The sequence below is a fragment of the Macaca mulatta genome, chromosome 1 (genome assembly GCF_049350105.2).
Source record: "Macaca mulatta isolate MMU2019108-1 chromosome 1, T2T-MMU8v2.0, whole genome shotgun sequence".
Lineage (NCBI taxonomy): Eukaryota > Metazoa > Chordata > Mammalia > Primates > Cercopithecidae > Macaca > Macaca mulatta.
Genome location: NC_133406.1, coordinates 203,201,145 through 203,488,610, shown reverse-complemented (window position 1 = coordinate 203,488,610; position 287,466 = coordinate 203,201,145). Strand labels below are relative to the sequence as shown.

The following is a 287,466-nucleotide window of genomic DNA, read 5'->3' as shown; positions in this document are numbered from 1 at the left end:
GCAATAAGAACAATTAGTTTTGCAATTAGCATGAGAATAAGCTCTCCCCAACTGCAGAGAAGGCAAGGCCTAGGCATTGGGGGTTGGGGAAAGCTGGGTTGGAGGAGAGATGTGAGGGAGAGAAGTAAGAAAGCAGCCTTCCAGGTGGAGAGGGCAAAGCCCTGTCCCCCTCCTCCACTCCACATCCCAGGAAGGTCTCAGACCTGCAGGGATATTGCCAGTAGACAACATAGCAGAGTCACATTGGTTAAAACATAGGCTTTCAGCAGACCTGGGTTCAAGGCTCAGCTCTGTCACTTACCAGCTGTGCAACCCCGGGCAAGTCACTAAAGCTCTCTGCAACTCAGCTTTCTCATTTGAAAAAATGGACATCACAGTAATACTTCTTTATGGAGTTGTTATGAGGGATGTCATAGGGTGATGTACCAGTCTTTGGCATAGAGTACATCCTTGATAAATGCTTCCGAGGGTGCTGAGCTGGGATTTCTTTGCATCTCCTTGGCCAACCTCCAGGTAGGAAGGAATTGTGTCTGTCTTGCTCACCACTGAATCCCTAGTGCCTGGCCCAGTATAGAGTAGGCGCTTAATAAATATTTATTGAATAAATGTTTTAAGCAAAGGAAACTCAATGGCTGCTTGGCCCAATGCCTGGTACATAGTAGGCACTTAATAAATATTCGTTGAATAGATATTACTAAGTAAACGAAACTCAGCAGCCACTTCCCTCCCATCACAGGGCAGCAGCCTTGTCTCAGGAAGCCTTGCAGGTAAGCATAGCGGCAAAAATCAGTCTGCAAAACAAAGTGCTCTCTGCAGACCCCATGTCCAGACACCATTTCATGAATTTCCAAGCCCAGCTCCCTCTGCCCTCTGCCTTAGAGTCAGGGTATCCCACCAATGTTACTTCTTCTCTGTGGCCCAGTGCCTTCCTGAACGTAGCTTGGGTTCAGCCCTGTCCCTCCAGCTGCCCCCAGTCTCCTGCTCCTGCCCTGGACTGGAATGTTGCTCACACTGGATTCATAGGCAATGGGAGAAGTGCTCGCATTGCATTCCAAAAGCAAAGGGAGCAGAACTTTGGGATTTTCTGAATAATCCCAAACACAGGCAAGCACAGTAGTAAATGCACTGACACTTACCCAGACAGCCTGGGTTTGTATCCAGAAGCTCCATATCCTAACTATGTGACACTGGCAGGATCTTTGATCTTCTTTGACTCATCCACAAAATGGAAATCATAATAATGTTCATTATCACCTAGAGTTTCAGGAGAATTAGATGAGAAATCCATGGGAAGCACTAGTGTTTGTTCCACAGTGAACAAATTTTCATCAAATATTAATTACCATTGTGGTTACGATCTTCTGCGGTAGAGTATCAAGACCACAGATAGACCACATGCCTGGCACCCAACTCCACTGCTTCCTGTCCTCTCTCCAGTAAGCTTTGCTAAAAGTGTTTCACCTTGGTCTCAACCAGGTAGCAGGTTCACTTTCGGATACTTCACCCACACGATGGCATCTAAGCCTCATGTCTCTACGAGTTGGTTTAGGAATTGTGCAAGTGAGGAACTCAAGCCTTAAGGAGGTTCAGGACTTGTTCAAGGTCATGCTGCTAGCCACTGGTGGAGCCTGGACTCAGCTCCAAATCTTTCTAAGCTCCACCCTCTTCTCCAGGAGCTGAACGTGATTCTGAGGAAATGAACAAAAGCAGAAAAGAAAAGAGTCCTTTTACTCTTCCACGAAGTCCCCAGATGTTTTGCCTCGGGCCCTGGTGCATCATTGCTCCAGTGGCAGGAGCAGGACTTGGTGGAGGAAAGAGGATGGGGCCGTTAACTTGGAGTTCCAGGATACCCCCAAGTCAACCCCTGGGACACACGGTCTCGCAAATTCCAAAGACGGACTTCCTGTGCTCACCATGGAGCTCCTGACCTCCTGATCTTGGACTGAGGCTGCAGTGGCCTTCAACCCCCCACAATGGCCAGCTGCAGAGGGATACTCAAACATGTGGCACACACACAAACAAACAGGCAGAAAGTGAAGCTTCCCTGTACAAGAGCACACCAACGAGGAAGGTTCAGCTACAGCCCTGCTAAAGAAGGAAGGTGGCGAGAGGTCCCCCACCCAAAAGCAGAATGGATTCTCTCTGGATACAATAGCCAAGAACGTTGGCTCCAAGGATGCCCAGCCCCAGGCTGAGCCCTGGTTCCATTATTTGTTCTGTGATCTTGCACTAGTCACTTGTCCTTCCTGAGCCTCAGTTTCCTCATCTGTAAAGTGGGGACGGTAATACTCTACTTCCCATGACTGGAGCAAGATGAAGCCTGGGAAACACAAACCCTCTCTTGGCACCTATCCAATGGCAGCTGTCACTGTCACTATCACTCTTGAAAAGACGGGGACCGCATGTGGCATCCTGCCCTCTCCCCATCTCAGCTTCCCGCCTGTGTCAGATATTGGGCCCAGTGGTGCCCAGTGCCCGGGCCCTTCCTCCTCCCCGTGCCCTTGCCCTCGCTCCCCCTTGCAGCAGCCTCCCAGGAGCCGTCTGTGTCATGTCCGGCTGAGCCCCGTGGCCCTTTCTCAGGAGAGCAGAACGGGAGTGCTGTTAGTCATGGTGTGGAGAGGCGCAATCCATCCGAAGAGGCCAGCGGGACGCGGAGAGGTCATCTCCATTACAAACTGGCTGTGATTAAGCCATTACTTACCGTAATGGGATCCTTTCAGTCCTAGGTGATGCCTGCCACAGCCGATAAGCCGCAACGGCCACCGCGGCCCGGCAGGCTGCAATAACACAGGCTCTCCCCCTGTGACAGGTTCAAGCTCTCACGCTCATCGAAAAGTCCATTTTCCAGCACAACTGGGTACACTTCCCCGTGACAAATGCCTGTTCGCCTTTAATCTGTTACAAGCCAAAGAAGCCCAAAGGAAGCACTCCATCACGGGAAGAATGTTTTTATAAGCGTGCTCTTTGAGGGCCCCGAGTGAGGGGCTGCGGCAGTGCGGGGACGCGGGATGGCTGCACATTTACGGGGGGCGATGGGGGGGGCACGGGCAGGTCCAGAGCTGCCGCTGGAAGGAGGGGTGTGCCCATGGCGTGTGGGTTCGGGGTGAGTGTATGGGTTTATCCAGGCGTGTGAGGGTGCACCTTCATGTACCTGTGCTTGGGGAGGGTGTGGGGGCGTCTGGGAGGGTGTAGAGGTGTCCATGGGTGCCCATATGTGTGAGTGCACGTGTGTGTCTGTGAGCAAGGGCAGGGGGGCGTTAATATCTGACACATGTGAGGAGATATGTGCAGGGTGATAGGTTCAGATACGTGTTCAGGATCCTGGAGCTTCCACAAGTGTGTAAGAGTAGAGGTGTGTGTGTGTGTGTGTGTGCTTGTGTAAGGGTCTAGGGGTGTGTCTCTAGGTGTGTGTGTGTCCCTGGGTGAGGGCCTGGGTGTGTGTGTGTGTCCCTGGGTGAGGGCCTGGGGGTGTGTGTGTGTGTGTCTCTGGGTGTGTGTGTGTGTCCCTGGGTGTGTGTGTCTCTGGGTGTGTGTGTGTGTCCCTGGGTGAGGGCCTGGGTGTGTGTGCGTGTCCCTGGGTGAGGGCCTGGGTGTGTGTGCGTGTGTGTGTCCCTGGGTGTGTGTGTCTCTGGGTGTGTGTGTGTGTCCCTGGGTGAGGGCCTGGGTGTGTGTGTGTGTCCCTGGGTGAGGGCCTGGGTGTGTGTGTGTGTCCCTGGGTGTGTGTGTCTCTAGGGGTGTGTGTGTGTCCCTGGGTGAGGGCCTGGATGTGTGTGTATGTCCCTGGGTGAGGGCCTGGGTGTGTGTGTGTCCCTGGGTGTGTGTGTCTCTGGGTGTGTGTGTGTCCCTGGGTGAGGGCCTGGGTGTGTGTGTGTGTGTGTGTGTGTGTCTCTGGGTGAGGGCCTGGGGGGGTGTGTGTGTGTCCCTGAGTGAGGGCCTATGTGTGTGTGTGTGTGTGTGTGTCTGGGTTAGGGCCTGGATGTGGGTGTGTGTGTGTGTGTGTGTCCCTGAGTGAGGGCCTGTGTGTGTGTGTGTGTGTGTGTCTGGGTTAGGGCCTGGATGTGGGTGTGTGTGTGTGTGCACGTGCCTGGGTGAGGGCCTGGGTATGTGGGGCGTGTCTAGGGAAAGACCTGGGCATACATTCCTGTGCGCATGATAGAGAGGGTATGTGTGTGGCATGTATGTGATCATTCACGCGTCTACCTGAAGAGGGACAGAGTGGGTCTAACTGAAAAAACCAGCTTCCCCAGGCCCCACCAGTGATTATTTTCATGCAGTCCCCAAGGCCTCCTGAAAATGTGGGTGTGGCCCTAAGCACAGGCCCTTAGGTCCTCATAGTTCATGCCAAGGTTGTCCCAACACCTAGGAGTTTCCTGGGAGGCTAGGGATGCACCCTGAGCTGGGGATTGGGAATGGGGAAGGGGGTATCAGTGCCCAGAGATCCTCTCCCTCCAGCCTAGATTCTGGGTGCAGAGTCAGAGCTCCAGAGGATCTCAAGATCCCCCTCTCAGAAGGGGCACTCAGTTCCGGGTTGACACTAAAGCCTACAAGAGTCATGTCCATGTGAGGATGGCCACGGGGTGAGAGGAGTAGGGCAACCCTGGGGCAGCCCACAGAGGTACTGGTAGTGCTCAAGCTGCCCGACCAGCCTAGAGTCTGCCAGGGCCAGAAGAGCCAGATGGAGACAGCCAGGATGCAGGAGAGGGGTGGCTGCCTTGTGCCCAGGAGTTGCTAAAAGGGATGCTGCAGCCTAGGGCTCTGTAGTTTTCTGGCCTGAGAAATGTGCCCCTAGTGCTGGAGGGAGATGGAAAGAAACATGCACCAAGTACCCAGCATGTGCCCCACCCTGTGGTAAGTGCTTTACACACTTGGTCTCATTTCATGATCATCAGTATTGATACCACCATGCACTCACCACCAGCAGGCACAGGCACTGCAGCAAGGGGTCTACACTCAGAATCCCCCTGGATTTTTCTTCAGAATCTTTACTGAGGACCCATTCTGTGCCCACCAAGGACTTTGAGTACATTATTTATTATGATTATGAGCATGATTATTATAAATAGCTATCACTAGATGTTGGCAGGAATGCAAATTAGGACAGCCACTATGCAGAACAGTATGGAAGTTCCTCAAGAAACTGAAAATAGAACCACCATATGATCCGCAATCCCACTACTGGGTATAGATCCAAAAGACAGCAAATCAATACATCAAAGAGATAATCTGCACTCCTGTGTTCGTTGCAGCACTATTCACAGTAGCTGAAAGACGGAACCAACCTAAGTGCCCATCAAGAGATGAACAGATAAAGAGAATGTGGAATACACACACCATGGAATATTATTCAGCCATAAAAAAGAATAAAATCCTGTCATTTGCAGCAACGTGGATGGAACTGGAGACCATGATGTTAAGTGAATCAGTTAGGCACAGAAAGACAAATATCACATGTTCTCACTCATAGGTGGGAGCTTACAAAGTGGATCTCATGAAGATAAAGAGTGTATTAGTGGTTACCTGAGGTCAGCAAGGGGAGAAGTGAAGGGTATGGAATAAATAAATAAATTGCTGCTGCAAATTGATGGGTGCAAAGTATGTGCGTGTGATTCACACACATGATCTCATTATAGAAATAGTAATAGTGATAGCCAATGGCTAATTGAGCCCCTAATGTGAGCATTATGTCCATAACAACATCAAGTCCTCCCTGAGGAAGGTGAGGGTCAGGGCCGGGCAGCCAAGTGCTTTGGGTCCCACCACCAACCAGCAGAGAGGATCCAGCATTAGAACTGTGACCTGCCTTCCAGAAGGCTTCTTGAGAGACGGTTCTGGCAAGAATATCTCCTTTGCCTGCCTCTCACCCTGGAGTGAGAGGCCGTTTCACACCAGCTGAGCAGACGGCAAAGCCAGGGTGCACTTGCTTGTGGACTGATGGAGACTGTTAAATTCATTCAACAGTCAGGTCCGTGGGTGGAAACCACCCAAGTCCTCCACTTAACAGAAAAAAGTAATAAGTACTAAGGAAAACCTCCAGATCTCAGTAGGCATATCGGAAAATATCCTGCAAAATAAAAACAGTAGCGTCTGTAAAGTGTTTCACCTTCCTATGCATTATGGTGCCCAAGGTCGCACATTGGAGAATGTCAGAGCCAAGATTCAGTGCAGCTCTCCTTCCCCACCCATGCTCCTAGAGATCCAGGACTGGGGAGAGCATTACTTATTTTTCTGTGTTCCAAAGGGGATATTCTGGAAACGTACGATTGTGTCTGCTGTTGAATGTGTAGTCTATTTTATAAAAAGGTATGTGCAAAAGGAGTGGCCAGGGTGAGCCCCGGATGAAGCAGAGGATGGAGAGGAGACACAGGCAGGAGTGGAGACCTGTGACTTTGAGGTCCTGGGGGCTGTGCCCTGGGGTTGGTGGATGTGAGAGCAACAGAAGATGAGAGTTTCCTGGCAGCAATTATTCTACTGGGAAGAGGAGCGGGAGACAGAGGAATGGAACGCAAATTTATTGAACATCAACTGCAGGCCAGGCACAGTGCTAGGCCCTTACCTTCCTGATCCCATTTAATCACCCCATCCACAAAGCAGACAGAAAATGTCCATCCCACAAATGACGATGCTGAAGCTCAGAGAGTTTAAGTAAGTTGCTCAAAATCACATAGCTCATCAGCAGGGAAATAGAATACAAAACCAGATCAGAAGAGCTTGTTCCCCTACACCTCAAACTTCATGCACCTGACTTCCAAGCCTTCTTGCTGTAACTGTGGGCCCTGAGCCTCCTCAGCCCGAGTCCTCAGACTTCAGCTCCCCTGTGAGCACTGCTCATCCTTCTCATGGAACTTGGAATCTTGTTGCCCAGAGAGCCAGGGGCCTCCATTCTCTGCCCCAATTTTCCTTCCCAAAATGTTGGCCTGAGACCCTCTCTCTGATCTTTGAAGGAGCTGTCCGCTCTTCCCAGATCCGCCCAAAGCCTCTCTTTTGCTGGCCTGGGTACACACTGCTGTCACAGCACATGCTCTGGGTGGAAGGAAGCAGGGAAGCTGCTCTGCTCCCTCCTCTCATCCCCAGTGGATTTCTGCTCTGTCCTGCACACTGTATGGAGGAAAAGGGTCCAAACTTGACCATCTGGGACACCTTCCTAGCAAGTGGCCTCTTCTCCAGATCATGGCCCTTTCTGAGTTAGACCCTCCCCAGTGGGCATTTAGCTCATTTCTGGAATTAAATGGTCAATGACTGGCCCGGTCAATAGACAAGTTATACTCCTAATCATCCTTCAGATCTCAGACCAAACATCATTTCCTCAGGGAGGGCCTCCCTGATCCACCCGCGGACTCTCATTGCACTATACATTTGTCCCTCAGATTATTCTATACAATATCCAACCAAATCGTAAATAACATCATTCAGTGTTCAGGATTTGCCTCCCCTACTGGGCTGTGCATGCCATGGAGGTAAGGATTCTGTGTATCTTGTTCGCCTATGAATCCCAGGCATTCTGCACTAGATAGGAATGCAGTAAATATTTATTGAATGAATAATGAATGAATGCTCCAGACAGAGTTGGGTCTCCCTCCTCTGGGCTCCCATAGTTCTCTGGACACAGCTTCTTTACCACTCTATCACACTGTGCCATAAGCCTCTATTTCGGAGTCTCAAACTCACAGCATGAAAGCCAAACCAGGCCCAGAATTTTAAAGTAAGAGATGTTATATATATTTTTTAAAACGTAAACATTTAACTTATCTTGATGAATAGGAAAATATGGCAGTGTTGTGCCACATTCCCACCTTGCCACAATCATGTGGAACTGAGTGGCAGCTGCCACTCTCTAGATGGGGCCCCAAGTCTCCAGGTTGCCCCTCCCCCACTCCCTGTTCTTCTTACTCAGACCCAATTCACCCATCTCCATTACCACCCTGGCCATGGAAAGCACTTGGGCTTGTGACCCCCCTCTCTGTTTCCATAGCCCTTCCCCTTCCCTCCCCAGGCTGAGCACCCCCCTGCATGGGGCCCACAAGGAGCAGATGCACCTCAAGTTTGGCTGAATGAGTGAACAAAAGCCAGAGCAAAAGGAAGCTACAGGGAGCAGTGACACCAAGTGGAGTGAACTTGAGTGTTGAGAGAAGAGAAAACCTTCCCTAAGGAATGGGAGCACCGGATTAGACGCTCTTTAGGGATTAGTCAAGAAAAGATAATTGAGTGTACCAAACACTTTGTATTTTGTCTCATTAGCTGCTCTGATGCTTGCCATGCTTAAAGTTGAGGGTGGTAAGTAGGTTAATCTCATTGAACTGGTTTAATAAGTAGAAATCCATTTTTAAAAGTCTCCCAAGGATGGAAATCCTCTTTGCTATGGCCTGGCTCCCCAAAGCGGCCTGGGACTCTACTGCCACCTGGTGACAATGAGTGCATATTGCAGGAAGAGTGTACTAAAAAGAAAACAAATGGTCAAGAACCTGGACCCTCCCCTGCCAGAAACAACCCTGAAAAGGGGACCAGGCGCTGTGGTTCACACCTGCAGTCCCAGCACTTTGGGAAGCGGAGGCAGGCAGATCACGAGATCAAGAGTTCCAGACCAGCCTGGCCAACATGGTGAAACCCTGTCTCTATTAAAAATACAAAAATTAGCTGGGCATGGTGGCGGGCGCCTGTAATCCAAGCTAGTCAGGAGATCAAGGCAGGAGAATTGTTTGAACCCAGGAGACGGAGGTTGCAGTGAGCCAAGACCGTACCACTGCACTCCAGCCTAGGTGACAGGGCAAGACTCCGTCTCAAAAACAAAAACAAAAACAAAAAGGAAGATACCCAGTGGAGCTGAAATTACTGGTTTAAAGGAGGAACTAAATTTAGTGCAACTCAAAACACAATTACCTAGTATTTGAGGTATCTGAGCTTGGAGTTTCCAACCCTCTGGGAGCTTCTAACATAATCGCGACAGACATACATAATTTACTCTAATGCAAAGTAGACTGAGGCCCAGGTCCAGAACTGCCAAATCCTTCTGTATGTGGGTGCTTCTGCTCAGCTTGAACTAACATCAAGAGCTGGCAAATATGGACCAGGCACCAAGTAAAGTGTTCTTACACATTTTTCTTTTCTCCAGTAAGCCTTCACAACAATTTTCTAAAGTCCTATTATTATCCCATTCTACAGGACGACGAAATGGAGGCTCAAAGAGTTGACATCAAGTGCCCATGGTCAAGAGCTACCATGAGCAGCAGAGAAAGGACTCAGGTCTGGCTGACTCCAGGCCCTTCACTGTTTTTCTAGTTTGCTATCTGCTCTAGACCCAAGGTAACCTCTCTGAAATTCTAGAACTAACCCGAAATCAGCATCTCCCCTACCTGTAATTCCTAGAAGGACTGAATAGCACAAAGAAGAATGCTAGAACTTCCCACCTCATACCTTGGTTGTCTCCCTGTCCTTTCTGTCCTCTCCTCCTCTGCCTCTGTTCTACAAGACCCTCCGGAGGCTCTTCTGGTCCCTGCCTGCCCCAGGGGAGGCTAGCTGCCTGTCCTGAGCTTGGAGCCCAGGACTTTGGTCATCCCCATGCCAAGTTCACATCCCATCTGGTGACATGGAGACTGGTTTGCTGATTGGCAAGTTCACAGTATGAGCCTGTGCTCCCCAGAGAGAAATACAAAACCATAATTGTCCCCAGATTGGCTTGTGTTCTTTGTAGAAAGAAACAATACACAGCCTTTGTGTTCAAAAGAGAAAATTACTGAAACAAAAAATTTCCAGTTCACACTCTTTTGAATTGAGAGAAATAAGTAAACACTATTTCCCAAATCTATGTTCACTGGGAAGCCTCCTTTTATTATATTTATGCAAAAACATGAGCCAAATCTCATCCTACGCCGATATAAGACACATTCGATAATAAAATGCAAACGCTGTTTGCAAAGAATTAGAGAGGATCAAGTTCTGGTCTATTGTGAGGAGTAGTTTTAAAATTAAGACTTTTAAGCTTCATGTATCCCAATTTTATTTTGCAATAATCCATGCCTTTAACTTACCCTGTTTATATTTGCTCCGAAAAATGTAGCCAAAAATTCACTGAACATTGATTGTGAAAAGGGTAACTCATTATCTGCTTTCATCCAGAAATAACAGAGAAAGAAAGAAAGGTGTTTGCTTGTGTTCCCACAATTCTTTGGGAAATATTTGCTTTCAGACATCTTGTAATATTGTGACGTGTGCACATTTCTGCATGGAAGCTTTGTAATTTTTAAAAAGATACCAAAAGGAGCAGAAAGGAGACTAAAGGTTTGCACCTGTGCCCAGGTCACAGCAGAGCCTAATGTGCATACCCACCTGAAGAATTCCGGGACATTGCCATAGCCCTCCGGTAAGCATTGACACAAAGGGTCTCCAAGCAAGGACTTTGGAAGGTTGCTGGAGGGATCTTGCATATCAAGCCCCATAGCAATGAAAAGAATATCGAGAGACCACCCTCCCCTCGTGCTAAAAAGGACACTCTGGGGGAGGAGGGGGGAGAGGGAAGGCTTACAGGAACGCCACCCTAAGCCAAAAAAAAGTCAGTAAGTATATTACTCACTGTAACAGTAGAAGCCAGTGGCTTCCTCAATGGCATAATGGACAGGCCAGGGGGCCCCAGTGCCTGCTGACCAGTGTCCTGGGTTCCAACCACCCCTGTTTCTGAATCTCCCCCTTTGCTTAGGGGTGAGCCTGGGCCATTTGGGATTTGCATTCACTGCCTGACCACTGCCCCATGCCATTTCTATTCCCACCGCTCCCCTTGCCTTCCCTTTCTCATCTTCCATTCATCCATCTTGCTCATTGATGGATGTGTTTCCATTACTGCCAACATTCACATTAAAACTCTCTGACCTTTATGTCGCTTTTTTTCTGTTCTTTCTAGAGCACTTTTACTTACACGAATGCTTCTTCAACTGAATACACACAACCCTTGGGGGCTCCCACCCGTGAGCCAGGGAGTATGCAGAGCCACATGACAAACACGGCCCATCTTGCTGGCATTGAAATTACCCAATGATAAGTAACTTAAAACACTGTTTTTGTGTTAAAAGAAACAACATGTATACATTATGGAGCAGAATGCAAAATGCACATGAATTTTTTAGCTACAGTAAGACTTCAAATAAATTCTGAGCTTGTGGCAATCTGCTTTAAGCCATACCCTCAAACCCCCAGGATACAGCTTACTCTCTTTTGCCGTTAGGTTTTGCTTTAGTGGAAAAGCTGAAGAAGCTCTGACTTTATTTATCACATAAAATTTTCAAAATAGGCCAGGCATGGTGGCTTACGCTTGTAATCCTAGCACTTTGGGAGGCCGAGGCAGGCAGATCACCTGAGGTCAGGAGTTCGAGACCAGCTTGGCCAACATGGTGCAACCCCGTCTCTACCACAAATACAAAAATTAGCCAGGCGTGGTGGCAGGCGCCTGTAATCCCAGCTACTTGGGAGGCTAAGGTAAGAGAATTGCTTGAACCTGGGAGGTGGAGGTTGCAGTGAGCTAAGACCGCACCACTGCACTCCAGCCTGACAACAGAGTGAGACTCCATCTCAAAAAAAAGAAAGAAAGAAAATTCTCACAACTGCCCTTTAAAAAGCAAGACAGTTTTAGAGATGGAAAAATAGAGACTCAGAGATGCTGAGCAACTTGCCCCGGGTCACCCAGCAAGCAGGTGTCAGAGCCTAATGTCTATCCAGCTATTCTGGCTCCAGGCAGGATACTCATTCCATAGCAAGATATTACCAGGTACCTTGAACTTCCCAAGGCAAGAAGACCCTGGAGACAGGTAGCAGGGCGGCCAGGGCTGGGGTGGCTTCAAAACTCACAGACAAGCAGATGCTTCAAGTCTGGGAAGCCTAAACCCAGGCGGCTGCAATTCTGATGTCACCTAGATAAGCCACTGTCAACTCGGCCATTCCCTCCCCGAGGCTCAGAGGCTGAGGACAGAGAGGCTGGGGTTGTGCCCCAGTTCTTTCTAGTAAGACTCAAAGGGCAAAGGGTGGGCCCAGGGAACATGGGTGGGCCTGGCCTCATCCTCAGTGCCCATTGACGTCAGGGCAGGGGCTCCAGCTCACAGCCCTCTGGGCCCAGCAGGATTCTAGAGTCTGCTGCTGAATTGACTGGGACAGGATTGAAAACCCCACACCCTTCTCACTCAGCCACACTGTGTGAGGTTATGGTAGGGGTCCCTTCCCAGAGTCAGGAGGCCTAAGTTCCAGCCCAGTTTCTCCAAAAGGAGCTCAGGCCAGGCCCTCCTCCCTCTGACTCTGGCACAGCAGGGCTCCTCACTTCAACACAGTGATTGAGCTCAGGGTTTCTGGAGCCAGAGCTACCGGGCTTCAAATTCCAGTTTTTCCATGAACTAGCTGTGTGGTCTTGGGTATGTTACTTAAGTGCCTGTGCCTCAGTCTCCTCACCTATAAGTGGGGGATGCTATGTGTGCTTACCCTCAAAGGCTCGTTGTGAGGGTTAAGCAAGTTAATCCACATAAGGCAATTAGAACTGCACCTGGGCAGGGCGAGGTGGCTTGCACCTGTAATCCCAGCACTCTGGGAGGCCGAGGCGGGTGGATCATTTGAGGTCAGGGGATCGAGACCAGCCTGGCCAATATGGTGAAACCCCGTCTCTACTAAAAATACAAAATTTGCTGGGCATGGTGGTAGGCGCCTGTGGTCCCAGCTACTTGGGTAGCTAAGGCAGGAGAATTGCTTGAACCCAGGAGGCAGAGGCTGCAGTGAACAGAGATCACCCCATTGCACTCCAGCTTGGGTGACAGAGTGAGACTCCATCTCAAAAAAAAAAAAAAAAAAAAAAACTTCGCCTAGACCCAGTCAGTGCTCAGTGAAGGTAAGATGTTATTACAGTAAAACAGAGGGCGAAGGAAGGTAGCGTGGCCCCAGGGACCCTCCCCCACCCCCTACCCCCCCGGCCCTTGCAGCAGTGCGTCTCTGACTGGCAGATAGGACAGCCACCCATGCACGGCCACCGTTTTTTCTGGCTCTGCTATGTCAGACTTAAACAGCTGCCCCAGAGTCATCTGCCACTTCCCGTCTCTCCAAGACCCAAGGATTGAGTGAGAAAAGTGTTCATGAGAAATCACCAGGGCCCACAGCCTCCTCAGCAACCATTCCCAGGTGCCATTCCTCAGCCACCCAACCCCCAGTCCCACAGCTGATCATTCATTCAACTATGATTTAATAACCATCTACTCTGGGCCAGACATTGGCTGGGGCATGGAGGATAGCATGGTGAGCAAAACCAGGCATGGTTCCTGTGCTCACAGACTCAGAGTCTAGAGGAAGACAATAAATAAATACACGGTGGGATGACAGGCAGTGGTAAGTACACTATCAGGGTAAACTGGGGGAAGGGAGAGAGATGGGAGAGGTGGTTTACATAAGGTGGTTAGGGGAGGCCTCACTAATAAAAAAATAGGAAAATATGTCTTATTATAAATAATATTTATAGTATTATAATTTTATAAATAATATGTAATATTATGTGTAATATTTGTTAAGAAATAAAGAAGCTGGTTGTAGGATTATCTGAAGGAATGGCATTCCTGGCAGAGGGACGAACACAGGCAAAGGCCCTGAGAACAGAACAGGCTGAGGACTTTGGCTTTTATTCTCAGTGTGAGAGCATAGATGGCTCTTTAGAGCAGATAGAATAGGAGATGTCAATCACAGTATGAAATTCAAACATGATAATCCAGAGTCCAAAGGAGTCCAGAGTATCCAAGGTCACTGACCACCCCAAAGTCGCTTCCAATTCTATTGAGACAGAAAAAAAAAAATAGATTGCACAGTAGCCCAAAGGATATTAAAAGCTCTGTTTTTATTATTAGAAAGAAAAAAAAAAACGTGAGCGAACACAGCCTCCTCCTCATGCTGAACAGTTGTATTTAATGTACAGATCACAGAGGCAGGTAACTCATACACAGTTAGTAGCAAATGGAGAAATCAAAGCAAAATAAGTTTAAAAAGAGACACGGCAGAGGAGAATGTTCCTCCTAAATCAGCCTTTTTAAACTGCTGCAGGGCACCCTGGAGGGTCCCATGAAATGCCAGGCACATGCTTGCCAGGATTTCTGATGCAGGTGTGGCCCAACCAAGGGCATCCATGGGTTCGCCTCTGCCTACTGGGAGTTTAAATTATCACTACTCAGAGATGGCAGCTGCTCACAAAGTACTTACCACGGGCTAGGCATCACACTAGATACTTCATCTGTGTTGTCTTGTTTAATTCCCAAAAACTCCTGGGAAGTAGGGATTATTTTCCCCATTTTAGAGATAAAAATACTGAGTCCCAGGGAATTTAAGAAGCTTGCCTGGGCCAGGTGCAGTGGCTCACGCCTGTAATCCCAGCACTTTGGAAGGCTGAGATGGGTGGATCACCTGAGGTCAGGAGTTCGAGACCAGCCTGGCCAACATGGTGAAATCCCGTCTCTACTAAAAATACAAAATATTGCCTGTGCATGATGGTGCATGCCTGTAATCCCAGGTACTTGGGAGGCTGAGGCAGGAGAATTGCTTGAACCTGGGAGGCAGAGGTTGCAGTGAGCTGAGATAGTGCCACTGCACTCCAGCCTGGGTGACAGAGCAAGACTCTGTCTCAAAAATAAATAAATAAATAAATAAATAGAAGCTCGCCTGAAGACATGCAGTTTAAGGTAACTCAAAACCTGGCCATTTCAGAAGACTTTGTAAGATGTTGGTTAAAAGTGAAATGGTTGGCCCTGAAATGGGGGATTGGGAAAGTTGAGGCCAAGCTTTGAAGAGGGGAAGGTAGAAGAGATGCAAAACATTTCCTGAGCACTTACTATGGGCTGGTGCAATACAAGGCATCTTTTACCGTGTCCTGTTCAGTCCTCAAGATTATGCTGTAAGACGAGGATTGCTAGTTTTACCTGCAGGGTGAGGAAACTGAAGCTCAGAGAGGAGGGAGTGACACACTTGCCCAAGGTTGCCAGCTAGTAAGCAGCAGAGCCCAGATCTGAACCAGGTGCACCTGGCTCCAGAACCCACAGCTACTGCTGCAGCTGGTCATGGCACCAGCTGGAACCAGCCTGTCCCAGGAATCACAGTGCCTGGGATGTGACCCCAGCTTTTCCAGTGACTTGCTATGTGACCTTGGGCCCTCCACTTCCCTCTCTGGGTCTCAGTTTCCTCATCCATAAAATGAAGGGGTAAACATCAATGTCCCCTTGACAGTGAGTCTCTGAGCCTATGAGGATCAAGAAACAAAACACACATGTTCCTTTTGCCTCGTTGCACTTCTGAAAGCAAGATGGGTCACCAGCAGCTCTACGGGAGCCACCAACAAAAATTCAGCCAGGGTTCTTGCTCTTGTCACATCTGTTCACACCGGCAGGGTCTGGTCCAGAAGTACAGCCTCCACATGTGCAGCTATGTTTCTGTCAGAGGATGTAGGTAAGCTTCATGAAGCTGGGCTTGAGTAGATTAGCCAAGGTACCCACTTGAGGAAAGAAACCATACTAGCTCTTTGTACATAAAATAATTTTTTAGAAAAGCAAAACACAAACTAAGACTGACCATTTGCTGACTCCTACCACCCCAGGCAGCGCATGAGAGAGAACAGCAAAATCCCTGCTGCCATGTCTCTGGAACACCACCCAGCAGTCTGTCTTAGCTCAAGGGGCCTCCTACGCTGGAAAGTCAAAGATCTGTCCTGCCTGCTCCTCCCCATTGCCCTCCCTGCCCCCCACATCTGCTCAGTCACCAAAACCAGTCCACTCTATCTCGCTATCTTCTCATACATTGGCCCCATTGTCTCTACCCCCAAAGCATGTGTCTGGGTTCCAATCCTATATTCTCTCCCGAGGGCCACAGGGAGCCATAAGCCTGGTCCCCGGGCCCCAGTTCCTCCCTCCAACCATCTTCCACGTGAGTGGCGAGAGAGACCACATCTTTTGCATGCTCCAAATCCTCCAAAGTCTCCCTAAGGCCAACAGAATAAATCCCTGAGCATGACATTTAAAGCCCTTCAAGACCTGGTCCTAATCAGCCTCAACTGATTAATTGCCATCCACCACTCTCCTCCTCCTCACCCTCACCCACATGTCTGTCATGAGCTCTGCTTTTCCACCTAACTGCCAATCTAGGCTGTTCTTCTAGTCTGGAATTTCCAGCCCTCTCCACTCTGCACCTTCCTTCAAATGCCATCCTCCCTAACACCCCACGGAGGCCACAATTCATCCCTTCTCTCCATTCCCATGCGGCACTTTGCACAAACCATGATTTATTTGATTCCGTATCTCTGGTGCCTGGCACTAAGCCTGGCACACAGGATGGATGTAGAGGCATATTTGACGGATGAAGTGAAGTTTGGCATCTCACTCTCTCATGGCCCAGGGATTTTTTTTCATCTAGAATGTCAAGTTGCCCAAGAAAACCCAGGCATCGCCCCAGCTCTGCTGCCCACTCAAGTAACGCCTCCCGATGTCCCCCTCGCCTACATCCAGTCATCCTGCCAGCTGGGTGCCCGGAATACACTCTTTCTGTCTCATTATCCCACTCCCCTGCTCTCTGAGGACACTGAGCTTCTCCCTCCTCTCTTTGTCCATCTCGAACCCTGGGGACCTCTATCCAGGGGCAGTTCAGAGGGGAGGAGGATGAAACATGTGTGGCCGGAGGACATGAGTAGTTTCCATACCAAGTCCCTTGAAACACACATATCTGTATTTTAGAAAAGAAGTACAACCAGTAATATCTAAACAAACAATGATGCATCCAAAATAGGAAGCCCATACAGCATAGAATGACAAGGTACCTCTACAGATACTGCTGGGGCAGTCGTGGCCTGTTGCAAAGTGAGAAGTTAGGATGGAATCCAGTTTGTATGATCTGACACCATTCTGGCAAACAGGAAAAGTCTGAATGACGGCACACCCAAATGTCATGGGGCTTATTTCTGGATGGTGGGGAGTATGGATTATTTTTACATTTGTCTTTAAACTTTTATACTGTCTGAGTTTTTTTTTAACAAAGAGCATGAACTTTTATGTTCAGAAAAACAATCATATTTCCATATTGAAAGAAGAGGAGGAGGAGGAAGAAGAGAGCAGAGAGGAGGACAGAAGGAGAAAAAAAAACTAAATCAGAAAAATGAAGATGAAGATAAATGCCCCACAAGATGCTCTGAGCTGCTCCTCCAACCCAGGATCTGTAAGCCCTCATCAGTGCCCACTTCCCCAGACAGACCCCTGACTGTAATTCCAGGACTCACCCCAGACCCTGCTCTCCTGCCTGTGGCACACTCCTCTGGGACCCCAGCTTCCTTCTGGCGTCTAAGGCTCAGCTAAACCTCTGGATCACAATGCCACCCTGCCTCTGGCTGAAGGGTAGAGTGACTGACCATCAGGGCTGTTGTCTCAGACCAACCCCTTTTGCTCATCTGTCTCTGGACAAAACACCAGGGAAACAACCCAGTTCCTTACCCCTGGTCCCTGTAAGGGGAGACTCATGCAGAAACACCGCACCAGTGGCCAGCTTGGCACAATCTGCAAACATATTCCTTTAAGGCACTGATGAGAACTCACCATGGAGGGTTTGAATTGGTTAAAGCCTCTGTGTGAATCTACAGAGCACTGGGCTCCCATACAGAAAGGCAACATTGTCAGTGCAGGTCCTGGCCCACTTGCTGGTAGCAGCATGACCTTGGCCTAGTTACTTAACTTCCCTGCACCTCTCTTTCCTCACCTGTGAAGTGGGAGTGCTGATCATCATAATGCAAGTGTTTCAGGACTATCAAGAAGACCAAACCAGATCACCAATGTAAAGCACTGAGCACAGTGCCCGGAACACAGTAGGCGCTCAAGAAAGAAGAGGTTTTTTCATTGTTGGCAGAATTGTTCTAATCTTGCAGCGGTAGGTCACAGACACAGCTATTACCACTGGCAGTCCCGCTAACAACAGGAGCTCAGTGTGTCCTGAGCGGTTACCATTAGGAGGCTGGCAACGCCTGAGGGATTCTGATGACGGGAAAATCGATTGGGGTTCATGTACAGGGGAAAGAACTATATTTGTCAGGGGAGGATTTTTTGCACAAGAGAAATGTGAAGGGCTTCTTTCAGCTCATCCTCTTTCCTCCTTGAGAACATCTAGTCTTATTAAAGATATAACAAGGAGGATGGTTCCCACCTTCATCAGGGCCGGTTAGGGAGAGAAGACGCCAAGGCAAAGGAGAAGAAGGAAGACGTCATCTGTCTGTTGAGGCCAAGACCTCAGGACACCTCTAAGAAGCTCCAAAGAGAGAAGCCCATGCATGTGCATGTGAAAAACAGCAAGAGTGCTCCAACCTGTGGTCAGCTGCAGGAGACTCTCGTGAGACCTGGAGGACTGAGAGTTTCCAGACTCTCCACCATCTTTTGGTTTCGGACTCCTTTTCTTGCTTCCAGAATCCCTCATGTCCCAGCTTATGGCTCTTCAATCATAGCCACACTGATGTTTTCAGCCTGCACTGGACAGTCCCATCCATGGGTCAGGACCTGATTTTTCATTCAGTTCATAAATCTGTGCAGATGCCTGCTGTGTGCTGGGAGAGACAGAGGTGAAACTGATGTAGATCCTGGAGGGAGGAAGAGAACAGGACGCGCACATCCTTCAGTCAGTGAGACGTGGCATGTACACAAACAAACCCAAGTCATGTCAATCCCTCATGTTACTCTTCTGCTGAACATCTTCAGGGGCTCCCTATAATCTATCTGTGTGACAGTGTTCAAATCCCTGAGCATAGCATCCAGACCATCTCCCCATCAGCCATAACTGACCTTTTCCATCACTCTGCCTCCTCTATTCCAGCCTTGCTGAACACCAACATGTTCATGCCTCTAGGTCTTTGCCCATGCTCTGAATTCTTCCCCATTTGACAGACTCCTACATTTCCCTCAGTACCCTGTTCAAATGCCCACTCCTCCACCTATCTTCTTAAGCAACTCCAGCAATTTTTGGTCTTTTTGATTTCTGTGTTCCCAGAACAGTGGGTGCAAATGTTTATTTCAGCACTTATTATGATATTTCATATATATTTTATATGTTCATCATTAAGCTTTAAGGGCAAGGTCCATGTCTTATTAATATCTCAATTATATAACAGTACCTGGCATACAGTAAGGGCTCAACAAATGTTTGTCTAATAAAATATAGTTGGACACCAACCCAAATGCCCATCAGTGATAGATTGGATAAAGAAAATGTGGTACATATACACCATGGAATACTATGCAGCCATAAAAAGGAATGAGATCATGTCTTTTGCAGAGACATGGATGAAGCTGGAAGCCATCATCCTCAGCAAACTAACACAGGAACAGAAAAGCAAACACTACATGTTCTCACTTATAAGTGGGAGCTGAACATTGAGGACACATGGACACAGAGAGGGGAACAACACACACCAGGGCCTGTTCAGGGGTGGGGGGTGAGGTGAGGGGAGGGAACTTAGAGGAGGGGCCAACAGGTACAGCAAACCACCATGGCACACGTATACCTATGTAACAAACCTGCACATTCTGCACATGTATCTTGTTTTCTTTTTTTAGAAAGAAAAAGAAATATATATATATATATGGACAAAAAAATACAAGAAAAAAATATTTTCCATCTCTCTACGCTCCCAATGTTCAACTTCCCTAGTACTAAGGGAAATTCAAACTACAACAATGATAAGGTGCCATGAAACCCACTGGATTAGCAAAAAGTGTGAAAGATAGAGAATATTCTGTCTTGATGAAGATGTAAAGGCAAGAATTGCTACAATTTTTGGAAGGAAATATTGTGCCATCTGTTAACAGAATGTATATACCTGTTGACTCTTCAATCCCACAGTTATGAATTTATCCTATGGAAATAAAAGCATCAGCATAGAAGGTATATTAGTAATCTACCGTTGCTTAATAAATCACCCCAGGCCTGGTGTGGTGGCTCACACCTGTAATTCCATCACTTTGGAGACTGAGGCGGCAGGATCACTTGAACCCAGGAGTTCAAGACCAGGCTGGGCAATGTGGTGAAACCCTGTCTCTACCTAAAAAAATACAAAAATTAGCCAGGCATGGTGGCAGATGCCTGTAGTCCCAGCTATTTCGGAGGCTAAGGTGGGGGGAATCTCTTGAGCCTAGGAGGCGGAGGTTGAAGTGGGTCAAGATCACGCCACTGCACTCCAGCCTGGGTTAAAGAGTGAGACCTTGTCTCTCTCTCTCTCTCACACACACACAGACACACACACACACACACACACACACACACACACACACACACAAAGCTTGGCAGCTTGGAACAACACACATTTATTATCTCCTGACTTCTGTGGGTAAGGAATCCGGCCCTGGGTCAGGGTCTCTCACAGGCTGCATTCAACATGTCTGCTGGGGCTGCACTCATCTGAAGGCTTGACTGGGGAAGGATCTGGTTCCAGGCTCACTCACGTGGTTGTTGGCAGTTTTCAATTCCTCAAGGGGCTTTGAATGGAAGTCCTCAGTTCCTCACTGATGGTTGGCTTCAGGCCACCCTCAGCTCCTTGCCAAGTAGCCCTCTCTGTCAGAGTAAGCACATGAGAAGAGCCAGGGGGAAGACACCAAGATGACAGAAGCCACAGTCTTTTGTAACCTAATCACAGAGGTGACATCCTGTCAATTTTGCTGTGTTCTGTTCATTAGAAGCAAGTCACTAGGTCCAGCTCACATGCAAGGAGGTGGGAATCATTGGGAGCCACATCAGAAGCTGTGGGTCACAGTGTGTGTGTGTGAGTGTGTGTGTCTGAGTGCGTGTGTGTATGTGTATGCGTAAGAGTGTGCACATGCATGTGAATCATGGAGAAAGACATGTAAGGAACACTCAAAATCCTTAACAAGGGTTATTGGGGACTTGGGTCAGGAGTGGGGAATTGAAGAGGCAGAAGTGGGAGGAGAAAATGCATTGTATAAATCTCTATTTTATTTGGCCTTTTAAATAAGTAGGCATTAATGTTATAACTTAAAAAAATAGGTAGATTTGAGGTCATAAATGCCCAAGTGTAGTGCCCTGAGAATTGATAGAAGGAAAAATCTATCCCAGTAGGGGGAGAGAGGTAGGGAAATCAGGGAAGCCTTCACAGTGGAGACTGTTTGAAGTGGGTCTTGAAATATGAGCTGGATTTGGACATGCAGAAATGGCAGGAATGACTTAGAAGGGAAGAGTGCAACAGATGGCAAGCTAACTGTCCTAGGGCCAAAGAGTTCTCAAGGTGAGACAAGCTAACAGAGCACAGGCATTCAGCCAGGGCGCCTAGACCAACCTGGGACGTGCCTACCTGGCTTTCTCCAGACCCATGTAAGAGTGGCTGCAGGGGAGGTGTCAGTTGCAACTGAGCCCTCAGAGTCTCTGGCAGAAAGTTCTAGACCTTTGCACCTCCTCACACTGCTTCCGAACTTCAGAGTCACAAGCACAAGTCCCATTCTAAGGGCCAGGGCAACTAGGAGCCTGAGCCCCACCCAACTGAGACTACCAAGAGGCCCACAGCAATGGAAGGAGAAATACCAACATTCCCTTTCTCTCCCCATGGCTCCACTGAAGGGGGTCCTCCATTCATCACAGAGAGAGAGTCCACACTCTGGTTGTTCTGTGGAGCAAAGCCCTTTATATCTCCCTGGCCATTAACTTCACTAAATTTACCCCAATCCATCTCCAGGAAGAGCTGGCTTCATCAGAGTCATAGGCTGGGGCTGGCCCTAGCTCAGAGGTCCCTCCAACAAAAGGGAACTTAGAACTATGAGGCTGAACCAGACAAGGCTTTTGGTTAGTATGTAAACACAAACCACAAGAAAATTAGTCCTTCAAAGGCTCTCCCTGATTATTTCCTCTGGGTCGGCTCTAAGCTGGGAAAGGGAAGAGGCTTAGACCCAGCTCCCTGCCTTGGAGCAGCCCTTGGCCAAGTTGGGGTCAAGAGCCTGTATTGGACCATTCCAGAACAGGATGGTGTGGGGCTTAAGGGAGGTGAAGAATGGTTTCACAAAGAGGAGGAGACACATGGACAGCGTTCTGAAGAGTGAGTAGAAGTTTGATGAAAAGAAAGGGAGGACAGGCACTTTAAGCAGAGTAAACAGCACGTGCAAAGACATGGCATCTGGACCAGCAGTTCAATGTAGCTGGAACTTGAAGGAGGAGAAGAAGGGGAGAGGGGACAGGATTGGCAGGGGGCAAGAGAGGAAAGGGAGCTCAGGGTCAGAGGTGAGGGAGTTTATAAGGTAAAGTGTAACAAGGTTCTTTGACAGTCACTGAGGGGTTTGTGGCTCATTAAAGATTATTTAAGAAGTGTAACCTCTGGAGGGGGATGCGGAGGTGGGTGGATAAGAAAAGACAAGACAGGGGTGAGACTTTTACTTATATCCTCCAAGTATATTTTACAGCAAGTCTGTACTTTTATTATAATATATTTTTCAGTATGTTAGGCCTTCTGTGTTGGCAAGTCTCATAAATCACTGACAATAGCTGCCGTTTATTGAGCACTTACTCTAAAGGCTTAATATGGATTATCTCATTTAATCTCACACGAACCCTCTGGGAAATGTAGTGTTAACCCCATTTCCCAGTCGAGGAATTGAAGCCCTAGGGTCACACACACAAATAGGTGGACAAGCCAGAATTTGAAATGGGGTCTGCCTGATGCCAAAGCCATGCTCCTAACGACTGTGCCCTGCGGCCTTCTGGTTAGCACAGATGACAGGCAGGCAAGTTCATCACTTTCACAGATGCCATGAGGCTGGAAGACAAAGCAAATACTCAGGACAATAGAGCTGATTCAAGCCATCTGGATAGGCTGGTACCCTGGGCATGGGGCCAGCATGCCAGGGCAGAATGCATCAGGCACAGATGTGAAGTCCTGGACTTGGGAGCAAAGCCCTGCCCAAGGACAGGCAGGAGATGTGTGGCTTACCCATGGCCTTGAGCGCTCTGCAGCTTCCAGAGCCTGGGCCTGCCTGCCCGGGCCCTGGGCCAGGAGAATCAGATTAAGAAGTCCTCATCCCACTTGGGGGGCTGGGCAGCTGGTAACTGGAGATGAACTCCAGGCTGACTTCAGCTTGCAGCCTTGGAGGACTGTTGCTCTCCTGTCTCTTCTGTCCTCATCACTGTCCCCACTCATGTCTCCTCTGGTGGCCCTGATGAAGCTGGAGCCAGCCCTTAACCATCCCAACCAAGAGGCAAGGTTGAAGTGAGGCTGGGTCTCACAGGAGGTGGCAAGGCCCACGGTGTAACTTCCAAAAATTGCCCTAGGCCAGTGTTTTCACATTTTCTTAAGCTGCAGACCCTTCTCTTTCATTTAAATCTTACGCAGACCCAGTGTGTGAAATAGGTAAGGTAGGAGCATCTCTGGTTGAAACCAGGCTGGGACTGGACTCTCACTGGTCTTCCAGCACCCCCCAGGGGGTCTCTGAGAGGTCTGTAAGGGGTCATCTGAACACAGTGTGAAATCCACCCGGCTAGATCACTTCAAAAGGCCCCAATAGACTGAATGTTTGTGCAGAGCCCTCATAAAAGGGATCAGTGCCCTTATAAAAGAGACCCTACAGAGCTCCCTACCCCTTCCACCATGTGAAGACACGGCAAGAGGGTGCCATCTAGAAACCAGAAGGCAGGCCCTCGTCAGACACTGAATCTGCCAGTGCCTTGATGTTGGACTTCCCAGCCTCCAGAACTGTGAGAAATAAAATTATATTGCATATAAGCCACCCAGTCTAGGATACAGGCAGTCCCCGACTTACAAAGGTTCAACTTATTATTTTTTGACTTTACAATGGCACAAAAGCAATATGCATTCAGTAGAAACTCTACTTGAGTACCTGTACAACCATTCTGGTTTTCACTTTCAGTGCAGTATTCAATAAATTACATGAGATATTCGACACTTTCTAGTAAAATTGGCTTTGTGTTAGATGATTTTGCTCAACTACAGGCAAACGTAAATGTTCTGAGCACGTTTAAGGTTGGCGAGGCTGAGCGATGCTGTTCAGTAGGTTGGGGTATTAAATGCATTTTCAACTTATGATATTTTCAACTTACAATGGATTTATCAGGGCATAACCCTATCATAAGTCAAGCAGTATCTGTATTCTGTTATAGCAGCCTGAACAGACTAAAACAGGCCCCGAGCTCAGAAATGCTGTGACCCTTTAATTCCTAGTGAATAATCATAGAAAAAACTAACACGTATTGAGTATTAACTATGCACCAGGCACTAAACTAAGAGCTTTATACAAATTCCTTACTTTAATCCTCATCACAAACCTACAATGTAGGTTTTATTACATGGCAGATACCGCCAGCTGCCCACCAAACGCTACTCTCTCTTTCCTTTAATGACACACGACTACATTCCCCAGCTTCCTTTGCAGTGTGGAGAGGCCATGTAACCAAGTTCTGCCCAAAGCATGTGAGCAAGGGTGATGTCCACCACTTCCAGGCAAGGGAAACTGAGAGAGTGGCTGAATTCCCCACCCTCTACCTCCTGCCCTCTGGCTGGGACGGTGACCAATAGAGCTACTGCGGAAGCCTGATGCTGAAATGTAGGGCGTGAGTCCCTGAATTGACCCAGTGTGGGTGGTGCCCCCTGCTGACCTGGAGCTCACCCCACCTGTACTATTACCTGAAAGAGACAAATGTCCATCTAGCTTGAGCCATCGCAGTGTAGGTGTCTGTGTAACAGCAGTGCAGCCTTATCATATCCCCATTTTTCAGAGGGAGGAAGTCAAAAGGATTAGGTAACTCCCTAGATCACCCAGCTAGTGGCACAGGCAGAGTGTGGAGACATTCAGTCCGATTCTAAAGTCCCTGCCCTCAAACCAGGACAATGGCTTGCCAGGTGTTATAAAAATAATAATGACAAAACTTGGAGCAGTCAAGATGTCCTTTGGTGTGAAGGGATAAATAAACCATGGTACATCTATACAATGGAATATTATTCAGCGATAGAGACAAATGAGCTACTGAGCCATGAAAAGACATGGAGGAAGCTGAAATGCACATGCTAAGTGAAAGAAGCCAATCCCAACCAGCTACATACTGCATGATTCCAACTCTAGGGCATTCTGGAAAAGGCAAAACTATGAGATAGTAGAAAGATCAGTGGTTGCCAAGGGTTACAAGGGTTGGAGGCAAGGAGGAACGCATAGGCAGAGCACAGAGGATTTTTTTTCTTATTTTTCTTTTTTCCTTATTTTTTTAGGCTGCCTGGATTTACAAAGGACACAGAGGATGTTTAAGGCAGTGGAATCTTAATGGTGGAGACATGGCATTATGCATTTGTCAAAACCTGTAGAATGTGCAATGCAAAGAGTTAACCCTAGTGTAAACTAAGGACTTGAGTTAATAACCGGGTATCAATCTTGGTTCACCAATTGTAACAAATGTACTACCCTAACATGAGATGTGAATAGTAGGAGAAACTGATGGGAAGGGGATATATGAGAACTCTCCTTACTTTCTGATCAATTTGTCTATAAACCTAAAAGCATTCTAAAAAACAGAGCCTATTAATTCATGTATATATATAGTTTCAATAAAAACTCATGCATGGAAAAAATTAATAATGCTTTTGCCATGCACCAGATACTTCCATCAGCATTCACTTACTCTTCCTAACAACCTAGTTGTAGGGACTGATATCCCATTTTCAGATGAGGAAACTGAGGCATGAAGAGGCCACGCAATTTGCCAAAGCCAGGATAAAGCTCCCATTTGTTTTACTTCCTGCCACTCCTCCTCCCCAGGACCTGCTCATTCTACCTTCCCTGAATGTTTGCCCTCACCAAGGAAAGGTGACTGATTCCCCAGCCCAGAACAGCCAGTAGGGTACCATGTGGCAGACACCTCTGCACGTGAGCCATGGCGAAGAAGGCTCACAACAGCCCTGTGGGAGGCTGAAAGGTCACCCAGCAAAACAGACTGCCTGTGTAGTGCCCCCCCTCTGCAGAGCACTCACTAGGAATAGATCAGTCCCAATGCCACTACACCCCCCAATACACACACCAGCTTGCAAACACACACATTTGTGCATATACATATATACACAAGAACACACTCATGTATATTTATTAATACACTCAGTCACACACACATATATACACAGACATGGATGTGCACACACACACACACATACATGCTTCCACTTTGTCGTTTGACCCTCAAATAGACAGGCTTTGGACTTCCCTTCAGCACTTACACAAATTAGCAATTCTCACCAAAAACTGAGGGTCATTTAGGGACATTTTTTTTCTTGGAGATTGTCAAGAGCTCCTTCAAAATGCATAACCACACCTGCACATTAACACCAGGCATCACTTTCTCTGCTCTCTGTAACCCCTAGAGGGGAACTGAAGGAATGTATCAAATTCTTAATTTAAGAAAAATTCCCCAGCACCGGCGTGTGGTGAAAGGGCCATTTCACATGTTAGAGGGTTATGAAGAAAGTGCTGCCTGAAAAAGACTCATCTGACTGCGGTTCCTTAGGATGCTGGGCCTCCCCATGAAAGAAATAGGACCTCATCTAGCTCTGGCATTTAAAGAACATAAATGAGGTTCAGGGACAGCACAATGTCTGACTGTCAGGCCTGTGGACTATCCATTATCCGACAACAGGGCAAGAGGATTCAAAACCCATGGAGTTTTATTAAATGTACTGACTCCACCCTACTGTAAGTAGCAAGGACAGCACTGGGGCCCAGTGAGCAGTCCCAGAAGCTGTTGATGCCTTCAAGAGTGAGAACCCGGTCTTCAGTCCCTTTCCTCTAGAAGGGTCCGCCGAGGTTCTGGAATTAGACAGGCCTCACCATGTCCCGGCTGTGTGATCCTAGGCATGTTACCTAACATCTCTGAGCTGTCATTGTCTCCTCTGAAAAAAGATGGGCAAATAATTATAGGGTTCAGTGAGATAAGGCAGGTAAGCACATACATAGCACATGGAAACATTCAATAAACACGAATGATTTTGTGATGATGCTCACTTGAGAGCTAGCAAGGTTCTTACAGATTATCTCCTCCAATTCCTTCATTATCCAGATGGGAAAATGGAAGCTGAGAGGGAGAAAGGGACTTGCCCAAGATCACACAGCAAGTTGAAAGACTAGAACCCATATCCATGTTTCTCGGACCAAGGTTTTCTTTATGCACCCAACAGTCACCTTCCAAGAATATCTTAGAAATGTAAAAAGTATTCCAATAGCCTTGTGAGTTATATTAAGAAAACCAGGCCTGGAATAAGCAAAGCCTGGGATGTCCTATTCCACAGTCATCCTGGAGTTCCCGCTCAGCTGCCCCAAGGGCTGGGATCTGCCTCAGTCCCTCTGTAGAAGGGAACGGCTACTAGAAAGTGGGACGTGTGGGAGGGAATCATTGCTGCCTTTTGTCAGACATCTCTAGTCCTAGAGACGCCGCAGGAGGAGATCTAGGTGGGTCATCGGCTCTGCAACTCAACCCTACTCAGCAAATAAGACAGTCTCCACTTTCTTAAAGTCCATTCCAGAAGCCAGCCCTTTTCTCCTCAGGCCTCTCAGTAGGCACCTCTGGTTTTCAGGACTAAATCAGTCACTGACCCTTTACAGGGGCTCTGCACAGACACTGGAAGCCCATGGCCACAAACCTGCAAGAAAGTCCCTGTCTGCAGGGGTGAATATGCTCAGGATCTGCTGGAATCACTCCTCCATGTCCCTTTCTGAGCCCTGGGGGTGCCCCACCTGATCCTTCTGAGTGGGCAGCTAGCTGCTCAGCTTTGCTATCATCCTATCTTGGGAGCATGGAAGTGTTAAGGCCCTGTCCCTGTGAGCAGGAAGAGGGCAGGAGCCAGGATGTGCCCTGGCTGTTTGGTGGGCTTTGGAGGGCATGTTTGGCCTGTGTTCCTTTACTAAAGGCATTCACCATCACTGGCCTCCCATGCTTCTACTGAGTGGGACCAGCCATGTTCTGTATCACGTGACCCCATCAGCACCTAGCCACAGATGTTTGGTCAAAGAGGAAACATCTGACTCCACTGGCTAGCCAGCCATCCTAGGAGCTGGCCACAGTCATCCCTGGGGGAATTTGAACTTGGCGATTAAAAGGGTATTTAGAGCCAAGTGCAGTGGTTCACGCCTATAACTCCAGCTCTTTGGGGGTTCGAGGCAGGAGAATTGCTTGAAGCCAGGAGTTGGAGACCAACTTGGGTAACATAACGAGACCTTGTCTCTACCAAAACAAACAAACAAACAAAAACAAAAAAAAGAAAGTTTTTTAATTAGGTAGGTGTGGTGGTGCATACCTGTAGTCCTAGCTACATGGTAGGCTGAGGCAGGAGGATTGCTGGAGCCCAGGAGTTCAAGGCTGCCATGAACTATGATTACACCACTGCACTCCATCCTGGGTGACACAGCAAGACTCTGTCTCTTATTTTTTTAAGTTGGGGGGTGAGATTTAGGGGTACACACTGGAGCCAAAAGGCTATGTGTGGGGGGTGGAGAGATTAATGGGGAAAGAGGGCAACATTAGAGTCTTGTGATCTCAGAAGGCTGAAAGAAGACAGGAGCATGAGTGGGCCTTCTTCAGGAAAGAATTCACAGGGGTGGTGGAGTGTTGGTGCTGACGAAGGGGAAGAGAGAATCCCAGAGGCACCGCCACAGACTATGGAGACAGGGATGTAAGCCAGATGCTCAGATGACTGACTCTCCCCAGGATGATGGGAAGACCCCAGAAAAAGTCCAGAAAGAGACTTGACTTGGTGTCATACATTCTATGGGTTTGGACCCAGAGAGAGACTCCAGAAAGAGAAATAGGCCAGGCATGGTGGCTCATGCCTGTACTCCCAGCACTTTGGGAGGCCGAGGCAGGTGGATCACGAGGTCAGGAATTCAAGATCAGCCTGGCCAAGATGGTGAAACCCTGTCTCTACTAAAAATACAAAAATTAGCTGGGCATGGTGGTGGGTGCCTGTAATCCCAGCTACTTGGGAGACTGAGGCAGAGAATTGCTTGATCCGGGAGGCGGAGGTTGCAGTGAGCTGAGATCATGCCACTGCACTCCAGCCTGGGTGACAGAGCAAGACTCTGTCTATTAAAGAGAGAGAGAGAGAGAGAGAGAGAGAAAGAGAGAGAGAAATAATAAAATAATAAGGCCACAATGGCACCCAAAGGTAATGAAAGCTAAGTGTACTCATAACAGAGGCTGACAATCCCTAGAAAAGGAGGTCCCCACTATGCACCCTGATATAAGAGGTCCCTGAGATTGAGAATTGGTGGAAATAAAAGAAATTCTCTCAAACTCTGGAGCAGAGCCTACCCGTGGGCTCAAGGCCACTTCCTCCTGACCTGTGGCAGCTGCTTTAGAGCACCTGAATGGGTATTTTTTTCTTGTGGATAGTAGCAGAGACTTGGAAGTTGAATTTCTGAGAATGTATCAAAAGGCAAGAGAAAACCGTAGCATCCTTACTGTATTTAGCAGGAAGACTGGTGGATCGGTCTAGGCTGAAGCAAGAGAGAGTGTAGGGTGGGGTGGGAGGGGTTGCAATGAAAAGCTGCTATAGACGATCAGGCTACACAGAAGGCCAGGAGGACCTCCTCCATTCTCACTGCTAATTGGGGAGGAGGACAGGAGGGAGCTGGCATAATGGCTTGGAAAGAGAGTCAGCAGGAAGGCCTGGCCCAGGCCTTGGCATCGGGGTTCATATAGCTTTGCCAATCCATTGAGGTCATATCCACATGGCTCCTGGAACTGGAAATATCCAAGCTCATCCCCAAGAGCTAAGCCACAGGGTCCAACACAGAGCAGGATCAGACTAGGAGCACCATGCCTCAGCTCCCAAACTCCATAGTCAAGATGGGGAGGGCGGGGAGACATCCTGCAGCCACTAATGAAGAATCTGCCCAGTGAGCAGCCTGGCTGCTCCTCCCCCCAGGTTGGTAGGGCCCTGAGACAATCAGGAGATGAGCATGGAAGACAGGCTGTGCTCTGCAGGGCCAGAGAGGGAAGACACACAAACATCATGATTTCTACTATGAGCACCTGCTCCTCATCCCTCTATAAAGAGGGTCTGGGGCAGGTGATGGGAGCAAGGGAAGAGGCAGACACAGCTGCTGCTGGCAGCTGGCAGGACCCACTGAGAAGGTGGAGGGACAGGAGAGGCCCCTGCAGAGTTCCTGAGTGCACGAGACCGCTGAACACCCTGCTCGAATACTTCCTTCATTTCCCAAACAATAGAAGGCCATCCTGGTATTTTATCTCTCACCCCCTGACCACCCTTTCCCCTAAGTCCCCAGAGTCCATTGTATCATTCTTAAGCTTTGGGTTCAGTGTATACTGTTCGAGTAACGGATGCACCAAAATCTCACAAATCACCACTAAAGAACTTACTCATGAAACCAAATACCACCTGTTCTTCAAAAACCTGTGGAAATAAAAACAAATGTTTTAAAGAATTTATGATGCAAATGTATAATAATATAAATAAGATTTTAAAATGCAATTTAGAAAAATATGAAAAAAAAGTCATCCTGGAAGGAAGAGAGGACAACCCCAGCTCTAGTTCTTCGTGTGCCTCATCTAGGAAATGCCAGCCCTGGTGCCAGAGTTTCCCTAAAAACTGAGGAGTGAATGCATGCTTGGTGAGGAAGGCAGGGCTAGAACCGTGCTTTCTTTTTTTATTTTTTTATTTTTATTTTTATTTTTTTTGAGACGGAGTCTTGCTCTGTCGCCCAGGCTGGAGTGCAGTACCGCGATCTCAGCTCACTGCAAGCTCCGCCTCCCGGGTGGGTTCACGCCATTCTCCTGCCTCAGCCTCCCGAGTAGCTGGGACTACAGGCGCCCGCCACTGCGCCCGACCAATTTTTTGTATTTTTAGTAGAGACAGGGTTTCATCGTGTTAGCCAGGATGGTCTGGATCTCCTGACCTCGTGATCCGCCCGCCTCGGCCTCTCAAAGTGCTGGGATTACAGGCGTGAGCCACCGCGCCCTGCCTAGACCTGTGCTTTCTCTTCATGAGTGGGTCCTGAGCTGTGCCTGAGCAAAGCGCCCACTTGGAGAGGGCTTAGCGACTGGCAGGTGCAGATTAAGGAGGTGCTGAGCAACAGGATTATTTGTGATCTCCCTCCAGCTGTGTAAATGGGAGTGCGCTCTGGAGAGGCCCAGAGGTCCACACAGTGAGGCCTGCTGCACGTACGCCCCACTCAGCAGCGCCCACCAAAGGTCAGTAACAAGCGATAGATAAGCCCTGTGGCAGGGGCACCACTGGTCACCCTGACACTCATGAGATCATCCTCCACTGTGTGGGCAGAATCCCATTTTTTTTAAATAGAGACAGGGTCTCGCTCTGTTACCCAGGCTGGAGTGTAGTGATGTGATCATGGCTGACCGCACCCTCAATCTCCTGGGCTGAGGCCATCCTCCCATCTCAGCCTCCCGAGTAGCTGAGACCACAGGCATGTGCCACCACGCCCAGCCCAGAATCCCATTCTTGACCCACCTGCTATCTCATTTGGTCCTCCCTCTCATGCCTCAGCCTTAGGCTTTCATGCAACCTGTATCTGAGCTTCCCAGCGGCCCCCCTGCAACTTCCAGAGAGTCTGACCTTCCCCTTTCCAGGTACCACTTTGACTTGCTCATGTTTTTCCAAGTTTGTGCCTTTTCCACATCACTAATTCCACTCATCTTGGATAGAATTAGACCCAGTTCCCCCTGGCCACTCCCTCTCCTCTCAGAGAAACCAAAAACAGGCAAGACTGCTTCAGGCCTCTTTGTCCAACCTAATGAGATGTTCAGCAAATGTCCAAGGCTTTGCTGTTCCCATCTTCTGGTTGCCCACCTTTGGGCTTGTGTGATGATTTGCACCAGGACACATCCTTCATCTTCCCCAGGAGGCTGGGACCCACCACTCAGCCATGGTCCCTCAGCATCTTCCCCCGCCTTCTAATGACAGCAGGAAAAAAAAAGCCATAATTCATGGAAGGGCTGAGGCAAGCCAGGCACTCTGCAGAGTGTTTTAAATAAATAGCTCAGAAAATCATCCCAATTACCCAGAAAGTGGGTACTTTCCCCATTTTACTGGTGAGGAAACTGTGGCTCATGGATTTGCCAAATGTCACACAGCTAAAAAGTGGCAGAACAAGGATTCTCATTCATGACTGTTTAACTCTGAAGGCAGGACTGAGAACACTCGGCTAGATGCCCACCTATGCCCTAAGCTCCCAAGAGAAGGTGTGAACATTTCCACAGGTTTGGAGCCTCCTGCTCCCTCAGACCTTTTATTTCAGTCAAAGTGGACCTTCCCTGCCCCATCACTGAGTGTCAATGACCAGATGCAGGACTAGCAGTGACCCTGCATGTAGCTGACAACGAATGCGGGAATGGGTTTGTGAATCCTGTGTTTACGTCCCAGGTTCACCTGTGTATCCCGGTCTCCCCAAGGCTAAGAGAACTGCAGCCACCACCCTTTGCAGATGTTCATCCTGGGGTCTTCTCTCTGCGCACAGTTCTCCTATCATGCCACCATTCCTCTATAACTTTTCAGGTGTTTCCCCCTTTGAACGTGTTACTCGCACACTTATTAAAACTCTACTACAGCTGAGCATGGTGGCTCATGCCTGTAATCCCAGCACTTTGAGAGGCCCAGGCAGGCAGATCACTTGAGGTCGGGAGTTTGAGACCAGCCTGGCCAACACAGTGAAACCCCATCTCTACTAAAATTGCAAAAATTAGCTGGATGTGGTGGCGCATGCCTGTAATCCCAGCTATCAGAGGTTGAGGCAGCAGAATCTCTTGAACCCAGAATCTCACTGCAGAGATTGCAGTGAGCCGAGATCACGCCATAGCACAGCCCAGGTGACAGAGACAGACTCCATCTCAAAAAACAAAAACAAACAAAAAAACTGTACTGCCAGCCTCTAGGAAATCTAGGAAATCAAAGATAAATCACACACCATTCTGCCCTCCTGGAGCTCACAGTGCAATGGCCAGTGGGCGAGCCCTGGACGTGGTAATAGTAATTCCACGCTGTGGGAGGAGCTGTCAGGCCAGGATCTAGGCCAGAGTCTGGTCCTGAAATCAAACCCCTGCCTTCATCACAAAACCTCAGCCAGCCACTTGCTTGCCACAGTCTCTTTTTCTCCCTTAGTTCCAAGAAAATGTGGAAACCTCACCAACACCCCTATGTCCTCCTTTAAGCATTGTGCCTGATATGGTTTGGCTCTGTGTCCCCACCCAAATCTCATATTGAATTGTACTCCCATAATTCAATACATCAATTCAATACATCAATTCATCTTGAGTTGTATTCCCATAATTCCCATGTGTGGGAGATAACTGAATCATGAAGGCAGTTTCCCCCATACTGTTCTCATGGTAGTGAATAATTCTCATGAGATCTGATGGTTTGATAAGGGGAAACCTATTTCACATGGCTCTCATTCTCTCTCTTGCCACCGCCATGTAAGACATGCCTTTCACCTTCTGCCATAATTGTGAGGCCTCTCGAGCCACGTGGAACCATAAGTCCAATAAACCTCTTTCTTTAGTAAATTGCCCAGTCTCAGGTATGTCTTTATCAGCAGCATGAAAATGGACTAATACAGTGCCCAGGATGTCATAGGACAAGTTCCCAAGAAAAGCTCAGAGGGTTAGGAGACTCTGAGCTCAGAGTGTAGAGACCAAACAGCTAGAACCCTAAGGCCATATTAACAGAAGCATAGGCCCACTCATGAGAGGTGACTATTTCTCTAGACTAGATGTTGAAAGTCAAATGCCCAACTGCCTAGCAGCACGTACAGCACATGAGGAAAGGGGCTGGTGTAAGGGGTTGGGAAGTCAGCACAGCTGGGCCTGGGCTGTATTATAAAAGGCTAGAGAACACAATTCTGCCCCCAGTAGGGGCCACCTCTACTCAGCCAGCCAAGAGCTCTGTCTCATGAGAATGTGGTCCAGTGTGGCCCAATCTTCTTATTTTTAAGGGAAACCAAAAATCCAGATTTGTATGTGAATCCCTAGAGTTTTAAACATTGAAAACAAATCCAAATTATTTTCAACCATTATGCATGTCAATGGTGTGTGCTAAGTAAAATGTATCTGGGGGCTTGATGAGGGCTCAGGCCATCAGTTTACAAACTCTACCCTGGACTGTGCTGCTCCAACACATGATCTTTAGAGGCTCATGTTCTTTCTGCAGGCCCCACTTTAAGACAAATAGGTGAGGCCCAGGACCCAGGGTGGATTCACCAGGGTGGAGAGGATCTGAAAGCTTGCCATGTGGGAAGAGAAAATATTCCAGTGCTATTTGGGCTGGTGAAGAGGAGACACAGAGGTTGGGCAACTATATTTTGGGTCTTGTTATTTTTTAAGACTTTTTTTTTTAGATTCACAGCCAAGTTGAGAGGAATGTACAGAGATATCCCATATGCCTTCTGCCCCACACATGCCTGGCCTCCCCCATTATCAATGCCCCCCCACCAGGGCACCAGGGGGTTAGGAGACTCCGAGCTCAGTAAGTATCCTGCAAATAGCTAAGAATGAAACAAATATTGTGCAAGGCAATGGTGAATGAATGGGTTAGTGAATCCTTGTAAATGCTGAATGAATGTGAATAGCAATGGTGAATGAATGGGTTACTGAATCCTTGTGAATGGTGAATGAATGCTAATGGCAATGATGAATGAATGGGTTAGTGAATCCTTGTGTTTACTTATCTTGTCCTTCACAAAGCTAAGAGGGCTGGACCCAACTCCCTCTGCAGATGCTTTTCCTAGGAACCTCTCTCTGGGCACCTTTCTCCTCTGTGAGGCCAACAGGCCAGCATTCCTCTGTAACTCATTTGGTATAGAGGAATTTGTTACCATTGATGAACCTACAATGAAACATCATCACCACCCAGAGTCCACAGTCTATAGTTTGCATCATGGTTCACTCCCCATTATAGTATCATACGGAGCATTTTCACTGCCCTAAAGATCTTCTATGCTCTACCTATTCATCCCGTCCCACCCTCACCCCCAGAACCCCTGGCAAACACAAATCTTTTTACTGTCTCTGTAGTTTTGCCTGAGAAACTATTTTTTAAACTAGAAAATTAGAGCATATGACCTCACCAAGTGTGAGTGTTCAGTTATCTACGGCTGTGTAACAATGTACCCCAAACTTTAGTGGCCTAAAACTACACTGAGGGTACCTGGGCAACATAGCCAGACTCCCTCCCATCTATACAAAGAATAAAATAAAAAGCTAGGCTTGGTGGCACACATCTGTAGGCCTAGCTTCTCAGGAGGCTGAGGTGGGAGGATCACTTGAACCCACGAGTTGGAGGTTACAGTGAGCATGATCCTGCCACGGCACTCCAGCCTAGGTGACAGAGTGAGACCCTGTCTCAAAAAAAATGGAAAAAAAAAAACTACACTAAGGGGAGGGGGAATGGGGAATTGGAGAGTTTCTGTCTGGAATGAGGAAAAGGTTCTGGAGGTGGATAGCGATGATGGTTATACAACAATGTGACTGTACCTAATGCCACTGACCTGCACACCTAAAAGTAGCTAAAATGGTCAGTTGTATGTTGTCTATATTTTACCACGATAAAAAGGCAGCGAATTTTATTTTGTGTAAGTTAATAAAGCTAATAAATGTCTTCAAATTTAGATTATTCTAACATGGTTACACTAAACTTTACTTACTATATTTTCACTGACTATGCAATGGAATATAATGACAGATCAACCAATTAATAGAAAAATATTTTCTCAGCCTAAAAAAAATGGCTACAGTGGGTTAGTTTTTTCACAATTGTGTGTATTGACCAGGGCTCTTCCATTCTCCTCCATGTAGCTTCTGAGCCTCTGCTAAGCTGAGTTTTTTCACAGCACGATGTGGCCTCAGGACAGGGAAAATGGCAAGGCCTCTTAAGGCCTACTTTTGAAGTCACATCACATCACTTCCGCCAGGGTTCAGCCAGGGGAGCAGAATCCTGTGAGTGCTTTGAGATCCAGTATTTATTCTAGGAATAAGACCTAGAATTTGCACAATTGAGGGAAGCTGCAGAAGCAAAGGTCCAGAAGATCAGTTGGAGGTCCAGAGGAGCCACTAACCTGTCACTTAAAGAAGCCAACCACGCCCAACATCAAAGGAGAACCATGAAACCAGTACTGGCGGAGAGGGTTGTGAAGAGCTGGTGCCTCTGTATGGGTCCCAGCTCCGTGTGTCTGCAGCCACATGCCTGGTGATGAGCATGAGCCGCCATTGGCCAACGGGGTAGATAGCCATGGAGAAGAGCTGGAGGCAAAGGGAGAAGAGTGAGGACAAGATGGGACCCACTGGGTATCTCTTCATCTGTCACTCCCATCTGACTGTGATGACCTCAGAGAGTGATGGCTGCTGCTTCTCTCCCATCTTCCAATCCTGGGCAGCTTCCTCTTTGCCCAGCTCTAACCTGAGTCCACACAGGAAAGCGGAATTGCAGATTAACCAAGTTGACTCAGTGCAAACCACCACAGTGGGAGTACTTATGGGACAACAAGACAGGAGATTTGAAATCAGGGCTGTCCTGACAACTGTGGCATGTATGCTCTCTGGATATGGCAGGGAGTGGCAGGTAAGGAGGCTCTATCCTGTAGGGCAAACTTGTTTTCAGCAGCTCCAAAACAGAAGACCTAGGAAAGTCCATATGGGGTCTTAGAAAATAAGACAGATCTGGGTTTAATCCCAGCCCATCAGCTTACCAGCTGCATGAGTTTGGACAAGTTGCCCAACCTCTCTGAACCTTAATTTCTGTATCTCTAAAATATGGGACAATAACCTCAGCTTCAGGGAATTGTGCCTGCTGTGGTGCCTGGCTTCAGAGTTGGTACCTATTAGACTCAATTTCCCTATCCCCCAAACTCCAATGAGTGGGTGTGCCCAACGTTGAGCTAGGCTGGGTGCACATTGGAGGAGCACAGTAAATATCTGTTTAATTGTGCAAGCTATACGGAAGCATACTTTGGCTGAACTAAAGAAGGTCATAACCATCCAATTCTAGCAAGGGTTTCTTTGGAGTAAAGAGTTTCCCCTTACAAGATGTATGCGAGCCCATTGGAAAACCAGTTGGACCAGGTAAATTCTAAAGACTCCTATAGTTCCAATAAATTGACTCTAGAGAAAAGCCCAATGAGTTTATGAAGAAGCATTTTCCCATTAATTTCAGAAATGTTCCATATTTATTATAAAATGCCCACCACTATTCACTGCTGATGGGATTATAAATTGACACAACCTTTCTGAAGGGCAATTTGGCATGATGTATCAAGATTCTTAAAAATATCCACACCATTTGACCCTGTGGGAATTTGTCCTGAGGAAATAATCTGTAATGTGCCAGAGATACAAGTACAAGAATGTGCCTTGTTATTTATAATAGCAAAAAAGTGGAAATAATTGAACTGTCCAACAATAGAGGAATGATTAAATAAATTAGGATGCAGCCAAAAGATGGAAGGCTATGTTTCCATTAATCTTGTCTTTAAAAATACATCATGTATTTCCAAATGTAACATGGGGATTTTTCCCACAATTATCTTAGAAAAAAGAAAATCTCTTTAAATTCAAATTCTTACAATGACTTTCCTATTAAGCATACTCTTTCTTAGTTACTTTATTTTAAACAACAAAGTACTGTTTGGGGAAATCACATTAGCCGTACCTGACCTCAATCAATGCTAGTTGGGGATGTTTATAGGGGTTACCTGCTGGAATTGGCAAAAAGGAGGAAAAGGAATTGAACAGAGATTTAGTAATTATTCTCAGGGTTACAACCTCACAACTGCAAGTGTTGGCTGTCATTGTAAACAAGCCTTTAAAGATCACTTTGAGGAGCAATCCAGTAAGCAGTGATGTTGTGGGTATCGCTAATACACTTATGGGACAAATGCAAAGACTGCCCTAATGTTATGCAAATAGGTACTCGTGGCTTAAAATACAATTGCCAGAGACAACATTGTACACAGATTTTAAAAGCATTGCATCTTAATCTTGAACAAGTTAAACAAAAGGGAAAATGATGTGCTCCGGACAGCTATGTTGGGTAATTCATAAAGCAGCCCCAGGGAAGATGGAAGCACAGATGTCAAAGATGCTGGCAGAGTTGGTGAAATGTGAAATGGAAAAATGAATCTTTCTAAATGTAACATATTTTACCTGTGGGTTTAAATGTCTATATATAACTGAATTTGTCAATTAAACATCATCAGTTAGCATTTGATGATTTCAGCTCTACCCTTAAATATTTGCATATTCAGTTGGTTCCAAAACTTTTTATTAAATCTTCCAGATGGGAAAATTGGGCCCTTATGTGCTTGGCTACCAGATATTTGGGCCCATATGATATATAGCTGTGAGAGAAAACATCTACGAAATAATGTTAAGTAGAAAACACAAATTACAAATGTTATGGTGTGATTCTAATTTGTTTAAATACACACACATACATAAGCACACACACATACACAAGCACACACAAAAAAAGCGAACATAGAAAAAAGACTAGAAAGAACTGTACCAAAATGTTAACAATGATTATGTATGAGTAGTGAGATTATGAGATACATAATGGTTTTTCCAGGAGGAGGGTTAAAGGTACATTAATGTTTTAACCAGGGAAAATAATTTTTAAAGGCTTTTATAAAAGTGATTTCTGTCTTAGATCATCCCTTGAACCCTAAGAAATGCTTTTATCCCTTTTTATTCCTTAAATCTTCTGTATATGGCGGGGGTGGGGGTGATTTTGATAGAAATATGTGTATTGATATAAGATGTGCCTGACACAATAATGAGTGGGGGGAAGCACATTACTAAGCAATGTCAATAATATGTTTGTGGTATGATTCCTCTGAAAGAAGAGAAAGGGGAAGAGAAAGAGAAAGCGAGAGAAGGAGGGAAAGAGAGAGGGAGAGAAAGGAGGAAGGAGGGAGGGAAAGGAGGAAGGAAGGAGGGAAAGAGGGAAGGAGAGAAGCATGGTGATTGCATATGACATACGTTTGCATACATGTAAGGGTAGTTCTGAAGGGAATGCATCAAACTGCCAACAGTCCCCCAGCGTGGAGGAATCTATACCCTTCTGTAGCATTCATTTTTTCATTTGTGCAGTACATGTTTATAATAGCATGTAATTGACTTTTTGCTGATTCTACTGAAATGGGGAAATGCTGAGGGCAAGGCCCATCCGTTTGCTATGGCTTCACTGCTCTGCAAAAGAAAAACAAAATGTTTTTCTAATTACCCAATATTTTCTAGCCAACCCCCAAGCCTGTGGGGTATGAAGGAGTTTACAATCACAGCAACAAGCAGCATTCCTCTGGCTCTAACTTCCGTCTGCTGCTGCAGGACTTCCAGTCTCTAAGAGGACACAGAGACACAACTGGGCATGAAGAGCTGTTCACTGAAGGTTTTCTACATCCCAGGCACTTCGCCAAGTGCTTTCGCATGCATTCGCTTGTTAATCCTGAGTTCGATCTTCTATCCACTTTACAGGTGAAGAGACTGAGGCATTGAGAGGATAGGGATATACAGCTGGTCAGAGACAGAGCTCAGTGAGACTGACCCCAGACAGCCTGGGCACCCCATGGGCGACTCACATGTGCCCACAAACACACCCTCTCAGCTACCACCTTACAGCTGACATTTTCCACCTTTCCTGATCTGATTCCATCAGTGAGAGCTGACGCCACGGCCTCTACTGCCCATGCTCCTGTGGCCATGGCCAGTACCCACTACAGAGGGCACAGATATGGGGGCCGAGAATGCTGCTGCCTCAGGCTCCCAAGGCTGCCAGTACCCTCTACCACCACTGGGTTGGGGTTTTATGACTGGAGTGCTACTGAGATTGAATTGTTAGGATGACACCGAAGCCATTCCAGAATTCCCAAATCCTGCCTTGGCCCAGCTACCTCCCTCCTCCTGAAAGGCCCTTAGGGAAAAGAGACATACCAAGGAAGACCCAGGCCCAGCACCTTCTTAGTTGGGCTCCAGTCCCAACCCCTAAAGCAAGGACCCTGGGCTGGACCCACCCAGGACCCCTTTCCCTAAGCTAGACTAAGTCACCCACTTCGCAACCTGAACTCAGGCCTCACTACTATGAGACAAGACCTGGCTCCAGCACAAGCCCCACCCCCACCCTGCCCTCAAGAACCAGAGAGAAAGCAGCAGTGAGACAGGGGTAAGGAAGAGTGTCCCCACTCCATCCCCACAAGACCTACTAGTTGGGAGAGTGGAGGAAAAAGAAACACAGGCAGAGAACTGGATTTTACACTGGAAACAGCCCTGCCCAGCACTCCATCCTATCTCCTGCAGGGGCTGCAAGAGAGAGGAGGGCACACCCACAAGCCTGTGGTCTCCAGGGGCTCCTCCACTTAGACAACAAGCATCCTTCCTCCTTTGGAGGCGGCGGGGGGGGGCACAGTTTCTTGCCATCGATGCTGACCCATCTTAGGGAAGAGTATGGTAGGCAATGGGGGAGAGGGGAGAGGTCTCATTGAGTCCCAGCTGAGCTGCCTCAGTGCTCATCGAGTCCCACCTGAACTGCCTCAGGTGAGGGCCTGTCACCATGAAGCCATCAGTGGGACAAACAACGTTGGCCCTCAACCCATCAGTGCTGCTCTGCATTCCTTGAAACCCTTGACATAAGCTGGGGACCACGGCCCGCACACTGTCAGTCACAGATGACACAAGTGGGACCATCCTGCACCTAAGAGATTTTACCAAAAACACCTCAATACGGTTTGGCTATGTCCCCACCCAAATTTCATCTTGAATTGTAATCGCCATAATCTCCACATGTTGAGGGAGGGACCCAGTGGGAGGTGATTGGGTCATGGAGGCGGTTTTCTCCATGTTGTTTTCATGATAGTGAAGGAGTTTTCACAAGATCTGATGGTTTTATAAGCCAGTTTCCCCTGCTTTTGCTAGCTCTCTCACCGGCCTCCATGTAAGACATGCCTCTTCCCCTTCCATCATGATTGTAAGTATCCTGAGGCCACTTCAGCCATACAGAAATGTGAGTCAACTAAACCTCTTCTTTATAAATTACCCAGTCTTGGATACATCTTTATAGCAGTGTGAAAACAGACTAATACAAGGACTCAGGCAGGAACTCAGGTGAGCACCCAGAATTGCCCCTCCCCTAAAAGCAAGCTGGCAGACCCCACTCTCCCCTCCCTTGGGATGCTTTCCCACCCTGGGGACGCCTCCAGATTCCCTCCAGTCAGCCCTCTGCCTCTCCATTCCCCCAGCCCTTGCCTGAACATGCCCAATCCCAGGTTAGCTCAAGGTAGAAAGAGCCCTCACCTGCTCATCCCCATCTTCATCTCCATCTCCCTCTACTCACACATGCTTAGAAGATAACAACTGTCCACCAAACCTCCATCAGAGGGAGGTCCTGTCTCACTCAACTTGTCCCTGAATTGGCAGAGGTGTGACTGCCTTCCCAGTGACATAAGAAAAGGTCAGAGTTTCACAGTAATGCGCCTCAAGGGAAGCAGAGTTCCCAGGGGCTGGCGCTTCAGGTCTGTGACCCCCTTTGGAAATAGGAGAAAGACCTAAGAGCCTCTGGAAACCAACATCCATTTCTTGTCTCAGATTTTATCTCTTCCTTGGTCTTCCTTTTGATCTTATTTTCAAGCCAGAGATGAGCATTTCCACATTGACTCCGGCTGATTATAACTGACTCCGAACCTTTCTAGTGATTAAAGTAGCCGTGAGGCTATGTTCTCCAGAGATCTGTACTGCAGGCTGAATAATTCAAGGCAGCCTTTCCAAAAGGCTGAGAGATCTGGGAGAAAAAAAATCAGAAGAAAAGTTTTGTTTTGTTTTTTTTAAGAAAAGAGTAACTTCCCCCATGCTGGCGACACAATAAGCACTCAATAAACATTGGTTAATTCTGATTGATGTAAACACTGGGACAGAAATCGAATAGAGAGACTGGCAGTGACCGGGCAGGGCTGGGCTGGGGCAGGATACTGGATGCTTCCAGTGAGTGGAGCAGCTCAGGTGATGACCTCCTCTTTACCCACCGCTGGCCGATCTGCTTGGGAACTTCTAGTGTTTTCTAAATTGGAAGGAAGTTTGAGAAGACAGCAGAGGCATAGGGTAAGATGGCATCTGTTGCCCTAGCTCAATCTGCTGGGCTGAGGCTGAATACAGTGGAGAGGGGGTAAAGTCCAGAAGATGTAGGAGCTGTTTTCATGAAGGACTGTGTGAGACTTTGAGTCCAGGTTGAGCTGCTTTGGTGCCCACACAGCCAGGTTTGGCACAGGAAGAAGAAGGAGAGGTGGGCCTTCTCTCCACCCCAGCTCTGGTGCCCTGCGGCAGGGTCTAAGGGACATGGAGCAGAGGTGAAGCAGAAGCAGGGCCAGATGTGCCAAGCAGAGTGCCCAAGAAGTGGTCTTCACACTGAGAAGTGAGCCGCGTAGCAGTGGCCAATTACCACCTGCAAATGACAGTGCACAGAGGGCTTCCCCAGGAAGAACAGAGTTAAAGAAAAGGCACAGGCCGGGCGTGGTGGCTCAAGCCTGTAATCCCAGCACTTCGGGAGGCTGAGACGGGCGGATCATGAGGTCAGGAGATCGAGACCACCCTGGCTAACACGGTGAAACCCCGTCTCTACTAAAAAATACAAAAAACTAGCCGGGCGAGGTGGCGGGCGCCTGTAGTCCCAGCTACTCGGGAGGCTGAGGCAGGAGAATGGTGTGAACCCGGGAGGCGGAGCTTGCAGTGAGCTGAGATCATGCCACTGCACTCCAGCCTGGGCGACAGAGCGAGACTCCGTCTCAAACAAAAAAAAAAAAAAAAAGAAAGAAAAGAAAAGGCACAGATCAGAGAGCCTGCAGCCCGCAGCAACCCAACAGAGCAACCTTGTCCAACCAGGGGAGACTTCATGGGGAAGGGGAGCCCTCGCAAAAAGCAGATAGAGCTTGCTGCTCTTACAATCAAAGACTAATGATATGGTGGCTGTGTTCCCCAGCTGGTACAGTCAGGATGGTTTGGGTTATAGAACCTCCTCCACATGATTGGTCCGATGTTTGGCATCTCTATCTCATGGGAAACCCTGTGCTAAGAAGGCTCTGGAATCCTCCCACCCAACTCCTCATCTTGTAAAAACTGAAGCTCTGAGAGTTTAGGCTGCCCAAGATCACACAGCTAGTCAGCTAGAGAGGAGTGAGAGCCAGGATCCCTCATGCCCAGTTCCCAGGATTGTGTGTGTGTGTGTGTTGGGGGCTGGGGGTGCTGGGGGAGGAGAAACAGAGAGAGGTTGGGATCTGGGCCCATTGCATGAGATCGCAAAACCATGCCAATGCCTGTGCCAGTGACTCTGTCCGCTGTGTTGTCAGCACCTCACGGAGCTGGAATCCCAGCTGCTGCTGCCACCTCCCTAAGGTTGCACAGTCAGCATCTACAGAGCCAATTCATCTACCTGTGGTTTAATGAGCACCCGACACTATGACCAGGGACCTGGAGCCCAGAAAAATTCTAATTTCAAGCCCAGTCTTTATAGTTAATTAGCATCACAATCCCACACCTTGGAGAGTCCAGGGGCACAGGAGCCACAGAGCCAGTGGCTTAGGGTGGCTCCCCAAACATGAGCCCTGACTCTAGGGGCACAGAATCTCAGTGTTCAAATATTGGAAATGTCTCCAGTAGTGGAAAACGAGCAAATAATGAGCAAACGTGATCTAATGTTGATCTAGAATGAGAGAAGTCCCAACTTCTCTAGGCAGGACAGACCTTCAGGGAATGACGTACTCTCTGCTTCCAGACCTCCTCCTCCAAAACCACTTCAGGTTGGTGAATAAGACTTTATGAACTCAGAAAGAGCCCAGATAGAGGGGTCCAGATAGGTGAGCTATGCCACACCTACTGGGTTCTGTCCAGCCCTGTTTCCAGCTGCACCGATGAGTCCCTTCCCTGAGGACTGTGGGAAACTGGAGGTGGAGCGGAGTGGAGGTCAAGTCCCACTGGACACCTGGAGTTCAAAAACTGTGGGACGGGGCCTATTCTACCCACCCTGTGGACCACAGAAGCAAAGGACTTCCAGCTTCAGAGAAAGCATCATGAAGCAGAAGGAACAGAGGTGAGTTCAGGGAAATCCCAAATCAGACTCACCGTCACGCCCCTCGCTTGTCCTCTGGGGCTCACAGGCCCCCTTGCTCTGTTTCCGCTAAGTTGTTTCTCTTCTGGTTTGAACACTCAGGTTCTTCAACTGCCCCTTCCTGGATATGAATTGGAAGGCCACCCCCTTGCGAAATGGTCCCCATTGTGTCTCTGGGCCCTTTGGAGTAGAGCATTGGAACACAGCCAGATGCACTGAGCTCAAGAGCGAAGAATGGCCTGTGACAAGAACGACGGGACTGGCACCTCCCTGCTTCTCTGTTTATGAGAGGTCCCTCTGCCTAGGGATGGCCACATCACTCGGCTGGATCACACAAAGGTCACAGTCTACTAAGACCCCTGTGTTTTTTCACGGTTGTTTTTGTAAGGCCACATTTTTCTCACATTTCTTCATTTCACTGGGGTGGGTCTCTCGGGATGCTGCCTTCTTGTTGCCTGTTCCTCTCCATCAGCTCCCCCGTCTTCTTCCCCCAGGGTCCCTGCCTTCACTCTGCCTCCTAGCACACCACACTGAAGCAAGAGTGTGCTGCCTAAAACACAGATCTGGCCATCCTGTGTCCCTGGGTAAACCCTTCTGTGGCTCCCTGGACCTATCAGAGAGTCAAACTCCTGGGAATAGCGAGGGTCCCCCAGGCACTGCCCAGCCCCATCTCCCCAGCCTGTCTCCCTCCTCCTCCTCCATACCTGGAAGATGACATCACACCACACCCCCAGCACTTGTTCTCCTAGTGGTGCCACACTTTGGGGCACACTGCTCCTTCCTCATGGCAGGTGGCTTGGGAGTCAGACAGATAGGGTTGGAATCTGAATTCTGCCAACTAGTGGTCTATAACCTGGAGAAACCCCATTCCCTCCCTGGGCTTCTGTTATCCCATCTATAAATGGGTAATAAAAATACCCACTTTGCAGCATAGTGAAGAGGATTTGAAATTGATCAATCATCAAGCATATGCCTTAAGTTACCCATAATATACTTACTAGGACTCTACGCCCACATCCGTATCGCTAGAAAAGTTCTATTCATATATCAAAACCTGGTTCAAGTGCTGCTACATCCATGAAGCCTTCTCCGATTCCTCACCCAGTCTCAGACTCCAAAAGAGCTCCTGCTTCTGGCCTCACGGCCACTTCAACCTGCCTCTGATTGACTCCACGTACCCCATGGTGTCACCATCTGCATCCGGGTCTGACTCCCCAAACTCATGTCTGAGCCCCGCCAGGGAAAGGACCAGGTCTGACTTCTCTCTCCTCAGTGCAAGACCTGGCACACAGACAAAGTCCGTAGATGTTTATTTAATTGAATCATGTTGAATTATTCATACCTTATTGAATTCTGTCACCCAGCATATTCCCCATCCCTCCCACCTTATAGAAGTTGGACTTCCTCCTTCATCAATAACAATAATAATAGTGAAACCCTATTGATTGCTTCCTGTGTGCCAGGCACTTTTAGGTGTGTATCTCATAATTAGCTCAGTTAATCCTTACGACAACCCTACTGAGATAGGCACTGTTTTCCAAATGAGGAAAAATAGGCCTTTGTTTTCCTAATGAGGAAACTGAGGCTCAGGGAGTTGAGTTTCATGTCTAAAGTCCAACAGCCAGGAAGTGGAGGGGCTGGATTTGAGGCCATGTGTTCTAGTTCAGAACACTTGTCCTTTTTTAGCTTTTTATTTTAAAATAATTTTATGGAAAAGTTACGAAGATGGAGCAGAGAGTTCTCATATACTCTTCCCCCTCTTCCTCTAATATTCAGGTCTCACCTAGCCATGGTGTGTTTATCAAAATTTAAAAATCAACATGGCACACTATTATTAACCAAACTACAGACATTATTAGGATTTCCCCAGTTTTTCCACTCACGTTCTTTTTCTGTTCCAGGACCTAATCCAGCATCCTGCATTGCATTTAGTCATCATGTTTCTTCGTCTCCTCTGATCTATGACCATTTCTTAGTCTTTCATTGTCTTTCATGACCCTGACACTTTTATTTTTTAACAGAGTTTTGCTCCTGTTGCCCAGGCTGGAGTGCAGTGGCACGATCTCAGCTCACTGCAACCTCTGTCTCCCAGGTTCAAGCGATTCTCCTGCCTCAGCCTCCAGAGTAGCTGGGATTTCAGGCATTCACCATTACGCCCAATTAATTTTGTATTTTTTGTTTTGTTTTTTTTTTTAGTAGAGGTGGGATTTCACCATGTTGATCAGGCTGATCTCAAACTCCTGACCTCAGGTGATCCACCCACTTTGGCCTCTCAAAGTGCTGGGATTACAGGCATGAGTCACCACGCCCGACCACCCTGACACTTTTAAAGAGCAGCATCAGGTATCTCACAGGATATTCGTTAGTCTAGGTTTGATGGATATGTTCTCATGAATAGTCTGAGGTTACAGATTTGGGGAAGCATACAACAGAGGCACCCTTCTCCTCACATCGTATCAAGGGCCACATGACACCAGCATGACTTGTCACCTTGACCACGTGGTTAAGCTGGTGTTTCCAGGTCTCTTCACTGTGGAGTGACTATCTGACTGCATTTGATTTTAACCACCACACTCCAATGACTCTCAGTTAATGTCACTGATGCTGGAAAAGAATGATGCCTGGCAGAACAGGGGATTCCAGCCCAGAGCCCAGAGCAAAAGGATTCTGGAGCTGTCCCAGGTGGGGCTAAAGGGCCAGTGGCCCCCTAGGGCACCCAGAACATCAGGAAAGGCATTCTCCCTTGGAGCCATCAAGAAAGGCTTCCCAGAGACAGCGGGACTAAGGAGGGATCTGTACAGGTGACAGGTAGGGACATCTACTCCAGACAGGGGAACCAGCACCAGCGTGGACACGCTCACAAGGAGACGAGAGCGTGGACAAGGTCTAGATAAAAATGCAGTGGCTGGACTAAAATCACACAAAGGTGATGATAGCCATCTCCCTGTCTCCAGGCAGAATGATTCTAAAACTTTCCTAGTCCCTTGAAAACACCTCCACATCTGTAACCTGGAAACTCGGAGCAATGGTTTCCAGACACGGGCAAGATCAAGCCAGCAGAGCATCCCACACTCCCCCAGCCACCGTCCGCCGGTCTCTGTGTTCCCGCTGCACTTTGATGCTCTGCCTGGTATTTATCACAGCTGCCTCTGCTCCTGGATGCAAGCGTGCTTGTCTGAGTTCCCCACTAGACTGCAGCAAGGGCGGGGCCCTGCCCCATCCTCCTTTGCCTCCCATCGCCTTCTTTCTCCAGGCTGAGTTCAGAGCCTGACACACAGTAGGGGCTTAGCAAATGCTTGTGGAAAGGCAGAAAGAAAACAGATTCACTTCTGCAGAAGCTTTGAGAATATTCTGAAGACATTTTGTGACTCGCACTGACTTCCAAAGCACAGAAAATCATTTTAAAAACTGATGACTGTGAAATTTCAATTACATTCACAAGGAGAGCCAGAGTAAGCTGCAAGAAGCACAAAACAGCAGCTTTGCATTTGAGAAGCCAAAGAGCCTGGAATAAGAGCAAGCAGGATGGGGACCAGCCTTGAAGCCATATCCAGCTGTTTTCAGAGATGAGCTGTACATGAGCAAACTTGAATTCATAGCCCTTGAAAGAAAGGACAGTTCCAGGGAAATCAAACGTCTGTAAGGATAGCTGAGTCAATCCCATGAACCTACTACCAAAAATAATTTAGTGCTCAGAGGCTGCATCAATAGAGGTACAGCACCTACACAAAAGGAGGTAACAGATCTGTTCAAGGTACAGAGAATGGCACAATCAAAGAACTGGGTTCAGAAAGACAAACTGGATTTTGTGCAGAGGTCTTAAGAGTGGAGAAAGGCCTGGAGTTAGCCAGTGAAAGGGCAGGAAGAGTGTTCCAGACAGCAGGAAAACATATGTAAAGCATCTGCAGGACAAATGCTAACTCTTTCTAAAGACTGTGAGAAAGGCCAGCAGGGCTTAAGGAGAGAAAGCAAATTGTAGCCAGACTTAAGGCTGGAGAAGTGGGTAATAACCAAACTCACAGGGTTTTTTGGGTCATACAGAGTTTGGGTTTTACCCCTAAGAGCAATGGAAAGCCCTAATCTGTCCTTTCCTTGCATATTGGGCAGAGACCCATACTGGACTAAAGTCCTAGACACACGCACAGAGAGAGAGAAAGGCAGAGAGGGAAAGAGGGAGGGAGAGGAGAGAGAGAGACAGAGAGAGAGAGAGAGAGAGAGAGAACAGCTCTTCCATGTCCAGTAGGAACACTGCACACTGCGTTGGAAGAGCTTCAAAGGAGCAGGAAGTGGATCCCCTCAGCCTTGACCCTGGCAACAGGGCCCAGTGGAGAACTTAGCCAAAGCTGCCACTGAATAACCTGCATTCTCTTTTAGACCTGGCCCTCAGGGATCTCAGAGAACCAGCAGCTGGCAGAAAAAGCTTTCTGCAGCAGAATTACATGATTTCTACTTTTTTGCCTCACCCTGCAGAAAACTGGAGCCAAAGCTCATCTGTTTCCTGCTGTACTTTTCTTAAAGCCAAAGAAGTAACCACTTGCTTCACTTTTCCTACGGAGTGCATTGCCAAGTCTCTGGACACCCCATGGTGGGTACACACCTGGGTTCCTAGGGATCACTTCTTAGGTGCCTCACTGCAGCGACGCACAGATGTGATCCTTTCATCCCTGGGTGTGGAGGAGAGTCCCACTGCCCTCTATCCCAAACTACCACCAGCAGCCCCGATTTTCATATTTCCGTATTTCAGGTTTCCTAGAACCTCCTCCATGGATGCCTCCAGAAATAAGCTGCAGCTGCTGCTTTTGCTGCCGTCTCACAGGAATGGCTTCTGTAGGTACCTGTTTCTTGACTCCCTAGTCAAAGTCTAGAATGGGTGTGCCTGCCCGGCAGAGCCAAGGTTCCAAGCTAGGCCCCGTCTTCAAGGAAGGTTGGGCAAGGGAGTTTTCAGATTCTCTACTGAGGCTGTCTGTTTCCCACCAAGAATCAAAAACTGGAAGAATTCCCAAACATGATGTGATGGTTAATACTGAGTGTCAACTTGATTGGATTGAGGGATACAAAGTATGAATCCTGGTGTGTCTGTGTGGGTGTTGCCAAAAGAGATTAACATTTGAGTCAGTGGGCTGGGGAAGGCAGATCAACCTTTAATCTGGTGGGCACAATGTAATCAGCTTCCAGTGAATATAAAGAGGGCAGAAAACTGTGAAAATCCCAGCCTACATCTTTCTCCTATGCTTCCTGCCTTGGAACATCAGACCCCAAGTTCTTCAGTTTTGGGACTCAGGCTGGTTCTCCTTGCTCCTCAGCTTATAGATAACCTATTGTGGGACCTTGTAATCATTTAAGTGAATACTTAATAAACTCATATATGTATGAGATAGATATATTTGCTTGGTTAGCTGAAATATGGGATATATATATATATCCACATACATATTTCCATATATATACACATCCTATTAGTTCTGTCCCTCTAAGAGAACCTGACTAATACAGATTTTGGTACCAGGAGTGGTTCTAGAGGAATAGAATATTAAGGATGGAGTTTTTTCATTGGTTTTGGGGTTTCTGGAGGTGGCTGCTTATGAGTAGACCCAAAAATGCCAACGACTCTACTTCTAATAGTATGGAGAACACTGATAGTCCTTGGCATGAACTGTTTAGAGAGTTATGCAAAATAAATACATTTGACACTCCTGATTCACCGCTCATGAGAGGCAAGGACTTTAGTGACTCTAAACATAATACCTTTGACCATATGTGGAGAACCAAGGAACATAATGAAGCTAATTGTTTGCTCCTACGTTCAGTTGACAAAGTGATGAAAGAAAATGATGAACTCAGGGATTCTGTCTCCTGGTTTTAAAAGCAGATACTAAGTCTCAAATCTGCTAAGACTGCCCTAAGTGAGAGTCTTATCTCCTGCAGAGAAAGAGCTGAAATCGTGGAAAAACAGACACAAGCTCTTATCATGTGAGTGGCTGACCTGTAATGAAAGGTGCATGCATAGCCTCACCAGGTGTCTACTGTTAAAGTGAGGGCATTGATTGGAAAAGAATGGGACGCTGAAACTTGGAATGGAGACATGTGGGAGGACCCTGATGAGGCTGGGGACACTGAGTTTGTAAACTCTGATGAACCTTTTTTGCCAAAAGGAACAGCTTTCTCATCCCCAGTAGTGGCAGCATCCCCTCCCAGACCCATGCTGTCATCAGCCTTTCCACCTTTGCCTGAGGAGATAAACTCTGTGCTGCCTGAGGCAACAGTGACGGCCTCCCCTGAGGCGGTTGCCAGGCAAAATAATGTTGATTCTCTTCAGGAGCCACCCCCAACACCCCTGTTTGCTTCTAGACCTATAACCACACTAAAGTCCCAGTGAGCCCCTGGAAATGAGGTTGAGAGTGTGACCCATGAGGAGGTGTGCTACACTCAAAAAGAACTGTTTGAGTTCTCTAATTTATATAAACAGCAATCTGGAGAACAGGCACGGGAATGGATATTAAGAGTATGAGATAATGGCCGGGCGCGGTGGCTCACGCCTGTAATCTCAGCACTTTGGGAGGCCGAGGCGGGCAGATCACGAGGTCAGGAGATCGAGACCATCCTGGCTAACACGGGGAAACCCCGTCTCTATTAAAAATACGAAAAATTAGCTGGGCATCGCGGTGGGTGCCTGTAGTCCCAGCTACTCGGGAGGCTGAGGCAGGAGAATGGCGTGAACCTGGGAGGCGGAGCTTGCAGTGAGCTGAGATCACGCCACTGCACTCCAGCCTGGGCGACAGAGCGAGACTCTGTCTCAAAAAAAAAAAAAAAAAAGAGTATGAGATAATGGTGGAAGGAACATAGAGATGAATCAAGCTGAATTTATTGATTTGGGTCAACTAAGTAGGGACTGTGCATTTAATGTTGCAGCTTGGGTAGTTAAGAAAAAATGGTTCTAATAGTTTATTTGCTTGGTTAGCCGAAATGCGGATTAAAAGATGGCCACTGTGAGTGAGCTGGAAATGTCTGATCTCCCTTGGTTTAATGTAGAGGAAGGGATCCAAAGGCTTAGGGAGATTGGGATGATGGAGTGGATTAGTCACTTTAGACCTACTCACCACAGCTGGGAGGGTCCAGAAGATATACCCTTGACCAATGCCTTGCAAAATAGATTTGTGAGGGCAGCACCTGCATCTTTGAAGAGCCCTGTAATTGCTCTTCTTTGTATGTCAGATCTAATGGTGGGAATCGCAGTTACTCAACTACAAAATGTAAATACAATGGGAGTAATTGGATCTCGAGGTGGCAGGGGCCAAGTGGCAGCACTAACCATCAAAGGCAAGGTGGGTGTAGCTACTGTAATGGACAGCAGAGGCAAAGTGGTAATCAGAATAGTCTGACTCATGTAGAGCTCTGGCACTGGCTAATTAATCACGGTGTTCCTAGAAGTGAAATTGATAGGAAGCCTACTGCATTCCTACTTAATTTGTACAAGCAGAAAACTTCTAGGTCAAATGGACAAAAGACTAATTTGAATTATAGAAACAGAGAATCACGGCCCCTCAATCAATTTCCAGACTTGAGCCAGTTTAGAGACCCAGAACCCTTTGAATGAAGGGGACAGGTCCCCTTGAGGAAGGACCCCACTACATTACTGACAATTTATGCAGTGACCCTTTCTCCCATCCTTCCACAAGACCTCCAGCCTTTTACCAGGGTAACTGTGCACTGGGGAAAGGGAAATGATCAGACATTTTGAGGACTACTGGACACTGGCTGTGAGATGACATTGATTCCAGAGGACCCAAAACATCATTGTGGTCCTTCAGTTAAAGTAGGAGCTTGCGGAAGTCAGGTAATTAATGGAGTTTTAGCTTAGGTCTGACTTACAGTGGGTCCGGTGAGTCCCTGGATTCATCCTGTGGTCATTTCCCCAGTGCCAGAATGCATAATTGGCATAGGCATACTTAGCAGCTGGCAGAACCCCCACGTAGGCTCCCTGACTGGTAGGGTGAGGGCTCTTATGGTGGGAAAGGCCAAATGGAAGCCATTAGGGCTGTCTTTACCTAGACAAACAGTAAATCAAAAACAGTATCACATCCCTAGAGGGACTGCAGAGATCAGTGCCACCATCAAGGACTTGAAGGACACAGGGGTGGTGATTCCCACCACATCCCTGTTCAACACTCCCATTTGGCCTGTGCAGAAGACAGATGGATCTTGGAGAATGACAGCGGATTATCGTAAGCCTAACCAAGTGGTGACTCCAATTGCAGCTGTTGTACCAGATGTGGTTTCTTTGCTAGAGCAAATTAACACATCTCCTGGTACCTGGTATGCCACCATTGACTTGGCAAATGCCTTTTTCTCCATTCCTGCTCATAAGGCCCACCAGAAGCAATCTGCCTTCAGCTGGTAAGACTAGCAATATACCTTTACTATCATACCTCAGGGATATATCAACTTTCCGGCTTTGTGTCACAGTCTTATTCAGAGAGACCTTGAGCACTTTTCACTTCTGCAAGATATCGCACTGGCCTATTACATTGATGACATTATGCTCATTGCATCCAGTGAGCAAGAAGTAGCAAACACACTGGACTTACTGGTGAGATATTTGTGTGCCAGAGGATAGGAAATAAACCCAACTAAAATTCAGGGATCTTCTACCTCAGTAAAATTTCTAGGGGTCCAGTGGTGTGGGGCCTGTGGAGATATGCCTTCTAAGGTAAAGAATAAGTTGCTGCATTTGGCCTCTCCTATAACTAAGAAAGAGGCACAATGCCTAGTGGGCCTATTTGGATTTTGGAAGCAACACATTCCTCATTTGTGTGTGTTACTCCAGCCGATTTATTGAGTGACCCAAAAGGTTGCCAGTTTTGAGTGGAGTCCAGAACAGGAGAAGGCTCTGCAACAGGTCCAGGCTGCTGTGCAAGCGGCTCTGACACTTGGGCCATATGACCCAGCAGATCCAATGGTGCTTGAGGTGTCAGTGGAAGATAGGCATGCTGTTTAGAGTCTTTGGCAGGCTCCCATAGGTGAATCACAGCAGAGGCCTCTAGGATTTTGGAGCAAAGCCCTGTCATCTTCTACAGATAACTACTCTCCTTTTGACAGAGAGCTCTTGGCCTGTTATTGGGCTTTGGTGGAAACTGAATGTTTGACTATGAGTCATCAAGTCACCATGTGACCTGAACTGGCTATCATGAACTGGGTGCTTTCTGAACCATGTAGCCATAAAGTGGGTCATGCACAGCAGCATTCCATCATCAAATGGAAGTGGTATATATGTGATCAGGCTCAAGCAGGTCCTGAAAGCACAAGTAAGTTACATGAGGAAGTGGCTCAAAAGTCCATGGTCTCCACTCCTGCCACCCTGCCTTCTCTCCCCCAGGCTGCACCGATGGCCTCATGGGGAGTTCCCTATGATCACTTGAAAGAGGAAGAGAAGACTAGGGCCTGGTTCACAGATGGCTCTGCATAATATGCAGGCACTACCCAAAAGTGGGCATCTGCAACACTACAGCCCCTTGTTAGAACATCCCTGAAAGACAGCAGGGAAGGGAAATCTTCCCAGTGGGCAGAACTTCAAGCAGTGCACCTGGTTGTCCACCTTGAATGGAAGGAGAAATGGCCAGATGTACAATTATACACTGATTCATGGGCTATATCCAATGGTTTACTGGAGGGTCAGGGAGTTGGAAGAAGCATGTTTGGAAAATTGGTGACAAAGAAATTTGAGGAAGAGGTATGTGGATGGACCTCTCTGAGTGGTGAAAAACTACGAAGATATTTGTATCCCACGTGAGTTCTCACCAACGGGTGACCTCAGTAGAGGAGGATTTTAATAATCAAGTGGATAGGATGACCCATTCTGTGGACACCACTCAGCCTCTTTCCCCAGCCACCCCTGTCATCACCCAATGGGCCCATAAACAAAGTGGCCATGGTGGCAGGGATGGAGGTTACGCATGGGCTTAGCAACATGGACTTCCACTCACCAAGGCTGACCTAGCTACAGCCACTGCTGAGCGCCCAATTTGCCAGCAGCAGAGACCAACACTGAGCCCTCGATATGGCACCATTCTTCAGGGTGATCAGCCAGCCACCTGGTAGCAGGTTGATCATACTGGACCTCTTCTACCAAGAAAAGGGCAGAAGTTTGTCCTCACTGGAATAGACACTTACTCCATATATGGGCTTGCCTATCCTGCACACAATGCTTCTGCCAAGACTACCATCATGGACTCACGGAATGCCTTATCCACCATCATGATATTTGACACAGCATCGCCTCTGACCAAGGCACTCACTTTATGGCTAAAGAAGTGCAGCAGTGGACTCATGCTCATGGAATTCACTGGTCTTACCATGTTCCCCATTATCCTGAAGCAGCTGGATTGATAGAATGGTGGAGTGGCCTTTTGAAGTCACAATTACACCACCAACTAGGTGACTATATTTCACAGGGCTGGGGCAAAGTTCTCCAGAAGGCTGGGTATGCTCTGAATCAGCATCTAATATATGGTACTATTTTTCCCATAGCCAGGATTCACAGGTCCAGGAATCAAGCGGTGGAAGTGGAAGTGGCACCACTCACCATCACCCCTAGTGATCCACTAGAAACATTTTTGCTTCCTGTTCCTGCAACATTACATTCTGCTGGCCTAGGGGTTCTTAGTTCCAGAGGGAGGAACGCTGCCACCAAGAGACACAACAACAATCTCATTAAACTGGAAGTTAAGATTGCTACCTGGAGACTTCGGGCTCCTCCTACCTTTAAGTCAACAGGCTAAGAAGGGAGTTACAGTGTTGGCTGGGGTGACTTGATAGTCGGATACCCCGACTATCAAGATGAAATCAGTCTACTACTCCACAACGGAGGTAAGGAAGAGTATGCATGGAATACAGGACATCCATTAGGGTGTCTCTTAATATTACCATGCCCTATGATTAAGGTCAATGGGAAACTAAAACAGCCCAATCCAGGCAGGACTACAAATGACCCAGACCCTTCAGGAATGAAGGCCTGGGTCACTCCCCACTAGAAAAAAAAAAAAAACCGTGACCTGCTGAGGTGCTTGCTGAAGGCAAAGGGAATACAGAATGAAGAGTAGTAGAAGGTAGTCATCAATACCAGCTACAACCGCATTACCACTGCAGAAACAAGGACTGTAACTGTCATGAGTATTTCCTCTTTCTTTTGTTAAAAACATGTTTGCGCATGTATACACTTGTACCAAAAAAATTCTTCATTGTATTTCCTTTTTCCTTTATCATGTGACATAAGATTTATTGACTTCATATCAGCATTTAAGTATTGTTAACTTTATGTAATAGTCTTTGGGTTGGGGATTGGTGCGTTTCTAGTTATACGAAGGATAGTTGTATTATGTTAGCCGTAATTATGACCTTATTATAGTCTTTATTTGAAGATTATGTATGATCTTCAAATATAATTTGTGTATGGGTTCAAGTTGACAAGGGGTGGACTTGTGACAGTTAATACTGAGTGTCAACCTGATTGGATTGAGTTATACAAAGTATTGATCCTGGGTGTGTCTGTGTGGGTATTGCCAAAAGAGATTAACATTTGAGTCAGTGGACAGGGGAAGGCAGACCCACCCTTAATCTGGTGGGCACAATCTATTCAGCTTCCAGTGAATAAAAAGTAGGCAGAAAAACGTGAAAATCCCAGCCTACATCTTTCTCCTGTACTGGATGCTTCCTGCCCTCAAACATCAGACTCCAAATTCTTCAGTTTTGGGACTCGAACTGGCTATCCTTGCTCCTCAGCTTGCAGACAGCCTATTGTGGGACCTTGTGATCATGTAAGTTAATACTTAATAAACTCCCCTACATATACATATTATATATGGATATATACATATTCTATTAGTTCTGTCCCTCTAAGAGAACCCTGACTAATACACATGGGAAGGTGGTTCTGATGCTAAAAAGACCAGTAAGTATGGTGTATGCCCACTGCAGGTGGTTTCATACAACCCAGCTCCTGGTACCAATTTCTATCCTTATCAAGGCTCTCTTAGTTTTAGGAAGCAGTAAACACAAGACCAGGAGTGATGGGGGTTGGACCCAGGATCCTCATAAACTCCTTCCAGCAGCAAAGAGTGGGACTTGAGGGTCCCACCTGGGCAGACCCTCCACACTCTTTCCCGATGGAGACAGAAAGTCAAAGCCATCAGCAGAATTCAAGTGATGAGCTGAGCTGTCTCCCTTCCCCCAGGATGGCCAGTCTTGCAGGGGCTTAAGACAAAAGTTGCAGAGACTTTGTCTCAAAGAATAAGCAGGCAAAGAAACACTGGCCCCCACCCCCCAGCTGCCCCCAACATACCCTGGAAGCTCCTGCTTCTTTACTTGAAGTCCCACATCAAGACTTCTGGAAGGCAACCACAAGTTCCCCAGCATGAAGCCAGACTTCATCTTCTTCCTCAGATCCTAGTTTCCTAACTCCTTAGAGGCTGTCTATCTGCACTCCTGGGCCCTTCCAAGATGGAAAACCACACAAAGAGGCCAGGTCACCTGTCTCCTGGGAAACTTCTACACCTTATGAAATCCTCTCCTGACACTCCAAGCCCAGAGGAGCCCACTTGGCAGAAGGAGAGTACAGAGGCCAAGTTCTGTCTCTGAGCCAGCCAGGGAGTGGGTGGCATCTGCCAGCCAACACTCCCTCTTTCTTTCCAGGGTTGTAATTACCTAAGACTAGGCAGAGGCTGGGAAGGAGGGCTACCCCAGGGAAACATGCTAAAATTAAACCACAACGAGAACAGGATAACTAAAGCTTCCTCCCGTGATTAATTTGGACACACCACACTGGCCATCTCTTCTTAGAAATTAGATGAAACCTTTAGGGAAAAGGAGTGATCTGTGTTACATAATCACACACTTGAGATACCAACCCCCACCCTCTACCCCCTCCCCTTTCGCCTAGATAAAAGAATAACAGTAATAATTAAGCTGGTCTATTTATGGTTCTGGAAATCAGCCATTCTGGGCCACACCTGTCAGGGTCAAGCTGAGCTGTGGAAGGACTCTGCGAGACATCCCTAAGTCTGCCCAACTGTAGCGGGCAAGACGAGGGAGCTGCCAACTTCTCTCCTTCAGGGAGAACACAGGGCCATTTAGAACAGCTCGTTGGTGGGGTCAAGGAGAGGAAACCAGAGACTCTGAAGGGCATTTCACATCGTGAAATCCAGCCGGCAGCCCGGGCTCATCACTCAGCGTAAGCCATACAGATTTATTTATATTTTGCACGAAAGAGGGAAATTACTTAGCCGTAGGGACCAATTCTTCAATCCAATGTTTCTAACATGGCAATAAATTTATTTCACCATCTCCTTTTTTATTTTTTCTCTTCTTGAGCTTAAAGAAATAAGCCACCCTCTAGGGAGGCAAAGGGAGACAGGACATTCAAAGCAAGCCGGTACCCTGAGAAACCAGGCATCCAGCCAGGAAGCAGCTCACTGAGGCAGCTGGCTTTGTGGCATGAGCATTGGAGTTGGAGTCAGGAGATCCAAGTTCGGACCCTGGGTCTCCCTCTTTTCTGCAGCATAAGTAACCCTGAGCAAGTCAGTGCTCCATTTTGTAATCCCTGAAATGGGGGTAGCTGGGTTGGTGTCAGAAGTAAATAAGACCACGTGTACTCAGGCTTCCAGGTCAGCTCCAGATACAACAGCAATATGACTGATTAAAGATGAATTTCAATCAGATTTGATGGTGTGACCCAAAGCCTCTCTCTATCCAAGTTGCATAGATTGTGATGCTACAGAGATGTCATAGCTGAAGCAAGGGAATATCAGGGGCCGTTTCTCAAGGCCAGAGAGTACTTGGAACTCCCTCCCCTCACAGGGACAAGGTAAATGTGGGATGATTGTGACAGCTCCGGCCTAAGACACCAAAGTCCAGGAGAGCCTCCAGCAGCTGGGCGGGTGTGATGAATGGTCCCCCTGGCACGACCCACCTCTTCACTGGAGAGAGGCTCGGGCTGATGTACGGTCCAGGTAAATGCAGCTGCTGGTTAATGCGATGCTGTAATGGAAAAGCATTAGCTGAGATTGACTTGGAGGAAACCACGTCACAGGGATGAGGGCCAGGGAAGTGACAGGAAGCTTTCCTCCTGGGAGATGCTTGAAACAGGAGGGGTAAGGATGGTCTGGATAGAGGCAACAACCTGGACCAAGGCAAGAAGATGAGCAGGAAAAGGGATGCTGGGAAAATCACAGAAAAGCTCATCCAGGCCGGGGGCAGCAGCTCACACCTGTAATCCCAGTACTTTGGGAGGCCGAGGCCAGAAGATTGTTTGAGTCCAGGAGTTCAAGACCAGCTTGAACAACACAGTGAAACCCTGTCTCATCTGTCAAGACCTGTGCCAAGCGTCTCCTCTTCCAGGAAGATCTTTCTCACCTAGGGCTGTGTCCCTGCTCCAGAGCAGCAATTGATTGCACTCCTGAAAGGATCAGACTCCTTTATGGCATCACTCAAGACCTCCAGATCTGGCCCCAGCCTACCTTCATTCTTCTAGACTTTCATTCTCCAAACCCAGCCCTGACCACCCAGGTCACAAGCCTTTGCTCCAGACACTTCCTCCACATAGAATGCCTCCCCTCCTCCACTTTCATCTATAGAGACTCTAAGTCATCTCCTTAAGTCCAATCCAAATGCCCCCCTTTTCTAGAACACTATCCTGGACCATCCAACCCCCTGAATTCTTGTCATCCTGCCACCCTGAATCCACAGAACACTTTGTCCTTAGGACGGGGCTCCTTATGTAGCTTACCATGTTGCACTGACATTCATTCAAAAACAAGTATTTATTAAAGGTGGATACACAAACATGGCATAGGCATACAATGGAATACCACTCCACAATAAAAAAGGAACAAATTACTGATACACATAGCATGGATCTCGAAAATATTATGCAGAGTAAAATAAACCAAACGCATGAGTTTGAGCTCTTTATAAGTTCAAGAACAGGCAAATCTAATCTATGGTGATAGAAATCAGAAAAGCAGTTGCATCTGGTAACAAGGGGATTGACTCAAAGGGCAGGCAGAAATGGGAATTTCCTGGGGTGATGAAAAAGTTCTGATTCTGTGTTGTCCAACACAGTAGACACTCGCCACATGTGGCTATTCAGCACTTAAAATATGGCTAGTCTGAATTGAAAGGTACTTTAAGTATAAAACCTTGTTTCCAAAGACTTGGGATAGGCAGAACAATGTAAAACATCTCATTCATAAATTTTACATTGATTACATACTGAAATGACCATATTTTGGACATATTAGGTTAGGTAAATATATTTTCTTTTTTTTTTTTTTAATTATACTTTAGGTTCTAGGGTACATGTCCACAACGTGCAGGTTTGTTACATAGGTATACATGTGCCATGTTGGTTTGCTGCACCCATCAACTCGTCATTTACATTAGGTATTTCTCCTAATGCTATCCCTCCCCCAACCCCTCACCCCCCAACAGGCCCTGTGTGATGTTCCCCACCCTGTGTCCAAGCATTCTCATTGTTCAATTCCTGCCTATGAGTGAGAACATGCAGCATTTGGTTTTCTGTCCTTGTGATAGTTTGCTGAGAATGATGGTTTCCAGCTTCACCTATGTCCCTGCAAAGGACATGAACTCATCCTTTTTTTATGGCTGCATAGTATTCCATGGTGTGTATGTGCCACATTTTCTTAATCCTGTCTATCATTGATGGACATTTGGGTTGGTTCCAAGTCTTTGAAATTGTGAATAGTGCCACAATAAACATACATGTGCATGTGTCTTTACAGTAGCATGATTTATAATCCTTTGGGTATATACCCAGTAATGGGATCACTGAGACAAATGGTATTTCTAGTTCTAGATCCTTGAGGAATTGCCACACTGTCTTCCACAATGGTTGAACTAATTTACACTCCCAACAACAGTGTAAAAGCATTCCTATTTCTCCACATCCTCTCCAGCATCTGTTGTTTCGTGACTTTTTAATGATCACCATTCTAACTGGTGTGAGATGGTATCTCATTGTGGTTTTGATTTGCATTTCTCTGATGACCAGTGATGATGAGCATTTTTTCCTGTGTCTGTTGGCTGCATAAACGTCTTCTTTTGAGAAGTGTCTGCTCAAATCCTTTGCCCACTTTTTGATGGGTTTTTTTTTTTTTCTTGTAAATTTGTTTAAGTTATAGATTCTGGATATTGGCCCTTTGTCAGATGGGTAGATTGCAAAAATTTTCTCCCATTCTCTAGGTTGCCCCTTCACTCTGATGGTAGTTTATTTTGCCATGCAGAAGCTCTTTAGTTTAATTAGATCCCATTTGTCTATTTTGGCTTTTGTTGCCATTGCTTTTGATGTTTTAGTCATGAAGTCCTTGCCCATGCCTATGTCCTGAATGGTCTTGCCTAGGTTTTCTTCTAGGTTTTTTTTTTTGTTTTTTTTTTTGTTTTTTTTTTTTTTTGAGACAGAGTCTCACTCTGTCGCCCAGGCTGGAGCGCAGTGGCGCGATCTTGGCTCACTGCAAGCTCCGCCTCCCGGGTTCACGCCATTCTCCTGCCTCAGCCTCCTGAGTAGCTGGGACTACAGGTGCCCACCACCGTGCCCGTCTAATTTTTTGTATTTTTAGTACAGACAGGGTTTCACCGTGGTCTCGATCTCCTGACCTTGTGATCCGCCCGCCTCAGCCTCCCAAAGTGCTGGGATTACAGGCATGAGCCACCGCGCCTGGCTCTTCTAGGGTTTTTATGGTTTTAGGTCTAACATTTAAATCTTTAATCCATATTGAATTAATTTTTGTATAAGGTGTAAGGAAGGGATCGAGTTTCAGCTTTCTACATATGGCTAGCCAGTTTTCCTAGCACCATTTATTAAATAGGGAATCCTTTCCCCATTTCTTGTTTTTGTCAGGTTTGTCAAAGATCAGATGGTTGTAGATGTGTGGTGTTATTTCTGAGGACTCTGTTCTGTTCCATTGGTCTATGTATCTGTTTTGGTACCAGTACTATGCTGTTTTGGTTACTGTAGCCTTGTAGTATAGTTTGAAGTCAGGTAGCATGATACCTCCAGCTTTGTTCTTTTTGCCTAGGATTGTCTTGGCTATGTGGGCTCTTTTTTGGTTCCATATGAACTTTAAAATAGTTTTTTCCAATTCTGTGAAGAAAGTCATTGGTAGCTTAATGGGGATGGCACTGAGTCTATAAATTACTTTGGGCAGTATGGCCATTTTCATGATATTAATTCTTCCTATCCATGAGCATGGAATGTCCTTCCATTTGTTTGTGTCCTCTTTTATTTCATTGAGCAGTGGTTTGTAGTTCTCCTTGAAGAGGTCCTTCACATCCCTTGTAAGGTGGATTCCTAGGTATTTTATTCTCTTTGTAGCAATTGTGAATGGGAGTTCACTCATGATTTGGCTTTCTGTCTGTTATTGGTGTGTAGGAATGCTTGTGATTTTTGCACATTGATTTTGTATTCTGAGACTTTGCTGAAGTTGCTTATCAGCTTAAGGAGATTTTGGGCTGAGACGATGGGGTTTTCTAAATATACAATCATGTCATCTGCAAACAGGGACAAATTGAATTCCTCTTTTCCTAATTGAATACCCTTTATTTCTTTCACTTTCCTGATTGCCCTGGCCAGAATTTCCAACACTATGTTGAATAGAAGTGGTGAGAGAGGGCATCCATGTCTTGTGCCGGTTTTCAAAGGGAATGATTCCAGTTTTTGCCCATTCAGGACGATATTGGCTGAAGGTTTGTCATAAATAGTTCTTATTATTTTGATAAACATTCCATCAATACCTAGTTTATTGAGAGTTTATAGCATGAAGGGCTGCTGAATTTTGTCAAAGGCCTTTTCTGCATCTATTGAGATAATCATGTGGGTTTTGTCATCATTGGTTCTATTCATGTGATGGATTCCATTTATTGATTTGTATATGTTGAACCAGCCTTGCATCCCAGGGATGAAGCCAACTTGCTCGTGGTGGATAAGGTTTTTGATGTGTTGCTGGATTCGGTTTGCCAGTATTTTATTGAGGATTTTTGCATCGATGTTCATCAGGGATATTGGTCTAAAATTCTCTTTTTTTGTTGTGTCTCTGCCAGGCTTTGGTATCAGGATGATGCTGGCCTCATAAAATGAGTTAGGGAGGATTCCCTCTTTTTCTATTGATTGGAATAGTTTCAAAAGGAATGGTACCAGCTCCTCTTTGTACCTCTGGGTAGAATTCGGCTGTGAATCCGTCTGGTCCTGGACTTCTTTTGGTTGGTAGGCTATTAATTATTGCCTCAATTTCAGAGCCTGCTATTGGTCTATTCAGAGATGCAACTTCTTCCTGGTTTAGTCTTGGGAGGGTGTAAGTGTCCAGGAATTCATCCATTTCTTCTAGATTTTCTAGTTTGTGTAGAGGTGTTTATAGTATTCTCTGATGGTAGTTTATATTTCTGTGGGATTGGCAGTGATATCCCCTTTATCATTTTTTATTGCGTCTATTTGATTCTTCTCTCTTTTCTTCTTTATTAGTCTTGCTTGTGGTCTATCAATTTGGTTGATCTTTTCAAAAAATCAGCTCCTGGATTCATTTTTTTTTAAGTGTTTTTTGTGTCTCCATCTCCTTCAAGTCTGCTCTGATCTTAGTTATTTCTTGCTTTCTGCTAGCTTTTGAATTTCTTTGCTCTTGCGTCTCTAGTTCTTTTAATTGTGATGTTAGGGTTTCAGTTTTGGATCTTTCCTGGTTTCTCTTGTGGGCATTTAGTGCTATAAATTTCCCTCTACACACTGCTTTAAATATGTCCCAGATATTCTGGTACGTTGTGTCTTTGTTCTCATTGGTTTCAAAGAGTGTCTTTATTTCTGCCTTCATTTTGTTATTTACCCAGTAGTCATTCAGGAGCAGGTTGTTCAGTTTCCATGTAGTTGTGTGGTTTTGAGTGAGTTTCTTAATCCTGAGTTCTAATTTGATTGCACTGTGGTCTGAGAGACAGTTTGTTGTGATTTCTGTTCTTTTACATTTGCTAAGGAGTGCTTTACTTCCAATTATGTGGTCAATTTTAGAATAAGTGTGATGTGGTGCTCAGAAGAATGTATATTCTTGTTGATTCAGAGAGTTCTGTAGTGTCTATTAGGTCCCCTTGGTGCAGAGCTGAGTTCAAGTCCTGGATATCCTTGTTAACCTTCTGTCTCGTTGTTCTGTCTAATATTGACAGTGGGGTGGTAAAGTCTCCCATTATTATTGTGTGGGAGTCTAAGTCTCTTTGTAGGTCTCTAAGGACTTGCTTTATGAATCTGGGTGCTCCTGTATTGGGTGCAAATATATTAAGGAGAGTTAGCTCTTCTTGTTGAATTTATCCTTTTACCATTATGTAATGGCCTTCTTTGTCTCTTTTGATCTTTGTCGGTGTAAAGTCTGTTTTATCAGAGACTAGGATTGCAACCCTTGCTTTTTTTTTTTTTTCTTTCCATTTACTTGGTAGATCTTCCTCCATCCCTTTATTTTGAGCCTGTGTGTGTCTCTGCATGTGAGATGGGTCTCCTGAATACAGCACACTGATGGGTCTTGACTCTTTATCCAATTTGCCAGTCTATGTCTTTTAATTGGGGCATTTAGCCCATTTACATTTAAGGTTAATATTGTTATGTGTAAATTTGATCCTGTCATTATGATGTTAGCTGGTTATTTTGCCCGTTAGTTGATGCAGTTGCTTCATAACATCGATGGTCTTTACAATTTGGCATGTTTTTGCAGTGGCTGGTACCGGTTGTTCCTTTCCATGTTTACTGCATCCTTCAGGAGCTCTTGTACGGCAGGCCTGGCGGTGACAAAATCTCTCAGCATTTGCTTGTCTGTAAAGGATTAATTTCTCCTTCACTTATGAAGTTTAGTTTGGCTCAATATGAAATTGTGGGTTGAAAATTCTTTCCTTTAAGAATGTTGAATATGGGCCCCCACTCTCTTCTGGCTTGTAAGGTTTCTGCTGAGAGATCCCCTGTTAGTCTGATGGGCTTCCCTTTGTGGGTAACCCGACCTTTCTCTCTGGCTGCCCTTAACATTTATTCCTTCATTTCAACCTTGGTGAATCTGACAATTATGTGTCTTGGGGTTGCTCTTCTCAAAAAGTATCTTTGTGGTGTTCTCTGTATTTCCTGAATTTGAATGTTGGCCTGCCTTGCTAGGTTGGGGAAGTTCTCCTGGATAATATCCTGAAGAGTGTTTTCCAACTTGGTTCCATTCTCCCCATCACTTTCAGGCACACCAATCAAACACAGATTGGTCTTTTCACATAGTCCCATATTTCTTGGAGGCTTTGTTTCTTTTTACTCTTTTTTCTCTAAACTTGTCTTCTCGCTTTATTTTATTAATTTGATCTTCAATCACTGATATCCTTTCTTCCACTTGATTGAATAGGCTATTGAAGCTTGTGCATGTGTCACGAAGTTCTTGTGCCATGTTTTTCAGCTCCATCAGGTCATTTAAGGTCTTCTCTACACTTTATTCTAGTTAGCCATTCATCTAACATTTTTTCAAGGTTTTTAGCTTCCTTGTGATGGGTTAGAACATACTTCTTTAGCTTGGAGAAGTTTGTTATTACTGACCTTCTGAAGCCTACTTCTATCGACTGGTCAAAATCATTCTCCATCCAGCTTTGTTCTGTTGCTGGTGAGGAGTTGCGATCCTGTGAAGGAGAAGAGGCACTCTGGTTTTTAGAATTTTCAGCTTTTCTGCTCTGGTTTCTCCCCATCTTTGTGGTTTTATCTACCTTTGGTCTTTGATGTTGGTGACCTACAGATGGGTTTTTGGTGTGGATGTCCTTTTTGTTGTTGTTGATGCTATTCCTTTCTGTTTGTTAGTTTTCCTTCTAACAGTCAGGTCCCTCAGCTGCAGGTCTATTGGAGTTTTCTGGAGGTTCACTCCAGACACTGTTTGCCTGGGTATCACCAGTGGAGGCTGCAGAACAGCAAATACTGCAGAACAGCAATTATTGCTGCCTGATCCTTCCTCTGGATGCTTCGTCCCAAAGGGGCACCTGCCTGTATGAGGTGTCTGTCAGCCCCTACTGGAAGGTGTCTCCCAGTTAGGCTATACAGGGCAGTATATCTTCAGGATATACTTGAGGAGGCAGTCTGTCCATTCTCAGAGCTCAAATGCCATGCTAGGAGAACCACTGCTCTCTTCAGAGCTGTCAGACAGGGACATTTAAGTCTACAGACATTTCTGCTCCCTTCTGTTCAGCTATGTCCTGCCCACAGAGGTGGAGTCTATAGAGGCAGTAGGCCTTGCTGATCTGCGGTGGGCTCCGCCCAGTTTGAGCTTCCCAGTTGCTCTGTTTACCTAATCAAGCCTCAGAAATGGCAGACACCCCTCCCCCAGCCAGGCTGCTGCCTCACAATTCAATCTCAGACTGCTGAGCTAGCAGTGAGCAAGATTCTGTGGGCATGGGACCCGCTGAGCCAGGCATGGGAGAGAATCTCCTGGTCTACCGGTTGCTAAGACCATGGGAAAAGCACAGTATTTGGTAGGAAGTGTCCCATTTTTCCAGTACAGTCTGTCACAGCTTCCCTTGGCTAGGAAAGGGAAACCCCAAACCTTAGCGCTTCCCGGGTGAGGCGATGTCCTGTCCTGCTTCAGCTCACCTCTGTGGGCTGCATCCACTGTTCAACAAGTCCCATTGAGATGAACCAAGTACCTCAGTTGGAAATGCAGAAATCACCCATCTTCTGCCTCGATCATGCTGGGAGCTGCAGACCCAAGCTGTTCCTATTCGGCCATCTTGGAACAGATCCCTTAAATATATTACTAAATTAATTTCACCTGTTTCTTTTACTTTTTTTTTTTTTTTTTAGATGAGTCTCGCTCTGTTTCCCAGGCTGCAGTATAGTGGCATGATCTCAGCTCACTGTTACCTCTGCCTCCCTGGTTCAAGTGATTCTCCTGCCTCAGCCTCCTGAGTAGCTGGGATTACAGGTGTGTGCCACCACCTTCAGTTAATTTTTGTATTTTTAGTAGAGACAGGGTCTCACCATGTTGGCCAGACTGGTCTCAAACTCCCAACCTAAACATGATCCTCCTGCCTCGGCCTCCCAAAGTGCTGGGATTATAGGCATGAGCCACCGCATCCAGCCTCTTTTTACTTTTGTAATGAGGCTGCTAGAAAAATTTTAATTACCTGTGTGGCTCACATTATATTTCAGTGGGACAGTGCTGCTGTAGATCTTGATTAGGGTGTTGGCTGCACATCTGCCAAAAGTCATCAGGAATGTACCCATAAGATCTGTCCATTTCACCATATGTAGATTATACCTTGATTATAAAACAAATTTTAGTGAGCACCTACTAAGTGCTGCCAGACATTGTATTAGGCATTGGAAATGCCATGCTGTAGAAAAAACACACCCAGCCCCTGCTCAACCTAGTCAGAGAAACTGACTCTAAATAATTCCTCTAAAAATGAATGTATTGCCTCACCAAGCTTAAACTGATGAGGCCAAAATGGCATTTAGGCATCTTTGCCACCTATCACTGCCTAGCCAGGGAAGGGGTGCATATTAGACACTCAGCAAATTCTGAAGCACTGGGTTGAACTACTGAACTAGTTAAAGCTCATTTCCTGAAACAGGCAGCTCAACAGAGGCTATCTGGGGGATGTTTCTGCCTTTGAGCCAGACCAACTAATATAAGACAAAAGAGCTTTTGTCTTTCTGTAAAATTCCCAGGGATAGAAGGATCCAGTCTATCCCCATTTTTGGCCTGCTCTTTGGGGATATAATCCTAGTGTAAGTCATAAAATTTTTTTTGTTAAATACTCTGGGCCTCATGGGTAAATAGTGTGAGAACCAGGGTAGTCAAAATTCGTCCAAAAAAAGTAGATTTGCTTATTTAAGTTTGAGAGTGTATGTACAGGCTGCTTTTGCTTTCCAGAGATTTTGAAGTAAAATGTTAGGAAACGTCCCCACAGAACAGGTGTTCCTGCCACAGGGAGTTTACTCATGTTTGTTAGTTTTTTAAGAAAGGTTTGTAAATAGGCTCCAGCTGGCTTTCCTGCCCAGTTTTTCAAGCCTTCATAGAGGAGTTGCTCCGTGCCTCAGAGCTCTCTCTGCAATATCTGCTTCCATGCATCTTAGGACTAAAGGGGAACCACTCAAGCGGTGCCTCTTTGCTGATGAGGTTTTAAAGGAAGCCACCCCATGACCTGGTAGAAGTCACTTAAGTGTCTGGATCCGTTAGAGACCACTGAAGTGAAAATCCAACTTGTAGCAGCTGTAGAGAAACCCTTTATATTAATTAATTTCAGTGTGGTTATTGACTTCTGCTCCGAGCTGAGCCTACACAGAATACAGGGGCCCAGGAGATATATAGAAGGACCTAGGTCTCTACCCTCAAGAATCCCAAATCTAGTAATAGGAGTATAATGAGCACTGTTACCACCAAGTGACAGGTAAGAGGGACCAAAGAGAGTACTGGGGGATACAGGGAAGGGTGGGTTCATTCCAGCTACAGAGGGCTGAACAACAGCTCCTGAGCACCTCTACTATGCCAGGTGCTGTGCTGGGCTCCGAGTCTGGACACATGGCTTAGGGTGGTCTCTTGCCTCCCCCATACACCTTACCCTCCTCACAGCAGCCAGAGAGAGATAATTTGCAATCAAAATCAGATCATGTCACTCTTCTAGTTAAACACTTTCAATGACATCCCGTTGTACTTAGAATAAAGCTTAAATTTCTCATTGTTGTTAGTCTTAGTCAGCTACTATTGTGTAACAAAACAACCCCAAAACAAGCCATTCCAAAACACAGTGGGCTAACAACAACAGTAACATATTATCGCTTGTCCATCTGTCAGCTGGATCAGCTGATTTAGGCTAACAACCGTTCTGCATGCTTTGGACCAGCACATTAGCCTTGACATTTTTTGCTGGTGATGCTGGCAGAAACAAGATAGCAATTTAAAATATATAAATCTTCTCAAGGCCTAGGCTGGAACTTCTATAGGAATGTCAGTTGGCCAAGGTAAATCCTGTGGCCAAGGCCAATGTGTGTATCTATACCCATAATGACACTGAGGCAAGGCTGTGAATGCAGGGAGGGGTTAAGAGTTGGGGCCAACAATGTAATCTGTGACCTATCCTCTACCTACATCACCATACTCACCTTGTATCATGTCCTCTTCCTTTGCTCCAACCACACTGGCCTTTCTTCACCCCTCAAATGCAACACACTCTTTCCTACTCCAAGGCTTTTGCACAATTCTTCCCTCTGCCTGAAAGAATCTTTTCCTTGTTCTTTCCAGGATGACTTTCTCTTATCGTGATCTCAGCTTAAATGTCTCTCCTTAGAGACGCTTTTCCTAACCTCCCCAACTTGAGTAGACTCCACTTTTAATTTTCTCATGATGTCCTTTATCATACCCATCACAATTTGTACTTATATTTTTTAATTGTTCATTGTCCATGTCCCCACTAGACTGAAAGCTTCACAAGGAATGACAATGTGTCTGTTTCGTCCACCAAATTGTATCCTCAATGCCTTTACAGTGTCTGGTATATAGCAGGTGCCCAGTTCATAAAGCATCATTGAGGTTGCATTTGAGCTGATCTTTGCAAAACAGCTGCAATTTAAAAGGCGTTCCAGGCATAGGAAACAGCCTGAAGCCAGTAGTTCTCAATGTGTGGTCCGCAGGTCAGCAGCACGGGCGTCGGCATGACCTAGGAACTGGTTAGAAATGCACATTCTTGGCCGGGCACTGTGGCTCACGCCTGTAATCCTAGCACTTTGGGAGGCCAAGGCGGGAGGATCACGAGGTCAGGAGTTCAAGACCAGCCTGGCCAACATAGTGAAACCCCATCTCTACTAAAAATACAAAAATTAGCCAGCCGTGGTGGTGCATGCCTGTAGTCCCAGCTACTCGGGAGGCTGAGGCAGGAAAATCGCTTGAACCCGGGAGATGGATGTTGCAGTGAGCCGAGATCATGCCACTGCACTCCAGCTTGGGCAGCAGAGTGATACTTTGTCTCAAAAAAAAAAAAGAAAGAAAGAAAGAAAAAGAAATGCACATTCTAGGGCTCTGCCACAGATCTTTTAAATCATAATCTCTGGGGGTGGGGCCCAAAAATATTTGTTTTAACAAGCTCTTTAAATGATTCTGATGTAGACTAAAGTTCGAGAACCACTGACCCAAGCCAGAGGTCAGCAAAGTTTTTGTCTATGAAGAACAAGATAGTAAATATTTTAGGCTTTGAAGGTCAGATGGTCCCTGTTGCAACCTCTGAACTCTGTAGTTGCTGTGTGAAAGCAGCCACAGATGATATACAAATAAATGGGTGTAGTGATATTACTTATAAAAAACGGGCAGGTGTGGCCTGTGAGCTGTAGTTTCCCCACCCCCGACCTCAGCGAAGGTACCATGTCAAAGCATGCACTTTTTTTTTTTTTTTTTTGAGACAGAATTTCGCTCTGTTGCCAAGGCTGAAGTCCAGTGGCACTATCTCAGCTCCCTGCAACCTCCACCTCCCGGGTTCAAGCGATTCTCCTGCCTCAGCCTCCCTAGTAGCTGGGATTACAGGCACGCACCACCATGCTTGGCTAATTTTTGTGTTTTTCTTTTTGTTTTTGTTTTTTTCTTGAGATGGAGTATTGCTCTTGTTGCCCAGGCTGGAGTGCAATGGCACGATCTCAGCTCACTGCAACCTCTGCCTCCCGGGTTCAAGCAATTCTCCTGCCTCAGCCTCCCAAGTAACTGGGATTACAGGCATGCACTACCACGCCCAGCTAATTTTTTGTATTTTTAGTAGAGATGGGGTTTCACTATGTTGACCAGGCTGGTCTCGAACTCCTGACCTCAGGTGATTGACTCATCTCAGCCTCCCAGAGTGCTAGGATTATAGGCGTGAACCACCGCACCCAGCCTAATTTTTGTATTTTTAGTAGAGATGGGGTTTCACCATGTTGGCCAGGTTGGTCTTGAACTCCTAACCTCAGATGACCCACCCACCTCCGCCTCCCAAAGTGCTGGGATTGCAGGCGTGAGCCACCTCCGCCTCCCAAAGTGCTGGGATTGCAGGCGTGAGTCACTGCACCCAGCCTGCAACATGTACTGTTTTTTTTTTTTTTTTTTTTTTGAGATGGAGTCTTACTCTGTTGCCCAGGCTGGAGTGCAGTAGCACTGTATCAGCTCACTGCAACCTCCATCTCCTGGGTTCAAGCAATTCTCCTGCCTCAGCCTCCCAAGTAGCTGGGATTACAGGTGCCCACCACCACACACCCGGCTAATTTTTTTATATTGTTAGTAGAGACAGGGTTTCACCATGTTGGCCAGGCTGGTCTCAAACTCCTGACCTCAGGTGATCCACTCGCCTCAGCCTCCCAATGTGCTGGGATTACAGGCATGAGCCACCGCGCCATTTAAGCTCACAATTCACATCTCTAGCTAACGGAAGTAAAATTTCAGGGCTAAACAAATTTCTTTTTTATAAAAATTCCATTTATTCAACAAATTAGTAAATGCCTTCTCCACATTCAATATACAGAAATGAAAAAGACGTTATCAGCAACCTTCCAAAAAAGGAACTCAAATTAGCTGAGCGCCTGTCATGAGCCAGCAACTGCACGTGTGTTGTCCCATTTATTCCTCGCACAACCCTACCACGTTGGTGCTATTCTCCCCATTTGATAATTAAGGAGACTGAGGTTCAGAGGCCAAAGTGGTTTGCCCTAGGCCACAGAGCCAGGATTCAGATCCAGTTCTGACCAATTCCAAAGCCAGGGCTGTGTCTCCCAAGGAAAAGACCTGACAGTCAGTGCAGACTGGGCTTGTTTCATGAAAACCACTTTGGTGCATGTGTCTTTATGAATGGGTGTACCTTCACGCCATCAAGCCTGACCAGTAGCCCCATCACCCTGCCTCCCTAGTCCTGCCACCAGTACCTTCTCCTTCTGCCTTCAGGAAAGTTAGCCAAGCACAGTTGCTCATGCCTGTAATCCCAGCATTTAGGGAAGCTGAGACAGGAGGATCATTTGAGCCCAAGAGACCAGCCTGAGCAATATAGTGAGACCCCATCTCTACCAAAAAAACAAAAACTTAGCTGGGCATAGTGGTGCATGCCTGTAGTCCCCAGCTTGGGAGGCTGAGGCAGGAGGATCACTTGAGCCCAACAGCTCGAGGCTGCAGTGAGCTGTGATTGCACCACTGTACCCTAGCAACAGAGGGGAACCCTGTCGCAAAAAGAAAAAAAAAAGGAAAGTCAAATGCCATTTGTCTCATCTGCCAAAAGAGCCGTGAAATGAATCTGAAAGAAAGCGGAGAAATAAATCACAACTTTCCCACGTGTTGTGTGCCTCTTCTCAAAACGCAAGCTGGGGCTCCCTGGGAGATGGGGAGTGTTGCTACTTTTTAATAATATGCAAAGTAATTTTTTAGGAAGAATGTGCTTTTTTGGATGAACATTGATTGAATCCCATCTTTCTGACCAGAGAGCTAAATCAAGCCTTTCAGGCAGGTGATTGAAACGATGCTAGAAGTCTATTTGATTTCACTCAAACCCGCCCTTGTGAGAAGGGAACTAAGAGCTTCCCGCTATCTCAAGAATCATCAGATTAAGGAGAAGCTGGAGCTAATAAGGAACCAGAGTGGCTGTTTCAGCCCCAGCTTCTGGCTGAATGCAGCTGGTTCTGAAGAGGCTAGGATCCCCAGGGGCCAGGAGCAGTGACTTCCCACCTCTCCCGCCCAGAAAGTTTCTCCTTCCAGCCAATATAATGTTTTTTGTTTCAGGTTAGCTTTACAGAAATAAATTCATGCATTTTCTGCAGTTAACTGGGGCATGAAAGTGGCCATGGCTTTGGGGAAGTAACCAGTTTAAACAGCACTGTGCCAGGAAGGGACCCAGACTCCTGGGAGGCGCTTCAGCAAAACAGGAGGAGCTCTGGACATGCCCTCATCCTGGCTTCGTTTCTGCACAGGAGCCACTGCTGCACTCTCGTCCCCTTGTTCCCTCCCCTGGCCCATCTGAAACCTGGTCTCAGTGAATTATCTCCTGGGAAGGTTCTGGCTCCCCGAGAAAGGGAGGAACAAAGGACCTTCCAAAATGCTGCAGGCATTCCAAATTTTCTTTTTGGGGCAGTGAATCCTCGGGGACAGCTATCAACACTCTCCCATCAGCCTCTTCTCCACAGCTATCATCTGTCTATCTTTATAAGGCCCCTCCTGATACACTCTCTCTTTTCTCTCTTGCCGCTTCGCTCCTCCCCAGGGCTACTTCTCCCTCTTCCCCAAAGACAACCTCAAAACACCTCAGAGATTAACTGAAAGCTGTATCCAGAATATGATCAGTTTAGCTCAGCCAGAAGCCTCCTGCACCCCCTTTGTCACAGCTCCCGTGGCAAAGACGCTCTCCCAAATGGGCAGGAGAACCAGAGGGCAAGACCCCAGAGCAGTGGCCTGGAAGGCCCAGCGATGGCCTCCTTCGCAGGGAACAGAATTACCCTGAGAACTTCGAAGAGTCACCAGCATGCGGGTCTAGAAGGCAGCCTGCTTGGAAACGAGTGACCTGCCTGGAGACAGGTGACCTCCCTGGAGCCAGGTGACAGGTGACCTCCTGGTGCTGCCCTCCCCATGCTACCTGCACTGCTTTGCCTGGTCTGCGATGTGAGCATGGCCTGGGGCTCATGCCCACAGCAGCTTGCAATAGGCAAAAGCATCCCCACTGCTCCCCACAAAACTAGATTAAACAAAAGCAAGACAGAAGTGGGGCCTGGTATTTGCAACGGATACAGAGAGAGAGAGAATGTGACTAGATTGGATATACCTGCCCAGAAAAGGGGTGAGACCTCATTTATCTTTATCTTTTTTTTTTTTTTTTTTTTTTTTTGAGAAGGAGTTTCGCTCTTATAGCCCAGGCTGGAGTGCAATGGCGCAATCTCGGCTCACTGCAACCTCTGCCTCCTGGGTTCAAGCGATTCTCCTGCCTCAGCCTCCCAAGTAGCTAGGATTACAGGCATGTGCCACCATGTCCAGCTAATTTTGTATTTTTAGTAGAGATGGGGTTTCTCCATGTTGATCAGGCTGGTCTCAAACTCCCAACCTCAGGTGATCCACCTGCCTCGGCCTCCCAAAGTGCTGGGATTACAGGCGTGAGTCACCGCACCCGGCCAACCTCATTTATCTTTTAACCCCAATAGCTGCCTCTGTGCCTGGCTCTGTGCAATGACAGAGAGAGAGGGAGAGGTGAAAAGAGAGAGGAAATCAGGAAGAAAAAGAACTTGTTGGAAAGCACGTTGAGCCAGAGCTCAGAAAACTGAATCGCAGGGCAATGCAGATTTCTCAGGCACCAGACAAAAGGATCCTGGATCAGGTTTGGACTCAGGGGGATGGCTAGCCCAGCCAGACTGACAGAAGCAAGATGCTGGCTGACCTTGGACAGAGAGTGAGAGCAGTGGGCTGGGAGTCAGAAAGCCAGCCCCACTAGCCAGCCCCCTGACAGTGTCCCCTGGGCCTCAGTCTCCTCACCAGTAAAATGGGTTGATGACACCATCTTCAAGATGCCTTCTCACATGTGCTCTGTGCTGGCCTCACCTGTAGACAGCTGGGCCTTGACAGAACTCCCTGCCTGGGCAAAATGTTGTGGAGGCACTCAGAGGGCAAGCCAAAAAGTGTGCTGCTGACCTAGAAGTCCCCAGAAGGAAGATGGAGAGGAAGATAGAGACACCAGAAGGTACATATCCAGACCTGCTGGCAACAGTGGGGCTGGCAGGTGGGGACGGGCACAATCAGGCAGCGACATCCCCTTCCCACCCTGCCTCTGAACGCCACCTCTAAAGCCAGTCCTCTCGTGTTCTTCTGTCTTGCTACTTAATACATCCTGTTCTTTTCCCTCATAGCACCCATCCCGATTTTTTTTCTTATTTATTTAGAAAACCACCATTTATTACAGAGCACTTATATGTGCCAGGCACTGTTTTCTAAGTGCTTTATGAATATTAATTCCCCTAGTCCTCATAACAACCGTCTGAGTTAAGGGCTATGGTTCATCCCATTTTACAGATGAGCAAACTGAGACACAGAAAATGAAGGAACTTGCCCAAGATCACTGCAGTGAAAAAGCAGCAGAGCCAGGATTCAAACCCATGCCCTTCCTAAGGGCAGGGCTTAGATCTGTTTCATTCACAGTCTGGCGCATAAGAGGTGCCAGCTACATTTACTGAATACAGAACTGAATGCTAGGATGCAGATTGGCTGACACAGGTTCAAACTACCACTGAAGAGACCTCTGGGGCCAGGCAGGAACCTGCTCCCACGGCTGTGGGGCATCAAAGATGGGGTCGAGTCTGCTCCCCACCCGGCCCTTCTGCATCCTGGGCCAGGGTTGACCTGGGCCCTAAGCAGTGAGGAGACCTCAAGAGGATCCCTGAGTCTGGCTCCAACCCGTCCTGGGGTCTGTGGGAACAGGAGCCTCTGCCTTCCTGTGGCTTCCTCTACCCCCCTCCACCTCCATGGTTGGAGACTCCAATTAATTATGCTGTGTAATTAGATAAAGAATATTCATTTTTCATTAATGACGGTAAACCCTTGCTCTGTGGCTGAGTTCCTTATGTTTTAATTAAGCGGGGCTCCTGAAAGCCGCGTGGCTCCTCTGCGAGTGCCCCCTCTTCTAATGAACAGTCACTTAGAATTTTAAGAAGTGACGGATTCCTTCCCCAAGTTAATTACCCCAAAATTAGCTTAATCACAGCTCATTTAAACTTATCTAAACAACAGCGCAAGGAGTTCCAGGAAACAGAGGTTCTGACTTTCCTCATTAGAGTCAAAAAAAGTAATAATAAGGAGTTCCAGGAAACAGAGGTTCTGACTTTCCTCATTAAGAGTCAAAAAAAGGAATAATAACATAAACATCCCCTCTAGTAGGTAGTGGTGACCCCTTAGTCCTTCAGCTGCAGCTTGCTCAGAGCAGGAATGTTTACAGCATCAGGGTACTGACCCAGGGATGGGGACATTTGGCCTTTTCCAAGGCCAATGGCCCATCTGTGGCTGCCTGGGTTCCTGGGGTGGAGGGGTGCTAAGGACCCCTCTCCTAGTGGCTCTGAGAAAGGGAAAAGCCCCAGGCCTTGGTCTGTCACTGCCCCTCCTGCCCCCAAACACCCCTGCCTCTCCACGCACTCTTAGGTCAGGTCATAGCCAGAGTTGTAGCCTTGCTTGGCCCCTCCTGCTGGGCTTGTACAGACCACAGTGTCTTTGCAGAGCAGGGGACAAGGGGCTGGAGAAGCACAGACCAGGAATTCCATCTCAACTCTCTGCAGACAAGGCCCTCACCAGCACAAGGCCTGACATCATAGACAGTCAATATGCATTTATTGAATGAATAAATTAATGAATGACCAACTGCATGGCCCTAGAATGCCGAGCCAGGATCAACAGAAAAACTTCCGGATTTTAGCTCACTACAAGAAAAGAATTATCTTCCAGTAAAATCTGCTTAAGCTGCCTTGGAAGAACATTATCAAGACCTCATTGTGTGGCAGGCACTGGGTCAAGTCCTTAATATCAAATGTCTTGGATAGTCCTCACAACAGCCCTGTGTCATAAGGATGAGTATTATTATCTTCATGTCACAGGTGGGAAACTGAGGCACAAAGAGGTGACAGAACTCACCCAAGGTCACATTGATAATAAATGGCAGGATTTAAGCCCAAACAGTCAGGCTCCAGAGCCTCTTGGATAAGGAGTAAGTTCCCTGGACTGGGGGTTGTTCAAGAGGATGCTGTGGGACCACAGGTCTGGAGGATGCTCTAGAGGGGCCCTGTGTTGGAAGGAAAAAGAGGAGAGACTAGGTCACTCATGAACCCCCATTCTGTTGCAGATTGGAAGGGTTTGAGGCATCCGACATTTCCACCCGCCATGGGAATGCTGCTTAATCTAATCCTGTGGTTTGGAATGGTGAGACTGGAGCAAGCCCTGCAGATAAGCACCAGCCCGCCCCACAGGGACCAGGCAGGCCAGCAGGAGGTGCAGCTTTCCTTCCTCACAGAACAGCTGAGTGGAGGCTGTTGCACTCCTGTTCAGAGGGGGCTGGGAGATTATTTATCTGCGTCCTCTGTTCCACACAGTTGGCTTTTCTCTGCCAACTCCCTATAGGGGTGGGAATGCTCAAAAAGCCTGGAAGGGGCGGTGAGCCATCATAAAAGGCTTCCAAAAATAAGAGGCTGCCTTCCTGGGAGAGATAAATGGTTCTGGCAGCCCCATGCTCCCGGCCCCTTCTGCCCAAACCCAGGTCACTCTGGCTCACCAAAGGACTCTAGCTCCTGGCAAGGATCCAGAACTTGCCAGCCATTATCTGTCCCCTCCTCCAACTCCCCCCACCCCACCCCCCACCACCAAGAGGCGGCACCACTGCGGAGACACTGTAATTCCAGCTGTCACTGCCCTAATTACACCCCACGGTCCTCCCGCCAGCACCGTGCACCCCGCGCAGCCTGCATAATGGGCCTTGTTTTTAAAGACACTCTCTCCTTTTCACAGAGGCCTTTTGAAGGCGAACAATCTCACACAATGTCGCTTAATGACAGCACTGCCTAGCTCTCCAGCAATTCCCAACCCCCAGCCCCCAGCCCCCTTCGTCTCTCACTCTCTTTTTTATTTTTTTACTTGATAATCATCATAATTGTCATAATCACTCTGGAGTTAAGAGAAGGTACCTGGGACATTTCAATCAATTATAAAGTGACCTAATAAAAGGTCAGGATGGTCTGTGGAGCAGGAGCCTGCAGGGAGGGAGAGAGACAGACACACAATCACACATGAGCGAGTGCAGGGATGTGCATGCACACGCACACCCCACACGGGTACACAGGCCACACAGGTGCACACGCCAGGCCCTGAAGGCTGACAGCAAGGGAGTCAGAGACATGGGAGACTTCCTCCTGATGCTTCAGAACAAAGAACAGGGTTGGATCCTCTGGGAGAGACCCACCGACCCCACCCACCCCAAGCCCTATAGAAAGCTCTCTTGCCTGACCAAAGCACAGCGCAGGAAGCCTCAGAGCAGTGATCAGGACTACAGGTATCAGAGGCCAGTGTCCTGAATCTGAGTTACTGCTTAGCTCCTTTCTGGCTCCCTATTTAATCTCTCAAAGCCTCACCATACTCATCTGGAAAATGGGACAGCAAACAAACCCACTATAAAGTTCTGGAGAGGACTGAATGTTCTGACCAAATTATCTAAAACAGTCTCTCTCATCTGGGCACGGTGGCTCACACCTATAATCCCAACACTTTGGGAGGCTGAGGAGGGAAGATTTCTTGAGCCTAGGAGTTTCAGACCAGCCTGGGCAACATAGCAAGACCTCGTCTCCACGAGAAAAAAAAAAAAATAGCCTGGCGTAGTGACATGCGCCTGTAGTACCAGCTGCTCAGGAGGCTGAGGTGGGAGGATTGCTCGAGCCTGGAAATTCAAGACTGCAGTGAGCCATGATCACACCACTGCACTCCAGCCTGGGCAACAGAACAAGACTCTATCTCAAAAATAAAAATAAAAAATAATTCCTCTCAGTGTATTAATATATTTCCTTTAGGGCAATTACAACAATCTGAAAATACATTTTATAGATATATATATAGATACATAGATATATATAGCTGCTGAACACACACCTCCTCCCATGTGGCTATCAGATCCTTGAGGGCAGCTTTATTCACATCTAGAGCATTTGAGATTAAAGAGCACAAACACCAGAGCTCAACTTGCCAAGTTCAAATCCTGATGCCAACACCTACCAACCGTGTGACCTTGGGTTAATTACTCAACCTCTCTGTGTCTCAGTTTTCCACAGCCGTGAAACTGGGATAATAAGAGTATCTACCTTGAGGGCTGTTGTGAGAATTAAAGAATGTATTATACATTAAGTGCTTGGAATGGTGCCCGCTCATAGTAAGCACTGTTTACCAAGGTTGTGGCATTATCCCAAACACTTCCAACAATGCCTGCCATCATGCAGACACTCAATAAAGATCTGTTGAGTGGATAACGCATGTACAGCTCTTAGCAGTGAGTTTATACATGGCAAGCATTCAATATGTGTCAGCTATTATTATCATCTTCATCACCATTATTGTCATTACTGGGCATGGCTCTCGCCCTCCCTGCTTCCTCTGGGATCACTGTCCCCATCGTTCGGATGAGGAGTTGAGGCCAGGGACGGCTTGCCACAAAAGTCCCACCACTCTGGGCAGTCAGGACCCAACCCCTGTTCTCTGGGCCTCAGCACTTTCCCCACCCAGAAGCCTCACATGAACTGCTGGCTCCAGAGGTGTTTAATAAACGCATGTCCCTCCCGCAGACACTCACCTCTCAGCTGCTAAAGCCTGGAGTCCAATCTGCTTTTGATGTGTCGAGGCCTCCTAGGAGCAGGCTCTTCCATCTAGAGGTTGAGCCATCTGCCACTAGCCCGGAGCTGTTGGGAGCCAGAGAGGAAAAAGAGCAGGGTGTGAAAGGGTTTCGTGCTCCTTGAAGCAGGGCAGGAGTGGGAGGAAGGGCACAGCCGTGTCAGACCTCTTCCCCCACCCACTTGTAAGACCCCGCAGTGAGACATGAGCCATCAGCACCACACCGGAAATAAACGCCAAAGCCAGCACCTCCGGAGAGGCCAAGTCCAGGTCCTCAGCAGAAGGGGACAGAGCCCTGGCCAGAGCTTCGTACCAGGACAGGAAAGTTCTAGACTGGGGGAGCCAGAAGTGGAACCCATAGGTCCCTCTAACCAAAACTAACAAATCAGCTTAAAGCAGATAAGATCAAGGTCGGATCTGTAAATGCCCTAAAAACTGAAAAGAATTTGGTACCATTCCCTTCCCCTCCCCTACTATAAATTTCAAAATAAAATTTGATTTTTTTTTTAAATGACACAAAAGTTACAGGAATTACAAAAGCTACTGTAATCCCTGTGCAGTGATCAGGGTTGTGGACTCTGGAGCCTGGCTGGCTGGATTTAAATCCTGGCTTTGGGCAAGTCACTTGACCTTACTGTGCCTCAGTGTCCTCATCTTTAAAGGAAGTGATGACACCAGATTACTTCTTCAGGTGTTTGTGAGGATTAAGGATAATATAAATTAAGTACTGACAGCAAAACCTGTCACAGAGGGAAAGCCTATTAAATGTTATTATTATGACTCTTGAAATTAAAATACCTGCTTTCTAGGTTTTTAGATTGCAAAATTCCAGGTAAGTTCATTGATGCCGAGTATTTTACCTTTTCTGGTGCCCCCCACTTGTGGCTGCCCTCGGCATGGGCTCTGTTTGTCATGAGTAACACAGCCCCCAGCAAGGAGCGTGGAGAGGACTAAGGTCATTTCCCCAGACAGCGCCAGCACCACCACGACACCCTGAGGCCAGCATCTGGCACCATGCCAGAGCCATGGCTACAAGGAGCATGGGTGGGGGAGCAACAGCAGAGCCCCCGGGGCCTGGAGTTAGTGTCTAGTCACTGAGAAACAGCAGGGAAAGGCAGGAAGCAAGCCCCTCCTAGATACACTTTAGGGCCAGTAGGTCCACACCATAGGGGCGAGGTCTGGATTCATCTGTCAGAGAAAAGCACAGAAGCAGCAAGGAAGAGAAAAGGACACAGAGAGAGGCTCAAGTGGGCGAGGGCTTAAATCCTTCCTGGCTGGGACCACACTTGGCGCCCAAGCTGGCAGGTGGGGCTGAGGAGAGAAACGGCAGGGCTGGAGCCAAAGGGGGCTCTGTTTTCTGCCTGCCACCTGGGTCCCCTTCAGAGCCGCAGATGAAACCCAGGGGACTTAGCTCTGTCTTCAAGTGCAGGGAAAATCAGATTTTGTCTAGTCACTCTTGATTGGGATAGTAATTAAGCACTCAAGAAAGGAGCACTGTCTCGGGGAGCAGCCACCGGTTGCCTGCATAGCCCTAGCAGTCTCTAAGGACTCCTCTTCACTGCCTGTCCTGGGGCTGCAGCTACATGCTCTGGCAGCCACTTGGACTCCCGGTGATCCTGCCCCCTCCATCTCACCAGCCACAGGGGTGGGGATTGGGGCACCTCACCCTGCCAGAACCAATCAGCATCATCCTTCAAGAACTTGGGATTGGAAGAGAGGGAAACATTCCGCTTCTCCTGAGACAGTTGGTGTTATTCCATGTAGCCCCCAGAGCTGAAGGAGCTGAATTCCCTGCCACGTGGATCAGAGTAGCAAAGGAAGCTGGACTGCAGAGAAGGAGAGAAGCAAGACACAGATGTGAAGACAGGCAGGGAGGAGCAGAGACAGAGGAGAGAGCGCATCTCCAGGAGCCAGCTCCAGCCCTTTCCCAAGGACCTGCCACATCCCTCCAGGAAACACTCAATGTCCTTACAGCCAAGTTCCCCTTAGGACTGAGCTACTTTAAGTGGTTTGCTATTCCTTCAACCAAGATGCTAACTGGTATGTTTCCTGCTATCCCTGACACTACTAATCCTAAATTCCATCATTCATTTACTAACAATGCATACATCTGTTTCACATGCATCCCATCTTCAGAAACAAAATGTGAAAGGGGTGGGGAATACTTCTTATTTAATCCAGATGAATTCCTCTGCCCCACGTGGCCCAGTCTTGCCTTGGTACTACACGCAAAGAAACAGTCTGATGGCCAAAAGCAATTAAAAAGGAAATTCTAATCTTCGCTTGAATCTCTCCAAGCACTGTAAAAAGGATCCAGCTAAAACCCCATAGACTCTTTGATAAAGACCCTTTCCTCTGTTCTCCTTTCCCCAGAGCCTCACATTCTCCAAACCTTAAAATTCTTGCCCCACTCACCCAGCACTTGCTTTCTTCCCCTCTCCTCCTCTTTCTCAGCAATTCCTGATGTAAACGTGTGAGGTTTGGGGCTCTTTTGTTCTCTAATTTCCCTCGTACTTCCATTGTCCACAGCAAAAGACAGCCCTGAAATGGACCCTGCAGCTAGAACCTCCACCCCTGCGTCACCCTCCAGTCCTGTCTGCTTGGTGTCCCCGTCTGGCTCACAGAGTCCTGAAAACTAGGTTGGCAAGGACAGAGTGAGTCCCTAGAGAGCACAGGAGGGGAAGCACAGTGAGAAGAAAAATCCCTCTCAAAACTGGGGGCGGAGGGAGAGAGTGGGCAGGCTGAGAGCCTCCCAAGTCAGCCCATCTTGGCTCTGCGCCTTTCAGTCATGGAGATGTGATTCTGTGCCCCAGGGGCAGCTGACCCTGGCTTGCCTTCACCTCCATCTGGGGCAAACAGATCCAAAACCCCCAGCTCCCCTCTCCACGCCACATCCCCAAGACACTACCCAGTCCTGACTTCCAGTGGCCCAGTGATGCCACCCTTGCTGCCATTTATACAAGATCGGGTCCTTACATCAGTCTGGTTCTCCTTTTCCACAGCCAATTGACCACCAGTCCAGAGGGTCCCTCCAGGGCGTCTCTGAATTCACTCTCATAGCTTCTGCCTAGACAGCTCATAACTGGGCCACAGCCTCCTGCCTGGCTCCTTCCTGCCAGTGCTATCTAAACTCCACCAAAAACCCTGCCATCTGCTGGGTGCGGTGGCTCATACCTGTTATCCCAGCACTTTGGGAGGCCAAGATGGATCACCTGAGGTCAGGAGTTTGAGACCAGCCTGGCCAACATGGTAAAACCCCATCTCTACTAATAATACAAAAATTAGCCAGGCATGGTTGCAGATGCCTGTAATCCCAGTTACTCAGGAGGCTGAGGCAGGAGAATCGCTTGAACCCAGGAGGCGAAGGTTGCACCACTGCACTCTAGCCTAGGTGAGAGAGCAAGACTCAGTCTCAAAAAAAAAAAAAACCTGCCATCTCCAATGAGTGTGCACACTTGCACACACAGGCACATTAGAGATCCAGATTCCTTCTCCCAGAAGCACCACTTCCATTTTTCTCTCCCAGTGACTCCCTGCTGCCTAGTTGACACCTCGCTGTTTTCTCTCCCTGGCATTCAAGGTCCTTCATAGTTTGGCCCCTTCTCTCAGCCCAGCCTCCCTGACTCAAGCTCTTCAGTCCATCTCAGCTCACTTGTCACCACTGCAAAGCCTTTGCTCAGCTGGTGCTCACCTGGAATGCTACCTGCACCTCTACAAACCCAGCCCAGCCTTCAGGCCCCTAAGCCCATGTTCCTTTCTTTGGGTACATAAATGTGATTGAGATACTTCCATTCTTCCACGGCATATCACTCCAATTGTAAGCTCTCAAGGGCAAGTGATGGGTCCTTCCAGACTTCAAGAACTACCATACAAAGCAAATCACAGAACAGTAAATCTAGTACAACCCCATTTTGGGGATTGTACTCATGTAGGTGTGTGTTTATAGGTGAGTGAGTGGGTGGGTGTGTGTGCGTGCACAGAGAAAAAAATCTTGAAGGACACAGTCAAACTTTTCACACTGATTGTCTCCAGAGGCTGGGGTAAGAGATAGGGATAAGAAACTTTCAGTTTTTACTTTCTATTTCTTTACTGTTTGAATTTATTACGGCAAGAATATATCACTTTTGTAATTTTTTCCTTAGGAAAAAAAAAAGAGCACTTTATAGGGAGCCAGGGAGCCAGAATACTTTGGTTCCAGTTCTCGCTATGCCACTAAGTCATTAGGTGACCATAGCCAAGTCCCTTCCCTCTCTTGGTTCCAGATCCCCTTCCATGTAACATGGGGCTCATTCTAGACCAGTGGTTTCAAAGGTTCCAAGGTGGCTCTGCAGAGCAAGAAGATGCTGGGCAGCTGGGCTGCAGCCCCTGGTTCCTGCATCACCCTGAGCTGACTCTTTTCTCTTTTGTCCACTTGACATATTAAATTTCCAGTTCTTCAGTTAGGTGTTAGAAAACCATCACCAGGGTGCACGCTGTGATTTCAGCTACCAGGGAGGCTGAGGCAGGAGAATCGGAGGTTGCAGTGAGCCGAGATGGCGTCACTGCACTCCAGCCTGGGCAACAGAGTGAGACTTTGTCTCAAAAAGAAAAGAAAATCATCACCAGGAAGTAATGAGGAATGCCAGGTGGGTTTCGGATGGGATTGACAAGTCAGATCTTTGCAGAAAGCAGGCACTCCTATGATCCTGGTGAGGATGTAAAATGGTTCAGCCACTGTGGAAAAGAGCTTGGAGGTTCCTCAAAAAGAGTTAAATATAGGTCAGGCATGGGTGGCTCATGCCTGTAATCCCAGCACTTTGGGAGGCTGAGGTGAGCTAATATTGTTAGGCTTGTGTCCCCACCCAAATCTCCTCTTTTTTTTTTTTTTTTTTTTTTGAGACGGGAGTTTTGCTCTTGTCACCCAGGCTGGAGTACAATGGCTCGATCTCAGCTCACTGCAACCTCCCAGGTTCAAGTGATTCTCCTGCCTCAGCCTCCCAAGTAGCTGGGATTACAGGCGTGCACCACCACGCACACCTGGCTAATTTTGTATTTTTTTAGTAGAGACAGGGTTTCACCATGTTGGTCAGGCTGGTCACGAACTCTTAACCTCAAGTGATCCACCCACCTTGGCCTCCAAAAGTGCTGAGATTACAGGCGTGAGTCACTACTCCCAGCCCCAAATCTCATCTTGAATTGTAATCCCCCTAATCCCTACGTGTCAAGGGAGAGACCAGGTGGAGGTAATCAAATCATGGGCACGGTCTCCCCCACGCTGTTCTCTTGACAGTGAGTGAGTTCTCACAAGAGCTGATGGTTTTATACGGAGCTCTTCCCACTTCACTGGGTAATTCTCCTTCCTGCCACCTCGTGAAGAGGGTACCTTGCTTCCCCTTTGCCTTCCACCATGATCGTCAGTTTCCTGAGGCTTCCTCAGCCATGCTGAAATTTGAGTCAATTAAACCTCTTTTCTTTCTAAATTACCCAGTCTCAAGCAGAATCTTTACAGCAGTATGAAAATAGACTAATACACAGAAAGATCACTTGAGCTCAGGAGCTCAAGACCAGCTGGGGCAACATAGCAAAACCCTGTCTCTACAAAAAATACAAAAGCTAGCTGGGTGCGATAGCACGCACCTGTGGTCCCAGCTGCTTGGGAGGCTGAGGCAAGAGAGTTGCTGGAGCCTAGGAGGCAGAGGTTGCAGTGAGCCAAAATCGCACCACTGCACTCCAGCCCGGGCAACAGGGCAAAATCCTGTCTCAAAATAAAAAAATAAACATAGAGTTACCATATAACTGAACAATTCCACTCCTAGGTATGCAGTCCCAAGAATTGAAAACAGGGACTCAAACAAATACTTGTACATGAATAGCAAAACTGTTCACAATAGTCAAATGGTGGAAACAACAAAATGTCCACCGACAGATGAATGGATAAACAAATTGTGGTATATCCTTACACCAGAATATTATGCAGCCATAAAAGGACATGAAGGACCGACACATGCTGAATATTGATGAACCTGGCAAACATTCTGCTAAGCAAAAGAAGCAAGTCACAAAAGGTCACATATTGTATGATTCTATTTACATGAAATATCTAGAATAGGCAAATCCATGGGGCCGGGAAGCAGAGTAGTGGTTGCCAGAGACTGTGAGGAGGGGAGAATGTGGAGAAACTGCTTAATGGGTATGGGATTCTCTTCTGGGTTGATGGTGGCTAACATGTTTTGGAAGTAGATAGAGGTGATGGTTGTACATCGTGAATATACAAAATGCCACTGAATCATTCACCTTAAAATGGTTAATTTTTTGTTGTGTGAGTTCCACCTCAATAAAAATATTTTTTTTTTTTTTTGAGATGGAGAGTCTTGCTCTGTCACCAGGCTGGAGTGCAGTGGCGCGATCTCAGCTCACTGCAACCTCCACCTCCCAGGTTCAAGCGATTCCCCTGCCTCAGTCTCCTAAGTAGCTGGGACTACAGACATACGCCACCATGCCCTGCTACTTTTTTTTGTTTGTTTGTTTTGTTTTTTTTGTTTTTGCATTTTAGTGGAGACGGGGTTTCACCATGTCGGCCTGGATGGTCTTGATCTCCTGATCTCATGATCAGCCCGCCTTGGCCTCCCAAAGTGCTGGGATTACAGGCATGAGCCACCACGCCCAGCGACCTCAGTAAATTTTTAAAAAGGAAGGTCATCTGTGGTGAAGGGGAGCTGAGAATGGAGGGGGACTGGGCAGGAGCATTGGTCAGCAGGCTGTGGAGAGACAGCAAGAAAGAGACCACATGGTGAGAAGGCTGCGGGGACCAGCAGGTGGAAGAACGTTCAGGGAAGCGAGGAGAGTCAACCGCATCCTCTTCACCTGGGAAACTGAGCAAGAGGGAACAGAGCCTGGGGAGGGGAACCAGTCGGCTTTGCCCAGCATCAGAGAGAGTCAAGGAGAGTTTGCACACAGAGAACCTGTTGATTCAGAGAAGGCGATTATCACTCAAAGAGCAATCACAGGGTGTTCCTCACAATCCCCTTGTCTGGGCAGACTTTGTCCTGAAAACACCAGGAAAAGGCAGGAACCTGCCTGGTCCCCCAAGGTAGGGCCAGATCCCAGCACTCTGGAGTCTGTCCAGGGAGCACCCAGCTGCTCAGACAGAGGCCAGGGCAAAAGCCCCAGTTACACAGCCTTTCCCCATCACCTTCTTTCCGTGAGGTAGCTGCCCCATCACTTGGATGAGCGGAATAAGCCTCTCTCACGTGGCTCAGGGAGAGATGAGTCTCCAGGAGCCCAAGCTTCCCCAGCATGAAGCCACGCAGCTCATGCTGACAATCTGGTAGGTAGCCACCTCCACACTGGACTGTGGGCCTCTGATGGGCTGGGGCTGTATGTTGTTCATCTCCTGGTCCCCAGTGCCAGCACAAATTCGATTCAGTGTATGTTCAACAAAGCTAAAAGTTCAGGCCCTGTAGCCAACCTGTCCATGTTCAAATACAGACTCTAATTCTATTTGCTGTGTAACTGTAGGCTACTAACTACACCTTTCTGAGTCCCAGTTTCTCACCAGCAAAACACAGCTAATAAAAGCACTCATCTTCTAGGATTGCTGTGAGGATTTAAAAAAATAGAGTATACAGGCCGGGCGCGGTGGCTCAAGCCTGTAATCCCAGCACTTTGGGAGGCCGAGACGGGTGGATCACGAGGTCAGGAGATCGAGACCATCCTGGCTAACACAGTGAAACCCCGTCTCTACTAAAAAATACAAAAAAAAAAAACTAGCCGGGCGAGGTGGCGGGCGCCTGTAGTCCCAGCTACTCAGGAGGCTGAGGCAGGAGAATGGCCTGAACCCGGGAGGCGGAGCTTGCAGTGAGCTGAGATCCGGCCACTGCACTCCAGCAAGGGGGACAGAGTGAGACTCCGTCTCAAAAAAAAAAAAAAAAAAAAAATAGAGTATATAAAGTGCTTAACACAGGATGTGGCACTTGGTGAGTACTCAATACAGAGTAGCTGTCGTTATTATTACTACTATTAGAGCAACCCACATTGACTTCTGAACCGACTTCACAAAGTCATGGGGTCTTGCATCTGGAAGGACCTCAGTTTCAATTAAGGAAACTGAGACTCAGAGAGGCTAAGAGACTCGACCAAGGCCACACAGGTACTAAGAGACTAAACTGAAACTAAATTTCCCACAGCAGCATTATTTCCTCTGCAAGCCTGCCTGAATCCTTTCTCATCTGCCCACTCATTCCAGCTTTGAATCACACATAATTTTGTTTTATTGCTTAACTTCCTCATCTCTGGGAATGCAGGAGCATGTGTGTGTTTGTGTGCATGCGTATGAACGCACACAGGTTTGAGAGTTGGTGGGTCTTGGTTGTGTGTGTGTGTGTGTGTTTCTATGTGCGCACTTATTTTCCTGTGTGGGGTGGGGTTTCCACATGCATTTGTATGGTGTGTGGGTGAGTGTGAGCATGTGCCTGTGCACATGGGGGTAAGTGTGGGTCCCTGTGGGAAGGCTGCACTACGTGCATGCCGGTGTGTATAACTGGGGTGAGTTTCCTCCTAAAATGGTAGTAAGATCATGGAGGGCAGAGTTGTGTCCTTCACTTCTTGGTATCCTCACAGAGCCCAGAACAGTGCCTAGCACAGAGTAGGCCTCAATAAACACGAGTGGTGTGGTGTGGAATGAGGCGTATGCCCCTTGAGAAAGCAGAAAGGATTTCCGCCTCTTCAGCAGCCCCTTCTACCGAGCTCAGCAGTTCCAGGAGGGGTGCTCCCTCGAGGCCCCCTCCAGCTGGGCCATCCCTGCCTTCCCTGAATCAGGGGTGAATGCAGAACAGCTGACTGGAGTCCTCCCCAGGGGGTGAAACAAGTGGGTGCTCAGGGACATACCCCCAGCCTGAGGGTGGTTGCTTAAGCGGCAGTAAAGGAAACAAAAGATGAAATACATCAGCCATTGGCAGGCGTAAAAAGAGCAAAATCGCTCAGCAGAAAGCCGCGTGCTATCCATCATCCAGTCCTTCTCCACTTCAGCTGCCGAAGCAAGAGAGTTTTTTAATGCCCTCCAATTCATTTGCATTCGTACAGCCACTCTTTTATGGTATCAGGGGTTGCCAAGAAGATCTGAGCGGTTTTTTAAAGACGTTGATAAACCATTTCCGCCAGGGAATAAAAGTTTTTTGGGAAAAGGGAAAAGAAAGTTTTCCGAAATCATGCATTCTGTCTGCAGAGTGACGGGTAAGTGATTCTGCAGATGTATTGGCCCCATAAAACTGAGCGAAGAGTTTGGCCCAAATGTGCTCTGTGCTGGTGAGATGAGCAGTTCATTCATTTTGCAGCTGAGTTGAGACCTAAAACTTTGCAAGAGAGTCACTGAGAAGAGCTTCCAAGATAGCCTACATCTTTAATACGACCAGGGCTCGTGACCCCTGAGACACATACACACCATCAGGTTCCCTGAGCCTTACAGCCACCTTCAGAAACTCCCACTGGCTTTGAAAGTATAGCTGTAAGTCATCTAACAGAGGGTGATTTTCCTTCCCTTCCCTGGGTCAAAAAGCCTAAGTACCTTGATAGGTGATCCCTATCCTCTTGTAACACTTGACTAGGCTTTTCCACATAACTGACTTTGCAGCCAAACTCTGGCTTCATGACCCACAGCAAGCCTCTTCCGCAGTCTGGGCTTCTATTTCTGCATTAACCAAGTGAACATACTGGTCTGAGTGTTTGGTCTGCTAAAGGAGTCAAGTATTATCATCCTCATGTTACAGATAACTGAGGCCCAGAAAAGAGAAATCACTTGTCTAAGAGCAGACGCCTGGTAAAGGCAGGGGCAGGACTTGAATGTGGGTTTCCTGATCCTCAGGTAATGGCTTTCTCCTTACTCTCGTCCACATTTACTAAACACGTGCTATGCATCAGGCAGTTGTCCACTGTCTCCCTACATTCCCAGAACCTAGGGGCAGGAGAGAGGGAGAGATGGAACAACTCCTGGGTACCCTAGTCGTATTGTGAGAAATGGAGACCTCTCCAAAAGACCTCTCAACCAAAGGAGCATAAAGCACCCCACTTGTAATCCCAAGGGAGAAGTTCCAGATCTCTTAGTATGAATTTTATATTCATCATCAACGTCCACACATGAAGGCATAGTAGACAACTTCTGGATATGTTGGTCTGACCAGCACCAGAAAGACCCCTCTGCCCCTGAAATAGCTTCATTCCTACCATTAGTCATGCCTGTGGGTCAAGGCATGCAGGCACAGTTAAAACTCAAGTGACACCTCATTGGAAGAGAACAATAACTCTCTGCTCCTCCTTGGTCAGTTGCCCAAAAGGGCCAGAGGCGATATTTTAAGGACAAGAGTGTCTGAAAGATGAAGAGGTTGAGAGCACCTATTATGGGCCTCTGGCTAGCTAGTGCTGGTGGGATGGGAGAGATTGAAACAGAAAAGGGTGCCAATGGCGAGAAAGTCAGCATTCTGGCAGCAGAAGCAGCTAATAACAGTAATGAACACTGCCAGGTGTGGTGGCTTACACCTATAATGTCAGCATTTTGGGAGGCCAAGGTAGGAGGATTGCTTGAGCCCAGGAGTTCAAGACCAGCCTGGGCAGCATAGTGAAACCTCATCTCTATAAAAAATATGAAAAATTAGCCAGACATGGTGGCAGGTGCCCATAGTCCCAGCTACTCAGAAGGTGGAGGTGGGAGGATCACTTGAACCCAGGAGGTTGCGGCTGCAGTGAGTCGAGATCACGCCACTGCACTCCAGCCTGGGCAACAGGGCAAGACACTGTCAATAATAATAATAATAATAATAATAATAATAATAGTCATTACATATTGAACTCTTACTATGCTCCATCATTGACCCATTTTATCTCATTTGGCCTTCACAGTAACATGCTAGGAGGTAATTTCTAATCACCCCTTTTACAGAAAAATAAAACTAAGGCTCAGAGAGGTTAAGTAACTTGCTCAAGGTCACACAGATAGTATGTTAACTATGTTAACATACTAGGATTTAAGTCCTACAATCCAACTTCAGTGCTGTACTTCACCCAGCTCAGTGCAGCACCATGTCATAGGATCACAGGTTGGGACAGATGTCGGTGCCCTGCCCACATCCCCTCAGAGTCAAATGCCTGCTAGAGACCTTTAAGGGCCTGCCTCACGAACTGTTTCCCATGAGCATTTCCAAAACCTTATTCATCATCTTCTCCTGCACTCCACAAACTCCTGTATCTGTGTCCTGTATTCCAAGGCAACCTGGCAGTCAAACTCGACTCCTCTCTCTCCCTCCATCTCACATCTGACCATTCACTAAGCCCTGTCTCATCCAGCCTCTATCAGCCTTCTCCTCCCTGAGCCTAACAGGGCTCATTGACTCTCATTCCCATTTTCCCCTCTGGCAGGTGCCAGGAACCTGGGGCTTCCCACCCAGGCATTCCCAGGAATGGGATCCTCCACCGCCTGCCCCACTGATCATGGATCAGGAAATAGTCTGTGCAGCACCTTGCAGCAGGACCTGGGTCCTGACACTTCCCAGCTTGTCCACTTGGGCAAATGACTTCCTTCCCAGGCCTATTTTCTCATATGAAACCTCCATCTGCCAGCTAGAGAGCCCAGAGGTAGATAAGAGCTGGTCGTTTCCTTTGAGAGAGGCTCAGAGAATACCAGCAAGGCAGACGTGCTCAGACAATACCAGCAAGACAATTAAAATAGTCTGATAAGCTTCTAGAAAAGAAGAGTATGAAACAGAAAGGGCACAAAGGAGGGAGCAATTAGGTGATTAATAAGGGCAACTATGGTTTATTGGTTACCTTTAATGTGCTGGGCATTTTACTTGTATGAGTTCATCCAATCCTTATGTTAAGCCTTCCAAGAAGGCATAATTACCATACTGCATAGTAGAAAACACAGGTTTACAGAAGTGACTTTCTCAAAGCTACAGCCAGGCTGCCAAGATTTCTAACACTCCTCCTCTTCTTCCTACGCTCACAATACAGTTTCATCCTGCCGGGCGCGGTGGCTCATGCTTGTAATCCCAGCACTTTGGGAGGCCGAGGCGGGCAGATCATGAGGTCAGGAGTTCGAGACCAGCCTGGCCAACATAGTGAAACCCCGTGTCTACTAAAAATACAAAAATTAGCCGGATGTGGTGGCACACGCCTGTAGTCCCAGGCACTCGGGAGGCTGAGGTGGGGGAACCGCTTGAATCCGGGAGGCAGAGATTGCAGTGAGCTGAGACCATGCCATTGAACTCCAGCCTGGATGACAGAGTGAGACTCCGTCTCAAAAAAAAAAAAAAATACAGTTTCATCCATGACCTCCCTCCAGTGATGTCAGCCTCAGTTTCCCCACTTACCCTGAGAAAGATTAGCACATAGTAATCTCTCTGTGGCCTTCACTTTCTCACCTGTAAGAGGAGGATAATACTAAAACCTACTACAAAGGGTGGCACTAAGGACCTAAAGGAGTGAATACATGGAAAGCATTCAGAGTCAGGGCTATATGGATGATACATTATTTTTAGTAATGTTATTTTATTTTCTCCAAGAGCACCATCTTGCCATAATCCTGCAGACCACTCAGGCTCACCGAGGAGCCCATTGTCTATGTCAAATAATGCAGATGAGTCTCCTGCCCTGCAGGAGCTTCATCTAAATCAGTGGTCTCCAACCTTTTTGGCACCAGGGACTGGTTTTGTGGAAGACAATTTTTCCATGGACTTGGGGTGGGAATGATGGTTTCAGGATGAAACTGTTCCACCTCAGATCATCAGGCATTAGATTCTCATAAGGAGTGTGCAACCTAGATCCCTCAAATGTACAGTTCACAATAAGGTTTGTGTTCTTATGAGAATCTACTGCCACCACTGATCTGACAGGAGGTGGAGCTCAGGCGGTAATGCTCACTTGCCCACCATTTACCTCCTGCTGTGTGGCCCGGTTCCTAACAGGCCATGGACCAGTAGGTTGGGGACTCCTGGTCTAAACTGAAGTCCCCTACCCCTCCCAGTCCACCAGCTCTTTCCCCAACCCCAACTTTGAGCAGGCCTCTCACACACTCCCATTTCCACCATCACTGAGGGCCCCCGAGACCCTTCATTTTTCCAGCCAAGAAAAGGGAAGCCACAGGGGCCTTGGAGAGGCCAATGGAAAAAGGGGAAGGGTTATTTTTCCCCTGGGACCTCAGGGAGTGGTAAAATGTATGCATGCAGCTTATGAACAAAAGCCCTTCTGCTTCCAGGAGTGCTGGGTGTTGGCAGCTGTATCACCAGCCAGCCAAGAGACTCTGTCAGAAACTGCCCATTCCTGGTGAATTTCAATGAGGAACCCTTTCTGCGGGGAGGAGAAAAGCCATCGTTTAAAAGGTGAAGGCTGCTTTCACTTGGCAAGATATGATGATAGAGCAAATGCTGCCTTAGGGTAGGAAGAGGGGGCTGGAGGTCTTCACCCACTGCAAGTTACACACAGTGCATGTCAGCAAGTTCCCTGCTTTGGACTTGTCTTATGTTGGGTGCTAAGATGCAGGGATGCATCGAACAGTTGCACAAGTAAACAGGTAATTACCAGACAGAGTAAAACAGAGTTAAAGGTGTCAGGATAGAGACATGCACAGGAAGCTGGTGGAGTGACGGAGGGGGCAGTGGAAATCTCAAACCCAATATGGAACAGATAGAATTTCACAGAGCAGACAGCATTTGAGAAAGTTCTTGAAAGAAGAGTCCACCAGGCAGAGAAAAAGGCTGGGAGAGGGAAGTAGATGAGGCATTCTAGACAGAAGAAACAGCATGCACCAGGACAAGATTGCCTGGGAAAGCCTGGAATACCAGGAAATGTGGCATTGCAAGATCTTGTTAGAGCACAGGGGAATGGTAAGGAGTGAAACTGGAAAAGAAGTCAAGGTCAGACTGCAAATGGCTATCTACGCCATGGTTTTCATCCATATATGGACTTCCTCTCTTAAAGGACTGAAGGATTTCAAAAAGGGGTGTAATATCTTGCATCGTATGTTTGAGGAAGTATAGTGCATGGATTAGAAGGGTTTTAAGAATGGAGACAAGAAATAGTTAAGAGACTCTTGACAGTTCCAGACTAGAGGTAATGAGGGTCTGATCTGGGATCCCTAAAGTGAGCCTGGGATGAGAAAAGAGATGCTGCAGACATTTTAGCTGAAGAATGGGCAAATTAGTATGGGAGAATAAAGAAGGAGATCTAGGATCACCCTCAGGGGTACATCTTGGCTAACCAGATGGATGGTGTCTGAGGATTCTCCAAGACCATCAGAGAGGCCTGGCGTTCTAGGCCAGCTAGGACATGGGATCTGAGACTGGTAAGGGATGGGCCTAGAGCCACAGTGCCCAACCCCATATCACCTGCAGCCAGGATGGCAAATATATTTCATCCTACATGCCAACTCTGATGGATTGGTGGTGTCTACCTAAATTACTATTTGAGAAGGATTATAAGACCATGTCTGGGCCCAGTGGGGATGAACCCTGTGATTGATTAGCAGCGTCTGTCATGGGTGCCGGGTCGGGAGGGGTAGTACATGTATCTCATGCTTGCTTTCCCTGTACTACATATTCAGACTGCCTGCTGAGTATTAGTGAGATGAGTCTTGGGTGTCTCTCAATCACCCAGTTAACAGAGAGCAGCAGATGCACACAGGAGATGAGCAGCTACGCTGGAAGACATGAAGCTGACAGCCATGTTACGTGGACCTCCAGCTAGTGGAGTCTATAGGAGCACCAGGCGGCATCTCCATCCCCGAGAATCAGCGCTGGCTCTTGCATGACTGGTCCCTGGCATCCTGAATGGTATCTTAGAGACCCTCCTGGGAAACCCACGCAATGCCCCAGACACTGACCAGCTACTTGAGCATTGATACCACCCAAGGGTACAGAAGTTGTGTCAAGAGGTAGAAGCCAGAAAATCTCAGGTTGGAAATTCTTTACCTAGGATCCATGGATGAGCTACAGGAGGTCTGTAAACCCCTCAAAATCATGCACAAGTTGTTCTAAGTATGTGCATGTTTGTCAGTCTCTCAAAGAGGTCCCTGCCCCGCAAAAAAAATGATTTTAATCACCACTCAAGATGAAGTAACACTAGTGAATTCTGCTAAGGTGAGGGAGGTGAAGCACCTGTATCTTATCAGGAGGTCCAGGGGTTTCACCTGATTATGCAGCCAGCACAATCCACTTAGCCTTAAAACGTGTCCCCCAGACCACTTGAGTCCAGGAGTTCAAGACTAGCCTGGGCAACATGGTAAGATCCTGTCTCTACAAAAAAAAAAAAATTAAAAAATTAGACAGGCATAGTAAGTAGTGCAAACCTGTGGTCCCAGCTATTCAGGAGGCTGAGGCAGGAGGATCACTTAAGCCCAGGAGGTTGAGGCTGCAGTGAGCTAAAGATCGCACCACTGCACTCCAGCCTAAGTGATAGAGTAAGACCTGTCCCCAAAAAAAATGTCCTAAAATCTGGGATGCAAAGTTGGGGCTACTTTTAACTAGCTTGGGAATCCGGGGAGGCATTTTTTCCTCAAAGAATGTTCTTAGTTTTTGCTAATCTCTCAAAGAGATTCGTGAAAGAAAAAAAAAAAAAAAAAGCTTCTACCAGTGCTCGAAGTGGAAAACAATGCTATCTGTAATCAAATAACCAAGGAGGTTTGTGGCAACAAAATTTTACCTCCCTTGAGTTGGGAGAAGAGCTAGGATTGGCCACACCTGAAGACACTATTCATCCCAAGGAAACTGTGGCAGGTAAGGAAGACACTTTGGACATTACATTGGGATTCTGGACTGGTGGAAGCTCCTGAAAACTATTAAGCTTACGAAATTGTATCTGATGAAGGTTCAGAGATTTGGGTCATGATTGGAAAATAGGACCAGATGCAGTGGCTAATGCCTGTAATCCCAACATTTTGGGAGGCCAAGTCGAGAGGATCACGTGGGGCCAGGAGATCAGCCTGAGCAACATAGCAAGATCTCATCTCTATAAAAACTTTTAAAATGAGCTGGGCATGGTGGCACACATGTGTACTACTTGGGAGGCTGAAACCAGAGGATTGCCTGAGCCCAGGGATTTGAGGTTATAGTGATCTTTGAACACACCATTGCACCCCAGCCTGGGTGACAGAGAGAGACCTTGTTATTAAAAAAAAAAAAAAAAAAAAAAAGTTGGGAAATGGGATGCATGGCCTGGGTTTGCAGCCGTAGCTGTGATGCAAAGGCGCTGCAACCCTGTCCTTCAGAGCACCTATGTCCACTTATAAATACACACTCATTGGTGTGTTCATGTATTATCTGTCTGCCCCATAAGTCTGTCAGCTCTAGGACAGCAAGGACTGTGTCTGATTTTGCTTCCACTGTTACCTGGCAGAATCTTGGGCACAGAGTAGATATATTCAGTAAATATTTGTTGAATGAAGAGCTGGGTAGCTGAATGGATAGATGAATGGATGAACGGATGGACAGGTGGGTAGGTGGCTGGGCAAGCCAAGGTCATCCATCTGAAAGGCAGAATCTTAAAAAAAAAAAACAAAAAAAAAAAACTAAACCAAATGCCTCATGGGTTTGTCATTTGGGAGGCAATGTAGTATAGTGCTCAGAGAACAGTTTGCAGACTTTGCTTATTTAGTGTATGAACCTAGGCAAAATATTTAACCTCTCTGTCTCAGTTTTCTCATCTGTAAAATAGAGATAATAGTTCCAGCTTCATAGAGCTACTACGAAGATTAAATGAACTGAAACATCTAGAGCACTTAAATAGTACCTGACACATCATAAGCACTAGGCAGTAAGTCAAAGAAGCTTAAAAAGATACATGGAGAATCTAGATAGAAGGCAAAGGGATGCAGAGGGTAGCAAGGGGGATGAAAGCAAAAAATGAGAAATGGGGGCTTCAGTGTCATCTTCTAAGGTGCCAGTGACTCACCCATGGCACCTTAGACAAATCCATCCAGGGTACTGACCAGGCCTGGACAACAGTGATTGTTTTTTGTTTGTTTGGTTGGGTTTTTTTGTTTGTTTGTTTTGGTTCACAGGGGTAAGAGCAAGATTAGAGGAAGATGAGCCGATTTTGAGACATGATGTGGACATCTGCATGGGGGTGTCCAGCAGGTGAGCCTGAGTTCAGGAGGAAGATTTCAATGGGTTTAATCTTGCTAGGGAAAGTCAGTTCTGCTCTCAGATGTAAGGAAACGATATAAGAAAAAAACACCCTCTAAGTCCTCTCCACTCAAGTGGTCTGTACTCCAGCACTCAGGCTGCTGAACTCAGGCCTCTTCTGCTCCCTCCTCGATTCCTGCCAGAATCATGGGCACTAATCCACCAGAAAAACCCCCAGAGGCAGCCCCCAAGTCTCCTACCCTTTGGCCTTTGGGATTGTGTAGGGGGGAAAATGAGTACAGGAAATTGGATCAATATCATCTTCAAACAGCCCCAGTAGACTCTTTAGGCCTGGGACATTTGGGTATCTCCAGTCCTCCAGTGTTTGATGGTGAAAGGGAAATGCATCCATGGGTGGAAAAGGAGATTTTGAAGGCCTAGGGTGTCAGGCTTATATAGACTACGCCATACTCTGCTTCTCCTGGCCTGTGTTCAACTGGGACACTAACCACCAAATGCCTCTCTATCCACCATTATAAATGACAATGATAACCCCTCAAAGCACAGACTGACTTCTCCACCTCCTCCAAGTGTCTTGTCAATAGTGGGAAAAGCTATGCACCTTATGTAAAGAATAATGACTCTCATCTACAGGTCAACTCAATGCAGGCATATCCATGGTAACTTCTACCCACAAGTCAAATTATGTTGGAATCTGTTACAAGTTAAAGACGCCATATCTCCTTGAAAATGTTCATGTCATCTGCCATTTTGTTCCACGGTGGTAGAGTGAAGACACCATCACAGTGACAATCTTGATCTTTTTGCTAGTTCCCAGATGTGCCAACATAAGTCCATTTCTTCTAAATTTATCAAAGTGTTGACAGACAGAAAAATGCCAAGCTGTCAATTGAAATGAGATCTCACTTCCGTCTTCAAGACAAATGCATTCTAAAGACATTCTGTAGTGGAAATCATGCTGGACTGGGAATCAACAAACCCAGGTTCCAGTTCTTGCCTTGGTCATCACTGGATGTGTGGATTTAAGAAGTTACTTTACTGCTCTGGGCCTCAGACACCTCATCTGCAATGTGAGAAGCCTGGGCTAGATGATACTATGCTGAGATAAATTATAGAGCGTATAGTACTTCTCACTTTGCCCCCACGCAAGTTCTCTGAGTCATCCTCTTCTGCCCTCCCCCGTTCACATGTTGATTGGCAGTACTGCAAGCTGATTGGCCCTTTCTCCTCTGGCGATGTGGGGGACGGTGCTCTGTGTTATAAATAAATGAAGAGGGTGGGGCGGGGCAAAGGGAGGGGCTGTCTGAGGCCCTCGGAGAGCTCATTAGTGGGGAAAGCTCCTTGACTGGGGACTTCTGATCTTCAGCCCTGATTCACTCAAGCAGTCACAAGCAAAAGGAGAGGAAAAAGAGGATCTGGGGGAGATTCACGTGTACGGGGCACTGGGGACATGATGGAGGTCGGGACCATGACTGGCCTGAGGGGAAGCAAGAATCCCTCCCCCAACCCAGGACAAACTTCGCTGGCCTGCTTACAATCAAGATTGGGTCCCTGGCTAGGCCCTGGCCCTAAAATATGTGACAGGATCAGCCACCAACAAACTGGACTCTTGAAAGATGTGAACCCCTCAGGGAAACCCCAAATTGGTCAAAGTCATGAACATTCCTCTGGAAACAGAGCTGGAGAGCTGTTGGAGTGACTTCTTAAAGACCACGCCAGGAAGGAGGTGTGCGAAGGCTCTTGAGCAACCACAGAAACAAAGGGGATTAAGTGACTCTCAGGTAAAGATTTCAAACTGCATCCGGATCTGGACAACAGAACGAAGCCTCCCCAGAGCTGTCCGTGGTGCTGGAGCCTCTGCCTGAGGCTGGCTCCTGACAGCCTCCATCCACCACACCAGCTGTCAGCCCACACTATGTCCTCTCCGACCTCAACCAACCGCAGAGCCAGCTGTCCGCCCAGCACCACTTCCTGCCTGACCAGGACTCCCCCCAGCCTGCCCCAATTCATGACTGCCCTGACCTAACACCTCTGCCAGCTGCCTGCCCAGAACCATGCAGCCAGTTATGCTAACTGCTACCTACACGTGTGTTCTGTTTGCCCCAGTCTTTTCCAGCCTGGCAGCCTGATTCTCCATTCATTTCCCAAAAACACAGCTGGAGGTGGTGAATCAGCCACAGGGAGGGGCACTGGGCCTTGGCTGGGCACCCAGGAGGCCAGGCGAAAAGGTCAGAGGCAGGAGAAACAGAGCCACCCCTCCACACCCCACCCTGACCAGTGCACCCTAAACAAGATGGCAGAGAACAGCTTCCCAGTCCAGAAATCCTTGCCTACACATCAGCTAGCTAAACAGGGGCCAGACCAAGCAGAAATTCCCTGGGAGTCTCCTTATTACTCCACCCCACCATACATGGGCTCACAAATTCTGTCTTTAAGGGGTTTGGGAGGAGACATGGTTTGAGTGTTTTCTCCCCTCCAAATCCCATGTTGAAATGTGACCTCCAGTGTTGGAGGTGGGCCTAGTGGGAGATGTTTGGGTCATGGGGGCAGATCCCTAATAAATAGCTTGGTGCTGTCCCCATAGTAATGAGTAAGTTCTCAGTCTATTCATTCATGAGAGAGCTGGCTGTTTAAAAGAGATAGCACCTCCCCCCTCACTTGCTCCCTCTTTCGCCATGTGACATGCCAGCTCCCCCTCTGCCTTCTGCCATGATTGGGAGCTGCCTGAGGCCTCACCAGAAACAGATGCTGACAGTACACTTCTTGTACAGCTTGCAGAACTGTGAACCAAATAAACCTCTTTTCTTTATAAATTACCCAGTCTCAGGGTATTCCTTTATAGTAATGCAAAATGGGCTAACACAGAAGGCTTTGTCACCAGCAGCAATCAGTTGGCACAGTGGGTCTCAGGGCAGAAGTGTACCCCTCCCCTTTCCTATGTCCCAGTGAGTGACTTTGAGCAACTCACTGAATTTCTCTCAACTTCAGTTTTCCCATCAGGGTTGCCCCACACTACCATGAGATAAAGGACATGAAAGTACTTGGTAAGTTCTAGAATGTGGTACAAGGGGCAGTTATCATTACTATCTAAATCCTACCCAGGCCTCCATGCTACTCTGATTCTTGTCAAGGGGGATTCAGGAGGCTGGCTGGGGAAAGAGAAGAACATGTAAGTATTTCAATGTGCCTGGGGCTTCTCTGCATGTTGTCTTATTTAATCCAGTGAGGTAGATGTCACTGTCACCATTCCACAGATGAGGTTAAGTGGCCTGCCCAAGGCCACACTGCTAAGATGCTACATAGCCTGGATCTGAACCAAATGCTATGTAGCTCCCAAAACTGTGCATTTTGACCATTACACTAACCAACCTCCCTCTTGCATAGTTATTGCAGCCCACCCCACCAGGGCCAGACCTTGTTTCCAAAAACCCAGAGAAACAACCCCACCTCAAAATAAGGCCTCTGCTCCCACTTGTCCCCTCAGATCAGACCTCCTGGCCTGTGCTCTGTTCTGAGCCAGACCTGACCCCAGTTTGCCAAACTGGCTGGAATGTGGCTTTAGACCTGCCCCCCACTTGAAGACACAGCTTTCCTCACCACCCCCCTATCCAGTCTCTCCCCTCAACCCTCCACCCAGTGATGTGCTCCAGCCCTTCCCTCCCCAGAAGCAAGGGCACTGGAGATGCAGTACGTGCCCTTAGGCCAAAGGTTCTCAAACATTATAATGCACAAGAATTACTGGAGCAATGCAATGAAAATGCAGTCATCATCCACAGAGATCCTGAGTCAGCAGATCCACAGTGGGACCCAGAAATCTGGATTTTTAAGAAAGTGATTCCAAAGCAGGTGGTCCATGTTGCCCTGGACTCTCAGGCCTGTGGTCTTTTCTCTGGGCTGGAAGTTTGCACTGATCATGGATCCCAAATACTACACTTCTCAGGGGCAGGTATCACCCTCATGTGAGGCAGCTCTCACTGTCACTGTTCTGCATTACAGAGGTCAAGCAGTGGTCCTTCCCTTCTTCCACTTTACAGATGAGAAAGTTGGGGCCTGGAGAGAGAAGGAGACTCCTCCAAGGGCAGGCTACTGGTTAATTGTGGAACCAGGACTGGGGCCTGGGGCTGCTGACAGTCAGGGCAGCCTAGTGCCCAGGAGGCCCAGACATCTGTGGAGGCAGTGGTAGGAACTAAAGCCATGGCAGCCACAGAGCCTTTGGGTCACTTAGCTGTGGGGCTGTGGGATGACTCCACAGGGACTAGCAGCCTTTCACACTGATTTATGAGGTGGTCCCTGCTAGAGGACTCCTGGGCAGGGATGCCATTTGTTACTTCCCCAAGGAAAGCCCCAAAATGATGATGACAGCACACAGCCCCAGCACAGGAACACACACAGTCTCTCATTAATAATTCCTGGGCCATCTGGTACAACAGCAATTGGGGCTCCAGACCTGGGCATCAGGTGCAGGGAACGTGACAAGAGGTGGCACAGAGCTGGGCTCTTTCTGCCAACAGGAGAGGAGTTTGTGCAACACGCTTAATAAGAATTTGGGGAAAGCACAGATGCATCCATACTCAAATTTAGAGGAGTGTAGGACCTCCTTGGAGTTCAACCCATTCCACATCAAAGGTCTACAGCAGCACTGTGCAACAGAACTTTCTGCCATGATGAAGATATTCTTTATCTGCCCTAAGACTCTAGTCACTGCCCACATGTGGCTATTGAGCACTTTATATGTGACTAATGGGACTAAGGAACTTTTTTTAACTTTAATAAACACTAAAAGTAGTTAATATATTAACTCATTTAAATCTCACTAGAGATCTATGAGTAGGTACTATTATTTTCCCCATTTATAGAATGAGGAAGGTGAGGCACAAAGAGGGCAAGTAACTTGTCCAAGGTCACTCCGGCTAGTAAGTGGGAGAGCTGAGAATTGAACCCAGGCAGTCTGGAACCAGTCTTTTTTTTTTTTTTTTCTTTTTTTGAAACATGGTCTTGCTCTGTTGCCCAGGCCAAAGTGCAGTGGCACAATCATGGCTCACTACAGCCTCAACTTCCCAGGCCCACCTCAGCCTGAGTAGCTGGGACTACAGGTGCACGCCACCATACCCAGCTAATTTTTTAATTTTTTGTAGACATGAAGTCCCATTATGCTTCCCAGGCTGGTCTCAAGCTCCTATGCTCAAACGATCCTCCCACTTCGGCCTCCCAAAGCACTGGGATTACAGGTGTGAGCCACCACGCCTGGCCCAGAGTCTCTTTTAACCACTACCTGAGTTACATCCCTGCTGGCATGCTGCATTCCTGACACACTATCTGGGCTACACTGCAATATACATGCATGCACACATGCACATCATGAGGGCTTGTCCTGAATAAAACACCAGCAGCGACATTTGGAGGCTTTACTCAGTGAAAGAGACATGGATCCCTGAGTGACAGAGTGGCCGGTCTGATGGGAAGAAGTACAACCCCTGTCCTGGAGCACCTTCCAATCAGATGGAAGAAGCAGAGAAACTACATGGGTTCAAGCTGGGGGGTGTCATGAATCTGAAGGGAAGTATCCTATTGAACTGTTGACTCCCTGACTCCATTTCAGCGGGTCCTAAGAAAGCCTTTGGGGTTCCAGGGAGCTCCAGGATGAGCTCTCCTTGAGCCTCTCTGAAAGGGAAGGTTTAGAGAAAGCAAAGTATGGCATCTCAGATGATCACTTCTCTCACACTCCAAAGAAGGTGGGGGCGGGGGGAATCTGCTACAGCTAATTAGGAAAATGCATTAAGAACATAACTTACAAATGGCCCCATGGGTCTCCACATCTCATTTGCATTGAGCTGTTGTTACCTTATTGATTATATTAAATTAGGAGATAGTCACAACTGTCTGCAATACAACAATTACCATCATCAAACCAATTAGTATCAAATGGGATGTGGTCCCTGTCACTCCAGTGCTGCACTTGGCTATTTCTAACACCGTCAGCCCAGCCTTACAAAATAATTGTGTTTCTAATGAAACAGTGGCAATCAGCAGAGATCTTCCCAAGAGACCCACCCCTCTTTCCACAGCCCTGTGTCAGGATAGCTTGAAACACAAGCACAGGCTGGGTGCAGTGGCTCACGCCTGTAATCCCAGGACTTCAGGAGGCCGAGGTGTGTGGATCACTTGAGGTCGGAAGTTTGAGACCAGCCTGGACAACGTGGTGAAACCCTGTCTGTACTAAAAATACAAAAATTACCAGGCTTGGTGATATGCACCTATAATCCCAGTTACTTGAGAAGCTGAGGCAGGAGAATCACTTGACCCTGGAGGAGGAGGTGCAGTGAGCCGAGATCACGCCACTGCACTCCAGCCTGGGCAAGAGAGTGAGACTCCGTCTCAGAAAAAAAAAAGAAAAGAAAAGAAACACAAGCACGAGCAAAATGATACAACTGGTGTCTTCAGTAGCCCAAGTCCTTATGGACAAACCACCCTTGGCCCCTGAAACCCTTCATCCATCAATCACAGAGTTTCATTCAGAGGTAAGGTCACACACAATCCATGTGTGCAAACTTGGTTGTCCACACCCTCTCACAACTAGAATACACACATAAACCATGTTGAAACCTGCTCACACAGAAACACACACACACCTCTCCATGGACTTCAGGCACACACACGCACAGCTCACCCTCAAGCAAAGGCACACATACTCACCCATGCACACTCACACCCTGTCATACCTTCTACACAGGCCTGCACCCAGCACGTATGTACAGTTACACACACGATTGTTCACTCAACACATATAAGCAAGCACATGCTAAACAGCCACACACTTGCATAAGGAACCAAACACAGAATACAGACTTATATACACACAGCCCAGCATCCGCACGGTGACTCACCACACTCTCCCACACTTAAGCAAGTGATTCCAAAGCAGGTGGTCCATAATGCCCTGGACTCTCAGGCCTGTGGTCTTTTCTCTGGGCTGGAAGTTTGCACTGATTATGGATCCCAAATACTACACTTCTCAGGGGCAGGTATCACCCTCATGTGAGGCAGCTCTCACTGTCACTGTTCTGCATTACAGAGGTCATGCAGTGGTCCTTCCCTTCTTCCACTTTACAGATGAGAAAGTTGGGGCCTAGAGAGAAAAGGAGACTCCTCCAAGGTCACGTCACTGGTTAATCACCCTCATTAAGTAGTGAGGCAAACTACCCCCTTCTGTTGGCAGAAAGAGCCATAGTCACACACAAGCACACACCAGTTTTGGAGACACTTTAGACAGAATCCAGGAGTCTGGCAGGAGGATGCTAAGACCCCTTCTCCTCGCTGCTCAGGTCCAGGAACCTCATTCTTCAGAAACCTCTGCACTGCCACTCTGCCACCCCCGAGACTGGCATACCTACCCCAGGGTGTAGGGGGAAGACTCGTCCAAGGTCACTGGCAGCTTTGCAGTTCTCTCAATGATTGCAAAAGATGCAATGAGGAGAGAAGGGCAGAAAACCAGATGCCCTGGCCTTTCCTGTGCAGAGGCAGTCTTTGCAGAGGAGCTTCCTCATAGCTTCTCCCTTGCGATGGTGTCTGTTCGTTTGCTCACATGGCTTTACCCCAGTCGCCATTTATTGAGCACTTACCCTGTCTGTCATGGAGATATTCCTTCGTTGACTCAATATTTCCTGGGTGCTATTTTGGGTACTTGAGATTCCACCATGAGCAAAACATAGTCCCTGTTCGTACGATACTGTCTACAGGCAGAGACAGACCAGAAAGTCGTAAACCACCACATATGAATATCTAAGAGCTATGAATAAAAATAAAGCAGACAGAGAGCACAGAGTGTGGGTTGCTGTTTTAGACAAGGAGGTCAGAAAGTTCTCCCTGATAAGGTGACATTTAACGAGTGGCCTGACAGAAGGAGAAGCAAGCCATGTCAATACAGCCCTGTGTCACATAACAGCGTTTCGGTCATCCACAGACCACATACAAAAACAGTGATCCCGTAAGGTTATAAGGGACCTGAAAATGTCCTATCGCTAGTGACACAGTAGCCGTCATCACTTCAGGTGTTGGGAATGTCACAGCACAACAGGTTACTCATGCGTTTATGGTAGCGCTGGTATAAGCAAACCTACTGCGCTGCCACAGTCGTGTAAAAGTCTACCACAATCGGCAGGGTGCAGTGGCTCACACCTGTAATCCCAGCACTTTGGGAGGCCAAAGAGAGTGGATCACTTGAGGTCAGGAGTTCGAGACCAGCCTGGCCAACATGGTGAAACCCCATCTCTACTAAAAACACAAAATTAGGCATGGTGGTGGCACATGCCTGTAATCCCACCTACTCGGAAGGCTGAGGCACGAGAATCGCTTGAACCCTGGAAGCGGAGGTTGCAGTGAGCCAAGATCGTGCCATTGCACTCCAGCCTGGGCAACAAGAGCAAAACTGTCTCAAAAAAAAAAAAAAAAAAAAAATCCAGCACATACAATTATGTACAAGTACATAATACTTGATAATAAACAAAATGTTACTGACTTATGTATTTACTATGCTATGCTTTTTATTGTTATTTCAATGTGTACTCCTTCTACTTACAAAAAAAAAAAAAAAAAAAAAGCTAACTGTAAAACAGCCTCAGGCAGGTCCTTCAGGAGCTATTCCAGAAGGCATTGTTATCAGAAGAGATGACAGCTCTATGTGTGCTATTGCCCCTGAAGACCTTCCAGTGGGACAAGATGTGGAGATGGAAGACAGTGATATTGATGATCCTGACCCTAGGTAGGCCTAGGCTAATGTGTGTGTCTTCATTTTTAACAAAAAAGTCTAAAAAGGAAAAAAAGGAAAAGGAAATAATTTTATAATAGAAAAAAGCTTACATTGACAGTTTTTACAAAAGGTATATATGAAAAGAAAAAGAAAAAAGCTTATAGAATAAGGATATAAACAAAGAAAATAATTTTATATAGCTGTATATGTCTGTGTTTTAAGCTACGTGTTATTACAAGAGTCCAAAAGTTTTTACAAGTCAAAAAAAAGATAAAGTAAAATGTTACAGTAAGATACATTTTTATTATTGAAGAAAAGAAAGAAGTTTGTGAATTTAGTGTAGCCTAAGTGTATGATGTTTATAAAGTCTATAGTAGTGGGCCAGGCATGGTGGCTCACGCCTATAATTCCCAGCACACAGGAAGGCTGAGGGGGGCAGATCACTTGAGGTCAGGAGTTTGAGACCAGCCTGGCCAACATGGCGAAACCCCGTCTCTATTAAAAATACAAAAATTAGCCAGGCATGGTAGCGCATGCCTGTAATCCCAGCTACTCAGGAGGCTGAGGCAGGAGAATCAGTTGAAACCAGGATGCGGAGGTTGCAGTGAGCCAAGATCGCGCCACTGCACTCCAGTCTGGGCAATAGAGTGAAACACTGTCTCAAAACATTAAAAAAAAAAAAAAAAAATCCCATCAGTAAGTGACACATGACCGTGACTGTGGGGACAGCGTGCCAGGTGCAGGGAACAGCCAGTGCAAAGGGCCTGCAGCAGGTGCACAGGTGCCATTCCTCAGAGCAGCAATGCAACCAGCCTAGCTGGAGAGTGTAAGCAAGGGAGGTGCCAAGAGGCGTTGCCTATTTCAGGTGCATTATCTCATTTAACCACCACAGGTCTAGGAGATGGAATATTATCATCTCTAATTTAGATGAGAAAACTGAGGCTCAGAGAGGTAATGGAACAGTGCCACATCACACAGCTCTGAAGATACTAAGCAGAGATGCACACCTGGGTCTTCCCATTCCAGGACTGTCTCTTAGCCCCAAGCCCTTTCTTTCCCTCAACCACCCATCTCCCAGCCAGGTTGTACCGGGCCTGTTAACATAAAGTCATACTCTAGCTTACACTCACATGGTCATCAAAGTCATGATGGATCTATTAATTCATTGCTGGAGCTTTCATTACACACATTATTACAATGCACATGATTATGGTCGTTAGTGGCGCTTACAACTACAAACACCATTAATAACTCATAACTCTGTCCATCACCACGAAGGGGCCTTCTCCAGTGTGTATGTCCCTGACAACATACACACACAGCCAGGGAGGGACCCCTATGAGTGCTGGGGAAACAACCCCTTATCAGAGAGTGGAGCCTCCAAATCCTCAGCTGTCTGCCCCAGCCCCTGCAGTTACCCCCTTTATCCACCCCAGGGAGATGGGCCAGGCTCCAGCCATCCCAGAGCTGTCCTCCTCCTTCTTGGCTCTGCTGCCTGGAGTTATTTTGATGCACTTGCTTCTTTGGGTTAGAGTGGAAGAAAGGGCAGAAGCAGCCTGCAACACACAGAGAATTGAACACTGACTATGGCTAATCCACAATTCAAGGTCCAGTATTAGCCAGGAAGGAAGGAAGTCCCTGAAACAAAACAGCAGAGGTTCAAAGAGTATGCCAGAATCCTCTCTAGGCTAAAAGGAGATAAAGAAATAAGAAAATATTTTTGTGTCTTGATCTTTGAAAATGCTATATGTAAACCTTTTCTCAGTTAATCTTGACAACGACCTTATGAAAGAATCATCACGTGCATTTTATAAATGTAGAAGCAGTGGCTCAGAGACATTGAACCACTTGCCTGAGGTCACACAGCTAGTAAGTGGTAGGACTGGGATTGAAACCTAGGTTGATCTGGCATCACAGCCTGTGGTCCTGCCTGGGTTGCCAGATCGAGAGATTAAGAAGGGTCACGGCATGCCCAGCTGACTGTTCCGCAGCAAGACATTCCCTCCACTGTGGTCCTCTCCCTACATAGGCACCTGAGGGGAGTGGACTTAAGACAGCAAAAGAGGCCAGGCATGGTGGCTTACGCCTGTAATCCCAGGACTGTGGGAGGCTGAGGCAGGCGGATCACGAAGTCAAGAGATCAAGACCATCCTGGCCAACATGGTGAAACCCTGTCTCTACTAAAAATACAAAAATTATCTGGGTGTAGTGGCAAGTGCCTGTAGTCCCAGCTACCCGGGAGGCTGAGGCAGGAGAATTGCTTGAACCCAGAGGCAGAGGTTGCAGTAAGCTGAGATCGCACCACTGCACTCCAGCCTGGCACCAGAGCGAGACTCCGTCTAAAAAAAACAAAAACAAAAAAAAGACAGCAAAAGGGAGGGAGGGAAAGGGAATTGGAGGAGAGAGAAATAAGGAAGAGGGGATGAGGGGATTAAGGGAGAAAACAGTTAAAGGAGAGGAGAAAGGAATAAAGAAGGAGACAAAGGAAGAGGAGGCCCACATACCCCACCACCCTCCGCCCACTCCATACCTAATGTGCATTTGCCACATATGATCCTTAATCCATATTCCAAGATATGAAAGGAATTAGACTGCTTCACAGGAGAAAGAACTAAGATCCAGTGGCCTTTCTGAGGCGTTGCACATGCATTCTTTTTTTTTCTTCTTCTTTTTTTTTTTTTTTTTTTTTTTTTTTTTTTTTTTTTGGAAACAAGATCCCATTCTGTTGCCCAGGCTGGAGTGCACTGGTGTGGTCATGGCTCACTGCAGCCTCAACCTCCTGGGCTGAAGTGATCCTCCCACCTCAACCTCCCGAGTAGTTGGGACTATAAACACACACCATCACATCTGGCTATTTTGTATTTTTTGTAGAGATAGAGTTTCACCACATTTCCCAGGCTGGTCTCAAACTCCTGGGCTCAAGCGATCCACCCACCTCAGCCTCCCAAAGTGCTGGGATTACAGGTGTGAGCCAATGCACCTGGCCTGCATTCTCTCATTTTAACCTTCACAGCAACATTCTTTATGAGTGAGCAGCCACACAACACTGCTGTCCTTTCTCCACTCATGTGCTTCCACATCTCTGTGTCTCTGCCTAAAATGCCATCCCCTACCCTCATTCCCAGCCTCACTGGCTGGTAAACTCCCATCCATTCTTCAACACTCAACTCAAATGTCACCAGCTCTATGGAGTCACCCATGACTCTGCAGCTATACTAGCTGAGTAATGCAGATATGTAGGAAAAGTTCATTTTCTTCTCCTCCCTGCTTCAATCTCATCTCCCTGAGGTCACAACAGATGACATGTATCTTTTCATATACCGTCATCCCTCAGTATCCACAGGGAGATTGGTTTAGGACCACCCCCCTCCACCCCAGATATCAAAATCTGCAGATGCTCAAGTTCTTGATATAAAATGGTATTGTACTTGCAACTAACCTACACACACTCACCCATATACTTTTGATCATCTTAGATTAATTATAATACTTAATACAATGTGAATGCTATGTAGCTATGCTGTATTTTTATTTGTATTCATTTTTACTGTTATATAGTTTTTCCCTTTCTTTTTTTTTTTTTTTAACATCTTTGAGCTGTAGTTGGTTGAATGAATCTATGGATACAGAAGCCCCAGATGCAGAGGGCCGGCTGTAATTTTCTAGACCCTTACAGACACAAAAAACATGTGGGCTTTTTAAATTTCTATCTATTGGCTGGGCACAGTGGCTCATGCCTGTAATCCCAGCACTTTGGGAGGCCAAGGCAGGTGGATCACTTGTCGAGACCAGCCTGAACAACATGGTGAAACCCCATCTCTACTAAAAAATATACAAAAATTTAGTCGGGTGTGGTGGCATGCACCTGTAATCCCAGCTACTCGGGAGGCTGAGGTATGAGAATCACTTGAACCCAGGAGGCGGAGGTTACAGTGAGCCAAGATCGAGCCACTGCGCTCCAGCCTGTGTGACAGAGGGAGACTCTGTCTCAAAAAAATAAATAAAAAATAAAAAATAAATTTCTATTTATTTATCTAACAAAAATAGGATTCACGTTACTCCAAACTTGCTTTGTTCACTTAACACATCATGGACCACCCTTGAGGTCGGTGCATCTGGAAGGTTCTCCCTCCTGTCATTAGCTGGGTCACCATCCGCAGCCGTCAGTTAACCATTTCCCTCCTGATAGATGTTCGACTGTTTCATTCATGACTACAAATGGCAGGGTAGTAAATGTCTTTGTGCATTCATCCTTATGTTCTGATGCTTTTATTCCCACAGGCTAGATTCCCCAAAGAGCGATTTGTGAATCAAGGGTATTCGTACTTTAAATTTTAATTGCCACTGCTGATTTTATTCCCTAGCACTCACAGCAATTCTCAATCCCCAGTGATGGATGCAAAAGCCCTCTTCCCACATTATGGTCAGAACTGGACATTCTTTTTGCATTCTTGCCAATAGATGGATGATAGTACCTATCCCATAGAACCGTTGTGAGGTTTAAATGTGAAATACAGTACCCATCAGTTAAGTCTCTAATAAACATTAGCCATTTATGTAACTCCGATGTTATCTTATTATTATATATCTAAGGAAAGCCTAGAGTACATAATGACTTCTAGATTCAGGAGACTGTATTTTTTTTAGCAGACCTAGATTCCAAGCCAGCCTTCCCTGACCAGAGCTTCGTGGCTCTCAGGTAGCCACTCAACCTCTTGGAGCCTCAGTTGCTTCACCTGTAAAATGGGGATGATGAGCCCTGGGCTTTCTCCTTCACAAGGGAGTAATAGACCTCAAATGAATTCATGAATGTGAAACCACCCTGGGGGAAAAAAAAAAAACACTAAGACTTCACACAAGTGTGGGGGTTTATGCTACCAGTTCCACTGATGACCAGGCATAACCTCTGGGTAATTACCAGGAAGCCACTTCTTAAAGAAGCAGCAACCGTCACAGTCAGAGACAAAGGTGGAGGTCCCCTGATTCTTGGTCCTTGTATTAGTCTGTTCTTGCAATGCTATAAAAACTGCCTGAGACTGGGTAATTTATAAAGAAAAGGGGTTTAATGGGCTCATGGTTCCATGCTGCTGAGGAGGCCTCAGGAAAATTACAATTATGGTAGAAGACGAAGGGAAAGCAGGCACATCTACATGGCAGGAAGAGGAGGAAGAGAGAGAGCAAAGGGGGAGGTGCTGCACACTTTTAAACAACCAGATCTCGTGAGAACTCACTCACTATCACGAGAACTGCAAGGGGACCCCATGATCCAATCACCTCCCACCAGGCCCCTCCTCCAACACTGGAGATTAAATTTGACATGAGATCTGGGTGGGAACACAGAGCCAAACCCTATCAGTCCTCAGCCCTTCAGCCAGCATTTGTGCTCCAGGAATCATTGAGAACAGGGTGCATCCGTGGATACAAGCATGGGGTCATGTAATGAGCTCCAAAAGAATCCCCTCCTACTCACAAATGCCCCCTAACCCAGAAGCTATTGTCAGCTGTCTGACATTTCACCATTAGAGACCCATTCCTCCCTACAACACTCCCCGGAGGATCAAGTGGATTCCCATGACTTCCCATATTATTTATGAAACATTTCCTGAGCACACGCTTTGTGCCAGCTACGGTGGCCAGTGCTCTGCACACAGTTCCTCATGATCAACCCTCTGCTGACACTGCCAAAGCCCGCCTCTACAGCTCTGACTTCTCTCCAAGCTTCAGACCCATATTCCCATCTGTCTACTAGAAACCCTGCCCTCAACCTCCACAGGCATCGCAAACTCCTCAGACCCAAAGTGAACTTATCAGCCTCCTCCACAAACCCAAATTCCCTCCTCCTGCTTCCCCATCTCTGGGCCTGGCCTCCTGATCTCCAGCCCACACCACCAAAAGCCTCAGTATTCCCCAGAGAAAGGAGGGTCCCTTCTCCTCACCACCTGCAACCCACCAGTTATTGAGCCCATACATTCAGGTGTCTTCTCCATCATCCTGCCCAGGGCCAGGTCTAGGATGCAGTGAGTGAAGCAAAATTCAGGAGGCTCCTGCAAGGGATGGCCCTGAGAGGGAGCAGGGCCACTTAAATGTGGTGTCCCCAGAGCCTCACTTGCCCACCCTGGTCTTGGCCTGGCCCACCCTCTAGATCAGGCCAGCTCAGCTCATCTCCTCTCACTGGACTAAGGCAGCAACCACCTACCTTGCCTCCCTGCCTATCCTCTCACCCTCCAACCAACCTCTTCCCTGCAATCAGATAATATTCCCAAGTCTCAACTTTGACCATATCACATCCTCAAGAACCTCAGAGGACTCACCATCACCTACTGAATTACGTACCAAGACTGGCATTCACACAGGACTCACCAGCCTCCACGCTGACAAAATCAACTTCCGTTTAAAACTACCCAGTCCAAGACTGCCAGCTCAGAGATGGCATCTGATTGGACCATGAATGAGCACCTGAAATAAGGGGAGCTCATCCATAGGCTATCTCATAGCCTATCACATGGCCTGGCACAAAAGGCGCCACAAAGAGACAATAGTCATCAGCTGAGCCAATCGAATGTCTTCTCTCAGGTGGTTGAATGGAAGGAAAAAGAGAAGAATTGGTGAACCGCCAGCAGGACAGGAAAGGGAGCCAGAAGGAACTGACCGCAAGTTGTGTTAATCGAGTGAATAAATTCCCTCCCGATGCTGAGGTCCTGGCGCCATCTTAAATCCAGTCTGCCTCAGTTTCCTGCGGGTCCCAGCCCTGACAGTTTCTCTTGTAGGATTTCCACACGAGTGCCCTTATTATGCCACTGGTGTCTCGAGTGAGCTAGCTCGAGAGGACCTCTGATCCATAAAACCAAAACATTCAAGGTTCTTTGCAATACAGCCCTGTTCAGAATCTTAGCTGCAAGTAACAGACACCCCCTCAAGCTGACATCACTAGGGCTTTAACTACAAAGATACAAGGAACTTCGTGGAAGAGGACTGGAGCTAGAATGCAGAAGGCCACCAGGAAGGACAGTCCTTTCTCTCTCCCCCTCCGCAGTCCACTTGGTTGCTGGGTAGAACCTGCCCACTCCCAGCCTCCCAGTGAGAGATGCAATCACTCACAGACAAACCCTGCTCTCTCCCAGTCCCAGCTCTATATTTCCAGAAGAGAGAGTGTAATTGACACTATTTGGGTCAGATATCTAATCAGCCATGAATCATGAGACCAGCTCATCAGGGAGACACAAGGCTCCCGAGCCTTTGAATTCTTCTTCTAGGTTAATCATCGCCCTATCCCGGTTCAGCCCTCCCATGGCTGTGTCCTCAGTGAGGTTCTGAGACGAGAACTAGAAGTAGGAGGCCCTGCCTTTCCTGAACTTGATCTGGCTCACTCAGGCTGGCACTGTGTGAAGAAGGTTGGATCCCACCAAGACCCAAGGCAGGAGACAGCTGTCTGGAGAGGGATGGCAACCCCAGCTCCTGCCAGACAGCCCAAGCTTGACTGTGACACTCACACACCCACAAGAAAAGGGGCATCCAACATTTCTGTGCAGTTCCAAAAAGCTGGAGACATCTCACACCCACAAATAATAATCATGATTTTCTGTAATTATTATTTGTGTATTTTGCATAATTGTCATAATTATTATCATCAGCTCATCAGCTTCCCATCCCAGCATGCCCTCCTCCCGTCCTCAGCCCTGAAATCTGATCACATGGGGACCCTTTCCTGCCTCTGACTTCCTCCCGAGAGCCAGTTCTCAGGGATCCCCTCAGGAAACGGGATAGGACATTCCTGAGGGCTCTTCTCCCCTGTTTGTCCTTCCAGAATATTCCTGGCCTCAGTGCTAACTCTGTGCAGGGCTTGTGGTCGCTGCTGGGAGAGGATACAGGGAATGAGAGAGGAGCTCCCTCACTGTCTCACTCTACGGAAATAGATAAGGCCTCCCTGGTCCACTCCAACCAGCGGTGTGCTGAAGCCAGCTTGTGCCAGTTCAGGAGATCAGACCATTAGCATCTCATCCCAACTCTGCGTTCAGCAACATCACGTTGATAGCTCGAAATCAGTCACAGTGGGAGTATTTTACACCACAGCAATTGGCCAAAAGCTTTTTTTCTGAAGTGACCATTGTTAGACATTTACCAGCACACCCTCACACCCACCCTTCACAATACACCAAGACACACGAGGTGCTTTTTTTTTTTTTTTTTTTGAGATGATGTTTCACTCTGTTGCCCAGGCTGGATTACAGTGGTGCAATCTCAGCTCACTGTAGCCTCCACCTCCTGGGTTCAAGTGATCCTCCTGCCTCAGTCTCCTGAGTAGCTGGGACTATAGGCACGCACCACCACACCTGGTTAATTTTTGTATTTTTAGTAGAGACAGGGTTTCACCATGTTGGCCAGGCTGGTCTCAAACTCCTGATCTCAGGTGATCTGCCCACCTCGTCCTCCCAAAGTGCTAGGATTACAGGCGTGAGCCACCATGCCCAGCCACAAGGTGCTCTTTAAAGCCTGCAAAATGTATCACTTTCCCTCAAGGGCTCTGCGTCGCCCCCAGGTAAAGCCCAAACTCTTAAATGTAAGGCCTCCAAAGCCTCGCATGCCAAGGCCTCAGCCCAACCCTCTGACTTCCTCCTTTATCATCTCCCCATGACCTTCCAGATCCTTCTGTGACCCAGAGAAGTTATCTCCAGGCCCCAGACTCTCTGGCCTCCAGTCTCCACTACACACCATCACTGCCTGAAATACCTGAAACACCGTCGTCACCCACAGCCTTCTCCCCTTCATCCCTTGGGTGTTGGCTGAGACACTACATCTATCTGGCATCTTCACTGACTTCATTGACCCGCAGCCTGGGTTAGAAACCCTTGCCCGATGCTCCCAGTACCCCACTCTCCTGGCAGTACTGTACATGGTAATCCTATGTCTACCTACCTAGAGCCCCACTTAGCCACAGGCCCCATAAGGCAGGAGTCAGGTCTAATTCAGTGTCTGGCACAGAGTCTAGCACTGTTGAATTGAATCGAATCAAACTGAATTGAATTGAATTAAACAGAATGAACACCACCGCCCAAGACACTAACAAAGGCTGTGGTCAGTGCCCTCACAGAGGCCCAAATAGAGTCCTCCGAGGGGGTCAGAGTAGGGCAGGGTGCTTCTGATGGACAAGTCTGGAGAAGCGTCCTAGACACATCCCCAAGGAGAAACACCAGGCCACATCTTCCTTAGTGAGACAGTTCATGAGGCTCGGGATCATGAACTCAGTAGCTCCCACTCAGTGGCATGCCTTACACCAACTCACTGCTTCTTGTCTATCTACTCCACCCCACCCTCCCTAAGGGGGCATCCCCACTCTCAGGTCCCTGTCTGCTCCCAGCTTCACACTGCTTCTATTACAGAAACCCCCACCTGCATCTCTTTCACACACACACACACACACATATGCACATCTCTGACTTATCCCTAAGAGGGTCTGAGGCTGAATTTCACACATTCCTAGAGGAACAAATGGGGGTTCAATATTAGATAGTAAAATTGGTTTGAAAGGAACAAAAAGGCCAGGCAAGGTGGCTCACGCCTGTAGTCCCAACACTTTGGGAGTCCAAGGCAGGTGGATCACAAGGCCGGGAGTACTCTGTACTCACTGTACTCCAGCCTGGGTGACAGAGCAAGAATCTGTCTAAAAAGAAGGAAGGAAAGGGAAGGGGAGGGGAGGGGAGGGGAGGAAGGAAAGGGAAGGGGAGGGGAGGGGAGGGGGGGAAAGAAAGAAAAGAAAGGAAGGAAGGGAAAGGAAGGGGGAAGAGAGAGAGAGAGGGAGGGAGGGAGGAAAAGAGAGAGGGAGGGAGGGAGGGGGAGAGAGAGAGAGAGAGAAGGAAGGAAGGAAGGAAGGAAGGAAGGAAGGAAGGAAGGAAGGAAGGAAGGAAGGAAGGAAGGAAGGAAGGAAGGGAGGGAAAGAAAGAAAGAAGGAAAGAAAGAGAAAGAAAGAGAGAGAGAAAGAAAGAAAGAGAAAGGAAGGAAGAAAGGAAGAAAGGAAGGAAGGAAGGAAGGAAGGAAGGAAGGAAGGCAGGCAGGCAGGCAGGCGAAAAATATGGTATTTCTTACATATCTAAGTATGCAGATTGCGATTCCTATACCATAGCTAACATTTATTGAGAAACGTCAAGGAGCAAAACAAAGACCAGAAGGACTAAATTAAATAATAACAAAATAAAACAAAACCTGAAAGGCCAGGCATGGTGGTGCACACCTGTAATCCCAGAGCTTTAGGAGGGCAAGGCAGAAGAACTGCTTGAGGCCAGCAGTTCAAGACCAACCTGGACAACATAGCAAGACCCTGTCTCTACCAAAAGTGTTTTTAAAAAATGAGCTGTGTGTGGTGGCATGCGCTTATAGTCCCATCTACTTGGGAGGCTGAGGCAGGAGGATCTCTGGAGCCCAGGGGTTTGAGGTTACAGTGAGCCACAGTCGTGCCACTGTACTTCAGCCTGGGCAAACACAGTGAGACCCCATTTCTTTAAAAAAACAAAACAAAACAAAAACAGGCTGGGCACGATGGCTCATACCTGTAATCTCAGCACTTTGGGAGGCCAAAGCAAGCGGATCACTTGAGGTCAGGAGTTCAAGACCAGCCTGGCCAACATGGTGAAACCCTGTCTCTACTAAAAATACAAAAACCAGTTGGGCGTGGTGGTGTGCGCTTATAATCCCACCCGCTCGGGAGGCTGAGGTAGGAGAATCGCCTGAACCTGGGAGGTGGAGGTTGCAGTGAGCTGAGATCATGCCACAGTACTCCAGCCTGGGTGACAGAACGACACTCCATCTCAAAAGAAAAAAAAGGGGAAAAAAAAAAAACCCTGAGTATTTTAATGTACCAGAAGTTCATGTGCCAGTGAAGATATTCACCAAGTAGTTCACTGAAGGGGAAAATTGAAGGTTTTTCAATGCCAGAAAGGGTGAAGGCAGTTTATTGTGGTTCTTTTACTCAGATTAAAACTAGCACTCTGCCAAGGGTGGGATGGAGGACGAGTCCAGTGGTTATACACAGTTGGACACAGCAAATCTCCATGCTCATAGGTCCAGGGTCTCCAGTTCAGTCTAGAAAGGATCTGGCACCTGTCACATGGTGACAGCAGCCTTCGACTTTGATCCATCATAGGCGAGTGGTGCTGAAAGTGGATGTTCTCCCTGGCCCGGTGCTAACGCTTCTTATGCACTTACTATGTTTAAGGATTCTGCCTCCCTCAACCAGAGAGGCAGTGGTTAAGAATCCAGGCTCGGGGCCTGATCACCTGTATGCAATCCCCCATTTAAGACTTGAATGAGTCAATACCTCAGCTTCCTCTTCTATAAAATGGGTAATAATAGCAACTACCACATAGGATTGTCGAGAGGATTAGACGTGTTATTCTGTGGACAGCCCTTGGTAGATACAATCTTCTAAGAGATGACCATTATTATCTCATTAATCTTGACATCAAGAAGCAGATCGTATTCTTATCTCTGCTTTACAGATGAGGCTCGGTGACTTGCTCACAGCCTACTTTCCACCACACGCAGCTGCCATCACCACCGCACCCTGGGTTTCAAGAACTGGCAGCGTCGTGCCAGGGCTCAGGTGGGGAGGACTTGCTTATGGTGGCCATTACTCAACAGTGATGCTGTGAGACGCTGCTATGGCTTAAATAGGGTTTGTTTGGCCCCACCAAGTTTCATCCCCAGTGTTGGAGGTGGGACCTGGTGGGAGGTGTTTGGGTCGTGAGGCTTGGTGCCATTCTCGTGGGAGTGAGGGAGTTCTCACTCTTAGTTCCCCTGAGAACTGGTTGTTGAAAAGAATCTAGTGTCTCCTCTTCTCCCTCCCTGTTTCTCTCTCCCTCTCACTCCCTCTACCTCTTCTCTCCCACTCCCTCTCTCCCTCTCCCCTTTCTCCGTCTCTCTCTCCCCCGTCCCTCTTTCTCCCCCTTTCCTCTCTTTCTCCCCCTTTCCTCTCTCTCTCCCCCTTTCCTCTCTTTCTCCCCCTTTCCTCTCTCTCTCCCCCTTTCCTCTTTCTCCCCCTTTCCTCTCTCTCTCCCCCTTTCCTCTTTCTCCCTCTTTCCTCTCTCTCCCCCTTTCCTCTCTTTCTCCCCCTTTCCTCTCTCTCCCCCTTCCCTCTCTATCTCTCTCCCCTCTCTCTCACCCCTCTCTCTCCCCCACCCCTCTCTCCCTCCCTCTCCCTCCCCACCTCTCCTTCCCTCCCTCCTTCCCTCTCTCTCTCCCTTTCTCCCTTCTCTCTCTCCATCCCTCCCCCTCCCCCTCTCTCTCTCAGTCTTCCTCTCTCTCTGTCTACACATGTGATCTCTGCACACAGGCCCCCCCTACCTTCTACCATGAGTGGAAGCATCCCGAAGCCCTCACCTGGTGCAGCACCTGTGCCACCATCATGCTTCCAGTACAGCCTGAAGAACTATGAGCCAAATAAACCTCTTTTCTTTAAAATTACCCTGCCTCAGGTATTCCTTTATAGCAATGCAAATGGACTGAGACACACACCCACTGACCCCGAACCCCAGGGCTAGTTTAGCACATTGGCAAGGCTGGGACCCAAACAGCCCCTTGGAAATCCTGCCTCCTCCAAGGCCCTGCCAGAGAACAGACACAAGCCCCTCTGCCTGGGCAATGCCAGATGTTCCTCCCCTCGCAGTCTCCGGAGCGGTTAACAATCCTCCCTGCAGTCAGGGGAATCCCTTCTCTTTCCACTGTTCTCTGACTTTTCCTATCAGATCACACAGCTTAATTCCCAGGGAAGGCTTCAGCTTTAGGGAAATAAAACCTGAATGGAGAAGTGTCTTGCAGACAAAGTCTCTTCTAGTCTCAAGGCAGCTCAGGCCAGCCGCCTGTCTGAATGGAGACAAGAAAGAAAACGTCACCATCTCCAAGCATCGTCCTCACCAGCGTGCAAGTGGGCCCTGGAGCTCCACCCAGGGTGGATCCCTGAGAAGCTAGAGTCAGATTCTGAGGGGCTAGGCTGACCCAGGCACATCCCTGAGATAGCCCAGGGGAGGCCAGGGTTCAGTGAGGACACACACCCCAACTGACTGTGACTGTGCACAGCGGGCAACTTCCATCCAGGATTGAAGCTAGCTCTGGGTAAGGAGCCAGAAGCACCACCTGGAAAGGGCAGGGCAGGTTTCCAGAGATGGGAGCTGTGGGCTTGGCCAGGCCGGGTGGGGACAGGGCACCAGCCAGAGGGGTAGGAGGCTCAGCGCAGGAAAGAGCTGGAGGCTGGACCTTGCACTGGCATCCAAGGAGATGGTGCTAGGTGGCCCTTAGCATCATGGACATGGTGTGGGGGGAGGGAGGAGTTAGGACAGGCAGATGAGGGCCAGTTGTAGGGGCCTTGAATGCCCGATCAAGGAGCTTGGCCTTCATCCTGTGGGCAGCAGGGAGGCCACAGAAGGGTTTTAAATGAAGAGGCTGTGCCCAGATTTGAACGTTGAAAAACCATACTAGCCATAGGGTGGCTAGCAGAGTGGATAGGAGAAGGAGGGGAAGGGGTGCAAGGGAGAGGCAAGGAGGCCAAATTAAAAGTGACTGCAATCATTCAGGTGATGGTGTCCCAGACGACGGTCTGGGGTAAGGGGTGGGGAAGTGGAATCTCAACTGGGCTCCCCAGATAGGCACAGGAGCAGTGCCCTGGCCAGGTGGTCTCCTGGACCAGAGCACAGCTCCTGTGCAAACTGCCATCCAACTGTCCCTCCACTCTAGAGGACTACTTCCTTCAAGCCCACAGACAGGACCCTGCTGGCCTCCCATGGGCAATATGGTTGGGGCAGCAGCAGTTCAGAGCCCACCCCACCTCAGCGGCAGCCTGAGGCTGGGAGGGGCCCTGGGGAGGCTGGGAGGGGCCCTGGGGAGGCTGGGAGGGGCCCCGGAGAGGCCTGGCCAAGGCTGCAAATGCTGGACTGGAGGGCTGAGACCTTGAACCTGTCCCAGGGAATCCCATTCATAGCCATGCACACGGGCATGCATTACACACCACACACCCTCACACATACAGGCACACCCAATTCACCTAACCCAATAGAAGGCGCATACCACAATCACGCACGTGGCACCTGCCTTGCACACACTTGACATCCTACCAGCATACTCATATCATACCGACCCCCATGTCCCCAAAACTGATCGCCACTCACACAAAACCCATCTTCACTACCCCCGAAACACCCAGACATCACACACTCCATGCAACACACACCCCGCCCAGACCCACACCACCCAAAACAACATACGCTCCTTGTACTCAAATGTCAGACACACCATGAAAACACACAGACCCAGCACACACCACCCACCCTCCCACATCTAAGCTGGCCTGCCCACCACACACACACAGGCAGGTGCCCCTTACACACCACGCACAGGGCTGAGGCCCCAGCCAGCCTCCATTCCCCACAGGGCTGGGGCTCCCTGAAAGAGGCACCTTTGTCTGACTCATGAAAAGGCAGTACTGGTTTAGGGTAAACATGGCCTTGCAGAGCTGGCTGAAATTTTCAAACCAAACAATGCCTGATAAAGACTTCTGTCTCTGGGGCCGGGCAGGGTGGCTCATGCCTGTAATCCCAGCACTGGGATGCCAAGGCGGGCAGATCACCTGAGGTCAGGAGTTCAAGACCAGCCTGGCCAACATGGTGAAACCCCCGTCTCTACTAAAAATACAAAAATTAGCTGGGCCTGGTGGTAGGCACCTGTAATCCCAGCTACTCGGGAGGCTGAGGCAGGAGAATCACTTGAACTCGGGAGGCAGAGATTGCAGTGAGCCGAGACTGCGCCACTGTACTCCAGCCTGGACAACAGTGCAAGACTCCATCTCAAAAACAAGAATTATGTCTCTGGGAACAAACTGTGTATCCACATCTATGTAATAGTTACCCCCATCCTTAGTGAATGACAATGTACATCTGATTATAAATGATGGGAAAACTCTGATATCAAAGGCTAAGTTAACATGTATGTGATGCTTGGTGCTTGCAATAAATTCCATTTTTTATCATAAGCAGATATACTGGGTTTTTTTTAACTAACAGAATATCATTTTACCTTCTCCACCAAATAACTGTTGGACAAATATTTAGAGAATATTGATATGAAGTGGCATCACATTGGCCTGCTTGGGAGGTCCTTGTGTCTCCATCTGGCCCTGCTTAGCTCAGATCCCTCCTACGGCCTTTCCAACATGGTGGGCAGGGATGGGCGGTGGGCCTGGCACACTCCATGGGCCGGTGGTGCCGGGTGCTGGCTGTATCAGCCACAAGGAGGCTCTGGCCAGCAAGACAGGCTGCACACCTAGAGGGAGGCTGACTGGAGGTATCGCTCCTGGAGGGGCTGTGGTGGATCTTTCGAAGTCCACACTTGACTCTGTCCACACAGAACTCGCCTGTGTGTGGTCTTTGGGGAGGCTCTATGGGAGCAGCATATTGATCAGGCTGGAAGGAGAGAAAGAAAGAGGAAAACCACCTTCAAACAGCAGAGCTTCAGATTCATCGTTGACTCTAAAAGACCCAAGAACACAGACATGCACGGGCCAGCCCTGAGATAGCCACACACCATGACACACAAAAGACACAGAGGCAAACATGTGTGCAGAGACAACCTGCAGTCAGAGACAGCTCACAGCCGCTGGCGCAGAGCGACACTCGTGTCCCAACACATACACAAAGCACAGAGGCAAAAGCCAGCATGCCAGGCAGACAGAACCAGCCCCAAAAGCCCCTGCACATGCCGGAGAGACACACTTGCATGCACATAGGTACCCAGCACCTGCACATGGGAATGTGTCCCCGCATGTGCAGGGTGCTGAGACACACTCCCAAGCACACCCCACAGCCACTCTGAGCCCCTCGTCCCTGGCAGGTGGGAGCAGGGGTCTCCTTGCAGGCAACCCTGCTCACCACCTTTTCTCAGCCTTGAGGCCAGGGGCCAAGGGCCCTCAGACCCCCTGCTGTGACTGTCATGGGCATGAGATCTAAATGACCCAGACCTACCCCACAGGAGGGAAAAGAGGGCCCTGACATTTGTTGGTTCACTCCTCTCAAACCCCTGCCACTGGGCAATTCAGTGTGCGCTGGAATTGCCAAGGGATCATGCCACTGCACTCCAGCCTGGGTGACAGAATGAGACCCTGTCTCAAAAAAATAAAATAAAAAGAGAAGAAAAGAAAAGAAAGTAAAAGAAAAAAAAAAGAAACAAACAGAAAAGTATTGCCGGGGAGATTTTTCTTTCTTTCTTTCTTTCTTTTTTTTCTTTTTGAGACAGAGTCTCGCTCTTGTCACCCAGGCTGGAGTGCAGTGGTGCAATCCTGGTTCACCACAACCTCCACCTCCCAAGTTCAAGCAATTCTCCTGCCTCAGCCTCCCAAGTAGCTGGGACTACAGGCGCACACTGCCACGCCCAGCTAATTTTTCATATTTTTAGTAGAGACGGGGTTTCACACTGTTAGCCAGGATGGTCTCAATCTCCTGACCTCATGACCGCCTGCCTGGGCCTCCCAAAGTGCTGAGATTACAAGCGTGAGCCACCGCGCCCAGAGAATTTTTTGTATTTTTAGTAGAGAGAGGGTTTCACCATGTTGGCCAGGCTGGGCTTGAACTCCTGACCTCAGGTAATCCGCCCGCCTCAGCCTCCCAAAGTGTTAGGATTAAGGGCATGAGCCACTGCGCCTGGCCAGGGGAGATTTTTTTTTTTTTTTTTAATGAGTGATGCCTGAGCCCCACCCTCAGACTCCGATCCGTGGATCTGGGGAGGGCACCAGGCTTGGGTGGGTTTTTAACACTCCCCAGGCTACTCTAATGTGCTCCCAGGGTTGAAAATTACTGAGGCACCAATCTGGCCTCCCAGGGTCTTGCAGGCATCCCTGGTCTCCGCTGGACTGTCCCAATAGACAAGATCCTGAGGGCGTCAAGGTGCCCCCTCTCTGCCCTTCAGCTGGCCAAGGAAGTCCTTGCCACACTGGGTCCGACCCCCCCACCACGAAGACCCTTTCTAAGTGCTAGTGGCACTTAGAAAAGGTGCCGGGCGCGCCCATCTGTGCACTGTGGCTGCCCCCTGCTGGACAGAGCCGGTCATGCCCAGCTGCCGGCATGACCTGCCTCTCCCACACAGGGCAGCCCCAGGCTGAGATGTTAGGGCAGCCAGAAGCACATGGCCCTCAAGAGAAGTCCCCGCACCCTCTCCAAGAGTCCACAAACCCTCAGCTCTGCACCCTCCTGCCAAGCCCCAGCTACCTGTCTGGTCCCAGCCATCTCAGGCCTAGATGATCACAGGTATTTTCCTTTGTTCATCTACTCAGTGGTAGCCAGTAATGCTGTGCTGGGCTGACCAGTCCTGGCAGCTGGGGCTGCAGAGATGAATAAGGAAGGGAGCTGACAAGTCCTCCCACGCCCAGCCATCCGCCAACAGCTGCCCAAGCCACCTTCCTCCAGCTGCCTATATCCTCGCTACTCCACAGCCCTTGGTGCTCCCTCCGACCCTTAGGATAAAGCCCAGACTCCTCACAGCCTGGCTCCTGCTGCCCAGAGCACCTCTCTTCTCAGTCTCCCGGAAGGCCTTCCACCCTGGGACTGCCTGGCAAACTGTCATTCGCAGTTCCACTTTCTACTTATGCCACCTTCTCCAGGAAGTCCTCTCTGACCTCCTCCCTCCACCAGCCTTCACACCCATTAGCCACTTCCTCCCCTTTTCCCCTGAACATTACATACTTGCCTCTTATACTAATTCTCTGTTTATGTGTCTGCCTCCCTCCCCCTCTAGACTGGGGGTTCCCGGTGGGGTGGGGGGGTCCAGGGCCCTGGAATCAATAAAGGTCTGTAGAATTAATGAAGCCTTCTCCAACCTGCCCAGTCCAAGGAAAGCTCTTCCGCCTCTGGCTGCACCACACCAGTAGGCTGAGTGCCTCACTCAGAGGAGCAATCCCTAGGGCAAGGAAGAGAAATAATAACAGCAACAACAGAAAAGCACATGCTTACTAGGTGCCATATGTATATTCGATTCCACGTGCTTTACATATATCAATTCATTTAACCCCCACAACATTATTATGAGCTAGACAGGAAACCTAAGGCACAGAGAGGTTAAATGACTTGCCCAAGCAAATGTACAGCTGTCAGTCCAGAGCTGGGACCCTGCCCAGGAGTTGGCTCCAGAGACCATACTGTTAACCATGTTAACCACATTTCCTGGTTTTTTGTTTGTTTTGTTGTTGTTATTGTTGTTTTATTTTTGGGAGAGGGTCTCACTCTGTTGCCCAGGCTGGAATGTAGTGGCACAGTGGTTCACTGCAGCCTCCACCTCCCAGGCCTCAATCGATCCTCCACCTCAGCTTCCTGAGTAGCTGGGTCTACAGGTGCATGCCACCACACCCGGCTGATTTTCTTGTAGAGACGGGGTTTTGCCATGTTGCCCAGGCTGGTCCCACTCCTAGGATCAAATGATCCACCCAATCACCTACCTTGGCTCCCAAAGTGCTGGAATTACAGATGTGAGCCACCGCATCCGGCCCACACTTCCCTCTCAAGGGAAGAGAATGTTGGTGGAGAACCCATGCCCATTGCAGCCCTGAGCTGCCTCCCAGGCACCTCCTGTGGAAAACAGGAAGGGTCTTCCCAGGAGAGGCCAGACCCAGATTCCCTAGCCAGCAGCTCTAGGGCTGTGGCTTCTTTCACTTCCTTCTTAATTTTTCCAACAAGAACAGATGCCACTGCAGCTGACAACTGCCTATGTGAATGGAAAGGCGGATCCAGCCCCTCATTTTTCTGGTGAGAAAATGAAATTGGACAAGGAGGCAGCCGAGCTTCCGGAGACCTGGAGGATCCAGGGGTGATGGCAGGCACAGGAGGGCTCCCAACAGGCAGGGAATGAATACGGGGACAGGATGGGAGGTCTGAGATGCCCCCAAGACCCTCTGGACAAGCCCCTGCCTCTAATACTTTTTTTTTTTTTAAGATGGAGTCTTACTCTGTTGCCCAGGCTGGAGTGCAATGGTGCAATCTCAGCTCACTGCAACCTCCCCTTCCTGAGTTCAAATGATTCTCCTGCCTTAGCCCCCCAAGTAGCTGGGATTACAGGTACGTGCCACTATGCCCGGCTAATTTTTGTATTTTTAGTAGTGACAGGATTTCATTATGTTGGTCAGGTTGGTCTCCAACTCCCAACCTCAAGTGATCCGCCCGCCTCAGCCTCCCAAAGTTCTGGGATTACAGGCGTGAGCCACCACGTCCAGCCCTCTAGTACTTTCTTCCTTCTTCTCTCCCTCTCTTCTTCCCTTCCTTATGCCCTTCCTTTCTTCCTTCCAGATATGGTGAGCAACTACCAGGTACTCCCCCTGTGCTGGCTCCTGGGAACACAAGGGAGAAGGAGTCACTAGCATTGTACTTAAGGAACTCCCAGTCTGGAGAAACAGACAGGGCCAGACCATCAGTGAGTGCCATGATGGAGCAGATTCTGAGGCCCATCTGTCTGGGTTCCTATCAGCCTCCACCACTTCCAAGCTGTGTGAATTGCACCAAGTATTTAAGTTCTGAATCTGTAAAATGGGATGCTCAAGACACCTGCTTCACAGAGTGTTAGAAGGATTAATGGAGTTAACACATGTAACATGCTTTGGAATCGTGCCTGGCACACAGCAAGCTCCTTCTCCCACATCTCCTAGGAATGCAGCCCCTCACCACATCCCAGGACCCTCCTTGCCGCTGGTGCCGTTTACACCTCTGTTGTTCCTCACACCCCCTCACCACATCCCAGGACCCTCCTTGCCGCTGGTGCCGTTTACACCTCTGTTGTTCCTCACACCCCCTCACAATCTAGAAGTAGCCCCTGAGGTCTAACCACTATCCCTCCCGTTGCGAGGCACTTATCATCCACAGCAGATATTTACATGCACCACCCACAACAGGCATCACACTGAGCTCACATCTCCGCCTAAGCCCACCAGGGGAGGGCCCCTGTTGACTCTGAGACCCTGGTCTTGGGAGAGGATAAGAGTTCGGCCTGGGGTGGAACAGCTCCCTGCCCCAAACCAGGTGTGTCTGCCTCACCAGTCACTCAGGCCTGGGGTGGTAAGTGGCAGCCCTCACTGCAGACACCTGCCGAACCACGGGCTTCTCAGCTGGATGGTTCTTATTGACAGCTGGCCTCAGGCTCTCTAGCTGCAGTGCCCAGGGTCTGTTCTGACAGAGCAGAAGGAATGCTGGGGTGACCTGCAGAGGAGGTTCTCCCTGACTCGGCCCCAGCCATGCAGCCCACAGTCCCAGGGAGCAAAGTTACCAGGTCAAGGAGTCAGGGCACACCTCTGGCCTTAGCAAGCCCCTCAAAGGTGAACTCACGGTTGTGGATCTGGTGTGTCAAGCCTGACTCTGTACATGTCTCTGAGGTGAGGATAGGGGTGTGTGTGTGTGCTTTGTGTAATTGTAGCTGCCACGTCTGTGTCTAATTGCGTCTCTGCAGAGCTTGTCCACGTATCCCTGGAACACTATCCCTGGCTGAGCACCTTGTTATGACTGTCAATATCATCCAGAGGACCCACTTTGTGCTTTGCCTACATGTTTTCATTCACTCCCCATTAAAAAAGCTTCCCGACTCCAACGCTTCCCCAAACCCCAGGCAAACAGAGTCTCAGAAGCTAGCATGTCAAGCTCAAATCCCATGGCGGGGTCTTTGAGGCCCCTCACAATCTAGCCTAAAGCCATTTCTCCTGTTGTATCTCCCATTCTTCTCTCTCCTGTACCCTCCTTCTAGTCCCTTGCCTATGTTGTTACCTCCACCCGAATCCCCACCCTTCACATCCAGGAAAATACTATTCACCTTGCATGACCTCGCTTCCTCTGAGAAGTCTCCCCTGATGACCCTGCCACCTCCTCCAGGAAGCCTTCCCTGCTTACGAAGAGTTGACACCATCAGCCTGGGCTCCGTGCCTCTGATGCCACCCTGGATGGTCATTACTTCTTCCATACCAGCTCCTTGAGGACAACGCAGAGTCCAATTCCCCCAAAGAATCTCCACCCTGGCACACAGTAGGTATTCAGGAAGCGGCTCAGTGTGTGCTTCTTGGTTGTCGATGGGTAAAGGGAAGCCTTTACCCAAGAGGGTAGCGCAACATCCATTCCCTACATCTGCCCCCAGTTGTGCCCAAGAGAGCAGCTCTGCTGTCTGTCCTGGCTCATCTGGAAGGGCACAGGCACTTGGTCTGTCTCAGGCCGTCTGAAGCCCTCAGACCTAGAGGAGCTCTGCAGGAGGCTGCCCAGGGGAGGAACAGAATTCTGCTTGAGACGGATTCTCCCCCTCTCCCCAGAACAGCTGCTCTCCCCAGACCTCAGGTCAGTCCCTTCAGCTGCCCACTGCCACCACCATCAAAGAGGCCTCCCTCTGAAGGGGTGGGGTGGAGGAGGCATGGCAGAGGGAGGAGGGAAGCAAGGTGGGGAGATAAAAGGCTGAAAGGAGAGGGATAGAAGGGAAAGGGGGAGAGGAGAAAGGAGGACTGAGCATTTGCTTCTGTGTCTTTGCAGGCTGTTACTTCCCCCTAGTTAACAATCGCAGTCCACGCACAGCCCCCAGCCCCTCCTAATTAACATGATTAGCACTAAGCGAGCTGCCACATTTTATGACTCTCCAAACCAAAAAAATAATTAAAGCAATTACTGTCATTAACACTCTGCCCTCTTCACCACCTTCTCTGAGAGTGAGCAATGAACAGGCCCCAGGGAGTCATGATTCAACCCCTAGTGCCTCCCTCCTCCCCTTCCATCCCCCACCACCACCTGCCACCTCCAGGACCACCAGCCTGGACAGCTCGAGCCACCAGCAAGGCCGAGAGGCAGAAGGAAGGGCCTCAGTAGGCCCCAGGCAGACCCCCTAACATGCCTGGAAAAGCTAGAGCCAGGCCCTGGGAAACCGCATAGAGAGGCTGAGCCAGGAACTGCCCCCAAACCCACCCAGATCCAAGCTTTCTTTCCCAGATACTTCTTCCTTCCCATCCCCCACCCCAGGCAGGAGTCCACCAGGCCCAGACAGCCCTGAGACTTGGTTTTGTCCCTCTGCAACTCCTCAATGCCAGGTCCCCCAACCCCACAGGCAGGTCTCCTTCAAACCCTATTCTCTCTGACTCCCCAGTCTCCCCTCACAGCCCAGCCCAATGCTCTGCCACTTCCCAACTGAGTGGTCAGATCACCTAATACCTCAGAGCCTCAGTTTCCTTATCTGTAAAATGGGCTCCAACTACTATAACTAATACCACAGACTGGGGGGTTTAAACAACAGACATTTATTGCTCACAGTTCTGGAGGCTGGGAAGTCCAAGAGCAAAGTGCCAGCAGATTCAGTCCCTGGGGAGGGCTCTCTACCTCGCTTGCAGATGGCCACCTTCTTGCTGTGTCCTCACATGGTGGGGGGTGGGAGTCTCCAGGGTATCTGTTCTTATAAGGACACTAATCCCATCACAAGGGACCCCCTCCTGAGCTCATCTAAACTAATTATACCCCAAAGGCCCTATCTCCAAATACATTGGGGATTGGAGCCTCAACTTAGGAATTTAGGGAGGTCACAGTTCAGTCCATAGCACAGGCTTTGAAATGTCTGTGGAACCACCCCTTCTTCACCAGTCTCTTTGAAGATTAAATGAGATCATCAACACAAGGCACCTAAAACAATGTCTGGCACATAGGAGGTCCTCAGTAACAGAAGTTCTCTTCCAAGCTTCCCCTCAAGCAGATGACGGCTGGGGTAGAGGTAGAAGATTTGCTGAGAAGCCTGGGTAGGGGCCAGGTTCTGTGCTGTAATGATCCACCAGCCACTGGAACCACAGTACCCGTGACCCAGGATTACTGTGGCAGGCTTCTAACTGGTATCCCTATTTCTGTCCCTGCCTCTCCAACCCCTCTTCAATTTATTCTCAACACACAGACCAATGTGAATCCTTTAAAACATAAGTCAGGCTGGGTGCAGTGGCTCATGCCTGTAATTCCAACACTTTGGGAGGCCAAGACAGGAGGATCACCTAAGGTCAGGAGTTCAAGACCAGCCTGACCAACATGGTGAAACCCCATCTCTACTAAAAATACAAAATTAGCCAGGCATGGTGGTGCTTGCCTGTAGTCCAGCTACTCAGGAGGCTGAGGCAGGATAATTGCTTGAACCCAGGAGGCGAAGGTTGCAGTGAGCCGAGATTGTGCCACTGCACTCCAGCCTAGGTGACAGAGCAAGACTCTCTCTCAAAAAATAAATAGGCCGGGCGCGGTGGCTCAAGTCTGCAATCCCAGCACTTTGGGAAGCCGAGACAGGCGGATCACGAGGTCAGGAGATCGAGACCATCCTGGCTAACACGGTGAAACCCCGTCTCTACTAAAAAATACAAAAAACTAGCCGGGCGAGGTGGCGGGCACCTGTAGTCTCAGCTACTCGGGAGGCTGAGGCAGGAGAATGGTGTAAACCCAGGAGGCGGAGCTTGCAGTGAGCTGAGATCCGGCCACTGCATTCCAGCCTGGGTGACAGAGCGAGACTCTGTCTCAAAAATACATACATACATACATACATACACACATACATACATAAATAGGGCCGGGCGTGGTGGCTCATGCCTGTAATCCCAGCACTTTGGGAGGCCGAGGTGGGCGGATCACCTGAGGTCGGGAGTTTGAGACCAGCCTAACCCACACGGAGAAACCTCATCTCTACTAAAAATAAAAATTAAAAAAAATTAGCCGGGTTTGGTGGCGGGCACCTGTAATCTCAGCTACTTGGGAAGGCTGAGACAGGAGAATCGCTTGAATCTGGGAGGCAGAGGTTGTGGTGAGCCAAGATCGCGCCATTGCACTCCAGCCTGGGCAACAAGAGCAAAACTCTGTCTCAAAAATATAAATAATAAATAAATAAATAAACAAAATAAAACATAAGTCATATCATGTTCCTTCTATGCTCAAAATCCTACCATGGTTTCCCATCTCATTTGGAGTTCAACCTAAGTTCTTAAAATGGCCTCTAAGGTCATGTTCTTCTCCCACTACCCATCACCCTCACTCACTCTGACCTCCGACATAACTGAGGTACTCTCACCCATCTGGAACCCTTTGTCCCAATACAATTCACTTCCTTCAAGACTACTGAATGTCTTCCCAATGATGCAACCCTGACCCAGTACCCCACCACACGCTCCCAATCCCCCTCACCCTGTTTTACTCTGTTTCCTCCTGTGCTTAACCTTTTAACATGCAATGTAGGCTGGACGCAGTGGCTTACGCCTGTAATCCCAGAACTTTGGGAGGCCAAAGCAGGAGGATCACTTGAGCCCGGGAGTTTGAGACCAGCTTGAGCAACACTGCAACACAACCCTATCTCTATCAAAAAAAAAAAAATTATATATATATATATCTCTCTCTCAAAAAATTAGCTGGGCGTGGTGGTGCACACCTTTAGTCCCAGGTATTCAGGAGGCTGAGGTGGGAGTATCGCTTGAGCCCAGGAGTTCAAGGCTGCTGCAGCCCAGTCAACAGAGCGAGACTCTGTCACAAAAAAAAAAAAAAAAAAAAAATTGAAACGATCGATTTTGTTTTGTATAATTTTAACACAATTTAAAATTTTTAATTTTAAAAAAAGCACTAGTCTGGGCAACATAGTGAAACCCCATCTCTACTAAAAATAGAAAAATATGTAGTGGTGCCTGCCTATAGCCCCAGCTACTCAGGGGACTGAGGTGGGAGGATCACCTGCACCCAGGAGATCGAGGCTGTAGTGCGCCGTGATCATGCCTCTGCACTCCAGCCTGGGTGACAGAGTGAGACCCTGTCTCAAAAAGTAAATAGATAAATAAATAAATACAAATAAAAGTTTTAAGAGAAAAAAAAAAAAAACCTCCAGAAATTGAAAAGCTTGACGTGACTCTGAAGTCTAAGGAGAGATGCTTCAAAGTCCGGCACAGCGGTGGGTACAGGCCATCTCCTCACCCCCACAAGTTGCCCCCCAGGCCACAGGCACCATGTGAAGCTGCTTCTATGTGCCACACTTCACCATGTTGGGACCCAAGTGTGGCTCATATTTCTTCTCAGGGTCCATTAAAAATGACTCCGAACCCCCAAAACCCAAACCAAATGTAGTCTATTTCTCCATGAGATTCCAAAACAGGCAAAAATATGGTTTAAGTCCTCTCCATGCCCCAAGCATTGGCCAACAAGCCTGTCTGGAGTAATGAGAATGTTTGACATTCTATTTGACTAGTCTATTTGACTACTGCTTAGGGCCCAGGCTCTGTAAAATTAGATGTTTACTTGTAGAAAACTGGTAAGGAGCAAGTGATTTCCATCCACTAGAGAAAATAATCCCAAAAGGTTATGGTTTTAATGTCCTATGGGCTACCAGCCAGTTTCATATCTAATTTAGTATCTTATTCCATCATCATTTTTCATGCGAGTTTCTCATTCTTTGAACCACCTTGTTCAAAGATTCTCTCATTGAGCTAAATAATGTTTTGATGGTGCTCACTGTGTATTGCATGAGAATTATGGTTTTAATATCTTGAGAAATTATACTTTGGCATATAGAGGATCTAGACAGGTGCTTGTGTGTTCCACACACAGTCCTGGGGCCACTTCTCACCTCACTGTCTCGCCGCTCCTTCTCCTGCCGGCTTCTCTTATATCCCCTCCACTCTCTCCCTCTCTGTCTCCGTGTGTGTGTGTCTCTCTCTCTCCCTGTCTCTCTCTGTCAGTCTCTCTCTGTCTCTCTCTCCCTCTTTCTCTGTGTCTGTCTCTGTCTGTCTCTCTCTGTCTCTCCCTCTCTTTGTGTTTCTGTCTCTATTTCTGTCTGTCTCTTTCTCTGGCTCTCTCTCTGTCTCTTCTTTCTCTGTGTCTGTCTGTCTCTCTGTCTGTGTCTCTGTCTTTGTCTCTCTCTGTCTTTTTCTGTCTCTAAATCTCTGTCTGTGTGTGAGTCTCTGTGTGTCTGTCTGTCTCTGTCTCTCTGTGTCTGTCTCTGTCTTTGTCTCTGTCTCTCTCTGTCTCGCTCTCTCTTTCTCTGTGTCTGTCTCCGTCTGTCTCCCTCTCTGTCTCCCTCTCTCTGTGTTTCTGTCTCTCTCTGTGTGTGTCTGTCTCTGTGTGTGTGTGTCTCTGTGTGTGTGTGTCTCTGTGTGTGTGTGTCTCTGTGTGTGTGTGTCTCTGTGTGTGTGTGTCTCTGTGTGTGTGTGTATGTCCGTATCTCTGTTTCTGTGTGTGTGTCCGTCTCTCTGTCTCCCTCTGTGTTTCTGTCTCTCTCTGTGTGTGTGTCTGTCTGTCTGTATCTCTCCGTTTCTGTGTGTCTGTCTGTCTGTCTGTCTCTCTCTCTGTCCCCCCGCTCCCCAACCCCCACCACTGTCTTTCCTCCTTCTGTCTTCATTTGCTGCAGTCAGGGTTCCTACACGGCTACACTGACAAACAGCTACACGGTGTTCCCTTGGGGCCCCGGACTGTACACCTATTCTCAGGGTCCCTACTGTATGGGAGAGCACAGCCACCAACGAAATGTTCCTCAGGCCTCCCCACACCTGAAAATCCCTGTTCTCCCCTGCCCCCACCCCAGACCATAAAACCAGGTCACATCCATAGCAAACTCTGCTTGAAATGCAGTCATTATGAAACAGAATATTTAACATCTCAGGTTGCATTCCACCACTTACAGTTCTTCCAGGGCTCTTCCCAGACAAGCAGGTGGTGCTTGCCTTATTCCTATAAAGGACCTGTCCTGGTGGTTTTATTAAAATGGGACAAGAGGCTGGGTACCGTGGCTCACGCCTGTAATTTCAGGACCTTGGGAGGCCGAGGTGGGAAGATCTCATGAGTTTGAGATCAGCCTGGGCAATATAGTGAGACCACCATCTCTACAAAACTAAATAAATAAATTAGTCAGGTGTGGTGGGTCACGCCTGTAGTCCCAGCTACTTGGGAGGGCAAGCGGGGAGGATCATTTGAACCCAGAAGTTTGAGGCTGCAGTGAACTATGATCTCACCTCTGCATTCCATGCTGGGTGACAGAGTAAGGCTGTCTTAAAAAAAAAAAAAAAAAAAAAAAAACAGAAAACTTAAAAATGAAATAAAATAAGGGGTGTGCTTCAAGTTCACATGTGTCTATACCTCTAAAATTAACATAATTTCTAGAAAACTATCCCCAACTAAGCTTCATTAAGTTGGGAAAACAAAAAAAAAGACCCTCTTCTTCAGATAACCTGCTACAATACATTAAAACTGATTATTGCCATTATAGAAAAAAGCTGGCCGGGGCACAGTGGCTCACGCCTGTAATCCCAGCACTCTGGGAGGCCAAGGCAGGCGGATCACGAGGTCAGGAGTTCGAGACCAGCCTGACCAGCATGGTGAAATCCCATCTCTACCAAAAATACAAAAATTAGCCAGGCATGGTGGTGCGTGCCTGTAATCCCAGCTACTCAGGAGGCTGAGGCAGGAGAATCGCTTGAACCCGGGAGGCAGAGATTGCAGTGAGCCAAGATTGTGCCATTACAAAAAAAAGAAAAAGAAAAAAGCTTTAAATTTTTATTATTTTGTGTCTGACATCTTACTAAACTTTTTTTAAGAGACAGGGTCTCTTCCTGCAGTGTAAAAAAAAAATTAATTTAAAAAAAATAGACACAGAGTCTTGCTCTGTGACCCAGACTGGTCTCCAACTCCTGGCCTCAAGTGATCCTCCCACCTCAGCCTCCTGAATAATGTGCACCACCGTGCCCAGCTAACTTTTTTCATTTTTATAGAGATGGGGTTTCACTATGTTGCCCAGGCTGGCCTCTGACTCCTGGTCTCAAACGATCCTCTTACCTGGGCCTCCCAAAGTGCTGGGATTACACACATGAGCCACCATACCTGACCTAAACTTTTTCATTTGCTATAATTAATTGTTTTTAGTTACTTTTATTGAGTTTTCTAGTTATAAAATTGTGTCTCTGGCACATGATGACAGTTTTCCCATAAATTTTGAAATTGTGTTTTTTGTCTTATCACATCAGCTGTGATGTGTGTTCTTTGCTATGATTAAATGTGTTAAGCTTTTGAGCATCTATAGGGGAAGAAGATGTATTGGCAAGGAAAGAGGCTAGTGACTAAGTAGCTAAAAAAAAAAAAGAGAAAAAAAACCTATGGTAGTAGTTTGAGCGTGGATTGATGGGACAAGGCCTAGCCCAGGATCATGGCTGCAAAGGAAGAGCTACAGAGAAAAGAAATTCTAGATGATGAATCAGCAATGAGGGCAGGAAATTGAACACAACTCCAGGGTGGCACATCTGAAACCCAGTGGTCTACCTGAGCAACCAGGAATAGTAGGCATCTTGCTGGGCTCCCAGCACCCATTTCACCTGCCTCTGGAACCACAGTGATTCTTTCAGTGATGGGCACTTTATGCAGAGCTAAGGCCTGGCATTCCCCATCTCCTGACCCACGTTAGTCCCATCAGAAGTGCAGCTCGGGAATTGTGCTGAATTTTTGGCCAAGGAGAAGCCTCTCTCCCAGGATGTAGAGGGAAAAGCCCAGGAGAAGCCGGCCTGAGCCAGAGTAACAAACTCTGGATCAAATCCCCTTTGAGGTTTGTCTTACCTCTTGATGTGGTTTGGCTATGTCCCCACCTAAAACTCTTTTTTTTTTTTTTTTTTTTTTTTTTGAGACAGAGTTTTGCTCTTGTTTTCCAGGCTAGAGTGCAATGGCACAATCTCAGCTCACTACAACCTCCGCCTCCCTGGTTCAGGTGATTCTCCTGCCTCAGCCTCCCAAGTAGCTGGGATTACAGGCATGTGCCACCATGCCCAGCCAATTTTGTATTTTTAGTAGAGGCGGTGTTTCACCATGTTGGCCAGGCTGGTCTTGAACTCCTGACCTCAAGTGATCCACCCACCTCAGCCTCCCAAAGTGCTGGGATTACAGGTGTGAGCCACCACACCCGGCTCTTTTTTTTTTTTTTTTTTTTTTGAGACCGAATGTCACTCTGTCACCCAGGCTGGAGTGCAAAGGCGCGATCTCGGCTCACTGCAACCTCTGCCTCCCAGATTCACGCGATTCTCCCACCTCAGCCTCCTGAGTAGGTGGGACTACAGGCATGTGCCACCATACCCGGCTAATTTTTTTGTATTTTTAGTAGAGACAGGGTTTCATTATGTTGGCCAGGCTGGTCTCGAATTCCTGACCTCGTGATTCGCCCACCTCAGCCTCCCAAAGTGTTGGGATTACAGGTGTGAGCCACGGTGCCCAGCCTCCAAAACTCATTTCTAATTGTAATCCCTGCATGTCAATTACGAACTGGTGGGAGGTGATTGGATTATAAAGTTGGTTTCCCCCATGCTGTTCTCGTGATAGTGAGGGAGTTCTCCTGAGATCTGATGGTTTAAAAGTGGCAGTTTACCCTGCTCATGCTCTCTCTCTCCCTCTCTCCCTCTCTCCCTCCCTCCCTCCCTCTCCCCTTCCTCTCTCCTTCTCCCCCCTCCCCCTCCCCATCTTTCTCCCTCTCTCCCCCTCGCTCCCTCCCACTCTCTCTCCTTCTCTCCTTCTCTTTACCTCCCTCCCTCTTTCCCTCTCTCCCTTCCTCCCTCCCTCCCTCCATCTCTCCCTCTCTCTCTCTCCCTCTCTCTCTCTCTCCCCCTCCCTCTTTCCCTTTCTCTCTCCCCATCTCTCTTCCTCTCTCCCCCTTCTCTTCCTCCCTCCCTCCCTCTGTCCTTCTCTCTCCCTCTTTCCCTCTCTCCCTGCCTGTCTCTTCCTCTCTCCCTCCCTCCCTGTCTCTGTCTCCCTCCTCCCTCTCTCCCTCTCTCTCCCTCCACCCTCTCCCTCTCTCTCTCCTTCTTTCCCTCTCTCCCCATCTCTCTTCCTCTCTCCTTCCCTCTCTCCCTGTCTCTCTCCTTCACTCCCTCTATCCCTCTCTCTCCCTCTGTCCCTCTCTCCCTCTGTCCCTCTCTCCCTCCCTCTTTCCCTCTCTCTCTCCCTGTCTCTCTCCCTGTCTCTCTCCCTCTCTCTCCCTCTCTCCCTCCCTCCCTCCCTCCCTCTCTCCCTCCCTCCCTCTCTCCCTCTGTCCCTCTCTCCCTCCCTCTTTCCCTCTCTCTCTCCGTCTCTCTCCCTCTCTCCCTCCCTCTCTCCTTCTCTCCCTCCTTCCTCTCTCTCTCCCTGTCTCTCCCTCCCTCCCTCCCTCCCTCTCTCCCTCCCTGTCTCTGTCCCTCCCTCCCTCTCCCTCCCTGTCTCTGTCCCTGTCTCCCTCCCTTCCCCCCTTTCTCCTTCTCTTGCTCTCTCCTTCCCCCTCCTGCCATCTTGTGAAAAGGGTACTACTTGCTTCTCCTTCACCTGCCACCATGATTGTAAGTTTCCTGAGGTCTCCCCAGCCCTGCAGAACTGTGAGTCAATTAAACCTCTTTTGTTTATAAATTACCCAGTCTCAAGTAGTATCTTTACAGCAGTGTGAAAACAGACTAATACACCTCCAGACTTCCAAATCACACCGACCACACATTCTTCTTACTGGTTAAGCCAAGTTGCAGTGGATCTCCTGCTCCTTTCTCTATAAGGAGTCCCAACTGATACACTGGGATTGGCAGTATTTTTAACAGATACTATAATTCTCTTACAATGTACTCATCCGAAAAGGGTGTGAAGGAAAAAAGTAATTAGAATTCTCAGTTTATAAACATTTCCTAAAATGTGAATTCAAGAGAAAAATTAGCAGATATTTTAATTGTCTGTTCTATCTTCACATTCTCACACTTAATCTACCTACTCTCTAAATGTATTAATTAACATTTTCATAAACACTCTTCCAGCTTACACCGCAACTTTACACATCTCGACTCATTTGGTTCCCATAACAAACAGGAGAGATGGGCGGTAACAGCGAGTCCTCGTTTTGTGCAGTACGCTGGTTTGTAAGACCCTTTCTCTTACGTGATTTCATGTGATACTCGAATGTCTAGCTCTTGCAAGTTCTGGACTCCAGAAAAACTGATGTAGTTGTTCTCTTGGCCCACAGAGAACTGTTTCGCATTTCTGTGTCTTCACTGGTATCACTCGGTCAATACTGTTCTTCTGGGCCTTGTTCACCAGGTGAATTCCCTATTCATACTTAAAAGCCCATTTCAGACAGGGCACAACTGTGTCTCTTTCCCCAGGGAGGTGTGGGCAGGCAGTGAGGTCTTCAAGAAGTGTTTTGCCTTTGCCAGATGTCAAGGTCAGCCAGCCAGCTGTACAGATAAATGGTAGGGGGGAAGTGGGGGCTCTGGCCAACCTTTTTGTGGTTTGAGATAAACAAAATCCATCATCAAAGGAAAAACACCAGCTAGTCCACCAGCCCCCTGGCCACAAGAACCTACTTCAAGCTTGGCCACATTCACTCTTTGTTGTATGAAGGGAGAAGGGTCAATGCCAGCCTTGGCCTTCGGTCATCCATCTTGGTTTTATGCTACTGGCCCTTGGGCCAACCCAGACAGTCTGTAGGCCTTCAAACAGGCCTCAAAGAGAGGAACTCAGACAGGTTCTCAGATTGCTCCAGAGAGACCATCACCTGGGTTGTCTGACAGGCCTCGGAGGGACTTTGATGGGAATGGATCAGCACAGACCTGAATTAGGAAGCCCTTCTTCCTCTGACCACAGATGTTCCCTCAAAGACACCCTCCTGAGTGACACACACCCTGAGGGAGTCGCAGCAGAGCAGGAGTTCCATTAGTACTGGCACCCCCTGGCCACGCCCCTGCCGGAGGTCAGCCTGGGGCCCACAGTCTGCAGGACTCTGGGAGTGTATTTTCAGGTCTGAAGGCCTGACTGGGGAGGACTAAGGATGCTGGCAGTGGCCATGGCAACCAGCTCAATCCCCTGACATTGGGCAGGTGATGCCCTTGGGCCTCCCCCATCTTTTTGCTACCCTGGGGGTTCCTGTAATCAGAGTGGTCCTTCCCATAGAATGAGAGGTCAGAGGACAGAAAGCGTGGGGAGAACGCTGCCCCAGTGGGGGACAGAAAGGGCCAGTGTGGGAAGAAAAGAGATGTAGGGAACAAAAGAGGTGGCCTGAGCCCTTTGCCCCGAAGCTGGGAGGCCTGTTTTCCTGGGAGGCTCCTGGGGTTGCGGGGAGTCCTAGGGGGCTGTGGCACCATATCCCTCCCTATATTTACGGGATCTAGTTGTCACTGCCAGTCTGAAATCTCCTTCCTATATCCTTAGCACAGTTGGGTCTATATTGGGGGGCTGCTGATGTTGCCACAACTGAACCCCTCTGCTTTCCCAACCTGCTCCTCCTCCAGGCTCCCCAGCTCAGGGAATGGCCCCACCATCATCCTTGCCTTCCCTCCCCACCCCCAGCAGCCACAGGTCACCTTAACCAACCAGCCTCAAGTCCTCAGCTCGGCCTGCAAGGACGCCAGCACACCTGGCGGGGACTCTCCCTTCCCTCCCACCAGCCTCCAGAGTCAGTGTCCCCAAGCCACCTGGAATCACATCATCCTGCTCTGAACCTGGAGTGAGTCCCCGTTGCCCTGAGATGAAGTCAAAGCAACCTGCCACTCTTCACAAGCCAGCCCCGACTGGTCTCTCCAGACTCATCTTCTTACACCTACTTCCTGCCAGGCCACATTCAGCCACCTCCATTTCTCAGCTCCCTCCCCACCCTGCCTTTGCCCAGACTGCCTCTTCCTCCAGCCCTGTTCACTCTGCCCTTGCCAGTTCCACAGAGCCATTCTCTCCCCTCAGCCCCACCCAGGCACGCCCCTGCTCCTCAGATCTCCTGTGGCATCTTCACAATTTCTACCCCCAAACACACCCTGTACGGGGTGACACGCACCCTGAGGGTGTCACAGCAGAGCAGGAGTTCCATTAGTATTGTTTGCCGGAATGAAGTCATTCATCCAGGCATCCAGCGTCTATGCAGCACTTGCCACACTCCTGGTGCAGTCTGGGGCCTGGGGCATAGCCGTGATGAAGATGAGGCCCTTGTGAGTAGGACTCAGATTGTGTCAGAGGATAACTATCGGAGTGAATTCTGGCCCTAGCAGAGACCTTAGCTACTTCCTAATGCCTCTCCAGACTCCAGTGTCCAGGACCCCAGGGCTCCAAGGCAGCCTCCCCTGCCCCTCCATGTTCTCAGCCCCCACTATCGCCTGCCGTCTGAATGTGCAAGGTAGATGTGCACACCAACCCCTGGGCATGGGTCCTGGGGGTAGAGCTGGGTGGGGAGCTGAGGCTGGCGTGCCTACACGTGCTGGTGCCCGACCTGGGTGCACACGGCTGCCAGGGAGTGGGGGGAGCCTCCATGACTGCCTCACCCGTGCACCTCCCCAGCCTCTGCTCGAACTGTTCCTGGCTGCCGGCGCACCACGCTCCTGTTGTTTAATTTTTCTGAACACCGAGTCTCAACCCTATGTTAATTGGTTTTACTCCAGTCTTTTGTGCCACCCATTAAATGAGGAAATGCCACCCATAAAATTTTAATTTTAAAAGCCAACTTGTTTGTTTTATATTGAAATTCCCCGGGCAGTTCCAGCAAAGGGAAACAGACATTTTCGTTTCATTAAAGCAACTTGAGTGAAGATAAAAAAGAAGCTGAAAAATTAGATTTAAAAACAGAGCGAGAAGCATTTAAAGAAAATGAATGAAAATGAGCTGCCACAGAGGGCGGTGGGAACCACAGCTCCATCTCTATCTTCCCAGAGCCTCCTGCAGGGAGGCAGTGGAGCAGAAGCGGGAAGCTGGGGGTGGAAGGGGACACTCTGGGTGCCCCCAGAAGGCTGGACCATGCACTCTCCCCTCACTAAAGACTGGCCCACTGGATATCCTAGAGGAAGGAGGGTAGAGCATCCTGGACCCTGGGACCAGAAGCATCCTTCCTCCCTGGGGACAAACTGCATGGCGATGAGGCTTGCTGGCTGGGAAGCTGAGCCGTCTGCATGGTCCTGGCTCTGCCACTTACCAGCTCTGTCATGATGGGCAAGTGGCCTGTTTTGCTCATCGTAGTGATGATCTGTAAAACAACCCAGCTTATAGGGTTGGTGGGAGGATTAAATAGAATAGTACCTTGAAAACACTTTAAATAGAGCCCGGTATGCAGTAGGTCCATAATAAATGTTAACTTTGACTAGTGACATCTGGCTGCCTCCCTTCCATTGCATACTCCTTACACATTGCCCCTGCTGAGTGCACCTCCCTCCCTCTCCCACACATCCCCCTCCCCCACACATCCCCCCCACACATCCCCCTCCCTCCCCCACACATCCCCCCTCCCCCACCCATCCCCCTCCCCCACACAACCCCCTCCCCCACACATCCCCCTCCCTCATACCCGCCACTCACTTCCTTTTTTTAGGAGGCAGGGTTTAGCTCTGTCACCCAGGCTGGAGTGCAGTGGCACAATCACAGCTGACTGCAACCTCGACTTCCTGGCCTCAAGGGATTCTCCCACCTCAGCACCCCTCCCCGAGTAGCTGGGACCACAGGCATATGCCACCATGCCCAGCTATTTTGTTTTTGTTTCTGTTTTGTTTTTTTGTTTTTTGTAGAGACAAGGTCTCGTTATGTTGCCCAGGCTAGTCTAGAACTCCCAGGCTCAAGCAATCCTCCCGTCTCCCAGCATCCCAAAGTGCTGGGATTACAGGTGTGAGCCACCTCGCCAGCCTTTTTGGGTTTTTGTTTTGTTTTGTGTTTTGTTTTGTTTTGTTTTGATGGAGTCTCCCTCTGTCACTCAGGCTGGAGTGTCATGGCTCACTATAGCCTCAAACTCCTGGGCTCAAGCAATTCTCCCACCTCAACCTCCTGAGTAGCTGAGACTATAGGCGCGTGCCAACACACCCAGGTAATTTTTAAATATTTTTGTAGAGACAGGTTCTCTCTCTGTCACCTAGGCTGGAGGGCAGTGGCACGATCCCGGCTCACTGCAACCTCTGCCTCCCAGACTCAGGTGATCCTCCCACCTCAGCCTCCAAAGTAGTAGCTGGGACCACAGGCTCGTGCCACCATGCCTGGCTAATTTTCAAATTTTTTTAGTAGAGAAAGGTTTCACCATGTTGCCCAGGCTGCAGAGTTCCTTTTAATGATACTCCTGAACTGAAGACAGCTAAGAGAGACTGTGGAAGGTCTGATGAAAGGCTTGGGAAGCCTCATTCCTTGGCAGCTCAATTCTTGTGAGCCAAACCAATTAAAATGTTCTTATAAACCTTCCGAGGAAAGCCAGCCTCCCTGGGTTCAAATCCCAGCTCCACCACTCACCACCTGTGTGTTTTCAGGCAAGTTTCTTCTGGGCCTCGGTGTCTCTATAATGAAATGGGACTCACAGTGTCATGAAGGTCCCAAAACACAAGCTCTGTGGAGTGCTGGGCAGGTAACCGGCCAGGGAGTGGCTGCTTTCCCTTTCAGCATCAGCTGGAGACACAGCAGCCGGAGAGGGTGTGGGGGTCTGAAGCTACGGAGGGGAGGGCAGGGCGGGGGTTCCATCATAGGATGACCTCGTGGGGGTTCTCAGCTGTTGCCCTAAGGTAACTTTTTTTTTTAGACGGAGTCTCGCTTTGTTGCCCAGGCTGGAGTACAGCGGCACGATCTTGGCTCACTACAACCTCCGCCTCCCAGATTCAAGCAATTCTCCTGCCTCAGCCTCCTGAGTAGCTGGGACTACAGGTGCACGCCACCATGCCAACTAACTTTTTTTTTTTTCTTGTTGCCCAGGCTGGAATGCAGTGGCACCATCTCGGCTCACTGCAACCCCACCTCCCAGGTTTAAGCGATTCTCCTGCCTCAGCCTCCCGAGTAGCTGGGATTACAGGCGCACACCACCACATCAGGCTAATTTTTCTTTTTTTTTTTTTTTTGAGATGGGATTTCATCATGTTGGCCAGGCTGGTCTCAAACTCCTGACCTCAGGTGATCCACCCGCCTCGGTCTCCCAAAGTGCAAGGATTACAGGTGTCAGCCACTGGCCTAATTTTTGTATTTTCAGTAGAGATGGGGTTTCACTATATTGGCCAGGCTGGTCTCGAACTCCTGACCTCTGGATCCACCTGCCTCAGCCTCCCAAAGTGCTGGGATTACAGGCATGAGCCACCATGCCCAGCCACCCTAGGGTAACTTTTAATGACACTCCCTTTCATTCCCAAACGTGTCCTAATCTGGATGACTAATTATATGGTCATCCTACTCCAAATCCCCCACGCCCAAGAGGGGACCCGGGAGCTGGTCCATGGTGTTGGGAAAGGGTCCCGACTCCTGACCTGTTTTCCTTTCCAGTCCCTTGGGATTGCCTAAGCCTTGGCTCCCAGTCCCAGACCTAGCCCACTCTCAGGCCAAGGAAACTCATTCCCTCAATTAGCATTAGAAAGCGGCAGGGAGGGGAAAGGCCTGGAAGAGGCGGCGGGTGCCTGGAAGGTGCTGGGAGTGGGAGTCTGTCGGGATTCCGGGCCTCACCTCTGATCCTGAGGGCAATTTACTCAACCTCATATCCTTAACTTCCTCTTTCCTGCAGGGAAATTAGTAACAGTACTATCTCTGGTTTGCAAAGATCAAATCACACAAGGACTGGCGGTGAAAGTGTTGTGCAGTTCGATGAGTGGCGTTAGGAGGGCAGTGACTTCTGCTTCAGCCACCAAGGCAGAATTCCCAGGTCCTGTTTCTCCGGTGACTGTGGAGGGGACAGAGATGGAGCATAAAGGGTCACAGAGGGTCCACAGATGGCTGGGGGTGGGGTGTCTACCCAGTGCCTCAGCCTACAAAAGTCTTCTAACTCACAGCCCCTAGCACACTTCCACCAGGCCCGGAAGGACACCTCCAACACCTGTCCAGGGCCCCCTGGCCCTGCTCAGAGACACTTTCTCCAGGCAGGGCCAGCTGCTGCCCTCAAGCTCCACATGACCCCTGCCTGGCTTCAGAAGCTACTCAGGGTCCGGGCTGCTTCTCAGAAAAGCTCAGAGAAGACATCTTAGCAGCTGCTAAGTGGCACCCATTTTATTTGAGACAGAATTCTTGTCCGGTGGTCCCCAAACTGTACACTTAGGGACCCCAAGGGCTTAATGAAAGATGAGAGTTCTGAGGGAGCGGGACCAAGTGGGCAGGACTCCAGGGGCATTGAAGGGCTTCCTCCTCTCCCCTCCCCTCCCCTGTCCTCTCCCCTCTACTGTTCTCTCCCCTCCCCTGTCCTCTCTCTCCCCTCTCCCTGTCCTCTCTGCTCTCTGTCCTCTCCCCATCTCTTCTCTCTTTCTCCATCTCTCTTTCACTCTTTCTTCAACCAGAGCAGCTCCATTTATTATTCTGTCCAAAATTTTTATTGCATAAACATATCCACAGTTAAAATAATTTTTTCAAAAACACAGTTCTGCTCCTCCTCTCTCCTTTCCTTCCTCAACAACTCAGTCCTAAAACCATTACATGCTGGAAAGCAAGGGAACGGGGAACCATGGATGAACACAGCAGGATGTCCTAGCAGATTGAGGAGGGGGACCACTGGGGAAGGCAGGCGGGCCCGGGGGTGTCAGAGTACAAATGAGTGAGGGGCTGTCACCCCTATGGGGTCAGCCTGATGTGGGTGTCAGAGCCCAGGCAGACAAAGCAAGGCAGCCATGTGGGGGATGGTTCCAGTGTGGGAAGCCAGAGCCAGTCGGAAGTGGGATGTCAGAGCCTACAGCTGAGTAAGGAGGGTGTCTCAGTGGGGGAAAGGGGTAGCCCTGTACAGAAAGTCAGAGTGCCCAGGTCACCCATCCATCAAGACTCAGGGCCCTGCCTGCCCTGCGTCTGCCCCAATCCTTTCTAAAGCCAAGCTTAGCTGGACCAAGGAAGACCCTAGGCCTCTTCTCAGTTGAAGTCACTGAGCACCAGGACGTGCCAGGTGGGATTAGATGTGCCAGGTGCTGGAGTTAGAGCCAGGCTGCAGCAAGACAGACAGGTCTCAGCCTGCCTGAAGCCCACAGCCCAGCAGGGAGGATGGACACGGAGGCTGCCATCACAGAACATGAGCTCAGCAGGGGGACGGGAGCTCATGGAGGGCAAGCAACATGACCTTGCACAGGGACCAGGCAGTGTCCACGGAGGAGGCAAGCCAGTGGGTCAGGAAGATGAGTTTACCAGGCGGGGGAGGATGGGGGGGGCAATGCCTCTGGAACTCAGTCTCTCCCCCTGCCCCTCCTCACCACCCCATCCACAAAAGTCCTAGCCACCAGGAGCCTCTCAAGAGGCCTTTCCATCCTGAGACCCCCGTAGACTACACTCTAGTCCCGGGCCCCTCCAGATGGACAGTGTTGGGGGCCATCTCACCCGCCTGACCTGGACCCCACCTCACCGGAGGCTGTCCTCAATGGGAAGGTTCCTTTGCTCCCCTTTCTGAGGTCTGACATCCCCCATCATTGAGAAGTCCTGCCTTGTGTTTAACTCACATCTCTCTTGCTTCCTCTAATCTTCAGAGAAATGGCTAACTGAAGGCCCTTCACCAATTACAGGGAAATGCTGATAAAACCGGTCCCAGGAGGGCAGTGGGTTGGGGCTGCCCCAAAACTTTACCTTCAGGCTGAAGCTTCCTACCTTAATTTTTTTTTTTGGAGACACAGTCTTGCTCAGTGGCCCAGGCTGGAGTGCAATGGCGTGATCTCGGCTCACTGCACGCTCCGCCTCCCGGGTTCACGCCATTCTCCTGCCTCAGCCTCCTGATTAGCTGGGACTACAGGCTCCCACCACCACACCCGGCTATTTTTTTTTTCCTTTCTTTTTATTTATTTTTTTTTTTTTTTGTATTTTTAGTAGAGAAGGGGTTTCACCATGTTAGCCAGGATGGTCTCAATCTCCTGACCTCGTAATCCACCTGCCTCAGCCTCCCAAAGTGCTGGGATTACAGGCGTGAGCCACAGCGCCCAGCCCCTACCTTCATTTTTTCATCTGCAAACGCTAACCTCTGGGGTCCCTCTGATCTTCCCACACCCAGGTGAGAGCCCCCACACATGCACTCCATCCTCACCACAGCCCTACTCCCTGAAGGGTCCTTATCTATAGAAAGCCTGCATAGGGCTCATTCCAGGGGGCCCCTCCGTTTGGGGCTTACGATGGCCCGGCCTAGCAGAGAAAAATAACTGCTTGGACTCCATATGACTTTATTTTCTGGGGTGGAGGAGAAAGCCAGCCACCTCAGCTGCCTCATCAGGCAAAAGGTAGAGATTAGACCCCAGGAAGGACTTCCTTCGACTTAGGGCACCCTTCTCCCTGCAGTCACCAGCAGGGGGCGCCATAGGCCAGCCTGTGGGACCCGCTATATGAGAACCGAGGAGTGAGTGAAGGTCTGGCCAGCACTGAGGGCTCTGGGGTGCAGGGATGTTAGGAGGTCCATCAAAGCAGCCAGATCACCTGGTGGGAGGCGGCACACACCCTGTCAGCCCGGACGCGGGTTAGGGAGTGGCATCACATTCTGCCGAGTCATTGCCTGCGAAGAGTAGCGTCACCTCTGATGTCAGGGCTCCAAGGGGCTTCGTTCCAGCTCCAGGCTCCAAGAAGGGGCGTCGCGGGGCCCAGAGGTTACACAACTTCCCCCAAGATCACCGTGGAAATGACTGGCAGAGCAGGGATTCAAACCCAGGGCCCTGTGGGTGCCTCTGCCCAGCCGCCTGCAGGGTCTGCAGGTGGCCATGTCCCACGTGTCACCTTTACAGACCCACGGCTGAGAGACAGGCCGGCCTTGACCTGGCTTCCTTCTTTCTCATCTCTAAAAATGCCTTTCATTCTAAGATCTTGGCAGCTTTATAATAAAAAGGAGACTTCTGAAACCACAAATGTTTTTAAATGAATTCAAGCCCCAAGTTTCTGCAGTGGGGGTGAGGGGTAGAGGATGAAGATAAGTATTTGAGTATGAAAGTTACATGCCTGACGCGAGAGCCCTCCACTGACCTCCAAAACTCGCGCTGCCGGGGATACGAGGGCCCCTGGCAAGTCTCCTGAAGTGTCTCCTTTTGAAAGCTCACCGGTCCTTGTACTCTGAGTGCTTTCAGTTGGGTCCATTATGAGAAATCTCCTTTTGAGCATGGATGTATTCAAATCCAGATGTTGTCCCCACAGAACAAAAAGCTCCCTCCAAATTCTCTTTATGAAGAAGTAGGTTCTCATCCTTTGAAGGAATAACATCTCTTGGTAAGTGGAATTTTCTTCCCCCAGCCAAGAACCTACTGCTACAAATTTGCTAAAAACTGGTTTAATAGCCAGTCTCTATTCTATTTCAGAGGCCAGGGCAGCGGCGACAAGCTGGAATGTCAGCGGAAGATGTATTCAATAGATTGAGTGTGGCCTTCACTAAGAAGGCTGGATTTTTAAAATATTTGTTGTTTATTTAATTTGTTTTTAAATTCGAGACATACATTCTAATCACAAAAGTGAAAAATAGATTGAAAGATGAAAAACAGATTGTCAAAAAAACCTGCTCAATCATATACTTCATTTTGATTCAAATAACAACTTTTCAGGAAGGAAGGATACAGTAAACCTACGCATTGATTGTAAATTAGTTCCAATTTCTATAATATTAATTTTCTTAAAGTATGTTGGGTGTGGTGACTCACACCTGTAATCCCAGCACTTTGGGAGGCCGAGGCAGGTGGATTGCTTGAGCCCAAGAGCTTGAGACCAGCCTGGGCAACATGGCAAAACCTTGTCTCTACAAAAAATACAAAAATTAGCCAGGTATGTATTGGCAGGCGCCTGTAGTCCCAGCTACTCAGGAGGCTGAGGTGGGAGAATGGCTTAAACTGTGAGCCAAGATCCTGCACTACACTTTAGCCTGGGTGACAGAGTGAGACCTTGTCTCAAAAATAAAATAAAATAAACCTTAAAATAGGGAATATATGGATTTCATATTTGTTGACTATATGTGTATATACAGCCAACAGAAATTTTTATCAGTAGGGTCTAGTTTTTTTGTTGTTGATAAAACCATCTGAGAGCTGGAAACAGGAATCCTTTCCTCACTCTGCTTGCATACCATTGGTGATGGGGAGCTCACCACCTTTGAAGGCACTCTGATTCACTGTGGGACAGTTCTGATAGCCACAGAGCTGGTTCTCATTCCCCTGTTATCTCCATGGGTGCCAGTTCTGCCCTTGGAGCCAGGCAGGGTTATACCACTGTTCCTGCCTCTGCCCCCTTTGAGTCTTCTCTTCTGTAAGATCAGTATCCCTAGTTCCTCACTATCCTTTACCCTCCACAAACTGGACTCTGGTCTCTTCCTGTCTCCTCAAATGTACAACAACCAGAGTTGAGCACAACCCTCCAGCTATCATCTCCCTCATCGTCAACCTATACCTCTATAGATTCAGCCTGAGATACAATCATTTGGGGCAACTATCTCAGTGTACAATGAACCTTCAGCCAAAATCTCTTTCATGCAAAACCTTTTAATTTTACATCCATCCCTAGAGGGGTTAGTCTATCATCTCATCTACTTTAGGGGCTTTTGGGCCCTTGTTTGGTCATTTAAAATACCAGCCACTGCATCTAGTTTTGGGTCACCTGCAAATCGAATAAGCATATCTTCGGCACCTTTAACCCAGCTGTTGATAGGCATGAGTGGTGATCTTGCCCCAGCCAGCCAGTGTCTCTGGGACCCTGGTTTCTCCATCCAATAACGAACAAGGGTTAGATGATGACCTGCATCAAGACAGCCCATGGACTACAGGTCAGACACTATCCTAAGCCCTTTACAAACACCAAGACATTGAATTCTTCACACCGATTCGATGACGGAGGTATTGTTAGCATCTTCCCCATTCTGCAGATGAGGAAAACAGGTTTTGCAGGATTTGACCTCAATTCTGACTGCACCCAATCCGACGCTTTAGCCACCATGGTTTATTCTCAGGGGAGGATCTTTGATGTGACCTAGAGTTAGAGCCAGTAGACCCACCAACAGAGCTGTCCTCACAAGCAGGAGTGCTACGTGGCACTCCTTGGGCACCCCTCAAAGATCCCCAAGTCCCATGCACAGCTCAGAAGCAGTGGAGGGCTGAAGATTTGAGGCCGCCTTCAGAAAGGGACATTAGATGCCTCAGCCATGACCAGGGTGAACAGACAACCAAGGGACAACAAACCCTTCCCCTTACTCCCAGGCCTTGACTCTGCTTCAGAGAAAGGTGGACTTAAAACTTCAAGAGTGACTCAAGGAAGCGTGTTTGCCAGCTCAGTGAAAGTAGGGATTTGGTGTCAGAACTTCAGGTAGGTTATGGCATGTAAAGGAAGTGATGTTCCTAATTAAAAGGAAGCATGAGGTTGGGCACAGTGGCTCATGCCTGCAATCCCAGGACTTTGGGATGCCAAGGCAGGCGGATCACCTGAGCTCAGGAGTTCAAGACCAGCCTGGCCAACACGGTGAAACCCTGTCTCTACTAAAAATATAAAAATCAGCTGGGTGTGGTGGCGGGTGCCTGTGATCCCAGCTACTTGGGAGGCTGTGGCAGGAGAATCACATAAACCTGGGAAGTGGAGATTGTAGTGAGCCAAGATTGTGCCACTACGCTCCAGCCTGGGTGACAAAGCAAGACTGTCAAAAAAAAAAAAAAAAAAAAAGGAAGCATGGGGTTGGGGGAGTGATGTTCCCTGCACACCTGAGTTTGTAGTCTGGGAATGAACTCACCACATTCCCACCAGATGCCAGATACTTAAGACACATCCCATACTCCCCAGGGCCCTGTGAAGTAAATACCATGATCAGAGGTGGGTTTTCGGTGATGCTGAGGACATTTAAACCTTCAGGGTCTCTCCCTTGCAGGGGCCCTTCCCAGATCCTGCAGGGGAAGTGTTTCCCTTTTAGAATTTGTAAGAGAGCCCTCCAAATTGCAGAAGCTTGAGGCCCTACAAAAGCTTCCCCTGTTATTACCCCCATTTTATAACTGAAGGGAGATGTGACACAGGTAAAGCAAGTTACTCAAGGCGGCAGCGCCAGGAGGTAGCGTGGTTAGGACTCAAGCTCTCAACCCCTTAGATCTGGGGTGTCCAATCTTTTGGCTTCTCTGGGCCACATTGGGAGAACTGGATTGTCTTGGGCCACACATAAAATACACTAACACTAATGATAGCTGATGAGCCAAACACACACACATACACTCACACACACACACGCACGCACAAATCTCATAATGTTTTAAGAAAATTTACAAATTTGTGTTGCGCTGCATTCAAAGCTGTCCTGGGCCACATGTGGCCCATGCGCCGTGGGTTGGACAAGCTTGCCTTAGATGAAACCCAAAGTTTTCAGAGTTTTCCCACGGAATTCAGATCTTTCTTTTTTTTTTTTTTTAAGACAGTCTCACTCTGTCACCCAGGCTGGGGTGCAGTGGTCAGATCTCAGCTCACTGCAACCTCTGCCTTCCAGGCGCAAGCAGTTCTTAGGCCACAACCTCCCAAGTAGCTGGGACAGGCAGGCATGCACCACTGCACCCATCTAATTTTTGTATTTTTAGTAGAGATGGGTTTTCACCATGTTGACCAGGCTGGTCTCAAACTCCTGGTCTCAAGTAATCTGCCTGCCTCGGCCTCCCAAGGTGCTGGGAATACAGGCGTGAGCCACCACACATCGCCTAAACTACTTTTATTATAATAACAAATGTATAGTCTATACTCGTAGTGGATCACTTGTCAAAGACAAAAATTCTAAAACCACACTGATGCTTCAATACAAGTTATTAGGAAATTTATAATGAAAATATTTCTGCAACTTCCCCGTATCTATACACTATTTATATCTAACTACAGTTCTCACACATTGGTTGATAAATGCCATTGGGACCACCAAGTATCCACCAGGATAACTAAACTGGGTTCCTACCTTTTACCTTATGCCAAAATAAATTTCAATGGGTCAAAAAATTACACATAAAAATGAAACCGTAATTGTGTTTAACAAAATAGGAGAATTTGTATCATAACCATAGAGAAGACCTTCTGTTTGTCTGTCTGTCTGTTTGTTTTGAGATGGAGTTTCGCGCTTGTTGCCCAGGCTAAAGTGCAATGGCATAATCTCGACTCACGGCAACCTCCGCCTCCCGGGTTCAAGTGATTCTCCTGCCTCAGCCTCCTGAGTAGCTGGGATTACAGGGATGCGCCACCACACCTGGCTAATTTTGTATTTTTAGTAGAGATGGGGTTTCTCCATGTTGGTCAGGCTGGTCTTGAATTCCTGACCTCAGGTGATCCACCCACCTCAGCCTCCCAAAGTGTTGGGATTACAGGTGTGAGCCACCACACCTGGCAAGACAAGACCTTCTTAAATATCACAGAAAACCCCAAAACCATAAAAGCAAATGATGTTTGTATACAAAATAATTGAACATTTTTTCCTGGTTAAAAAAAAAAAAGAAAAGGTGAGAACGGTGGTTTACATCTGTAATTCCAGCACTTTGAGAGGCCGAGGTGGGCAGATTGCTTGAGCCCAGGAGTTTGAAACCAGCCTAGACAACATGATGAAACCCCATCTCTACAAAAAATACAAAAAATAGCTGGACCTATATATTAGCTGGGACTATAGTGTGTGCCTATAGTTCCAGCTACTTGGGAGGCTGAGGTGGGAGGATCGCTTGAGTCCAGGAGGTTAAGTCTGCAGTGAGCTGGGACCACACCACTGCACTCCAGCCTGGGCAACAGACAACAGAGCAAGACCCTGTTTCAAAAAAAAAAAAAGAGAAAGAAAGGAAAAAGAAAAACGAAATTCATATACAAAGTCAAATAACAATTGACAGGAAAAGAAACATCTGAAACATCACAGACAGCTAATTTATTTTACATTTAAAAAGCTTCTACAAATCAATAAGGATAAAAGACCAGTAATTCAATGGAAAAATAAGCAAATGAGGCCGGGCGCAGTGGCTCACGCCTGTAATCCCAGCACTCTGGGAGGCCGAGGGAGGCGGATCACAAGGTCAGGCGTTTGAGACCAGCCTGCCCAACATGGTGAAACCCTGTCTCTACTAAAAATACAAAAAAATTAGCCAGGAGTGTTTGTTAGCACCTGTAATCCCAGCTACTCGGGAGGCTGAGGCAGGAGAATCACTTGAACCCAGGAGGCGGAGGTTGCAGTGAGCCAAGATCGCGCTGCTGCACTCCAGACCAGGCGACAGAGCGAGACTCCGTCTCAAAAAAAAAAAAAAAAGAAAAGGAAGCAAATGATATAAACAACTGGATGCAAAAACAATGCAAATTGGTCTTAAATATATAAGTGAACTCTCATCCACACTTAGAAATGGAATGCACGTTGGAATACAATGAGACACCATTTTCCACCTACCAACCTGGCAAAAATCAAAATGTGTGATGGCCCACTGTGTTAGCAAGGCTGTTGGGAAGGTAACGGTACAATTTCTTTCTTCTTGGTCTCACTCTGTCACTCAGCCTGGAGTGGTGTGATCATGGCTCACTACAGCCTCAGCCTCCTGGGCTCAATCGATCCTTCCACCTCAACCTCCCAAGTCGCTGGGACTACAGATGTGCATCACCATGCCCAGCTTTGTTTTTTTGTTTTTGTTTTTTTTTCCTTTTTTGTTTTTTTTTTTCTTTTTTCGTAGAGACAGGATTTCACCATGTTGCCTAGGCTGGTCTTGAACTCATAGACTCAAGCAAGCTGCGCACCTCAGCCACCCGAAGTGCTAGGATTGTAGGTGTAAGCCACTGTACCCAGCCAATGGTACAATTTCTATGAAGAGGGTATTTAGCAATATTTTTCTAAAAGTAAATGGCTATATACCCTTTGTATGCTGAATTGCATCCCCAAAAATGCATATGTTCAGGTCCTAAGCCCCAGTACCTCAGAATGTGACTTTATTTAGAAATAGGGTCATTGCAGATGTAATTCATTCAGATGAGGTCATACAATATGACGAGTCCTTTTGAGAACAGGAAATTTGGACATAGACAAATACACAGGAAAACCACCATGTGACATCAAGGTAGACATTGGGGTAATGTTTCTACAAGTCAAAATATGCCAACTATTGCCAGCAAACCACCAGAAGCCGTGGGAAAGGCACGGAACTGGTTCTTCCTTACAGCCCTCGGAAGGAACCAATTCTGCCGACATCTTGACCTTGGGTTCCCAGCTTCCAGAACTGAGACAATAGATTTCTGTTGCTTAAGCCATCCAGTTTGTACTTTGTGATGGCAGACCTACCAAATCAACAAACTCTTTAACTCAGTAAGAGGAATGTACCCTGCTACATTTTTGCACAGTTGCAAAGTGATACACAGACGGAGGCAGATGTTGCAGTATTGTTTGTGACAGTAAAGACTGGAAAAAAACTAAATGTTTATCAGTCAAAAACTGCCTAAATAAATTATGGTACATCCTTCCAGTGGAATATTTTTCAGCTGCTAACAGTAACGAGAGGCTGGGTGTGGTGACTCACGCCTGTAATCCTAGCAGTTTGGGAGGCCAAGGCAGGAGGATCACTTGAGCCCAGAAGCTGGAGACCAGCCTGGGCACCACGGCAAAACCCTGTCTCAACAAAAAATACAAAAATTAGTCGGGGCCTGGAGCGGTGGCTCATGCCTGTAATCTTAACACTTTGGAAGGCTGAGGCAGGTGGATCACTTGAGGTCAGGAGTTCAAGACCAGCCTGGCCAATATGGTGAAATCCTGTCTTTACTAAAAATACAAAAACTAGCAGGGTGTGATGGTGGGCATCTGTAATCCCAGCTACTCGGGAGGCTGAGGCAGGAGAATCACTTGAACTAGGGAGGTGGAGGTTGCAGTGAGCAGAGATCGTGCCATGGCACTCCGGCCTAGGCAACTGAGCAAGACTCTATGTAAAAAAAAAAAAAAAAAATTTAGCTGGGCATGGTGGTGCATGCCTGTAGTCCCAGCTACTCAGGAGGCTGAGGTGGGAGAATGGCTTCAGCCTGGGAGGCTAGGCTGCAGTGAGCCAAGATCACACCATTGCACTCCAGCCTGGGCGACAGAAGACCCTATCTCAAAAAAAAAAAAAAAAAAAAAAGAGTGGAATAAAACAAAATGTTTAATCAGTCAAAAGCTGCCTAAATAAATTATGATACATTCTTCCAATGGAATATTTGTCAGCTGTTAACAGTAACGAGGCAGCTTAACACGTACTGATTGGAATTACCTCAAAGGTTTATTTTTAAGTGAGAAAAGCAAGGTGCAGCTGGTTATAGAAAGAGCTTCATTTGTATAAAGATAAAGAGCAACGCCTCAGAAATAAGAACAAAAAAGGAAAAGAGAGAAAAAAATCTGGAGCAAGATATCCTCAGAAATAAGAAAAAGAAAGAAACAAAGCCGAATATATATGTGCAAACATTTGCTCCCGGACGCAGAGATTCCATCTGAGAAGAGACATAAGAAACTGCTAACTTTGCATGTTCCTAGACAGCAGAGCCACTTTAAGGACCAGGGAAAAGGGATTCTGTTTCTAACATAAACATCCCTGCACTTTTTGAACCCCTACATTGCTAATGGATCAAAACTTTTTTTTTCTTTTTTTCTGAGATGGAGTTTCCCTCTTGTTGCCCAGGCTAGAGTGCAGTGGCGTGATCTCGGCTCACTGCAACCTCCACCTCCCGGGTTCAAGCAATTCTCCTGCCTCAGCCTCCCGATAGCTGGGATTACAGGTGTGTGCCACCATACCCGGCTAATTTTGCATTTTTAGTAGAGATGGGGTTTCTCCATATTGGTCAGGCTGGTCTTGAACTCCTGACCTCAGGTGATCCACCCACCTCAGCCTCCCAAAGTGCTGGGATTACAGGCATGAGCCACTGCGCCTGACCAAAAAAAAAAAAAAAAAAATCTAGAACTTCAAAAATGAACATTTTAAGAGAAAATGTGGTCATTTTAGCTTTTCATTTTTTGGAAATAACAGTTGTTCATAGTTGAAATGGGTTGTTTGAGGAGTGATATCCTCTCTCTTATCTCTTCATTTAGAAACCAAGCACAAAGTTTGTTTTTAAAATAACTAAATAAATCACAAGAATGAAGTATAAGATGCAAACGTTCTAAACCCCCATGTATTGAAAGTATATTTATTTTTGTTTTTGTTTGTTTGTTTTCTGAGATGGAGTCTCGCTCTGTTACCCAGGTTGGAGTGCAGTGCTACAATCTCAGCTCACTGCAACCTCCGCCTCCCGGGTTCAAGTGATTCTCCCCAGCCTCCCGAGTAGCTGGGATTACACGCATGAGCCATCACACCCAGCTAATTTTTGCATTTTTAGTAGAGATGGGGTTTCACCAAGTTGGCCAGCCTGGTCTCAAACTCCTGACCTCAAGTGATCCACTTGCCTCAGGCTCCCAAAGTGCTGGGATTACAGGCGTGAGCCACCACACCCGGCCTGAAAGTATATTTATTTTTGTAATTCATAGCATGTATTTAAATTTCAATCTACAATAATAATTTCAGTATACATTCAGTTCCCAAATCAAGCCTGACAAATTATTTTTAATTAGGCCGGGCGCGGTGGCTCAAGCCTGTAATCCCAGCACTTTGGGAGGCCGAGACGGGCGGATCATGAGGTCAGGAGATCGAGACCATCCTGGGTAACACAGTGAAACCCCGTCTCTACTAAAAATACAAAAACTTAGCCGGGCGAGGTGGCAGGCGCCTGTAGTCCCAGCTACTCGGGAGGCTGAGGCAGGAGAATGGCGTGAACCCGGGAGGCGGAGCTTGCAGTGAGCTGAGATCCGGCCACTGCACTCCAGCCTGGGTGACAGAGCGAGACTCCGTCTCAAAAAAAAAAAAAAAAAAAAAAAAAACAAATTATTTTTAATTAGTTTGTCTGTAAACCTTGCTTTTCCTCATAAAATTAAATTCTTTTTTCCCTAAAACTCCCCTGACAGATATAAATTCTATTAAACAGTAGGCATCACTTTATTAAGTAGAAAATGGTCAAAAGTAGCCTTTAAAAATAATGCATCTTTTTATATATACACTTTCTAATACAATCCTTGGGATCAGACTGACCTAAAACAAAATAAATTTTCTCAACATATCTTCTATATCTTGTAAAAATGATGAAATGAATTTATTTTTTAAAAGGGTTTGTAAGGTTATTGATTGCTGTGAAAATGATCTGAATGTCCAAACATTGAGAAAGGCAACCTAGGCCTGCCGTGTACAGTTGTGCAAGCTGTGAACTGCACAACTCCAGAGGCGCCATACAGATCAGAATCCAAAATTGTTCAGTGCAACACCTGTGCAGCCAAACACATCAGCCCTGTGGCTGCTGAAAAGGTTGGGGAGCCATAGAAGGCTTTGGGGGCAGGAGAGGGTAGGTGTCAGAGCTGGGGTCACACGGATTGTGGGGCCAGAATCCCATGCATACAGCCTCTCATCTCTCTAGGTTGGCCTCCCTTTTGGAGGCTCTGGCAACAGAAATATCATAACCTTGGTTTTCCTAAGGTTGGGGGGAAGGACCTATCTCTCAAGGCCCATAATCACTTCTTTGGCCTGTACAAGGCAATGTCCTCTTTATTCACTCGGCCACTAAGAAGCAAGGCCAAGAAAGGTCCCCACCCTACCCCTAATCTTTACTCCTACTCTCATGGAAGCAGAGGTGGCTGGCATAAGGGGTGGGATAGAGGGGCTGAACCCTAAATGGCATTCAGCACATGTGGCTCCTAGGACCAGTTTCACCACTACCCTGCTGTAATCTTTGGCAAATCTTTAAGCCTTTCTGGGTTTCTACCTCCCTATTTACAAAATAAAGAGAAATATTAACATTCCTTCTCTGCCTCTTGGAAAGACAGGCAAGACAAGAGAGAAAACATGTAGTGATGATTTCACTGGGAATGCACAGAAATTCAAGCACTCCAATTATCATTAAACATTAAGAATTAGGCCAGGCATGGTGGCTCATGCCTGTAATCCCAGCACTTTGGGAGGCCAAGGCGGGTGACTCACTTGAGTCTAGGAGTTCGAGACCAGCCTAGACAACATAGTGAAACGCCATCTCTACCAAAAAATAAAAATAAAATTTAGCTGGGCATGGTGGCACACACTTGTAATCCCAGCTACTCAGGAGGCTGAGGCAAGAGAATCGCTTGAACCTGGGAGGCGGAGGTTGCAGTGAGCCAAGATCACGCCACTGCACTACAGCTGGGCAACAGAGTGAGACCCTGTCTCAATAAAATAAATAAAAGAAAAACAATTAAGAATTAGTGGACTGTGGGTCAGGAGGCCCTACTAAGCAGCTGCAAAACCTTGAACAAGTCTCACGGCCTCTCTAGGTCTTATATTTGTCATGTGTCAGGTAGCTGAGCTTGGGCTGACTCAGCATTCTGTTGACCTTTTCATTATGAGTGTTTTATTATTGCCAAACAGATCTCATATTTTCTAAGATTTTATCTCCTAAGCTGCATTTAGGTAATTACTATATACTTAGTAATTAAGTAATTATTATTACCATTAAAAGGGACATCTTTGGTGTGACAGAACTTGTGGGCTTAGATAACCAACAAGCCTAGAACCAGGGGTAGCTTTAGGTAAGGCTTGATCTAGCAGCTGTTACCTATTTTCTTTCAGCCTCTTGGCTCTATCTTGTATGATGTGTCACAAGGTGGCTGCCAGAAACTCCTGGCAATACTTGCTTTTCTCATTTGTAATTAGCAAGAAATAGCTGGATTCCCAGTTAGCTCAAAGAAAAGACTCTGAATCAAGACTTATGCACTCTGGTTGGCCTGATTTGGGACCTATACCTTTTTCTGACCAATTACTGTAGCCTAAAGGATGAAATATTCTGATTGGGCTGGGTGCAGTGGTTTACGCCTGTAATCCGAGGCACTTTGAAAGGCCAAGACAGGTGGATTGCCTGAGCTCAGGAGTTCAAGATTAGCCTGGGCAACATGGGGAAACCCCATCTCTACTAAAAATACAAAAAATGGCCGGCTGTGGTGGTATGCACCTGTGATCCCAGCTACTCAGGAGGCTGAGGTGGGAGGATCACTTGAGCCTGGGAGGCGGAGGCTGCAGCAAGCCGAGATCATGCTACTGCCCTCCAGCCTGAGTGACAGAATGAGATCCCATCTCATTAAAAAAAAAAAAAAAAAAAAAAACTAAGAAACATTCTGATTTGCAGGCCAGGCACAGTGGCTCACGCCTGTAATCCCAGCACTTTGGGAGTCTCAGGCAGGCAGATCACGAGATCAAGAGTTTGAGACCAGCCTGGCCAGGAGACCAGCCTAGCCAATATGGTGAAACCCCATCTCTACTAAAAATACAAAAACTAGCCGGGCGTGGTGGCAGGAACTTGTAATCCCAGCTACTCAGGAGGCTGATGCAGGAGAATTGCTTAAACCCGGGAGGTGGAGGTTGCAGTGAGCCGAGATCGCGCCACTGCACTCCAGCCTGGGCGACAAAGTGAGACTCCAACTCAAAAAAAAAAAAAAAAAAAAAAAGAAAAGAAAAAGAAATATTCTGATTTGCTTAAGGCAGTTAGGCCCCACCCCTGGAATAGGGTCCTTTCTGACCAGACTACATGGCTGAGAAATTTCCAGTACCATTAGGAATAGGGAATCCAGCAAAGGGGGCAGGAGAGACAACCAGCACCAGCAAGTCTCCTACAGCATGTTCAGTAGCCAGTTGTATCTCTAACTGCCATCAGAACAGATGACCACCATGTGAACGGCGCATTAGTGATCCCCATATCTTGTGAGGTGCTCACTATGACCACCCCATCTGTGGGTGGCCACACTGACCACATGAGCTGACGTCAGCCCAGCCACTGCAAGCTCCTGACTGGTTAGATCTGCCCTGGTTGCAAGTTCATCTATGTTCAGCTTGTAGTTCTCCACTCCCATCTGAACCTCCACAGATGGCTCAGCTGGAGACCCCAGGTGAGCCTTGAGCTCTCTTCCAGCCAACTTCCCTGTGACTGCTTTTTTCAAATGCAAGGGGAGGTCCACGAGCTGGACATGGCAAAGAGGGTACAACAGACATGTACACAGCAAAACATAACTGGAACCACTTCAGCTCAGGCATGCATTGATTCAGCAAACATTTACCAACATCCGTGCCAGGTTCTGTGCTGGGAATGCAGAGGACAGTGAGACTCAGGGCCGTCCTCAAGGAGCCACAGTCAGGTGGGGAGACAATGGTGGCACAGACCATCCCAGTTCATTATGGAAACACAGAAAGGGAGGCACTTCCCCCTCCTAGGCCAAAAGGTGGGAATGTCCACATAGCAGCCTCAGCAGCAGGGCCACTTCAGCCCCATCCCCTTCTCTCTAGGCTTCAGGAAAGGCTACGTGGGTTCTCCAGCAGCTTTGAGTTTATCACCAGAGTGGTGTCCCCAGTGCACATTAGGGAGTGTTCAACCCCAAAACTGGGGACCCAACCCCCTTCACACGCTCAGGGCTTTGCAGAATCCTCTCTGGCCCCTTTACTGCAATAGCTCTGGGGGTAAGAGTACGGGGCAGAGACAGACTCAATCTTTTATCCACTTTCAGGCCATGTCTTTTCCTGGATCTTCAAAACCGGTGGGATTCACCTGTTAAGGCATGCACAGTGAGATCAAAGCAGAAATTTCCACTCCAAACCATTCTTCCCAACTAATACTTGGCATTCAGCCCTTCCTTTGAATTTAACATTGCCCTAATCAGGTCCCCAAGTGAGTCACCAATACTTCAGAGCACCTGTGTGGGTCTGACCCACATCTCTGTGGCAAATGGGGCCAGGGATCCCGGGACAGAGAAAGCCTGGCTAGTCCCATTCTCGGCTCTGCCCAAATTAACTTGAACGTGACCAGGGGCAAGTCCTTTTCCTCCTTCTCTTTCAGTCTCATCTATGAAACAAAAGATTCAAGGCCAGGTGTGGTGGCTCATGTTTATAATCCTAGCACTTTGGGAAGTGGAGGTCAGCGGATCACTTGAGGTCAGGAGTTTGAGACCAGCCTGGCCAACATGGTGAAACCCCGTCTCTACTAAAAAAATACAAAAATAAAAAAGCCAGGTGTGGTGACACACACCTGTAGTCCCAGCTACGTGGGGAGCTGAGGCACGAGAATTGCTCGAACCCGGGAGGCGGAGGTTGCACTGAGCTGAGATCGTGCCACTGCACTCCAGCTTGGGCTAGAGTGAGACTCCATCTCAAAAAAAAAACAAAAAGAAACAAAAGATTTAGCCTAATCAATCTCTGTCTCTCTATGAGACCTTCTAGCTCTGGCAGTCTGATTTGAGGGTTCAGATACAGGGAGAAGGGGTAGCAGCATGAGGGTTGGTTGAGAGAGAAGAAGAGGAGAGACAGGAGCTGGCCAGGGCTCCACAGACAAAAAGGCTGCAAGTTTAGACTTCGGATGCTATCTCCAAATAGGATTGTCCTCAGACACAGGATGCAGACCAATAGAACTGAACAGAGATGGTTGGCCTATCACCAAAACACCAAAACACACCATCTGTAAGGCCCATAAAATTATATATATACACACACACACACAAAAAAAAATATGGTAAATATATATAATATATGGTAAATATATATATGGTAAATATATAATATATCGTAAATATATATATATCTCTTCTGAATTTTGGAATTAACTTTAGGTTTACAGAAGAGTTGTGAAGATAGTGCAGAGTTCCCGAATACCCGTCCTCCAGTTTCAGTTTCCCCTAATGTTATCTTACATCACCCTGGTACATTTCTCTTGGTAACTATATATATGTATAGTTACCAAATAAACTTCTGAATTCGGGGTTTTTGTTTTTGTTTTTTGTTTGTTTGTTTGTTTGAAACGGAATCTCACTCTGTCGCCCAGGCTGCAGTGCAGTGGTGCAATCTCAGCTCACTTCAATCCCTGCTTCCCCAGTTCAAGTGATTCTCCTGCCTCAGCCTCCCAAGTAGTTGGGATTACAGGTGTCCACCACCACGCCCGGCTAATTTGTGTATTTTTAGTAGAGACGGGGTTTCACCATGTTGGTCAGGCTGGTCTGACCTCAGGTGATCCGCCTGCCTCAGCCTAATTTCTGAATTTTGGAATTAACTTTAGGTTTACAGAAGAGTTGCGAAGATAGTACAGAGAGTTCCCGAATACCCGACCTCCAGTTTCGGTTTTCCCTAATGTTATCTTACACCACCCTGGTACATTTCTCAAAACTCAAAAATCCCACATTAGTCCGTCATTAGTAACATAACTGCAGACCTTATTTGGATTTCACTAGCCTCTCTGTTCCTGCTCTCTCTGCTCCACGACATGACCTAGAGTGACATCCTGCATCTAGGCAGCATGTCCAGTGTCCTCTGGTCCATGGCTGTTGCTGTCTTTCTGTGCTTTTGATTTTTTTTCTTTTTCACAATGCTTTAATTATTTCTGTGCTTCTTACAACCTTGACAGTTTTGAGGAGTCCTAGTCAGGTATTTTGCAGAACATCCTTTAATTTGGGTTTGTCTGATCTTTTTCTCTGGGGTTATAGAGTTTTAGAAAGAACACCACAGAGGTGAAGTATCCTTCTGGTCATATGTCATGGTGTGGATGGGGCAGAGTTAGCTACATGATAGCCACTAGACTTATCACTGGTGATGTTAACCTTGAGCCCTTGGTTAAAGCGGTGTCTGTAGGTTTCTCCGTTGCATAGTTACTATTCTTCTCTTTCCCTACTCTATTATTTAGAAGCAAGTCCTGAGTCCAGTGTACAGGAAAGGGAAGGGAAAGGAATAATTAAGCTCCACCTCCTAGAGGAGAAAGAATCTGCATTCATTATTGGAAATTCTTCTGTAAGGAAGACTTACCTCTTCTCCCTCAGTTGGTTATTGTTTATAACCAACAATTTCTTTAAATCGGGGCTGGGTGTGGTGGCTCATGCCTGTAATCCCAGCACTTTGGGGGACCAAGATGGAGGATTGTTTCAGGCCAGGAGTTCACGACCAGCTTGGGCAACATAGCAAGATCTCCATCTCCACAAAAAAATTTTTAAAATTTGCCAGGCTTGGTGGTGCACAACTGTAGTCCTAGCTACTCAGGAGGCTGAAGCAGGAGGATCGTTTAAGCCCAGGAGTTCAAGGTTATAGTGAGCTACGATCATGGCACTGCACTCAAGCCTGGGCAACAGAGCAAAACCCTGGCTCTGAAAACAAAAAAATATATATTTATATCAGTATAAATATTTATTTATACTTTGGGTTATAATTCAGTATTATCCTATAATTTATTCCCTTGCTCATTTGCTCCAGCTTTGGCCATAGGGAGCTCTTCTGGCTCCTGATCTCTTTGACGCACTCCCATCCTTTTGCGTTTTGAGTGCTTCCTAACTCCCTGGCACCACAACACACTCCCGGCTCATCTTTTCCCTGTCCCAGCCCTAAAAAGTCAGCCATCTCTCCAAGGAAATAATGTATTTTTAAAACAAGCTCTCCAATTATCTTGTCAATAGTCCAAATACATTGCACTGCATTTGAGTGCATGATTTTAGAAAAAAGAGTTAATTTGTTCAGTTAGCATTTAAAACACACATTGATTTTTGTAGCCCTGCTGTGACATGTCTTTTTGAAATATACCAGGAGTCTCAAACATGGGAGGGATCTGGTCCTTTATTCACTTCCAGGAGGCCTTGCTGAATTTAAACATCACCTCAGCAGCACTCTGCTAAGGCTTGAGGGCAGCCGGCCCAGCCTTTCTACAGAGGTAGCCCAGTTCCCGGGTCCTCCCTAAGCTGAGCTGCCCAGTGAAGCAACTGAAAGTCAAGGTCATTTCTGGGACCTTTCCCTCTCCAACCTCACCTCCCAACCCCCCACCACCCTCAGGCAGTGACCAGTCCACACGCTTTGCAGACCCCACCTAGGCTGCCTGGGCACAGGCAGATAGATGGTGGGAGGCCAGGCAGGCTCCAGGAAGGAAATTACCCCGTCCAGCTGCCAAGACAGGCGTATGAGAGGCGGAGGGGTTTGTGTGGGCTTGGCCTCAGAGGATTCCTGGGGATTAGGGCCAAAGTTTGCAAAATCCAGCTGCAAATGGAGCAGGGGTTCCCCGAAGCAGCCCTGGGTTCTGCAGAAGAGAGTCAGCTTCTTGGGAAGGAACATGAGCCGGAAAACAGTGAGACTGTGGCTCTCTCTGGGAGGGCAGGGAGCAGCATGACTCATCGCCTGGTCCTGCTGGCTCCTACTGGCACAGGGCTGGGCAGCAGAGGGTCTGGGAGCAGGAGCAGAGTCTGGTCTTGTTGCAGCTCCAGAGGAGGTCCCAGGCTGGCAAAGACAACCTAACACATTGGGACATAGGCAGGGTGTTGTGGGGACACTTAGGAGGGTACAACCAGCATCAAAGGAGTCTTGGCTGGCCTCACAGAGGACATGACATCATCCAAATGATGAATGGAACTGGCTAGCAAGCAGCTGGGTGGCAGGGAAGGAAGGATACTCTGAACCAAAGAAGAAGCAGAGCAGAGGCCCGAAAGTGTCTGCAAGGCACTGGCCTGTGCCTACCACCCAGTGAGCACTCTATAAATGGGAGGCATTATCTCCGTGATTGATTAGTATTGTCATTATCATTATTAACCTGGACACATCACTTAATATTTTTACTATCGTAAAGGTAGTTACTATAGCAAATAAATGCTTAACATAACTGAGCTCGGCCGGGCGCGGTGGCTCAAGCCTGTAATCCCAGCACTTTGGGAGGCCGAGGCGGGTGGATCACGAGGTCAGGAGATCGAGACTATCCTGGCTAACATGGTGAAACCCCGTCTCTACTAAAAATACAAAAAACTAGCCGGGCGTGGTGGCGGGTGCCTGTAGTCTCAGCTACTTGGGAGGCTGAGGCGGGAGAATGGCGTGAACCCGGGAGGCGGAGCTTGCAGTGAGCCGAGATCACGCCACTGCACTCCAGCCTGGGAGACACAGCGAGACTCCGTCTCAAAAAAAAAAAAAAAAAAAAAAAAAAAACATAACTGAGCTCTTCTCATCTGTAAAAGTGGCTTTTGTGAGGTTAGGGGTGCGGCCAGCACTGTACTCAGCTGGAGTGACAGCAAGCATGTGAGGCGCCCAGCAAGGGATGTGAGCTGTACATGGCAGGGGGCCTTGTGTTTCCTCTCTCCTCAGGTTGCCAAGCCCCTGGAGCTGCTGTGCCTGGGGGGCACAGAGAAGGGAACACTTTGGGGTCTTCAAAGATGAGCAGGCAACAAAGCAGGAACACGGCTAGGTAGGGGCAGGCAAGCCCCGAGGAACAGCCTCAGGGCCCAGCTAGAGACGCACATGCCTGCCTCCCTGAGGTCTTTGGTGGCCTCCCAAACAAGCAGGTGTGGATGGGGAGATGGACTGCCTTGGAGAGAGCTACATGAGTTCCAGCTCCACCAGCCCCCAGAACCTGAGCAAGTGACTTCACCTTTCTGAATCTCTGAACATGCATTTCCTCCGCTGTACAACTGCATTAAGATACATACAAGAATATCCAAAGCACAGTCTTTCTAATAGAAAAAAAATCCTAGAAACAACATCCAACAACAGGTGAATGAATAAGTAACCAGTGGGATATTCATAAAACGGGACACTATTCAGTAGTAAAATAAATTACAGGTATGCAGGCAATCAAAATGGATTTTTGAAAATATAATCCTATATGAAAAAGGAAGTCACATAATTATGGAATGATTCCATTTACACAAAGTAAAAAACAGCAAAACTATACAATATCCCATTTAGGGATGCATACAAAGGTGGTAAAACTACAAGAAAAGCAAGAGAATGACTAGCACAATTAAAATTCAGGAAACTAGTTCTTCAGGATGTCGGGGGAAGGCTGTGATGGGGGCACCCAGAGGGCCTCAAGGTACTGGCACTGGTCTATTTTTTAAGTTAAGTGATGGATACATGGCTTTTTAAATTATTACTATTATCCTTTAAGCTGTACATGTACAGTTGTGTCTATGGTGTCTTTTATAATAAACAAGTATTTATTATAACACTAGCACTTATAGGACACATGCCTATGATGAAGTAGAGAGAATGTAAGAAAGGACTGGCACATGGTAAGCACTGATGGCATGCGGCTCTGTCCTCCAGCGTGTGGGCCCTGTGTTTTCTCTCTCTCTCTCTCTCTCTCACACACACACACACACACTGGAAGCCAGGCTCCCCTCTGCCCTCAATCACCCGTGGTTCACAAAACGGCAAATAATAGGAGCACTAGAATAGGAGCTCTCCATCCTGGTTCGAGTCTTTCCAGCTGGGGCAGTTTAGCCTTTGCAGAATTTCTCAAGGGTAACATCAGCATAATGACCTCTGTCTGTAAGCTCGCGAGTAGCTACAGTGAAGTGTTGTGCTCATGCGAGAAATCAGGTCTGACCTGGGAAACTAAAAGCATCTTCACGGAGCAAGGGTGTTCCTCCAGTGGGGGCGGTCAGTGAGTTCTGCGGTGTGGGTGACAGAATTCTTGTGTGGACACTCATGTGGTGATTGGGGTAAATGGCCCTCTTTTGCCTGGTTTTCTGCCTCGGTCATTGTGCATCTGCTGGTTGAACCTGCCTTTCGGTCCTAGTAAGGTACAGATTTCAGGAAAAGTGTACCTGTCCCTGGGGGTGGCCCACCTCTGTGTGATGGCTTCAAGCACAGCGTGTCTTGAGGGGGCCTGACTCCATCTGGAAAGGGTCTGTCTGGATGTACCTGTCTTTATAACCATGGACCTGCCTCCAAGGTGCGTGGACCAACCTCTGTGTACCTGATTCACTCGATGCGCACCTGGCCGTAGCTTCATCAGGCAGGGTGTACCTGTCAAGTTCTTAGGTCCGAGCGTTCGCGGCTTTACTCGTCCTGGACGCACCTCGGTCAGTGCGTCCCCGGCAGGTACGTGTACCTGGTTCAGTCCGTGCTTATCTTGCGCGTTCGGGCCGCTCAGTGTCCCGCTCGGAGCTCATCGCCGCCGCGGCCTTGAGGCGGCGTCCCCAGGACCCTGACGCCCTGGTTGGCCCCGTCCGGCGCGCAGCGGCCGCGGGGGCGGGGCCGCGACGCGAGGGGCGGAGCAGGAAGGGACTCGAGGCCCCGCCCCCAGGGCGGTTCCGGACGGCCCCGCCCCTTGCCCGCTTCCGCGTCAGCGCTTCACCACCACCTGCCCGCGCGCCGCCCCATATAAAGGAGCCGCTGGCCTTTCCCCCGGGATTCGGCCCCATGGAGACGCCGCCGGCCGCGGCTGGCGCTCGGCGGGGTGAGGCGCGGCGGGGCGCGGGCCTCGGCGGGGAGGCGGCAGGGAGCGCTCTGGCGGGGTCCGAGCCGAGCCGAGCCGAGGGGAGGGGAGGAGTGGGGAAGGGCGGGGTCCTGTTATCCAGCCCGCCGGGCCTCAGTACCCCTCCAACTTAGCCCAAGTTGAGAGAGCCGGAGAAGAGCACCGGATCGGGGACCGAGCGGGCTCGGGTCTCGGGCCGGGACAGCCTCGGCGTCACCAGCTCCCGGCAGCCAACCAGAGTTTCCCAGCAACTTTTCTCCCCGCGGGTCACCCCGGAAACTTGCCCTCCCCGGCTCCGGGAGTCCGGCCACGGGCCTTGCGCTGCTTGGGCCTGAGCTCTGAGTGCTGGACGGGTGGGCGAAAGCGATGGCCTCAGTGGGGAAGCCCCGGGCCTCGCGACGCACTTCCAACCCCAAGATTCCATCTGAAAACCCCGTCCCGCCTTCTGGGCCCCCTGGGTTGGCGTGGGGATTCGAGTCTTTCCAGCTGGGGCAGTTCCAGTCTTAGTTCAGACTAAGTTCTGATCTTCGAGCCACCAGCTAACAGCTGGATGACCTTGAGCAAGTTTTTAATGTCTGTGGGTCAGTTTCTCCCTTTATAGAATGGGAATGGGAATGGGAATGCCTAGCTGGGAGAGCTTTTGAGAGGACAACCTGAACTAATAACATGATGTAGTGTGTAGTGCCACCCATCCCTCATCTGCTGGGTGTGGTGATGGGAGGGAGGGTGGGAGAGAGCGCTATTCCCCGTCCCTAACCCTGTTGGTTGTTCAGTAGGAGCTGTGGTGTGGTGCCTTCCAGGAGTCTGAGCTATGAGTGGCCCCTGTGGAGAGAAGCCTGTCCTGGAAGCCAGCCCCACCATGAGTCTGTGGGAATTTGAGGACAGCCATAGCCACAGCCGTCAGGGCACCCCCAGGCCAGCCCAAGAGCCGGCAGCTGAGGAGGCCTCGGCGGTGGAACTGCAGATGAAGGTGGACTTCTTCCGGAAGCTGGGCTATTCATCCTCGGAGATCCACAGCGTCCTACAGAAGCTGGGCGTCCAGGCAGACACCAACACGGTGCTGGGCGAGCTGGTGAAACACGGGACGGCCACCGAACGGGAACGCCAGGCCTCACCGGACCCCTGCCCTCAGCTCCCTCTAGTCCCGCGGGGTGGGGGCACCCCTAAGGCTCCCAACCTGGAACCTCCACTCCCAGAGGAGGACAAGGAGGGCAGTGACCTAAGACCAGTGGTCATCGACGGGAGCAATGTAGCCATGAGGTAAGTGTCGCTTCTGTGGCCGAGACACATGAGGTTCGCATCTCTCTTGTGGCCAGGACACATGGAAGGATGACTGTCTGCAGCTCTGGTGGGCTGGAAGGAGTGACTGTCTTCTTAGGGACTGGTCTAGAGGGAGGGAAAGCCTTTTATGAGGCTTGCCTAGGGTCGTGCTACTGGTGACAGAGGCAGGGTTCCAGCCCAGGTCCCTCTGTCCACAGAGCTCGCCTTATGCTGTGGGTCCCTCCCTGAGGCCAGCACTGTCTCGGCTCCTCTTCTGTAATGTGAGGCAGGGCTGTAAAGGGGACCAACCCTTGGGCAGCAGCTCACTCACCCTCTGAACCTGATCTCCTCAGGTGGGTGTTGTGAGGAGGGGTTATGCGGATCCTGGAGAGGAGCAAGCGTTCGGGAACCAAAGTAGTGGTAGTAGGCAGTGGTAGTAAGCAGTTGTTGTTGTTGTTATTTCAGGGGCTGGGCTTCTGAGGCCTTCTTGTCTCAGACCTAGGCTCCCACAAAAACAGGTCCAGCGACTATGTCCAAGAGTGACCTCAAGGCTAGGTCCAGTTTTACATGGGTTGTGGGCCAGTGGCCTAATACTCTGGCCTCAGGTGAGCTGCGACTTGGATCCCCACTGATTCAGCTGAAGCAGCCTGGGCTGGACTGGTCTCTGGAGGTTCCCCGGGGCCAAAGCCAGGACTCAGCCCCCAGTGACTCCCACCCCCATCCCCAAGCACAGGAATGGGGTGGGAAGGTAGGGGCAGAGGGGGAAGCCAGGGCTGCTGCTGACCTTGGGGAACCCAGACTTCTCCTGTCAATCCAGGCCCCACCCTCCGGCCTAACTTTTTCCCAGTTCCCTCCAAGGCAGGCTGATGAGTCAGTGTTGGGTGGATGGCTCACAGGGAAAAGTTCCTGTTGGCATGGATGGGGAGACCCCAGACACGGGGTTGGGAAGGGCTGCTTTTCTGGCTGCCCCGAGGGAGCTCCTAGGTGGGCTACCCAAGGCTGGCATGACATCGGCCTCTGCCCTCTCTGATTTGTGGCCCCCGTGGGACAAGTTCACTGTCCAGCTGGCCCTGGCCCGGCTCAGCAGGCATGCAGCTGAGGCCTCTTCCCTCCTTCTGTCACCTTCAGGCCAGTCTTCCTCTCTCTGACTTGGGCTGAGCCTGGGTGGGAGGCTGAGAAAATCCAGTTTCTATGCCAAGAGGCAGCAGGTTACAGCCTGTGCTTCGAGATTAGGGGGGCTCCCTCTCAGTGTCCAGCCTCATGTGGCTGGGCTAGGAGCTAGGTTGGATCTGTGTGACTCCTTCCTCTGGAGGCGTGGGCCAGGAGCGGCTGAGCCCTGGGAGCAGCCGAGTGCGGTGTGTGTTTGTATCCAGAAGGAGGAGGGACATGGGAGGAGGGGCTGTGATGTTGGGGGGTGCTCAGAGGAGCCTGCTCCTGAGAAGCAGAGCTACGCACCCACCTCGGGGGTTTCTGAGCTGGGGTAGTGGCAGGAGGGGAATTCCAGCCTCAAACTTCCTGTCTCAGCTGCTACTCGGTTCCTGCCCCGGCCACCCTCCTCCCCAGGGGCAGGCGGGCTAGCCCCCATCCATCATATGCAAATTATGGGGAAATTCACCTCTGTTTCCTTCTAAGGGAATTTTTCTCCACTCACCAGGCCCAGCCCAGGCATATCTTTTCACCTGGGGAGGCTGGCCCAGCCCTGCCCTCTGTCCTGGGGCAGGAGCAGTCTAGCTGGAGTCTTCTACACACACTTCCTATCAGTGTCTGCTTCGCCAGGCTGGGGGACCCTGACCTTACGGGCAAAGAGGACTGGGGTGGGGGCAGGGATGTCTGGTTTTCCTGTGCCAGCAGCGCTTCCTCCAGTGCAGTGAAACAGACTAAAGCTAGCTGTAGGGGGGCACTCCAGGCCTCATGTGCTGTACCAAGAGGGCTCTGATAGCACCCACTGATCACAGTTTTTCCATCTGCTGAGGGAATATTCAGGTGCTAGGGCTGCTGAGGACCGACTTGTCCCCAGGCAAGATTTTCAATGCCCAGAGGCAGTGCACTGCCCTGGGAGCCCTGGCATCCCATTAGTTCCCAAGGCTCCAAGATACCAGCCTAGGATCACGTGCCCGGAGGGAGGCGGGTGGGTGGATACATGCGCACACTGCATACCTGAGAGAAGGAGCTGGGCCTGGGGTGACCCAGCTGCCACGGTTTTGAGAGGCAGGGCAGAAGGCCCAGGGAAGGGGATGATGTGATGGGGGAAGCACTGGGCATTGTGAAGACACAGACCAGGGACCTGACCCATTGTGGCAGGTCAGGGAAGGCTTCTCAGAGGCAGTGACATCTCACAAGCATTTTGAAGGAAGAGCAGGAGTTTGCCCCCAGCATTGTTTCTCCCTTTCGCCGCCTGTCTCTTAGAACACACTTTGTTTAAACTTAATTTTGGGAGCTTTGTTCTCCCAAATAAATTCTGGGTCTTCTGTTAGAGACAGGAAGGCAACCAAGTGGCCCAGACCTGGGTTCCAGTTCTGAATGTCTCTTACCACTAGCCAGGTGACCTTGGACGAGTCCCAGAGCCTTTCTTTCCTTCACAGTAGCAAGCCCTGTAAGAATGAAGCCATATATCTGGCTGCCAGTGGGAGCTCGGTGCCTGCGAATCCCTGCTCATTCCCTGTGATCAGGGTCTGTCTGCCTTTATACCTACCTGAGCATTAATGTACAGGGTGGTGATAGGCACAGGTCCTGGGCCTGCATCGCTGTTCCACCGTTACTGCTGTGTGACCCTGGTGACTAAGCTGCCTTCTCTGGACCACAGTTTTCATCTGAAAAACAGGGAAGGGGATGATGGTGGTATAGTGCCCTCCTCACAAGCTTGCTGATGATTCAGTGTTAGGTGCTTAGAACAGGGCCTGGTTCACAGCTCTCAGCAAATGGGAACTTTTCTTATAAGCAGGCTGGCAGATGGGGCAGGGGGACCAGGGGAGGATGAGTGCTGCCCTGGGCTGGACTTTGTCTCCCCTACAATTTAGAGACCTTCAGACCCTGGTGCCCCAGCCTTGCCCCCAAACAGCCTCCATGGCCCCCAGCTGCCTTACCTTCTCTTAAGGCTCCAGCTATCACCCCTTACCTCCCCCACTCCCATTAAAGACACCCACAGGATGTGGTCGGCCCTGGACTTGCCTCTTTTGCGTAACATTTATTCTGTTTTATTTGCCAAATATGAGAGTCTAAGCTGTTCACTGAGGGGGCAGTGAGAGGTGGGGCTGCTGGTCCTAGGAGCTCTTCCATGACACTTAGTGTTACCTGGGAGCCCCAAGCCCCAGTCCTCCGTCCCCCAGGAAATCCAGCTGGAACCCCTACTTTGCAGGGCCATCTTTGGCCTGAAGCCACCAGGAAAGCTGACTGACCCGTCTTAAGGACACTGCAGACTGCTGGGCCCGTTTTCAGATAGAGGAATGGAGAGCTGCAGCAGCCCAGGAGCCCCGCCAGGCGCCCTTCTGGGTGCAGCCACCTGTGGGTGGGGTACGGCCTGGTCTGAGACCAAGGCAGGGCCCGTGCCTCACTCAGCTGTCCTTACTAAGAGTCCCCCGGCGTCTTCCTGATGGTCTTTCAGCCTTGGGGTGAACAGGCGTTTGGGGGGATTGCCATCTTGGGAGGAAAAGCAGTATCCTTTCACTTTCAGACTGAAAGGGGAGCCTGCTCCACTCTGGCACTTTCTGTCCCACACTGAAGGCTGGAGTCGCCAGCCCCTTCCCCTTTGCCCTTCTCAGGCCCCAGTCCCTGAGGTGTGTGTGAGGACTGAACTTTAATCCGGAACAATCTGGTTTCTCCTCAGTCAGCCCAGCCGGTGCTTCCCCCGCCCCCACCCATGCTGCAAGAGGCGAGGGAGGGGTGGTGACTCAGTGTGCATGTGTACGTCTGTCCCTGTGGTCCCGGCAGCTCGCCGGGTGGGGCAGGAACCAGAAGTCTCCCGGCACCTTTCCCCCACCCCCAGGTGTGTTGCAAGTGGCCTGGCCCTCCCCCACCGTGGGGAGCAGTGCTGCCAGCTTCCTGGGCGCTTCCTCACTTTCAGGAGATGGAGCCTCAGGGAAAGTCCCAGCGGGGCCTGGCCATCCTGGAGTTGTGGGAACTGGCACTGGGAATGGAGGCCTTGGCCTTGGGCCCCACCTGCAGAGGGCCAGGGCCTGAGCCCTGGGGAAAGAGGAAGGGGCTGGTGATTCCAAAGGGGAAGGGGCTGCTCACCACCACCACCAAAGCCAGGGCAGGGGTGGGGTATGACAGCCCCCCTCCTCCTGCTCAGGCCTAGGGGGTGGCAGGCTGGCCATCAGTGTGGGCTAACCCTGTCCTCCTCTCCCTCCCAGCCATGGGAACAAGGAGGTCTTCTCCTGCCGGGGCATCCTGCTGGCGGTGAACTGGTTTCTGGAGCGGGGCCACACAGACATCACAGTGTTTGTGCCATCCTGGAGGAAGGAGCAGCCTCGGCCCGATGTGCCCATCACAGGTGAGTGCTGCCTCTGGAGGTGGGATGGTCTTACTGCCCCAGCAGCCCTGGTTCTCCCCAAGAGAGACCCTCTGGGAGTGGCCTAACTTCTAGAACTCAAGCAGGGACCAGCATTTCTTTTCTCAGTTTTTTCTGTCCTTAGCAACCTGCTCTGAACAGTGGTCATTGGAGGTCACCTTGTCTAGTCTTCTGCCTCAGATGTGGGGCCCCTCCCTTATCCTACTGGTGGGCGGGTCGCTCTTTCAACCTCCCCAGTGGTAGAGGGGCAGTGCCACATAGTGGTTAAGCCTGTGGGCTCTGAGTCAAGACAACCAGAGTTGGAATCCTGGCTCTGTCCCCTCCTGGCGCCCTGGCCTGGGCAGGGATCTCTGTTAGCCCCGCTCCACGTGCTCCTCATCTGAAACATGGGGTCAGTGTCGGCGGGGGGTGTTGACAGCAGCTCCTTCCTCATGAGATTGTATAAGTTAACACATGGTTAAGTGCTGAGAAGAGTACCTGGCACGTGGTAGACGTTCAGTGTATGTTAGCTGTTACCACTGTTCTTGCAAGAGCCCCCAGCTTTTGGAGGTAAAAACTGAATCCGTTTCTCTAGAAGTCTTGAGATCTGGGGGCAGGCTGTCTGGGGCTACAGGCTCCAGGAAGAGGGGCCCTTTCCACTTGCTCACATCTGTGTCCCTGTGGTCCCAGCAGCTCCCCAGGTGGGGCCTGGTGAGTGGCCTGACCTTTCCCCACCATGGGATTTAGCAACCTTGTCCTGGCAATGCAAGGGACAGAGCCAAAATACTTCTCCCACCCCAGAGCAAGCTGGGGCTCATTCACGGACCCCTCAGAACAGGCTGGATGAAAGCCAAAGCCAAGACCACATCTGGCTTGAACAGGCCTGATGTCCAGAGAGAGAAAAGGAGCAAGGCCAGCTCTGTGCTTGGAGCCTTTGCCATGCAGGCCCTGCCACCTGTGCTCAGATGTTCTTGGTCTTCAGGCAGCAAACTATGCCGGGCCAAGGGAGGGGCTGGGGTGTGGAAGAGGCCTCGGCAGAGCTAGTTCTTGCCCCTGTGACCTTGGCGTTAACACCTCCTGTGTATGGCCACCAGCAGGTTAGGGAGCCCTGTAGGCCTGGCTCTGAGTCCCACTGGGCCCTGACCTGTGTGTGCCTGTCACCTCCCAGACCAGCACATCCTGTGGGAACTGGAGAAGAAGAAGATCCTGGTGTTCACACCATCGCGGCGCGTGGGTGGCAAGCGGGTGGTGTGCTATGACGACAGATTCATCGTGAAGCTGGCCTATGAATCTGATGGGATCGTGGTTTCCAACGACACGTACCGTGACCTCCAGGGCGAGCGGCAGGAGTGGAAGCGCTTCATCGAGGAGCGGCTGCTCATGTACTCCTTCGTCAATGACAAGTATGTTCCTCCCAGAGACCCTGATGGACTTGGGGTCCACAGGGGAAGCCAGAGATGCCCCTGGCAGGGGTGGAGCTGGGGGCTGGGCTCTGCGAGGCCCTGCAGCCATGGGAGGTTGTGGTCTTCGCTCCAGGCAGCTTTTAGAGTGAGATGGACAGCTCACCACATAGGCAAAATCAGACCAGGACCAGGCAGGCTGTAGGGTGGAGAGAGTGGCTAATTTGGGAGATAGAGCCGTAGCACTTATGAGGGGATGTGGTTGGGGTTCCAGGTGGCCTCTCTACGAACCAACATGGCATCTCTCGAGCAGAGGCCATGGGCCAGTGGGTACGGGCTGCCATCCCCCCGACGACCTCAGAGAGTGTTCCCCTAAAGGTGCCCATGGGCTGTGGCCCTCTAGACCGGGGATCCCTTTCTCCTCCCTTGGTATGATCCTACCCAGAGAACAGTTTTAGGGGGTCCTGGACAGGCCCCTATTTTAGGTGTCGCTCTCCTGTTCTTCCCAGCAAGGCTTGCCATCGGCCCCTTCTCAGCAATTAGAAGTCCCTGCATGGCTCCCACCTCCAGAGAGTTCTTTGCACCCTCTGCAGGTTTATGCCTCCCGATGACCCACTGGGCCGGCACGGGCCCAGCCTGGACAACTTCCTGCGTAAGAAGCCACTCACTTTGGAGCACAGGAAGCAGCCGTGTCCCTATGGTACGGAACCCAGCCTGCCCTCCCCGGCCCTCCTCACTCCTGCCCTTCCTCTCACCTGTCTGCCTATGCCCTGTTTTCCTCTTGGGGACCTCTACCATTGGACCACCCAACCCCATTTCCTGTGCCACCCCTTCCCTGCTCTCTCACCCCTGGTTCTGAAGTGCCTCTGCTTAGAGTCCCTCTTGATTCCTCTTCCAGGGAGGAAATGCACCTACGGGATCAAGTGCCGATTTTTCCACCCAGAGCGGCCAAGCTGCCCCCAGCGCTCTGTGGCAGATGAGCTCCGCGCCAATGCTCTCCTCTCACCCCCCAGGGCCCCAAGCAAGGACAAAAGTGGCCGGCGGCCTTCACCTTCATCCCAGTCCAGTTCTCTGCTAACAGAGAATGAGCAGTGCAGCCTGGATGGGAAGAAGCTGGGGGCCCAGGGATCCCCAGGGCCCCGCCAGGAGGGTCTAACACAGACCTATGCGCCATCAGGCAGGAGCCTCCCACCTAGCGGGGGCAGTGGCAGCAGCTTCGGGCCCACGGACTGGCTCCCGCAGACTCTGGACTCACTCCCATACGTCTCCCAGGATTGCCTGGACTCAGGCATTGGCTCCCTGGAGAGCCAGATGTCGGAACTGTGGGGGGTTCGAGGAGGAGGCCCTGGTGAGCCGGGCCCACGCCGAGCCCCTTACACGGGCTACGGTCCCTATGGATCTGAGCTCCCAGCCACTGCGGCCTTCTCTGCCTTTGGCCGGGCCATGGGTGCTGGCCACTTCAGTGTCCCTGCCGACTACCCACCTCCGCCCCCTGCCTTTCCGCCTCGAGAGTACTGGTCTGAACCGTACCCACTGCCCCCACCCACACCAGTCCTTCAAGAGCCCCCAGTACAGAGCCCAGGGGCTGGCAGGAGCCCATGGGGCAGGGCAGGCAGCCTGGCCAAGGAGCAGGCCAGCGTGTATACCAAGCTGTGTGGTGTGTTTCCCCCACACCTGGTGGAGGCCGTGATGGGGCGCTTCCCGCAGCTCCTGGACCCCCAGCAGCTGGCTGCCGAGATCCTCTCTTACAAGTCCCAGCACCCCAGTGAGTAAGCTGCCCGTGGCTGGAAAGGGCAGCACCCCCAGCCTCCACGGGCTGTCAGGCTGGGCCTTGGGCCATCGAGCAGCCCATTCCCAGCCCTGAGGCCCACCCCGGAGACTGGACAGAGGGAGGATTCAAGTTGGGAAGGAAACCCACAAACCAAAGATACTGTAGGATTGGTTCTGGCCCATGCAGCACCTCTAGCTGTCTGCCTGAGTGGGTCAGAAACGATCACCCTGTTGATACACATTGTATCTCTGTAGTTTAAGGAGACGCTGCCGGTAACGGCGTCAGTCCATGGCTGAGGCCCAAACCGTCTTTTCTCTCGGAGGGTGGGGAGAGAGGTGGGGGCAGCAGAGGCCTGGGCTGGGTGCCCTGTGCACGCCACCCCACTTCCGCCCTACCCCTGGGACGTTGGCCTTGGCTGGCTAGTTGGGCACTGTGTGCCCGCCCTCCAAGGGCCTCCTCTATGCCTATGAGGCCTCATCCGTGCTCTCGCTGGGCATGTGGCTTCATGTCAGTAAGCAAGATGCTTCTTAATAACCTACCTTCTGCCCCACTCTGTTCCTTATCCCACTGCCCCTGTAGGGGTCAAGGGCCCTCTGTCTACACTCTCTCCTCCTCCTCCATCCTCTATTCAGAGTCATCTCGCCCTTCCCCACAGGTGGGGGAACATGTGTATGTGTACACATGTAAATTTTAAATATTTTAAGCAGAAAGTCCTTACCTCCTGTAATACATCAATAAAGTACAATCAATGCGAGCCCTTTCAAGAGGTGATTGTCTTTGTTACGCTCAGGGCGTTGGGCTGGCCTCTGGGTGAGGAAAGGTCAGCAGGTGTGCACCCTGACCTCCTTCACCCCAGGAGGAAGCCCTTCCACACCAGCTCCCTGACCCTTCTCTGGAAGGAAGATTTCTAACATTCACCAGGAATGCTTAGCCCCTTGGGGATGGAGCATCTTTCCCGAGGCCTTGGTCTGGGCCTTGTTAGGAGGGGCCCATGGACACACGAGTGGGCAGGGGGCAGTTAGGCTGCAAAAGTGTAAAAGGGCTTGGAGTCTAGTTTTATCTGCAAAAAGAAATCTTATTTACAATATACTTGGGCTTCTATTTGTTTTGTGGGACAGGAAGCTAAAATACCAGACTGTCCAGTTCATTATCAGCCACTTGGCAATGCTGAGTGACTTGCCCAAGGCCCCACAGAGCAAGGACAGACTGGGGCCTTGAGTCCTGGTTCTGGTCCCCAAACCAGGGGGGACAGGAAGGGTGGGTCTGGACACTAGTTTGCAGCAACCCAGGGCCCCGCAGGGATGGGGGAGGTAAAGGTACCCTCAGCCCCACCCCTTACAACTCTCCTAGGTTTCAACATCCACAAAGGAATCCTTCCAGGCCAGGCATGTTGGCTCACGCCTGTAATCCTAACACTTGGAAGCCAAGGTGGGCGGATTGCTAGAGCTCAGGAGTTCGAGACCATCCTGGCCAACACAGGGAAAGTCTATCTCTACAAAAAATACAAAATTGGCTGGGCGTGGTGGCATACACCTATAGTCCCAGCTTCTTGGGCTATGTAGGAGGATCACTTGAACCTCAGGAGGTAGAGACTGCAGTGAGCCATGATTGCACCACTATGCTCCAGCCTGGGTAACAAAGTGAGACCCTGTCTCAAAAAAAAAAAAAAAAAAAAAGGAATCCCTCCAGCATAGCAGCTTAAAGGACCACCCTACCTACCTGGTCAGCAGCAGATGCCCAGCAACCCCACCTGCCAAGCCCCCTCTGTCTCTGCACACCACAGTGGAGCTTTAGGCTGCCTGGAAGAAACAGAGTATTCTCACCCCTCTTCCCATCCCAGCTGCCAGCTGGCCATAGCCTTGGGAGTTCATACTTGCTTACTTCCTTCTTGACCAGAGCTGAACTCTGGGCCATTTGCTGCTTCTGCTGTGTGTGGGGAGGGACGGGCAGTGGGTAGCGGGTCCTGGCTGGCTGTGCCGTGCCTGGAGGTCAAGTCTGGCCTTGCTGGTTCACTGACAGGCACCAGTAAGGGTGGCAGAGCCCACGTGGCATGTGCCTGCGGGGCTGGGATCTGGGGAGGACTGGTCAGTTCCATGCCCTGCTGGTCTGAGCTTGCATCCTGTGCTTTCTAGGCAGGCTTAGATGCAGGCCTCTTAGTCTGCCAGGCAGAGTGACGCCGAGGCTACCAGGCCCAGTGCCCTGTTTCTGTTTCTTTCCCACGACTTTGGCTCTAACTCCAAAGCTCTCCCCATCACCTCCTGCTCCACTGCCCATTCAAGCAGCTTAGGTAGGTGGTATTTGCTCACAGGGCCTCAGTCTCCCCACCTGTAAAAGGGATACGATGGTCCTTGCCTCTTTCTAGATTTGAGAGGAGAATAACTCAGTTCCTGTGAAAGGAGGGGAGGGAGGGGCCCTGGATTCAAGCGCCCATCACTAGCAATGCAGCCCTGGGCAACCCACTTCTCTCTCAGAGCCTCAGCTTCCTGCCTCTTCAGAGGCAGCTTCCCTCAGAGAGGGGGACAGGGATGGAATGTGACTTGTGTGTGCTGGAAGAGATCAAACTCTGGGGAGCTGCCCCAGTGCTCTTTCCTCCTCTTGTTTTCCTGGTTCCAGGAGCCAGAAGCTGATGGGGAAACCAGTGAGTATGCAAATTCCAGCACTATTGGGAAATGATCCCAGGGAGCTCACAGAGGACAGTCTCCTGCCTGCCCTCCCCCACACCCCCGCAGGCCCCCCACCTTGCCCTTGGGCTCTCACCAGCGGGGGCCGAACCCTGAGTTTCATTGAGTTCTGTCTCGCACACATGGGTTAACCCCTCTTGGAGTGAAGCCAGGGTGACTATGGCCAATCTGTCCTCAGAAAACCTCCAGCCTCCCTAGCAGAAAGCAAACGAGCCCACAATGGGATGAAAGATCCCTGCTCTGGATGTCCCAGCCCAGTCCCCATCCCACTTCTGTAGAGTGGGGGAAAAACTCAGCAGTCCCTAAAGACCTGGGACCTAAACTAGGAGCAGAACTTTAGAGGTCTAGGGGAGCAGCTCTCCAATCCCCTTCTCCCCCGCAGTGCTGCTCATACCCCCCATCGTTGTAGTCTCCTGCAGGTGGGGGACAGGTGGTGTCTGGGAAGGGGCCAGTACTCCTCACTGCAGCTGCCACTTGCCTCCTCTTCCCCCAACAAAGTTCTCGGCCCTCCCTTCCCCATGCCTCCTGGAAAAGCCAGCATTTGTCTTCTGTACACAAAAGGGAAAGACCCCAGCCCTGAGGGAGGTGCTGGGCAGGACTCTCCCAAGACAAGAGTGAGTGAGCAGCAGAGAAAGTGGGACTTGGGGGGCATATATCTAGGAGCTGCAGGGAAGGAGGTGATGCAACCAGCCTGAGTCCTGGGCCCAGCTGGTCCCTAGAGACACTTCCCCAAAAGAAGGCAGCCCAAGGACCCTAGCACTTTTGTCCCAGGGTTTCTCAAGCCCCTGGCTTTTTTTTTTCTTGGACCATAGCAGAGTGGGTGGAGTAGAGGGTGGCAAGGGCCTGTTCTGGGGACCTCCCAGTTCATGGGAAGGGTGTGGGAGATTTGGCTGAAAGAGGCAGGAAGTCGGGCCCTACAACTAAGGAAACCCAAGCCATCCCAGGCCATGGCATGTAAATCCTTCCGGCTAGTTCCTGAAGGGGAGGCGGCCCCAGGCTGTCATCCTGAGGTGTGGCCTCATTAAGCTCCTCTCAAGGCAGCTGCTGGTGATCTAAACTGCTCATCCATTTAAGAAATGTCAGCAAAACGAGGTGGGAGGAAAGGATCAGGCGCCCCACCCCACACTAAGTTGGGCACATTGCTGGGAAGTCAAGTCACTGGGAATGGTGTAAAGGCTCTAACTGGCTGCTCCCAGGCTGCTTGTGGAGCCGTGCCTGCCACCTGCTGGCGCTTCCTGATACTGCTGCCTATGGAACAGGGGCCTGCCTACCAGCTCTGGCCTGGAAATGAAGGGCCTGGAGACAAAGATCTTCCAGCAGGATCTGAAAACAGTAATTTAAGGAGACTAACATGGGAAGTAAAGTGCTAAGGCAAAAACAGGGAATTCTTAATGGCATTTGCACCTCCATCCTGGAAAGAAACACCAGAGGTCACTGTCATGCCTTCTACAAAGTGTAAAGTTCTAGAAAGTTCCAACTGTTCCAGGTAACAAATATCCCAAGAAAAACTCTCAGGAACTGAAGGAATAAAAAGGAAAGGAGAAAAAAATATAAACATTCTTTTTTTTTCGAGACAGGGCCTTACTCCATCTTCCAGGCTAGAGTGCAGTGGCATAATCACAGCTCACTGCAGCCGCGACTTCCCGGGTTCAGGTGATTCCCCCACCTCAGCCTCCCGAGTAGCTGGCACTACAGGCATGTGCCACTATGCCTGGGTGATCTTTTGGTATTTTTGTAGAGATGGGGTTTCACCATGTTACCCAGGCTGGTCTTGAACTCCTGGGCTTAAAGCAAATCCGCCTGCCACAGCCTCCCAAGGTGCTGGGATTTTAGTCATGAGCCAACACGCCCAGCTATTTTTTTATGTTTGTTGTTTTTTTCAAGGAATCTTCTTTTTCTGGAAACAAAGTCACTCTGTCATCCAGACTGGAGTGCAGTGGCATGATCACAGCTGATTGCTGCCTCGACTTCCAGGGCTTAAGCAATCCTCCCACACCACAGCACCTGGCTAATTTATTTCTTGTAGAAACAGGGTCTTACTTTGTGGCCCAGGCTAGTCTTGAACTCTTGGGCTCAAGCAATCATCTCACCATGGCCTCTCACCATCCTCCTGCCTTGGCCTCCCAAAGTGCTGGGATTACAGGCATGAGCCAGCATGCCTGGCCTCACTGCTGAAAATTTATCCTACAGGTACTTACTTGCAAAATGATGCATCTAGGGCTATTCACTCTGACACTGTCTGAAACAGCAAAAGATGAGAAACAATATTAATGCAATCAACAGAGGACTGATTAAGTAAACTTTGGTATACACACGCAATGGAATATAAAGTAGCCAATAAAAATAACGAGGCAGTTGTACATGTGGAACGTTTTCTGTGCTAGAGTGCTAGATGAAAAAAGGAGAGAACAGTATGCTACCATTTCTGTGAACAGACGCATGCATGTGTGCATACTGCTCATACGTGTACAAAGGTCTTCGGGAAGGACACAATGGAACTCTGGGGTTGCCTCTGGGAAGGGGAACTGACAGCTGAGGGACAGGAACACTTCCTTTACCCTGAATATACTTCAGTGCCATTTGAGCACATGCTATTTGCACGTTGCTACAGTCTGAATGTTTATGTCCCCCCAAAATTCATAGGTTGAAATACCCCCAAAGTGATGGAATTAAGAGAAGTGGCTTTGGGGTGCTTAAATCATGAGGACAGAATGCTCATAAATGGGATCAGTGTCCTTATACGGGCCTGAGGAGTCAGGTGCGGTGGCTCACTCCTGTAATCCTTGCATTTTGGGAGGCTGAGGCAAAAGGATGACTTGAGCCCAGGATTTTAAGACCAGACTGGGCAACAAAGTGAGACCCTGTCTCTAAAAAAATAAAAATAAATAAAAGAGCCCTGAGGCCAGGCCTGGTGGCTCACATCTAGAATCCCGGCACTTTGGGAGGCCAAGGCAAGGAGGGTCACTTGAGCCCAGGAGTTCAAAACCAGCCTGGGCAACATACCAAGACCCTGCCTACAAAACATTAAAAAAAAAAAAAAGCTAGCCAGGTGTGGTGACACAGACTGTAATCCCAGCTAACTGAGAGGTGGAGGTGAGAGGGTCACTTGAGCCTGGGAAGTTGAGTCTGCAGTGAGCTGTGATTGTGCCCCTGGACCCTAGCCTGGGCAACAAAGTGAGACCACGTCTCAAAAATGTTTTCAAAAAGAGGCCTGAAGGAGCTTGTTCTCCTTCCACCATGTGAGGACACAGCTAGAAGGCACCATCTGTGAACCAGAAAGCACACCTTCACCAGACACTGGCTATTGCTGGTGCCTTGATCTTGGACTTCCTAGTCTCCAGAACTGTAAGAAATGTTTGTTGTTTATAAGCCATTTAGTTTATGTTTTTGTTATAGCAGCTCAAACAGACTAAGACACATGTATTCAAATTAATAAGATACTTTAAAATCTTCCCATCCCCACACCTAGGATATAGAAATAAGTTATCAGGGTGGGGGTTGGGAGCTGAGGAGGGGGCTAGGGGTCTCCAAAGTTTATTTTCTGTACACAAACGGTAAAAACTCGAAGCATATACATCCCCAACATGTATACGCTGTTAAACTATGATAACTGCCACTTTTACAGATCAAAAACGATTATCAGCAGTTTCTTGTGGTTCAACCTTTTATTTATAAATTAATGACCTACATGTACTAATGAACTAATACTGATGTATATATATAATACATTCAAAGTGAAAAACTAAATAAGGCTGAGCCTGAAAGTGAATATAAACCAAAGGCCTAATCTTTTCTTCCCACCCCAACCCAGCCATCCTGTGCACCCTCTTCCCCTTGGAGGCCACTGCCCTAAGTGAGAATCAGCATCGACTCCACCACAGCCGACTTCAGTGGTGACAACTTTTAATCAATAGAAGCAATTTTTCAAAGTGAAAACTGTTTCAAATCATGAAGCTTATCACTTAGACAATTCAGACATGATAATGCTCATTTAGACAGACACAGGTATGAAAATTCCAATCCCTTCTTTTCACTATCACTGTATCTGACACACACATCACCTCCCTAGGCACTATGACACTATCCTGGGAGAAGCAAATGTGTACAAAGAAGTACAATCCTGCTCTCTCCCCACACTTCACATAAACCAGTATAGTGCTCCTGTAGTCAGGGTTTCAGATGTCAATTTTCTGTTTTTTTTAGAGACAGTGTCTTGCTATGCTACTCAGGCTGTAGTTAAGTGGCCATTCACAGGCATGATCGTAGCGCACTGTAGCCTTGAACTCCTGGCTTCAAGCAATCCTGCAGCCTCTCAGCCTCCCAAGCAGCTGGGACTAAAGGTGCATATCACCACACCCAGCTTGATGTGAATTTTTTAAGCAATAATGCCTCATTGGGCTGGGTGCGGTGGCTCATGCCTGTAATCCCAGCACTTTGGGAGGCCGAGGCAGGTGGATTACGAGCTCAGGAGTTCGAGACCAGCCTGGCCAATATGGTGAAACCCCGTCTCTATTACAAATACAAAAATTAGCTGGGCATGGTAGCTCGTGCCTGTAGTCCCCGCTACTCGAGAAGTTGAGGCGGAAGAATCGCTTGAACCCGGGAGGCGGAGGTTGCAGTGAGCCAAAATCGTGCCACTGCACTCTAGCCTGGATGACAGAGCGAGACTCCATCTCAAAAAAATAAATAAATAAAATAATGCCTCATTAATTTGGAGTAAGGCTCGGGGGGGGCACAGAAGACAGAATAAATGCAAAAACTAAGTCACAGAGTGTTTCAAGCTTAGGCTCTTTAACTTTCAAGCTTAGACTATTTATCATTCATTTTAATTACCTTATTTACTGCACAGGTCAAGATGTCAAGAATACTCTATATTGTCAGATGCCATGGTTCACGCCTGTAATCCCAGCACTTTGGGAGGCTGAGGTGGGTGGATCACCTGAGGTCAGGAGTTCAAGACCAGCCTGCCCATCATGGCAAAACCCCGTCTCTACTAAAACTACAAAACTTAGATGGGCATGGTGGCGCATGCCTGTAGTCCCAGCTACTGGGGAGGCTGAGGCAGGAGAATCACTTGATGCCTATAATCCCAGCACTTTGGGAGGCCAAGGCAGGAGGACTGCTTGAGGCCAGAAGTCTGAGACCAGCCTGGGCAACATAGCAAGAACCCATCGTTACAAAATAAAAATGTTGGCCGGGCGCGGTGGCTCAAGCCTGTAATCCCAGCACTTTGGGAGGCCGAGACGGGCGGATCACGAGGTCAGGAGATCGAGACCATCCTGGCTAACACGGTGAAACCCCGTCTCTACTAAAAAATACAAAAAACTAGCCGGGCGAGGTGGCAGGCGCCTGTAGTCCCAGCTACTCGGGAGGCTGAGGCAGGAGAATGGCGTAAACCCGGGAGGCGGAGCTTGCAGTGAGCTGAGATCTGGCCACTGCACTCCAGCCTGGGCGACCGAGCTAGACTACGTCTCAAAAAAAAAAAAAAAGAATAAAAAAACAAAATAAAAATGTTTTAAATTAGCTGGGCATGGTGACATGCACCTTTAGTCCCAGGTACTAGGGAGGCTAAAGCAGGAAGATGGCTTGAGCCCAGAAGTTCGAGGCTGCAGTGAACTTTGATCAGGCCACTGCACTCCAGCCTGGGAAACAGAGCGAGATCCTGTCAATAAATAAATAAATGAATAAAATACATAAATAATCTTTTTAAGAGCAGTACCATTCTATCTCTAACAATGTCAAACTATGAGAGTCAAAAATATTTTAAGGTCTGCTGTGTGCTTTCCTCAGAGGGAAGGAAACTGTAGGCATCGCACTGCAGCTTCATAAATACGTGAATAATCTTTTTAAGAGCAGTACTATTCTTTTTTTTTTTTTTTTTTTTTTTTTTTGAGACGGAGTCTCGCTCTGTCGCCCAGGCTGCTGGAGTGCAGTGGTGCAACAGAGCAGTACTATTCCATCTCTAGCAATCTCAACCTGTAAGAGTCAAAAATATTTTAAGATCTGCTGTGTGCTTTCCTCAAAAGGAAGGAAACTGCAGGCATCCCACTCCTCCCTTCCAGTAAAGGAGACCAACAGACAAAAAATATAGAATGCTTCTAGGATTTTTTTTTTAAGGACTAATCTAAATATAAGAAACTATTTCCTTAAAAATCCTGACATTGGAGTTCTGCTACCAAAGACACAGCCAAAGACATCTAAATAGCCAGAGTTTAAAAAAATAAAATAAAATAAAATAAAAACACACACACAAAAGTGTATTTGAAAACAAGACTGAAAGCTTTTGCACATCTGACAAGGTAGACTTGTTTTACAGTAGATGCCATCCATATTCGGTCCTACCAATATTATCACAAATGAAACATACTGTTTCTTACAAAGATATAGGCATAAGTCAAGGACTATGACTAACTAGAGTCAAAGGAAAGGTTAGACCCCAAATCTTATCCCTTAGACCAATTCATAACATAGGACTTAAATTAAACCATTCAGTCTTCTAATGTAGTGGTTCTCAACCCGGCTTCTCATCAGAATCCCAGGAACTCTTTTAAAGAAATTCCCAATAACTAGGCTGTACCCTAAGTCTCTGGGGATGGGATCCAGGCATGAGTATTTTAAAGCTTCTCAGGTGATTCCAATGTGCAGCCAGACCCTGTCTCAAATTCACCACAGCACTAGAGGCAGGTAACAATTACTAGCAAATTCCTCAGCCCATCAAGCCCTCCAAGAAAGGGAGACCTGCTGGGCAACACTGGCTCTCACTGATGCTATCCTTCACTCCACTTAAGAATGACATAAGTTATCACTTTTGGTATAATTTTGAGACTTTCCATATGCCATGGTGATTTTTAGAGCAATATTTAATCAGGTGAATACCAGCAAAGACAGAAAATACAGAAAAAGAAATTTCCATAAGGCATGATATGAATAAATAAGTGAAAAAACAATCTTGGGTTTAAAAGTAAAGCATGAGAATTTGAAGCCTGTGAAATTTTATTTATACAAAAGAATAAAAATAGCTATTTTAAAAGAATTGATTTAAACTTATGTTTTTCCATTTTTCCTGCTCCTTGAACACGAATCTGCTACCAACTCAGAAAGATTTAAGATAGGTAATTACTAAATAAACACTCTTTACCTCTCCTTGCAAAAAAACAGAGCCAAGTTTCCCATTTCACTTATGATAAACCAGATTATTTTCAGTTATGAATATCGGCAACTGCATGAAAAAGATGATCAGATATGTCAGCAGGAAGGTATGAGCTGTACAAGGCATTACAAAAAAACCCCAAAGAAAATAAGATAAAAACGACGAGAAAAACAAGAACACATAAAACAATATAAGAAAATGCCAGATATTTACAGCCTCCATCTGAAATGTGACTTGTGTTCTACTTTCAGCATAAAACAAAACCAGAGAACATTTCTTGATGGGTATCACAGATGAAGCTGGTGCCAGCCAGTTTGGGGGGAGACATTCATTCTAAGAAGGGAGAAACGCACAGTTAGCAACTTGCTGGGATTATAACATTGTCTTGATCTTCCTGCAGTTCTGTTACTAAAAATGACATAAAGTAAGATCCAATGTCTTACAGAAATGACTTGTTTGTCACCACATTTAGAACAAACTACTCAAAGTCACAGGCACTGGGTCTGGGAGAGCAGAGGTGGATGGCCACGAACTCAGGTGAACGATGTTTATCTTTGTGAGGTCAGAGAAGGGAAGAAGCAGGGCTCTACAGCCTGGAAGCTTCTGCACTAACGTGTCTTCTAATAGTCCTAAAGAGAGAAAAACAAAAGTCCCAACTTACTCTCAGCAGAACAGTTGTTTGACCCTAAGGGAAAAAAATATCTCATTAACAACTCTGCCAGGAGATTGCTCCATAGCTAAAGATTCTATTTTAGGCTGGGTGTGGTGGCTCACACCTGTCATCTCAGCACTTTGGGAGGCCGAGGTGGGCGGATCACGAGGTCAGGAGTTCGAGACCAGCCTGGCCAGCATCGTGAAACCCCGTCTCTACTAAAAACACAAAATATTGGCGGGACGTGGTGGTGGGCGCCTGTAATTCCTGCCTCAGGAGGCTGAGGCAGGAGAATCGCTTGAATCTGGAAGGCGGCGGTTGCAGTGAGCAAAGACCATGCCATTGCACTACAGACTGGGCAACAAGAGTGAAACTCTGTCTCCCAAAAAAAAAAAAAAAAAGATTATATTTCAGGCCAGGTGTGGTGGCTCAGGCCTGTAATCCCAGCACGACTTAGGGAGTCCCAGGCGGGCAGATCACTTGAGGTCAGGAGCTCGAGACCAGCCTGGGTAACAAATTAAGACCATATCTCTACAAAAAATATAAAAATTAGCCAGGTGTGGTGGCTCATGCCTGTGGTCCCAGCTACCTGGGAGTCTGAGGTGGGAGGATGGCTTGAGCCTGGGAGGCAGAGGATACAGTGAGCCAAGATCGCACCATTGCACTCTGGCTTGGGTGACAGAGCCAGACCCTGTCTCTCACACACACACACACACACTAAAAAAAAGATTGTATTCCAAATATGATGTACAATACTTCACATCTGAAAATGGTCTGCCTTCTGAGTCCATAAAGGGATTGAAACATCAATTCTGCTCTTATTAGAGCATCTGAACTCACTAGTCCAAAAAAAAAAGAGCTAGTATTAACAATTTATCATTTAATTAAAGGGAAATTTCATCATCAAAAATGTATGTGACTGGCCAGATGCGGTGGCTCACACCTGTAATCCCAGCACTTCAGGAGGCTGAGGTGGGCGGATCACGAGGTCAGGAGTTCAAGACCAGCATAGCCAACATGGAGAAACCTCATCTCTACTAAAATACAAAAATTAGCTGGGCATGGTGGCATACACCTGTAATCCCAGCTACTCAGGAGGCTGAAGCAGGAGAATCACTTGAACCTAGGAGGCAGAGATTGCAGTGACCCAAGATTGCACTGCACTCCAGCCTGAGCGACAGAGCGAGACTCTGTCTCAAAAAAAAAAAAAAAAGTATGTGACCTCTTTCTCTCCTTAAAATACAAAACTACAGGCCAGGCACGCTGGCTCACACCTGTAATCCCAACACTTTGGAAGGCTGGGGTAGGAGGATTGCTTAAGTCCAGGAGTTCCAGACTGGGCATCATGGCGAAACCCCATATCTACAAAAAGTACAAAAATTAGCCAGGCGAGGTGGCATGGACCTGTACTCCCAGCTACTCAGGAAGCCAAGCACAGGAGGTCAAGGCCACAGTGAGCTTTGATCGTGATGATACTGCACTGTAGTCTAGGTGACAGAGCAAGAAACTGTCTCTCAAAAAAAAAATTACACCTAAAAGTTGAAGTATATCCAGATGGATACCCCAGACTTTAAATCAAGAGTTATGACTCCAGGTTGGGAACACTCAATCTCTGAAGACAAATACATTTTCCTAATCATCTACAAAATTGCCAGCCTCTCTGAAGTGGTCTGGCTGATACTTACAGCTCGTGGTTTTTTGTTTAACTTCAGATCAATCCTGTGACAGAAAAGATAAAAGATATTTCCATTTTAATTTACAGGAAATGGGTCCCACAATCAGCTACTGCATAGGGCATAAGCTATAACAAAGACTATTTGGTTAAGAAAAATCCACATTCTTCATTAGACTATGTCATATTTAGTTGTTTACCCAGATATTATCAAGCAAGTATTAAAAATTATGAGCACACATTTTTGCCCTAAGGCAAACTTAGATGACTCTAAAAAGAAATGTATACAGCAGCTACAAAAGCCATATAATGTTAAAACAATTCCAGAACTACATGTTAAAGAGATTGAATTAAGAGGGCATGCTCTATGTTAATGTGTTAGTTCTGTAACTATATCACTGAAAATTACTGAGACACATGGTGATTAACAACAGGAAAGAGACTAGGAGTTTGTATTTCTGGACATGAAACGCAAAATAAATTAAATGAATTTCAATTTTTAAATCTTTCCAAAGCAAAGTATCAGATCTTAAGCTATTATTCTCCTTATGAAGCAAAGCCAGAAAATCAATTTAAATATGAGTTAAAGGTTATCTATTTTAAAAGAAATTAAAATGCATAAAAGTGAAGTTTACTTAATTTTGCTTAAGTGATTAAATAAAATGTTACCTCCATCACGTTTTTCTGTTTTTAAAAAAAACTTCCCAGCCTAACCTAATATACATACCTACAATTAAACAGATAAACTATGGGTTAGAAAGGTCTCAAAAAGGCATACTGGTGTCTACACACTAAACAACACAGCACAAATACTAATTCAAATCAAACTTACTCAAAGTCATAATCAAACATGCCAGACGGGCTGAGGGGCAGCATTTGAAAGGAAGAAAGCAATAGAAATTAATATACTAATTGAACAAATTAGTCGATTAGCCACCCTAGCAAGAATTGTAGAAACAAAATCAGCTTTAAGAATCTTAAGCAACAAAGTTTCAAACATCAAAGCACCAAAGATTTTGTGGTCAGGAGATTCCCTTCCTTCAGTGGATTTCATATCAGAAGACTAGACTATGAAAGAAAAAGTTATTTCATTAGAAAACTACAGACACCTGGAGCCCTTTTATTAGCTGCCAAATTCGGAGTTAGAACTTTTAAAATATTTAATTGTACTGATAAATATAATTAGGGCATTAGAGAAACAGAGAAAGAAAGGTTTAGTTATATAACGAAAGGCACTTTGAAGACAGTACTAACAACTCAGCATAATATACTTTCACTAAAATAAAAAACTACAACACAGTCTAAACTTTGAAAAAGGAAAACATTTTACAACTTTTTACTCAAGTTATGTGGTTGGTTTGTTTTTGTTATTGTTGTCATTGTTTTTTGAGATGGAGTCTTGCTCTGTCACCCAGGCTGGAATGCAGTGACGCAATCTCGGCTCACTGCAAGCTCCGCCTCCCGGGTTCACGCCATTCTCCTGCCTCAGCCTCCCTCAAGTTCTATGTTCTAAACATGTTCAGGGAACACCATGCTCCTTTTCTACAGTGTTCATCCTACAAGCCCAAAGTTGAATGAATAAACTTGAGTGGTGGAACCTTGTTCCAGAAAATGAAGAACAGTATTGTTCTGCCACCTAAGTAGGTGATGGCAATTAACTATCTACATCAGGGCTACAATCGAGAAACACAAAAGTCTGCAGCACCCCCTTTTCTTTTAGACAGAGTTTTGCTCTTGTCACCCAGGCTGGAGTGCAAGGGCGCAATCTTGGCTCACTGTAACCTCCGCCTTCTGGGTTCAAGTGATTCTACTGCCTCAGCCTCCCTAGTAGCTGGGATTACAGGCGCCTGCCATCAAGTCCAGCTAATTGTTGTATTTTTAGTAGAGACAGGGTTTCGTCATGTTGGCCAAGCTGGTCTTGAACTCCTGACCTCAGGTGATCCATCTGCCTCGGACTCCCAAAGTGCTGGGATTACCAGCATGAGCCATTGCACCCGGCCTGCAGCACCCCTGTTAAAACAAGGGAAAGCTGCCATCCACAAACACCTGAGTCTCAGGGATCTGGAGGGAGCAGTACAGAGGAGGAGACCATTTTGTGCCATCATCGCTAGCAGGCCATGGTATGGGCAGGCCTCCAAAGCAAACATCAACCTGAAGCATGACACCTGCTGCTTCGCTGGCTCCAACACCTTCCAGACTAAAACAATACGCAAATGGCTACATTTAGGTCCTAAAACAATATGCAAATGGCTACATTTAGGTCCTAAAACAATATGCAAATGGCTACATTCTCCTCCTAGACAATGTTTACAAGAGTAAAGCTGGAAGAAAGCTTAATGTCAATATCTCTCACAAAGTAGTTTCACTTTACACTCCAGCCTGGGCAATACAGCAAGACCTTGTTTCAAGAAAAAAAAGAATTTCATATTCCTGAAGAGGGCAAATTGAAAAGTTATTTCCTTTTGCTTAAGTGCCATATTTATTTCCACTTTGCTTTGCTCACCACTAACTAGTGTCTGGCACACAGTAAGTACTGAAACATCTGCTGAAATAATTTATTATTGACTCATCTCACTATATGGGGTATGGCACACTGGAGGAGAAACATGTACTATACTGGGTACAAACTTAACAATGTACATAGACACCATGCTCTGTCCCCACCCCAATCTGCCAGCCCTACTGAGATATCAGTCAGCCATGGTAAGGGACTTGGAGCAGACACAATTCCTGACTAAAGATGGCAGGAGTCCGAGAGCCTTAACTGACCACTCATGTGCCATTCAGGCACACTGAATTTTGCTTCCCTAGAAAGGAAGCAAATCAGCTTCACTGTCCTTTCTTGGGGCAGATGAGTGCCTATGGCCAAGGGAGATCAGCCAGATATTAAATCAGAGGGAAGACAAAAGGACAGCAATAAAAAGCAGGATTCTGCTTTCCAAACAGAAAACACTATTTGTGAAGCAGTAACTAATATCAAAGATCTTTACAACTACCACTATTTTTCTGGAAAGAGATGTCTCCTAGGATAGGAAGAAGTATTACTCCTATGGAAATGTGCTAGAAACCTGCAAGAAGAAAGCAAAGTTCAGCACCTCTTTAACTCCTTTTTATCAGTCATCAGCTAATAATGTCATTAATGGAAATGAAGGAAGAACTACCTGAAATAAACAGCTATCTAGAGAGTCTATTAATAATCAGTAATGGAAAAAACTCCCAGAAACTTTCAAAGAGTTTCCTCCCTACTCTAGACACTATGAAATAAGAAAATAATCACTACTTTGAAATGACACTAGGCCAGGCACAGTGGCTCATCCTGTAATCCTAGCACTTTGGGAGGCCAAGGCAGGTAGATCACCCGAGGCCAGGAGTTCACGCCAACACAGTGAAATGTGTCTCTACTAAAAATACAAAAATTAGCTGGGCACAGTGGTGCACATCTGTATTCCCAACTACTCAGGAGGCTGAGGCAGGAGAATCGTTTGAACCCAGGAAGCGGAGGTTGCAGGGAGCTGAGATCACGCCACTGCACTCTAGCCTGGGTGACAGAGCAAGACTCCGTCTCAAAAAAAAAAATAAAAATAACAATAAATGACACTGGAGTAAATTTAATAAAAGCAACACAGAGGCCGGGCGCGGTGGCTCAAGCCTGTAGTCCCAGCACTTTGGGAGGCCGAGACGGGCGGATCACAAGGTCAGGAGATCGAGACCATCCTGGCTAACACGGTGAAACCCCGTCTCTACTAAAAAAATACAAAAAACTAGCCGGGCGCGGTGGCAGGCGCCTGTAGTCCCAACTGCTCGGGAGGCTGAGGCAGGAGAATGGCGTAAACCCGGGAGGCGGAGCTTGCAGTGAGCTGAGATCCGGCCACTGCACTCCAGCCTGGGCGGTAAAGCGAGACTCCGTCTCAAAAAAAAAAAAAAAAAAAAAAAAAGCAACACAGAGCATGACATTTAATTAACTTGACAATTTAAAAAAATTTTTAAGAATGTATTTCTCTCTTATTCATGATAAGCTAGCACCAGTCTATTACAGCTGGTCAAATAACCTACAGCCTTTCAAAAATATATAAAGAAATAGATATGCAATTTTTGCTATTTCTTACTACAGTTATGCAATTAGGATGGTGACTTCTGGTTTGCAGAAAAATGTTAAGCAGCAGTCCTCAGTCATTATTTGAATGAAATACTATTTCTGCAGTCTAGAAAACACCATTACCATCAACAAGAAAAACTCTTAAAATAATTGAAGAACCAGCTGATGCAAACCAAGGAGGTTCAAATCAGGTACAGTTAATTCTATGTCATCCCCAGGCACTGTCATATCCATGAAACTAACAAGTTTAATACCTTGGGTGCATGAAGGAATACACTACAGATTTGTAAAGCAAATACAGAAGCAAACTGGAGGACAGGGAATGCCACCCATTCCCTGCATTGCCCCCTTTCACCTGCTCAGCATGCAGTCTTCCAGGAGAAGTAGAACAAAGGTACAGTTTCTAGACTGAGGAATCTTGCCCTGGCTTTGAAACTTCTAGGAGGCATGGAAACAGGTATGTATAGGGTCTCCATTACTCCCGGAAGGCTTGAGGCCAGCAAAACTCCTTACTCTAGAAACTGTGCCTTATACTCTTTAGGTCAAGCTGCATAATTTCCAATTATCTGAGTTAACAAACCCCAGCATTATCATACAAACCCCAGGCAGAGTGAATGCTGAAACCCTCTCTGGGTGATACCTGGCCTCTCTGTCCACTGACGTCATTCCTATCTCATTATGTACCGCAAAAAAAACACAGTGCACCAACATTACACTTTACCTATGAAGACACTCTCATATTTTACAGGCTTTATACTGTTCCTCCAGTATCTGAAGTCAGCATATTGCTGAGAAATACAGAAACAGAAAAATCACAAGCAATAAAAAAAAAAAAAACTTGTATTTAAAGAGAAAAAAAGGCATGTCAAATCAGTTCTCTCCATCCACAAAGAAACAAGAGTAGGCAAAGATCAGGATTACCAGCAGAAGACTTTAGCCCACTTTACAGCTTCCCAAAAAGTACTAGTGGCATTTTTCAAATACTATTACACAGATTCCATTTTTATTTCTTTTTCTCTTCTAAAATTATTCCATATTCACCATATGAAACAAGGTTTTTATGGAATAAAACTATTCTACACTAGAAACAGTGAGAAGGATGCCCGGGAGTCTTCCTTGAACGTTACTCTAATGCCCACCAATTCCTCCCTTTGAGCAAATTAGCCCATTCACTTGGACCTAAGCACTTTCTTGCCATCAGCAACAGAAAGGGTCTGCAACAATCCTAAAGAGTTTTTATTCTAGGCAATTCCCTTCACAGCAATGGTCATGGGAGCTGCAGGGGGTGGGATTCCTGCCACTGACCTGTGCCGGTTTTTATTCTTTCGCTTTTTATGGCTGCTGTGGTGACTCCCTGAGGAAGTAGAGGAAGCAGCCTTCTGAGGTTTCACTCCCTGCACAGATCCATCCAGATCCTCAGGGTCCTCCTGGCTGGGCTCGTTTTCCTGATTGTGGAAGTCTGGAGAAGTGTCACTTTCCGTCCCACTTCCTGGCTCCCCTGGAGGAAATAAAACACAAGTTTCCAAATGCATCATCAGTACTCCTCAGGCAATCCGTCCATCAACATGAACACTAATAGGAAAAAACCATTCCCCATCCTCTAATTGACAGAGAAGATACATGTTGACAGAGAAGAGACACACAAAGGATCAAAGTTACCACAGGTCCTGAAAAAGCATGTAATCTGAAACAATGTAACCAGAGACAACATCTCTAAGGGCAGTTGGGAGACAGGAACATACAGCCAGGATAACCTCACTGCATAAAGGTTATTTAACCACAGAATACACTAATGGGATTAATAATTATACATAAAGCATCAGATAGGACTCCAGGGAAGTGAGGGATGATCTTGGAAAAAGTGCCTATAGCTGGCCCTGGTTTCTTCCCCAAACCATACGGGGATCCTGTCTTTTTATTAAAAAAAAAAAAAAAAAAAAGGCCAAAGAGGCAGAAGACAGCCCATTCCTGAATTACTCTAAGTTTTCCATTTTGTTTTTTGTTTGTTTAACCTTTAAGATCTGTTGAACTTGAACCTGATAAGTCTTTTTTTTTTTTTTTTTTTTTTTTTTTGAGATAGGGTCTCACTCTGTCACCTAGGCTGGAGTGCAGTGGCGGAATTTCCGTTCACAGCAGCCTTTACTTCCTGGGCTCAGGTGATCTTTATACCTCAGCCTCCCACATAGCTGGGACTGCAGGTGCCCATATGCATAAGCCCAGCTAATTTTTCTATTTTTTGCAGAGATGGGGTTTCACCATGTTGCCCAGGCTGGTCTTGCACTCCTGGGCTCAAGAGATCTGCCTTCCAAAGTGCTGACATTACAGGCATGAGCCACTACACCCAGCCCTGCTAAGTTTTATTTTATTTTATTGTATTTTGAGACAAGGTCTCACTCTGTCACCTAGGCTAGAGTGCACTGGTATGAACTGGTGTGATCACAGCTCATGGCAGCCTCAAACTCCTGGGTTCAAATTATCCTCCCATCTCAGCCTCCCCAGTAGCTGGAACTACTGGCACATGCCACCACACTTGGATAATTTTATTTGTTTTAAGATGGAGTCTCACTATGTTGCCCAGGCTGGTCTCGAACTCCTGGGCTCAAGCAATCCTCCTGCTTCAACCTCCCAAACTGCTGAGATTACAGGCATGAGCCACATACTCTGCCAAGAATATTTTTAAAATGCAGTAATATTCAGCTGACACATGTCCTCAATTTTAAAACATCACTGTAGATTATATTAAATAAATAAAAGCAAGCTCAATAACAACTTGTATAAATATATATATATTTATAGATCAGGCACAGTATCTCATGCCTGTAATCCCAGTGCTCTGGGAGGCTGAAGCAGGCGGATGGCTTGAGGCCAAGTGTTCAAGACCAGTTTAGACAACACAGCCAGACTCTCATCTCTATAAAAACAAAAATTAAAAATTAGCCAGACATGGCAGCACATATCTGTAGTCTCAGCTATTCAGGAGGCTGAGGTGCCCGTGAGTTTGAGCCTGCAGTGAGCTACGATCTTACCACTGCAATGCACTCTAGCCTGGGCAACAGAGCAAGACTCTGTCTCTTAAAAAAAAATAAAAACAAAAATGCTGCATGCAGTGGCTCATGCCCGTAATCCCAGCACTTTGGGAGGCCGAGGTGGGTGGATCACCTGAGGTCAGGAGTTCAAGACCAGCCTGGTCAGCATAGCAAAACCCCATCTCTACTAACACAAAAATTAACCAGGTGTGGTGGCAGGCACCTGTCGTCCCAGCTATTCAGGAGGCTGAGGCAGAGAGAATTGCTTGAACCCGGGAAGCAGAGATTGCATGAGCCGAGATTGTGCCACTGCAATGTTGCTCTGGGTGACAGAGCAAGACTCCATCTCAAAAAATATATATATATATAGTTATCAGTATGGTTTGGCTCTGTGTCCCCACCTAAATCTCATCTCAAATTGTAATCCCCACATGTTGAGGGAGAGACTTGGTGGGAGGTGACTGGATCATGAGTTGGTTTTCCCCATGCTATTCCTGTGATAGTGAGGGAGTTCTCACAAGAACTGATGGTTTTAAAAATGTTTAGAGGCTCCTCCTTCATGCGCATTCTCTCTCCTACTGCCTTGTGAAGAAGGTGCTTGCTTCCCCTTCGCCTTCCACCATGATGGTAAGTTTCCTGAGGCCTCCCCAGCCATGTAGAACTGTGGGTCAATTAAACATCTTTCCTTTATAAATTACCCAGTCTCAGCTATTTCTTTAGAGCAGTGTGAAAACAGACTAATACAGTTATATTTGTATTTCATTTATATATATACTTGTTTTTCCTGAAAGGAATTTCTTTAAAATCTTAATAGGTGAGGATGAGTGAGGGAAGACTTTCACTTTACTCAACTGTTGAAGGATCCTAAATATATACATTACCTGGCCGAGCACGGTGGCTCATGTCTGTAATCCCAGCACTCTGGAAGACCGAGGCAGCTGGATCACCTGAGGTCAGGAGTTCAAGACCAGCCTGGCCAACATGGTGAAACCCCACCTCTACTAAAAATACAAAAAATTAGCCAGGCGTGGTGGTGGGCACCTATAATCTCAGCTACTCGGGAGGCTGAGACAGGAGAATCACTTGAACCCAGGAGGTGGAGGTTGCAGTGAGCCAAGATGGCGCCACTGCACTCCAGCATGGGCAGCAAAAGCAAGACTCCGTCTCAAAAAACAAAAAACAAAAAAAATGTATATATATATATACACACACATACACACACACACACATATATACACACACATTATCAATTTCTAAAACTTGCCAAAAAAGGTCATGTGGTAGCAGAACCAAGGGACCAGTTTTCTTTTTTTTGAGACACAGTCTCGCTGTGTTGCACCCAGGCTGGAGTGCAGTGGCGCGATCTCAGCTCACTGCCATCTCCACCTTCCCAGTTCAAATGGTTCCCCTGCCTCAGCCTTCTGAGTAGCTGGGATTATAGGAACCCACCACCATGCCCGGCTCACTTTTGTCTTTTTAGCAAAGACGGGGTTTTGAAATGTTGGCCAGGCTGGTCTCAAACTCCTGACTTCAAGTGATCCGCCAGCCTCAGGTTCCCAAAGTTCTGGGATTATAGGTGTGAGCCACCACATCTGGCCCAGTTTTCTTCTTCCTATGGTCTTTACATTATAATCTGCTAGGAAGAGATTTTAAATTGAGTAGCATATGGGTACAAGAAGTAAAGGAAACAGTTCCAGAAAAGCAGAAGAAGAGAGAAATAGCCAAATCTCAGAAATCATGAAACCCTATTTTTGAACACATTTTAGGAAAACAACAGAAAAGGAAACTCTAGAGCAAGCTTGTCCCACCAAGGACCATGGGCCACATGCAGCCCAGGACAGCTTTGAATGTGGTCCAACACAAATTTGTAAACTTTCTTAAAACATTATGAGATTTTTTTGGTGATTTTTTGTTTTTAGCTCATCAGCTATAGTAAATGTTAGTATATTTTATGTGTGGCCCTAGACAATTCTTCCAATGTGGCCCAGAGAAACCAAAATATTGGACATCCCTGCCTAGAGCTATGAAGCTATTATACAAAAAGCATACTGACCAATCCTCCCCTTCTGATGTTCAAGAAAACTGATTTCACACTAAAAAAACAACATGCTACACAAAGCTGCAGTAATCAACACTGTGTGGTACTGGCATAAACATATAAATCAAGGGACTAGAATTCCGAGTCCCAGGATGAACCCTTATATTTACAGTCAACTGATTTTCAACAAGGATGACAAGACGATTCAATGAAGAAAGAAAAGTCTTTTCAACAAATGGTGCTGGAACAACCAGATATTCACATGCAAAAGAATGAAGTTGTACCCCCATCTCACACCATACAAAAAAATTAACTCAAAATGGATCACAGACACAAATGTAAGAGCTAAAACTAAAAATTTCAGATGCCAGGACGGGCGCAGTGGCTCACGCCTGTAATCCTAGCACTTTGGGAGGCCGAGGCAGGAGGATCACGAGGTCAGGAGTTCAAGACCAGCCTGGCCAACAGAGTGAAACCTCTTCTCTCCTAAAAATAGGAGAGAACAAAAATTAGCTGGGCATGGTGGCACACGCCTGTCATCCCAGCTATTCGAGAGGCTGAGGCAAGAGAATCACTTGAACCCAGGAGGTGGAGGTTGTGATGAGCTGAGATCACGTCACTGTACCCCAGCCTGGGCAATAGAACAAGACTCCATCTCAAAAAAAAAAAAAAAAAATTTAGATGCCACTGGGTTAGGCAATGGTTTCTCAGATATGACCACAAAAACAAATGTAACAAAAGAAAAATACATAAATTGGACTTTTTTTTAATTTTTATTTTTTTGAGATAGGTTCTTACTGTCACCCAGGCTAGAGCGCAGTGCAGTGGCACAGTCACTGCAGCCTTGACCTCCTGGGTTCAAGTGATCCTTCTCCCTCAGCTTCCTGAGTCATTGAGACTACAGGTGTGTGACACCACATCCAGCTAATTTTGTTTTGTTTTGTTTTTGGTAGAGATAGGGTCTCACTATGTTCCCTAGTTTGATCTCGAACTCCTGAGCTCACCCTCTCACCTCGGCCTCCCAAAGTGCTGGGATTTTAAGTGTGAGCCACCTCGCCAGCTTTTTTAGGTTTTTGTTTTGTTTTGACAAGGTCTTGCTCTGTCACTCAGACTGGAGTGTCATGGCTCACTACAGGCTCAAACTCCTGGGTTCAAGCAATCCTCCCACCTCAGCCTCCTGAGTAGCTGGGACTACCGGCTTCCCAAAGGTATAAGCCAGCCACTGTGCTCAGCCAAAAATCTTTAGTACATAAGTGTTTGTCTTAGTCAAGCTTCTGAAAGCAGTAACTTTTGAGTCTTTTCCTGACAAGTACTTGGGTGCAGCTATTCTTGCAGGCAGACAGGTAAACAGCCATATACTGAATGATCACCTAAGCCAGGGCAGGATTACAGGCTCTTGTGAAAACTAAGTCAGGGCTGGACCTGGTGGCTCACGCCTGTAATCCCAGCACTTTGGGAGGCCAAGGCAGGTGGATCACCTGAGGTCAGGAGTTCAAGATCAGCCTGGTCAACATGGTGAGACCACATCTCTACTAATAATACAAAAATTAGTTGGGCATGGTGATGCACACCTGTAATCCCAGCTATACGGGAGGCTGAGGCAGGAGAATTGCTTGAACCTGGGAGGTGGAGGTGGCAGTGAGCCAAGATCATACCATTGCACTCCAGCGTGGGTGACAAGAGCAAAACTCCGTCTCCAAAAAAAAAAAAAAAGAAAAGAAAACTAAGATATCATTCCATCTCAACTCATAGGAGTGAGGTGCAGGGTGTCCCTTAACCAGTTTTGTTCCTCCACAAAAAATGTAATATAGCTCTACATTCTAGAGTGGCATTAATTAAAAAGAAGTAAGATTTAGTGGAGAGTCATAGAAAAATCAAAAGGACTTGGTATAATTGATGAGGCTGGCAGAAAGGAATCAAAGACGTCTACAGAGTATCATCACAAAAAATCTGTGAAGACAAATTTTGAAGGAAATAGAACAATTCTGTTTTAGATCAAATGTTTGAGTGAATATGAGTGGAAATGTCTAGAAAGAAATGCAGGATTCAGGCCAGGCAGAGTGGCTCACACCTGTAATCCCAGCACTTTGGGAGGCCCCCAGGAGGCGGAGGTTGCAGTGAGTCAAGATCATGCCACTCGTGCCACTGCACTCCAGCCTGGGCAACAGAGCGAGATTCTGTTTCAGAAAAAAAAAAGGAAATGCAGGAGTAAAGCCAGGAAAGAGGTTAAGGGCATAGCAACAGATTTAGAAATCTGTACGCGGAGCTTGCAGTGAGCTGAGATCCGGCCACTGCACTCCAGCCTGGGTGACAGAGCAAGGCTCCGTCTCAAAAAAGAAAAAAAAAAAAAAAGAAATCTGTACATAGAGATAATAAGTAAATACTTCTAATTCCCAAACTACTAAAATCCCTTTTCCTCATATCATTGCACCAATGCAAAAAGAACTAGATCCAACAACGAGATATACCTTCTGAAAGAAGTACATAGTAATACCGAGAACAGGTCGTATTTCAAGGTGATGAAATACAGAGACAGAACATCCAGTACAGTTACACTGAGTCTGACTCAGAAAGATAAATGCACAAATCTATAACCCATCACTGGAAATTAGACTGTATGGTTTATGTATAAAAAATAAGATATAATTCGTTTACAAAGTAAATAGCACTATTATCCATTTTATATTTAAGAACATACAGGTACATTCTATTTATGGGATGAGCATTTATTTAATTAATTTATTTATTTTTTGACATGGTCTCACTTTGTCACCCAGGCTAGAACAGTGACATGATCATGGCTCACTGCAGCCTCAACTTCCTGGGCTAAAGCAATCCTCTTACCTCATCCTCTCTAATAGCTGGGACTACAGGCACATGCCACTAAGCCTGGCTAATTTTTTAATTTTTTGTAGAGACAGAGTCTTGCTTTGTTGACTAAGCTGGTCTTGAACTTGTGGGCTCAAGCAATCCTCCCACCTCTCCATTCCAAAGTGCTGGGATTACAGGTGTGAGCCACTGCACCAGGCCAAGATGAACATTTTCTAAGAATTATTAAATTGGGTACATGGAGATTTATAAGACATATTTGAAATTTTCCATAAAAGTTATTGTTTTAACTTTAATTCCCTAAGAATTTATAAGATTTATCAGGAATGAAAATATATCTTTGTCCCTTTGAGATACTAAAGCCAATCTTTATGCAACAGAAGAGGCAAGAAGAGTAACTTCTTCCTCAAAAGGAAAAAATATGATTGCTCACACATGGTGGCTCATGCCTGTACTCCATTTTGGGAGGCTGAAGTGGGAGGATTATTTGATGCCAGGAATTATAGACTAGCCTGGGCAACATAGTGAGACCCTATCTCTTCAAAAAATTTAAAAATTAGCCAGGTGTGGTGGCGGATGCCTGTGGTCCTAGCTACTTGGGAGGCTGAGGCAGGAGGATTGCTTGAGCCTAGGAGTTTGAGGTTGCAGTGAACTATGATCATGCCACTGTACTCCAGCTTGGGCTATAGAGTGAGACCTTGTCTGGGTGGGGGAGTGGAGAAAAACATGATTAAGGATACCCTAAAAGTTTTTAAACTTCTAGGGGGAAGAGGGAAGAGCATAAGAAATGCAGTTCTCAGATACATAATTGGATGAATTAAATATAAGGGCGATGGTAGCTTAAAAATAAACTGATGAGAAACTTAAAAACATAAACTTACTCTTTTCAATGAGCTGGTCTTGAACTCCTGCCAATGCACTTACTGCCTAAAAGAAAAGCCACCAGTTACTAGAAAAGTGACCACAGACCTCAGAAGAACACTCCCAGAGGAAGAGAAAGAGAAAACACATTCCCCAACAACAGGCCAAAGAAAGATTTCCCCACCACCACTACTTACAGCTGCTGAGGTAACTGAGGATTTACTGAAGAGCCGCTCAGCTTCCTTAAACTTCCGGTTCCTTCGATCATTTTTGCTATTGGAGTTTCTAAAACACACAGAAGAAACTCATCATGAGCACCAAGCTATGTCTATGGCTCAAGCTGGGAATGCCCCAGGACTCATGTTCACCACAGAAAGCCTCCATATCACTTAAATTGGCCCAAACGACCTTTATGCTGAACATAGAAAGCAATGTTTTCCAATATATGGTACATGGCCCACTGTGGGACATGAGATTTAGCTGCTTCACATGTTTTTTAAATTTATTTATTTATTTATTTATTTATTTATTGAGACGGAGTCTTGCTCTGTTACCCACACTGGAATGCAATGGCAGAATCCCAGCTCATTGCATCCTCTGTCTCCCGGGTTGAAGCGATTCTCCTGCCTCAGCCTCCCAAGTAGCCAGGATTACAGGTGCCCGCCACCATGCCCAGCAAGTTTTTGTATTTTCAGTAGAGATGGGGTTTTGCCACATTGGCCAGGCTGGTCTCGAACTCCTGACCTCAGGTGATTCACCCACATCGGCCTCCTAAAATGCTGGGATTACAGGCATGAACCACCACGCCCAGTCTATTTTTTTTTTTTGTTTCCGAGACGGAGTCTCACCCTGTCACCCAGGCTGCAGTACAATGGACAATCTCGGCTCACCACAACCTCCGCCTCCCAGGTTCAAGCAATTCTCCTGCCTCAGCCTCCAGAGTAGTCTGGGAATACAGGCACGCACCACCACACCCAGCTAATTTTTTCTTTTGTATCTTTAGTAGAGATGGGATTTCACCAAGTTGGCCAGGCTGGTCTTAAACTCCTGACCTCATGATCTGCCCACCTCAGCCTACCAAAGTGCTGGGATTACAGGCGTAAGCCACCACACCTAGCCTTTTTTTTTTGAGAGAGTCTCACTCTGTCTCCCAGACTGGAGTGCAGTGGCGCGATCCTGGGTCACCGCAATCTCCACCTTCTGGGTTCAAGTGATTCTCCTGCCTCAGCCTCTGAAGTAGCTGGGACTACAGGTGCACCCCACCATGCCTACTTTTTGTATTTTTAGTAGAGACAAGGTTTCACCATGTTGGCCAGGCTGGTCTCAAACTCCAGATCTCAAGTGATACACCCACCTTGGTCTTCCAAAGTGCTGGGATTACAGGTGTGAGCCACTGTGCCTGGCCACATTTTCATTTTAATATGTATCTATTTTACCTTATTTATTTATTTATATATTTTTTTGAGACGGAGTTTCGCTCTTGTTGCCCAGGCGGAACTGTAATGATGCAAGCTCGGCTCACTGCAACCTCCGCCTCCCGGGTTCAAGCGATTCTCCTGCCTCAGCCTCCCGAGTAGCTGGGATTACAGGCATGCACCACCACACCTGGCTAATTTGGTATTTTTAGTAGAGACAGAGTTTCTCCACGTTGGTCAGGCTGGTCTTGAACTCCCAACCTCAGGTGATCCACCCGCCTCAGCCTCCCAAAGTGCTGGGATTACAGGCGTGAGCCACTGTGCCCGGCCAATATGTATTTATTTTAACGCTTATTATTTAAAAAGTCGAGAACAGATTAGTGATATGAAGTGTCTCTTAAATAAACTTAATTCTCAAATTTAAAGTAGGAACCAGGGTTCCTTAGAGGAATGGCTGATACCAGGTCTGGGACAAAAAATGCACAAGGTAAGTATGGGACATCTTTTAGGCCAGAAAGCAATGGAGTGCTCCAAAAATAATAGGGTCACGTCAAAACGACAAACAAGCCAGCTTGAAGAGGCTCCCTCTGACCACAGTTGGGACAAATGTGGGAGAATGAAAGAAAAGAAGTCAAAAAAGGAAGACTCTTTCTCAGAATGCCAGTAATAAAGGGAATAATAAAATTAGAGAATCACCATTTTACAACTTCCAGTGTACTAATGGATTCAGATAAGAATCAACGGTGTACACTAAACAACTGAATACAAATTTAGAGGAAGCAGTATTTTCATAATGTCTCAAAGCATAACATCCAAAATTACTTGTTAACACAATGGGAAAAAACGAACTTTTATAGCAGATAAATCATATGGTCAAACTTAACAGCACCAAATAATAAGACAACGTGACATTATGTGCCTCCTGGTAAACGAGAGATAGATAACAAAAGATACACCAATTGCCTATGTAACATTTTTGCAAAAATGTTTAAAGGATCTTTCAGGATCCTTTTAATTAGTCATGAGTTTTGCCCTCAAAAAATCTCAGGAAACTGCGATATTCTACAAGGCAATGTCATGAATATCACCACAACCACCACGAAAAGGGTGACTCTCTTCAATCTTAAGACATAACAGCCAAATGCAATGCATGAATGCTTACTGAATCCTGGATCAAAACAAATCAGCAAGAATTTTTTGGGACAACTGAGGAAATTTTAATAAAGACTATGTATTATATACTATTAATGTAGTACTGATTTTCTAGGTATAATAACTGGTTAGGTAGGAGAAATGTCCTTATACTCAGGAGATAATTATTGACACATTTAAGTGCAAAGTGTCAGTATATCTGCATCTAACTTTCAAACAGTTAAGTAGGAAAAAAAGGTAGGGGGACAGGGAGATATAACTACAAAGGAGTGGCATGAGGAAGATCTTTGTGGTAATGGAATAGTTCCTGAAGTAACTTGATTGTGGTCACATGAATCTACACACAAGATAAAGTGACATAGAACTATATATATACATTGTACCAACGTCAATTTCCTGGCTTTGATACTGTATTAGAGTTATATAAAACACACCTATTGGCCGGGCGCGGTGGCTCAAGCCTGTAATCCCAGCACTTTGGGAGGCCGAGGCGGGCGGATCACAAGGTCAGGAGATCGAGACCACAGTGAAACCCCGTCTCTACTAAAAATACAAAAAATTAGCCAGGCGCGGTGGCGGGTGCCTGTAGTCCCAGCTACTCAGGAGGCTGAGGCAGGAGAATGGCGGGAACCCGGGAGGCGGAGCTTGCAGTGAGCCGAGATCGCGCCACTGCACTCCAGCCTGGGAAACAGCGTGAGACTCCGTCTCAAAAAAAAAAAAAAAAAAAAAAAAAAAAAACACCTATTGGGGAAAACTAGATGAAGACTACAAAAGACCATTCTGCCAACTCCCTATGAATCTATAATTATTTCACAATTTAAAAACGTGAAATGTAAATATAGGTGTGTGCTTATATTAATATTATAGAGAGTAAGAGAAAGCAAATGTCACAACACATTAACAATCTGAATACAGGTAGGACAGTATCAAGTGTTCATATACTATTCTTCCCATTTTTCTATAACTTGAAGATAATCCAAAAGTTTAGAAATTTTTTAAAAATATTACTAAGCAAGCAGTGGTACAGCTGGCACACAGGTATGGCAAAAATTGTGAGGGTCAGTTGGGCGTGGTGGCTCACCCCTTTAATTCCAACACTTTGAGAACCTGAGGCAGGAGGACTGCTTGAAACCAGGAGTTCCAGGCCTGCCTGGGCAACAAAGTGAGACCCCACTTCTACAAAAAAAAAAAATGTTTTTAATTAGTCAGGTGCAGTATTGTGTGCCTGTAGTCCCAGCTAATTGAGAGGCTGAGGTGGGAGGATCATTTCAGCCCGGGAGTTTGAGGCTGCAGTGAGCTAAGATTGTGCTACTGCACTCCAGCCTGGACAACAGCATGAGACCCTGTCTCTTAGAAAAAAGAAAAGTGGCCAGGCATGGTGGCTCACACCTATAATCCCAGCACTTTGGGAGGCCAAGGCAGCAGATCACCTGAGGTCAGGAGTTCAAGACCAGCTGGGCCAACATGGAGAAACCTCGTCTCTACTAAAAATAAAAAAATTAGCCAGCCATGGTGGCATGCGCCTGTAATCCCAGCTACTCAGGAGGAAAAAGAAAAAAAGAAAAGAAAAATACTGTGAGGGTAGAACTCACGACTGATTAAAATGTGTAAAAAATTTAATAGAGTGATGTTGTATAAAGATATTGTTATATGCTGTATTTAAGCCTCACACAACCCTGTGCCAAAGGCCCAACTTTTGCTATTTTACAGATGTGAGCTTTGTCTAAGATTATTCAGTGAGGCAGTGCCTGAGCCAGAGTCCAAGAGTTCAAGTCCAGACCACACCACCACTTTACTACTGCCTCTAGCAAACTTGCTACTAAGAGCCTACAGTCCTACAAACACACACAATAGGAACACAATAGGAACACTACAGGCTTTCGACACTCACTTTTGGTTGGTCAGATACCGATCCCAGCCACGAATAATATTGCCATACATCTGAGTGTCTTCCAGGTAGCTTCCCTCAAAAGCATAGATCTGTCGCTCCAAGTTTGCCAGTGTTTCCTGAGAGATGAAAAACAAGGACATGAATAATGCCTTTTAAATGCAAACACTTAAGTCTGACCAAAATGAAATCCTGATATTAGATTTGTAAACGCAAGCTTGTCCACACTAAATCACCCTGTGGAGAGATGGATGATATGGGGAGGAGCAGCCGTTTAGGACTAAGACAGTCTAGACCTTTGGGTGTGATGGACCTCTGAATGTATAAAGCATGTCCCCAGAAAAATACACACACACGCGAAATTTTGCATATACTTTAGAGGATTCACGGAAACCAGGAGTCAAGAACCCAGGCTAACGCAGAACTTGTGCGATATCCACTCCCACGCACAAAAGGTATCGCTACCAGGAGAGGGAAGGGTGAGCAGCCTTTCAGCGTCAACTCGCTCCCCTCCCCGCAGGCTCAGAGAGGCCGCCGGCACCGGGCTGCCAGTTGCTATGGAAACCTGGAAGGGCAGCTTCAGGTGAGAGGGGCCTCCGGGGTGCCCAAGCCGAGACGTGAGGGCAGGAAGAGCTTAGCCACCAGGGTGCATTGGGCCTTGGGTGCCTGTCACAATTCCGAATTCTCCAGAATGTGTTCTTCTCCCTCGCCTGTCACCTTCTAGATATTCCCAAACACATCACAACCCTGTCTATCAAAAGCCTCCATTCAACGGATCTACTACTAGTACCAAAAAGAACACGCTCCCCACCATCCTCCAAAGTCCAGACAGGGTGACTCGGTCCCCCTCCCACACTAGCCTCCTACCCCACCCCCACCCCGCAAAGATCACGGACTCGCCCGCCTCGCCCTTCCTAGCGCCCTCTCCCCGAGTCCCGAGCCCCGGCACCGTCCTCCCTCCACGCCCCCTCCTGCGGCTGCCGCTGCCCCTCCCCCTCCCGCGCTCCCAGCTCCCTCCCGGCTCCGGATTCGCACAGCCGGGAAGCTGAACCGCCGGCGGGCCGCAGAATGCGCACCCGGCCTCAGGCCGCCGAGCACACAGCCCGCCGCGCCGCGCCCCCGGAGTAACGAACGGCCTGGCGCAGCCGGGCTTGGGGCCTGGAGGCGGGGCGGGCGCGGAGCCCCATGCCGGGCAACCCCGGTCCTAGCCCCTCACCGCCAACTCCTGCTTCCGCTTCACGAGCTCCGCCAGCTCCCGCCGGGTGTCCGGGATCTGCGGCGGCGCCGCCTTGTTGTGCATCGCCATGTTGGGCTGAGGCGGGCGGCGGCGGCGCGAGGTTGGGGGCGGTCCCTGCGCCGCCAGGGGGCGCCCCCCGCACTGCGCCTGCGCGCGCGGCTTCCGGAGACGCGTGCAGCGCCGCGCAGAGGTGCTCTGCGGCCGGGACTCTGGACGATCCTTCTCGGAGAGGTCCAGAGAGTCGGCTTCTGCTCTGCCCTTTACGCCGTTTCCTGCCCCTCGGCTGGCCGCGGGCTTTACAGACGCCACAAATCTACCGTGTCCAAAGCCTAGCTCGTCCTCAGGCCTCCGAGTCTCCTGTGCGTCCCGCCTCAGTCCACTTCAGTGAATGACTTTCACTATCCACCGCAATTGCCTGCGTCAGAAACCCGGTTTTCCTCACTCTGCACCCGGAGTAAAACGCGATACCAGGTCAAGCCCTGTGGATTCGACTCCGGAAGAGCTCGCGAATCCATTTGCTTGTGCCTGCGCCTTTTGCCACCTTCTTAGTTCATTCAGGCCCTCCCTGTTTGGGGCTACGTTATTCCAACAGCTTCTTTATTTCCACCTTTAGCCCCATTTAATCCACTATCCACAGTGGTGCCGGAATCTTCCAGAAACAAATGTTATCACTCCCCTGTTTAAAGCCTTTCAGTGGCTTCCCATTTTCCCATTGCCCTTTGGAGAAACAAGTATGTGTAGTGGTTAAGGGCACAAAACTGGAGCGAGAACTACCTTGTTCAAAATCCTATCGCTACATCGATAAAGTGTGCCCCTTTGGGTAAATAACCAAATCTCAACTCCCTCATCTGTAAAATGAAAGCAGTGATAGAATCTACTTAATACAGTTGCTGTGAGGAGTAAATCAGCTAATGTGTGTAAGGGGTTTGGCAGGTGCCAATGACTCTGCAAGTACGAATTCGCTTTTATCGTTAAGTCCAAGGTGTAGACGTTGTTTTCACTTGGCCCCTGTTGATTTCTCCCTCCTCAGCTCTCCATCTTTCACTCTTCTGCAATTTCGCTATCATAAGTCTAAGTGGGATATTTTTTCTTTTTGTTTTGTTTCTTGCTTGGAAGTCTTTGGATTTCTATAATCTGTGGGTTGGTATCTTCCACCAGTTTTGGGAAATCGCAGTCATTTTTCTTCAGATGCCTGTCTCATATTCTCTCTCTTTCTGGAACTCGAACATAAGAAACCTTTATTTTTAACCTACCGTCTATATTTTCTATCTTTTTGTCCCTCTGTGCTGCATTCTGAATAACTGGTTTCGTGTGCGGATCTTGTAACCTGCCATCTTGCTGAACTTCCTTACTAATTTTAGGGGGGTTTTGTATAGATTCCTTGGAATTTTTTACATAGATAATTTCATCTGCAAATGGGGCGTTTTTTTTTTTCTTTCTAAGCTGGCTTCTTTTTCTTTTTCTTCCTTATTGTGCAGACTTCCAGTAGTCTGTTAAATAAAAATGATAACATTAAACATCCTTGACTTGTTCCCTGTTTTAAGAGGAATGCATGCCGGGCGTGGTGGCTCATACCTGCAATCCCAGTACTTTGGGAGGCCGAGATGGGCAGATCGCAAGATCAGGAGATCAAGACCATCCTGGCTAACACGGTGAAACCCTGTCTCTACTAAAAAAAATAAATAAATAAACAATTAGCCGGGCGTGGTGGCGGGCGCCTGTAGTCCCAGCTACTCAGGAGGCTGAGGCAGGAGAATGGTGTGAACCCGGGAGGCGGAGCTTGCAGTGAGCGGAGATTGCGCCACTGCATTCCAGCCTGGGGGACACAGCGAGACAAGCTGGTGTGCTCCATCAATTCCTGGGGGCCTGAACAAATGATGACCTGCTAGAAACGCATGGGAAGCAAAGTAACTATTCACAAAACCAAATAAAAGCCTTCCAATAGAAACTAAAATTAAAAAAAAAAATCATGGCTTTATATATATGAATACACACTTGATCTTAGCCAAAAGGCCAAGATAGATAGATAGATAGATAGATAGATAGATAGATAGATAGATAGATAGATGCATATACAAGCAAGGCCCAGAGGAGAATAAACAGCAAATGAATGAAAATTAGAAACAAAAACAAACAGGAAACCAACCCTAAATTTTTCCTACTCAATCTACCCTGGAGGCTACAGTGTTACCCAGAGCCCCCCAAAACTTGACATAATGAATATTTTATTCCTAATACACAATTCAATATCCTTAAGTCCACCAATATCACCAAAGATCCTGCAAAATCAAGAAATTCACTCTAGGCACATGACCAATAAGTACTCCAGTGCCAGCACTATCCATGCAAAACAGTAAACATAGTGTGAAGCAATGCAAGCACGGATGTGAAATTTGGCTTCACACTAAATCCAGCTTCATATTAAAAAAGAACTGCCAAACTATCTATGCATTTCTTTACAATATTTCTTTTTCTTTTTTTTTGAGACAGAATTTCGCTCTTGTCACAGAGTGCAATGGCATAATCTCAGCTCACTGTGACCAGTACCCACCATCCAAAGTTCCAAACGTTTCTTTGTATCCCTGACTTCTTCTGAGCCCTTCAGACTCTTCCAAACCCTCTCTGTTACCCAGTTCCAAAGCCACTTCCACATCTTCAGGTATCTTTATAGCAATCCCCCACTCCTCCCATCCCAATTTCCTATATTAGTTTGTTCTGCATTGCTATAAAGGAATACCTGAGACTGTGTTATAAAGAGACATATTTGGCTCATAGTTGTGCACGCTTCTAGGTGAGGGCCTCAGGAAATTTACAACCATGGCCAAGAGTGAAGGGGAACCAGTGTGTCACATGGCAAGAGAGGGAGCAAGAGAGAGAAGAGGAAGTTCCAGGCGCTTTTTAACAACCAGATCTTGTAGGAACTCGTTACTGTGGGGAAAGCACTAAGCCCCTCATGAGGAATCCACCCCCATAACCTGAATCCCTCCCACCAGGCCCCACCTCCAACACTGGGGACCACTTTCAGCATGAGATTTGGAGGAAACAAAACATCCAAGCCATAACAAGGTAGTTTATAGTTTTCAAGGAATTGGTCCATTCATCTAAGTTAAATTAATGTGCATAGGCCGGGCATGGTGGTCCACACCTGTAATCCCAGCACTTTGGGAGGCCGAGGCAAGTGGATTGCCTGAGGTCAGGCGTTTGAGATCAGGCCAGTCAACATGGTGAAACCCTGTGTCTATTAAAAATACAAAAATTAGCAGGGCAGGGTGGTGGGCGCCTGTAATCCCAGCTACTTGGGAGGCTGAGGCAGAAGAATCGCTTGAACCCAGGAGGTGGAGGTTGCAGTGAGCTGGGATTGCACCACTGCACTTCAGCCTGGGTGACAGAAAAAAAAAAAGCCAGGCGGTGGTTCACGCCTGTAGTGCCTGTAATCACAACACTTTGGGAGGCCGAGGCGAACAGATCACCTGATGTCAGGAGTTTAAGACCAGCCTGGGCAACATGGTGAAACTCTGTCTCTACTAAAAATACAAAAATTAGCCGGGCGTGGTGGCGCGTACCTGTAATCCCAGCTACATGGGAAGCTAAGGCAGGAGAATCACTTGAACCTGGGAGTCAGAGGTTGCAGTGAGCCAAGATCACACCATTGCACTTCAGCTTGGGCAAAAAGAGCGAAACTTCGTTTCAAAAAAAAGAAAATGAGGCCAAGTGCGGTAGCTCATGTCTGTATTACCAGCACTTTGGGAGGCCGAGGCGGGTGGATCACCTGAGGTCGGGAGTTCGAGACCAGCCTGGCCAACATGGAGAAATCCCGTCTCTACTAAAAATACAAAAATTAGCCAGGCATGGTGGTGCACGCCTGTAGTCCCAGCTACTCAGGAGGCTGAGGCAGAAGAATTGCTTGAACCCCGGAGGCGGAGGGTGCAGTGAGCCGAGATCGTGCCATTGCACTCTGGGCAATAAGAGAGAAACTCCGTCTCAAAAAAAAAAAAAAAAAAAAAAAAAAGAATATGGATAGATAATTTATTCTTATCCATTAGTTCTATTAGTTCACTAATTCTCCCTGAAGCTGCACTAATCTGCTGTTAAAGTCACTGATTGATGAGTTTACAGTTATTATACTTTTCATTTCTGAAACTTCTACTTGGTCTTCTAAATAACTCCCATTTCACTTATTCCCATAACTGTTACCTGTGGATATTTTCTTTTTTTTTTTTTTTTTTTGAGACGGAGTCTCGCTGTGTTGCCCAGGCTGGAGTGCAGTGGCCAGATCTCAGCTCACTGCAAGCTCCGCCTCCCGGGTTCACGCCATTCTCCTGCCTCAGCCTCCCAAGTAGCTGGGACTACAGGCGCCTGCCACCTCGCCTGGCTAGATTTTTTTTGTTTTGTTTTGTTTGTTTTTTGTTTTTTTTGTTTGTTTGTTTGTTTTGTTTTTTGAGACGGAGTCTCGCTCTGTCGCCCAGGCTGGAGTGCAGTGGCGCAATCTCGGCTCACTGCAAGCTCCGCCTCCTGGGTTTACGCCATTCTCCTGCCTCAGCCTCCTGAGTAGCTGGGACTACAGGCGCCCGCCACTGCGCCCGGCTAATTTTTTGTATTTTTAGTAGAGACGGGGTTTCACCGTGGTCTCGATCTCCTGACCTTGTGATCCGCCCGCCTCGGCCTCCCAAAGTGCTGGGATTACAGGCGTGAGCCACCGCGCCCGGCCGATTTTTTTTTTTTTTGGATTTTTTTAGTAGAGACGGGGTTTCACCGTGTTAGCCAGGATGGTCTTGATCTCCTGACCTCGTGATCCGCCAGTCTCGGCCTCCCAAAGTGCTGGGATTACAGGCTTGAGCCACTGCGCCCGGCCGACCTGTGGATATTTTCAAGTTCATTTATTTCTTTGAAAATAGTAACATGGCTAGGTGCCGGTGGTGCACACCTGTAATCCTAGCTACCCGGGAGGCTGCAGGGAGGAGGATTACTTGAGCCCAGGGGTTCAAATCTAGCCTGGGCAACATAGCAAAACCTCACCTCTAAACTTCTTTTAAATTAGAAAAATAGTAATCATGAACATTTTATACTGTCTTATAATTCAAGAATCTGAAGTCAGTGTGTATCTGAAGTCTGTGATTTCTGCTGCTTCTTACCTATGGTGACTTGTTTTCTTACATGCTTAAAAAATATAACTGTATCTTCAGAGGAAAAATGTAGAAAGAATTAGTAAGGATTTTTTTTTTTTTTTTTTTTTTTTTTTGAGACAGAGTTTTACTCTTGTTGCCCAGGCTGGAGTGAAATGGCTTGATCTCGGCTCACTGCAAACTCCGCCTCCTGGGTTCAAGTGATTCTCCTGCCTCAGCCTCCCAAGTAGCTGGGATTACAGGCATATGCGCCACCACGCCCGGCTAATTCTGTATTTTTAGCAGAGACGGGGTTTCTCCATGTTGGTCAGGCTGGTCTCAAACTCCCGAATGCAGGTGATCCGCCCACCTTGGCCTCCCAAAGTGCTGGGATTACAGACGTGAGCCACCACGCCTGGCCAGAAAGGATTAAAAAAAAAAAATACATATATATATATATTCCTCAAGAAAGTGATTGTATTAATTTTGTGAAAGTTGTCAGAATCAAAATGGAGTCACAAATGTTAAGAAAACCCTGATGAGTAGAGCCAGGGATGACTATGAAGAGAGGGTTTTCACACTTGTATGCCTGATAATAAAAAAATACTCTACGAAAACTATAGTGTAGCACAATGGACATTGTAGTCTTCCACACAGAAAAATATTTCTGCAACAAAATCTGCCCAGCAACTAACTTCCTGTCTGACCTCAGACTGGCATCAACTTTGTCATTCATGTTTGTAACCAGGATAACTGTTTCAAAACCATTATGTAATTATTATTTTTTCCTTTAAAAAGGTTTGTCAGGAAGACCTGTTTGGGACCCCTCTCTGCAGAAGAGAGCTTTTCTCTTTCTTTCACCTATTAAACCTCCGCTGTTGGCCAGGCACAGTGGTTCATGCCTGTAATCCCAGCACTTTGGGAGGCCGAGGCGGGCAGATCATGAGGTCAGGAGTTCGAGATCAGGTTGGCCGACATGGTGAGACCCCCATCTCCACTAAAAAAACAAAACTTATCCTGGCATGGGGGTGTGCGCCTGTAATCCCAGCTACTCAGGAGCCTGAGGCAGGAAAATCATTGGAACCTGGGAGGCAGAGGTTGCGTGAGCCAAGATCATGCCACTGCACTCCAGCCCGGACGACAGAGCAAGACTCTGTCAAAAAAAAAAAAAAAAAAAAAAAAAAAAAGGCCAGGCTCGGTGGCTCACGCCTGTAATCCCAACACTTTGGGAGGCTGAGGCGGGTGAATCACCTGAGGTCAGGAGTTTGAGACCAGCCTGACCAACATGGTAAAACACCACCTCCACTAAAAATACAAAAATTAGCTGAGCGTAGTGGCGTGCACCTGTAGTCTCAGCTACTTGGGAGGCTGAAGCAGAGGAATCACTTGAACCCAGGAGGTGGAGGTTGCAGTGAGCCGATCATGCCTCTGGACTCTAGCCTGGGAGACAGAGTGAGACTCCATCATAAAAAAAAAAAAAGAAAAGAAAAGAAAAGAAAACCTCACTCTTTTTTTTTTTTTTTTTTTTTTTTTTTTTTGAGACGGAGTCTCGCTCTGTCGCCCAGGCTGGAGTGCAGTGGCCGGATCTCAGCTCACTGCAAGCTCCGCCTCCCGGGTTCACGCCATTCTCCTGCCTCAGCCTCCCGAGTAGCTGGGACTACAGGCGCCCGCCACCTCGCCCGGCTCGTTTTTTGTATTTTTTTTAGTAGAGACGGGGTTTCACCGTGTTAGCCAGGATAGTCTCGATTTCCTGACCTCGTGATCCACCCGTCTCGGCCTCCCAAAGTGCTGGGATTACAGGCTTGAGCCACCGCGCCCGGCCGAAAACCTCACTCTTAACCTCAAAAACAAAACAAAACAAAAGGTTTGTCTTTCATTACCTCCCTAAATACACACATCAGCTACGTGTAGCATGCGTATTCCCATTTCAATGCTCTATTCACAAATAAACATATTTTCGTTTAGAAAGCATGTCTCTGTTTTTTATTTAAGTTGACATATATGGTGTCGAAAGTGAGATCTGAACAGTATCACTACAGGAAGGAATCAGCAGTCTTTGGAACTGGTATGCAGTACACATTTGAACTCTTTGAGATCTCTGCTTCAATAGCTCACCTTTTCTACCTCGGTGAGTCTTCTCTCAGGCTGAGTCTCTTTCCTGTGGTACAGACTTTTGACATGGTTTAGGATCCGTTTTGGACCATAGGTTCCTCCTGGGATGATAAAAGACCTTTTTGTCTTTTCTGGTAAGTCCTTTCTGATATAAAGACAAGTGTCTTTCTGAATTGATTAATCTTGGTTTCTACAGAAATTTACCTTCTGTGTGTGAGGCGTATCTTTTCTGGTTTGTGCACCTAATCTGGTATTTTGTTTGATCTTCCAGCCTAGGTTAAAATTTTTGCGAATACACTTATCTTGGTTTCTTTTGATTTGATTTTGACTCTTGTCTTTTGCTTGCTTCTGAAAATCTTCTGGTGGCAAAAATAAACATTCTGGATGGTGGTTACAGGATGGCTAATTAAAAGGGGATGTCCTGCCTATGGAGTATCCATTCTTTTATTTTTTCACTTTCTTAAAAAAAAAAAAATAGGCTGGGCGCGGTGGCTCACTCTTGTAATCCCAGCACTTTGGGAGGCCAAGGCAGGTGGATCACTTGAGGTCAGGAGTTCAAGACCAGCCTGATCACTATGGTAAAACCCTGTCTCTACCAAACACAAAAATTAGCCGGGCCTGGTGGCGCACACCTGTAATCCCAGCTACTCAGGAGGCTGAGGCAAGAGAATCACTTGAACCTGGGAGGTGGAGGTTGCAGTGAGCCAAGATCATGCCATTGTACTCCAGCCTGGGCAATAAGAGTGAAACTCAGTCTCAAATAAATAAATAAAATAAAACAAAAGGTCACTTTGGGCCAGGCATGGCAGCTGATACCTGTAATCCCAGCACTTTCGGAGGCTAAGACAAGAGGATAGCTTGAGGCCAGAAGCTCAAGACCAACCTGGGCAAAAAAGCAAGATCCCATCTCCCATTTTTAAAAAAAAACAAAACATTTTTTTTTTGAGATGGAATCTCGCTCTGTTGCCCAGATTGGAGTGCAGTAGCACGACCTCAGCTCACTGCAACCTCTGCCTCCCAGGTTCAAGCAATTCTCCTGCCTCAGCCTCCAAAGCAGCTGAGATTACAAGCACACACCACCACGCCTGGCTAATTTTTGTATTTTGTAAAGACAGGGTTTCACCATATTGACCAGGCTAGTCTCGAACTCCTGACCCCAAGTAATCCACCTACCTCAGCCTCCCAAAATGCTGGGATTACAGGCATGAGCCACCGCACCCAGCCAAAATTTTTTAAAAATTAGCTGGGAATGGTGCCACACACCTGTAATCCTAGCTACTTAGGAGGCTGGGCAGGAGGATTGCTTGACCCAGAAGTTAGAGACCGCAGTGAGCTATAATTACACCCCTACAATCCATCCTAGGCAACTGAGACCTTGTGCCAAAAAAAAAAAAAGAAAAAGAAAGAAAAAGCCATTGGGGCAGTTGCCACCATGTAAAACACTGGTCTAAACTTCTGATAATGCCTGACAGGATTCACAGGATTTTCTTTGCTCTCCAGAGATTAATAAGAAATGAAATGAGATTCTAAAATATTAAAGCAAGCTAGGTTTTCAGGGACTCCAGCTGGCTATATATTATGGCTTGTTCTTACGCACATTTTTAAATGAATGGGCAATTACAGGAAGGAAAATTCAGAGCTCAGATGGTCATTATTTGAAAAACCTACAGCTATAGAGTTAACATAGAGAATCTTCTAAGTTTTTTCTATTTTTTTCTGCCTACTTTTTTTTTTTTTTTTTGAGATGGAGTCTCGCTCTGTCGCCAGGCTGGAGTGCAGTGGCGTGATCTCGGCTCACTACAACTTCTGCCTCCTGGGTTCGAGTGATTCTCCTGCCTCAGCCTCCCTAGTAGCTAGAACTACAGGTGCGCGCCACCATGCCCAGCTACTCAAGCAAACCAGACCAACAAAGGATAGATTTGTTACTAACTCAAGGGTACTTATTTTTTTTTTCTTTTCTATACAATTCAACCAGTCTTAGGGTGTAATTTCAGCTACTTTAGAGGCTAAGGTGAGAACATGACTTGAGGCCATGAGTCCAATACCAGCCTAGGGGGAAAAAAAAAAAAGATTGAGCTTTCTTTTTTTTTTTTTTTTGAGGTGGAGTCTTGCTCTGTCACCCAGTCTAGAGTGCAATGGCACTATCTTGGCTCACTGCAACCTCCACCTCCCGTGTTCAAGTGATTCTCCTGCCTCAGCCTCCCCAAGTAGCTGGGAATCCAGGCACCCACCACTATGCCTGGCTAATTTTTGTACTTTTAGTAGAGACGGGGTTTCACCATGTTGGCCAAGCTAGTCTAGAACTCCTGACTTCAAGTAATCCACCCGCCTCAGCCTCCCAAAGTGTTGGGATTACAGGTGTGAGCCACTGCACCCAGCCCAGATCAAGCTTTCATATCAAAAATATATTAATACAAAACTAAAAAAAATTTTGGTCCCCTATGTTGAAACAACAAGATTTTCTTAAAGTACTGATTGAATTTACTCTTGGTAAAATAGCAAGAACTTTTGATTTTTAACTCTGAAATCTGGTTCTACAACAGCCATCTACTAAACTACAGAGTTTCTATTTCTTCCTTATGTCTAATTAATTTCCCAGGCCAGCTGTGGTGGCTCACACCTGCAATCCCAGCACTTTGGGAGTATCACTTGAGCCCAGTAGTTTAAGACCAGCCCTGGGAACACAGGAAGACCCTGTCTTTATGTAACATGAAGAAATTAGCTGAGTGTGGTGGTACACGCCTGTAGTACCAGCAACTTGGGAGGCTCAGGTAGGAGGATCACTTGAGCCTGGGAGGCGGGGGTTGCCATGAACCATGGTTGCACCACTGCACTCCAGCCTGGGTGACAGAGCAAGACCCTATCTCAAAAAAATAAATAGGCCAGGCACAGTGGCTCATACCTGTAATCCCAGCACTTTGGGAGACTGAAGCATGTGGATCACCTGAGGTCAGGAATTCAAGACCAGCCTCACCAATATGGGTGAAACCCCCTCTCTATTAGCAATACAAAAATTGGCCAGGCGTGGTGGTGGGCACCTGGATTCCCAGCTACTCGGGAGGCTGAGACAGGAGGTGCTTGAACCTGGGAGGCAGGGATTGTAGTGAGTCGAGATCATACCACTGCACTCCAGCCTGGGTGACAGGGCGAGACTCCGTCTCAAAAAAAATAAATAAATAGGCTGGGGGCAGTGGATCATGCCTGTGATTCCAGCACTTCGAGAGGCCGAGGCAGGTGGATCTCTTGAGGTCAGGAGTTGGAGACCAGCCTGGCCAACATGATGAAACCCTGTCTCTACTAAAAATACAAAAAAAGTTAGCCAGGCGTGGTGGTGGGCGCCTGAATTCCCAGTTACTTGGGAGGCTGAGGCAGGAGAATTGCTTGAACGTGGGAGGTAGAGGTTGCCGTGAGCTGAGATCACACAGCTGTACTCCAGCCTGGGCGACAAGACCAAAACTCCATCTCAAAAAGAAATTTTTTTAAAATAATTAATTAAATAAATTTAAAAATTAATTTCCCTAGTTTCAGATTGAAAATGCTGTCTTTGCTTATGACCAGCCTGGGTGACACAGCAAGACCCTGTGTCTACTGATAAAAAGAACCAAAAAAAAAAAAAGAAAATGCTATCTTTTTCATTCTGATTGATAATTTTATTTCTTTATACATATATATGTACTTTATTTATTTATTTATTTATTTATTTAGAGATTGGTCTTGTTCTGTTGCCCAGGCCGAAACGCAGTGGCACAATCATAGCTCACTGCAGCCTTGAACTCCTGGGCTCAAGCAATCCTCCCACGTCAGTCTCCTAAGTAGCTAGGACTACAGGTGTGAGCCACCACACCCAGCTGTCTTAGGTAAAATTTCGCCTTTTGAGACTTCTCAGATTTAAATTTCAGAAGCTCAACGTTTGCTGTACCATACTGCATGTGCTTTTCAGGTCATATATCACTGCCTTCTGTTTTTCTCAACTTGCAAAGGTATAGCTTTATGCTTGGCTGAGGTGCTAACAGTCCCCTTCAACCTGTCAATTCCTGTAACTTTTTTTTCTCCTAAGTCTGCTGTTATGGTCTGATGTTGAAATGTTTCTCTTGAAGGTCTAGAAAAGCAGGGTTTTCTTTTTTCTTTTTTTTTTTTTTTTTTTGAGACGGAGTCTCGCTCTGCCGCCCAGGCTGGAGCGCAGTGGCCGGATCTCAGCTCACTGCAAGCTCCACCTCCCGGGTTCCCGCCATTCTCCTGCCTCAGCCTCCCCAGTAGCTGGGACTACAGGCGCCCGCCACCTCGCCCGGCTCGTTTTTTGTATTTTTTTAGTAGAGACGGGGTTTCACCATGTTAGCCAGGATGGTCTCGATCTCCCGACCTCGTGATCCGCCCGTCTCGGCCTCCCAAAGTGCTGGGATTACAGGCTTGAGCCACCGCGCCCGGCCGAAAAGCAGGGTTTTCTTATGGTTTAACTGGATTCTGTACTCTCGGCTTTTCTTGATGTGTCTGAATTGTTCCATGTAACCAGGAAATGTCCCATGCTGTTACTAAGAGCCCTGTACTCTTCTGCTTACGGTATTACTTTTCTAGCTTACCTTCCTCTCATATACATTCCTCTAATAAAATAATGTACACTTAAAACACTGGACTCATTCTTCCTGTGTCTAATTAAATTCAAGTGCCTTTTCCATCAGGTTTGACTTTCAGGGTATCTAAATGGGCTTCCCATATGGACATATGGAAAAGCATTTCCACTACAGGAAGTTTTTCTTTACCTTTCTGGTAACTGGCCTAAAAAAAAAAAAAAAAATGACGTTACATTTTATCAAGATAATTCCTGCATTGCCTTTTTTCTTTTTTTGAAGTGGAGTCTCGCTCTGTCACCCAGACTGGAGTTCAGTGGTGCAATCTTGGCTTACTGCGACCTCCGCCTCAGGGTTCGAGCAATTCTCCTGCCGCAGTTTCCCGAGCAGCTGGGATAATTTTTGTTTTTTTTTTTAAGTAGAGACGGGTTTTTGCCATGTTGGCCAGGCTGGTCTCAAACTCCTGACCTCAAGTGATCCACCCACCTTGGCCTCCAAAAGTGCTGGGATTACAGGTGTGAGCCACTGCACCCAGCCCCTGCATTGTCTTTATTAGGTTTTTGATTACTTTGGAAAACTGAGCTTTAAAAGGGTTAAGGTTTTTTTATCCATGTAACTTCTGTATTGCTTTTGAAATATTTTGATTTTCCCTATGGTTAAATGAGTATTATTTTACAGTGACCTGTGATTCTGTTTTGATTAAGTATTTTTAACCTTTTGACATCTTTGGCAGGCTTTTTTAGGATCAAAATCTTAGATTAAGTTTTTTTGATGTCGGATTAACTTTGGGATTTTTCCAGTTGGGCCCCTGGAGAACCTCAAAGAATGTAACTCTCAACTTGTACAGATAATAAATGATTAGATTTATTTGGTTAATTTCATGGGAGGAATTGTCAAATAAGTGATGCTGGATCTTTTTTTTTGGGGGGGGAATAAAAGAATGGCTACTACATAGGCAGAGCAACCTGGATCTTCTTTAAGTTAAATTTATAAGTATGTTATTGATATCAGTGTTTCAAAATTATGTAAATTCATATAAATCTAATGTCATCAGTTATAATTTTGTCATGTTAAACTTTATCTAAAGTTATATTTGTATGGGTATGTTATTAATGTGAGTGTTCTAAAGATTATATAACATTGGGCCGGGCGCGGTGGCTCAAGCCTGTAATCTTGGGAGGCCGAGACGGGCAGATCACGAGGTCAGGAGATCAAGACCATCCTGGCTAACCCGGTGAAACCCCGTCTCTACTAAAAATATAAAAAACTAGCCGGGCGATGTGGCGGGCGCCTGTAGTCCCAGCTACGGGGGAGGCTGAGGCAGGAGAATGGTGTGAACCCAGGAGGCAGAGCTTGCAGTGAGCTGAGATCCGGCCACTGCACTCCAGCCTGGGCGACAGAGCGAGACTCCATCTCAAAAAAAAAAAAAAAAAAAAAAGAGATTATATAACATTTATAAAAGTCTGATAATCCTCATGTGATGCTGTCATTCATGGTTCTGGCTGTTATCTTAAATGCTGCTTGTAAAAAACATAACTGCATTTTCCTGCCAACTGGGAACTTTCATCAGATTTTAACCAAGACTACTCTAAGTTGTTGTTATTCACAGCTGTTGTTTTGAATTCTTCTCCAAAAGCATTTGTAATCAACTATAGACCAAGACCAAGATTGCATTTCGTGGAAGAGACTCTCTCAAGTCTTTCTTTTTTCTTCTTTTTTTTTTTGAGATGGAGTTTCGCTCTTGTTGCCCAGGCTAGAGTGCAATGGCGTAATCTTGGTTTACCACAAGCTCTGCCTCCTGGGTTCAAGTGATTCTCCTCCCTGATTACAGGCGTGAGCCACCACACCCAGCTAATTTTGTATTTTTAGTAGAGACAGGGTTTCTCCATGTTGGTCAGGCTCGTCTCGAACTCCCAACCTTAGGTGATCTGCCTGCCTAGGCCTCCCAAACTGCTGGGATTATATGCGTGAACCACCGCGCCCAGCCTTTGTTTTTGTTTTTGAGACGGAGTTTCGCTCTTGTTGCCCAGGCTGGAGTGCAGTGGCATGATCTCAGCTCACTGCAACCTATACCTCCCAGGTTCAAGTGATTCTCCTGCCTCAGCCTCCCAAGTAGCTGAAATTACAGGCACCCACCACCATAACCAGCTAATTTTTGTAATTTTAGTAGAGACAGGGTTTCACTACATTGGCCAGGTTGGTCTCAAACTCCTGACCTCAGGTGATCCGCTCACCTCGGCCTCCCAAAGTGCTGAGATTACAGGCCTGAGCCAAAGGAGCCATAGCACATGGCCTCTTTTTTTTTTTTTTTTCCTTTTGAGACAGGCTCTTGCTTTGTCACCCAGGCCGGAGTGCAGTGACATTATCATGACTCAATGCAGCCTTGACCTCCTGGGTTCAGGCAATCCTCCTGCCTCAGCCTCCCAAATAGCTGGGACCACAGACAAGGGCCACCATGCCCGGCTAATTTTTAAATTTTTTTGTAGAGATGGAGTCTCACTTTGTTGCCCAGGCTTGTTTTGAACTCCTGGCCTCAAGTGATCCTCTCACCTCAGCATCCCAAAGGTGAGATTACAGGCATGAGTCACCACATCCAGCCTACAAGTACTCTCAAACACAGAGTTCTGATAACTTTAAGATCAGTGAACTCGGCCGGGCGCGGTGGCTCGCACCTGTAATCCCAGCACTTTGGGAGGCCGAGGTGAGTGGATCAAAAGGTTAGGAGTTCGAGACCAGCCTGACCAACATGGTAAAATTCCATCTCTACTAAAAATACGAAAAAATGAGCCAGGCGTGTTGGAGCACACCTGTAATCCCAGGAGGCTGAGGCAGAAGAATCGCTTGAACCCGGGAGGCGGAGGTTGCAGTAAGCCGAGATCGCATCACTGCACTCCAGCCTGAGCAACAGAGCAAGATTCCATCTAAAAAAAAAAAAAGAAAAACAAAAAACAAAAACGAAAACAAAAAAAAAAATGGACTAAACACAAATTTCCAGAACACTAATAAAGAAATTGGCCGGGCGCGGTGGCTCAAGCCTGTAATCCCAGCACTTTGGGAGGCCGAGACGGGCGGATCACGAGGTCAGGAGATCGAGACCATCCTGGCTGACACGGTGAAACCCTGTCTCTACTAAAAAATACAAAAAACTAGCCGGGCGAGGTGGCAGGCGCCTGTAGTCCCAGCTACTTGGGAGGCTGAGGCAGGAGAATGGCGTGAACCCGGGAGGCGGAGCTTGCAGTGAGCTGAGATCCGGCCACTGCACTCCAGCCTGGGTGGCAGAGCGAGACTCCGTCTCAAAAAAAAAAAAAAAAAAAGAAAGAAATTAATGGGTTCATGAAATTGATTAACAAGATTCAAGCAAAACAAAAAACTAATTACAAGGCTGGGCGTGGTGGCTCACATCTGTAATCCCAGCACTTTGGGGGGCCGAGGTGGGCGAATCACGAGGTCAGGAGATCGAGATCATCCTGGCTAACATGGTGAAACCCCGTCTCTACTAAAAATACAAAAAATTAGCCGGGCGTGGTGGCAGGCGACTGTAGTTCCAGCTACTCCGGAGGCTGAGGCAGGAGAATGGCGTGAACCCGGGAGGCGGAGCTTGCAGTGAGCCAAGATCGCGCCACTGCACTCCAGCCTGGGCCACAGAGTCAGACCCCATCTCAAAAAAAAAAAAAAAAAAAAAATTGTCAGGGATGGTAGTGTGCTTGTAGTCGCAGCTACACAGGAGGTTGAAGCAGGAGGACCACTTGAGAACAGGAGTTTGAGGCTGCAGTGAACTATGATAGTGCCACTGTACTCTAGCATGGGCAACACAGTGAGACCCAATCTCTAAAACAAACTGTTTAAGGTTAGGCACAGTGGTTGATGCCTGTAATCCCAGCACTTTGGGAGACTGAGGCAGGAGGATCACTTGAGCTTAGAAGTTCAGAAGGCCAGCCTGGGCAACATAGTGAGACCTTGTCTCTACAGAAAAAAAAAAAAAAAAAAAAAAAAAACAGGCTGACAGTTGCAGCTGAGGTGGGAGGATTGTTTGAGCCCAACACGTCAAGGCTGCAATGAGCCGAGATCGCAACACTGCACTCTAGCCTGGGTGACAAAGCAAGACTCTGTCTAAAAACCAAAAAAAAAGGAAGGGGGTGGTGGCCCACTTGTAATCCCAGCACTTTGGGAGGCTGAGGCAGGAGATCACTTGAGTCTAGGAGTTCAAGACCAGCCCTGTCAACACAGGGAGACCCCATCTCTACAAAAATTTAAAAAATTAGCCAGGCAAAGTGGTGTGTGCCTGTAGTCCCAGCTATTTGGGAGGCCAAGGTGTACAGATGACGTGAGCTCAGGAGATCAAGGCTGCAGTGAGTGGTGGTGTGCCACTGCACTCCAGCCTGGGTGACAGAGAGAGATCCTGTCTCAAAAACATAATAAATCGGCTGGGTGTGGTGGCTCACACTTGTAATCCCAGCACTTTGGGAGGCCAAGGTGGGCGGATCACAAGGTCAGAAGTTCGAGACCAGCCTAGCCAACATGGTGAAATCTCATCTCTACTAAAAATACAAAAATTAGCCAGGCATGGTGGCGGGCGCCTGTAATCCCAGCTACTCGGGAGGCTGAAGCAGGAGAATCACTTGAACCCAGGAGGCAGAGGTTGTGGAGAGCTGAGATCGCACCACTGCACTCCAGCCTGGGTGACAGAGCAAGACTCCATCTGAAAATAAATAAATAAATATAATATAATATAATAAATGAATTGGTTTTCTTTTTTTTTTTCTTTTTTTTTTTTTTTTTGAGACAGAGTCTCGCTTAGTCGCCCAGGCTGGAGTGCAATGGCGCGATCTCGGCTCACTGCAAGCTCCGCCTCCCGGGTTCACGCCATTCTCCTGCCTCAGCCTCCCGAGTAGCTGGGACTACAGGCGCCCGCCGCCTCGCCCGGCTAATTTTTTGCATTTTTAGTAGAGACGGGGTTTCACCGTGTTAGCCAGGATGGTCTCGATCTCCTGACCTCGTGATCCGCCCGCCTCGGCCTCCCAAAGTGCTGGGATTACAGGCGTGAGCCACCGCGCCCGGCCATGAATTGGTTTTCTATAAGCCTAGATTCATGGCTCAAAACCATTACGTAAACTGGAATTGTCATATTACTATTAATTTTACTATGTATTTTCCCTCTTAAACTTTGTATCTGTTGTTAAATTTTGCAGAAGTACAACTTCTAACAAAATAATTCTGGCCCAGCACTTTGAGATGATAAGACTACCAAACACAGAAAGTTCAACTTAATAATGGACTCCAGGTAGATTTATCCTGAGCACCACTCCCTTCAAATCTCCCTTGCTCAAATGTGGCTATAAGTATTCTGACCTGACTGACAGTCACTAATCACTCCTCCGAATGTGGGACGAGACCAGCGACCTGGACAGGTCCATTCCAGCATCGGGAGACATCAAATCCTAACTACAGGATGATTGACAAGTGATGCTTTCAGAAAAAGATCTTGATCAAAAGGCGGAAATGTGAAAGATGTCAGAATCAAAATGGAGTTGCTAATGCGGTGGCTCACACCTGTAATCTCGGCACTTTGGGAGGCCAAGGCAGGTGGATCACCTGAGGTCAGGAGTTCAAGACCAGCCTGGTCAACATGGTGAAACTCTATCTCTACTAAATATACAAAAAATTAGTCAGGTGTGGTGGCCTGCGACTGTAATCCCAGCTACTTGGAAGGCTGAGGCAGGAGAATCACTTGAACCTGGGAGGTGGAGGTTGCAGTGAGCCGAGATCATGCCATTGCACTCTAGCCTAGGCAACAAGAGCAAAACTCCATCTCAAAAAAAAAAAAAAAAAGAAAGAAAAAAGAAAAAGAAAAAGAAAATCCACAGCCTTACACAAAGACCGTTACAACCTTACACAGAAAATACCTCTGCAAGGACATTTGCCTAGCAACTGCCTGTCCAACCTGGGACTAGCATCCCAGGATGGAATCAAGGATAACTCTTTTTTTTTTTTTTTTTGAGACAGAGTCTTGCTCTGTAGCCCAGGCTAGAGGGCAGTGGCATGATCTCGGCTGACTGCAGACTCTGCCTCCTGGGTTCAAGCGATTCTCCTGCCTCAGCCTCCCAAGTAGCTGGGATTACAGGCACCCACCACTGTGCCAGGCTAATTGTTTTTGTTTTTGTTTTTTTTTTAGTAGAGATGGGGTTTCACCGTCTCGGCCAGGCTGGTCTCAAACTCCTGACCTCATGATCCACCCGCCTCGGCCTCCCAAAGTGCTGGGATTACAGGCATGAGCCACCACACCCAGCCAAGGATAATTATTTCAAAACAATTATGTAACCCTCCTCATTTTTTCCTTTAAACCCCAGTGTCTTCCTTTACCTCTCAGAATATCCACATAGTTTACTATGGCATGGTATTGTTTCATTGCTCTATTCTCAAATAAATTTCTTATAGAAAGTCTTTCTCAGCCGGATGCAGTGGCTTACACCTGTAATCTTAGCACTTTGGGAGGTCGAGACAGGTGGATCACCTGAGGTCAGAAGTTCAAGACCAGCCAGGCCAACAGAGTGAAACCCTCTCTCTACTAAAAATACAAAAAATTAGCTGGATGTGGTGGTGGACACTTGTAACCCCAGCTACTCAGGAGGCTGAGGCAGGAGAATCACTTGAACAGGGGTGGCGGAGGTTGCAGTGAGCCGAAATCGTGCCATTGCACTCCAGCCTGAGCAACAAGATATAAGTTGACAATTTCTACCAGACAACCTGGGAGACACTAATAGTACAGGGTCAAGGCTTGTTTTTTCCTGAACTCCCAGGCTGCAAATCCCTGGGAAGACTGGGAAGATTCAATTTCTGATCCACTCTTAACTCTGCAAGGTGTAGTTCTTTGGCATGCCAGTTTATTATTTATTTATTTTTGTGGGAAACATCTACCAAACTCCCCACTGTACCTGGGCTTTGGGTTTTGATTTCTGCCCCGTTCAACATAGAATAAGGTCCGATCTGCTAGAATCAAATATAGCTTGCCTTTAGATCAAATGTGGTTTCCAGGAATTTATGCTCCATTTCTCTCTGGATTCTTGTTTACCTCACTTTTGACCTGATTACTTTTTACTACTTTTTCAACTTTTGAATGCTCGTAAGAAACTTTTTGTTTTGGCTGGGTGTAGTGACTCACTTTGGGAGGCCAAGGCAGGCCAATCACCTGAGGTCAGGAGTTCAAGACCAGCCTGGCCAACATGGTGAAACCCCGCCTCTACTAAAAATTAGCTGGGCGTGGTAGCCGATGCCTGTAATTCTAGCTAGTCAGGAGGCTGAGGCAGGAGAATCACTTAAGCCCGGAAGGCGGAGGCTGCAGTGAGGGAAGATCACGCCACTGCACTGCAGCCTGGCTAGGCGAAAAAAAAAAAAGTTTTTTGTTTTTATTTTATCTCAAAGTTTTAGCTGTTTTGACCAGGAAGGTTCATCAAACGTAACTCAGTCCATCATTATTAGAAACCTGAGTGGTATCATCATATCACCCAGGCGGGTCACTCACTCCAACTCCTGTACTGAACTTCAAGTTCTTCCAAAGTCTAATTAGTTTACCACCTGAGGCATCTCTAAGTGTCTTCTCTCTGCCTAAAAACATACTTTTCTTTACTCATCCCAGCTGGCCTCTTCTGGCTAACTGCTCATTCTTCCCTGGTTCCCAAGGCTTTGCTAAACCCTACTTCTCTGTGCTTTCACAATCCCTATGCATCTCCTATCTAGCACCGTGTCAGTGGCTGTTGCTGTTACTGCTCTGTGAGGGCCAGTCCTTAGACATCTCAAGACTGAGAGCCAACACATCACAGTGGTTAACAATGTGGCACCTGGACTAGACGCAGTGGCTCACGCCTGTAATCCCAGCACTTTGGGAGGCCAAGGCGGATGGATCACTTGAGGCCAGGAGTTTGAGACCAGCCTGGCCAACATGGTGAAACCCTGTCGCTTCTAAAAATACAAAAATTAGCTGGGCGTGTTGGTGCATACCTGTAATCCCAGCCACTCGGGAGGCTGAGGCACGAGAATCACTTGAACCCGGGAGGCAGAGGTTGCAGTGAGTGGGGATTGCACCACTGCACTCCAGCCTGGTCGTGACAGAGCGAGAAAAAAAAAGAATGTAGCATCTGGAACCATAGTGACTAGGTCTAAATTCCAGTCATACCTACCACTGTGACCATAATGTCCCTGTGCCTCAGTTTTCTCATCTGCAAAATGGAACAACAGTTGAAGACTGCCTTGTTGGGTTGTGAGGATTCAATGAGTTCACGTATGAAGTAGGACACATGTAAAATGCCTAGGACTGCTGGGCGTGGTGGCTTACGCCTATAATCCCAGCACTTTGGGAGGCTGAGGCGGGCAGATCATGAGGTCAGGAGATCGACACCATCCTGGCTAACACGGTGAAACCCCATCTCTACTAAAAATACAAAAAACTAGCCGGGTGTGGTGGCAGGCGCCTGTAGTCCCAGCTACTTGGGAAGCTGAGGCAGGAGAATGGCGTGAACCAAGGAAGCGGAGCTGGCTGTGAGCCGAGACTGTGCCTCTGCACTCCAGCCTGGGCGACAGAGCGAGACTCTGTCTCAAAAAAAAAAAAAAAAAAAAAAAAAAAAAATTGCTGAGGACTGTGCCTGGTACATAGAAAGTGCTCAATATTGGCCAGTTTTATTATTGAAGTCTCAGTTTACATGTTCTTTGGCATCCAATTACTGAATATTTTTCTATTTTTATGAACCAAGATAATGATTTCCAAGTAGCTCTAGCTGTGACTTGGTGAGGTGAGGATTTGCCTAAGCCACTCTCTACTGCAGAAAGTCCCACCTCCTGTGATTTCCTTGAACCCCCTAGTTATGAATCGGGCAGCCTAATTAATCAGTTGTCTTTTCCTTCCTTAAATCTCTCTGCTAAGCTCTGCTGGCAGGAACAGTCCAGCAGGAAGATCACTGAGCCAGGACTGAGGTGATTTCTCATCCTAGGTTTACCACTGACGTGCCATGGGCCTTGAGGCAAACAACTTAATTTATAGGGTCTTATCCACAGTCCATTGCAGTCCTGCTAGTCCCTGGACTGCTCAGTCTGGCATGACGTCCTCCTTTACTACTGATTCCAAAGCAACCTATTTTCTAAGGTATACCTCAACTGTCATCTCTTCCACAAGGTGCAGCCCATCTCCAAATTATTTCTGTTTTACTTGTTTTTTAAAGATAAGGTGTCACTATTATCACCCAGACTGGTCTCAAACTCCTGGGCTCAAGTGATCCTCCTGCCTCAGCCTCCCAAGTAGCTGGGACTACAGGCGCATATCACCACACCCAGCTATCGCTCCCTTTCTAACTTAGCTGTAAACCAACTGCATAAACTTATGCAACTATTGCTGGCTGGATTAATTCACTTTACAGTAAATGTGAACAAATCAACTGTTTTTAGAATTGTTTCCTATTTGATAAATACGCTGGAAATTTTACCCAAGAGACCAAATGAAGCTTTACATTTCAAAACTTTAATGTCAATTAAGCAGCCTTTTCACTTGATATAAACTCACACACCCAGGAACACTGTGGGCTCAGAACATTATTTCACAAGCAGGTATTGTTGGCATGTTGTTTGTGTCACATTTAGATTCCGATTAACATGACATCATTTTGTTCCTCAGATCCATAACTTCCACAATGGGAAGGATGTTAAAAAAAAAAAAAAATACAACCATCTGTGTGCACTGTTTCAAATGATAATCAACCTGACATACACAATAAAAGTATTTGAAAGTTACATCACCAGTTGCACTTAATGAGTCATCCTTTGTCAATGTTAGAATGAGGGAACCAGGATATGATTAGGAAGAGACTCAAGGGGTAAAATCTGAAGATTCTGTCCCATACCTCTGCAGAACTGTGGACCCCGACAGAGGACTTAGGGGAGGGGCTCAGAAGCAAAGGGCTGTTTTGAAAATAGTTTGATTTTGACACAATGATTTGCAGACAAGCCCAGCCACTGTGGGGGAAAAGATAGAGAATGAAGAAGTTCCAAATAGCTAAGATGAACGTGAACTTCTAAACAGAATGAATTTTAATTGAAGAAGAAAGCTTTAGGATTATATCCACTTTAAGAAGTCTGCTGGTGGTATCTGGCTTTAGAGGTAGGTAATGCCTTTTGACACCCTTTCTTCAAAGAAAGGGGTAAGGGAAAACGAGACCAAAAAAAAAAAAAACAAAACAACACCTTCTCAGGCCGGGCCAAAACACCTTCTCAGGCCGGGCCAAAGTAATTCCAGCACTTTGGAAGGCTGAGAAGAGCGGATCACAAGGTCAGGAGCTCGAGAGCTGCCTGGCCAATATGGTGAAACCCCATCTCTACTTAAAAAAAAAATAAATAAATAAAAATTATATATATATATAAATTAGCCGGGCTTGGTGACAGGTGCCTATAGTCTCAGCTACTTGGGAGGCTGAGGCAAGACAATCGTTTGAAACTGGGAGGTGGAGGTTGCAGTGAGCCAAGATCATGCCACTGCACTCCAGTCTGGGTGGCAGAGTGAGACGCCATCCGAACAAAAAAAACCCCACAAAACCAAAAAAACACTTTCTCAGATATGTGGCATAAAGAATTTCTCAATCCAGGACGTCATTCCTCCACTGACAAAAACTGACTAAATAATTAAGTCTTCTTACTGAAAAATGTAGGCAAGGTGGTCATCTATCACAGTGCCCACCAGGATGAAGTTTGTAGCAAAACTCAAGGATACCACAAAGCAATGCTACTGCAGCACAAACTGAACAAGGAGGCCCTACAGTAAGATACCAGATTAGTGCTTAAATCCTCAAGAGAAAATGGTGAGTCTGGATCAAGAGAAAAGTTCATCCAAACAAACCTACTTCAGATAAGCACATATATATGATCTACGGCACATATCAAAATGAAAAAATTGGAGTTGTAGTGGCCAATAGAACACATCCTTCAGCTTACCTTTTTTTTTTTTTCTGAGCCAGAGTCTCGCTGTCACCCAGGCTGGAGTGCAGTGGCATGATCTTGGCTCAATGCAACCTCCGCCTCCCGGGTCCAAGCGATTCTCCTGCCTCAGCCTCCTGAGTGGCTGGGATTACAGGCATGTGCCACAATGCCCAGCTAATTTTTGTGTTTTTAGTAGAGATGGGGTTTCACCATGTTGGCCAGGCTGGTCTTACACTCCGCCCACCTCAGCCTTCCAAAGTGTTGGGATTACAGGCATTAGCCACCGTGCTGTACCCGGCCCAACTTACGTTTCATCTAATGACCTTATTAAGTGTTCACTTTTCAAAGGATCTTTTAACTTCTTCTGAATGAACATTAGTCAGCTACCCCTCCCACTAGCCAACCTTTAGCCCTGAGCACACATGGGTATGAAAACAATCAAATTTAATAGCATCCTAAGTCTCAACCCAAGAGGAACAATTAGTAGTAACACTGATTGAGCTGCTTCACCACCTTTCCCCACAACCCACCTGTGTGTCACCGTCTGCTATTCTACTGACTTGGAGGCCAACAATATAACCTTCCCCACAACACTCTAAAACAGCTACCTATTTTTATCTCAAAAGTACTGACAGAAGGCTCCATTAGCAGCAAACAGACTTATGAACACAAGGTCCTCTAAGCTAGGAAAGCATTACTCTTTGAAATGGGGCTATATTTACAAATTTTATTTTTTTATCCCAAAAATACATATAAATGAACACCTGCTCTACAAATGCAGGGAGGCCTTTGCCTAACATTGTCATATGAAAATCAGTATCAGCTCTTTAACACACAATTTACATATATACATACATATACACTATATGTAAGCAGCGAATACTTTGCTACTTACACATATTCCTCTGGTGGAAAACTAGGAAACTGGGAAATTCCCCTGCTTTCCAACCTTGGGATGGTAAATACAGCCTCTCTGAACAATTTTTAAAGGATGAAATGTGTAGAAACAATGTAAACAACACAACCTGCTTTAGACATATACACGTTATTAGAATAAAGAACCTGCCACATCAGTGACAGTTTATTTCTCAAAGAAAAAAAAAGGAGATAACATTTGAATAAAAATGCAAAACTGAAGTACAGTTAATATGATCCAAACTGTTGTGTACATGCTCCATGGAGAAATCAGGAATTCTTTCAGAAAGAACAGATCCACGGCCAATTTCAGTCACTTGTGATGCTGAATCAGCACCCACTGGTAGCAACCAGGATCCTTCTGTACAGTCACGGGCTTGAGCAGGTGCCATAAAGCATCTGTTTAAGTTAAACAGTCAATAACGTTTACTGACTGCAGTACATTCCCACCCCCAAAAGACTAAGTGCAAAATCAACTTCTAAGCTCAAGAGCTCAACCAGGTCAAAGCTTTGGTATATACTGGAGGTTGTTTTGGTGATAACCAAAGCCTAGTAAGATTCTCTGCTCAGGGGTTCACCCCAAAAGAAAAACACCTGGTCCACAAAGCTTAATACCTATATAAATAAAGTTAACTGTACAAAGAGAACAAGCCATGATTTACCCTTAACCAAGGGTTTATAGTTTCCTAGGCAGCAGTTCTGAAAGCACCAACTAAAACCACAACGCTTCTACTAAAACACGGTGTGTTGTAATTGGTGAGACTGTTCCGAAAACAAATGCCTGCAGGCATGTGGCCAAGGTGCCACAGAAAAAGTTTAACAAACATTAGTCAGTGTATTCAAATGGTAACACAATCTGGTCAGCAACAGGGGAAAGACTTAAGGCAGTAAGAGGCATTACAGAGAGCATGATAGTGTTGGACCCACCACCATAGTGCTCTCTGAGTCAATCAAAGCCTTCCAACAAGGAAAACGTGTCTCAATAGTTTGGGTTCTTAGTTTGTTAGCTGTCAGATACTTCCTCCTCCTCCTCCTCATCCTCATCATCTTTCCTGTCTATTTCCGAAGTGTCCGACGACTCATGGAGCAAGACATATTCTCTGCTACTGAATCCAAATTTGAGTACATCCTTTTCTTTTAGTTCATAGTATCTCTGTGGCTCAATACGTTTGTTGTTTAAGAAGGTTCCATTGCCTGAGCCAAGGTCAATGATGTAGGGCTTCACTCTTCGGCCAACCGTGCCATCAGCACGGGTATATTCCACAAGCCTAGCAGAGAAAAAGGAGAAACCTATGAGCAAACTTCTGCCTCAGATCATCCATCCTCTCTGAAGCTCTTTGCTAAGACAGCCTAGATGATGTAAATAACCTGACTTGAGCATAATTCAAGTTAAAATTCTAGGGAATCAAAGAAATCAAGGGGAAAGCATGGCCCTGGGAAGGGAAATTGGAAGTTTAAATATATTTAGTAGAAAAGGTGAGAATGGGTTACTGGAGGGTGGGGAGAATCCATGGAAGATCAAAAGGTGGAAATGCAGAATCCAAAGTCTCTTGCTGTGGTTAAGAAAATACATTTTTTTCTGTTGTTTATAATCAATGTTTCTTTAACCTATATTTCAATATATTTCAGTTCCTGTCCAAATGGGAAAAAACAGTGGACCTGGACTTCAGAGTCAAGGGAGCTATATTTGAGCCAGAGTTCTACTATGGCAGGAGTCCCCAGCTCCTGGACCATGGACTGGTACTAGTCCGTGGCCTGTTAGGAACCAGGCCGCACAGCAAGAGGTGAGCAGTGGGCAGACAGGCAAGCAAGCCAAACTTCATCTGTATTTTCAGCTGCTCCCCATCACTCGTATTATTATTGCCTGAGCTCCGCCTCCTGTCAGATCAGCGGTGCCATTAGTCTCATAGGAGCGTGAACCCTATTGTGAACTGTGCACAAGTGGGATCTAGGTTGCGTGCTCCTTAGGAGAATCTAATGCCTGATCTGTCGCTGTCTCCCATCACCCCCAGATGAGACCATCGAGTTGCAGGAAAACAAGCTCAGGGCTTCCACTGATTCTAGATTATGGTGAGTTGTATAATTATTACATTATATATTACAATGAGATAATATTAGAAAATAGGCCGGGCGCGGTGGCTCACGCCTGTAATCCCAGCACTTTGGGAGGCCGAGGCGGGCGGATCACAAGGTCAGGAGATCGAGACCACGGTGAAACCCCGTCTCTACTAAAAATACAAAAAATTAGCCGGGCGCGGTTGTGGGCGCCTGTAGTCCCAGCTACTCGGGAGGCTGAGGCAGGAGAATGGCGTGAACCCGGGAGGCGGAGCTTGCAGTGAGCCGAGATCGCGCCACTGCACTCCAGCCTGGGCGACAGAGCGAGACTCCGTCTCAAAAAAAAAAAAAAAAAAAAAAAAAGAAAATAAAGTGCACAATAAATGTAATGCACTTGAATCCTGAAACCATGTCCCTGGTTCCATGGAAAAACTGTCTTCCATGAAACCGGTCCTTGGTGCCAAAAAGGCTGGGGACCACTGTACTATAGTGATCATTTGTTAGGCAAGTCACTTGGTTTTGCTGGGCTTCAGTTTTCTCATCTGTCAAATGGGGATATAAATACTTGTCCATTCAAAGTCAGGAGACCATGTTAAAACAAAACAAAACAACAACCAACAACAACAACAAAAAATGGGCCAGGCGCAGTGGCTCACACCTATAATCTCAGCAATTTGGAAGGCCGAGGCGGGTGGATCACGAGGTCAGGAGTTCGACACCAGACTGACCAATACAATGAAACCCTGTCTCTACTAAAAATACAAAAATTCCCTGGGTGTGGCAGCGTGCGCCTGTATTCCTAGCTGCTCGGTAGCCTGAGGCAGGCGAATCGCTTGAACGCAGGAGGCAGAGGTTGCAGTGAGCTGAGATCACGCCACTGCACTCCAGCCTGGGCACAGAAGGAGACTCCGTCTCACAAAAACAAAAAACCAAAAACCGGTCCTATCCTTCTCACAGGATTGTTGTGAGAATCATCACAGATGTCCCACGCAAGCTATCAAGAACCAGTTTCAAAATTAGTAGAGCACAGAGGCACATGCCTATGGTCCCAGTTACTCAGGAGGCCAAGGTGGGAGACAATCATTTGAGCCCAAGAGGTTGCTGGAGTGAGCTGTCTTTGCTCCACTGCACTCTAGACTGGGTGACCGAGTGAGACCTTGTCACAAAAAAACAAAAAATAGATTAAAAGTATAATGTTCTTATAAATATGTAAACAATTATTTAAAGGGAAGTTAGATTAACAATACTCTTTAGATATGAGGGGTATGGGATTCTTCTGTATATGTATGAACAAAAATCTTAGTAATCCTAACTAACTGAGCAATTGTTTCTGCTCACATTAGAGTTTCTTCCTCCATGTTACTTACCGATATTGAAAGACCGCATGCTGCTTTGAACAAGATGGGTGATCGATAGGAATGTCTGCAATGCGGCGGTGTCGACCCAGTAGATACGCACTCTGTCGATGTATGTACATGACTGGAAGCACCTCATCATTTTTAAATGGGTAGAGACGCCACCGTTTTTTTGGAATACGTGCTTCTGGGGGCTCACTATATTTAATGACTACACCCCGGAAAGTGTTGGTGTCCTCAAGAAGTGCCCCAGAAAGTTCATAGCTTGGTTTTTCTTTAGCAGGCACCTCTTTTTCTTTGTTGTTGCCACCAGGCCGAGGAACCAACTCCTGAGACTCACTACCGCCACCACCAATGTCATTCCTCTGGCGATGCTCCCGTCGCCTGGCATTATAAAACTCCCGCTCTTCTTCCTGAGCCTGCAGGTTCTGAGTGTCTCGCTCCCGTCCCTGACCCTGCCCACTCCCAGGTCTCTCGTTAGACGTTCTCCTTTGGTGGGAATGGCCCCGGTGTCTGTACCGGTCACTTTTCCTAGCTCTCCTGTGTTCCTGTTCTGATGGTTCCCTGTGCTGCCGATCCTCCCGTCCTCTCCGGGGATGATCCTCACGCTCCTGAAATTCAAACAGATTCTGTAATTTTAACACAGTGCACAATCTAAAGACAGCCCAAATCTTGTTCTTTTTGAATGAGGTATATTCAAAAGGTCTTTTGTAATTTGGAGTTTGGCATTTAGAACAACATTTCCCACAGAAATAAGATTATGTCTGGTGGTTATGTTCCCTTGCAAGGCCACAAAAATGATATCCCATGCTGCTATTCAACCATAGCCCTAATAGCACAAGCCCAGGTCCAGAGCCCTAAAAACAAGAGACTATTTAGTCCAGAAAGGAGAAAGAAAAATAATTTCCTCCTTTTCACAACAAAGGTAACTATGGGAAAACTTACAGGGAAGAATATACAGAAAATAGAACTAAGAGTTAAGTAGTCAGGTACAAGATATGTAAAGAAAGAAGCTAGCTTTCTCTCATGCCAAAAATGAAAATATAACAGTTTTTAAATCCTACTTCCACAGTTAAAAAAAAATTCAATACCTAGGAATAAACTTAAGAAACATGAAAGACATATAAGAAGAAATCTGTAAAAATTCATTAAAATAGAGGCTTTTTAAAGATCTGAAGAAATGGAGAAACATACCATGATTTCTTGAAAATGACAGCATTGAAAATCAGCCTAGGCCAGGCACGGTGGCTCATGCCTATAATCCCAGCACTTTGGGAGGCCGAGACAGGCGGATCACCTGAGGTCAGGAGTTCCAGATCAGCCTGACCAACATGGTGAAACTCCATCTCTTCTAAAAATACAAAATTAGCCGGCTGTGGTGGCACATGCCTGTAATCCCAGCTACTCAGGAGGCTGAGGCAGGAGAATCGCTCGAACCTGGGAGGCAGAGGTTGCAGTAAGCCGAGATCGCGCCATTGCACTCCAGCCTGGGCAACAAGAGTGAAACTCCTTCTCAAAAAAAAGAAAAGAAGAAAAAAAATCAGCCTGGTAGAAAATGTCTGCAACACAAACCAGACAGTAGTCCTAGGGGGATACATTCTAAGTATGGTGGACGGCTGAAACCACGGATAGTACTGAACCTGACTGCCATCAAACGTAACACATTTCTGTTCACATCTTCCACCCATAAATTTAATGCCTTTTCCATCTTAACTAAGCACTTATGAACTGTGGCTGTAACTTTTACAGTATGAAATACAACAGCAAAACTAGCATGAATTTCTTTTTCCTTCCCCACAATTTCACAATAGAAGATTCATTCTTACTATTGATCTTAGCAACTTCAATATAGGATTTGAAAAGTTTTTTTTAAGTTGAGAACTTTCATCTTTTCGTTTAGGAAGCACTTTACAGCTTCTCTTTAGCCTTCCTAATTGCCAAAATCACTGCTATTGCACTTTGGGGCCACTACTAAATAAAATAAAGGTACTTGAATCCAAGCACTGCAAACTGCAACAGTTATCTGATAACCAGGATGACAACTAAGTGACGGACAGGCAGGTAGCGCATACAGCACAGATACACCAGACAAAGGAAGGATTCATGTTCCTGGTGGGACAGCACAAGTTTACACCAAATGACTCAGGATAGTGACCAATTTAAACTTTATGAGTTGTTTTTTTCTGGAGTTTTCCATTTAATATTTTCAGATGTAGAAAGTGAAACCACAGATAAGGGGGGACTACTGTATATTACTATATCAATAAGAAACAATTCAACAGAGAAACTGACAAATGGCCAGGTGCCAGTGGCTCACACTTGTAATCCCAGCACTTTGGGAGGCCAAGGCAATGGATCGCTTGAGCCCAGGAGTTTGAGACTAGCCTGGGCAACATGGTGAAACCCCGTCTCTACTAAAAATACACAAATCAGCTGGGCACAGTGGTGCATGCCTGTAGTTCCAGTTCCTCAGAAGGCTAAGGTGGGAGGATTGCTTGAACCTAGGAGGCAGAGGTTGCAGTGAGCTGAGATTCCACCACTGTACTCCAGCCTGGATGACAGAGCAAGACTCTGTCTCAAAAATAAAAAAGGAAAGAAAAATGAACAATTTTCAGAAGAAATAAATGTCCAAGGGCCGAGCACAGTGGGTGACGCCTGTAATCCCAGCACTTTGGGAAGCCACGGCAGGAGAATTGCTTAAGCTCAGGAGTTTAGACCAGCCTGAGCAACACGGCAAAACCCCACTTCTACAAAAAATACAAAAATCAGCCAGGCATGACAGCATGCACCTGTAATCTAAAATTACAGCTATTCTAGAATTTGAGGTGGGAGGATCACTTGAGCCCAGGAGGTCGAGGCTGAAGTGAGCTATGATCATACCACTGCAGTCCAGCCTGGGCTACAGAGACCCTGTCTCAAAAAAAAAAAAAAAAAAAAAGAAAAAAGAAATACATGTCCAATAAATGCATGAAGATATGCTTAACCTAATAACCAATGCATCAAATTCTAAAAGAAACATGAATTTTCTCTCCTTGAATTAGTAAAATTAAAAAGATCAATAATATCTACAGTCAAAAAGGAAGGCACAGGAAAATGGGTATTTTCAGTCACTGCTGGTACAGGTATAAACTAGCATAGCCTATTTAGGTCAATTTGACAGTATTTAATCAAAATCTCATCAACCACTAATGCCACTTATAGAAATCAATCCTACAGAAATACTAGCAGAAACGCACAAACACATACATATCAATGTGTTTACTGTAATTTCATAATAAAAAAACTGGAAACAACTTAATGTCCTGCAACGGTAGAATGGTTAAATTATTATCTATTCATACAAAGGAATACTTCCCAGCCATGAAAAAGAAAGAGATCATGACATAGAAAGATATCTAATATATTGTTAAATGAGAGAGGAAAAAAGAGAAGGGGCAAGTTTCACAATAAGACCAGATATTTCTATATATAGACTTGGCAGATGAAATACTTGGAGAGATGTTCCCACTATAATTTAACTAGATACTTATTAAATTTTTAATGTATTGTTGGGCTGTCAATAAGCAAGGCAAAATCTCCAATGAGAAAAAAATCTCCAAAGTGGGGTAAGAAAAAAAAACAGATTTGAGCTCTAAGCATGGGCTCAAATACTAAAGAATACTAGACACACACAAGGAAATGGAAACAAGCCACTGAGCATGAGAGGCAGCAGAAACAAGTCTTATAGGGTGGGCATGGTGGCTCACGCCTGTAATCCCAGCACTTTGGGAGAGCAAGGGGGGCAGATCACTTGAGGTCGGTCAGGAGTTCGAGCCCAGCCTGGCCAACATTGTGAAACCCCGTCTCTACTAAAAATACAAAAATTAGCCAGGTGTGGTAGTGCATGCCTGTAATCCCAGCTACTTGGGAGGCTGAGGCAGGAGAATCGCTTGAACCCAGGAAGTGAAGGTTGCAGTGAGCAGAGATGGCGCCACTGCATTGTAGCCTGAACGACAAAGCAAGACTCCATCTCAAAAAAAAAAAAAAAAAAAAAAGAAACAAGAGGCCGGGCAAAGTGGCTCACGCCTGTAATCCCAGCATTTTGGGAGGCCGAGGCGGGTGGATCATGAGGTCAGGAGTTCAAGACCAGCCTGGCCAAGATGGTGAAATCCCGTCTCTACTAAAAATACAAAAAATTAACCAGGCGCGGTGGCGGGCGCCTGTAATCCCAGCTACTTGGGAGGCTGAGGCAGGAGAATCGCTTGAACTCGGAGGGCAGAGGTTGCAGTGAGCCGAGACTGTGCCATGGACTCCAGCCTGGATGACAGAGACTCCATCTCAAAAAAAAAAAGAAACAAGTCTTATAGATGTAGATCCCCAAGGACTTCATTCATGTACAAAATTTTATTATTTTTTTTTTATTTTAAAAAGAAAAAATGAGACATTCTTTGCGGAGAGTCGCCGGGGTTTCCTGGTTCAACAGTGCTTGGACGGAACCGGGCTCTTGTCCCCCACCCCGGCTGGCCGCCCATAGCTAGCCCTCTGTCACCTCCTCACTGGGCCCTCTGACGGTCCCAAGGCCCCCGTCGCCAGTCCAGCGCCATGCAGTCACTGCCACGCAGCCACTGCCACCACGACTGCGTCCCCCTCGCAGGTGAGCCAGAACTACCACCATCAACCGCCAGATCAACCTGGAGTTCTACGCCTCCTACATCTACCTGTCATGTCTTACTACTTTGACCATGATGATGTGGCTTTGAAGAATTTTGCCAAGTACTTTCTTCACCAGTCTCATGAGGAGATGGAACATGCCGAGAAACTAATGAAGATGCAGAGCCAAAGAGATGGCCAAATCTTCCTTCAGGATATCAAGAAACCAGACCATGATGACTGGGAGAGCGGGCTGAATGCAATGGGGTGTGCATTACATTTGGAAAAACATGGGAATCAGTCACTACTGGAACTGCACAAACTGGCCACCAACAAAATGACCTCCATTTGTGTGACTTCACTGAGACACATTACCTGAATGAGCAGGTAAAATCCATCAAAGAATTGGGTGACCACGTGACCAACTTGCGCAAGATGGGGGCACCCAAATCTGGCTTGGCAGAATATCTCTTTGACAAGTACACCCCGGGAGACAGTGATAATGAAAGCTAAGCCTTAGGCTAATTTCCCCATAGCCATGGGGTGACTTCCTGGTCACCAAGGCAGTGCATGCATGTTGGGGTCTCCTTTGCCTTTTCTATAAATTGTACCAAAACACCCACTTAAGTTATTTGATTTGTACCATTCCTTCAAATAAATACATTTGGTATCTCCCACCAAAAAAATAAAAAAAAAACTTATTGCTATGGACTAGGTAACATACAAAAATGTTTGCAGATAATTAAGGTTAAAAATTTTAAAAGAGAGAGCAGCAAGAGACTTCCAAAATGATTAGGCAGAAAATGAGAATGATACAAAAATTAGCATGGCCCCTAATTAAAAAAATACATAATAATAATAAAAATGATTAGGCAGGTAGGACACAGTGCCTCACACCTATAATCCCAGCACTTTGGAAGGCCGAGGCAGGTGGATCACTTGAGTCCAGGAGTTCGAGACCAGCCTGGGCAACACAGTGAGACCCCCCCCGCCATCTCTAAAAATAATAATAAAAATAAAATTAAAAAGTAAAAATTTTTCTTGGTGACTTCACAACCATTAGGATGGCTACCATAAAAAAACTGAAAATAACAAGTATTGGCAAAGATGTGGAAAAATCAAAACCCTTGTACACTGCTGGTGGGAAAATGTAAAATGGTACAGTTAGTGTGGAAAACGGTACAGTAGTTCCACAAAAAATTAAAAAACAGAATTGCCATATGATCCAGCAATCCCACTTCTGTTTATATATCCCAAACAAATGAAAGCAGGGTCTCAAATAGATACTTGAGCACCCATGTTCATTGCAGCATTATTCACAATACCCTAAAAGTGGAAGCACTGGGACTAAGACCTCCTCCCCTGCTCCCTGCCATACACAGGGCTCAAGTGAGGGCCTGCTTGCTCAGAGTGGGACTCAAGTTTTTCTAGACTTCCTAGCCTAGCAAAGACATGCATCAAGAGAGAGCCTCAGACAACCACCCTCCCTACTCTAAAACATTTACAAGCTTGCCACCGCTATCTGCCTTGAGTTCACCAGGACTAATCTTATCATGTCCTTTATCCCTGATTAAGAGTCACTGTAAGAAGTCAAAATGGCCAGGTGTGGTGGCTTATGTCTGTAATTCTAGCACTTTGGGAGGCTGAGATGGGTGGATTGCTTGAGGTCAGGGGTTCAAGACCAGCCTGGCCAACATGGTGAAATCCCGTCTCTACTAAAAATACAACAATGAGCTGGATGTGGTGGCATGTGCCTGTAGTCCCAGCTACTTGGGAGGCTGGAGCAGAAGAATCACTTGAACCCCAGAGGTGGAGGCTGCAGGGAGCCGAGATTATACCTCTGCACTCCAGCCTGGGTGATGGAGTGAGACTCTGTCTCAAAAGAAAAGAAAGAAAAGAAAAGAGAAAAGAAAATAGTTTTTTTTTAAAAATTCAGTTCCCAATTCCTCTCCTCTGTCTTCCCTTGAACCCCTCCAATCAGGTCTCACCCTTATTATTCCAGTAAAATGGCTGGTCAAGATCACCAATGACCTCCACATTGCTAAATCCAGTGGCCAATTCTCAGTCTTCATTTCACTTAACTATCAGCAGCATCTAACAGAGTTAATCACTGTATCCTCAACACATTTCCTTCTAATGGCTTCAAGTTACCAGATTCTCTTGCTTCTCTTTCTTTCCAGTCTCCTTTGCTGATGTCACTGCAATTTCTTCACACTGGATCACCCCTGGATTCAGTCCTTTGTTGGTTGTTCTTCTATCTACAGTCATTTCCTTAGTAATTTCATCTAATCCTAATACTTTACATACATCTATATGCAGATGACTCTCAAATGTTTATCTCCCCTCTCATTTAGAAAGAGGGTCACTGCAGATGTAATAAATTAAGGTCATACTGGAGTAATGTAGGTCATTAATCCCATGTGACTGGTGACCTTGGAAGAAAAGAGACAGAGAGATTCATGGGAGAAGGCCATGTGATAATGGACAGAGAGTCTATATCATAGTGATTACCTCTGGCCAGTGAGGTGGAGGTTTTTCGGTTGAGGAGGTGGTGCAATTTTGGGGATGAGAGAAGTAAACCATACTCTCATTTCATATTTTACATACCTCTGTATTATTACCATGAGCATGTAATGAATACATTTGTTTCGAAAATGGTGGTTCAGTTGGACACGGTGGTTCACATCTGTAATCCCAGCACTTTGGGAGGCTGAGGCGGGCGGATCACTTGAGGTCAGGAGTTTGAGACCAGCCTGACCAACATGGTGAAACCCTGTCTCTACTAAAAATATAAAAATTAGCCAGGCATGGTAGCACGTGCCTGTAATCCTAGCTACTGGGGAGGCTGAGGCACGAGAATCACTCAAATCCAGGAGGCAGAGCTTGCAGTGAGCCGAGAGCACACTACTGTACTCCAGCCTGGGCAACAGAGTGACACTTCACCAAAAAAACAAAACAAAATAAAAACAAAAACAAAAAAAAAAACCAACCCACAAAAATGGTGGTTCAGAGGTCGAGAAAAGAATAAAGTAATCATTCAGTATCCTCAGGAGATTGGTTCCAGGATCCCCAGTGGATAAAAAAGATATCAAAAAACAAAACAAAACTGAAAAAGATATCTCAGGATGCTGAAGTTCCTTATATAGAAATTGGTGAATATCCTCCTCTGTGTGTGTGTGTATATATATATATTTTTTTTTGAGACGGAGTCTTGCTCTGTCACCCAGGCTGGAGTGCAGTGGCGCCATCTCGGCTCACTGCAAGCTCCGCCTGCCGGGTTCACGCCATTATACTGCCTCAGCCTTCTAAGTAGCTGGGACCACAAGCGCCCGCCATCACACCCGGCTAATTTTTTGTATTTTTAGTAGAGACAGGGTTTCACCATGTTAGCCAGGATGGTCTCGATCTCCTGACCTTGTGATCCGCCCACCCTGGCCTCCCAAAGTGCTGGGATTACAGGCGTGAGCCACCGTGCCCGGCCATCCTCCTGTATACTTTTAATCATTGCTAGGTTATTTATAATACCTAATACAATGTAAATGCTATATAAGTAGTTGCTATACTGTTTTATATTTGTCTTTCAAAATTTGTTTTTAAAACAGAGTCTTGCTCTGTTACCCAGGCTGGAGTGCAGTGGTGCAATCTTGGCTCACTGTAATCTCCACCTCCCAGGTTCAAGCGATTCTCCTGCCTCAGCCTCCCAAGTAGCTGAGACTACAGGCGCCCACCACCACACCTGGCTAATTTTTGTATTTTTAGTAGAGATGAGGTTTCACCATGTTGGCCAGGCTGGTCTCCTGACCTTAGATGATCCACTCGCCTTGGCCTCCCAAAGTGCTGGGATTATAGGCGTGAGCCACTGTGACTGGCCCAGACTCTAATCCCAGTTACTTGGGAGGCCGAGGCAGGAGAATCCTCGAACCCAGGAGGCAGAGGCTACAGTGAGCAGAGATTGCGCCACTCAAGCCTGGGCAACAGAACAAGACTCCATCTCAAAAAAAAAAAAAAAAAGATGATTGAATTATCATTCCTCAAAATTGAGAATAAGGCAAGAGTGTCTGTTCTCATTACTCTTTTATCTCTCTTTGCCTGCCCCCATCTCTGTGTGATTTGCTCCTCCTTGCTTCCTGCCATGGTTGTGAGGCCTCTCCAGCCATGTGGAACTGTAAGTCCATTAAACCTTTCTTTTGTAAATTGCCCAGTTTCGGGTATGTCTTTATCAACAGCATGAAAACGGACTAATGCAAACAACAAAAGGAAATAAAATGCACACAGATTGTAAAGGAAGAAATAAAACTGTCCCTATTTGTAGATATGATTGTCTATGTAGAAAATCCCAAGTAATCTAAAACAAAAAAAACCTAGAATAAATTAGTTCAGCAAGGATACAGGATTAAGATAAACACACAAAAATGAATTATATTTCTATATAGTAGCAATGAACATGTGGACACCCATTTAAAATACCCTTTATAATCATTCCACAAAGAAATATATATAAGATTTATATGCTGAAAACTACGACTGATAAAATATATCAAAGATGATCTATATAAAAGGGGAAACACACAATGTTCATGGATTAGAAGATTTAACATAGTAAAAAGTCAATTATTGCCCCCAAACACCAGTTTAACACAAATCCTATCAAAATCCTAGCAAGATTTTTCTTTTGGATCTCACTCTGTCGCCCAGGCTGGAGTGTGGTGGTATGATCACTGTTCACTGCAGCCTCAACCTCCTAGGCTCAAGTAATCCTCCCACCTCAGCCTCCTGAGTAGCTGGGACTACAGGCATGGCATCACACCCAGCTAATTTTTGCATTTTTTGTAAAGATGGGTTTCACCATGTTGCCCAGGCTGGTCTGGAGCTCCTGAGCTCAAGTCATCTGCCCACCTCAGCCTCCCAAAGTATTGGGATTACAGGCATGAGCCACTGTGACCTGCCCAGACTTTTTAAAAATAGAGATAAGATTGTTCTAAAACTTTTATGGATGACAAAAGAAGTTGAATAGCTAAACCAATTTTTACAAAGAAGAATAAAACAGGAGAAATCAGTCCATACAATTTCAAGACTTATTATATAGCTATAGTAATCAAGATTGTGTGGTATTGGAAGAATGACAGACACTGACAAATGGAACCGAACAGACATCCCAGAAATAGACCTATACAAATATGCCCAACTGATTTTTGACAAAAGAGCAAAAGTAATTCAGTGGAGGAAAGATGGTCTTTTCAACAAATGGTGTTGATGTTTGTGGACATTCATAGGCAAAACAAAAACAAAAACAAAACTCTAAAAAGAAACTGAAAACAGATCATGGACTTTTAAGAAAAAAAATTTAGAAGAAAATTCGGAGATCTAGGGCTAGGCAAAAAGTTCTTAGCCATGACATCAAAAGCACAATCCATAAAAGGAAAAACAGATAAGCTGGACTTCTTTGAAATTAAAAAAAACTTTTGTTCTGAGATAAACCCTGTTAAGAAAATGTAGACAAGCTACAGACTGGGAAAAAAATACTTGTAAACCACATACCCCAAAAGGACTAGTATCTACAATATAAAAAGAATTCTTAAAAACTAAACAGTAAAAAAGCAAATAATACTATTAGAAAACAGGCAAAAGACAGTTGGGCGCAGTGGCTCATACTGGGATTACAGCAAAGGCTGTAATCCAGCACTTCGGGAGGCTGAGGTGAGTGGATTACCTGAGGTCAAGAGTTCAAGACCAGCCTGGTCAACATGACGAAACCCCATCTCTACTAAAAATACAAAAATTAGCCAGGCATGGTGGCAGGAGCCTGTAATCCCAGCTACTTGGGAGGCTGAGGCAGGAGAATCCCTTGAACCTGGGAGGCTGAGGCTGAAATGAGCTGAGATCACGCCATTGCACTCCAGCCTGGACAACAAGAGTGAAACTCCATCTCAGAAAAACAAAAGAAAAAAAAGAAAAAAAAGCAGGCAAAAGACATGAGACATTGCACCTGAGAAGATACATACAGATGGCAAATAAGCACATGAAAAGACGTCCAAGGCTGGGTGTGGTGGCTCACGCTTGTAATCCCAGCACTTCGGGAGGCTGAGGCGGGCAGATCACGAGGTCAGAAGTTCGAGACCAGCCTGGCCAACATAGTGAAACCCTATCTGTACTAAAAATACAAAAAATTAGCTGGACGTGGTGGTGGGCACCTGTAATCCCAGCTACTCGGGAGGCTGAGGCAGGAGAATCACTTGAACCCGGGAAGGGGAGATTTCAGTGAGCCAAGATCACGCCATTGTACTCCAGTCCAGGTCACACACACACACACACACAAAGCCAGCCTTGGTGACGGAGCAAGACTCCGTCTCAAAAAAAAAAAAAAAAAAAAAAAAGGAAAATGCAAATTAAAATCACAATGAAATACTACTACACACCTATCAGAATGGTTAAAATAAAGTGATAACTTGAAATGCTGATAAAGATACAGGGAAACTGGATCATTCATACATTGCTGGTGGGAATATAAAATGGTACAGCCACTGTTACGGACTAAACTGTACTCTCCAAAATTAGCAAGTTAAAGTACCAAACCCAAGTACCTCAGAATGTATTAATAACTGTTTTTGGAGATAAGGTCTTTAAAGAGCTGATTAAGTTAAAAAATGAGGGCAGGGCCCTAATCCAATATGGCTGAGAAAAGACACCAGGACAGAAAAAAGATCATTTAAGGATACAGCAAAGAGGTAGCCATCTGCAAGCCAAGGAAAGAGGATTTTTTTCAGGAGAATCCAAACCTGCTAACACCCTAATTTTTGACTTTTAGCCCCAGAACTACAGGAAAATGAATTTCTGTTGTTTAAGCCACCTACTCTATGGTATTTCATTATGGTGGCCCTAGGAAACTAATACAGCCACTCTGGAAAACAGTCTGGCAATTTCTTAAAAGAATTAAACCTGCAACTACCGTACAATCCAGCAATTGCACTCCAGAGAAATGAACTCTTATGTTCACATAAAAACCCGTACACAAATGTGTATATAGCAGCTTTATGTGTAATAGCCAAAAAATGGAAACAACCCAGATGTTCTTTAATGAGTAAGTGGCTAAATCCATGCCATATGGATACCACTCAGCAATGAAATAGAACAAACTACTGAGAGCTGCAACCTGAATCAATCTCCAAAGGATTCTGCTGAGTGAGAAAAGACAATCCTAAAGGTTACATACTGTATGATTCCACTTACATAACATTCTTGAAATGACAGAATTATAGAAATGAAGAACAGATTAGAAGTTGACAGAAGTTAAGGAAGGATAAAAGTGGGAGATAAGTGTGTGTGGCTACAAAAGGACAACATGAGGTATTCCTTGTGGTGAAGGAAATGTTATCTTGACTATATCGATGTCAATATTCTGATGATGATATTGTACCACAGTTCTATTATGAATAGATGCTACCACTGGGAGAAACCAGGAAGAGTATATCTCCCTGAATTATTTCTGACAACCATATGTGAACCAATAATAATCTCAAAATAAAAAGTTTAATTTAAGCAAACAAGCAGAAAAAAGAAATACACCCAGTTTTCAGAAAAGCCCATTGGAGGTACAGGTAGAGATGTAGGCGAGTGTGCGTGCACACACGCGCACACACACAATACACACACACACAGCCCTCTTTAGCTGTGATAGGAAAAGGCTCTCAATTTGGACCCAACATCAAAACACCCCAATCCACTTACCTGCTTCACTTTGACTGTTGAGTAGTGAGGACTTCGGTTTCTCTTACTCCGAGGAGACTTGCTTCTTCTCCCTGAGGACTTGTTTTTCTTTTTGGGTGGGGACCTATACAGAGCATGGTACACAGGATTTTATCGCAATTTCCCTTCCCCCATAAAAATTAGCTTCCAGTATCAGGCTTACCTACTAACACAAACACTGCTTTTGTGAAGGTATCTGCCAATCACATTAAAGGAGTCACGAGGTTCATTTTCCTAGCTCTAACGTCTCCCTTGCATTCCATACTCACATAGACAACTGTCTACTGAACCTTCTCACTTAGGTAACAAAACTCTTAATTTCCAACCCTTCAAAAACCTTTCCTCTCCTACTCCTTGCCATCTTGCTAACTGGCATCACCATCCGGAAGTCACCCTTGATTCTTTATCCCTCACTACCAACACCCCTAGCATCAGGAACAATCCCTCCATCCTGTGGTTCTACTTCCTCCCTATGCCATCTCATTCCTACCACCCACCTTCTTGACCACTATACTCCACCGACACTGGCTTTTTCCCATTTCAATCATAATTCATTCTACTTCAAGTTCTTTGCAGATGTTGTTTCCTCTGCCTGGATCTTTAAGAGGTTGAATCATTCCTATCACTCAGGTCTGGACTCAAATGGCACCTCTTTAAAGAGGCCTCCTCCCTCTTCTCTCCAATCTCTATCACATTACTGTTATAACCTATCAATAATACTTGTTATTGAAACTTTTTTTTTTTTTTAATCATCTGTCTCAGGGTTAGAGCACGGCCAATTTGGCACTGGTGAAGATCATCTAACTGAATCGCCCTTGCAGCCCCAATACCTAGGGCAGTCTTTCACACTTAAAATAGGCACTCAGTAAAACTATGGTGAATGAATGCATAAATAAATGAGTCTAGCAAGAAGTAACTTTTTTTATTTTTATTTTTCCAGTTTCTGTTAGGTAGCTCGCCTAGACCTCGATGTGAAAACCTTTCTGGCAGGTAACTGGAAAGACAAGGCCCACACTCCATTTGTGGGCGGGATGGGGAAAATCTCATTCCAATTTAACAGATTATCAGTGCTATCTGTTGGGCTACACTCTTCGAAGTGCTGGGGACACAAGAATGAAGGAGTGGGATCCTGCCGGTGTGTCATTAGGCGTTGAACACCGAGCTATAAGGCAAGTGACAGAGCAAGCATAACACAAGCACGACTGGATCACTCTCAACAGTCCCTCAGGATTAAGTCCGGGCTGCTGCGCCCAGCATTCAAAACCTGTTTCGGATGCTAGCCCTGCCCGCCTTTCTGAATGAGCCCAACCCAACGTCCATCCTGGGCTGCTCCCCCACTTACCGGCTAACTCCTCGGGCTCGGTTCCCGCGGTGGCCCGGGCGGCCCGGCTCGCTGGTCGGCGGAGACGGGCTACCGCCGGAGTGGTCCGGACGGCGGTGGGCGGGAGGTGCGACTTCTGGGCTGAGACGCTCCTGCTTCACCACCACCCCCGCCGGCAGCACCATGTCCCCGTCCCGGTGTCTTCGCCGGCTCCCTCGCTCCCGTTCGCTCTTCACCGCCTTCATTCTGTGATTTTGGCTGAGCGAAAGAAAACAGATCCGTTGAGCTCCTCTAGCTGAAGGAAATGACGAGTTTGACTCCTGGACTTCCGCTTCCGGGGTGCCCAACCTCCCAGAAATCCTCGCGGCAGATATTAAACACGTGACTACTCCCTAGTGGGCGTAGCCACAGTGACCGGCTTGGGTGGCGGGAGTTTCAAGTTTCAAAAACAAACTTCTGGCTGGGCGTGGTGACTCTCGCCTGTAGTCCCAGAACTTTGGGAGGCCGAGGCTGGCGGATCACCTGAAGTCAAGAGTTCGAGAACAGCCTGGCCAACATGGCAAAACCTCGTCTCTACTAAAAATACAAAAATTAGCCAGGTGTGGTGGCGCGCGCCTGTAATCCCAGCTACTCGGGAGAATGAGGCAAGATAATCGCTTGAACCCGGGAGGCGCAGGTTGCAGTGAGCGCAGATCGCACCACTGCACTCCAGCCTGGGCGACAGAGCGAGATGTCTCAAAAACAAACAAACAACAATAACAACAAAAAACTGGGAAAAAGCAAACCTCTCAAGACTGTTTGTTGCCACATTACTGGTAATTACAAAACGTGGAAACAATGTAAATACCCAGCAGTAGGGAAGTTAGCCAAATTAATGGGTGTTATGTGGCCATTAGTAAACCATTTACAAACTTTAAAAACCCTGACTTGTTAACGACAAAGCAGGATACAAAATTGTGCGCAAACCATAATTACATTTACATTTGGAAATAGAAGGGAGGAAGACATGGAAATGCAATCAGAGATGATAACCCGTGGGCAAATCATTAGCTTTTCCTCTTCTATTTCCTGAACTTTTTGCAATGCTGTTGGGGCTCAGAAATCGAAACCCCAAAATATGGCGCACTGACATGCCGAACTGAAGAAGCCTCAATGTTCCTTCCCGGTGCCCACCATCTCTCCCAAAGCGCAGGTCTTTATCTGCCTAAGATACAGACTACCAAAAGGAATAATTGTTTCTTTCTTCTCCTCCCAAGAATGTAATCACACCTGACCAGAGACCGTTATGCTGTCAAAAGTAGCTATTTACAGCCGAACACGGAGGCTGCAGCCTGTAATTCCGGCCCTTTGGGAGGCCAAGGCAGGAAAATCGCTTGAAGCCAGGAGTTCCAGACCAACCTGCCCAACATAGCAAGACTCTGTCTCTACAAAAATTAAATTTTGCAGGGGCTGGTGGCTCGTGCCTGTGGTCCCAGCAGAGATAGGAGGATCACTTGAGCCCAGGAGTTGGAGGCTGCAGTGAGCCGTGATGGCACCACTGCACTCCAGCCAGGGCTACAGAGTGAGACCCTGTCTTCAAAAAAACCAAACCAAAACAAAAAAACAACAAAAAACTATTTACAAATGTATCTCTGTTCCCTTATTAATTCATTCTGCCTAGTAATCCCTGAACAGAATTCCTCCTTCTCCCACCCTCATAAGTCTGTTTTACCAGGAGGATATATAAGCTTCTGAACCCCTTTCAGGGTGGGTAATCACGCTGTGATTCTCCCCGTGTATACACTTTAAATACATTTGTATGCTTTTTCTCCAATTAATCTGCCTTTTGTGAACTGATTTTTGAGCGACTCCTCAGGGGGCAAAGGGGAAGTTTCCCATTGGCTCCTACATGGTCATTTCTCCATTTAATTAGAAAAATACTTCAGGCCACGCGCGGTGGCTCACGCCTGTAATTCCAGCACTTTGGGAGACCGAGGCAGGCGGATGACGAGGTCAGGAGTTCGAGACCAGCCTGGCCAACATGGTGAAACCCCATCTCTACTAAAAATACAAAAATTAGCCAGATGTGGTGGCAGGCACCTGTAATCCCAGCTACTCGGGAGGCTGAAGCAGGAGAATCGTTTGAACCTGGGAGGTGGAGGTTGCAGTGAGCCAAGATCACCCCACTGCGCTTCAGCCTGGGCAACAGAGCGAGACTCCATCTCAATTTAAAAAACAAAACAAGCCCTTTCTGGCGGTAACGACCTACCCACGAGAACATGCCTCTTGCAAAGGATCTCCTTCATCCCTTCCCCGAAGAGAAGAGGAAACACAAGAAGAAACGCCTGGTGCGGAGCCCCAATTCCTACTTCATGGATGTGAAATGCCCAGGATGCTATAAAATCACCAGTCTTTAGCCATGCACAAACGGCAGTTTTGTGTGTTGGCTGCTCCACTGTCCTCTGCCAGCCTACGGGAGGAAAAGTAAGGCATACAGAAGGATGTTCCTTCAGGAGGAAGCAGCACTAAAAGCACCCTGAATCAAGATGAGTGGGAAACAATCTCAATAAACACATTTTGGGAACAACAACAAAAAAAAAACCCTTCAGAAAACCTAGGAACTCCAGATGACTTCCTCTGGGAATTGTCCCTTAATCCTTCATGAGGAGTCAGGAGATGACTCCTGTTTTTCAGGTGACAAAATTGGGGCACAGCAAAGGTGATCTGCCCACTTCATTCAAATCGCGAGCTAGACGCAGCGCAGGGACTCGAACCGCCGTTTTCCTTGCTTCCGAGAGTACAGAGACGAACCGGTGAGCAGAAGGCCTAAGAAGCCAAGAACAAGAGGTTTCCGCCCAGGAGGCACAGAATGAAACTCGCCGGTTGTTGGCCCCGCCCCACTTCGAAGCTCCGCCCAGGCCAAGAAGCGCGGGGGCGGGAGTGAGGGGCGGTTTCCATGGTGACGGCAAACAAGGCCCACACTGGACGGGGCAGCTGCTGGGCTGCTACTCTCGCCGCCGCCATGATTCCCCCCGCAGATTCTTTGCTCAAGTACGACACCCCTGTACTGGTGAGCCGGAACACGGAGAAACGGAGCCCCAAGGTAAGGACGGGGCCTCAGGGGACAAAGCCTCGAAACTCCGATGGGGAAAGACACGTTCCCGCACTGAGGGTCAGCAATCTCAAGGGACAGGGATTGCAGCGACTGGAAGTAAAGGGAATTGGGAAGTCGGAGAAGGAGGGTGAGAGGATTGTATAGGAAGCCCAGATGTTGGGTGTGACCCCAGAGGGCAGATTTAGGATGGGAAAGGAGGTCACAGGGAGATGGATGGGGCTCACTCTTCTTCATGGTACCCGGATCCAAGAATAGACGAGGTAGTGATTTCCCCATCACCAGAGGTGTGAAAGCACATGCCTGAGCACATGTGCCAGAAACACTTGTTCAAGCATTGAGTTGGGACCAGACTTCATAGCCTCCTTCAGCTCTGTGACATAATTTCTGCTGAGAAGACCGACCCAAAGTAGGCTAGGAAGAGGGGAGGACTGTGCGGAAGACCTGGAGCAATCTACAGGTTGGGAATGTGTGGAGCTGAGCTCCTGAACCATTTCCTGCCCTCACCTGTGCCTTCATCTCAGGCTCGGCTACTGAAAGTCAGCCCCCAGCAGCCTGGACCTTCAGGTTCAGCCCCACAGCTACCCAAGACCAAGCTCCCCTCAGCTCCCTGTGTCCCAGATCCTACAAAGCAAGCAGAAGAAATCTTGAATGCCATACTACCCCCAAGGTAAGAAAGTAGGAGCAGTGGCTGGGAGAAGGCCTAGGCTTTTGCATCGTGGATTTTGGGAGTGTGGGAGGAGGCACTCTGCCTCCGTTCCTGGCTGGGGTTTTCTCCCAGTATCACAGAGCTCCTAGAACTTACATATGGCTGGATCCTGGCAGGCTGGTGGGAGACCTCTTCTCAATCTACCCTTGTTTCCTGCATGCTGTCACCCAATCTCATGGCTTTAGATACCACCTATGTGCCGATGGCTCCCAAATGTGTATTTCCAGCCCTGTCCTCTCCACTAAACTCCAGGCCCATGTAGTCTTCTACTTTCTCATTATCTTCATGAAGCTATCTAATAGACATCTCAAACTCAACATATTCAAACTAAATTGCAATTTCTTCCTCCCCCAGTCTGCTCTTCCCCCGTCTTCTGAGAACTTTTTACTAGGGACTCAAACCACCTTTCATTCCTTTTGGTCACTCTCACAGCATGTGTCCTATCCTTCGTCACATTCTTTTGGCTCCACCTTCAAATTCTTTGCCAAATCCAACCACTTTTCACCACCTCTGCTTCCATCATCTTGCTTCTCGTCACTGGTGGCCACTCGCACTGCTGCAATGGTCTCCTGTCTGAAAACACTGCTTCCACTCTGCTCCTAAAATCTATCCTCCATACAGCCCCTAAGTCATAAGTCAGATCATGCCAGTCTCTGCCCAAAACTCTTTCATGGCTTCCCATCTCAGACTAAAATCAAAAGTCCTTACAATGGCCTGGAAGATGTGGCATGATCTAGCCTATGATATATCCCTGACCTTATCTCCTGTTACTCTGTTTCTCGTTCACTGTTCACTGTGCTGAATCCACAGGGGCCTCACTTGCTATTTCTTTTCTTTCCTTTTTTTTTTTAAATCAGAGTCTCACTCTGTTGCCCAGGCTGGAGTGCAATGGCGCAATCTTGGCTCACTGCAAGCTCCGCCTCCTGGGTTCACACCATTCTCCTGCCTCAGCCTCTCCAGTAGTTGGGACGACAGGTGCCCGCCACCACGCCCGGCTAGTTTTTTGTATTTTTAGTAGCGATGGGGTTTCACCGTGTTAGCCAGGATGGTCTTGATCTCCTGACCTCGTGATCTGACCACTTCGGCCTCCCAAAGTGCTGGGATTACAGGCGTGAGCCACCGCGCCCGGCCCTCACTTGCTATTTCTGAAATGCCTCATTCACTCTCCCATCACAGGGCCCTGACAGCTGGTGTTTTCACTGCCAAAGATGTTCTTCCCTTGATATTCTCCTGGTTCCTTTCATTTCTTCACTCAGGTCTTTCTCAGATGTCATTTCTTCCAGGAGGCTCTCCTTGAGAATTCGCTATAGCACAGCACCCCTGCCCAACATGATCTCCTCTTCTTGCTTTTTTCTTCTGCAGCAACATGCCTTTTCATCTATTTTTATGTAATAAGTTGACAGCACAGTTTGTAAGGCTATGAGGAAAAGGGAAAACAGTGAAAGACAGACTGTCATCTCCTCTGAGGTGGAGGTCAAAGGATGGGGGTCACTTTTCAGTTGATTCCCTCCCACCAATGATGCAGAAATCCTCTCCCCCATGGCAGTTTTGCCTTCAAACTTCCTCCATGTGATTCCACAACCTGGCCATCTCTGCCACAAGGTTCATTGTGGGGGCCTATGCAGGCACACACCTTCACGAACCTCCCCACCCCGATACACACATCTGCCTCTTTCTCACTCACACAAGGTTCATGATGTCCTGTGTTTCCCACCCCATAAGTTGGTGGGTAGTTCCTACTGTTCAGATCAAGCAACAACCATAAATCGGTCTTCGACATGTTAGGAGGGTAAGATCTGAAATGGTGGGGAATGATTTCACAGAGGCCCATTGCCGTGGTGGAAATTGTCCACTACCTACCCATTCCCGAGGTCCCTACGGAGGCAGCATAGCGGGTGTGGCTTTGGAACCTCACATCCCAAGGGATGGAGGATTCTGGGTTGGTGGCAAAGCTGCCCCTCACTGCTGCTCAGGCAGAGGGCTCAAAGGGCCCTCTCTGCTCATGTGCTGGGGACCCTCGAGTCAATGGGTTTTGCTCAATCTCGCTGTGTCTGCCACAGGGAGTGGGTGGAAGACACGCAGCTATGGATCCAGCAGGTGTCCAGCACCCCTAGCACCAGGATGGACGTGGTGCACCTCCAGGAGCAGTTAGACTTAAAGCTGCAGCAGCGGCAGGCCAGGGAAACAGGCATCTGCCCTGTCCGCAGGGAACTCTACTCACAGTGTTTTGGTGAGTGAGCCAGGTGAGGGGTGGACACTACACACCCTACTGCTCCCTTCCCTTCACCTTCAGCACAGATCCAAGCCTGAGCACCCTAGAGCTGGAGCCCATCTCATACTGGAATCCCCTTTTCTCCCCCTGCCTGACCCACCCAGCAACAGCTAACTGCCCTCTTCCCCTTCCCAGCTGAAGGGGGTCAGCCCCTCCACACCTGTGGGTATCTCTCATCAGGCAGGACAAGAGACTGAGAAAAGAAATAAGACACTGAGACAAAGTATAGAGAAAGAAAAGTGGGCCCAGGGGACCAGTGCTCAGCATACGGAGGACCCGCACCGGCACCGGTCTCTGAGTTTCCTCAGTATTTATTGATTACTATGTTCACTATCTCAGCAAGAGGAACGCGGCAGGAGAGCAGGGTGATAGTGGGGAGAAGGCCAGCAAGAAAATATGTGAGCAAAGGAATCTGTGTCACAAATAAGTTCAAGGGAAGGTACTATGCCTGGATGTGCACGTAGGTGAGATTTTTGCTTCTCTCCACCCAAACATCTCAGTGGAGTAAAGAGTAACAGATCAGTGTTGCGGCCAACATGTCTCGCCTCCCACCACAGGGCGATTTTTCTCCTATCTCAGAATAGAACAAATGTACAATCGGGTTTTATACCGAGACATTCAGTTCCCAGGGGCAGACAGGAGACAGAGGCTTTTGTCTTAACGGCAAGAGGCCTTCCTCTTTTACTAATCCTCCTCAGCACAGACCCTTCACGGGTGTGGGGTTGAGGGACAGTCAGGTCTTTCCCATCCCATGAGGCCGTATTTCAGGCTATCACATGGGGAGAAACCTTGGACAACATCTGGCTTTCCAGGGCAGAGGTCCCTGCCCTGGAACTCCCTGCACAGCTTTCCGCAGTGCATTGTGCCCCTGATTTATCGAGAATGGAGAATGGCGATGACTTTTACCAAGCATACTGCCTGTAAACATTTCATTAACAAGGCATATCCTACACAGCCCTACATCCCTTAAACCTTGATTCCATACAACACATGTTTCTGTGAGCTCAAGGTTGGGGCAAAGTTACAGATCAGCAGCATCTCAGGGCAAAGCAATTGTTCAGGGTACAGGTCAAAATGGAGTTTCTTATGTTTTTCTTTTCTACATAGACACAGTAACAGTCTGATCTCTCTTTCTTTTCCCTACACCAGCCCCACCTCTTCTACAAGTCCTCCAGCTGCCAGCCACTGTATTCTTGGCAACTTGAGTTCCTCACCCCCTTAGCAGATGTTTGGAGTAAAACGAGAACTTCCATCTGGTTTTCCAAAGATTTCTGTAATAAGCATGTGCTAATTTTTTAGTCAGAAAGATTAATGTTCAGTATTTACATCCATCCATCCACGAATATTTGACCCTTGGTCCAGAAAAATATTGTGATTTGTTGTTAACCGACAGACACGAGAGATTTAAGATGCACCTCCTTGAGTGCTGGTGTCAAATGGCTGTCCCCCGGCCCAGTCTCACTGGCTCTTATGGGTGCCAATCTGCAAATCACCTTCAAACCCTCAGGCAGCTGCAGGGTTTAGCAGGCTTCCCTATCCGTGTGTTGTTACGCTTCGCCCTCCAGGTCAGCATTTATGGGGAGATAGGTGGGCAAGCTCTAGATGTTGCCATTTCCAGCCTCAAACCAGTGCAGCCAAGGGGGCACACAGGATGTCCCAGCTGCTTTAAAACAGCTGCCATCTTTAAACAGAAAAAGTCAAGTTTTTTCGAATAGTAACCAGTTTTTACCAAAGGCCAGAAGGGAGGGGACCCAGTGCTGCAAACAAACCAGAGCCTCTTGTTTCCTTTGCCCTGGACGACCCAGGTTTGCTGACTGTGCTACTCACAAGTGCCAAGTTCAGAGGAGTCACTGCATGGCAAGGCTCTTTGGGCCACTGAGGGCAGCCTCCCTGAGGCCCTTCTCTGAGGCTTTGTACTTTGTCTCCAAGCGAGAACACCCTAATGTCCTTCCCAAGAGGAAGGGTGTTTGCAGTAGACACAGTGCAAGCCCCCTCCCCACGCCCTGTCTGATCTCATGGTGTGTGTGCATTGGAAGATGAGTTGATCCGGGAGGTCACCATCAACTGTGCGGAGAGGGGGCTGCTGCTGCTGCGAGTCCGGGACGAGATCCGCATGACCATCGCTGCCTACCAGACCCTGTACGAGAGCAGCGTGGCGTTTGGCATGAGGAAGGCACTGCAGGCTGAGCAGGGGAAGTCAGACATGGAGAGGAAAGTGAGTGGGGTTTACCGTGACCCTGGGCCCCGTCTCTTCTGTAAACCGCAGGGCCATGTGCTTGTCATTCCAGCACTACATTCTGGCCTCCTAAGGTGCTCTCCTGACAGTCACGACACTTGGACCTGCATCACCTCAGTGAGGGACCCCTGGTTGAGTATGATGGCCAGCCTGGTGGTCTTGGCAGAGTTGTCTCCGCTGTGGACGCTCCATGCCAGGCACTGACCTCCCACTGGGTGGCAGTATATACCCTGGCAACATCTTATGTCCCATGTCCCTTCCACCCAGGCTCACACCATTCCATTCACCTGGCAACATCCCAGGATGACTGGTCATTCTCTCCTCAGATTGCAGAATTGGAGACGGAAAAGAGAGACCTGGAGAGGCAAGTGAACGAGCAGAAGGCAAAATGTGAAGCCACCGAGAAGCGGGAGAGCGAGAGGCGGCAGGTGGAGGAGAAGAAGCACAATGAGGAGATTCAGTTCCTAAAGCGGACGAATCAGCAGCTGAAGGTAATCAACGCACAGGCTGGGGTGGAGGTGCCCACCGCCCCAAGACCCAGCCCCACGGGCCAGGCATTCGGTTCCTTTTCCATGGCTTTTAACTGTTTGTCCACATGCACTGCCAAAGAATAAAGGAAGCTGACTTTGGTGGTGGGAGAAGGGGAGGGCTCCAGAGGGGGTCTCTACTCTCAACTCCAAATCTCTGAGGCGCCTCAGCCTGGCTCTCTAGTGGAGGATTCTTCTCCCTGGAAAAAAGTTGCCCATCCTCAAGGAAGAGGTGGATATGGCAAAAAGTGAAACTCTGTTCCCCTGGAAGCTGGTATGTTGGAGGCTTCCTGGGGGAGAGCGGGGCTCCAGCTGGCTTGCGTGGTAGTGCTGTCCCATGGCTGTCTCCTCCGAGGCACTGTTTCAGGGCATAACCAGGGAAGAAGTCAGAACCAGTGGGCAGCAGGGCCCTTTGAGAGGAAGAACCATTTCAAATCAGAAACCTTCCCCAGGAATGTGGTCGGGGAACCCAGGCGTAGGTGCTCTTCCTAGAAGCCCAGTGCCAGCAGTGGTCTTTTATTCGGCTGAGGTCACGGGAGGGAGGGGGCTGCTGGACACAGCTGGGCAGGAGGCCATGCTACAGGCACTGCACCTCCCCGCTGTTTGGTCCAAAGGTTCTCAAAAGGTAGGCCCCAGACCAGCATCGTCCTCACCTGGCAAACTAAGCAAGACAAATTATCGGACCCACCCCAGATCTACCGAATCAGAAAATTCGAGGTTGGGGTTCAGCAATGTGCTTTAACAAGGTCTCAGGTGATTCTAATATTTGCAAAAGTTTGAGCATCACTGTTCTGGACAGATGGCCTACTGACATTTAGTGGCTTTTTCCCATGGCCCTGGCCAAAGGACCCTGGATGGATCTCCCTCTCCTCCCTAGACTCAGATAGAAACCTTACAGTCTTGACATTGGCAGGCTTGTTAGGTCTACACACCAGCAGGACTGGCCATTTGCAATAAAGAAGGCTTTCTATTAACCACTACTGGAACTTTTCTTGTTGCTGAAAAGTTAAACAAAAAGAAAAGCAAGAAACTTTCACAGCCATAGATGAATCTGTTTCCTTAGCAGACTCTGAGGCTGCTTTCCTTAACTGCCATATTCCTTTTTCACAAGCCTGAGTTCCCCAGTTCTTCCTGGATTAGCAACAAGAGCAAACCAAATACCTTAGCATATTTCTAACATTTAAAAGCAATCTTGCAATCTCCAGGATGAAAGATTCTTTAGAAGTGGGCATTTTAAATTTTTTTTTTTTTTTTTTTTTGAGAGAGAGTTTTGCTCTTGTTGCCCAGGCTGGAGTGCAATGGCATGATCTCGACTCATTGCAACCTCTGCCTCCCGGGTTGAAGCGATTCTCCTGCCTCAGCCTTCCGAGTAGCTGGGATTACAGGCGCCCACCACCATGCCGGCTAATTTTTTGTATTTTTGGTAGAGATGGGGGTTTCACCATGTTGGCCAGGCTGGTCTCAAACACCTGACCTCAGGTGATCCACGTGCCTCAGCCTCCCAAAGTGCTGGGATTATAGGTATGAGCCACCTCGTCCAGCCTTTTTTTATTTTTTATTTTTTTTTGAGACATAGCTTCACTCTTGTTGCCCGGGCTGGAGTGCAATCTCGGCTCACTGCAACCTCCACCTCCCATGTTCAAGCATTCTCCTACCTCAGCCTCCCAAGTAGTTGGGATTACAGACATATGCCAGCACGCCCAGCAAATTTCTGTATTTTGAATAGAGATAGGGTTTCACCATGTTGGCCAGGCCGGTCATGAACTCCTGATCTCATGTGATCCGCCCACCTTGGCCTCCCAGAGTGCTGGAATTACAGGCGTGTAACACAGGAAGTGAGCTGTTTTTATTGGCTCAAAACTGCAATTGCAAATAAAGCAGCTTTGCTGTCCCTAGGCTAGACCTACCTACAGATCTGTCCAGTATTATTATTTTGGCTGCCAGAGGAACATAGTAAATAACTCCCAAGTGTCTTAAGCTTTATGCAAAGAGGGATAGCTCTGGCGGGGTGCAGTGGCTCACACGTGTAATCCCAGCACTTCAGGATGCCGAGGTGGGTGGATCACCTGAGGTCAGGAGTTTGAGACCAGCCTGGCCAACATGGTGAAACCCTATTTCTACTACAAATACAAAAAGTAGCTGGACTTGGTGATGTGCGCCTATAATCCCAGCTACTCAGGAGGCTGAGGCAGGAGAATCACTTGAACCCGGGAGGCAGAGGTTGTAGTGAGCCGAGATCATGCCATCACGCTCTAGCCTGGGTGACAAGAGCAAAACTCCATTCCCCACCTGCACCCCCCCAAAAAAAGGGACAGCTCTGTATTCACTGGCAACATTTCTCTAATTGGATGTCAAGTTGTTTCAGTGGCTGAAAATTTGCTGTTTCCCAAACCTCCGGTCCCAGCAGAACTCCCAGGATCTTAAACAAGAGAGCCAATTTTTTTTTTTTTTTTTTTTGAGATGGAGTCTGACTCTGTCACCCAGGCTGGAGTGCAGTGGTGTGATCTCCGCTCACTGCAAGCCCCTCCTCCTGGATTCATGCTATTCTCCTGCCTCAGCCTCTGGAGTAGCTGGGACTACAGACGCCTGCCACCACACCCGGCTAAGTTTTTTATTTTTAGTAGAGATGGGGTTTCACCATGTTAGCCAGGATGGTCTCAATCTCCTGACTTCGTGATCCGCCCGCCTCAGCCTCCCAAAGTGCTGGGATTACAGGCATGAGCCACTGTGCCCGGCCAGAGAGCCAAATATTTAACTTAGCGGACATATTCTGGCCTGAAATCTGAGCCATGAAAAGCCCTTACAACAATGCATTCAATATCCTTGTCAATGCTTTATATCATACCCAGAGCCATTGTGTGGAAACCAGACAGGTCTGGCATCTCCTCATGTACTCAGACTCTGGCTTGTATGCCAAGCCAGAAATTAGCTAATCTAGAAAATATGGATTTGGGGATCAAGGGGAAAAAGAACACTTGGAGTGACAGCATTTGGATTATTCTTCCCAGAGACTTTTATCACCTCTTAGCTATTTGTATCAGGCTGCAAGGTTCAAGTATTAATGGAGTTTGTTTTTGTTTTTCAGGCCCAACTGGAAGGCATTATTGCACCAAAGAAGTGATAATTTCCACATGATAATTTCCAACAAGACACTTGGGATTATTTACTATGTTCTTCTGGCAGCCAATAAAATCATCATAAGCCCTTTGTAATAAAAAGCGTTTCCTGAGTGAGCAAGCTATACCCTCCCCTAACCACCACCTAGGTATTTGTCAGAAGTCACACTATTGCTCCAATGTCATGAAACACCTAAGGTCTGCCAGCTAGGCTCCTGGCTGGGCAATGGAAGATGGTGTGGCCCTGTTAATCTAAGTGTGTGGCTTACTAGTCAGCCTTGGGATCTGTCAGCTCAAATTCTAAGAAAGTAACTGCTATCTCGTCATCACTCTATACCAATACTTACTTCTGGCCAAATGAATCTGCTTCTCTGCTCCTCAAACTTTTAGTTCACAATTCATCTTCTACCTTAACTAACTTGGGCTTCTTGGGCCTCTGGCCTTCCTTATTTAATATCTTCTTATCCCTGCTCAAATGCATTTCTAACTCATTTTGGAGCTTTGGTTTTCTAATGTATTATCCACACTTGCCAGTCAACTGGACCCCTTCCTCCTCGGTTTCAGACTGCCTACGTTAGGAAACGATGGCAGGGTCAAACCTATGGCTTTGGAGAAAGTAAATGTTTGCCAGAAAGGAATACTAGTCACAGTGGCCTTTGTGAGTTGTCTGCAACTCAGCTCTTCCCCCAGCACCGATCTGTTCCCCTTATCCTGCAGAAAATCAAGCCCTGACTCTGCACTCCCCTAAGTAGTGATGTTAATTAACAACTGAAGAGGTAACCAAATGCAGGTCTAATGACTAATGATTGGAGTATGGCTGCTAGACAACTGCGTTTTAGTATTTCTCTTCCACTCTCCTGGTTTTGTAGACCCAGAAGACTGAATGAGTGACATAAATCTTTAGTTCGGGGCAAGGCAGGATGGGCTAGGGTGGTAAGCTAGAGAACTTCCATCCTTCAGTTAGGCTGCACAAGTAACATGACCTAAAAGGCACTAACATGCTCAGCTTCCCCGGAAAGAGGTGTGAGAAGGGACTCTCCTTAGCAGAGCTTCCATCTGCCATCTGTCTTGGGTCCAGTGAGCTTCAAGGCTCACAATGGAAGCACTGTCGTTCCCCCAGAAAAGCTGTGTTCCCCAAGCTCAACACACCATACACATTCTCATCTGGAATCTAAGGGGCAGCTTTTACCCTGATCCAGTATCCTGAGGAATTTTAAGGCTCCACTCAAATGACCTGCCTGTGTTGTCATTTCCATGGGAAAGAACTCTTTCCACGAGATCTGCTGGTTCCAGGACTCTAAGACAGGAATGTATGTGTCGTAAGTGGGTCCACTTCACAGACTCATTGAGGCAGAAATTACTGTAGCTGTCTCCTATTTCTTCCGCACCCAGCCTTCTTGTATCTCAAAGCCCAGGCCATGTACACTAACGTCCTTGAAATTTGCAGTTCAGTATGCTTCTATTCCAAATCACTCATTACCAATAAAAAAGAAATATCACCCTTTCCATTTTGTAGACCTCGTCCCCTATTTCTGTCAGACATTTATATGACAGGGTGACTGTGGATGAATCTCTTAGTTCATCCACAGTCTACCTGAAGTGCTATACTTTCAGACTTTTATCACTGAAATACTTAAGGGTGAGGAGGCTTTATTTCCCTAGCACTGGTGAAGGGCTTCAACTGTCAAACCTCAGAACAAATGCATTATGGCCTTAGAAATGCCAATGGGGCAGGAAGAAAACACAATTTCTAATTGCATGTTTTTGTATAATTTAATAAAAACCTTTTAAACATTACTGCTTTTGTCTGAATTTTTTGCGTTTGTGTTTCTGTCCCTCTGAGTCATTGGTCTTCTTTTTGTTCCTGTTCCTGTTTTTCACGTTGTGTGTTTCATAGTAGCGCACACCAACTTTTTTCGGCCGTTGCTGCCGTACTGCTCGCCTCCGCTGTAAAAAATGGCAAGAAAAGATGAAGAAAAAAAAAAAAAAAAACCCTGAAAGTCATTCACAAAACAGGAGTCTCTGCTTCTCATCTCTGTGTTCTATTTCCTGTGCTGCTTCCACAGCTACTGGAAGCAGTGCTAATGAGGGAGGGCTCCCCCTTAGACCTAAGGTTACTCTTCCATTGTGACTTACGAATCTCCAAGTTACAAATCCACATGTGATCCAACCCTTATCCAATGCGAGAATCTGTTCTGCATCACTCCTGACAAGTCCCCTTCAGCAAGACTGAGCACTGCTAACCACTCCCCTCCCCAGAAGGCCCACTCCAGCTCTGAACAGCTTAGCTCCAAAGCTGTCCTTCACAGAGGTCAGTGATCTGCCCAAAACAGATCTGCTCATCAGGTCATTTCCCTTGGGACTAGAAACTGACTCCTCTAGAGGATAGTCCACTGGTGTGGAGATGTTGATTAGAAACTCCTAAAACATATGACATGGACTCAAGGACCTTCATCCACCAGGCCAGCCCTGACCCTATTTATCTCACCTCAACTAGGTCAACGAGGACTGGGGTTCTTGGGATTCAGCTCTAGACCATTTGTTTCAGTGGGTCTTGACAACTGGGGTTCTATTTACTCTACTTGGGCCACACTTAAGACCTACAACACTTACTTCTTTTGATGTAAGTGCCCTGGGAGCTTTATTTGAATGTTCCTGTTCCTCTTCCCTTTGTGCCTTCCGCTTCTTTCCCTTTTTGGAAGGTGCTGGATACAAACGATACACAAACAGGAATTTTCTACTGAAAATTTGTCTATAAACCCAATGGTGGCAACAAGCTTGATGTATCAGAAGGAGGTCACCCAGTGTGGACAAAGCAGGTGAGCAGAGTGGTGAGTAAAGCAGGCCAAGGGGAGGCCGCCAGGTCAGGATGCCCTGAGCCACACTCTCAATGTGGAAGCTGATGGTCAAATGGAGGAAAGGATAAATGCAGGAAACACGCCCCCTTCTTTGTCTGTGGACCCACCCTTGGATTCTAAGGTTAATAATGAATGCTTTCTAGGAAGTTTCCTGAATTGCCAATTAAATCCTAAAAAATGTGCAGAATGAAAAGTGGATAATTCAATTTGTGTAACAGTATGTAAATTTAAAGTAATCTGCCAGATATGACAAACATTTATGTGGATGACTGAGATAATCTGGAGAGTGAACTTAGGTTTCTCAAAACTCTAAAGACGCAAATTATATCTAAATGATTGAAATAATTTATCTTCACCTGTATCATCTACATGTTCTTCCAGCGTTTTTCTTTGTTCTTCAGGTTTTGCAAATATCTTTTCACTCAGTCCCTTGGATATTCTGAAACAGAAAAGCAAAGTAACATTCCTCCTCTCACTCCCCCGAATCACATGCTGACCTGGAGACCTGCGACAAACTCACAGACTCAAGAAACCCCACTCCTATCCATGTAGTTATCACCAGTGGAAGAAGTCAACACCCAACATATTTGTACCTCCCTGGGTGTTTCTAAAGCTTCTCATACTGCAGGCAGCTGAATTTTACAAAATTTACAGCTCACTTTTTAAAAGTGGCAATAACAGCCAAATGTGGTGGTGCACACGTGTAGTCCCAGCTACTTAGGAGGCTGAGATGAGAGGACTGCTTGAGACCAGGAGAGTGAGGCCAGTCTAGGCAACAAAGCGAGACCCCGTCTCAAAAAACAAACAAACAAAAAACCTAATCAAACAAACAAATGGCAATAACCCCAGGTAAAAATATGGCTCCGGTACTCATGGCAAATTTTCGGGAAAGGAACGAATAATCTGCAATTTGTGAGAAGATGAAAATAGTACCTGACTGCTGAAAACTTTTTGGCTTTGGCTTTGTCTAGAAACTTCTGATATTTGGCAATCTTCTCATCCAGGGCTTTAATAACGGCTTTGGTGTCGTTTCCCACATGTTCCTCCTCAGGCTCCGAGGAAGACTCTTCTACATCATCTCTTTGTTGCTCCTGTTCCTCCTCCTCTTCATCAGAAAAGCTCTCAAGCTCTTCCTCAAGATCTGACACCTCCACAGGAACCAGGTCATCCCCAGAAAACTGAGGCACCACGTTGATTTTACCAAAGTTCTGCCGAACCCGTGTGAGAATCTGCTGCATCTCTGTGTTAGTATCACAGTGACTGTTCTCTTCTGTTTCTTCCTTAATGACGGATTCTGACCCCTCACCTGCAGTTTCTGTGACTTCCTTTCCTGGATTCTTTCGGGCTGCTTCTGGGACAACTTCCAAAGATGGGGAGGGTGGAAGCTATTAAAGGGTGGAAATGGGGGAGAGAAATAGAATCAGAAAATGAAAAATGGAATTTCTGAACTCACACCTTGCTCTTAAACAGTCCTCTTCTCAGGACTAAGGGACGGTATCGAAAACACCCAAATTTGAGTCATTTCATTAATCTGTTTTTAAACCAATGTACATTAAGCCCAGAGACCAGTACTAGGATCAAAGGAATATATGTGTAGTTCCATAGGATGAGCCAACTAAGACTATTTAAACCATTAAAACCAACCAATGATTTACCATAGACAAGCAAGGCTCCCTAGACCTTCCAAAGGGAATTGCTGATACAAGCACATGCAAAATCAGCACACACAACTACATAAAAATGAAGGCCAGGCTGGATGTGAAAGATTAGAACAGTACTCAGAGAGGCATTTGAGGAGGTCCTCTGATTTAAATGTATCCCCCAAAATTCATACATTGGAAACTGGTACGGTTTGGCTGTGTCCAAATCGCATCTTGATTTGTAGCTCCCATAATCCCCACGTGTTGTAGGAACGACCCAGTGGGAGGTAACTGAATTATGGGGGTGGGTCTTTCCCATGCCGCTCTTGTGATGAGTAAGTCTCATGAGATCCAACGGTTTTATAAAGGGCATTTTCCCTGCACACGCACTCTTGCCTGATGCCATGTAAGACATGCCTTTGTTCCTCCTTCACCTTCTGCCATGATTGTGAAGCCTCCCCAGCCATGTGGAACTGTGAGTCCATTAAACCTCTTTTTCTTTATAAATGAACCTGTCACAGGTATTTCTTCATAGCAGTATGAAAATGGACTGATACAGAAACTTAATCCCCAATGCAGCAAGTGTTGGGAGGTGAGGCCTAATAAGAGGTAATTAGATCATGAGGGCTCCATCTCCATGAATGGACTAATGTGATCTCGGGAGTGGGTTAGTTATTTTAAGAGTGAGTCTGTTGGCCGGATGTGGTGGCTCACGCCTACAATCCCAGCACTTTGGGAGGCCAAGGTGGGCGGATCACAAGGTCAGGAGTTCAAGACCAGCTTGGCCAACATGGTGAATCCCCACCTCTACTAAAAATACAAAAATTAGCTGGGCATGGTGGCATATACCTGTAATCTCAGCTACTCAAGAGGCTGAGGCAGGAGAATCATTTGAACCCAGGAGGCAGAGGTTGCAGTGTGCCGAGATCGTGCCACTGCACTCCAGCCTGGGCAACAGAGAAAGACTCCGTCTCAAAAAAAAAAAAAAAACAAAAAAAAAACAGTGAGTTTGTTATAAAAGCAAGTTTGACTCTCTCTTGCTTGCTCTTGTCCTCCCACTTTCCACGATGGGATGACCCTTGTCAGACGCTGGTGCCTTGATACTGGACTTCCCAGCCTCCAGAACCATGAGCTGAAACAATTTCTGTTCTTTGTAATTACCCAGTCTGCAGTATTCTGTTACAGCATCACAAAACAGACTAAAAGAGGAGGCATCTTGAAGCAAGAGTATAAGGTAAGGAGGGGGAGTTCTGTGAGTGAAGAGAGTTCATAAGAGCACTAAGTCTGGGGACCCTGAAATGACTGGCCTGCTTTAGGTAACTGCAAAGACAAAAATGTGCCAAGCTTTCTACTGGTGTTTCACATGTATAATATCACTTTATCCTTGCAACAAAAACTCAGAACTTAAAGTGATGTTCTCAAGTCAAAAGTGGCCAGGCAAATCACTAAATAAGTACAGAACTATAAAATTCAGGAAACCACACACAAAATTTACATATACATTTTTCTAGGAAGGGCAATTTTTGGCTTTCAGTTTCTGAAGGGGTTTCTGCCCTCAACCAAAAAGAGAAAAACAGAATCACAGAGTAAGGCACATGATAGTGAAACTGCCTCCGACAGGCTGACAAGAAGTACCTGCCAAGTTCTGGATAGAAATTATAATTAAGCACTAATTAGGGGGCAATTTGGCCCATATCCTTGTTGCTAAAAGTCCCTGAACACTAGGTACTGACCATTTGCATCCCCAATGTCCCTACAGATAGGATTTCTGACATTTGGGTCATAAGACTATGTAAGAACTGATATGCATCTCCATTGTTCCTACAGGCAAGATCTCTGACATTAGAATCATCAAGTTTTTGTTTAAGGATTGCTTACAATGTTTTTTCAGATCCCTACCTCCAGCAACCAGTTTGAAGATCCCCAGAGAAATGGGATCTGCATGAGAACACAGCTTCTTCATCTCCCTGTCCCATGACTTCACCCTGCACTCTTCATCCAATCAATGATCCTCACTCCAGCCTACTGGAGAACCCTTTAAAAACCTGAACCCCAAACTCTTCGTGGAGATGGATTTCAGGATTCTTCCCATCTCCTCCTTTGGTGACCCTACGATTAAACTTCTTTCTCTGATGCAACCTGGTGGTGTCTCAGCGTATTGACTTGCTGTGTGCACTGGGCAACAAATCTATTACGGTTACAATAGTTCTTAAGAATTATCTGAACTACTTATCTACACTTACTGACTAGATATGGAGGAAGGGCTGAAGACAATGCCAGTGTTTCCACACAGGGTCCCAAGAGAGCAGTGATACAGACATCCAGAATGACCCTAGAATCCAGCTGCCAACTCAAAACCCTCCAATGGCTTTCCACCATGACACCCTCCCCTGGCCCATGACATTCCAGCCACAGTGACCTCCTTTCAGCATCAGGACACACAGAGCACACTCCTGCCCCAGCTGCTCTGGATGCGCTGTTCCCCTTGCCTGGAACATTCTCCCTAGACACTAGCATGGCTCCTGTCTCATATTAAGAGCTCTGCTGAAGTGCCACTGCTTCAGAGGCCTTCCCTGGCCACCCCACATAAAGTACTCCTCATCTCCCCCAAACCCCTTAGCCTGGTTTAGTTTTCCTCACAGCACGCAAGACTTCCTGACATTATATATTTATCTGCTTACTGTCTCCCTGTGATATAAATACCATACTTCCTGGCGCAGAGCTCCTAAGACCCTTGGAATTTCCCAAGTGATGGGTATCTTTTGTTATTGGTTACAAGCCCCTTTCCACCACACCTGAGTTGACGCTAATGTGGTGACTCATGATGGATCCCTAGATAGCTTCAGGATGGGGGATGCGCTGGTCACCAGAAAGACCAAGCAGTTGACCACATGGTTGGTGCTTTCGGCCGCTCAGAGGTGAGAAGGGAGACCGGAAATTAAGCCTATCACCAACTGCCACGGATTTAATCAGTCATGTCTATGTAATGAAACCTCCATAAAAACCCCTACATGATGGGGTTTGGAAAGCTCTGGGTTGCCGAACACATCAGTGTGCGGGGGGGGCACGGAAGTTCTGTGCCTCTTCCCCATGCCTTACCCTGTGCACCTCTTCATTGGCTGTGACTGAGTTTCATCCTTTATAATACACTGTTAATTGTAAACACAGCACTTTCCCGGGTTCTGGGATCCCTTCTGGCAAATTATCGAACTCCAGAACCCCAGAATTTGTAGTTAGCTGGGCATAAATGGGGATAGCCCACAGCTGCCATCTGAAGCAGGGGACCTAGTCCTTAACTTGTGGGGTCTGTGCTAACTCTGGGAGTTAGTGTCATGACTGAACTGAATTGTTGGGACACTCAGCTGGCTTCTGGAACTGCAAAACTAGTATGGAAAAAAACTATGTATTTGGTGTCAGAAGAAACGACACACTCCCTTGCTGGAATGTATGTGCAGGACAGCAGCAGCCTGTCAGTTTCTCACCACAGCACCCCCAGTACCCAAAAGAGTCCGTGGCCAATAGGAGACACTCAATATGGGATTGCTGAGTGAATGTATCAGTGAATGAATGAATGAATGAATGATGCAATACACATGAAGAGGAGGAGAAACTTTTGCTTGGTTGTCTGATGGTTTGGGCAAGGAGACGGAAGAAAGTCAATTAAGCTCAGTTTCAGGCTTTCTTTTTTTTTTTTTTTGAGACAGAGTCTTGCTCTGTCACCCAGGCTGGAGTGCAGTGGCGTGATCTCGTCTCACTGCAAGCTCCGCCTCCCGGGTTCACGTCATTCTCCTGCCTCAGCTTCCCGAGTAGCTGGGACTACAGGCACCCACCACCACGCTCAGCTAATTGTTTGTATTTTTAGTAGAGACAGGGTTTCACCGTGTAAAGCCAGGATGGTCTCGAACTCCTGACCTAGTGATCCACCCGCCTCAACCTCCCAAAGTGCTGGGATCACAGGCATGAGCCACCGCGCCCGGCTCAGGCTAACTTTCAAATGTTGCAGAATACATTCAACTGAAAATACCTAGCTGCACTGCAACTTGGAATGGAGTCAGGTAAGAGGAAACCAGAACTGTACGGACCCAACAACACTAGCAAGCATAGATGCAAAATTTGAAGCCACCATTTCAAGAGACTTGGCTGGGTTCTGAAAAAGGTCCTAGAACTAGAAAGGCAAAACGTTAATGTTGAGGCTTCTGACAGTCCACTGCCAGGGTGAGGGAAATGGGGACAGTAGGAAAGCTTCTGGCCCCAGCCATCAGACTTCTTTCTCCAACTATCAATAGTACCACCCTCCTTTCTCACTGGATCACAGGCTTTTTGAGGGCCAGGGCTGTTTTTCATTCCTATAATACCTGTGCCTGGCACATAGTCGATGCTAATAAATGTTTGTTAAACAAATGAATCTTAGCAATGATTCTGTTTTTTAAGCATAAGAAAAGATACAGGTACCAGAAGATCACTTATTATTTAATGAGCCCTCTTTTCCCAAGGCCCTGAAGACTAGTATCTAAGCTTCGTCTTCTCTCATACGTCTATTTATTAGTCTCCAAATGCACCCCCTAGCAAGGCCATGGCACTGGCACTGGCACTCTAGAATGAGAGAGGATGGAGTGATCGCCGTGGTCCAGCAGGGGCTCCCAAACAGTGCTTCACCCTCAAAAAAAAGTTTTTTTTATTTTTTTGAGATGGAGTCTCCCTCTGTGGCCCAGGCTAGAGTGCAGTGGCACGATCTCGGCTCACAGCAACTTCTGCCTCCCAGGTTCAAGCAACTCTCCTGCTTCAGCCTCCCAAGTACCTGGGACTACAAGCGCGTGCCACCATGCTGGGTTAATTTTTGTATTTTTAGTAGGGACAGGGTTTCACCATATTGGTCGGGTTGGAACTCCTGACCTTGTGATCCACCCACCTCGGCCTCCCAAAGTGCTGGGATTACAGGTGTGAGTCACCGTGCCTGGCTGCAAAAATATTTTTATATATTTAAAAAAAATAATAAAACGAGAGACACTGCCCCTGAATGAAAACATGCTCTATGAAGAGAGGCGATGACAAGCTATACCATATCCAGGTCAGGACCCATGCTCCCCAGAGGTGGGCCCACCCTGCTCTTACCTGGGGGGCCACAGGTGGCTCTGCATTGGGTGGCTTGACAAAGAAAGGAATCCGGCCCCTCTGCCAGTCATTGAGGACCATCTTACCCACAGTCTGCAAGTCGGGCTCTCCACCCTGAAAGGTCACGAAGAGATTCCCAATTAAATTCAAAGGACCAAAACCACCTACGACTTTGAGGGTATTTCAGTTGTCCCAGGGGTTCATCATCACTTAAGTGACAAGTTTCACACTGCTCATACATGCATACCAACAAAAGGCCCATATCATATACATATATGCCTGCAACAGGTATCAGTCTAAATTCTCATAAACGCTGGCTCACCTTTAGTAACTTCCCAGTCCGGAAAGCAAGCTTCTCAAGAAAGTCCTCAGCATTCTCCCAAGAATCAATCTTGTATGTTTTGCTGATATATTCTGGCTTTGCTCGTTCAAGTACAGCACCAATGTGGTCTTCAGGACTCTTAATTTTTTCCACTTGAACCTAAATGTTAATAGGAAATCTCCCACTTACAAACTTTGCTGTGGAAGCAGTGAAGTTCCCACTGTCCTTTGCAGCACTATTTGAAAATAGATTTCAACATCACAAAGCTAGTGGAGACTGGCAGGAGCCTGTCTCTGAGGTGGCTAGACATGGTCGGCTGCAAGGAGCACTGCTGAAAGCTGACCATAGCCACAGAGCCCAGAACTCAGCTTTAATCCCCACTCACCACAAACTAACTGTGTGGCTGCCACAAACAGTTTAAACTTGGAATGCTTCATGTTACTCACTTGCAGAAATGGTTAAAAGCCTGCCCATCCCAGGACACAAAAAGGATGGAATAGTTTAAGAAAGGAGAGGAGGAATGTGCACAGTATGTATAGCCAGAAGCATGGTCAAGGTTAAGTGGAACCATTTACAGTTTTCGGTCGTATTCAGAAACAAGTGAGGAAATGACTGGGTTCCAAAATGACTCAACCCATAAACCCACGAAGATGAATTATTGCTAAGCATAAACAGGCCCTGCTTCCCTTTGGATCCTGTGTGTAAACTACAAACTCTTTTGTGGCATGATATTGACCAGATATGCCCATGGTTCCACTAACTCCTCAAACAGCTTATGCTGAGAGGCTGCCCTGTTCAGCATCATGTTCCTAAAGTATGATCAGACAGGCTGACCCCAAACTGCCTTCTTAATGAGTGAAAAGGAAAGGTATCCAGGGTTCCCTACAGAACACTCCCCCGCAAACACAAACAGCCTATCGGGGCCAAATACTCACAACTCCTTTTAGCACAATGTCTGTCTCGGAGTCCTCAGAGGGGTAAACCACACCTGGACAGTCAATCAGGAATATCCGACGCATCAAAGTAATATACTGCCAGACCTGAAGTCAGAAAAAAGTCAGAGTTGTCCTGTATCCAACACTAAGAGTCTAATTTCACAAACCCCTGATGCTCATGTATGATGCTGGAAAGAAGGAAGGGGTGAGTCAAAGGAAAGCAACCTGCTAAGTAATTAAGCTACTAACTGTCTCATCTGTGCCGTGCACAAGATACTTCCACTAAGTGTAAACTATAGTTTCCAGCAGCTAAGAGTCTAAAAATAACGCAGAGACAGGATTTCCATCTAGTATTGTGCAATTATACCCAGTGAACCTTTCCCTGAGTTTTAAAAGTACTCTTGAGAGCTTAGTACTGCTTGATCTCATTGTCTTTAAGCAAAACCATGCTGTTCCCCACTCTGTGTTGTAGGATATGACCCCCAACTTTCAGAACCTACCCTAAGGTTGAGGCTTCTTAACCCAGGCATCAAATATTCTTGGGTTAGTTTTGTTTATCAAAATAAAAAGCTGGAGTGACCATTTAAAACAGATTTAAATATGAATCACATTAACCAACACACGCCAAAGCCACACGGTGGCATATAAAGTACTCTCAGTCTTACCAAAGTGGGCAGAAACAACTCTGATATGTTCCAAACTATTATATGGAGAGCTAAACTCCTAATGGTGGTCTGCATTCAAAAGAAGCAGAGAGAAATCAACAAGTCCTAACCAATCACCCTCTATGAAAATAAAATATGCAGAGGTAAGGTCACCCTGCGCCAAACATACCTTTGTTTCACCTGCAATGGGAGCCACGTTGCAAACTTTCTTAGAACGCAATGTATTTATCACAGAACTCTTGCCAACATTTGGATAGCCAATGAACCCAACGCTGATCTGTTTCTTGTCAGTGTGCAACTGTTCAAAGAGAGAACACGCAGCACATACATGCAGTCATATGTATCCCTTTGGACAAGCAGGTTATATTACTTTGTTAATATCAAGAATACAGTGCAAAGCTGTTGATACAACTTGATCTGAAGCCTAGATACACACCACCTACATAATCTGAGTGAGCTGGATACATCAGCTTATTAATAAATCAGAGGTGAGTCATTTCCTCAGTCATGCATGTGAAATGATCCTTATATGTGTTAAGGTTAAAAGTATGTAGGTCAAGAAACAAAAGAAGGCAGTGGCTCACGTCTGTAATCCCAACAGTTCGGGAGGCCGAGGGCGGATCACCTGAGGTCAGGGGTTCAAGACCAGCCTGGCCAACATGATGAAATCCCGTTTCTACTAAAAATACAAACATTAGCCAGGCATGGTGGTGCATGCCTATAATCCCAGCTACTTGGGAGGCTGAGACAGGAGAATCGCTTGAACCTGGGAGGCCGAAGTTGCAGGGAGCCAAGATCATGTACTGCACTATAGCCTGGGTGACAGAGTAAGACTCCAGTCTCAAAAAAAAAAAAAAAAAAAAAAAAAAGAAACAAAAGAAGAAGAAAAATAGCTTGCTAGTCACTGATTTAGGACAACACCATCTACTGATAAAATATCTTCGGGAAAAAGAATCTGAACAGATTCATCAACTGGACAATGCCACAACTCACCCCTCCTTTTCCTTGCGTAATACATCTGCGTTTCCACTGCCAAAAATAAATAACAAAAGAAAAAAAGGCAACCTTGAAAGTTAGACTACTGGGCAAAAGTCTCAAGAAGTCTTCTTGCTATCAAGAAGAGGGCCTACAAACGAATGGAGGCTTCTGATTCAAGATGGTGGACTGAACATACATGCTAACCCCGTTCCCTCACTAACTCCACTAGAATGACAGCAGTGGACATTAACACTTTTAAACCAACAGAACCAAACATACTGAACCAGAGAATAGGATGGAGATGAGACAACGAAAACTAAAATGATGTTAAACAAAATACTAGATGCTTAAAAGTAGTATCAAACTTGGTCCACTACAAAACATAAAAGCTAAGTGGTTGTAAAGACAGAAAAACTAAAGATCCAGCAATAATAATGACAATGAATCACAGAGAGCCCTGGGAATTGGTGGTGTATCCCTCTTAAGATAGGGCTGAAAACAAGGACCAGCAGATAGTCTGCCAAAGCAGCCACACTTCTCCATCCCCTCCTTCATTCAGCGTGGGCACACAACTTCTTTACTCTCAAAGAAATCCAGGGCCTATGAAATAGGCTTTTGGATTTTTTGAAATGTCACATGTTTGAAAGCATCTGTAATCTTCAGACTTGAAAGGGATCCTGGATTTAGAGATAACAGTATTCCCAGAATGATTAATTGAAAATGTAAGTATTAAATAGTGAGATGCCCAGTCTACTATTCCCTTTGAGTTTCTAGAACTCTAGCAGCCAGGATTCTATACCCCTAGAACTAGAGATTGAAAGATTCTCTTCTGGGGAAACTCACAAGCCCAAGAAAAAAAAGACCTACAGACAATGGTATCTTTAGGATGTCCTCCCAGCAAAAAATTTGGGTCGCGGCCAGGCACAGTGGCTCATGCCTGTAATCCCAGAACTTTGGGAGGCTGAGGTGGGCAGATCACTTGAGGTCAGGAGTTCTAGACCAGCCTGGCCAACATAGTGAAACTCCAACCCTACTCAAAATACAAAAATTAGCCAGGTCTGGTGGTGCTTGCCTGTAGTCCCAGCTACTTGGGAGGCTGAAGCAGGAGAACTGCTTGAACCCAGGAGGCAGAGGTTGCAGTGAGCCAAAATCGGGCCACTGCACTCCAGCCAGGGCAACAGAGTAAGACTCCATCTAAAAAAATAAATAAATAAAAATAAAAATAAATAAATAAATAAAATTTGAGTCCCTGTTAAATCACCCTACAATGAAGTCTATCAGTCAACAAGGCTACTCCATGGAGAAAAAAAAGAACCCATCAGTTTTTTAATGCCTTAATTTTTTTTTTTTTTTGAAACAGGGTCTTTCCTTGTCACCAGGCTGAAGTGCATTGACACAATCACAGCTCTCTGCGGCCTCAGCCTCCTGGGCTCAAGCAATCCTCCTGCCTTAGCCTCCTGGGTAGCTGGAACCGTAAGTATGCACCACTATGCCTTGCTAATTTTTTTCTATTTTTTTGTAGAGATGGAGTTTTGCCATATTGCCCACACTGGTCTAGAACTCCTGAGCTCAAGTGATCTGCCTGCCTCATCCTCCCAAAGTGCTGGGATTACAGGCATGAGCCACTCTACCTGGCCTAATGCCTTACTCTTAAATGTAAATAGAGAATCAAGAATAAACATTTAAGTGTGACTCTACTTGGGGGTCGAGGCTGCAGTGAGCCATGATTGCACTACTGCGCTTCAGCCTGGGTTAAGACAGAATAAGACCCTGTCTCAAAAAAATTTTTAAAGTAAAAGAAAAAATTTTTAAGTGTGACTCTAGCAGAAAAGACAAAAAACAAAAATTTGGAGGTAACAGAATCAATGTAGACAGGAAATTTTCAAAACATCATTAACGTTCTTGGAGAGAGAGAAGACACTGTGACTGTGAAATAAGATGCAAAAGGAGGCAGAGCAAATCAGGTTTCAACAAGAGCTCTCAGAAATTAAAAATTAAAAGTGATTGGCAAAATAAATTTTGTGATAGGGCAGCTGGATGATCAAAACAAGGAAAGTGGCCGGACGCGGTGGCTCACGCCTGTAATTCCAGCAATTTGGGAGGTCAAGGCAGGCAGATCACCTGAGGTCGGGAGTTTGAGACCAACTTGACCAACATGGAGAAACCCCATCTCTACTAAAGATACAAAATTAGCCAAGTGTGGTGGCACATGCCTGTAACCCCAGCTACTCGGGAGGCTGAGGCAGGAGAATTGCTTGAACCTGGGAGGTGGAGGTTGCAGTGAGCCGAGATTGTGCCATTGCACTCTAGCCTGGGCAACAAGAGCAAAACTCTGTCTCAAGAAAACAAGGAAAGTACCCAGAAAATAGAGGAAAATGTCATATATGTACCAAAAGAAAGAAAATATAGGCTGGGTGTGGTGGCTCACGCCTGTAATCCCAGCACTTTAGGAGGTTTAGCCAGGCGGATCACGAGGTCAAGAGATCAAGACCATCCTGGCCAACATGGTGACACTCCATCTCTACTAAAAATACAAAAATTAGCTGGGCATCGTGGCATGCGCCTGTAGTCCCAGCTACTTGGGAGGCTGAGGCAGGAGAATTGCTTGAACCCGGGAGGCGGAGGTTGTAGTGAGCCAAGATTGTGCCACTGCACTCCAGCCTGGTGACAGAGTGAGACTCCGTCTCAAAAAAAAAAAAAAAAAAAAAAAGAAAATATAATTCAAATATTAAACCAGGAGGTAAAAGCAAATTTCTGAACAAGAATACAGACAACTGAGGGAGGAAAGAAAATTTCAAAGAAATAATGTAAGACAATATCAGACTAAAGTCTCATCGAACGCCGAGCTCACTAAGCAATAAAAGCCCCACTTCAAAACACATCACTGTGAAATTTTAGAACAAGAGAAATTTTAAATTTTAGAATAAGAAAAGACCGGCTGGACGTGGTGGCATACACCTGTAATCCCAGCACTTCAGAAGGCCAAAACGAGGCAGGAGGATCGCTTGGGCCTAGGAGTTTGAGGTTGCGCCACCGCACTCTAGCCTGGGTGACAAAGCAAGACCCTGTCTCAAAAAGAGACATCACAGCCACACAAAGTATGAGGGGTCAGAATGGCCTCAGATTCCTCAGAAGTCAGAAGACAGTGTAGTGGTAACTTCCGTATTCTGAGGAAAACAGCATACAGCGTAGAATAAAGACGCTAATAAAGATATTCTCAGAATGCAAGGCGCATCTCAAAAATGTTCTTTCCAAGTATTCCTTCTAAAGAAACTTTTGGAAGATATGTCCCATCGAAAGGAAGGAGTAAACCAGAAAAGAAGAAAAGAGGTCCTATGAACAAGAGTTCCCATACAGGAAAACAGCCATGGGAATTCTCTGGAGGACAGTGAAAGGAAATCCCAGAAAGACGACGCTGCAGCAGCCTGGAGAGTGGCCAGCCCTGCAGAGGACGGAGTGCTGGCCACCGAAGGGAACTACCTGTGCTGCCTGGAAACACTGAGAGTTCCTACTGTATCAGAGAATTTGGTAACATGATAGTGACAGATGCAAATAGAACACAGCAAAGTAACACCAGTGAAAATAAAAGCTTCGATCAGAAAGGAATTATACTCATAGCACACCATGTGGATCAGCTGTGACTAACATGTTACAGTCATGACAGTGTAAAGGTTGAATGGCCAAGGCTACTCTTCCCAGCCTGTTAGAGTGGCCACCCTGTAGGCTGCAACCCTTTATGAGAAATAAAGCTCTCCTTTCCAAATTAAAACAACAACCACTACCACCACCAACCAACCAACACTGAATGAATAATACTGTAACCCAACAATGGCATCTAACAATACAGGGGGAAGTACAACAGAGGGAGGATGGCTATAAGAAAGCAAATCCTCATTTTCCATAGTAGGAAATTAATAAGCATCTTAAACTGGGGGTGGGGGAGTAGGCACAGATCAACAAAAAATCCTAAGCATGTACTAAAAATATGGAGAAAAATAACAGAACAGCTAACTATTGGAAGCATTTGCTTCTATACAGTGGGGAAGGGTGGGACAGCAGACATGTGTCTTTTGTTAGAAGCCAGGTAGAATTAACTTAAATATACAAATTCAAAATGACAGGTACAGAGCATGAAGCTTTAAGAACATTTGATAGGGTAGTCTGGTTCCAGGGCTTCCCTCAGGAGCTGACATCTGACCAGGGATCTGAAGCTTGAATTTTGGCAGGGCCCTCTCCAACCAGAGGAGATAGAAGCTGAATGGGCTCCATGGGCAGAGGAGGCACAGCAGGCCTGGAAAGCCCAGCAGAGCATGAAACGTCAGCTGCCAGGGCTGTGGCAGAAATGGAAGCAACACTGGTCACGGATGGTGGCAAAGGCTGAGCAAGAAAACACTTCAGAATCTCTTATAATCCTGACACTCTGTGGGTTTTTACAACTCTGGAAGTTTTACATCTTCTCTTTTTTTTTTCTTCGAGATGGAGTCTCGCTGTTGCCCAGGCTGCGGTGCGGTGGTGCAATCTCAGCTCACTGCAACCTCCACCTCCCAGGTTCAAGCGATTCTCCTGCCTCAGCCTCCCGAGTAGCTGGGACTACAGGGGTGTGCCATCACGCCTGACTAATTTTTATATTTTTAGTAGAGACAGGGTTTCACCATATTGGCTAGGCTGGTCTCAAACTCTTGACCTTGTGATCTGCCTGCCTCAGCCTCCCAAAGTGCTGGGATTACAGGTATGAGCCACCACTCCTGGCCACATCTTCTTTTTTTTGTAGAGGCAGGGTTTTGCTGTCACCCAGGCTAGAGTGCAGTGTTGCCATCATAGCTCACTGTAGCCTTGATCTCCTGGGCTCCAGCGATCCTCCTGCCTCAGTGTCCTGAGTAGCTAGGACTACAGATCTGCACAACCATGTCCAGTTAAGAAATTGGTAACTTTCTGCTATGCCGTGGCAAGACAGATTCTTACACCAACTCACAGCTACACAACTCCAGGAGAAACAGATCAGGGCTCAATACCTTTCCAAACTGCCGCAGAAGCTGAATGAATGCTCCCTTGCCAAATGGGTTAGTAAGGCTTGCATGGAAAGCAAGTGTCGGATAATCCTGGGAGAGGACAGCAACCCACCGTTTCTAGAGGCAGAGACGAAAACATGTTGGTAAACTGCAGTTCATTTATTTACATTATGTGGAAGAATCAGAGCTTGAATTACAGAACTGTTCCAAATATAATGTTGTCTAAGGAAAATGTTAGCCACAATTCTTTGAAATGGTTTTTCCAAGTATAATGGTTAATGCTTTGTCTTGTCTTATAAATACAAAACAGTATTCCAAAAGATGTCTTCATTGTTACTAAATGCAATTAATGGAGCATAATGTGAAGCAGGCAGTGGCCTCAGCAGCTGTCTCCTGGTGCCTCCGCCCACCATCAATGAGCACACTTTTGTATTTCCGACGAGAGCACTCCCATTACTACAATCTCAGCAGTGCAACACTTTAGCCTAAAAACCCACAACTGACTTATTGACAGATGTCTTAATAGTCTATTCTGGTTGAGTAGTTGTACTTACTGTTGCCCAAGTTGGAACAAGGTCACATTTGTTAAGTACAAAAATGAGGTGTTTCCAAGGTTTTTCCTTCTTCAGGTAAGTTTCAATGTGAGGGGAACGAGTGCCCATTGGATCTCTAGCATCAAGAACTTGAACTACAACATCTGATGAATCTATCACCTGAAAATTCAGAGAGGCAAAAATGGTTTGCTACAGTACAGATAAAAGAGGGATGACATTTAAGGGAGTCTGGGGAAAATAAAATAATAACATTTAGAGACAACTTCAAAACGGTCTCTGGGCAGAGTTGGTTGTAGTTAATCTCAAGGCCCAGCGATCAGAATTCAAAAGGTTTTTCATCCTGTGGTTTTTGAAACCTGTTGAATTTAAAACAGGAAAACTAGCTTAGATGAAACTCAACTTATTTCCTAACTACTATGGATTACTGAACTACTATGGATTACTTCTTAGACTTCTTTAAGTTTGTAATATTATAGGTTTTGTGTATTTCACAAAAAACTGAAAAGTTTAGCTTGCCTTCACGGTACTCGTTTTCTATTATGTTACTATTTAATTACATGATTATGCTTGAAAATTTTTCTTCTGAAGGTTGTTATTATTAGTACATGGACATAAACCTCTGCCAGTTAAAGAGCACTGGATCAGAAATCAAGATACACAAAGCCTCCTTCACTAACAAGCTAGTTGAGCTAGGTACAGCATTAAACCTTTCTAGACAAGAGTCCTCATCTATAAAAGGAGTGGGGTGGACTAAATAACTTAAAATGTTGCATGTGACTTTAAGTAGGCATGATAAATCTAAACAGGAATATCACTTTGGTGGAAATCTTAAAAAATACTGACAGGTAATAACTATATGAGTGTATAATAAAAGATAGCTGTTACTCTTATACAAGTACTTTAAACAATGCAGTTCTCTAGATCAATGCTAGTATGTCTTTCAAGTTTCTTTGTAGAAGGAAGAGGATGGAACAGGCAGTGGTACCTGTACTCTGGGCAACAGAGGTTCAATACATCAAAATCAGTTTTCTTCTACAAAATCACGAAAGCCAAAGGAACCACTCAATGGGAGGGAATTTAGGAGTCTTACCTTGTAGAGCTCACCCCATATTCTTTTGGACTGTCCCTTTTTATAGATCTCTTCTTGAGCTTCATTTCTAAATAAGAAAGCACCCCAAATGAGCAACTGAAGCACCATTAAGACTAAAAGAATGCTTTAGGGTAAAGTCAATGTACCAAAAGAAACAGTATCAAACCCAGTTGGAGATGGACCAGAAACAAACTGAATTTTAAAAGTGTGCCCAAATGTCTGTCAACAAATAAATGAATAAACACAATGTGGCACATATATACAACAAAATAGCATTCAACTTTAAAAAGGAGGAAATTCTAGCTGATTCAGTGGTGCACACCTGTAATTCCAGTACCTTGGGAGGCCAAGCAGGGCAGACTGCTTGAGCCCAGGAGTTCGAGACCAGCCTGGGCAACATGGCAAAACCCCATCTCCACAAAAAATACACAAATTAGCTGGGCATAGTGTTGCATGCTTGTAGTCCCAGCTACTGGGGAGACTGGGGTGGGAGAACTCCTTGAGCCCAGGAGGTTGAGGCTGCAGTGAGCCGTGAGCAGGCTACTGCTCCAGCCTGGGTGACACAGCAAGACCCTGTCTCAAAAAATTAATTAATTAATTAAAAAAAAAAAAAGAAGAAGAAAATTCTGACACATGCAATGACATGAATGAATCTTGAAGACATTATACTAAGTGAAATAAGCCAGACACAAAAGGACAAATACTGTATGATTCCACTTATATTAGGCACCTAAACCAGTGAAATTCACAACAGACAGAAAGTAGAATGTTGTTACCAGGGGCTGGGGGCAGAGGGGAAATGGAGCGTTAGTGTTAAATGGGTACAGGGTTTCAGTTTGGGATGATGAAAAAGTTCTGGAGACGGATAGCTGCGATAATTGCACAACAATGTAAATGAACTTAGTGCCTCTAAACTGCACACTTAAAAATGGTTAGAAGAGCTGGGCACGGTGGCTCACACACCTGTAATCCCAGCACTTTGGGAGGCTGACGCGGTGGATCACAAGGGCGGGATCACCAGCCTGACCAACATGGTGAAACCCTGTCTCTACTAAAAATACAAAAAAATTAGCCGGATGTGGTGACAGGTTCCTGTAATCCCAGCTACTCGGGAGGTTGAGGCTGGAGAATCGCTTGAACCCGGGAGGCGGAGGTTGCAGTGAGCCAAGATCGCACCACTGCATTCCAGCCTGTGTGACACAGCAAGACTCCATCTCAAAAACAAAAAAAAAAGGGTTAGAAGAGTACTTTTTTTTTTTTTTTTGAGACGGAGTCTTGCTCTGTCGCACAAGCTGGAATGCAGTGGTGCGATCTTGGCTCACTGCAACCTCCGCCTCCCGGGTTCAAGCGATTCTCCAGCCTCAGCCTCCCGAGTAGCTGGTACTACAGGTGTTCGCCCCGGGTCCAGCTAATTTTTGCATTTTTAGTAGGGACTAGGTTTCACCATGTTGGTCAGGCTGATCTCGAACTCCTGACCTCAGGTGATCCGCCCGCCTCAGCCTCCAAAGTGCTAGCATTGCAGGTGTGAGCCACTGCGCCCGGCCACATTTTTTGTTACATATATTTTACCACAATAAAACATTAAACTAAAAAAAAAAAAGCATGACTGAATTAAGCAGTACGTCACAGAGAATTATAAAATGGGAGGCCGAGTGTGGTGGCTGACGCCTGTAATCCCAGCACTTTGGGAAGCCGAGGCGGTCAGATCACGAGGTCAGGAGATCGAGACCATCCAGGCTAACATGGTGAAACCTGTCTCTGCTAAAAATACAAAAATTAGCGGGCACGGTGGTGGGCACCTGTAGTCCCAGCTATTTGGGAGGCCGAGGCAGGAGAATGGTGTGAACCTGGGAGGCATACCTTGCAGTGAGCCGAGATCGCACCACTGCACTCCAGCCTGGGCACAGAGCGAGACTCTGTCTCAAAAAAAAAAAAAAAAAAAAAAAAGAAGAATTAAAAGAATTTTGAAATGGAATTGGCAGGAGCTGAATCACAACCTATACTCCATAGCTCCCATATAAAGCAGTATTTTTCTGATAAGGTTTAGAATTTGTTCATTTACTAGTCTCAAGGGCATTTATCCAAGGTAAACAAAAATAGTTTTATCTTTACTCCATTACCTACTATACCTTTTGAGGGAGGAAAAATTCAAATCAGCAGAATACAAAGCCAACGAAAGTTCAAATAATTCTAAGAATAAATAGATGAACTCACTGCCTCTTTTTGCTTGGCCTCAAATGGCTTGACATTTTATCTCTAGTTGGCCCAATGCTTGAAGATGGGCTGACAATAGCAATGAGGTAATAACACTGATGCAGTCAAAGTACAATGCCTCTTCACTAAGACAGCAAAACCTTCACTTCATTTAAGAGACATGAGATAGATGGAGAATGAGAGCTTTCTAGCACTACCCAAGGGAAATGAAATTAAACCTTTCTCAAGAGCAATGTGGCAGCTGCCTATCAAAAAACATGCATACCTTTTGATACCACGATTTGCTCCGTAAGAATTTATCTTTGGGGAATAATTAAGGATGAAAGAGATGTGGTCACATTGATGCTTCACCCTTGTGTTGTTCACCATAAGGAAAAACTATACACAGTATAAATGTCCAACAATGATACTGGCCATAACAAACAAAATACCACTCTGACAATAAATATTATATTATTGTTGATTATGTACTGACATAGAAACGTATTCCTAACAATCACAGCTTACTGCAGCCTCAAACTCCTGGGCTCCAGTGATCCTCCCACCTCAGCCTTCTGGGTAGCTGGGACTACAGGTACATCACTATGCCCAGCCAAGTTTTTATTTTTTGTAGAGACAAGGTCTCGCTATGTTGCCTAGGCTGGTCTCAAACTCCTGTGCTCAAGTGATCTTCCTGCCTTGGCCTCCCAGAAAACTAGTATTACAGGTAAGCCACTGCAGCCAGCTAGTGACTGATTCTTCTTTTGAGTATGGATCCCTACAAGAATATGATGAAAGTTATAGACACTTCCTCTTCTCCTCCCCAAAACAAACAAACAAAAAGACAAAACTCCACCGCCTTTACGTATGCTCACAAATTTTCCACATTTTCTTCAAAGAGTCAAAGAAACCTTAAAGGCCATTCATGAACTCAGAGTCTTCCAGTTAAGGAAGCCCCGCATATTCACGGAGGCATTAACAATGCTTAATATCTGCAATGGGGTTATGAGTTATGTTCTTTGTGTTGCATTTTCCAACTTAACTATATTTCCTAATTTGTCTATGACTGGTGTATTACGATTATAAATGAAGAAAATCTTATTTATTTTGGGAATGAAGAGAGACCTTTATCAAGCCGCATTAGACATCTTCAGTCTAGCCCCAATTTCACCAATGTCTCTAGCCTGAGGGAAGAAGACAGCTCCATATATAAATTAAAGCACTGAGCTTCACACAGGCAAAATAACTTGAAAGAAAATGTTTTGTGGCAGAAGAGCAAATGATGAGACTTGCATGAACTTCAAAACTGTACCTCGGCCAGGCGCGGTGGCTCACACCTGTAATCCTAGCACTTTAGGAGGCCGAGGTGGGTGGACTGACTGAGCTCACGAGTTCAAGACCAGCCTGGGCAACACGGTGAAACCTTGTCTCTACTAAAATACAAAAAATTAGCCGGGCATGGAGGCAGGCTGAGGCAGGTGAATTGCTTGAACCTGGGAGGCAGAGGTTGCAGCGGGCCGAGATCGTGCCACTGCATTCCAGCCTGGGCAACAGAGCGAGACTCTATCCACCAAAAAAAAAAAAAAAGGCCAGGCGCAGTGGCTCATGCTATAATCCCAGCACTTTGGGGGCTGAGGTGGGCGGATCACAAGGTCAGAAGATTGAGACCATCCTGGCTAACACGGTGAAACCCTGTCTCTACTAAAAATACAAAAAATTGGCCAGGCGTGGTGGTGGGCACCTGCAGTCCCAGCTACTCGGGAGGCTGAGGCAGGGGAATGGCATGAACCAGGGAGGTGGAGCTTGCAGTGAGCCGAGATTGTGCCACTGCACCCCAGCCTGGGCAATAGAGCGAGACTCTGTCTCAAAAAACAAACAAACGAACAAACAAACAAACAAAGAAACTACCTCACACCAGTGTCTTCAGTTACCAAATCACGATCCTTGCCCTGGTCATAGCTCTCAGTGGACATCTCAGCATTTTCGATAAGAGACTGCATATCACTTGCAAATAAGTTTGGTCGCTTCCTCTGTGACTTAGGGCCAAATGTAGTTTCAAAACTTTCAGTTTCAAGAATGTGGACCTTCGATTTCTGAAGAGAAACAAGAATAACAGGTAAAATTAAGAAAAGCACTGAGGAAAAGCGAAAAGCTAAACACCCACCTAGGAAAGACTTTCTGATTTTATTTTTCCAAGGTTCAACCCATACCCAAATCTATAAAAACATGGTTTCAGTCTGGTTTCAAATCAGAAATACTTGTTGAAATGGCACAAACACTGGTACCCTTATTCCGAAGTTCTGTAAGCTTCCTTGGAGAGATACAAAAGTAATACAAATAAAGTAAATATGAATAGTTGTGCAAAAACTTCCCAAAAACTCTGCTTTATTTCATTTATCATAAACTTTAGTCAAATGTAATTAAGGCTACAGCGATGAAAATTAACTAATCTTTTCCACCATTTTTTTTAGCTTTCAAACAAGTGCATAAAATTTGCCAAATTCATAGATTTTATCAAGGACAATCATACTCAAATTTGTGAGGTTTTTTTAAACCAACTGTAAATGCCAACTTTTTCTTGGAAGTTAATTTCTTTCATGGCTAAAAGGAATTGTTTGTTTTGTAAGATGCATTTTAGTTTCAGATAACATTTTCCCTAATTTAGGTAACGTTTTTATTAAATGCACATGGCAAGTCTTCAGATGAAAAACATCTAGCCAAAGCCCAAAATAATAGTTTAGATGTGATAAAAGGAACCTGATACTAACTAGAACTTGATGTGCCTGTAAAGGAGTTACAGGCATAAGAATTTCTGAAGCAAGATAAAAGTCAAAGTTTGAGTTAGGATCTATCACATAACAGAATGTTAACAGCCGGCAGACAATATCAAAAAAGAAAAAAGAAGAAAATCACCCTTTTCCCCCTAGCACAAGCTCCTCTGTAAGCACCACTACCAAAAGCTGTGAGGATGATGGAGCAGCCCCCATGGCTTCTGAACTTTAACGGATCCCCTCTTCCAACTTCTAAAGATCCTTAAACTATTTTCATTTTCTCAGATGCTCTAACCCACAACTCAGTTTAGTTTTAGTCACTATGTTCCACTCGGGAGCATCCCCAAACAGAAGCAGCTCATTTTACATGAGAAACAGGTTCTAATGTCACTGGGTAAAATCAAGTGTGACCAAAATTATCTTCAAAATCTCTTAACCTATAAGTTACAGCACACAAGGCTTTGCCTATAAATCTACACATTAATAAGTATAATACAGTAATATACAGTATATAATAAAGTACATATGCAAAGTTACAGTACTCTTACTGTATTGCTACAGAAATACAGTAGTTCTAAAACACATATAGATGAATATGCATATCTGATCTAACTCCACTGTGCAAAATAATCTCAGAATTAGATTTTATAAGTAATAGATATCATACTAAAATAAAATAGGTAAGGTTTTTCAAGACCAAAGCAGAAAACGCATCAATTACTCTGAGTAGCTTTCTGCATCAACAAAGAAGCTGACTGGTGCAACTGTAGACCCTTCATTCTACATACCAGATACTTAAACACTAAATTTTAGAAGCGCTGACAAGAACAGGCAACAAAGCAATAAATCCATGATAGAGCCTCTCTGTTCTTCTCATAAACAAGATTCAATAGTTGCTTAAAAGATGGCTTTAGGGAGAACAGACAAAGAGAACAAGGGAAATGAGCAACTTGTCTGTGGTTCATGAATTACACTCATGTGTTCCCCTGAAAGAAAACAGTCATTCCACTAATAGGTGCCATTCTTCTAGTCCATCATAAAACAAAACATAACTGACAAAACCTGAGGCAATAACCAGGCCTTAGTTTTTATTTTGTTCTGCAAGTAAACACTTTTCTTTGAACTATTTAACCCACGTACGCATGTCAATGTTTTTCTCCCCTCCTCATATCGGAACTGAAGCTTACGTAATGGTTATATTTCTGGGAATTATTATTCAATGCAAGTAAAAATGAGCAGACAAACATCAGACTCTTTCTTTGTTCTGTGTGAAACTCATTCCATTCAACCCAGATTGAATCCTTACCGTACTTCAAACTTCAGCAATTGACAACCAATGAGACCAGCACCCCTTCCTTCAGCTGAGAAGAAATCTCAAGGATCTTACAAAAGCTGAACGTACCCAACACCAAAGTTCTACCAACTCAATCCTAATTCTACGCTGTCCCAATGTTTGATGGAATTACCACTTAAAACAAGTTTGCCTACCAAAATAAATAATAATAAATAATATTACTAATATCTGTTATCAATTTAGCTCTTATTAGGTGGTGTGCTATGTGCTTACTACGGACCAAGTGCTTTACAGATGTTTCATCTGTAGCCAATAACCCAAGGAGGTGGGTTATCTATACTTTCTTTTTCTTTTTAGACAGTTTCGCTCCTGTTGCCCAGGCTGGAGTGCAATGGCACGATCTTGGTTCACTGCAATCTCCGCCTCCCGGGTTCAAGCAATTCTCCTGCCTCAGCCTCCCGAGTAGCTGAGATTACAGGCATGCACCACCATGCCTGGCTAATTTTGTATTTTTAGTAGAGATGGGGTTTCCTCTCATTGGTCAGGCTGGTCTCAAACTCCTCACCTCAAGTGATCCGCCCGCCTGGGCCTCCCAATTTACAGGTGTGAGCCACTGCGCCCAGCCTATTTATACTTTCAAAGCAAAGAAGTTCAAGTTCATAGAGAAACCCAACTAAGGGTACAGGAACGGATAGAGCAAGGATTAAAATTCAGGTCTCAACTCCAAAACCTGTGCTTTGATCCACTACACTACCATACTTCATACTAAACGTGAAAAGATGAAAACAGAGGTCTTAGGAAGTTCATCATTGCTACACTGAAATTGCTATTTTCTAAGAAAAACAAAAGACAAATATGTTAGAGAGGGAGCTGCAAGGAGTCTGCCCAGGAAATTCCATCGCCAGGGATATCCTACATCTTACATGAGGCCGGATTCGATCATGGAGAAGAGACATTGGTAACTTGCTTTGCTTCATGACAACTTTGTATGGATCCTTCATAACTGTATCCATTTCCTCTTGAAATTTTTGTAATGATGACTGCTTAATCACACGTGTGTTTCCTGTTTTACAAATAAAGAATGTTGCCACTTAATACATATTTGCACATTCATCTTCCACTGACACGGTGAAAGGCAAGATTTTAAATTACCCTCACTCACCCAAGTACCTGATCCATCCATCCCTTGGAGCTATTTCCAAACTTAAAAGAGGAAAAAAACCCAAAAAACTGCCTCTCCTGCACTTGCACACTATGAACTATTCCACCAACCCAGACCCACAAAGGGTTTCAATAGTTTTCCAAGCCGTTTCCTGACTAAATGAAACTGAGAAATAAATAGCGTGGAATGGAACTGAGATCTGACAAATGTCCTACTTCCTGCTAGATCTGGCAGAGAAACTTGGAGCCAATCACAGCTGATCAGTCAGTATAGACAGAGAATCTTGAAACACTGAAACCTGAGTCATAGTTACCACTTTTAGGGTTATGAGGATCCAAAGGGACCTCAATTGGTTAATCAATTGGTTAATGATTCATTAACCAATGAATCCATGCAAGGGAACAAGACAGAGCCCTGCTTGTTCCACCTGGAAAACACCTTGTGAGGGAGATCCTGAAAAGCATTCAATTAAACAGCATGCTGCAGCATGAATGCAAAACAGCAAGGTGGTAATGATGGTAGCAAGGAATGCTTATATTATACTCACTATTTGCTAGGTACTATTCTAAGCACTTTATATGTATTTACTTTTTTTTTTTTTTGAGACAGAGTCTTACTCTGTCACCCAGGCTGGAGTGCAGCGGCACAATCTCAGCTCACTGCAACCTCTGCCTCCCAGGCTCAAGGGATTCTCCTGCCTCAGCCTCCCAAGTAGCTGGGATTACAGGTGCCCACCACAATGCCTGGCTAATTTTTGTATATTCAGTAGAGATGGGGGTTTCACCGTGTTGGCCAGGCTGGTCTCGAACTCCTGACCTCAAGTGAATCACCAGCCTTGGCCTCCCAAAATGCTGGGATTACAGGCATGAGCCACTGTGCCTTGCTTGTATTTACTCATTTGATTACCACGACAGTCCTGTGAGATAGGTTTCATCTTATTCTCTGTTAGGGATGAGAAAACTGATGAACAGACAGACTTAATAACTTGCACATAAATGACAGAACTAGAATTCAAACCCAGGCAGTCTAATCTGGAGTCACAGTACCCGGCAGCCATGCTAAATGCTTCTCTGCAGAGTTTTCTTTGACACCTTTCTGTGTTGCAGCTCCTAGGAAGTATCCTACCAAAAGTATAAGAGACTCAAAGGTAGCTGCCATCTGCCCCCAAGGACAGAGGTCAAACACCAAGCAAACACTGGGGTCTGATCATCTAAAGTGCCCATACATTACCAGTGGCTAAGGGCAAAGTTAAAAGCCCAGACTGAAATGGAACAGGGAGTTTCCCAAGGAAGAAGCCGTGATCACCCTGTGACTGAAGATACTCTATTCACTGTTGGAAAGTTCAACAGTGAGACTCTTTAATTGTCACCCAAGTTCAAATAAAAACTCCATTAAGAAGTGTTTCAGAGGAACTCTGGGCTAATGCACTTACCCTGAAGGATATATGCACAAACACCTACAAGGCCACCTCTCAAACAGTATCTCTCCAGGCAAGCATAAAAGATCAAGATGAGCATTCTAAGGTCTGTGAATCCTAGTCATTAAGGACGGTCTTATCTGCTTAAGAGGGTTCAATTACAATTACTAATGGTGAGCGCTCTTCAAAAAGAAGTTATTTATTAAATCTACCACCACTACTTTTCCCAGTACTTTTTCTTATCCCTTTCTCAGATAATCCTTGACAGTTCCACTCACCAAAAACTCCTATCGTTTAGATATTTAAACATCCTAGCCGTTTCCATTCAGCATACATTTTGTAGAGCAAAGTAGCAGGGGATAATACTCACCAAACCATTTAATATTTGGCTCTACTCTTGCTACTGTGCCAGAAGCCACCGTTGACTGATATTGCAGGGGTTTAATTATTTTACCATGACTGTTCCTAAATTGAGGAAAGAACAGATATTGGTTGACAACAGAAGAATGGCAACAGCAAAGTTTGATTTACAGAATATATTTTCCATCAAAAGGACTTCTTACTTTGGTTTTAAACAATCATGAAATACCAATTCCAGTAAACACAAAGTACTCCTACATTTGAAACAGATTGCCCAAAAGCCATTTAACCTCTTGCAACAGAGCACGTAATGATTTCTGCTAGATGAATAACAACGGTGACGTTTTAAAAAATCTGTTTACTGTTTACTTTAAAAAAAAAAAAAAACACATACTTGAGTTTTTTTGGTAACTATTCGAAGGCTGTTTTAGATGAATTGTTCAAGTAGAGGGTGATTTACGCTGGGATTCCAAATTCTAAAACAAACTGCAAAGTAGATGACTAACGCATAATAAGTTAATTGACATTTGTATTTTAGTCACATCTTCTAGAACAGACAGAGACGGAGAATCTAATTACCAAACAAACTAAGACCAGCTAGCGGAATGCCACACTCAGCAAATCCCTGTGGTAGAGGCTACCTCAGCAGAACTCGGAGTTGTGATGAGTGTCCAAGTGCCACAATGTTGTGATCTACATTTTGGCATTAAAAAACACATTTTCTGGTGGCTTTCCTACCCATAGTCCTGTAGGTTTTGTTATATCTGGCCGTATTTAACGCTGAGATTTAATGCGCCATTTGTGAAGGTCAGGGCTGTGAGAAACAAGACCTCTACTTTTGAGTACTGTGAAACCATCACTATTTCACCACCAGCTACCCATGCCCTTAACCAAAAATTAACCATTTATCCTAACAACATTCATATACAATTATATTCGAGAATATATAACTCTTATTTGGAGGAAGTGGGGGTGAGAACAGCAAAGGCTTAATCAGTCTCAGCTAGCGGTCAAGGGCATGAAGGAAAAGAGAAAGGATGACAGCACCCAATGCTCACCTGCGCTCCTTTTGCCTATACATATTCAGGCGCCGGATGGTGGCCCGGTCCCTCATGTTTTGGCCTCCTGCTCCCTGCACTCGATCTACAAAAGGCAGAAGTACACAGTGCACTATTTGATAACCAACCAGTATAACCAACAAGTCATTGCTTAAAATGCAACAAGTAGTTCACCCAAATTAGGTAAGAAACCACCAACCACAAAAATCTCTACTTTCTCCATGTTGTTCCAATAATTATTACTTGAAGCTATATGGTATGACAAAGCTGACCCAACCTTTGATCTTCGATAGGATTGTATTTGAGAAGAAGAACAGCTAATATTTTTGAGCACTTATGATGGCTATCCACATTATAGGCATCATCTCATTTAATCCATACAATAATCCTATAGATATATTATCTCCATGCTGCAGAGTGAGAAACTGAGGCACAGTGGTCAGACACCTTGCCCAAGGTCAAACCGTTACTAAATGGCAGTGCCAGAATTTGAACACGATCATTTTATCACATCTGTGGTCTTAACCACGAAGATACCTACCTCTGTGCCTCCATTTAACAAATATGGGGTGCCTCCTCCATGCAAGGCACCATGGAGACTATAATTTTGATATATATGTGTTCCAGTTTCTTAATGTTTGATTTTTTGTTTATTCAACACAGCAATTCTTGCCTTACATCTCAAAGAGAAAGAGAAGAACAAACGAGCAGGGTAATACTAGCCTAGCTTCTCATTTTGGGAGCCATTTATTTATTTATTCTTCCCGAAACGGAGTCTTGCTCTTTCACCCAGGTTGGAGTGCAGTGTTGCGATCTCAGCCCACTACAACTTCCGCCTCCCCGGTTCATGCGATTCTCCTGCCTCAGCCTCCCGAGTAGCTGGGATTACAGGCATCCGCCATCATGCCCGGCTAATTTTTCTATTTTTGTAGAGAGGGGGTTTCACCATGTTGGTCAGGCTGGTCTTGAACTCCTGACCTCAGGTGATCCGCCCGCCTCGGCCTCTCAAAGTGCTGGGATTACAGGCCTGAGCCCACACCCAACTGGGAGCCCTTTAAATTACCTGTCTGGTCCTGAAGTGATGCAGTAGAAGACAGACTGAAACCACAGCCCATTGGCTCTCCTACTCTCTAACAGTAGAGACTGGCGGCTCTACTACTGCTCACTAACTGTTGCAGTTATGACAAGCCACTTCCTGCATTTTGATTCAGTCTCTTTACCTGTAAAATCATAATCTCTAAGGGACTTTTGGGGTCTAACATTCTGAGATTCCAGTTTGTGCAAAGTGAATAATTTATTATCAATCCGGAGTAAACATTCAACATGCATTAAAATTGTCAAAAATTCTAAATCATATTTTAAAACAAAGTTTTATTAATTAAACTTGAATGGAAAGAACTCTCCCACAGGATGTCTTGTTAATCCTACAGGTGGAACTTCGCCAAAACTTACACACATCTCCAAAACAGCCTTACTGCAATGATCATATTGACTTCTTTGTAGGGTTCTCTAAGCACTTTACCAGATAGAATAATTCCAAGGGCAAAAACTACAATCCCTTTCTCATTTTAAAGGTCAAAGTTAAGGTGACCGGCAAATATGATCACGTGTAAAAGGCCCGATTACCCATTTTCAAGCTGACTTTCTCTGCATCTCTCAACTGGAGAGGACCCGAGGCTGCCAGCCTGAGTGTTCACTTTCCCTGACTTTAGACCAGTTGACTACACTTTGGCCTGCCAGGCGTGCAATGTCAGCCCTCCTCAGTGCCCCCCTGAGAAGAAACCATCACAAATATTGCTTTCCTTTTTCCCTTTTCATCCCCAACAGCCACCCCGCTCATAGTCATTCTAAGCAATGCCACCCAAGTAACCCTCCTCCTCCAGTCCTCGGAGCCCTTCCCTATACTTCCTCCAAGCTCCACCCTCGATCAGCCCTGCCGCCTGTACCCGGGTTTGTGCTGGCCTTGGACGGGTTGATGGTGCTCCGTCCTTTGTACTTGGGCTTCACCATCTTGGCGACGAGACCGGGACCGGAGTGCGAGGTCCGGCTTACGTGGGGAAACAAATTTAGATCTACCCAGGCCCGGCCGAAGCGACCCGCGTGAACCACGCCGGACCACGTGTGCACGACCTACGTCACTTCCGCTCGCGCCCCTCCCTGCCCCAGAGCGACTTCCTGTGAACGCGCGCCACTATCGGCCTGGCTCCTCCCCCGCCCTAGCCACCCAGGCGTCGCCCTGCGTGGAGCCCCAGCCCGCTCCAGCCCTAGCAACCGCCAAGCTGCCCCTCCATAGCAACCGCCTAGTTACCCTGAACGCGTGGCCCAGAGCTCCCAGTTGGGTCCACCTCCAAATAAAGAAG

General features: G+C 47.1%; 5 protein-coding genes, 1 long non-coding RNA gene and 2 pseudogenes across 12 annotated transcripts; 4 read left to right on the top strand and 4 right to left on the bottom strand.

The window, feature by feature from the left end:
* Positions 1-57,314: 57,314 nt before the first annotated feature.
* Positions 57,315-163,350, bottom strand: LOC106997818 (uncharacterized). Its single transcript, XR_013403982.1, has 3 exons — positions 162,873-163,350; positions 78,431-78,536; positions 57,315-58,132 (listed from the first exon to the last, which is right to left on the bottom strand). It is a non-coding gene; the product is annotated as an uncharacterized LOC106997818 (long non-coding RNA).
* ZC3H12A (zinc finger CCCH-type containing 12A) lies at positions 163,212-173,044 on the top strand. Of its 5 annotated transcripts, none has more exons than XM_015135655.3 (6): positions 163,212-163,355; positions 164,150-164,633; positions 168,983-169,122; positions 170,288-170,522; positions 171,113-171,219; positions 171,418-173,044. In XM_015135655.3, exons 2-6 carry the CDS (start codon positions 164,185-164,187, stop codon positions 172,290-172,292), a joined length of 1,806 nt encoding a protein of 601 aa, XP_014991141.1. In that variant the 5' UTR covers positions 163,212-163,355; positions 164,150-164,184; the 3' UTR covers positions 172,293-173,044. The 5 variants fall into 5 exon arrangements, with proteins under 5 accessions (XP_014991141.1, XP_001111465.1, XP_077819291.1 ...); XM_001111465.4 differs by having other exon boundaries at positions 163,229-163,355; positions 164,147-164,633; XM_077963165.1 differs by having other exon boundaries at positions 163,239-163,355; positions 171,033-171,219.
* Positions 173,045-181,227: 8,183 nt separating this feature from the next.
* MEAF6 (MYST/Esa1 associated factor 6) lies at positions 181,228-203,077 on the bottom strand. Of its 3 annotated transcripts, none has more exons than XR_001444029.3 (8): positions 202,967-203,064; positions 201,754-201,869; positions 197,493-197,580; positions 197,316-197,361; positions 189,847-190,039; positions 185,115-185,172; positions 184,459-184,492; positions 181,228-182,750 (listed from the first exon to the last, which is right to left on the bottom strand). XR_001444029.3 is itself a non-coding variant. In NM_001266268.1 (8 exon segments), coding segments are annotated over 8 exon segments (606 nt in total). In that variant the 5' UTR covers positions 203,057-203,077; the 3' UTR covers positions 181,234-182,741.
* A 23,353-nt stretch (positions 203,078-226,430) lies between these two features.
* SNIP1 (Smad nuclear interacting protein 1) lies at positions 226,431-244,025 on the bottom strand. The gene is given in 4 exon segments (NM_001257457.1): positions 226,431-227,902; positions 230,057-230,655; positions 242,399-242,501; positions 243,759-244,025. Coding segments are annotated over 4 exon segments (1,191 nt in total). The 5' UTR covers positions 243,983-244,025; the 3' UTR covers positions 226,431-227,637.
* LOC100429944 (ferritin heavy chain pseudogene) lies at positions 234,196-235,334 on the top strand (annotated as a pseudogene).
* A 1,939-nt stretch (positions 244,026-245,964) lies between the features above and the next one.
* LOC713803 (small ribosomal subunit protein eS27 pseudogene) lies at positions 245,965-246,245 on the top strand (annotated as a pseudogene).
* A 438-nt stretch (positions 246,246-246,683) lies between these two features.
* DNALI1 (dynein axonemal light intermediate chain 1) lies at positions 246,684-257,182 on the top strand. The gene is made up of 6 exons (XM_001111996.5): positions 246,684-246,819; positions 247,353-247,498; positions 249,598-249,767; positions 251,846-252,024; positions 252,372-252,536; positions 255,658-257,182. Exons 1-6 carry the CDS (start codon positions 246,739-246,741, stop codon positions 255,691-255,693), a joined length of 777 nt encoding a protein of 258 aa, XP_001111996.2. The 5' UTR covers positions 246,684-246,738; the 3' UTR covers positions 255,694-257,182.
* Positions 257,183-257,442: 260 nt separating this feature from the next.
* Positions 257,443-287,240, bottom strand: GNL2 (G protein nucleolar 2). The gene is made up of 16 exons (XM_015135656.3): positions 287,053-287,240; positions 285,107-285,191; positions 284,059-284,153; positions 282,033-282,172; positions 278,953-279,137; positions 274,852-274,918; positions 273,762-273,920; positions 273,211-273,324; positions 267,390-267,518; positions 266,556-266,660; positions 265,621-265,779; positions 265,299-265,412; positions 259,480-259,931; positions 258,903-258,985; positions 258,302-258,393; positions 257,443-257,635 (listed from the first exon to the last, which is right to left on the bottom strand). The coding sequence occupies exons 1-16, from the start codon at positions 287,114-287,116 to the stop codon at positions 257,483-257,485; spliced, it is 2,196 nt and encodes a 731-aa protein (XP_014991142.2). The 5' UTR covers positions 287,117-287,240; the 3' UTR covers positions 257,443-257,482.
* Between the last annotated feature and the right edge of the window lie 226 nt (positions 287,241-287,466).

What these genes read in the sequence shown, in the direction of transcription:
- ZC3H12A (XM_015135655.3), top strand. Translation starts at nt 164,185, where the DNA reads ATGAGTGGCCCCTGTGGAGAGAAGCCTGTCCTGGAAGCCAGCCCCACC. An exon ending in TACTCCTTCGTCAATGACAA is followed by an intron (nt 170,523 to 171,112) that starts GTATGTTCCTCC and finishes CACCCTCTGCAG; the next exon opens with GTTTATGCCTCCCGATGACC. An exon ending in GAAGCAGCCGTGTCCCTATG is followed by an intron (nt 171,220 to 171,417) that starts GTACGGAACCCA and finishes TTCCTCTTCCAG; the next exon opens with GGAGGAAATGCACCTACGGG.
- MEAF6 (XM_015135519.3), bottom strand. Translation starts at nt 203,056, where the DNA reads ATGGCGATGCACAACAAGGCGGCGCCGCCGCAGATCCCGGACACCCGG. An exon ending in CGGTATCTGACCAACCAAAA is followed by an intron (nt 197,581 to 201,753) that starts GTGAGTGTCGAA and finishes TGTGTGTTTTAG; the next exon opens with AAACTCCAATAGCAAAAATG. An exon ending in AAGAATAAAAACCGGCACAG is followed by an intron (nt 184,493 to 189,846) that starts GTCAGTGGCAGG and finishes TTTCTGTCACAG; the next exon opens with GATTGATCTGAAGTTAAACA.
- DNALI1 (XM_001111996.5), top strand. Translation starts at nt 246,739, where the DNA reads ATGATTCCCCCCGCAGATTCTTTGCTCAAGTACGACACCCCTGTACTG. An exon ending in CGGAGAAACGGAGCCCCAAG is followed by an intron (nt 246,820 to 247,352) that starts GTAAGGACGGGG and finishes CCTTCATCTCAG; the next exon opens with GCTCGGCTACTGAAAGTCAG. An exon ending in GGACGAATCAGCAGCTGAAG is followed by an intron (nt 252,537 to 255,657) that starts GTAATCAACGCA and finishes TTTGTTTTTCAG; the next exon opens with GCCCAACTGGAAGGCATTAT.
- GNL2 (XM_015135656.3), bottom strand. Translation starts at nt 287,116, where the DNA reads ATGGTGAAGCCCAAGTACAAAGGACGGAGCACCATCAACCCGTCCAAG. An exon ending in TATAGGCAAAAGGAGCGCAG is followed by an intron (nt 284,154 to 285,106) that starts GTGAGCATTGGG and finishes TCCTCAATTTAG; the next exon opens with GAACAGTCATGGTAAAATAA. An exon ending in AGAACATGTAGATGATACAG is followed by an intron (nt 258,394 to 258,902) that starts GTGAAGATAAAT and finishes GTTTGTATCCAG; the next exon opens with CACCTTCCAAAAAGGGAAAG.